Source organism: Serinus canaria, chromosome Z (genome assembly GCF_022539315.1).
Source record: "Serinus canaria isolate serCan28SL12 chromosome Z, serCan2020, whole genome shotgun sequence".
In the NCBI taxonomy this organism is placed as follows: domain Eukaryota; kingdom Metazoa; phylum Chordata; class Aves; order Passeriformes; family Fringillidae; genus Serinus; species Serinus canaria.
This window is the reverse complement of record NC_066343.1, coordinates 44,695,827-44,919,439: the sequence shown is the minus strand read 5'-3', so window position 1 is coordinate 44,919,439 and position 223,613 is coordinate 44,695,827. Positions and strand designations below refer to the sequence as shown.

At 38.1% G+C, this 223,613-nt stretch overlaps 1 protein-coding gene across 9 annotated transcripts; it reads right to left on the bottom strand.

The window, feature by feature from the left end:
• Positions 1 to 31,818: 31,818 nt before the first annotated feature.
• On the bottom strand, positions 31,819 to 202,880 carry NFIB (nuclear factor I B). Of its 9 annotated transcripts, none has more exons than XM_009093959.4 (12): positions 202,526 to 202,873; positions 195,946 to 196,477; positions 104,423 to 104,476; positions 93,232 to 93,300; positions 91,005 to 91,125; positions 88,905 to 89,023; positions 74,943 to 75,074; positions 72,367 to 72,551; positions 61,724 to 61,889; positions 58,091 to 58,173; positions 49,145 to 49,233; positions 31,819 to 38,406 (listed from the first exon to the last, which is right to left on the bottom strand). In XM_009093959.4, the coding sequence occupies exons 1-12, from the start codon at positions 202,553 to 202,555 to the stop codon at positions 38,277 to 38,279; spliced, it is 1,710 nt and encodes a 569-aa protein (XP_009092207.1). In that variant the 5' UTR covers positions 202,556 to 202,873; the 3' UTR covers positions 31,819 to 38,276. The 9 variants fall into 9 exon arrangements, with proteins under 9 accessions (XP_009092207.1, XP_009092208.1, XP_018773911.1 ...); XM_009093960.4 differs by having other exon boundaries at positions 61,751 to 61,889; XM_018918366.3 differs by lacking the exon at positions 202,526 to 202,873 and adding an exon at positions 196,798 to 196,943.
• Between the last annotated feature and the right edge of the window lie 20,733 nt (positions 202,881 to 223,613).

Below are 223,613 nucleotides of genomic sequence, written 5' to 3'. Positions count from 1 at the left end.
TCATCAGAAAATCTGACTCAAAGCTCCAAAACTAAGAAATTTCCACATCACCTTACTACAATATTCTGTGAGAAAGATGCATACATTATATTCCTCCAAGAGACCCTGAAAGAGTGGGTCAACTTACATATGCTTCATTACACCTGGAAACTTCTATGCTTGACTAATCCTGAGCTTTTATAGAAAATGTGTATCTTTAAAAAGAAGTAGATGGCTGAAACACCATCAGTTATCTTTTAATTCTGTTCATGTAGAGTGTGTTACCCTCCCAAGCACATAAATTTTCCATTTCACATAAACTCTAAGATTAAATCTTTGATGTAATTTTTAGGATGATTCTGAGCACAGAAAGGACATCTCGGAGCAAGTCCAGAGAAATACTGTCAAATTTATTGGAAAGATAGACCACCTCTGAGGAGGTGAGGAAAGGCTGGGGGAACTGGGGTTTTTCACTCTGGAAAAGAGAAAATTCCAGGCCAGCTTAATTGCAGCCTTCCAGAACCTGAAGGAAATCTTCAAGAGAGATGGAGAGAGACTACTTACGTGAGCATGTAGTGACAGGACAAGGGGGAGTGACTCCAAGCTGAAAGAGAGTAGGTTTAGACTAAATGCTAGAAAAAAAATTCTTTACTGTGAGGGTGGTGAAGAACAAGATGCCCAGACAAATGGTGGGCACCCGACCCCTGGGAGTGTTCAAAACAGTTCAAGACAGGTTGGATGGGGCTCAGCAACCTGTTCTACTGAAAGGTGTCCCTGCACGTCGCCCCAGGTTTGGAACTAGTTACTCTTTAAAGTCCCTTCCAACACAAACCATTCTATGATTCTATGATTGGCAAAGCTAAAATACCATGTAAAAACTGTATTAAAATTTATATGAGTCATCTCTGATGCATCCTCTAGTTCTCTAGTGTAACCACTGCACATTTACTTTAGATCTAACTAGAGGGTTTTAAGAAAAGATAGCTATGATTATCCACACATCAAGGGCTGTGCCCTGTTCTAGGCCCCTCACTACAAGACATTGAGGATTGTGTCCAGAGAAGGCCAGCAAAGTTGATTAAAGGTCTGGAGCTCCATGAGAGGCAGCTGAGGGACCTGGGGTTGTTTAGCCTGGAGATAAAGAGGGTCGGGGGGACCTAATCTCTCTCTAAAACTTGGGGTTGTGGCAAGGTGGGGATCAGTCTCTTCTTGCAAGTAACAAGAGGCAGAATGAGACTGAATGACCTCAAGTTGCCCCAGGAAAAGTTTAGATGAGATATTAGGAAACATTTATTCACAGAACCCAGACAGGCATTGAAAAGGGCAATCCAGGAAAGTGATTGTTTCATTCTCCCTGGAGGTACTTAAAATAGAGGTAGAAGTGGCACTAGTGGTGGACTTGCCATTTTCAGGTTTATGGATGGACTTGCTGGTCTCACAAGTCTTTCCCAACCTAAGTGGTTCTATGAACAATGACTGGATTATGTGGACCTTTGTACTCACTCTAGCAGTTTTAGCAGTCAACACAACTGTAGCACTGTAACAAAAGATTTTATGCTGCCTTGAACTTTTGAGAAAACAGGTCCTACTTGCCTCCCTCAAGCATCATCATAGGAATACAGGTGAACAATTCACAGAAGTCACATTTAAAGAAAATTTTCACTGAGTTTTTAGAGCCCTACCAGCTACTACACTGCCAGTCTTTTTTAATTAATGAGAATACTGCTTGCTTTTCTACCTGTGAGTTCACATGAAGATGGTCTTTCATTTCAATCCCACTTGCTCAATAAATTGAAAAGTTTTGAATTACTGTCCATGTGTCCATAGTATAGGTCTTCAAACTACAGGTTTTTCCTCAATGCCCTGGAAAATCATGTTTTAGCATATAATTCCAAGCAATACCATAAATGCCAGTCAAAAATTCTGGGAAGCAGGCCTACACCTTCTGCAAATACTTAGCAACATTATGTCTTTGTTTTATTTCTTGTGTGAATAATGGTCTTACCTTTAAATGCTCTGGCTTTTGTCACTCTAGGCTTCAGTCGCTCCTCTTGTCACTATAATTTTGTCAGAGAATTATCCAGGCAGTGCAGAATGGGCAGGAATACTCGGCACAGCAGTGTAATCTTTCACATTATCCTAATACTGTCTGGCTTGGCTGTATTAAAGTACATAGCTCTAAGACAGGCAGCAGTGGAAATGTAATTTGCAAAGACTTATTGGAAGGCAGAGAGCCCCTAACGAGATGAGTAATTTAGAAGTCATGATACCAATCCTATTTCTCCCAGCAGACTCTTTGGCAGCTTACTGGTTTCTCTCTTTCTCTGCGCCCCACACCCTCTACTTGTCTGCGTTCAAAGGGTTAACAGCAAGCCAGGCTGAAGCGGCATGTATTACCATGTCTTCTGCATGACTGATACTGCAATCGATCTGCAGCGGTTCATTTTCTCTCTGGAATCTCTGCCTACTGAGAACAAATACAAACACATGTGGAACCAATAGGAAGCAGACCAAGGGGTTTAAGAGTGTGTACCAACCTATGTCAGAAAGTTCTCACTTAACAGATGGGGCAATTAATAAAACAGTCAAGTGGTATGACTGCGTCAAGGTGCCTTTAAGTGCTAACAATCCTCTTTTGTCTTACTACTGTAGTGTGCAGATGGATTTCAACTGAGAATAAGCAGTGCATTGTGCCCATGTTTGCCATCGTACAGTGTCACAGTATTTATAGGGTGCCAGGTGTCCAATGCCTATTATTTAAAGTATAAATAGGAAACTGGTTCCCTCCCTTCTAATTCCCCCCTGCTCTAAGTATTTCAAGTGATGAAGTGATCTCTAATCAGGGTAGAATTAAACTTTACAAGTAAATCAGCCTTTTTATCAATTTATAAAGGACGGATTTGCCAGAAAGTAAAGCTAACATAATGTCGCCTCAGTTAACGTGTATTTTTACTGATCCAACACAAGAAAATGCTTTATAGGGTAGTCCAAATCCCACAGTATGCCTCATGACATCATATGTTGATTCTCAGAAGAAGACAATAATTTTTCCGTCTATGAATGAGTATGAATTTCAAAATTTTCTATTTCCTATTTATGACTTTCAGGGATTTTTTACCAAGATTATGAATCTTTGTGTCCCCATAAATACAGCTGTACTCCTCTGCACCTATGTCTTATGTTCATTCTCCTTTTCTTCTCTTCCTTTTCCCTTCTTCTTTCCCATTATCTGGTTTTTTTTTCTCAAAATTGCATATCATAACTGGCACAGAACTTCTCTCATCCTTGGAGATAACTGTTTTCAGTTAACCACAAATAATTTTAGTGTCCTTTGAGATAAAAATGCTGTAAAAATACTTTTAGGCTCAAAATTAAGTATAATAAATGTTGGTCTGTATTTTGTGTACACCATCAAAAATTCCTTCTCAGTCCAGGACAGAAATAGAGCAGTGAAGGTGAGATTGTTTCCTCAGGATCACTGACTTAAGCCTTGGAATCATCATATGCTGCCCAGCTGCCAGCTATTGTGCTAGCAATGCACTAGAGGAGAGCATTTAGTGAAACACTTGATGCACAGGCAGCCTGATATATTTTGAATTTTACTTTCTCCTTTTCTTAAATGGCTAAATGGAGGACTGAAGTCTAGCAAAAAGACATCATCGCAAGATATAGGAGTGTTTGAGTTCTACTGTTGTAAGAAATAAGTATTTGATTCCATTCCCTTCACAATACTGCTTTGTCATAACATACTGAGTAACTAATAATTTGCTTATCCAGTGAGATGAGTATTATTGCTTTTATTATGGTTATTGCAATAATGCTTTTTACCTCAATTATGCATCAAAATAAAAATGGAAGACTGATTTAAACCTCAGAGCAGACAAGAAAGACTATCTCTCTATCAGCATCAGGAATATTCTGTTTATGGTAAAAAGGGAGGGAAAAATATATTTGTTTTGATCTTTTTTTCTCCTTTATTTTGCACTTTAAAGGCATTGCCTCAAACTATTTTTCACTCTGGTGAGTAAGGTTTACAGGATCAAGTCCTGGCTATTATAAATGTAATGAGCTTGTCAATTCACCAAAAATTGATGGAGTCACCCCCACCCATTTGTGAAATCATTAAATTAGATGCCACTCACAGAGAAATCTCTTACTATGACTGATGATGTCTACATGCAATTTCCCCAATTATATTTGTTCCAATTTAAAATAGAATTTGCTGCTGGCTTTTCTTTCACTATTCTGTGTTTGCTCAGCTTATACACCAGGTAACCGGTTCACCATAAGGAGAATATTTTTACTCAAGACAAGACTTTTAGTTAAGCCTGGAGAGCATTGTAGGAAGCATGTGTTGGTTGAACATTAAACAAAATTGCTGTAAAATCAAAGACCAAGTCTTTATGACAAGCTAATTGCAAACATTCATAAGATTTGAAGAAAAAAGAACCTTCAGCCAGTCCTAACCAAAATGAGTCCTATGGCTCCACAAGTGCAAGTTAGTACTTTAGTCAGTAAGCTTTACAGGCATCTCCCAAGCTATTGTAAATTGCCTGTGTGGGCTGAGAGAGTAGCAAGTTGTCCCATCTGCCCACACCTTCACATTGGGTTGCAGAGCATGTAGACAAATAGAGGTAGATTTACTGCCATGTCTACAACATGACATCCTTGATCAAACATCCACTAGCCACTCCTTTACACTATAAAGGAGTGACAATGATAGGGGAAGGAAGAACATGTTAAATTTCCATAATATAAATTACACCATCCTTTCCTCTAGTGGAATCTTTATTGTCTTTTTTGTGACTAAGTTCTGGTACTAAAGAAGCTTTGGTTAAAGCTGGTTAGTTTCTTTATTTTATGCTGTGCATGTATTGTTTATAGATTAAGACACATTTGGAGGAGAAATAGCCTCCTGGAGTTAGACCAAATTCTCCTTATCTCCTCCAACACACCTTGGACACCTAGTGCATCTACCTATAATTAAGGAAATAAATGTCTCTACAGTGATCCATGTACATGTACTTGCCTCATCTGCACAGGAAAGAAAGGAGCTCTAGACACAGCATGTCAGACAATTCTTTTTCACGTTTTACAGTGTGGTGGGAATATACTAATGTCCAGTGGGGTGATGTGTTCCACTGATTTCTGTAAAGTGGTAACTGTTGTCTCACCACAGCATTATCTGCTCCACATTTCAACTTACCTTGTCATTTTTGCAGCATAATAGCCCTTGTATGGCTGGCAGATTCTGAGTAGGTGGAAAGCATATGACTCCAGAGAAGCACCCAATTTTGTTATGGTTTAACCAAGCCAGCAAATAAGCACTACACAGCTGCTTATTCAGGCCTGCATGCGCAGTGGGACAGGGAAGAGAACTGAAATAGTAAAACAAAAAAAAAAATCATGAGTTGAGATAAAAGCAGATTAATAGGCACAGCAGAAGCCATCCCCAGGGAATCAGGGTTCCATCACATGTAACAGTGGGAAGAAAAGTCCTACAACTCCAAATGTCCCACTTCTACCTTCTCCCTCCAGCTCAAGGTGGTGACCATGAGGCTCTGTGGTAGGTTACATCCCTCTGGTCAGTTGGGGTCAGCTGTCCTGGCTTGCTGCACCCCAGTGCACTCAGTGGAGGGGCAGTGCAAGGAGCAGAAATGGTCTTGATGATGCATCAGTGCTGCTTAGCAGTAACAAGGACATCCACCCTTATCAACCCTGATTTCTGTCAGAAATCCAAAACACAGCCACACCCCAGCTACTACAGAGAAAGTTTACTCTCTTGGCTAAGACCAGTACAAATATTCACCAGCAGAATTTTTGCTTTTCATTGGGTCTAGCACTGTAAGGCAACACAAATGTCCTTGTTTATGACCAATGAACAGAAACTCAGCTTTCTCATTGTTATTCAAACTTGCTGCCAAAATTCATTAGGCTCCTTGCTTGAACCACCACTGATATTAAGCAATTGCTGCTGCAAATGTGCCAGATGGTATCACACACCAACTCAAAGCTGACATCTTTTAGTTCAAAGCCTTTCACAATAGTAAAAAATCTTTCACAGTTGAACAAATTTCAAATAATTTGCAACACCTTTTTTTTTTAAGAACCAACTTCAATTTACTTTGGTGGTTTCAGAAGATGCTCTTGGGTCTCAGTGCCAAGATGGATATGCCTACTGGAAGGAATAGGAAAAAAAAAAACAAATTCCACTTCCCAGTTATGACTGTCCTTCAAATACCACCTGATTCAACAATCCCCTCCTGACAGGCCTTAACTACTTTTGTGCTATGTGAATGGCTAAACTAGTTGTCTCACTGTCTGTATAGATGTATAAAACTCACAAATAGTTCCAGAATATTTTTCAGAAGAGAAGCATCAGAGAAAGCCAGAAGGCTTAAGATTAAAAGACTGCAGTCTAATGAAGAGCGCTTTCTCACTTTCCATCATTGTAGGAGCTTCCAGGTTGCAGCACAGCTCTAAGAGTTTTGGAGAGTGACTGAGCAGGAGATGCTGCCCAGGCAGCTGGGAAACATGCTTGCTCAGCACATACACTGCAGCTTTGGCCAGCTGGACTTGCACACAATGCCCCGCAGAGATTAAAGCTAACCTTCTGCACAATGCCAGAGTGGCAATAGTACAACAAAAAACCTGGTCTGCTTTACAGTTTGAGCTGTGATAGACCCAAAAAGTAGAAGGACATCTGCTCTGGACACTGATCATGAAGACAGACCAAGTTAACGTAGCAACTACTATGCCAATACAGCATACTAGAAATGAACCCCAGTGGGGTGAACACATACAGATGGGTGGTTTCAGCTCCATGCATTCTACAGTGTGGCTGAAGCACAGAGTATGAAAAAATAAGTGTGTATAAAATGCCAGTTATATTAAACCTCAGTTATATGTTGAGAAATCACACCCTCTACCATTCCTCCCCCCACTTACCCTTGCAACTCATTAATCTAACAGCAAATATTTTAATAAAAGGCCCCTTTGGGTTTGTATCATGCCATTGTTTTGGGAAAACAAGTTTACAGTTTTTGTAATGTCCATCTTCCCCTTCCCCAAACACTCTGTTTCCTGCCAATCATACAGGAACACAGAGTGCCAGGCACATTGACAGGATGTTTGTTTGCTGCTGACGTTAGCTGAGTTGCAAGTCTCAGCACTTATACTGAAAATTTAGGCACAAGAAAATGTCTCAAACAATTATTTTAGCAGTAATAGAGTTGTTTGTACTCTAAATGAGCAATAGATTGCTCCCAAGTGAGGGAAACTCGCTGGTGAACCCATAATCCTCAACAGTTTCCATATTCTAATAGTTCTGCAAAACAGACACCAGATGACATAAAGTTTTAAACTTTTAAACACAACTAGACCTTTTAGGTATTGTCAGTAAAGTAACAAATAATACCCGAATTCCTCAGACTGAGAGATCTAAAGACTAATTCTTTATTTTTTTTCCTCCAAATTAGTTTTAAATAGTTGCTAATTAGCATTCCATAGGCAGGCTTTTACTCCGATTATAAACATAATTCTTTCAGGACATCAAATGTTGCTGTAACAGTGTGAGAAATGGTGGAAAGACAATCAAAAGACATTTCTAGGTATCATGCTAGCTCATTATGTATTTTCTATGTCCTGCTCCATTCTCTACTGCAACCCTGCTTGTGGATCTTCCAGATAAAGCAAACTGGGTCATGTTTACATCACTGTGACAGAAGAGGCTGGGTCACTTTACACAAAACAGTGGAAATTTTGCCTGTTTGGACAAAAGAAAACAAAGACTCCAAGATAAATATGATCCCTACAACTCATTAAACAGTAGTAAGTGTAGTATTATTACACTGTATTTACTAAAAAGCCACGCAGCAATTCTGATTAATTCAGAACACAAATGTTCACATTTGTCACGGGTTAGAGGATTATTCTATTCATAGTCTTCTGTCCCTCTCTGCCAAACCATTCTTAAGAGTTGGTAAGGTTTTGTTTATTTTTTCTCTCAATATTGTATGCCTTCATACATATCTCAAGTGTAGTGAGTGTGCTCAGACTCAGAGTCCTATTTTTTCCTCAAAAAGGCAATATGTGACTACAACTAAGTTAACATTTTTAAAAGGACTTTAAAAAGCTGCAGGTTTCTAAAGACATATTTCAGAATATACCAAGATTAAATTCAAAGTAAGAATGTGACGCACATTCATGTTGGTGAAATGAATGCAGTGAAATCAGCGCACAACTCTGAATGATGGTGTGTCTATTCCCAAACTAAAAAATGCTCACCTTCTAAGCATATACATAGTTCTTAGGCTTCTAGCTTCCACCTTTTCTTAAAGCAATCAGCTGCATTACCCCACAACATCTTTCAGTGCCTGGGCTTGTGGGTAACAAAATAAAAGTAACACTAGAGAAGCCCTCAGAGTGGGGCTTCCCTGAGTTGTTGATTTGCAGATATCCAGAAGGGGCCAATAACTGAGCCTGAAGTCATCTATTAATAATATACTGACCCGGGAACAGAAAGGGTAGTCAGTCTCAATAGACAGTGTTGATTGGGTTTTTTCTGCTATGGACTTTTTGTCAAGTTGCCTTTGCAGAGCTTTAATTCTAACTGAGCAAGAATAATATTCTACATAAAAAGAAACATACTTGTGTCACAGCCCATTTATCCTACCTCTTCAGCAGTCTCTCCTCTGTCTTAACGGTCTGAGAGTTATGCATGCTGGTTATCTACTGGCTGCCCTTTTTGCACGTCCAATTCAAAAGCCTGATCTTTCATCCTGATAGCCTCAATGGACTGAGGCCAAAGTGACCTCTCAAGTCCACATGATTTGCAGCATCTCCAAAGAATTGCAAATCACATGTGTGAAAATCATCTAAGTCTTCAATGAATCTTATAGAAATTAGGTCTTGTGTTTAGTGACTTTACAAGCACTCAGAACAGGAAAAGTAAGTTTCTTTTGCTGCCAGCAGTTTCTTGTGTCAGAGGGTATATTTGATTTCCTGTCTGTATCTGGGCTGAGTGGGGGATAGATGTCATTACACATGCCATGATCCTATGTTTACAGTTGCCAGGACTGGTGCGTGGTAAAAGCTCTACTATCCCTAGCTCTACTGGGCCCATATCCTTTGGCAAAAATCCAGACTGAATAGTGCCATCCTGGTTCTCGTTCTTCCCTTAAAGAGAGCATTGGAACAATATCATAGTAGATCTGGGAAGCACTCCTGAGACTAGATATGACCTTTTTCATAACTATTCTTTGTAGACTCATAGAAAAAATATTTGTTTCCTTCTGCATTTTGGCTCAGATTCAAAGGTTTTTTTCAGGTACTGAGCTGCAAGGTTTTGTAAATGGGGGATACATGTTTTCATAATATGCACTTACTGCATCTTCTAAGTAGGCAGAGGGTTTCAGTCTATCATACATACAAAATGCTGAAGAGTGCATTTTCTGTGCAGCTGTGAAAAGCTTTGCTTGAGATCAGAGCATGCTCTAGGCTGACCATTTCATTTCCCTGTGGAAAACCAGCCTTCCATATCAGCTGTTCTTCCACAGCAAAAACAGAGATAACAAAAGCAGAGAGAGAACATGCAAAGATAATATAATGATATGAAGAAACAAATCCAGCCCCCCTTGAAGCAACAAGAGTTTGTTTTGGGTTTGGGGGGTTTTTTTCCACATTGTACTTCAACATTTTGGTACTGTGGTGAATGAATATCTAGCTAAAACAGACACATCAGCTAGATTAAACAGGCAGCATTTTCTTTTTTTTTTCTTCTTCTTTCCCATGGCTGGAAGTATCTGTGAATACAGTAAAAAGAGTTTGAGGAATTTTCTTGTTCAGGACTAAAGAGGTCGCTGACAATATTGTTCTACCCAGGAATTTTAAAGTGGGAGCCCCAAAAACAGCGTGGAAGAGGTACTTCTTTACAGCTTCAGAGACAAATTATTTTCAGAACAAAATGCACCAGAAAGCATAGCACAGTTTTTAGTTACAGTTGAAAGAAAAGTGCAACCAAAGTTTTAATGTTATGACTGAAATCTCATTTAAAAAAATATGGTCACACAGATATTGAAGATATTTTAATTTTAGAAACTAAACTGTAGCAATTCTTTTTTACAGACCCTGCAAACAACAAAATAATAATGGGCTTGTTACAATAGGAAGCAGACTTCACAAAAAAAATGGAAAGGAAAAAAAAGGAAAAACTAATGAAACCAGGGGTTAAGTGAATTTAGTTTTGTTCCTTACATAAGTTTCGGTGTTGTAAAATATAGCACATTTAGTGCTTTCACTCAGAAAGCCAAACAGAAACTTGTCATCATGGTTTGGAGAGCACAAGGGCTCTCCTTTCTCATGTTTCAACTAAACAGTCTCCACTTGGGCTGAGGAACATATCATATATCATAAATCACTCTCTGATAGATATTTGGCAGCTAGTCAGAGCCCCAGGCTATGCAACATACAGTATGGAACATTTTTAAGGTGGAATCCAGATTTTAACTTAAAAACCTAATAACATCTCAAAATGTTTTACTACTTTCTGGTACAAAAAAAAAAAAAAGAATAAGAGGATACCTAAGAAAGCAGAATTCTCCATATGGGGTTAGGTTCTGAATAATGCATGCACATATATGTACATACATACCGACATACATAGGTACATATGTACAAAGAGTCATGGAATTGTAAACCTGAAGGGTTTGTTCAGATGAATAAAAATGGAAAAAAAAAATTAAGGAGCATAATTACAGCTAACCCTTGCAGCTATGAAATAGCAAAGTACTGGAATCTATTTTTCATCGGTTTTCATCTTAACTATTTCATTGCCTTGGAATGCAAGAAGTTTTTAAGATACTCAAGCATGCAGTCCAGATTTTGGTCATTTTGATAAGAAGATTTCATGCAAAGGTTTTTATCTTCTTATTTATGAAATGCCATGTGTGCAAAAGGTGGAGAGAGTGCTGATGACAAAAATGGTGTCGAGTACATAACTGATGGTAATTAAGTCCTTCATCAAAGTGCATCACTGATCAGTTCAGGAAGGCATGCTTTATCATAATTTCGGGGCTGTGGCAGCTTCTAGGAGGAACTGTTTCCCTGGGTTTGTGCATTGTGTCGCGGGACACTTATGGGTTAACTTTATGTTTTTGGAACGTGTCATGGTGTTCTCAATGTACTCAGTACTTAGACTGAGCAGTTCTTAGAAGGGTGAAATGGAAACAGGAGAAATTGCAGAGCATGTGGTATGGGGGGTTGGACTGGAAGAAACAGAGACACATGAGGAAAAAAAAAAGCTGCTGCAAAAAGTCCAGAGCAAGTTAAATTAAAATTAAGTATTTACTGATTTTTTTGAAGAACAAAGTATTAAGTTCCAAAATGTTTTATAATTTAAGCTCTTATCTTATTAACATGCAGGACAGCAAAAATATTGCACTTAAAAATAATTTTGTTTACACTTGATTATGTCACTTTTGTTAAATTTATGCAATGTTTTTCAATGTTTTATTTTATATAAAATGGGAATACGAAAAATTGCAACTCTGTTGCTGCTTTGCATGTGACTGTGACAGATTCTTAGACAGATTCTGTACTGAAAACCCACAGCATTTATGCTTGAATTCAACCACTACTTGGATCTGACTTACATCAAGGAAAAGGAATCTGGGGCCATACAATCATAAAGCACTGAAATATGGCTACTTTGTGTATTAATTTTGCTCTCTAAAGTTTTCTAAAGCTAGGCATATAAAATACAAAATGTAATCAGCAATAAATGTTGCACATTCCCAAAATGGTCAGTACAAGGAAGTGGAACACAGATGACCATCCTTGTTATTTATGTGTTTGATAGTTTCATTCTTCATCTGATTATCTAGCTGATGCAGTGCATTCGTGAAAATACACTTTTCTGCTCTATAAAAAGACAGTTCTCTGAGTAGGTATCAGGCTATTTAGGACATCAAGAAATGAGAAGTATTTATAAATTTCTGTCCTTGCTGCTCCTTCAATTCACAGCATAAATGATTAACATCCTGTTTATATATATATGCATATGCCTACTCAGACATCCTACAATAACATGTTACAAAGGTCATATAGTGTTTTCTATTCTAGCCCTATTTTCCTGTAGCTCTGAATTTCAATTTATCACTTTTCAGTCTTGAAAAAGACTGCAGAACTTTGCATTCTTGGTTTATACCTGGAGGAGACTATTTATTTATTACTTTGCAGGTCAAGCAGGTCATGCTTAGCTCCTGCAGATCTCAGGATTTCCTACCCAGGATTTCTTGTTGTATAAATACATATGTCCATAAACTATGCTGTACTCTCTGAGAACTTTGATAAGGGTAAAAAAAAGATACAGTCCACAGACGTGTCTATGCTTTACAACCAAGTTTCCAAAATTCCTTTTAAGAGTTTGTGAATATATATTTTTTAATAAAATAGTAATTCAACATTAATTATTAATTAAACCATAGCTGCAATGAAATTAAAAAACTATAATCCAATAGACAGAGGTATTGCATGCAGTATTAAATCCTGATAGTCTGGCCCAAATCAACATGAAAATAAACATAATTAATCCTGTAGTTTACAAAAAAATTTGAATATGTAACGAAAAGCTCTACTAACTTTTCAACAAGTAAGGAGATAAAGTTCTTCTAAATGCTTCATCTATGTGTTGTTTTCACAGAATCATAGAATTGTTAAAGCTGCAAAATACCCCTAATAACGTAATTGATTCCAACTCTTAACTGAGCACTGCCATATTCAGAGCTAACCCATGTCCCAAAGTGCCACACCTACATTTTTTTTTTATTGCTTCCAGGACAAGTGATTCGGTCACTTCCCTGGCAGCCTGTTCCAGTGTCTCAACACACTTTCAATAAAGACACTAATCTAGAATTTGCTATTGTCAGAACTTAATTTTGTATTTTAGATCTATTTTGGCTATATTAAGTGTTTACAGGAAGAATAAAAGAATTACCATGGAAAAACCTTGCCACTTCCACATTGAGGCAGCTCTAACTAGGTACTTTAAAGATCACACTTTGATCTTTGTTCTTTTCATTTTTGTCTTAGATCTCAGGAGACTTCTTACACCTGAGGATATTTTATGTTAATATTTGAATCTTCAAAAGACTTTTTTAAGTCTGCCTATAAAGCTGAAGTTATCTGTCTGCTGCCAATGAAAATCAGAACCTGGATAACTAATCTATAAGGTATCTTTGAAAGTGTTAGGCCTGTTCTACTGAATAAATTAACTTGTAATTAAACTTTTAGTTTCAGCCTTCATCTTCAGACTGAAACAGAGAAAAGCAAAAACTTCTCTTCCTAAGTTATTTTTGAACAGCATCCACTCATGCCAGCCTTTTAGGGCTGTTCATATTCATAAGGAAATAAAGTTTAGCAGACCTGTTACAATGAATTCTAGAATTTGATTCACACATCATTTTAATTCCTCTCCACTTCATTTCTATCCAATGACTGTTTAGAAAGAACTGGAAATATATCAGCAGGGGAGAAGGGAAATGGATGCTCATTATTAGAGTCAATCAGTGTTAGTCTTCTTTGCCTTTGGAATAAAAGCCTTGAAGACTAAAGAAAACTTGATATTTGGGGAGTGGGAAAACATTATTTAGCATCAACTATAAAATAGACTTAATAAAATATAAAAGCAAAAAAACTGTCATGCTAATAAAGTTTCAAAGCTGTTATGTTCAATAGTTTAGTCATCATTTTTATTAAACAAAACCAGAAAAAGCACTTTCACCAGGAAAGTGAAATAAGGGGTTCCAGACACTTCTAAGGTTATGGACAGAACAAAATTTTGATTTTGTGTCTAGCAGCACAACTAAAAAAGGGCATCTTGGAGGAACCAACCAAGAAAACTGGCTTGTTTATTTTCTCTTTTTGATGTTCACAAATTGGCCATGGATGTGTCCAAATCCCAAAGTGTTTAAATAAGTTGTCAGCTGCGGGAGTAAAGTTTTACTGTTTCCTGAATAATCTTTACACTTCTTCACAGAATGGATCCAAGCCAGCTACCTTCCAAGTTATGAGAACACTTCCCGTAAACTGCTACTTCCATGTGAAGAAAAACAACAGCAGAATCCTTTTTACTCACAGGACAGATAAGAACATGAGACAAAAAAGAGGAAAAGAGGGAGTAGCCTCTCCAATGAGCTAAAACTTGTCTCAGTAAAGGTGCAGAAGAGAGTAGAGAAGAACATGTGGAAGGTAGCCCGGCTGCTCATGGTGCTTCAGGTATATGCAAGCATTTCTGCTAAGGTGACATATGAAGGGGACATATGAAGCTATAGTATGCAGTGCTCCAGGGAATGGCAATGAATTTTGCACAGGGTAAGGAGAACCTGAGTGCTCCTAGGAAGCCCTCTCTAGATTTTCTGCAACATTACTCACAGCAGCTGAATATGGCATTTTATATTCACCTGAAAGGCAGCTTTGCAAACTGTCTGACTTTGCACAGCATTTTGTTTAATTACAGCTGTAGAGTGGTCTTTTCTGATAGAAGAAAACCAAAAACACATCCCCCCTTCAAAAAAAAAAAAAAAAAACAAAAACCCACCCCGCAAAAAGAGCAAAAACCAAAACAAAACAACAAAATTCCTTTCCTTGAAATTAGTTTAATTATCTAATGTTTAAAGAGCACTAAAAATTTTTTTTTGACCTTTTAGCCCCACACCGATTGAGTAAAATAGTTTTCCCTACTTGTGTTATTTAACCTGATGTCTTAGAAAAATGAACTCCCACCATTACTTACCATACAAAATCTACAGTGTTTTATTCACTGAAAAGGAAGAAGCATCTTGGCTGGATTCCTTAGGGAAAGATAGCCTGTCATATTTGAAAAGACTTATTTGTGAAAATGCACTCAGGAGGATTTTTTTTGCACAGCCCTCCTTGTTTCTGCTTTGAGCACCATTATCAGAAACCAAGTTTCAGGATTCATTTGAAATCATAATCATGAGAAGTGAAGAAGGACATTTCTCTGCAGTCATTGGCCCTACACTTAGTTATTCAAAATTTCCTTGTAATTATGATTGCCTATTTTAAAGTCACGCATCTGGTTCTGCCTCTCCCTCCATTTGTTTCCCTGCTCCCAAGATAATTACATTTTGACAAAAATTTATTGAGACATCTGTTTTTTGCTTCAGATCTCCAGGTCATTCTGCAGCCATAACAGCAGTGCAGCACAGCTTAGCCATTTTCACCAAGGAGGGGGCTGCAGAAACTAAACTGATGGCCAGACTGGGGAGAAACCTCAGTATAAACTTGCCTGGTTTAAGGTGGAAAGAAAGAGAATACTTGTGTCTGGAAGGGGAGAAAAAGAGGAGCATCTATCTGATAATACTATCCTTCAACCACTTGTAGTTCACATCTCATAAAGTTAACTTGTGCAAAATCAGCAATGCCAGCAAGCAATCACTCTGTCAGGAAAATGCTGAATTAGTGCAGCCAGACGCAGAGACGACTGGCAAAAAGTAAAAGGAAATTTTAATAACACAGTAGACAGAATCTCAACGAGAACATTTTGTGAAAAAGAAGGCACGAATAAAACAATTCATTGAAAGGAGGGGGCCATGTATTTAAATACATGTGTTTAAAACCACTGCCTTTCTGGCTGGCCCTGTGGCCAGGATCAGGATCTGTGACTCTGTAGTCCAGATGACATTTCAGAATACAATCCAATCTTGGTTACCTCAGAATTTAACACAGAATTTAGCACAAGGAAAATGGTATGATTTAAAGACTGCATGATCAGATGATATTGAGGAGAAGCAGAAGCTGGAATGCTTTATATTTGCTACCACCACAACTTAGTCCTAAAATAAACTGCCAATCTCTTTTAGTGGTGGTAATGCTTCCTAATTTTCTCCATTCACTTTTAGGATATGTTGCAAACATTGTGTGCATGATCAGCTGTATTTCCCATTTCATGAACTACCAAGAAAAATCCAAAATTCAGTGAATGTTGACATTAGCCAGAATTTATGTTCAGGGTTGGGAGAACTTGGAGTTCTCTTAATAAAGTTTTTTATTAAGACCCTAAAGGGCATTTTACTAAACCTCTCCCAAATCCCAAACAAACCACAGTTTATCATTATTAAGCCTCATCTTAGCTAAGTCCTACATAGTGAAAAATTTCCTGTTGCACCATAGGATTCCTCTCACAAACCCCAAAATAGCCTTTCTAAAGTTAACAGAAAAAGTTACTTTTCCAGTTTTTCTTTCTTTAACCAGCAAATTTTCCATTTGGTAATGTTACATCAGTGATCTTTTGCCTTATTGCATTTTGTAAGCCCCGTGATGTTTTTCCTGTAGAAACAAAAGTTTATCTTTCAGCCATATCAAATTACCATCTTCTTTTGAAGAAGTGCCATTCCCTTCATACTTCTGGGCAAAGCATGTAACTTATGCTTTAGCCATCCCCTTATTGCAGTGGAAGAAAGGCATAGTGATTATGGGCGAGAGAAGGAGTTACTTTATGAACTATTTTCATGTGAAATGAAATTAGTTAATTTCTCAGTCTCATCTGAAGAGAAAGATGTATCACAAAGAAACAGAGGATTCTCATTGCCTGTAAACTCCATGGACCAAAAAAAAAAAACAAAAAAAAAAAGAAAGAGTAAGAAATATTCAGTTTTGCTTGAGTTTTTTATAATGTGACAGCACTTTCTTGGGTTAGGCCATTAGGTTTAGAAGGAAATAACTTACAAATGGCACTATGCAATTGCAATTGTAAAGTTTAACTGGCTTTTACAGAGGAATTTTCCCTTGCACCTCAAACTGGACATTTTTGCTTGCTAGAAAGCTTTCGGCATTTCAAGTTATTTCAACGTGCTTAGTAATCTTGGTAAGAAGCCTCATTTTTTTTCTTAGTTTCCTTTTTGTCATCTCTGTTTTAATGTGCTCTTTGTTGCATCTTAGCAAAGTCAGCCTGACTTTGGGAAGTAGTGCCTGACTTTGGAGAATGGAGGAGAGAAGTACTTATTATCTTAATTCCCGCCTCTATCTCTGGGGAGATAAATGTTTCCTCACCCCTCCGTGATCCTGGGGCGGAAGCTGAATGCAGGGTGCTTAAACTGGTGAGCACTAGGCCCATTGCCAAATATTCTTCCACTTGTTCACTTAAACATTTCCCTTGAGAAAATGCCCTTTTTTGATATATGAGGTGTAAATTCAACCTCCATCTTCACTCAGTTTCTGCCATTTATTGAGCTTACATTGCCATCTGTGCCAAGCCACATCAGTTGGACTAGTGATGAGTCTGTCAATTTATGGGTTACCCCAAGAGGCCCTGCAAACTTATCTCAAGTGTAGAACTCATTTCACTATCAGATGAGATCATTCAGATGAGAGAGGCAGAGAAACTGCTTTCCTTTTGGCAGCATGAGGAAAGTACATCATTGAGAGAAGCTTATAGAAGCCTACTTAAAAACAAAAAAGACCTTTCATTGCGTGTTCTGTAGACACTAACATGATGACCCAAGCTATTTCTACTTAAAACCAAACTGAATATGCAGGAAATAAAGCAAGTAAATAAACAAACAAAATGCACAAAGCAAAACAAACCATTCCTTGATTTTATGCGCTGATAGAAGAAATTGCAGTTTGTTTAGCTTCATGAAATCTCTGACAATGGGCATGGACAAAAAGGATTAAATGTATATAGGACAAAGAAAGACCCAAACCCTTGCATATTTGAAAAAGCCAGATGTTTTGCTTGGCTGCTCAGATTTGATAAATTAATTACAATAGTAATGACCACTGTATAACAACAATTTAATTTCACTGACTCATTCACATTTTTTCCCATGCCATTGTTCAGAAAGGCACAATATTTGCATTTTATGAAAACATAAATGTTTCTGTAACTTTGTTCTAATTTCTTGGCTGCTTTGTGTTCCTGTGTTTTGATGCATCTGTTTATGTCACATTTGCTATGGTAAGTTTTGTCTGACACAGAAAGCATTTTGAATCCTGAATCATCAATACACAAATATGAACTGTGATTGAACAAGAGCCATTGAAACTCAAGTTTTAATAAATAAAACTGCAAGTCCTCCTTGAGTGTTCAAAATTGTTCTGTTTTCACAAGTAACTGTTTTAGAAGTCATCAGGACTCCTCAGGAATATATGCAGTAAAAGAATACAGAAAATCATAATTGTTGTTATCATACAGGTTGTATTTACACAATTCATTGTATCATTTTGCTCAATTGGCTTTTTGGAAATATGTTAATCCTGTCAGTTCGCTAATGGTGTTCCTACTCTGAGACAAACAATACTGTTACTCTTACTGTACCTCTCTCTGATACTGGGTTTCTTTACTGTGCTCCCACTCTGAATCTGAATTGACTTCTGCTCTAAAAAAAGAGTTCTCAAAGTATTGTATTTGAACCTGTGTGTCACTGAATTGTAACACAAGATAGTGCAATCCGAAAAGGCCCAGAAAGAATAAAAATATTTCAGTTGTTTTAATACGCAATCTTGAGACTATCTCAGTAATTGTGTGGACAGCCATTAGGCAGAATATACTAAATCCCACACAAGAGACACTTTTTTACTTTCTTGATTGGAAGAACCAGTTTTCTATTTTTCAAAAAAAATTGCATCAAAAAAAAATTCTGTTTTTTATTGTTGTTGTCTTCAATCATGCAATATCACAAGACCTGAGTGTCTTGTGACATGAGAATTACCACAGTGAGCTGGCACATGTGGGAGTGCTATAAGTGGAAAGCTCTGAGTGATCTGCCACCTGATTTTGAGTCTCAAATCATGAAATTCCTGCCAGTACTCCAGGTGATGTCAAACATTTGGGCATACCAAAAAAATGACTGAGAAAACACAAGCTGTGTTTGATGCAAAACTTTTCCACTGGCTTTGCCTTCACCAGAAACTCCTGTTACAGGGCTGCAGCCCACTTCTGTGTATTTCCCTTCACTCCAAAATTATTGTGTGGGACAGGAAAAACACCCAGCTTCTGCTATCATCCTGTTCTAGTACAGTATTGTTAGTCTTGAGTTTGTTCTGTATATCTCCATCTCTTTGCAATGATGTACAAACCTGCTCTAATGGCTTGAAAGGATTAAAATAATTTTTAAAAAATCATTAATCTTAGCTAGTGTCTGCACAGCTACCATCAAACAAAGGGTCACAGTATTTCTTCTTCATCCCTGGGAAGAAGATGAAACTACATACACACACTGTGATGTGACTACATACACACACTGGGAGGAGTGTGTGTATGTAGTCACAGCCTCTGGCAAATTAGATCAGCTCTTAGCTCACTCCACACAGAGAAATGTAGTTGCTCATATTCTCTGTAATGTTAAAACATGTGCAGCCACTAGAATTTGTGGTGTTGGACAGAGCTTAAAAGAGGAAGAATTTTCAAATTATTCCTTTATCCCCAGAAATAAAAAGAACTGTCTTTTTTCTGATGACCAGAATAAGTGAGGCAACTGATCAGTTAAACTGGTGCATAGGTTTTACCTACCAGTGCAGAGTCTTCATTTCCTTGTCATTAATCAGTCACAAGACTTGCTGGTCCCTCTTCCCTCAAAGTAGTTTGCACAGCAACAGTAATGTCTGTCTCCACTCTTCCACTTCAATAAATGATTGGGACATTTTCTCTTCCTACTCCTGAGCTAGAGCTTTTTCAAAGAAAACTGTCATGCATCTTGTTTTGGAAGCTAAAAAGAAAGGAGTTATTTCAATGTGCTTAGATAAGCAAACCCACAGCCACAGGCTGGCTCTCTGCCCTCTGCTTCACCTCCCAAAATTTATTCCCCTTCCAAGTACAGCCATTGAGAAGTTCATCGCTCCCTCCATAACTTCATTCAAAGAATCATTTCTCATCAAATTCAAAATTACCACTAGGAGAGATTTTACATCAGTGGTTCCACAAAATAATATCAGCTATGGCTACAAAAACTTTTCTGTTTCCTTGCAGCACAAAGTACAGTTATCTAACCTCTAATCCTGAGGATAGATCAGACAAAGTACAATGACAAGCGTACTGAGTGTAGGTGTCAAGATGTCAGTGTGAATTTGCCTCTGTGCAAGAATTTAGTGTGCACTGTGCTAGACACAGGTGGCTCCAACAGACCCACCACAGGACACAACTGAACCCATCACAGCCAAGCTGTGATACCATGTGGAAAATATATTTAAGACTGAAAAAAACAAAACTGCACAGAATGGAGGGAAGAGTCTGAGGAATGAACCTGTGAACACCAAGGTCAGAAAAGGAGATGGAGGAAGAGATGGAGCAGACCACACTGGAGCACTTAATTTCCCTTAACACATGGGAGGAGTACACCAGAACAGTTATCCACACTACTGGCCATGGAGAATCCTATGCTGGAGCAAGTTCTTATTTCCTGAAGGCCTGCTTGTATGAGTTACCTCACTTTTGAGCCAGGGAAGAATGTGAGGAGGAAGAAGCAGCAGAGAGGAGCTACTACAGACAGACTGCAACCCCCTATTCCCTATCCTCCTGTGTTTTCTGGGGAAGCGGTAAGGAAGAGGATTTGGAATGAAAGACTGTTGTTCCTTGGAAAAAGGGGAAGGTGGAGGGAAAGAGATTTTAGTTTTTGTCTTTGTTTCTCACCAATCTATTTTTAAATAGCTATAAATCAAATTAATTTTCCATATGCCAAGTATGTTTTGCTTGTGAGGACAATTTTTAAATGACATACCTGTTTTTATCTCAATCCAACAGTTTTTTCATCCTATTTTCTCTCCTCAATCCGTTTGAGAATGAGGAGTGAGAAAGCAGATGGGCAGGGGTCTTGCAGCCAGAAAAGGTCAGCCCACAACAGACACAAAAGGAGAAATTCTGATTTCAAAAATATTGAATCTCCAGCATACACATACAAATAGTTTATCTGCACAGTGTTCACCCAAAGTTTGAATAGCCTGATTAGGAAAGAAAAGAAAAAAGTAAAAACATTTAAAAAGTAAACCCAGGCAGAACTCAGGAAATATTTTGAAAGATTACTGAAAAAAATTAAAATGTAAATAGCAAACCAAAGTTTAAAATAAAAACTGATGGAGTCTCTCAAACAGAAATAAAACTTTTAAAAACCGAACTTGGATAATGTCCAGAGTTTATTTTGAAAGTAAAAGGTACAGTTCAATAGTCATTTGGTTTCACACCTTAGAATTTCTTATTTGTACAAAGAATGAACTGGTCAAGAAAGAAAACCTCCAAATAACTCCTGCTTCTACCACTTCTACAACGATCATCTTAACCTATTCCTTTGTACTTTCTTATTAAGGAGTAAGTCACTCCTCGGCAATGATACTGAAAGATAAGAGAAGGAATTAAGGCATTACATGTTCATGAACAGACATCTGCAAAAGGTGGTAACTAAGACAGTATGGCACAGTATGGCACCAGTCTGGTTTGAAGTCCAATCGTGACAGTTTAGTTTTATCTAGATATTCTTATTTTGATATAAATGTAATTTTTGTATTGGGTGGAAAAACAGCTTAAGAAAAGATGCAAAAGAAAGTATTTTATTTGAACCTGAGAGCTGAAGACCCTACCATCTTTTTTGGTTGCTTTCTAGTAACATTAATCTTAAAAAAAACCAAAATCCACACGTGTTTTTAATTTTAATTGCCCTGCTTCTGCCAAAAGGCCTTTTCCTCTATAAGGCATACCACTGTATGTCATATATATTTGATAAAGAAACCACTCTAAATTTGAAGCACTCTAAATTTCCCACAATCCTTTTTTCTCAATTCAATATATAAAATATTTCTTCCTCCAAGATGATCTGTTCTTGCCATGGCTTTGAGCTATTGCAGGACAACCATACTTTCACTATGGTAAGACCAACACTCTCATCCAGCTGGGACATTGCTATGGCTTTCACATGTAAAAGCCACAGCAATGCCCCAGCTGGATGGAAGTGTTGATGTGCTGGAAGATAGGAAGGCTCTGAAGAGGGATCAGAACCATCCGGTTTGATGGGCCAAGGCCAGTGTCATGAGCTTCAACAAGACCAAGTGGAAGGTCTTGTCCTTGAATCACAACAACACTAGCTGGGGGAAGAGCAGCTGGAAAGCTTCTTAATGGAGAAGGACCTGGGGGTGCTGGTTAACAGAGGTTGAGCATGGTCTAGCATGTGCCCAGGAGGCCAGGAAGGACAATGGCATCCTGGCTAGTGTCAGCAAGAGTGTAGCCAGCAGGACCAGGGAGGGGATCATTCCCCTGTCCTTGGGACTGGTGAGCCTACACCTCCAATCCTGTGCTCAGTTTTGGGGCCCTAATGGCATGAAGGGCATTGAGGTACAAGAGTGAGTCAATGAGAAGGGAAATGAAGCTGGTGAAGAGTCTGGAGCACAAGGTTCATTAGGAGTGGCCAAGGTTGTTTAGTCTGGAGAAAAGTAGGCTCAGGGGAGACCTTACTGTGTTCTAGAACTACCTGAAAGGAAGTTGTAGTAAGGTGGCAGTCAGTCTCTTTTTCCAGGCATCTAGTGATACAGCAAGGGAAAATGGCCTCAAGTTGCACCAGGGGCGATTCAGGTTAAATATTAGGGAAAATTCTTTGTTAAAGGAGTGGTTAAGCATTGGAACAGGCTGCCCAAGGAAGCAGCAGAGTCACCATTCCTAGAAATGTTCATAAAACAAGTAGACTTGGCACTTTTTGATAAAGTTTAGTGGGCATGGCACTATCCAACTGAAGGTTGGACTTGCTGATTTTGGAGATCTTTTCTAACTTTAATGGTTTTTGTGGTTCTATGAGTAACTTGTCTGGATTTTTTCAGTTCAAATTACTTTTTATGATATGGATATTTTTTAAACCACCCATACGAACTTTAACATTTTTTCAGTCTTTTGGAACTTCTATAGTGCTTAATATTTTTTTGAGTTAACATATTGCTTAGAATCATGAGATAGTTTGGGTTAGAGGGAACCCTAAATATCATCTACTCTCAATTCCACATTTATATACTTGCAGGTACAAATTGCCTTTGACTCTCTTCAAGGACCCCACTGTGGCTCTGTGCTTTGCAGATACTGCTCTTCATCCTTGGCAAAGAACTGAGAAGCATGTCAACATCCTGATGACATACAGGGACTATTTTCTGCTTCTTTGCAAGTAGGACCACCTTTAAGGGACCACCTCTCTGGAATCAGTCTCTCCAACATCATTATGGAATTTTCATCATCTCCATTTGGTAACGCCCTGTTTTGCTGCAAAGGTTTCTTTGTTCCTAATGTATTTGTCTCCTCTTTATTCTGAGCCCATTACTTTTTAAGCATCTTTTTTCCCCCTCTATCATTTTTTGTCATGCTACCCCTCTCCTTTTTCTATATCTTTTTAGCAGACAGCTTCTCTTTTTCCCTTCCTTTCTTGTTTTTGTTTTTTGGGATGGTTTTCCCTTTTGGTTTCTTTTGGTATTGTTGCTGTTCTAGCTGTTGGCTTTTGGGGTTTTCTGAAACACAGCATTCGGATTCATCAGAGAAGATGTCATATTAATTTCTTTCCACTTGAGAGGACTGAAATCCTAAATTATTCACAAAAGTGTTCAAGTCAGAAAAAAAAGTCTTGCAAGGTGATTGTGAAAGTAGTTATTAGATCACCATCACCATTAAATTTCCTACTTCTTTTGTGTTGGATTAGGTAATTGCTGTCTCAGAGAAAAAGGCATATCGAGTCAGCATACACCTAATCAGAAGACAAATATCTTCTAAGTGTTTAAGGCAACAAAACAAATAGTAAATGAGGAGAACAGAAGTTGCAGCTCATGCTACGCATGTTAACAGCAATAAATGAGGTTGGCTCTGAGCAAAGTATTGGCAAAATATATGATTTTAAAAAAATTGCAGCCTGTGCAGCATAAAAATTCCGTCACAACAAATGACATAGATACCACGCAGACTGAAAAAATGGCAATAACTTCTTCAATAGTGTCTAAAAGCACCTCTTAATTATTTTTAGGCAATGCTTGGTTTTTCTATCCCAGCCTTTTGACCTAGATACTAAATCCCATCTAGCAGGTGGGCTCCTCATTTTCAGGTTTTGTCAGCAAAGCAAAGGAAAAATATCAGGCAAGACCAACATGTGGTGTTCAACATTTCCAGTGGCCTGTTGTGGAGGTAATGTATTGTTTCTATTGAATCACGCATCTCCGCCATGAACCTCCAGGTACAGAGCCCATATATGCAGTTTTGTAGTTTTCAGGATAATTTTTTATCTTTCTCCTAAGTATCAGTCAGTTAAGGTTGTCTTGGCTGAAGAAAGTTTTCACTTTTCCAAATTCCTCTTCAGAGAGGAAGTCTCAGCACTAAAATACAATCTAGCACTGCATTTTTAGCAATGCAAAGGCACTGGCTTTGAGCAGCAGTCATTAATATTTCCTTTTTTCCTATAACTGCTAAGGTGATGACATCACTGGAAATCATATCCCTCTATTTATTTCATTAGCAGGCGACACCTTCTGCTTAATCAAAGAGCAGTTGTGGAAATTAGATGATTTTACATATTTCAGTAACAAAAAAAACAGAGTAGTACTAGAAGCCAAGGCAAACAGGTGAATGTTTTCATTCTTTGCAAGGTTTCTGACTTGCAAGAAAACTACTTTGACTGCAGAGGAAGTGATTTTGATTCCTTCACTCAAGCTAGAAAACTTCAGCTTGAAGAATTTGAGGTCTGTTACAACTCTTAGTAGAGCCGAGTGACTACCACATAGAAAGCGCTGATCATCACTCAAACTTGGTGAAAACAAGTTGTGTTAAAAGTCTGCAAAATCTGGTTCTTCCAAAAATTTGAATTGAAATTGTAATAATTGTTTCTTACTTATATTAATGGGAACATGTAGAACCCTCAGCGAAATCTAGGGACATAAGTTCCTATAAGCCAAGTATGTGCTGCTATTCTATTTGATCATAGAGAACCAAAGATACAGGAAGGCTAAAGCCTGACTATTCCAGCTTTCAGCCTCCATGGGCTTTCATTTTGAAAATGGTTATTGGAAATCATCATTCATTAGACTGTGCTTCTGCTAATACTCACGACTAAGCCTTTGATGACACACATACATATTTTATCAGCAAACCAACTGGAAAGTTCAATCTGTAGCTCTCAAAACAGAACCTTGAAATAATACTGGCTTCAAGAGCTACTTTATCTTATGAAACAATATTAAAAATTGTTGAGTCTTAGTGAACTCTATAGTCTTCAGCATCTGCTCTGTTCTTTTAATGGTTAATGATAATGATTGTGATTTGACCCATGCCTCTCAGGAAGTACATGCTTTTTTTTTTTTTTTTTTTTTTTTTTAGGCAGATTGTTAATTCAGTCCAAGTATCTTTACCCTGTTTAGGTGTCATCAATGTGCCTGGATAGTGGTGCACAAGACCAAGAGCAGAGCATATAACTCGATGTCATTAGACCAGGATGGATAGAGGCATTAGAAAGTATAAGCTCCTTCTTATAGACTACTTTTAATATTTCTGCTTTTAGTCTCCTATAGATTCTGTGGTACAGCACCTGGGACCTACCAGAATGCAAGTACAGAGCACAGTTTGGTCCTAGGGCAGGCTCCTGACCCCAGTTCACACCTCCCTGCTTTCTCAGCCTGGGGACTTGACTGAAGCACAGAGCCCCTGAGGTATTGCCTGTCCCAGAGAACAGGGAGTGAAGACATCCTTGAAGCTGCTTCTAGGTGCCATTAATTTGAAACATTCTCTTTCGATACCAATGTTTCCTTCATTTTTATAGATTGTCCCCAATCCACACTTTTACTTTTAACTGCTAGAAAACATCATTTAAAATCATAATTTTGCCTTATACTATAATCAAGCTTCAGGAATTTTCCCTTTTCTGGATACTTCTGGACAGGACCTTCCCACCCATTTCTCCCCTCATGCCTACCAAAGCCCTTCAGAAAGGCTTTGTCTACCAGCATAACTCAACCATCTTTGTTAAGTCTTTCTTGCTTTCACCACAACTCTTGATCAAATAGATCAAAGGGATATTTTTTTTCCTTACAATACTACAGTCTCTTGGCTGTCTCTATAGAATAAAATAATATATGACAAAATAATCCAGCCCCAGCAACAGAACATATGGCCACCACAGACTCTCAGTTTTGTTCATTTATTTTAATAGTCACCATTGACAATTGGATTTAAGTGCAGCCAAGACAGAATATACCTTTATCTGAAGATTAAATTCTGAGATGACTGAGCCCAGCAGGTCCTACCTATTCTTGAGACATGAGGTCAGCCAACCTTAAGCCAAGATGGAGATGGTCTTCTGATATAGTGGTGCTGTGGCATTGCTACTCCTTGCAGAATTGCTGCCACTGGAGGTGAAGAAGAGGGTAGGATATCTCTCATCTCTGCAGGTCCTCTTGGTGTTCACTTATCCCTCTGCTGCTCCCTGGGATGAAAAGGGATCCTGCTTGAGCTCAGGCTCAGCCATTGTTTGCCACCTCCCTTCTCTGGGCAGTGATCCAATTCCACCACCTTTTGTCCTCAGGAGAGATGAAGAGGACACACAGCATGAGGGAACCTCTGATTGATATCAGGCTGAGATAGTGGGGAATGGGAAGTAAGGAGCCTTAACAATTGAAGAATTAGGGTGAAGGCAAAAAGAAGACCTCACTGAGGAATTAGGATAGATAATTAGGATAAAGGGAAGGGGGTTCACTGAGCATACTGTAGAAGAACCTTGTGAGCCCATGGAAAGACAAGGATAGGACTGGCAGCAGGAGTTGTTTATGAAGGCAGCTGTTAGTCTGGACATGTCAGCTGCCCATCTCTTCAGGCCCTAGAACACTGGAAATAGAGAGTTTTAATGTTTCACAGTGAGATGCTCTGCCGAGCCAAATTTCATCATTGAGCACAGAAAAAGACTCTTCCTTTTCTAGTTTTACCCTTATATCATCCTCCTGGGGCGCTCTGAATAGTTATCAAAGTTCAAAGTGAATTAACTTGTAAATATATAAGATAGCAGAGGTTTCTGTTTCTCAAGTTGTTCTTTGCCTGAAACATCACAAGTCTGAACAGAAGGGTTATAAATCAAAAAACTGCTGTGAAGGGGTCTTGCATATATCCTTAAAAACATAATGATGTGACGGAAAACTAGCTACTAGAGGATCATCATTGTATCACTCAATTTATCTTCCCTTTTCCACTCTATGTAAGTGTTCCAAAGATCCTCAAGACTTCTTAGGACCAAAGATTGAAAGCCACTATTCTAAAGGATCACACCGTTCACAGCAAACACTGCTGGAGCTTCCTATTGATATGCCAGTCCAGGCTTGCCAGGACGCCATAGCCATTGCTGCTGTCTCCTCCTGAGCAGAGAGACCCTGGCACCTGTAAAGGCACAGTCATCCCAGTGTGATGCTAGCTTAGCATGCCCAGAAGGCACTAAGAAGCTTAGCAGGTGAACATCTGATTGGAGCAATTTTTTTTTTCATGATCTGCTTACCTTACTTTCACATCCTCCAAAGTGTCTCAACTCATATTAATATTTCCAGCTTGTGCAAGCTCTGAGTCTTGGAGGCATCCTGTTATATTTAGTTAATTTTCTTAGCACTGAGTGGATTTTATTAGTACTGTGGTGTATGTCCTCCTCTCCTGTTTAGAGTAAAAACAAACTAACATACATTAGATATTTTAGGTATCAGATACAAGTGAATTCCTATATTACATTCCTTCAAAAGGAGAGATTGAAGGTGGAAGGAGATCAAACCACCTAAACAGAAGAAAAAAAAGGCAACCCAAAGGAAAAACACTAAATTATCCCCAAGGAAAAACAACCTTATCTTTGTAGTCTTGTCTCCATGAAAGAGAAAATACACAGATTCTAATGATTATCACAAATCAGTGTTTTCTGGTCTGTGAAACAAATTCAACATAAGTAACTGTGACATTTTTCCAGGGTCCTTCAGCAGAAAACTGCACTGAAGGAAATATTTCAATCTCAAACAATTTGAGAGAGAGGTGTTTTACAACCAGAAAATGCCTGAGAAGTGTTTAAGCACTAAAGTCCCCACCCACCCTTGGGTGACCTCATTGCATTATGTGGCTTTTCAGTGCTCTAACTGAGGCTTCCATTTGTTTCTTGGAACATCAGCAACTATCTGATCAGAGAGTTTTTGAAAATTGAAAAGACAGCTATTTACAGTTGATATGGTTCCAGCTTCAGGGTTCTGCAGAGCTTGATTTCTCAGTTATGTAGAGATACATCTCTTACCCCTGCCCCAGTCCTCCGTGTATCAGACTTTCTTAGGCCCACAGCAATGAATGCTGGTTTTGGCAGCTGAGTGCATCTAAATATAGCCAATGGAGACAATTATATTAGCAGTGAGCATCATCTTAGCTGCAGAAACTATTATTTTCTGCTTTGAACATCTGCTTTCACCCTAAGGCGCCTACATCAAGAGAAAAAAGGTATCGATATTAAGGCCTGAGAAAAAAAAAATACATGTTCACCTGAATTAAGATGCCTTGGCAGCAATATAGTGTTTTTAAAATAAGAATTGTTAGAAATCAGTTGAGGGATCTCTCTTGGCTCCCAGTGGCATCAGTCAGATTTTCCAGAGGAGTGGTCCCTCCTGCTCCTCAATCTCTCTTTTTTTATAGCAGCAGGTTCTGTTTAGATACCACTTTAAGAGAATGTTGATATGAAAGGCTGGGGGTGTCCTTATAATTCCCATATGTTGTTCTTTCCTTCAGTTTCATATTTTTCAATATCCTGTAACTTTGCTCATTCCACTCTTTGGAGAACATACTGATATGGCAGAGCAAGAAAAGTGGACCAGGCAACAACATAATGGTGAATGCCATAAAAGGTAAATTGAGTTCAAGACACACTTGAATGCTTGCCCAGCTCTTTAGAGCTCTCAACAGCTCAGTCCATCAAAATTTCTGGGTAATGACCTTGTAATAATGGCTGCTCTCGTATCAAGGACATTTAATAAAATATTAATGAACACTAAAGATGTATTTGAGAGGCAGAGGTAGGATACCTCTTCAAATGCAGATCTTGGTTAGGTCTTGCTTATGTCTCTCAGAGTCTGATAATGCCAACAGCTTGCTTAGTTTGGATCCTGTTCTTAAATCTTAGCTGACATAGTTCTACCACGTCTTGGGGTGACTTACATAACCTATCTGTGAAACAATCCTGTGAAACAATCCTGTAGTTACCTTACCAGGAAGATTTTAGACTGCAGCTCTCTTGAGTGGAGATGTGACAAAGCGCATGAGAATCACCTGGATAGCAGCAATGTTCTTCCCTCCAGCAAATTCCAGACAAAATTTGGTTCAGTTCTGAGCATTCAATAGCCTCCTTGTGTTCATAGACACTCCTGGATGTGACTCAGAAACTGGCAGTTAAACACTCCCAAGGGTGACCTAGCACTCCGGACACAGACCGAAAGAAACAGAATGTCAGGGGAACATCCCCAAAGAAATGGGGCTGAGGCTCACAAGCAAGATTCTAAGACAATGTTTGCTTTAACCATTACCCAAGAAATCAGAAGCTGATTGACCAACAGTTTTACTGTGCAAATTTAGTTCTGTGCAACCAGCACAGAAATTAAGATAAGACTCAAAAAGAAACCCAGATATAGCGAAGATTTCAGAACTTCATGTAATGACTTCAGCAGCAAAAATCTTTGTGGTTGCTCTGCACACTTCTACTTTGTTGCTTGTGCATATGTTTGGATCTGGTGTCAAGATTTATGTTATTTTTCAATTATAATTTTTATGCTCATGGGAAAATACACAGAAATAACACTGGACTTGTTAAAAAAAACAATTATTTGTCCATTTCTTCTCAAAAATCTTGTAAATGGGAAAGCAGAAAGGCCTGAACTAGGTGTTCCTCTTTTTGTATCACCTCAAAGTTGCAAGTCATGCTCTTTGCATCCTCTCCTTCCTTCTATTTTCATATTGGTGGTATAGGATACCTTGAGCATAGGTACTGTATAGGCATAGGATATCTTGATAGGTATTTTATACCTTGAGCATGGCATTGCAGCTCTGGCTGTGCACTGGCAGTCTCAGGCAGCTGCCATTCTTTTTCCAGCTGTTTGCATCAGCGTCACCATAGAGCTGGCATGAGCAAGACTGGGGGATCAAAGTCATGGAGGAGTGCTACAGCCTTCATCAGGAGCATGCTTTGCAGTCAGCTGAAGAGTGGCTGGAGAAGTAGGGCAGGTTTTTATCAGAAAGGGGAGGCAGGGCTGAACTTAATTGTCTCTGGATTATTCAGGAATGATTTCTGATTTGGAGCTTTAAACATGAAACCTGAGGGCCTTAATAGAGTCTTCAAATCACGGCCAAATTGCACCACTCTATGAAACCCCAACTGGAAAAATAATTTGAATTTCCTAAATTTTCGTGTCTGACAATTCGTTTTGGAAAGTCACACACACAGAAAAGGACCTCTCACAGGAAAAATTAGTGCATTTAATAAACAAATGGTCATTGTGTTAACAAACCAGTAGGGAAAAATTTAAAAAAAAATAAAATTTCACACTACTGGTTGCAGCTATCTAAAGCTTATGCTCTAGAAACTGAAGAATACTTTTATCTAAGTACATGGAAAGTGATTTCACTTCACTGTGGGACAAAATTTTATTATTTATATATAATCCAGTTTAAATGTTTACTCTATCATCCCACCAGTGTTTTGACCATATTCATGTTACTTGCTAACTGTTGATACTGGTTATGGAATCCTAGTGATTTGAGAAAAAAACTTTCTATTTCCCAGAACATGAACTGAATGAAACATTCCATATGTACATCTGAATCACACTTACAAAAAATGATTCTTTTGTAGAGTTGAAAGATCTTGACACAACATAAAGATTTCTGGTTTCAGGAAAAATTTTGGGAAGATTGGATCTTAATTTTTTTATTCAACAAAAATGTAATCATGAAGATGTTTAGAAAATCAAAGATTGACTGTCTGTCACAAATCAATAATATTAAAACAAAACAGAGGTCTCCTAACCTTCTGCTATCATGCCCAATCTTACATCACAGGAGATGCAGCTCAGATTGATGCCTTTTTCTGGTCCCTGAAATCATGAGCTAGATACAATTAGGTGACAAAAAATGCAGTTACCTTTTATGAAGGGTCCCCTCAGGTGAACAACATGCTGAAGTACACGCCGAAAATATCCCAAAGATGCACATGTGACACAGAGCAAATACAGTTTTATAAGTTTAGAAAATTAGCATACTTGACAAGAAACATGGGTGTTGAGGTAATTCCCCCTTTTGGTTTAGCCTCTTCAGAAGCCTCCCTTCCTTGCCAGGTGTTTATGGGACAGTGTCCTTACATTGGTTCTCAGAAGAAGGAAGATAGGATAGGGGCCTATCTTGTTTCTGTCAAACAGGATAGGAAAATACTAGCACAAATCTATATAGTTATACAATAATAAGGGACTGAACTACAAATATTTGTGAAGAATATATAAAAGAAAAAATCAGTATGGCATCAAGATCACCTATATAATTACAAAGGTTGGTTGAATATAATGAAAGCTAAATGTAAAATTTAAATTGAGCTGATTACCTGATTGCATCTCCTTTTGGATTGCCTGATTGCATCTCCTTTTGCTCTTGTTTCCCTCCCTTTTCAGTGTAAGTAAGTTAAGCCCATATTTGTGTGCAAACAAATATGTTAAATCTAAACTAGGTATTCACAGAACTCCTTAAATTTTGCTGTGCTCTCAGGCTGCAAGGTTTAAGGTTTGTTTCTAAGATATTACCAATTATGACTTTCAGAGACAGAAAAGAAAACGTAAGGCCAGGTCTGTAGCATAGCTCATTTTTATTGTTTAAACAGTTTTTGCATAGGAAATATATCCGCTTCCAGTAATTGACTGCAGTATGAGCAGCTGCTAGCAGTATAGGCTGGATATAACAGTAACAATCACATTAAGTCAAGCTTGATTTACACCAGTTTAAAACTTGTGGCAGTTGAGTTCATTTGTAACCTAAAAAAAAAAAAAAAGTACCAGAAAGAACACTTTATCCTCCAACCAGGCACAATAAAAACCTTTGTTAACACTCAGGCTAAAATCAGGTCTGATGCCAGAGGGCTCCAATTCCAAAATTAAGTAGCTGTACTGTAATGCATCCTACTAGTGAAGGTTCATTACACAAAGACTTTTCACGCACCTTCTTTTTAATTAAACTGTAACCTTCAGGATTTATGGCCTACAGTATGGGAAAAAATGCCAAAAGTTTTAAAATGGATCAACCCTGGTATGTAGCTAGCAAGCAATAACTGACTACTTGTCACCTACAGTTGTACTAAATGTATCTAAAGAAACACACAGCCCTACAAAAGTTTTCTCAGAGAAATATCATTGAGATGGGGTGCCTCTTCCCAGATTACTAAAAGTTCTATATGATATAAGCACAAATTAACAGCTTGATGAAGACATAATCTAATGCAGCTCTTGAGAAGCCTATGCCTGGGATTGAGGAACCCCTCACATTCTACAATGTTGTAGAGATTATTTTTGAAGAAAATGTCATCTGAAACATATTTACAACTGAACTCAACAGAGACTGTGAAATTGAACAGGCACTGCTCATTTGTTTGAGTTTTTGGTAAACATTTTGCTGGTTTTTGTTTCTTTCTCATTTTGCATCAACTTCTATCAGTCCATGCAACTTCAATGCCCTCAATGAAAAATGCATAATAAGCCATACTTCTTAAAAAACCTCCTTCTGCATATAGAGATACATTTGCCACATCAGTCCCTGTAGCACAGTTTTCAAAATCATTCTGTCAAAAATACAGTAATACAAAGACTGGCTTTAGTGTCACTAGCTCACACTGCTCTCCATTTATTTAGGCCACCTTTTGTTTTACTGCTACGGTATCATGCAATGAAAGTATCAAAGGCTTATTCTATTCATGATGCTAGTGGCACTGAAGCCCTTTTCACAAATTCAACATACATCTGAACTGCAACACACAGATATTTCTAAAGAGTACTAACTAGTGAACCCTTTTATCATAAAAAAAAAAAAACCAAACAACTACTTACAACCATTGAAGAAAAAATTGCAACAAAAAAAAATGTAAAAATTGACCGTCTCCAACTTGTCCCCTTTACTATTGACAACGTGACCAACAGAGCTGTGGCATGGAAACAGTACAAAGAGTTGTCATGGCAATAAGTTTGGCTGATGCAAAGGTCATTGTGCAGGGTTAAAGGGCAAAATCAGTGGTCCATGTTATCCTCCAACTGCAGTGCTCCACCACACCCACACAATTTTGAGGAATTAATAAAACTGGGGAACTAGCAGAAAGTGCAAATAGGAAGGAGGCGGTTTTTGGCTCCTTCAGCATGGAGAAGAACATTCAGGTTTGAGCCTTTCCTGTTTAACTTTATTAGCTGGCATGGGATTTTACTCTTTTTTTTTTTCCCTAAAGTTTTCTATAGAAACCCAATAAAAAAATCCAGGAGCATACAGCTGGTTAATGTTAACAAAAGACCTTGATAGGATCATGTAAACCATAAAGGATGTCATGCTTGGGGCCTTACTGCCAGCAACATTAGAGAGTTTTTTCATTAAAAGTGAAAACTGTACACTGAATATGGGATAACTTTCTGCAACCTTCATAATCTCACACAGTATATATAATTTAGGTTTAGGTACAGAACACACTCCGGTGTCACAGATGTCTTTGTGCAATCTCTTTCATTAAGTCCTTATGAAGCTACAAGTTGCAAATCCAAAATTCTGCTCCCTGAGGACACAGCTGTGTGAGACTTAAGTACTGTTTTAGCTCTCTGCCTATCCTGAATAGCTCTGTGAACCTAATCTTAAATACCATCATGTAACAATCACAAAAACTTTTGCTAAAGGCCATATATACTAATAAAAAAGACAGTGGTGCTTCCAACATTTTGAAATGCTCTGAAAACCAACTTTTCCAATACTAAATACAACAAAATAACCTTCATAAAATATAATTTTCTCCATTTACATTTTTAAAGGATTAGTAACCTATGCTTTTCAAGCACAGGAATATGCGAAACAACTCCTAACATGGACAGATTTTTTTTTTTTAATACATAAATTAAGAAACTGGAGAGTTTTAACCCAAGTCCAGTTTCTAAACAAAGAATATTCTTGTTTAAAAATGGAAATGCATTTCCATTATAATTGTTAAAAAGTTAGCTTTACAAACAAGGGTATTTTAATTAAAAAAAAATTCTTAACAAAACTATACAGTGTACAAATTACTGTCTACAAGGTAGGCGGTTTATTCAGAAGATCATCCTTTCTTCTTGCTACTTGCAGCTTCACAAACTCATTCACATGTTTTCAATGGAGCTGCCCACCTGAACATCACCCCACAACTATATTGCTATAATTAATATTTTTGCCATGTCTTTATGTACAGTCTCCTTCACTGCCTTTTTTTTTCCTTAGTCAAGCCTCAAGCGTTCATGTCACTCCAGGGGAAACACACTTCAGTGGCACAGCCATGAGGCCAGGGCTGCAAAGCAACTTAATAAAGGCAGAACAGTGCACATAGAACGGGGTGGCTCAATTTAGTCAGAATACACTTCCTGGTGAAGGAGGAGGCCAGAGACTGGATTTGAGTTCTCAATCTTATCATAATCTTTTGACTGCTGAGCTTAAAAAAAAAACCAACCAAGAAAGCCAAACTAAAACCAAGCATTCAGTAAATGAAAAGTTCATTAACTTCCAAGCAGGCTTTTCTATTAGAGAGGCAGGTGACAAAAACCCACAGCTGCTGAATAACCCAGTTTAAAGAAGGAGTTTACATCTCTAGAAAATTGCATCTTTAAGCTCAGATTTTTTCATACAGGAGGCCAGATTTTAAAAAAAAATAAAGCTCTGTTAAGGGCATTTTTTTCCTACAAAAGGCAATTATCATTCTGTATATTTCATGCTGAAGCCTGAACTTGTTCCAGTTTTGTCCCAATGTGGTATTGAAAGCTTCCATGGAACACCTTATTAATGGAACTAATCAAGGATATGCCCTCAGCACAGCTCTGCTCCCAAACTGCTCTGGAGCATGACACGTGTAAAGGACAACACCTACTTTGTTTTATGGGGCCAGGGCCTGAGGCACACTGTGTTTGGGTCTAGCAGACTTTGCTGTGTGCTTAGCAAATAAATTGACTTACTGAAGGGTTCTGAAAGAGAGCCAAAGAACCCCACATTTCTTTTTGTGTCTGTGTCTTATCTGTTTCTTTTTCTTTTTTTTTTTTTTTTTTCCAGTTTAGCTAAATCTGAAAGGTTTATTTTCCTACATTTCCCATCTCTGTAGCCATTCAAGCTCTGCCTACACACTGTCTCCTCCTGGAGACATGTGGCACCACTACTGCTCTCAACCACAGCTGGAGCCAGAAGGGACTGACGGTGGTACACCCTGACCAGGGCTCATTGGGGTGGCTGCTGCTGGAGCTGCACCTCTGGGACTGCTCCAGGGTAGGAAAACCTCCAAAATGCAGAGACAGCTGCAAAGGGATGGATTTCCCCATCCACATGACTATAAGCTCCTCTGCTTTCACCCTAGTAGAAGACTGTACTTTAGAGAAAACTTCACCCTGTGTTGAGCCATACATTGCTGAGTGTAAGAGATCACCAGCAACAGGCCCATTACTGGTCTGCAAAATGGGATTTTACTGGAAACACACTTTTATTTCCACCGTGGTCCAATTCCTTGCATAAAGAAACTCCTTGTCCACTACACCCCAGAGGTCTCCATCAGATCTCTATGAGAAGAGTGCAAACTTCTGACACAGCCCAGCCAGGCTGACAATTGTAATTCAAATGCTGAATTAAGAAACTTGGCGGGGCAAGAGGGGAGTGGAATATTGAAAAATTATGTACAGGAAAAATGTCAAGCAGAATAGGAGGGGCAAATTTTCTAGCAGCTCCAGAGTCCACTGGAGTCAGTGGAATTATGCCAGCAAAGATTTTGGCCCTGTACTTGCATTTCCTAGACAAAGTAAATGTCTTAGTCATTCTGAGCTAAAAACATTTTCTAACATGATCACTTCAGGATGCATTATCTTTGCCAGAATGGAAAAGGCTTCATCTCACTGTGGGTCTTGACCTCTTTCTCTGTCTGTCTGTCTTTCTCATGAAAAAAACCGTGAAGTAAAACAATTTCCTCAAGTCAAGTCTGCCTCCAACAGAATTCATTATCTATTTTTTAAATCCAGAAATGATTTCAGCTTGCACCCCAGGTGGGAAGTTAAAAAGAGGGAACCTATTTGAAAGTTTGTCACAGTAGGCAGAACAGTTGCTTTACAGCCCTTGCCTGGCTAAGGGTGCACTGCTTCACAGCTACACTGTAAAGTGTTAAAAATCCTCCCCCCCACCCCAGAATATATATATATGTATGTATAAAAAAAAATCCCCTGTCCACCTCTCAGTACAGAAAAGGACCTCATCACACTGCAAAAATAGCAGTACCCACTTTGGTCAATTAAAACAAACAAAAAAAGCATACATTATTTTTTTTTTTAAATCTGTGTACTTACCTATAATAACCAATACAGCTAAAAGCACTACCTACATAGGCAAAACTTGGTATTGCATAATTCGTATAAATTTGTATCCCCTCCCCCCAATATTAATTGGAAGATGAAAAACATGAAAGGTTAATAGAAAAAACACCAAAATACTGAAAATATTGCTGGTCGATTACAATTCTTAAGCGGCAACTATACACAGCCATGATATGCTCTATAAATGTGAGATAAAGGTATAACTGTCTAAAAAATCCATGATGTCACACATTTTTCGCATCTGGAGTACAAAATATTTTGTCATAAAAATGGTAAAGATTTAAAATTATAATAAATGCAGCAAAACAAGTGTAGTGATGTCAATTTTTGTAGTTTTTTTTTCTTTTTTACTTTTTTTCCATTTTTTAGATTTCAAGGCAAGGCACGTAATGTGGACATTATATCTTCGTGCAAATTAGGATTACTGGAAAGAGTATTTTAAATTTTTAAAGAGACATAGAGGCAAAATGTCTGCCCATGCACGTTATATTTCTGTCAATATGTGAAAATTGTTGAACAAGGCTAACTTCTGAAAGCACCATGCAAGTTTACAGCACCCTGTAATTAGACTTACATTAAGAGTGCATTATTTAAATACAACATATCCCCATCCTGGTATTACCAGTTTGTAAACGGTAAGCTTTGCCCTTGTGACATGGATTTGCCTATGTCTTTGTCTCTATGATGTAGATTTTACAGAAACATGTAAACCCTATGGGTTCTTGATGCAACAAGTAACTTTAAATAAATAAATCCTACCCCTCTGTGGAGGCAGCAGCTAAACCAACATAAGTGCTGTGTTTCCACTGATTTCTTATTCTCAAGGATGTGATTTGTCTTTACCTAATGCCTTTTAATGCCCTCAAAAACTGAGGGGAAAAATAAGTTTGTTCAGAGTAATTTTTTATTTTTATTTTTAATCCCCTCAATTTAGAGTCCAAGGGCTGAAGGACTTATAGTGATGACCTCTTAGATATGCTTTTTAAATTGCACTTGCCTCTGTAAGTGTTTCTTTACTGGGGAAAACGTCACTCTTTTCCTTTTCTTTTTTTACTGTTGCATGAGAAGATAACACTTTTACCTGCATAGAGGCATTTCTTCCATAGAGCCTGTGTGTCCATACTGATTGAAAATTTCAAACTGCATAACACACTAGAAAAAGGCTGAATTAAGGGCCAAAGTTTAATAAATCCATACTGATAACTAAAGGCTACAGAGCTTATTTTAAAAACATTTAGAAATCAGACTGTTGAGAAAATGGTTGGCTCACAGCCCTTGTCCTCCTGCAGCTCAGCCGTCGCTGCCTAGCCTTTGTTTTGTGAGATAACCAGGAATAGTGATCTCATGCGTAAACAACAAGAATACTAAACCAACAGAACTAGCTTATCATGCAAATATTAAGGCATCTAGAAAGTCAGTTAAAATATATTGTCAGAGACAGAACATCTATTTCCCAGCGGACTTCATATAACAAAGGCTACTTAGGAGGAGCTGCATTCTACTCATCAGTGAAATATCATCGACCCTTTGTATATCATTTCAGTTTCAACCATAAGAGAATTAGTGATTGTAAGAGCTGCAATTGCTGGTCTATTTTTGTTCTTCTTTCTTCACGTTCTTTTCTCATACTGTCTTCTTTTCTTTTTCTTTGTTTTTTTTTTTTTTCTTTTTTTTAATTTTGCTTTAATTTTTTTCCCTCAGTTGCTTGTTTCTGCTTGAAGGAAAGGCTCTCCAATTATGTTCAAACCATAATTTGGGACATTTGTCGGCAGGATCGGTGTCCTATTTGATACTTGGAAAGGAACCAAGCTAGCCCAGGTACCAGGACTGTTGAAAAGGGGAAAGAGACAAGGAGGAAAAGAGAGAGAAAAAAAAAACATATATTAAACATGTATACAATGACTTTGAATCAAGGTCCAGCTAATATTCATTAATAATAGCACTACTTAAGATAGAGCTGGAAAGAAAATTTGTGAATGTAACTTGAGATTATACTTCCCAGTTTTCTTTGTGAAAATATGAGTTGTTTGAAAGAAAAATAATTCTGTTGAACCTGGTAGCAAGTTGTATGACTCCAGAGTTACCCTAAGTGGTCTATATGTTTATGAAAAGCCCCAAAAATGTCAAATGCAAATATATAGAGTGGACACAACTAAGCCATACAAATGACATTATATAGTGTAATGGATATCATTTAAGAGCTAGTGAAATATACCACAGGTACAGTGTTCTTTTTTCAAGAATACAGGATAAAGATTCAGGGGTTCAGCATCCTCTGAGATTTCCTCCACTCTTACAACAGCAGTCTATCTTGTCACCATCCCAAGATGGGCCTCTGAGATCTAAGTATGCCCATAAGAACAGAGGATTTTTATGTTCAAACAACCTGCTTTTTAAAAAATTTTTCCCTAAGGATATCAGTCTCAGAAACACCAGTTAACACAGGATCCAATCATCTAAACACTTCCAGCCGAGGGTAGCCGTGAGTCGAGGGTAACAACAAGTACCATATTTTTTTCAACAAACCTCTGAGAAAGAAAATATTTTCAAGGACAATTCAATGACTAAGAACTTAAGTCATCATTTTAAAAGATTTAAAAGAACTCTGTCACTAAGGAGCTAAAGTCCCAATGGCATTCACAGGTTCACCAGGCACCAGTCAGTAGTACTTGCAAGACGAATTCTCAAGGATGGGTCTCATCTGCTGTGCTCAGTACCCAGCAGCCGCAGTGGCCCTTTCCTTCGATGTGGTCCTGGCAGCCCAGGAGTCCAAACCAAATATCCTAAGCTATACGACTCTATGACTTCTGAGAAAGTTTTGTCACATTTACTCAGAAGAAAAACAGCATCATCAAGTCAGCATCACTGCCAAAGACCTAATACCAGCACTGGACATACAGCATGCAAACACATCCTCTGCGTTTCATTTCATTGATCTTTTCCAGTGTTTATCATAAATATGAGTGCTTACTTGGAATTATATTCTGGGATTAGGCTAACAAGCTTCCTGATAACACATCTGAAGCCCTTCAACATGTGTACTGTGGAGGCAAAAAGTTTTCTTCCCCCTATATCTTTTGGCCCATTTCTTCACAGTTCTCTCCCTGGACAAGCAGATGTGCTTTTGTGGCATCAGGTATAAAGAGGAAAATTGACCATTTTTATCTATTTCAAATGTTAATGACATAATTACTCTTCATTTGTGAGCCTTTTGTGATCATTTCAGTTGCTGAAAAATGGTCAACTTCTTTTGTGAATTCCATGGGACACATTTCTCAGGTCTTTCGCATTAAAATAATACAAACAGCTTCTGTAATTTACTTCTGTTTGAAAATACTTACCTCTCTAAACTTGCTAATTTACTTTTTAAATTCCTAGCAATTAATTTCAGGTGCTATGTTTTACACACACAAAAAAAGTGGAAATAGTTCCTGACCTGCTTGTCAAAATAACGGCCATATTCCCAAAGAAGAAGGACTGATCTTATTTCATGAAGAAAATACAATAAATATTAATATCTTAATGTCTGTTTTCAATGTCTGAAATACAAATACATTTCAATAAGGCTGTTGTGTTTTTTTCTTCAATTTGCTATATTGTTGCAGAATGCCTAAAAATCTGCAGTCTTAACCTTTTCAGAAATTTTTTTTTAAAAATTGCTGTTTTCAAAAATTTAAGATCAGCTAATATGTTTAACTTTTTGGTGTTGTTTTAATTCTATTGCCTATTAAGAAAAAAAATCTGCTATTAGAAGAAAATAAAAACCCTCTTGAAATTTGAAAATCACAGTTAGGCCACAAATCTTGAAGCACTCACAAAAACTTAAACCTTGTTATGCATGAAAGATTTTTCCAAGATGATATAATGAAAAGAATATGTTCCAAAAAGAAAAAAAATTCAATACCAGAATTTCATTTAAGTGGCTAAATTGTTTCAACTTATTCCTCATCTTCCTTCACAATTTGTTTAAAAATGCATATTTTTGTTCCTTCCTCTTTGGATTTCAGTGATGTTAAGAAGTAAATTCTGAAATAATGGACACAAAGCAAATTGCTTAAAAAAAAATAAAGACCCAAGCAGATATCTTTGCTTGGGACCTGTCTGAATATATGTTTTACAATGCACAGTTCTTTGCTGTCCTGTTACACAGGATTTACAGTGTTTAGTGACTTCAAAAAAATAGAGCACTAACTCAAAGAATATAAATTTTGTTTGAGATCAGCACTCTATGTAAAAAATTTCTGTGGCAAAGGCTAAGCACACAGGCTCCAGGTTATCTTTCTGAAGATTTATAGTGCTTTTCAGTGATTGGGTAAGTACAGTTTTGACTTTTTGCTTTGTTTTAAAGTTGCCAGCCTTCTAGTGACTACACTGGGTGAAGGAAACAAGTCAGTGCTGACTAAAAGCAACTACTATTTGCAGCAACTACTATTTGCAGCAAAATTTTTATCTGATACTTCAAATACCAGACAGAGATTTTGATTTTTATGGAAACTGCTCAATAAAAATAAGTTGTAGCAAGTTCCTTAAATGACCATTGTTGCCATATGACCTAAAAGTTTAATATGGGTGTTTATTTAAACCTTTCAAGCCTCCCACCTTGTATTATGACCATGACAAAAATGCAGACTGTAAGAAATTTGTCAGTAATACTTATGAATCCTGAGGGAGTAACACATCGCCCATGTTAACACTGTGTATATCCCGCAGGAGTTTCAAAGCCCCTTGTCTCAAAGCTCATACCAAGGCTTCTGCCAGAGATGCTGTGCAGGCAGCAGAGAACTTGGGGGGCCAAGACAGCCACACACTGTCTGCCTGCAGGGCTGGAACAGCCACCCCTTCTCCACCTCTGGAGGTGGCTGAAGTCTTGGTCTAAACACACACACTGGGCAGAGTCTGTCTGCTCTGGCGCCTGGGAAGAACATCCCATTCCCTCTGTTTGCTGGCATTTCCTAAGCCATTATTTTCGAGGTTTGATGAGTTCTGTTTTAGCTTAGAAAATAACATTATCATACTGCAGGTTGTTGTAACTCTATCTTGGGCCACCCCAGTCCAGGTACCACCATCAGGGGCTTACTGCAGACAAAGGAAGAAAACTGAATGAAAGCTATTGAGGAAAACAGCCCTAGTCACAACACAGAGCTCCAAGAACATCTATGACACAACTGTGAATAACACAATACAGACTCTGCTAAGCTACATGCATGTAGCTGTCTATCCAATATTCCCATGACCTCCCGTTAAATTTAGGGAAAATTTTGTTGGACTTTCAGCTATCCTATGAGCCATGCTCTGCTTTGTAGCTGCCCAGCACTTCCCCCAGTATAAAGCTAAGTGAGGCCATGTGCCCAGAAGAGCAAGGTTCCTCCTGTTAGCCTTCTCCAGCCTACTCAGAAAGGACACTCTGAGTATTGCAGAGCTTAGCTTCTGCCATGGAAACCATCCTCCGGCGGGTTTTTTTTTTTTTCAGAAAATCCTAGCAGGATGTTCCTATCAGCCTAGATGCTTCTGGCTGCAAAGCAAATTCTGCCTGGGTGCCCACGTGAGCAGGAAATGGGGGAACACCTTTCCCTTCACCATGCTACCCAGCAATTGGTGTGCGTCCCAGTTAAAATTCAGCACTTGGTTTCACAAAACCAGAGGCAACACTCTGTCCACTAAGTGGCTCAGCCAGGGAAGCCAAAATTCTTTCCATTGCCCAGAACAGAGACAAGGTGGTCGTCCTAGCAGAAGTTAACAGGATGCCCACATGACTTCTCCTTCAGATAAGAAATCTTTTTATTTTATAAGTGGAATAAAGCAGGGCTACCCCACACTCCAGCTTACTACTCCTGAGGAAATCTGTTATCCATTTACTGACAGAAGTTATAATATAAATGCCTTTCCACTGAAACATGAAGTGAGACCTAAAAAGCTGCTCAAGGCTAAGCTTTGAAGAAAATTAAGTGAGAAGCACCCTGAGAGTCTGTTGTGAGATTGGGATTCATCTTTGTTGCAGTACTACCTTCCTGAAGCATCACACTCTTAAGAGATTTCACTACTGCTAGCAATTTTCTCATCACCATAGATAGACTACCAAATACCTGATAGTCAACAGTTCCCTCTCTATCTACAGGCTGTATGATGTATTTATCTTTTCAAATGCAAGAAAACAGCAAAGGAAAATTCTGCAAGCATCCTAAAGGGTTAACATTCTCCATTACACTTTCCATTACAGTTTCCAGATGTTAATTCAATCAAGATTTCTGCCATGATTTCCTCTTAAAGATAATAATTGCTGTTTCAAGAACCTCTGATTAAAATGTTACTGGAATGGACCACAAGTAGTGCTTATATTATATGTATATACAGTCCACTTTGGAGGTTATAATAACAGAAAGAGCATAATAATGTTAAACAATTAACTAAATGCAATAAAAAATAAATCTAATCTGACCCGAATAAATGTGGAGGTCTTCCATATTCTTATTTTCCACCAGTTACTACCTTCTCTACAGTTTCAGAAGCCTGTAAGAGTATTTTACCATTCAGAAAGTACATCTAAGGCAGTATTTTCTTCTTGCAGCTTTCCTAACATGTACATGAACTCACTAGCTTATATAAGGTAGAGGAGAGCCTGCAAAGTCAGTCTTTGGACAAAAAACATAGAAATACCTTTCAATCAATGTTGTGTGAAGTGACAGTAGTAAACCACCAAGCAAGGAACTTCTATTCTCTAGAGTGCTTGCCCACACAAATACAGGGAGTTTAATCATTTAAAATTACTTGTAACATAAGAACTTCGGAAATGCAATTTTGCTACCCTCAGCGTCCTGGCTAAATTTCCATTCTGCATTTCTGCCAAAAGAATAACCACCCTTCCAACATCCACTTAATGGACTACTTCTGTTACCATTCTGAACTGGCATCCATAGGTAGACAGCTGCCAAATTTCACCTCCACGCTGAGTGCTTGTTTCAAGAGGTGTATGAAGTGTTTCTCAGGTTAGTTTTGGATGTCTTTTGCAGTTTAGCAGGCACATGTCACCCATCTAGCAGACAGAGGAGTTAAAGACCTACTGATTTATGCCACGGGAGGGAAAAGGAAAATCTCATATAAGAATACTGTTTATTATATTCCCTGCAGACTTCTTTTTTGTGGCAGTGAAACACAAAAAGGTACACAAAGATCAGGAAGAGGCCACAGAACCCACTACTAACAAAAAATAGCCACAACAGAGGGAGTGCCCAGAGAAATCGTGGATGTCCATGATGTGCTTTCGACTGTTCATGTACAAGAATTTGGCTCAGAAACAGGGCTAACAGAAGATTTCCAACATGCATGTGCACAGAGGAGTCTCTGACTAAGTCAAGCCAAACCGTGGAGAACTTGGGCTTGGTTACCAGAGTCCACTGGGGTGCCCATGAAAAACTAACTCTCAACTTCATACACCTGCACTACCTTATTCTTTTCCCAAATATTACTATTTTCACTTCAAACCATTAGAATTTTTACCTTAGCACTTTAAAAAATATAACTATAAATTTATTAAATTAGCATTACTAAATAGTAATGCAGACAATCCTAACTGTTCCAAACAAACAAACAAAATAAACCCCATACAAATCAGTTCTACTTATTCAAAAGAAACAATAGGAAGTATGATAAGGAAGTAGAAAATTAGAGTATCCAAGGGTTAAAGATACAGTTTACACTTGGGAATTCTCTATAATATGCTCCTCCTTCCCTAGCAGCTGCCAAAAATCATCTGACAGGAAACATAAGATTAAGTTTGTCCCACCTAAGTGAACAAAGAGATCTCAGAACAGGCAACCAGTTCACTGCAGAGCAAAAACTTTTCTAATTCTGCTGGAATCTGCAGTGCTGGTCAGAAATTATTATTGAAGTTGTTTTCTTTATTTTAACATCCTGCTTCTAGATCAACTCATTCACTTTGGTCACACTGCAGTTCTTGTTGCTTCTCCCATAAAGTTTAACTTAAAGCTCCAAACATAATCATGTGGAAAATGGACATTATTGATTCCTATGGTCCATTGTTCCCCCATTCTAAGTCCCTGAAGTTCAAGTTCAATCTGGAATTACATCATGTCTGGTTTCTCCTGGTTACCAGACGGCTTGAGACGTGACCACGGCTACAGAAAAAACAAACAGCCTTCTTCACGCTTCGGCTCCCCTATCGATTCAAACATAAACTTTTTTTCTTTCTCTCAAGTATGCTTCAAGTATGGAGCATGGTTAATTTAGAGATTAAGTTCCAAATTAGATTATCTAATGGCATCTTAATGGATTGCTGACCCATTTCCTGTGGGATGGCAGAATGTAAGTCTGGCTTAAATACAACTAATTTCTTAGGAAGTGTTCTTAGGAAGTGTTTCTTAGGAAGCTATTTGCCTTGATGGGAAGGAAACAATGTTTTGCACATCATTCCGCATTACAGAGTTGTGCAAAACTATTAGAACTAGTAATTTAAATTGGTAAAGATAAGAAAACATTTGATTTTCTCTCTGTGAATATTTTTGCACTCAGAAAACTTCAGCCTTTTTGTTCTTAAATTGTAATGAAATGGTACTTTTATTCCAAACCATTGCTGGGGAGAGGAATGAGGGAGGGACACAGGTCACAGTGTATGAACTACTGCTCTAACAGGTGTCTGTGTTTGCCAAAATGTGCTTCCACAGACACACTGCTGGCTGTGTAATTTTAGCTCTATGTTTTCTCAATACCAAACATGTACAAGATATTGTGCTGCAAAAGCAAAATGCACCCATTCTCAATTCCCCTCTGATTTCTCTCTTTGATAAATCAGATTATCCCATTTGATTGCCTTATCAGCACTGTTGGCATAAACACACAGTGGTGCGGGGAGGGTGGGGAGTGGGAGGGGGAGGAATGATGCTTGGAATGCTGAATACCCCACAGCACAGCTGAGAGAGAAATTCAGCACTCTGAGAACAGTGCTCCCCTCAGCATCCCCAGGAATGAGCCAGCTGTTGTACTACGCTGATGTTCAAGATAACAGAAGGAAAGCATGAAATTCTGGCCTAGTCCATTTGCCCAGGTAGGGCAAAGGTAACGTTCAACAGTTAGTGAAGAATGATTGTTAAAAGAATTAATATAAATAAAAATACGTTTGTCGATAGCTGAATTGAAGCATACACTTTGGCAATGAGAAGTTGCTAACAGTCTGTGGAAGACTTGCAAATACTCCACATGCTCTAGGAGAGACCTGTCATGCCAGCTTTTATGAGTATTTATATTGGAAATACCATCAATGGTGTGATGAGTGCCTTAGATTTAGGATCAAACTTGTGCTATCAGCCTCACACACACACCCCCCCACTTTTTGTCACTCTCACTTGTTTCTTAAGTGTACTTTTTGCATATACTCTTGCCCTCACGTAGTGACTGAGACTGTATTTTTCTAAATGAGCCTTACAGATTTTCACAGCTTTCCCTCGCCTTCTGTCTCTAGGAAAACAGAACTGCCATTATAAAAAAAAAAAAATATTTGGGGTTTTTAATGGTTTTGAGTATCTTCTTCACATGTACAACAAAAATTTTACCTTAATGATCATGAAAGTACTGGATAGCCTATTTCTATTGATGTGCTTAAATCATGTTCAAAGTTCAGCAGACACAAAAGATACATTTATAAATAAATATAAAATTAAAACAGAATATGTACCCTAAATGTTCTAAGTAAGCAATGAAAAATTCAAACCAATCCAAACAAAATCTGTACATGATTTGGGATGAAGAGCAAAGTAAAAATTAACACTTCTCAATACTTCACCAAATAACTGGGATAGGTTTTTTTTTCCATTTTATTTTGGATTTTTTAGGATGCTCACTGAATGTTTTATATAAGTATTTCCTTTAAAGATACTAGAATGTTTAAATCAATTATGCAGAGTATTAATCTATTTTTTGTTATCACTTTTCACTGCAAGTCTTCTGGATTTGTAGAGAATGGTGTATCAGTGATCTAAGTTTTTGTGGCTTGTTAGTCCTTTTTTGTTTAGTATTATTCATATTCTCTTCTTTTCTGCGAAGTTCAGTCTTTGCATACAGAACACTACTGTCTTATACCTGAATTTTTAAATGCCAAGAGATACATCATTTTCTAAGGAAATAAAACAAAACAAAACCATTTTGAAATCTGTGCATTGCAACTACCATGAGGGGACAGGCAACTATAAATAAGACAAAGGCACACAGAAATAACAGAAAGTTTTTGTCATTCACTTTCTCAAAACTTCCAAGGTGTGGTTCACCAACAATGCTTGATGACAAAGCTTTCAACCTGACCCTATCTGCTACCTGGTATCTGTAGAGACAGAGCAGCTAACACTGAGGGACTGCCAACTTCTTCACCTGCCTGAGGTCAATAACCCTTCTGAAAAATCAGTATACTTAACCACAAAAGCCTGATGTAAAAGGTGAGATTGAGTACAATCAAACTGAGCTCTGCAAATGTAAAGAAATCACATAATCAAGAATTTATCAAACTATTTGGAGTGGCAACAACTTATTTGGATTGGAATATATTTCTTTGCCCACATGTGGCAATTATTTTGCAATATATTCTTGTTTCCTAACATTAGTTTTAGTGTTAGAAAGGCTCACTGCTCCTTAGCCCGTGCGGGTATAATTTTTCTTCTGACGTCCTCATTTCTGTGGGATTTGTAGAATGTCATATTTAAAAACACCCCAACTAGAAGCCATCTGCTTAGGCAGAACGGTTTGTTTCCTTGTCCTTCTAGGCTGCGCCTAATCCAAGAGCAAGTGGCACAGCCTAGGCCTCTAGCAAAATGCCCATGGCAGATTTTGTGCCCAAGCTCTTCTGGCAGTGTTTGTGCTTGTTGGTAGGGCCACAGTGGCAGGCAGCGTTCTGGGAGCGATCTGCAAAGCAGCGTGGTCCATAACAGCAAATGGATCATGGAGCAGGCTTTCATTCACCACCAAAGTTTTCTTGATCCTCACATAGAAACGTTTTACCCCACTTTTCCTTTCGTTTCACAATATATGCCCAGGGTGTTGTATGATGGTACTGAAAAATAGAATTCACCAAACACTATAACTGAGCTCCTATCAGTATAACTGGCAATGCTTTAAGGGGGGATCGAGAGGAATCTGATTGAAACTGTGTGAGGATGCTCCTAGATAGGTTGCTGTGATGTAATTTTCTAATGTCTGTCAATGTCCTGAAAAAGGCCACTTTGTAGTGGGAGAATAAATCACCCCCTCTGTGCTGTAAAAGCTCAGTTTGGATTCACTCCTGGCAGTACATTGAAAATTCTGGCAATTACTGCGTGATGGGGATTTGTAATGTGAATCACAGCCCTTGAGGAGACGAGGTAAATCCATTAGCTAATTTTCCATTGTACTCTCTAATATATAAGGAAAGAAATGACAAGGTCTTATTTTACCACCACAATTCTTCCAGACTTAAAACATTGTTTCATATAAATTGAAAAAAAAAAAAAAAACAAACCCAGAAGAAATTAAACTTAAGATCTGTAAACAGCACCAATTTTCAAATTCAGTAATTTCCCTTCCAACTTGATACTCAAAAGTTCCAAAACTTCTAGCAATCCATAGTACCATCAGCACAATGCATAAAAAAGCTTTTTGTATATAGCACATATAAATTACACTCACACACATACTTACACTAACTGTTCAGAAGTACATATATTTTCATGTACACATAAATTTCTAAAAAATATTTTAAATTATTTCATGAGTGAGTGGCTAATACTTTCTCTGATAGACTCCCAGCCTACAAGATTTACATGGACAACCCTCATTAAGTGTTGAGTGCTGCAGATAATCCTGTACATGAAAAAGATAAAAACTTTATGTTGATTAGTTTATATACCTATTAAGATAAACATACACCATCTGCTGTTATCATAATCCACTATATAGAAGAGATGTAAATTCTAATAAATTAATAATATATCAAAGGTTAATGGAGTTTATTGCTTGGTTTACTTGGTGGGGTGACCACAGGGTGGGCTCATAGAAAAAGAAACTCTTTTTTTATAAATAATTCCTAACTTTTCTGTTATCTAGTTGAAAAATAAGATAGTTTATATCTTACCTTCAGGTGTATATTAGTGACCTAAAACTACAACAGCCAATTGGTCAGAAATGACCCTATGAATAATATAGTTATTCTTTACCCAAAACCAACCACCACCTCAGCCATCTATTATTATACTCATCTATACCTCTAAAAACACAGTTTTCTTTCTGTCAACCAATCAGGTCCCAAAAATATGAGAGCAAATGACATTTTTAAAGCCTGAGATCAGTGTTTCCTTCAACTCTCAAACCCTTTGCATAGGACAGTGTGCTGTTATTTCAGGTGTTACATTAAGGGATCATCTAAAGTCAGCTTACATGAAAGATAACCTGGATGCGTTTAGGAGAAATGTTACACACATATTTTGATCACAATGCTGTCACATATACCTCTGGAGGCCCACTATAACAGATATTGTCGCTCTATGAAACTTTTTTAGAGGCAGTGTAGGGGTGGAAATAATTAAAATGTTACCTTTGCCAAGTAATTCCCAATGTATCCTCACTGGCACTGGGGTATAAATGCCTGCCGTTTTGATTCATGGTCCAGTCACAAATTCTCAGCTGTCAATTGAAACCTAGCAGTCAGATATGGATCGAGCACACTACAGTTTTTAGTACTTAAATGAATACATGCAAACTAGTACTGTACATGGCAAAAGTCTTACTTTCCCAATAAGTAACTTTAAAAACAAAACAAAGAAAAATAACTTATTTTGAGAAATAAATGCCTATAGACTTGTTTAACATAATGCCACTTTAATATGATCTTCTATTAATAAAGCATAAAAGAGTAACTAGTGTGTAGCACATAACAATTAGCTATTATCACATAACAATTAGCTATTATTAGATTACAAACTGAGCTGGAATAAAAGGAAATGTTAATAATCAATAGTGCGATACTTTAAGAAAGGAAATAATTATACTGTCTTTTTAAGCAGTGCTCTATATAATGTGTATTTAGTAAGGTAAAATATAATCAATATCTTCTAGCATGCTTTTTGGTAAATATAGAAGACATGCAATTTATAGAAAACTTGCCAAAATTGAACAAATTGTATGTTGTTATCTAGCTATTTAAGAAGAGTAAAGATATTTTGTAACTGAAGGTTATTAATCTAGTGTTACTGAAAGTGGTATTACTTAGCAAGAGGTGATAAAATAATCTAATCTTGTTCAGACTCGGAAAAGTAGAATTTAAAATACTTTACTGCATTTTAATATAATGACAAATGTACTGAATATTAGCTGAAAAAAACTCTTCCCAGATCCTCAAATCATCAGTTCTGCCTTCGCAGATTGTCCAAGCAACCCTCAGCAGCTCTGTTTATTTAACAGCTGCCCAATAGTGTTAGCAGATTTATTGAAAATATATGCTGCATATTTTTAAGCTTAAGAAAGTGAGCTTATCTGGTTTCTGAAGAAAATTTATGTTTTATCCTCTGTATAGTCATGTCTATATAAATTGCTGTACTATTATATATGATTAGACACTCTGAAGATAATGTTGCTGAGTTTAATTGCATTCAATGCATTTTAGCTTTCTCTATCCATGTTCACATTCTTGAGATAGCACAGGCTACAGCAAACAAACTACAATAAACTGTTTTCACAGGAGCACAATTTATTGCAGTCTTTTCCTGAAAAATACAAATGCTGAGGACAAGACAATATTGCAAACCTGACCCTGTCTGGCTGTTAGACTAATAAGCTTCCTGCTGTTAAGGTCTGAGAAATGGAAATGTTAGTCTTTGATGTTTTCATAGGGATTGTTTCTTGTTTGTTATCTAAAGAACTCCAAGGGACCTTCTAAAGGCCATTAAAAGCATGACTAAACCACATGAAATTAACCAGAAAAGGAAACATGCGGTTAAAAAGTTTGCTAGAGGTAACTGTGAATAATACATTAAACATGTTTGAAGAAATGGGTAAGCAAACGTTTGATTTAGCCACTATACAAAACAGGATCCTGAGCTTGATTTTAATAATGAAAACATAATAAAATATGTCAGCCCAGTTATTCAATGTACTGTAGACATTTTCTGCCGTTATCCTTAAGGAATTACACTATAAATGCATATTTTAAATCTTCTTAACTTAGCTATAAAAACTCACTTGCAGCTGAAACAAAAGACTGAAAGGTTAAACCCCTCCACCCATCCCCCTCTTTTACTTCTTTACAAAATCTAAAAATCATGAATAAACAACCTTTGGCTGATTAGAACCATTAAAAATACACTAAAATCACAAACTTAGAATTAACAAATTATTATATTCACTTAGCTCTAACTCAAAAATCTGGCAAGAACTAAGCTTGTTATATAGAATCTAATTGCATTTGCCATTTGAGGAAAAGAGTAAGAGACTGATGTATTGCATTTTAGTAAATTAGCTTCTGCACTATATCGCTATATTCTTCCCACAGTCTGTGTGAAAACCTTCCACACATACAGTTTACGTGTTACATTGATTATTAAGAAAGCACCACGAAGTTTTTGAATCATATTTCATAAATGTTAGTAATGGCATGCTGCTTATGATATGCAGTCACATGTACTTCAATTCACATTATAATCTTCACCATACAGCCAAGCGCCATGAAGATTATAATGCAAAATGTGCATTTTATACCTAATCTGTAGGCACATACATGCACATTTATCTGAAGGTTCATGCTCCATGAGACTTAGTACTGTATTCACTGCACCAACTCGCCATGCTCGCAGCACTGACAACACCATGGAGAGGTGCAGGTTTGCATGACAGCCGGCTCTGTGACAAGCCCAGGGCTGTATTAGTTGTACTGAAATACACCTTCCCAATGTAAAAAACTGCTGCTTCACATTCCTCAGCAGGCTCACATAGCTGCCCCATTGTCTTTAAAAATTACCCTGCCTGGAATTTTAATTTTTTTTAAATCTCCCTCATATAAAACTCCCTCTCCCAACTCACTCCTATTGAAAGATCTCAGCATGTCTAAGATTTAGAAATATCATTTCCAAAGTCTGCATCTGCATCTTTGCATGTGCTGAGAGGCTTCTGGGTAAAAATACTGTAGAATTTAATAGGACTCTGTAAGTCTGGGCTCCTTTTGATGGCAGAAGTCTGTTCACAGCAGCAGTGGGAGGCTGCCCGGGGAGGATGTCCACATACCCCAGAAGGGAAGGCTTAGGTGCATAGACCTGACATGAATGCCAAGCTTTGGAAGGACATAAGGCACTTCACTACAGTATTTCAAGTGCTATATGTCATCTGGAGTAATACTGAAAGCTTACTGTCTAGTTATTCTCCTCAGAGTAACATAGGTACCTCTAAAATCATGCCACAGTGTTAGTTGGAGAGGAGAAGGCACAGTTATTCTTACCCTCTACAAGCCATCCTAAAAGTGTTTCTCTGCAGGATATGTATGAAGAGGAGAGGCAGTAAACTACTTGAGAAAACTTACATTCCTCAGCAGAGAGACAAAAGAAATGGTTCACAGGACATATCTAATAACTGCTGAAAACACTACTAATTTTCTCAAATGTATGATATAAATGAAAAATAAATGGCCTGACTTGGCATATAACATGGTGAAAAGTCTTCCCTAGAAGATTGTTGAACAGACTTGACCTTCAGTTCACAATTCTGTGGATTTTTAGTGAAACAAGCCACAGAAACCTCACTGCCATAACATCTTCTATCCTCAAAACATTACCAACGATTTTCTTATTTATCTCTCATTTAAGCACATGAGAAAGAGGATGAGTCTTTATTATGAAGAGGAAAAGGATGCCCAGCCTTGCAGGAGATGAGGAATTCTCACAGGTTGCCCAGGCATTTTCTTAGTCCTGGATCCTAGGCTCTGCCCTTACGCCTGTGATCCATCCCCACTGCTGCACTCATGAAGCAGCAGAGGCACAAAGCCCACAGCATGCATTTCTCCTGGGAGGCAGTGCAACTCCCTCATTCACCTGAGACATTTTACAGGAAGGGAAGACAAGCTTGGAAGTGGACACAGGCCTGGAGACAAGCAAAGAATGAGACCGAGTGGTTCTGTTCTGTAAAATGCCAGAAAATTGATTTTGTTTTGCACTTTGCAGAGCTGTGAGACATACTGATGTGAAGTTCTACCCAAGTGCTAGATTTTACTATAGCTGTCTTCACAGTTTAAACAGCACCTTGCAAGCACAACCATCCTGCAGTGTTTTAAGTATGCAAATCACACATACATTAAAAACCCACAGCCCAACAGCTCAATCTTTAATCATAGTATGAATGATTTGTAGTTTAGTATTTAAGCAGATTTTGTAGTCTTGTATCTAAAGAGTGGCTAAGACTAACATTCATTTCAAGTTTCTGTGACAGTTAGCGAAAGAAGAATTGTATTTTGGAAAATGTAATAGGAGACTGCTATAGCGTCTGTTAGATGAGAAAAGCCCATAAAACTTAACATTTACATATTGTCATTGTTCTGACTGAAACTTCCTTTAAATGTGTTTCCTCTCCAGCAAGCTTATGTGAAAGGTGACCTCTTAGCCATTGACATACCTCCCTGGCAATCATGTGACCCAGTTTTACGTCAAACTGTCAATTATGATAAGGGACACAATAAGAACAGGCTAAGTGTTGATAACCTGTTTCCTGACTTTACTGACAAGTTCTCTTTAGGAGTCCGCCTGTGTTCTTCTTTCAGCCTGCTGCTGAATGCAAAAGTAACATCCACTAAAAACATTTCGTAAACAAATGCTCTGCATTCAGTGGGCATTTGAGTTCATGATTTCCAGGATTAACAGTATGAAGAGAACTACATTTCGAACTGTGCAGCTCAGTAACTACAGGATGCATCTGGTTAGAAGAATTTCTACGGAAGAAACAGGGAAGGCATTTGTAGGAAATGAAAAGCTATCTACAGTTTTCTGATCATTTTGGAGACCTTATTACTATGTATATTGAAAAGGTCTCATTCATAATGGTAAAATCTGTGTGAAAATCATGAATGCAACATCCCATCATACCCCAAAAGTGCAAGCTTTAGTGAAAACCATGACACTGAGTTTATCAGTGCAAAAATTGGAGGAGTTCATTAACTCCTCAGCAATTGGGCCAGCATTAGTTAGCACAGTGAAAGTTTTAGAGATTATTGTTAACAACCTTAATAGCTATTCCATTTATTTATGTTTTCTAATTAAAAATAGAAGTATCCAGACAAGGGCAGAGGTACACTAAAATTAAATGTTTAAGAACAAAAACATTGCAGTTATTTCATTAATTCCAACAGAAACCTTTTTTTTTATTATTATATCATTCATCTGCACTTGCAATAAATACAAGTGTCCATCACCCATCCATCCATCTATCCATCCATCCATCCATCCATCCATCCATCCATCCATCCATCCATCCATCCATCCATCCACTCACCTTTTTAAACTATTTACACAGGCAAAGTATATGACTAGTATTTCTGGCAACTTTCTAGCATTATTGCCAGTAAAAACATAACCTGACTCTTAAGTGTTTGTCATTTCAATACCACAATAAATTCGTGAAGCTGGAGAACCGTGACAAAAGGAGGCTAAAGAAATGTCATCACATAACTGTGAGGATCCTGGTCATTAAAACTTTGTTACTGAGCTAAGGATCTGGCCATTAAAAATACTTAGCCAAAGGAATGCAGGCACAACTAGAATCTGGCAAGAATTGTGACCACTTATAGAAGGTAGAATTCGACTGACTTTCCTCAGTTTGTTGGTTTGTGGTTTTTTTCCTCTAGTCTAGGCTTAGAAATCACAAATCTTTAATAAATGCAAATTAATAGAGGGGAGGAGGATGAAGGTGCACCCATATAATTGCAAAGATTGTCCAACCTGTCTTTTATTTAATTTAGCTAGGATGTTTCTCAGCAAGAACAGTGAGCAGTAGATTTGGCTTCAGAAAATACTTCCACCAATGAAGTGGTGAAGCAACAACAGAAGCAACAATGAAGCAACAATAAAATTAAGAAAAATTCTATCATTCAGGTACTAGGTCTTATCATGTCCCTTTCCCTCTCCCATGGTGTTCTTCCTGCAGTTACATCATCAACATTTAACAATTCTAGAAGCTGATGCTGAATCAAAAAAAGAAAAAACAAGTGGTCATTAATATTTTCTAATAGACAGAGAAGGTCTGATAAAATTTTTTTTTACAATAAAATGCCAAGATATATATGATTCTCCAAATGCCACTGAAGCAAGATGTTATTTTCTGTAACTATGTCATAGCAGAGAAATAGCTGGCATTTCAAGGCAAGGAATGGGGACATCCACCAGCTAGTGTATCAGAAAGTGGACTGCATAGTTTAAATTCCCCATTAGAATCTAGTCTTTCTAACTATCAATGTTACAGGTTAAGTAATGCATATAACACCACAATTTCACAGTATCCCACTCAGTAAAAGCTAACAAATTCTCTCACTGGCCATATTATGAAGTGTCTTTCAAAGTTTTTTTCAGTGCTTCCCATCTAAATTTGAGTATTTTGGGTATTCTGTGCTGTACATTGTTTACTGGAATTCTAGGAAGCTATCAGTTTGTCAGGACTCTGTGCGAGTGTGTGTTGCAAAACACATGTGTAACTTTTTAAATTTATTATGGTTACTGTAACTTAAATGGGCTACATAATGGCTCTTTTTAACAGCAACAAAAACTACTCATGGGTACTTGCTAATATTTTTCATAACCAGAGAGAATAAATCTTCATAAAGACTCCTCCAATGAAGTAAAAAAGGTACTGGTGACAATATTTATTGTTGAGGGGTCACTGTGCATTACAGGGGAGAATGTTTAAAAGATCTCTCTGGAACTAAAACCAATGGCTTTCTAATTGAAAATTTCTCTCCACTAATACAAAATGATTAATTGCCTTATTTCACGTACCCCTTGGTTTTTCTTTTCATTCATCATGATTTGCTTAAAAGCAAATGCATTTAAAATCTGCCACAAGAAGAGTGGTCTATTTTATATTGCTGTAAAGTAATGAAAGGACATAGTAAATCAATCCCATTTCTGCCTTACAAGAGGATAACCTTTGCTCTGTTGAAGTTGTTTAGACAATCTCAATGCTCTGCCTTACTTTCTGGGTTATATGTGTGTGTGTGTGCGTGTGTGTGTGTTTATAGTCTGTCATCTCTGTATGTATGTCACCTTTAGAACTGAGTGAAGGCAACTAATTCATTAGAAACATACCTATACATATTTATATGTCCATATTGATCTATCTGAAAAACTTCAAGTAGCCTGTTATTTCGGATATTTTCAGCTGTGCATACTACTCCTTAATTTTCTAAGTATCTGTAGGCATTCATACACACAAACACACTCAGGCAATTGCATATGTTAGAAGAGAATAGTGAGTTAAGAGCCAAAACAATAAACACTGATATTTTTAAATATCATGGCTCATTGGTCACCAATTGATGCTCTTGGATTAATATAATGAGACAATGAAGCAATACACTTTAGAAAGGCGAACGTTGGTTTAACATTTTTAGCATTAAATAATTTTTCTTCTTCTGAAGTGTACGTGAGATTTAGCTTAGTTTCCCCTTCCCTTCAAGCCATTTGGCCATGTTTTACCATGAAAGGGAGTGTCAGACACAACACATGTCAATACCAAAGACCTTTGAGATCCCTCTCACTTTGATGTTCCAAGGACACTGCTGAAATTTTGGAATCTATTTTGATCTACACAAAGACAAGAATAAATAAAGATGAAAAACATCAGCAATATATATGTCAAGTTCAGCCGGGAGAAAATTAAATATGCTTCTACTACTTTCTGGCATGTGACGATAAATTTAGCAGTCTTTCAATGAGCTTGGAAGGTGGAGTAGGCCTAAACAGGAGCAGTCTGCAGAAAATAATGTGTCCAAAAATACAAAGGGGAAAAAACATATTGTGCATCCCTAAATTAACAGGATGTCAGAGACATTTCAAAGAACACTATACAAAACTTCACAAGAACTCCACAAATTACATTTGCTGTGCATAAAAAGAGAGGTGTTTTGTGTGCTTTAGAAAACAATAATCATATGTTGTGTATCTTGAAAAAAGAAACATTTCATAGTAATGACAACATATTTCATAATAAAAAATCTTTGAGAGGTTAAAAAATTCCAACAAAACAATATGCCAGAAAAGTTATTGAGAAATTAATGGCTGGAAAAGCCACTAATAGTCATTACATATTTTCATAATAAAAGTGTACAGATGTTTAAATTTAAGTCTTACTAGTTAAAAAAAAATAGTTGGCACCACATCAGCTATTTTGAATAAATTATCGTCTTTATGATTATCTCTGAACTCCGCATGTGGTGACCTTTAAAATGGGCATACTGCCTCCTTGCCCTGTGAGTGGGTATGGATAAGGAGTTTCAGCTGAAGCATGGGTCAGCTATATCTCAACAATGTAGAACAGGTAGGTTTTACTGAAAAATGAAACAGAAATGCGTATAAGCTGCTGACAGGAGCACAAGTCTGAAGAAAAAACACATTACAACAAATACCAAGGCCTATTTAACACTCTCTTCCTTATTGTCACATTCAGCTTTTCTCCTTGTAACATTTTACATGCTGTGAACTTCAAAGTCCTATACTGTTAAGATCTAAGAGGAAAACAAACACACATCATAAAGTACATTAAAATTCTAAAGGGTCTGAATTTATTTTTGAAATGTACCATTTCTTTATGTGCATGGCCTTGCTACTGACTGCAGCTAATTTATTTGTATGTCGTCATTAATCTCAGCTCTATATTTTCACAGTTTGGGTAAACACTTCATTTGCATTAAATTTACGGCATTAATGAGATGTGAAATTTAAAATGCTACTTGAAATATAAATTATGTAAGAAACTAGAATAAAAATGTGTTTTTGTCACATTTGAAATCAGCAGACCAATTTAAACCTATTACACTAGAAATGATGATGTGCTGCCTTGACAATTTGGTTTTACAAATGATCTAAAAGTAAAATGAAGAAATGTGTTAAACATTGGAGGAAAAGGAAGTAAAACTTGAAAATAATAAACTGTATTTTTTCATTTGAAAGTTTTGCTGATATTTATAAACTGATTTTGAAATTAGAATTTGTTTCTTAAAATCTTCATTCTACGTCCTAAAATCCTATTCAAGATTAAAGTATGAACTCTAAAAAATAAAATATTGAAAGAAACACATAAGGAATTCCTCAAGATGGGACCGATCTAAGAAAGAAAGAATAGGCTAAACTGATATTTCTGAAAGCATTCAGTCTGTTTTGAATAAACATCATCTTCATGTGACAAATCCTGAAAACCTCAAGATTTCAGTCTAATCCAAGATAGCAGTGGCAGCATGTAGGAAGGTAATACCACAAAATCTTCTCTACATCATTACACCTATGTGAAACTTGCCCACCTGTTGCTGGTGTAGGAAGGATGGGTCTCTTGGGCTTAGTCCCACATATCGATTGGCTTGGGATGTGCCTGAGGCTGTGTAGGCTGATTAAGGAAGAACAAAACATATTGATAAAAATACCAACCTATCATATCTATTACCTTGTGAAGGTACAGTACAAATATGAGAGATCTGAGAGTTATGATTTTGCAATATATAGGAAGTGTCTTTAGCATTTCTTTAGGAGAAAGCAAAAGAAATATTGGACCAAATTTGGAAAGGCACGTGTAAATTCCTATAAACTTCAATGGAAGCTGCATGTGTAAATCATAACGATGTCTCTTGACAATAGTAATTCCTTTGATTATTTTTTAAATTATTTCATAATTTATTTATTTGAACTAATCACACTTGTAATTTCCATTATACCAATATAAAGCAGCTGTGAAATCACTGAAATTACAATGCTGAGAGAAAATATTTATGATCACATTATTTTTATTTCTGTAAAGGCCCTGTTTTTACCAAGAAAGTACCAAACAACTGTAAAAGAAGAATATAAATTAGAATAAAAAGTTTGGTTTCCTTATGTGGCATGAAATGAATCTTTGCAGTAATGGGATATAATCTGATTAATATTTTCCTAAGAAAGGAGCTAATTCTTACTGTGCAATAAAACAGAAAATATTCAACTCCACCATACATTAGAAAACAATATTTTCTGCAGGGAGAGACTAAAATAATTCTCTCTCTACCTGCTCCAGAAGATTGAACAAATCCATTTCTCAGGAGAAAGAGAATGACAAGTGATGCCAGGATTAGCTGCAGAGAATGGACCCTTCACCCATAGGACAAATGCCTCTCTGGTCTCTCCTACTAGTTCCTAAAAGTTCTCATGTGGCACTTATCAAATTAGTTAGGAGGTCTTACTCAGCTTTCCAGTGTGGAGATGTCCACACTGCAATCTGTAGCATCACAGCCTGGAAACTTGCTGGAAAACTAACAAAGACTTAGTAGCAAAACTAGTAAAACTGGACAGACACACACAGGCATGCCAGTGAGAAGCTAGATGAGTGTACTTACTAAACTGGCCTGCTAATATTAAGTTCACATGGAAAAAAACCCAAGAAAATGCATTCATTAAAAAAAAAAATAAAATTCTATGTACAATAAATAGGCTTTACTGAAAAACTATAATAAGAATTAACCGATCATTAGAAGGAAATTATGATGGAGACCAAAGGGTTCCACAAATATTAGTAAAGCCTGATGTTCTTCCTAATTAACAAAAATTCTGCTATAGCACTTCAGAATGAAAAGGAGTGCTAATCATTTGTCAATTTATTTTTATCACACTGAATATTAATGATCTTTTTTTGTCCAAGTTATATAAATGTATAACTATATTTATTTTGGACCAAGCAATCAGTCAGTTACTGCAAATAAAAGTAAAACTATGCTATAGAATATGTTAAGTGTTGATTTTCCCATTAACTTAACATCAATAACCTGTGTGGTGGACCTATTATGACTTATAATACAGTTCGACTGATAATACAGTTTATATGTGTTCATACATAAATTATATATCAAAGGAACATGATCCCTCATTTTATTGCTATTTTGTTCATCAACAAGCTATATTTCTGCATTATTTTTATGCTCTTACAGTTACCAACCCAGAGTCAAAAGCCTGTATCAAGGAGATAGACTACTGCAGTTTTCCAAAAATCATAATGCACCTGAGCAGATGAGGAGTATGCCTATCTTGTAGGCAGCACGGCCACATTGAAATCAAATTTGCACATAGGGATTTTTCCTATTGTTATATATGTGCTGTAGTGCCAAGAATTTACTTAGAAACTAATATGGAAGCATGGAGGAAGCCTTATTTTAGGTATCTAAGCCAAGGAGCTCTAAAGGTTCAGCAGGAATCAGCTACTCAGGCTCCTATGACTTGCACAAGAAACAGGGTGATGATTTAATTGGAAAATTTGATCCAAATATTTCCCTTGGTAGCAGGAAAATGTGCAGATTAGGTATGCTTTCCTATAATGATGATTAAGGTACTACAACCAGAAAACATCCCAAAACAGTTCTGGCATTTACTATGGTTTTTTTGCCATTTTTATCAGAAACCCTGACCTCACCTAAGAGAGATTTGTAGGCCAAGCACAATCATGTCAAAGTAGAATGAAACCACAAACACTTGGAACTGTACAAGAACTTAGTTTTCTCAATTTTCTGTTCTGGTGCAAATGTTTAGAGTGACAGCTTCTACTTTGCTGCTAAAACTAACTTTTCTTGGAAGGTCCAAATACTGTAACTCAAATCTACAGATAGACTCTTAATAAAACTATCATACTTAAGACCTCTTAGCAAACTAATATACTGAAAGGGCAAATAAAATGCTTCCACATATATATATATCACTATAAATGGTTTTTTTTAATACCTGAGCAGTAGTTTCTCTAAAAGTTACTACCACCCTTTTATAAAAAATGCTTAAAACATTTTTAAAATGTTACTTTTAAAAAGTAGTTACTACTACCCTTTTATAAAAAATGCTTTAAAAGTTTTCTTCTTTACATCTTATGCCTTTGAGTCTCATCTCTTCCTCAGATTCTAATGATAAGTTTTAAAGGAGCAGACCACCTGAAAGGATACTGCTTATAGTCTCCACTAATGGCAGACCAATAGTTAGGGAGTGTATTTGAATTTCAAATATTAAATAGGTCTAGAACAAGTAATTTCATTGTTACAAATCCTAAAGAGACTAATATTTTTAAAGACTGTTAAGATTTTTTTTCAAGAATCTGGAAGTGTCTCCTAAAAATCTTCACCATTCCTGAATGCTGGTAACACTGGCCATCTCAAATCCAAATAAAAGTTCAAGGACAACAGAAATTCAGAATGAAGTTAAAAAGCAACATTCTGCACCACTTATCATGAATACTCTGAAGAGAAGAAATTAGTCTAGATATTTACCCTTATTTCTAGAACTGCAATTCCATTGAAGATAATAGGACAAATAAGATGATCCTCTATGTAGTAAAGGGATTAAAACATTTTAGTTAGAGTTTGTTACTTTCTATTTTAAAAACAACAAGCACAAACAGTGGATCTACCATCCCTTGTATATATGACAAGGAAGGAAAATTTTCTTTTGCCACAATAGTTGTTTTTGCTAAAAATGACACAACCTATATTAACATGCAATTATCATAGCTCAGATTCAGTATGTGTTGTAATAAGGTTTGATTTCTGTAGGAAAGTTCATTGAGGAGCAAATTATCCAGTCCCTGTTTGGAATTCCAGCTGCGGGTCATTGTAAAACCTTGCTGTCTGGGTGTGCTTCTCAATGTCTTAACAATGTCCACCTCAGATGAAAAAACACATTTTCTTTTCCTTGAATAGTGGTCAAATATGCAGGCTTTTCCCTTTCATTTTGTTTGCCATGTCACAAACTTTGGTTCATGTAACATGACCCATCAGTTGAAATTTTGGGAGGAAAAGCTTTGCAGTTTGCTCTCCATGTAAAATGATGAGCACCCACTTGGTCAAATAGTAGGAAAAGGCGCCTTTTTCTGGCCTCAATTTGGAATCATATCAAATCTTTGATGGACATTTTTTGTTTCCTAAAGAAATACTTACTGGTTGCTGTAGGTGAAGATGCCTCACCTTCAGTGGATGTAGTGATGGGTTTAGTATCTGTCATGGTCAGGGTCACAGGTCGCACCGCACTGTGATGGGGAGAGGGTGCCAAAACTGGAGTAAAATGGCCAGGCACTTTCCCTACTACTTGACCACTGCTGTTAGGCTACAAAACAAAACCAAAAGAATGCCTTGTGAAACATACACATTGTGTTTAAGGAACCTGCCTATCTTAGGGTTTTCCAGAATTGCCCATCATCATAGCACCTGTGTTTTGGAATGCGCTGCTCTAAATAGGCTATGTATTTCCACTTGATATTTTCACCGGACAGGTCCCTTTTCAGGGGAAAAAGGACCATGTACTACTACTACAATAGTAGTACATGCTTAGGTAGCAGTACTTTTTGGTAAGCATTCTTCCTACCTGTGTGCACATGTATCAGATTGTTTCAAAATATTTTTGCTGCTCATGCAGTGTCTTTGAACCAAAATCCCATGACAGCAGGAGTAAACTGACAGAGCACAGGCCCTAATGTATGAAGTATTAAGAGCAAACAACTGATGTAAAACCTCTGTTTTCACATGCTGTACCACTTTGGCTTGGAGGATAACCAAGACTTGACCACAGCTGTCCACAGAGGTTACTCACACTGGAAGGCTAACTGATGATTCACAATTTGGGAATAGGGTAGAGGGTTTGGATACGATGCACTATAATGTACACATTATAACATCTGGCAAAAAGCCACCTACTAAAAACACAGAAGTGTTTAATAATGGGAACTTTCCAAGTCAAGAGCATAATAAGTAATAACACTTCTTTCATAGATACAAGAGGCTGTCTGAATGTGACCTGATGCCAGGTACAGGTCACCACGGTAATATGGTACTTTCTACATGTAGGCACACCTGAATGTGGCAATGTTGACTGGTAAATATATGTTTATCCAGTGTTTAAACGTATCCTAGGCATTCTGCATGAATGCAAATACTCCAAGGGTAAATAACTTGCAATAAACACACATTGTAAATATTTTTTTACAACAGCAGCTGATAACTTCTGTCTTAAAATGATTGTGTGCCCTATGAGTCACAAGTATTTTAAAAGAGTCATACAAACATGAAATATTTGGAATCTTTTAATCAGAAGCATCTTGTCAAATTATGATTACCTAAAGACATGGACTGATAAAGGACACAATTCAACTGATTCAAGGAAAGGTTAAAGGAGGTAAACATGACTATGGTAATGAAATAATAACTGGACTGACACAATTACCACAAGTATGTGAGAAGTATTAACACACCGAAGAGGAAGGAATTATTGGGAAAATACAGGAAATACATACTTGGGGTAATGGAATGAAATTGAGAAGGAGGAAATTTAAAATTAATACCACAAAAAACTTCCTGGCAGTACGATTCACTAAACTTTGCAAATGCACCCAAGGGAGAGTCTTGTTTAGGACATCTAAAACTAAATTAGCAGAAAGCACTAGAAAATGCAAGTGCAAACGATAACAAATATTGTATCCATAGGAACACAGATCAGTTAGCTGACTATCCCCCTTCTCAAAAAACACAAGCCAATATGAAAAATTACAGTAAAAAACCACACTAATTATGAGTGGCAAAGTACCCCTCCTAATGAGAAGTCACTCTCTAGACACAACTCTCATCAGGAATATGTGCTCACTAAATTGGGCTGGATTTTCACTATGTTTTTAGGGAGTCTGCTGCAGAGGCAGACTGCAGGCTCTTCTCCTGTCCTGGCAGCACAGCTGTCCACACAGCCTGCTGGAGGGAATACCATCTCTCATTGCATCTGGTAGCTTCCAAGTGGAGTTGCTGACCTGCAACCACAAGGCTACCATAGAAGCCTTAGCTTTTGGGGTGGGCTAACATCACAAAAGTAGCTGAGAATCTCTTACCAAAATGATCAACTTTTATTAAAACTAAGAAAGAATATTCTGTGAAGTGTATGGATTTAAACAGACAGTATAATCAGCTTACAAAAGCAGCTGTCTCCAAAGACAGACAAGAATAAATTAGAATAAATTAAAATAAATTAGAAGATCATGGAAGACCATGATGATTTACAGAAATGTATCACCCTATACTACACTGTAGTGATCCCAGCCAGGGACCCAGTGGCTCACATGGACCCCAGCTTTGCCCTTATCCATATGGCCCAAATGACCAAACCCACTCCTTGTTCAGACAAATATTAAGAAAAAGATTATACTTATACCCCATTTTCTTCTAAACCAAATTCTTTCCTGTGTGATACATAATGGCAGTGCAGTACCTCACCCCACTCCATCCAAACAGAGGGTGAAATCCCATGCTTGTAGGCAGCCACAGAGGATTTACCAGTGATTTCAGTAGATGCAGTTTGTGATTCCCCACATCAAGTGCCTCAATTTCTTTCTTTTTTTTAATTCCCCGAATTTCCTCCTAAGAGGAAGTTCTATATCTGTCTCACATGTAAAAGTGAGTGAAGATGCAATACAAAGACACTGAGGTCTTCTATTCATAGAAAAGCAACCTCTGAGGTAAAAAACAATGAAAACTTGGTGCTTTATTAAGTTTAATTCTTATAGTCCCAAGACTTCACAATCTGCATATTAGATTTCAAATGCAATTGCAATCCAGTTGTAGGTAAGCACATACCTGGTGTGAAGTTTACAAATACAATTCTTCTCCAACAGTCGAGCTGTCTTTGAGATGTATACCAAGGTCCTCCTTTTGACAAAGGTTTTCATAGGAAATGTTACACTTGAAATTTGCTTTAAACTTCAGTGTTTTTCAAAAGTATGCTACTTTTTTCAAAAGTATGCTACTTTTGAAAACAGTTTATGAACGGTACTCTCATACTCTTACAAATACCATTCAAACCATATCTTTCATAAAAAGCCTTCAAAAAACATCCATTTATGTTTTCTTGCATGCAGTGAACAGGAGTGGAGCAATTTACCAAACTAATATTTAAGTTACCATAACTAGTTTGCAGCTTAAGATTGTAAAAGTACTCCTAAAAAACAGATAATGTAATTGTCTCAGAGTTATTGCTTAGACTTGTCTTCAGATTCATGCAGATAGTGCTGCATCAGTTTATACTCAATTCACACTTCCATGGTTATCTTTGGAAACACAAAATTAAAAGCTTTTGAAATAAAAGTCTGCATTATGGATGGTGCAACTGATAGCAGTACAAGTTCATGAACATCAGCTCTATCAAGTGTCTCAAGTCCACTGACCTGCTTTAAGTTTTCAGTCCAAAAAGGGAAACCCTTTTGTCAGAAACAGCCTCTTCATAATCTTGTTGAAAACTGACAGCTAGAAAGAACTTCTGTGACCTATTCTCCGTCTGTCCTTTACAGTTATATCAAACAATATTTTACCATGGAAACTGCATATCTATTTGGACACTATCCACTTGAATTAAAAGTGCAAATACTTACAGTATTTCATTTAACACAAATTAATTTTTTCCTTAAACAAAACATGTTACAAGTTCAATATTTTAGTTTCAGTTTTCCTGAAGAGATTCTTACAGACAAATGTATTGTAGGTGAAGAATCAGCTGTTACCATCAAATAGGGCATCAATATGTCTATGTGATGGATTCACAGAGGCCATGCCTGAGGCATAAACCTCAAGCAAATTCCATAGAGGCACCTGTGCTAGATAAACAAGCTGTGCATTGGAAAATTTGTGAGGAAAGAAGTAAATATAATGAAGGTCTGGGAAATTTAGCTCTTATTTATGCAGGCATACATTTTTCTACTGTTGTATTGAATGCTAATTTGATTTTCAGATCCATTGCAATTTTGATCTTTTTTAATTCCACCATCTTGGTTTGCCACAGTTTAATCCATTTATGTGCCCAAAGCCAAAGGCAAGTTGTATTTGCTGTCACAGCTGTAACATAACTCAGAATGACAGGCTGTTGTTATCTGATGGTATGCACTGTGCACATTTTTTTTTAATTCTCAGATCTGAAGTCTGAACAAAAACCTGTGACCAGTATGCATACAGACTTTCTTAAAGTCAGGATTCACTGTATCTCTTTTCCCTGATGAGATTTTTGAACATATTTATAATCAGTATTTAATCAAACTCCTGACTTTTGTTCACATACATGCCCAAATATCAGCATATTTAACCTTAGTTACTCAGTTACAATTCAGGACAGTGTTTTGTCATATAGTCTACTACTTTCAGTGTTACAAAAAATATTTCTGATGCTATAATGAAATAGAAAACTACTAACATCTACAGATGAGCTAACCAAACACAACAGAAATTTGAAACATCTATTAAAAAATTCACATGAACTATTTATTGCTCAAATTATCAAATATATTTGTTGCTCACATATGGACTTTAAAAAAAAAATTGTAATTATACTTCTCAATTATAAATAAAATAAATCCAGTTTTCCTTGAAATCTTAAGTACAAATCACCTTCCAACAAATTAACAAAGGCCAGAAATTATATTAATCTGTGCATTTCCTAGGCATAGCTCCATATGATACTCTGCTAGGTGTTTCAGAAAGAAGTTTCAAAGCTTAAAAAAACATTATATTAGTCCATCTAACGACTACACTTGGAGAATAATATATTTGCTTCTCAAAACACAGGTTTTTAATAGAAATTCTGTGTTTCACAGTGTTATCATATTACAGCTAGGTGATAAACCACTGAATGCAGTTTAGTCTAACTGGATACCATGCATTTGGAAATACCATTTCACCCATTTTCTCTCAAGAATTCCAGTTGTTCGTAAAGGCAAAGTTCCAATATTATGGTGAAAAATATTACTGTAAAACCCCATGGCAGGGTAGTTTTGAGAAAGCTGATTGAATTAATTTTGTTGACAAAGGTATAGGAGATACAGTTTTGGATATTTTGGTCTTTTGCTCCCATACCAAATATCTTACATTACAAGTTGTTTACTCTGAACATGGAGATCATAGCTGATAAGTTCTGGTTTTGAGCCCAGGTCATTGTGCTGTATAGTGCACATCGAGAGTGATGAATATTTTAGAAAATTTACAACTGAAAGAAAACAGAAATATCTTCCATTTTTCTAATTTCCCTCTCTCCTTTTTTGTCTAGGGCACCCTAGAGGTCTACCACCTCTAAAAATCGAATGGCCATGTTACTCTCCCATCAGACATAGTTGAATGGTATAGCAGTCAGTTTCCAAAATGTGTGAAACACACATCCTTAATTTATCACCCACCTGACTAATAGTGATGCTTTTGAGACTCTGCTAAACATCAGGAAATGGCATTACTAGAGCACCACCAGTATGACTGTAGAAAATACCGTAGGGCAGTTTGAACCTGGTGGGTTCCATAAAGCATTTGCTTCTCACAAATCAAGGCTGAACACATTTTCTTTCTGCTATTGAACACTAAGGTAGCAATAGAGACACACTTTGTCTTAGTGCCCATTACTACTTTTCAGAGGAATGAATCTCCCCAGCTTCCCTATTAAGAATCTGAGTAACTCATTGTGACAGCACATCTTACACAGACTTCTGAAATACCACACCAAAGCTTTATGTGGTAAGACATGCAGCTACCTGCATGAAAAATTAGCTTTAGAGAAATACACGCTGCTGCCAGTTCTTGGCTGACAACATCCCTTCTGTGCTTTCTATAAGAAATCGAGGTGCCAACTTTGATCTAGAAAGGCCCAAGTCACATTCACTTGATGAACTGATGTATGAATTTTCATCTTGATGTTGAATCTGAGAGCAACTGCAGAGTTTCAGCCATCCATGTTCAGATATGGATCTCATAACACAGTCTAGAGTCCTATATCCTGAATCACAATTTTACCTGTGATAAACTTTACCTGGATAAGTTTGTGTGACAGAAGCATGGGAAAGGAATTCTCTTTGTAGATAAATGTTCAAAAGATATCTTTATATTACATTGTATTTCAGGCACTCTGGAGACTTATACTCATGGATTATATACAAAATAATCATTTACATTTGCAAGTAAATTTTAAAACAGCTTGTCAGTAGATAGTGTTAAGCTAGGACTCAATCTTTGCCTTCCAATCACAATTAAAGACTGCACTTTGCCTTACTTATTCATCAATAATTTCTTAAAAATTACAAGGAAAGACTGGCTCAAGAAGCTGAAAAATATTAAACATCGACAAATAAAAAAGGTCCTAGTTATACCAAAGAAACTACATGCAGACAATTTTGTATGTTTTGGCTTATTCTGCTAGTACTCTCCCAAGAATCAGCAGGAAACACCTTGACCAGTCTGAAGAGAGCCTCACAAGATCCCCTCATCAACACCAAATGGCTGTAATTATTGTATAGAAGAATGTAAGACAAAGCATCTGCCTGGAATCCCTGAAGAAAATTCCTTTCATCCAACAAAAGGTTCAATATCCCAATCAATTATAGGAGGAAAATAAGTGGCCTCATCAGCTTCCAGAAATCACTATTCTCAAGCACTTCAGATATTTCTGTCTTCAGACAAAGATAAAACCAATGAAAAGATAAAGCTGCAAACTAGCCCACTCTGCAATAAAGTATGTTTTACCAGACACAGGAATGTTAGGCAAATACGCAGTCATATATACTGGAAATATGCAGCAGTTCACTCAGCCTGTAGTCCATAACACACGGAAGCCATTTCTCGTAAGAAGAAAACAGTCCAATACTTAACTCCCATCAAGTTCTGCTAGTTTTACCATATCATGAAAACTGCATATTTCATCATAAATATCACAACATTTGAGCTAAGGTTACAGAAAAATTGTGCCCTTCATAATAACATACTCAAAAAGCTTGGAAGATTGTTTGCTTCTGTTTGTTTGGTTCAGTCAGAAAAAAAAGAGAATTCTTACTGATACCAGGATGTTCATCAGCAGGATTCACCTCAACTGTTTACTGCATTTTCTTCATCACACTTGTCAATCCTCTTTCTGTGAATCACCACACCTTCATCAGGAACTTATTCCCTTTAACTCAACTGTGCATAATGTTTGGAGGTTTTGGTTTTGATTTCAGCCACACAAGTGATGTTGTGCTTGACTATTTGTTCAGGCTCATTGGAAATCTTATTTTGATACTTTATATGATTCATACACTCCTGAGTAATAATGAATTTCATGTGTGTGCAGATTTGTGCATGTGTGTGTCACTGTACTTGTGTACACAGACACAGAGGAGGTAATATTTTCTAAGATTAAAAGATTCACCCATCTGGAATCATTCAAAAAGGAAATACATGCTGGAAATTTGTGGTAGCTTTGAAAACCTCAACACACTCTTCGTGGATAAACACCGTAGGAGGATTAGACACATATCCACCCACTAGTCTTTGATGAAACTTGCATTGAATAATCAGTATCAGTCAGGGACACCTGTACCCCATCATAATACAGATCCGTCCTCACACATACAATTTCAACCAGTAACATGAGTGTCTCTCTAAGATAAGCACTGAAATAAATATACTAAAAAGGGCTTAGCAGAAATTCTCAATCAGTGAAAAGTACAACCGTTCTCAGAACCCTGGGAACTTACCAGACTACTAGCTTGAGACAAGTCCAGTTCTATATCTAACAAGATCTATTTCTGTTCAGTACATTTGTTTGTTTATTCTCCATATTGAGCAGGGGATGAAAAGCAGATATTCATGAAACCAGCAGCAACAGCTCCCTTTTGTTTAGGATCATCCATTGTTGAACCATTTTTCACTGCAGCCAAAGGGCCTGTTTGAACTTCCTGACTGTTCATCACACATAATTTGGACTATTTAACATTATGTCAAGAAAATTGCTCAGTGCTTCCCATAATGGGAACCTATGAGATCTCTATATCCTTGAACTAATTTTACTTAAAGTATTCCATTGAATAGCATGACTGTCTCCCTATAATCAGTGCAGCATAATGTAATTAATCTCAAAATTGCTGTGGGGAGTACAAGGCATCTCAGTTGCTTGTCGTAACAATCTAAATTAGCGTATTACTGAAAGATGTTCAGGAGGAACAGTTCATTTTAGGTAAATGCTGTCAGGGTATCCATCCTTACTATTTCTACAGCTAAATTAAAACTATCATCATAGTTCTCCTTTTGAAATCCAAATGAGTATGTTTTGAGGCGGGAAAGTATAATTAACTTGATGTGGTATACCTACAGATGCATTTTTGAATTTTATAATAATTAAATTTGTTTGAATAAAAATTCATGTTTTATTTGGAAAAGAAAAACTGGTTTGGCTCAAAGCATCCTATTGTATCAGAACAATTCCCTTTTGTCACTGAAACTTCACAGTCAGTTGCTTCTTCTTTTCCTAAGCAAAAAATTAATCCTGCTGTTTTACTTTTTATACAGCCGAACTTTAACTATTTTATTTAGCAATATTTTGACTGAGCATGCAACTGCTCCAACTTACAGCAAATCTAAGAGATGAACTTCAAAAAATTGAATTTTTAAAATATTCCACTAAAAATCACTAAAAATAGTGATTAATGATAATTAATTATGGTGAATATATGATGCAGAGGCCTGAAATTGCATATTTTGTGTCATTTACCCTATCTCCTCTTGACAGGAACTAAACCAAATCTCAAATGAAATGAAAAAATTACCTTAATAAAGGGGTTATGAAAAGTGATGAAAGTAGTAAACTTGGGCAAGTTAAATCTGTTATTCCCCATAGAATATACAAAAATATGAAGTCTTCTCAGTTTGCTACTACTCTGTAAAAAAGCAGCAGACTAAAATTTAATCTTCTAAGGTCAAAAGATTATTTTTTTAAAGCAGAGATAAGGGAAAAAGGGTTGGGCAAAAAGTTGAAAGCATAACTCCTGCTCAATGAATATACTCTACAATGTTAAAATCATAAGACAGCACATTTTTCAACTGAAAGAGTCAGATACTTCATGTAGATGTAGTTTTTTCAGTAATGATCTGAAGTAGGACATGGAACAATCCAGAGAGATTATCACCTAATCTGCTCTTTTAACATATATAAGAAATCAAAATGTAAGTAAAACAAGCACTGAATAATTAAAGAAATGCATAACAGTAAGGGCCTGATTTAATTTGCATAATTTTTCCCTTAATAGTGCCTAATTAAGACATCAGTTTTTAAAAAAAAATCCAACAGAACTCTGAGATTTTCCGCACTGAATTAAAGCTAAGGACTTTTAATGGGTGTCTTAATTAGACTTTGTTATTCATGGAAATTTTACACAAATTAAAATCAGGTCCTGCTTGCAACATTCCCAGCTGAGTCTCAGAAAAAATGCTATACAGGATTGAAAGAATTTTAATCCATGTGCAGATAGCAATTTGTATTCTGAAGTCAACGTACTCCACGTTCAGTTTTTTGTTTAAATTGCAGTAATACTGTAATAAGCAAAACCCACATAGTCAGGATTTCTTTCTTCAAAGTAAATTTTGATTTTATAGGCCCACCCTTTTTTCCCTTTTTTTTCTTCTTTGGTTAATTAAATATATAGGAAGTCATGCAGCTGGACCAGGAAATTAGCCCATGGGGACAGTAGCCACCATGAACTTCTGCACAGTCCAAAGGGTACATATCTGTTATTCAACTGAGAAAGTTTGACTCAAGCTCAAGTTCCAGTGCTGCTGTAACCAAAATGAATACTGCAGGGCCTATCATTGTTGGTGAAAAAAACCATCGTAAGCCCAAAACAAAATACTGTCTTAGTCACATCTGCATCCCCGCTTAGGTTCCTCCCAAAGGAACCTAACTCTTAGGAGAAGGAAAACCTGTCTCTTCAGTTTACATACCCAAGGCTCTTCCAAATAACATGCTAAAGCACAAGCAAAAGGGCCCCACAAGAGCCTTTCAGGAAAGGCATCAAAAATACAGCAGTCTGAGCAGCAAAGATTACATTACACTGACAATGGACATACTCCAGGTATTGACAGACCAAGTCTCAACTAGAGTTTATCCTGCAGAGCAAATCACAGGGTAACGCTGCGTGCTGATGCTATCATGGAAAGCAGTTTTGCACACAGACCTTCACAAATTACTTCACTAACGAAAAACAATAATAAACAATAACAATAATTTCCAATATCAGACACAACTTTGAACCCGTGCAGTTGCCAGGAATGCATCTGCTACACCATGTTCTCCACAAAAGGAAGAAAAAATATTTTGTATGTCTGTGTTTTTGCTCACTGTGCAAAGAAATACCAGTGTCTATGGAACAGGGCAAGTACTAACTTGCAAGAGTTTACTTTCATTGCCAGGCTATAAACATACCCGTATGTCCATGCGCGTAATTGGACATGTGTATGTATCAGCACATTCCTTACAGTGGGAGCTTTGCCTCTGGTGGCCCAGCCTACAGGAGAGGTGCAGGACCAGGACCTGCCCTGTTGTTGCTGCCAGGGCTTTCAGTAGAGTATTTTTCTTACACTTGACAGAGGAAAAGCAAGTAAATATGATTAACCTGCACCCTTTATTCAGTGATGAAGAGGATAAGATGTATCACTTATAGAGCAGCTCCAGATTTCTCTAACACCAGAACTGGCAAGGCACCCGTCTAGGTGCCTTAGAAGACACACATTCCTCACAGGACTTGTTTTGGAGGATTCACATAATTTTACAGTACCTGGCTGGTCTGCGGGCTGGACGGGTCGTAAGAAGGTACATAGTTCTTCAGAGTATCCTGAGGATTCAGGTGGGGGGGATATCTGATCGTTGGATGAGAGAAGTAGCTAGATGGGGCAGGAGGGAGAATAGCTTGTGCTGGAAATGGCAATGGTGAAGGTGGAGGTGGAGTTCTAGTTGAGATGACTGGAGAAGATAAAATAAAATTAAAATTACTTCGCATATTGTTTCTTCTGAAATTCTTCACCTCTGTGTTACAGCAAATAAAAAAAAAAGTCAGTTATAAATCAGTGCTTAATGGCATTTTTACAGAAAAACTTAGAGGTACTGCCCTCACATTACCCCAGGAAATGTAAAGTTCAACTGTTTCAAATTCAAAGGTAGTGCATCTTGGTTTGGTGTTGTGGGTTATGCCATCATAGTTTTTTCTTTTTTTTTTTTTTAACAGGAGTCATTCTCCAGCATAAAAGATATTCCAATTACATAATTTTTCCATCTGGAGCCCAAAAAAATCAAATTAAACACGAACTAAACCCCCCACTTTTATTTACAGCACTCCAACACTGAGGAAAATCACCAAGCCCCAAGAAACGAGGATTCCTCACTGCATTGCAATCAATCTGTCTCATTTGGGGACAGGGCAATATCTACTCATTAATATTGCCACAAATATTTGCTGACCTTTATGAAAATGTTAATGAACATTCAACTTCAGTCCCTGAGAAACCAATCCGCCCAGTAAAATTATCTTTGACTAATAAAAAATCATCTACCCTACCCATTTTTATTCTTTTATTTCCAGTCCCTACAAACACACAATTTTCTACCTAAAGACTGTGTGCAGAGTTTAAACTAACAATGTTTTCACAGTGCAAGGAAGGCACAGCTTGTCCCTCTGGGGCCCAGTTGTCAGTCTGGAAGTGCAGAGCTTTCTTCTATCACACTGCCCAGGAGCACACTTTCCACCCTTACTACACACCTAGAGAGCACACACTTTGTGTAGTAAAACAAGAGGTGCTTAGTTCAATGGAAATGGAGAAGAGACAGGAAGTTTCCATTTTCATTAGTGAAAAAATACAAAATTTGGTCTGTAAAGCGAGGTAATTTATACACTGTTCAGTGGTGCTCTACTGTATCAGCACAAGCACATCATCACTGCTCTTCTGAACACATGGGTGGTTCACATCTCTGGGTTTCTTCAGCTTAATTTTCAAAGGACTTCCTATGTGTTTGGGCATTGCTCATTGGTATAATACAACAGGCTACAAGGATTTAAATTATTTACTTGCTGGGGTTTTCCAGCAAGTAAATAATTCACCCACAAGAAAGGTTATGATTGTCACTCAAGTATGTATTTTATAAAGCTGTACACTAAATTAAATATAAAGATATACTCATAAGTGGTTTTGGGTTTTGGTTTTTTTAGTGGGTTGGGGTTTTTTGGGTTTTTTGGTTTTGGTTTGCTTTTTTTTTTTAACAGGTTCATTTTACTGACAGCCCCACCAAGTTCACTTCAAACAAAATAATAATTACTGCTCTGGCATGTCAGAGTCATACAAAACAAACATGAATGAAGAGAAATCTGTCCCTCCATTTCACCCATTCCTCTATACACTTGAGTATCTGCTGGTAGTGGAAACCTCAGAGTGACCAGAATGAGTCCAGGAGCATCTTGTAATAAAAAACGAGGGGATGCTAAGGGAAAAATAGTCCTTATATGTGAGTTTAAAGGGAGCCATTTGAAATCATGGAGGAAAAGAAAACAGATATTTCTCAAAGCAAAACTGCATGTGAAGAAAAGAACCAAAGTTTTCAAATCTGTTTTGCTCTAGTCACTCAGCTCTGCTCAAGAAATTAAGACTTTTATATGTAGTTTATGTCAAGGAGACATGATGAGATGGTAAAGGGACACTTCTGGGGACTGTGTTTTCATCTGAAAACCAGGGTCAGCCCCACCTATAAAATTAAACAGGCCATGAGGCTGGAATTATCCTGTCATTACTGATAAACCCTCAAGACAACATGCATTCTGTCACATTTCACATATCTAATCCTTACTTCAAGAGAATTTTCACTATGGATTTACTAATGATTTCAGAAAACAGGTGTTGGAAAATAGTTTTTAGACTCAGCATTCAAAAGAAGCACTGGTACTTATTTCATTGTGTCACATAGTGAACATGGTTGTGACTTCTCTTGTGTATTAAATCCTGCCTATTCTGGTATTTAAATACAATATAGTCATAGCAACAATAATAAAAAAGGGATTTAGGTGAGGGGATGAAATATAGAGAGGATTTTTCCTCTGTCAGTTTCTTTATGCATTGTACAGTTGATTTTATTCACTGGTTAATCCTAAACCCTTTTTAGTGACTTCCAGCAATCAGATTACCTGAACAGCTAAATGAACACTCTTTGCAAAGATATTCCAAACTTTTCCATTTATATTTTCACCAGTATTATAAATTGGATTAAGTCTCTAAGAAAGTCTATAAAAATGCATCACAATCTGATTATAGGAAAGGAGAACAGAGCAAATGAACAGGGAGGTTTTATTTCCTCCTCCATAACCCTCACCACTGTGTGCAACTCCTGGGATTCCTGGGTGGTGATGCTGGGGAAAAGTGCTCAGTCTTGATGAAGAATCCTGGGGAGAAGTAGGACTAAACAAGGGCTTTTCAGGTTTCTTCATTGTAGGAGAAGACATATCTACAATAAAAAAAAATGTAACAGTAACATTAGCATAGAAGCCTGCCTCAGGACACATCATTTTATAGACTGAAAATATTTCTTTCTGTTGCTCTTGCACAAATATCATATGATGATGCAAATCCCTTATGGTGAATAAACTAATTTTAAATTACTTCTTTCAAATTTGAGAATTAAAAATAATGTCCTAACAGGTCCTTGTCCTGCAAAACAGAAACTACATTTCTTTCATACCAGGCAAGTCAAACTGTGAAAAAATTCATGTCTTTAGAACTTCCCTAGACACCCTTCAGCTCCCCAGAACATACCGAAATCATCTGTTCCTTCAACAGCCACTTAATTTTTATTGCATTTCTTAATGCAACACCTACACTCAGGTGTGTAGGGTAATTGCCATACACATGCCAGTTTATGGTATTTATTATTTTATTACTTCAAAACTTATCCCTTACTCTTCCCCAAACCATAGTGAAACAATACAACCTCCCTAAGAACAAGGGATACTTTAACTATTCTCATATTTTCCATGTCTCAAGAATGGTCTTGTCGCTTGTTCCTTTGAGTTTACCTATCAATAAAAACATTTCTTTAGAGCTCACTATGAGAAGATAACAGACTGGTAGGGACAAATGCATGATTTCTACCAAGCTTACTGAAGCTCTCCAGAGCAAAAATACTGGATTTTTTCTGAAAGTTTACATTAATTGATCAATATTTGTTGGACTTTGCTCCAAATTATTTCAAATATAATTACAATATTTTTTTAGAACAGACATCAATCTGTAATTGTAATTGGTTCCATTTCAAATCAATGGACTAACTCATGTTCAAAGCAGAGGTAATTTCTTAAGCACTTTACTGGACAGGGGCCACATTGCAGCTGACTTTCTTACATGGACCACATTATAAAATTATTTTTGACCCTTTTAATACTGGCACACTCTATTCTGCTAAGACAGGCATGCAAAATGTAAATGTCTTACTGAGACAAATTGGAACAATCTTTTCGGAACCGAAACTTAACCGAACATGAAACTGAGAGTTACTTCTTTACCCATCCTGCCCCATCCTGCTGTCAAGCCCTACACAGGCACTGGCACTAGACACAGAGCAGACTCTGCCCATGACCCTCCACCTTCCCCTGTAATTCCCACCCTCCACTTTGATCCTGACTACTAAGTCTGATGAGTGCCCGAATACCCTGAAAAGTTGATATCTTCAACAATGCCGCAGAAAAATGATTTATTTGTTTTAAAGTTTCAGGAAGGGATTCCAATCCTTATTACTTTGAGAATGAAAATAAAACAGACTTTTGGAAAATAATCTGAAATACAGATGAAAAGAGAAAGATGTCAAAAGCACTCAAACAAAGTCATTTTAAGGTCAAAACTAATCAGACACAGTGTCCTATCCTGCTGAGAAATGTTCTTCAAATGTGAAATTCTCGGTGCCGCTCCAAATCACTATTGTTTGTATTCTCATATTACTTTGGAGATACAGCACACAGGCACCCAAACAGGTAGCACGTTATATATTCTAAAGCATCACATCAAAGTGAAAAAGGGCTTATGCAAATAAAAATAGTTAGAACATCTCATCTTCCAACAAGGTGAATCTGCCTATGTAGGAAGGCAGAAGAACTGCTGTGAAACATAACATATGTAGCCTGTTCATCAGCAGCTTGCACAAATGGTGCTCCAGATGTATAGCTGCTCAAGACAGCCCAAGGCAACAATTTTGATCAATTCTAATGTGATAAAATGCTTCAGGGAAAGTGCAGAAACATGTTTACATCAGCCTTTAATTAAACTGTTGTTCACTTCCAAAGAACCTTAGGAAACACTAATGAGACATGAGTTTTGGCAATTTCCTCATCAAAGCAAAGACCCTCTTCCTCAGTTTAAAGCAGCTTGCCATCCAGACAGTTCCTGGATGAGTGTTATCTTGGCACAGCCTTTGGCAAGCCACCTGTAAGGAGAACTCAGCTGGAACCAAACAGTGACCCAGGGCAAGTTTAAACATCCACCTGCCTATTTCTGGACACCTGATCTGCTTTCTTGACACCACCACAGCATAGCAGCTTCTCTTTCTTGCTTATGAGAGATGCTTATGGGAAGAGCTAGAAGATTCTATAAACAAATAATAAATATCTTTCAATCTTTTAATTTTAGAAATCTTCCTATTAATATATTTTCTACTGCTTGGTTTCACAAGCCTTTCTTTACAAGGTACACTCTTGCAAACCACAACCTGTAAAGATTTATTTACAACTCAGTAGTGTAGCATCACCTCCAGAGAAAGTAAGATAAACCCATATTCAGCTTGCAGTATTTATCACCATCATGAAGGACAAGAAACTATGGAGTCCATAGCACCACTGTCAAGCTATAAGAGACATCCTTCCATGCTACAGTTTCAAATTAACTGCTCTTTCCCAGAAGCAGTACTTGGAATGATTTCTGGGGCAGGATACACTACATACATCACAGCCAGCTTGGCCTCAGTCTTCACCTCATCTGATAGGTACTCTTGCGTGAGGCACATGAAAACTTCAGCAAAATTTTGAATTCACTTTGGATGCCAGTATAATGACAAGAAATCTCACCACGCTCAGGAGAATTTGTTTTTCTTTACCCCCCCATGTGAAGAAGGAGCAGAGCCGCTTTGTACATGCAAAGCCAGCATCACCAATTTTCTGATAGCTCAATATGATTTCCTTTAGCATTGTAAGCGCTATGTATTTCTCAACTGTGCATTTTAATAAGGCACCTAACATTGAATACTGACAGCTGAGTGACTTTAAACCACAACCATCTCTCCCTTATTGAAAAAAGGCTTTGTTATATCTGCCCTAAAGACTTGTCACTGGGGCTGGATGAAAACTAAGAAGCATGAAAATCAAAACATTTTAATTCATTTCTCTTCTCCACAAAAGGAAGAAAAGGAGTGGGGACACATATTTATATGGATATGTGAATAAATACTAAAGAAAGAGAGGTGTGCCTGAACAGTTGGGTGTCTGAGATACTTGATGTTTGTAACAGAGAAAGACTGGCTTAGAGTTCCTGTTCTATATCAGACAGAAACCAGTCTCTGCAACTAGCACTTTTACAAAGCTGTGCCCTAATCCTTGACTTGTTGGTGTCTCATTCCACTTCACTGTAAGTGTTATCTTGGACCAGAAATAAGGCCTCCTAAACATTTATTTACTTCCATGAAAAATTCTGGTAATTGAGGCTCTCCAGAATGAAAAATCAACAAAATAAAATAGAGCAAACAAATCATGGTCAATTCCGTGCTATGGATTTCTCAAACATGTTTTAACAATTTTCAAGGTGAGGCCTTTGTACTCACTTTTGTGAGAAACAAGAGGGTCGTGCAGCTGCAGGGATACTGCTTAGCAGCTGAGAGTGTTATGAACTTTAACACCAGAGTCAAGGTTTGGAAAGAGCCGTTCACTTCACGTTTAAAAGACTGATCTGTTTTACCTCACATTTTAAAACTGATCTCAGTTTTACTTTTACTTCTGCATCAAGTGTGGAAAACCATTTTACATATGAAAATTTTATACTAGATTAGAATATTTCAGTGTATGAAGACTTGATAACCTCCCATTTTCAAATCAGCCTACTTAGCGCCAATGTTATTTTCACAGGCACACCTCTGACATTACACAATCCAGTCTACCAGACTGTGACACCTGTTTTCCCATCAGGAACCATGCCCAAGGCTAATCAATCGCTCTGTTGTGCTATTATGTCATTTCACAACAGATAAACCATTTCAACGTATCATCTTTTGAGATTTGTATTGAAAAACCTAAGAGAAACTAGACTAGAATTTCTACCAATGTCATTTTCAGTATTGTAAGCTGTCAAGAAAAACACTAAAACAATACTGTAATTCAGAAAAGCTGCAGCAAAATGAGTAAATTAATTGCAAGAGTAACTGGATTATTTCTTTTTTCATTAGTCACATAATAAATCACACTGTTTTATTTTGGTTTGTTCTGTAAGTATTAATATACATAAGAGAAGAAAGTGATACATGAACTTCCAGACAACTGAAACACAAAAGTCAGAACCCTTTAGATGGAGCAGACATGTCATTCTTCTCATCCTTAACCACCTGAACTTGCAGGATACTGCACTCCATTGCCAACAGTAACATTCTGTGGGCTGTGTTTACCTACAAGATTTTCTGTACCTCAGCAGAAAGGGGTTTGGACAAGAGACAGAATGGTTTTACCTACCTGCCCTTACACCTCCCAGCCTAATGGGGGAGGAGGAATATAGGGAGGCAGGGTGGAAAACCCAGACAAGTCCCTATATGAAATGAATGTAGGACACTCTTTGCTGGTGTCTGTGACTGTATAAAGTTGGACAACTGAAATTTTCCATTGCATTACTGACTCTCCTACCTTTATGGACAGAAAGAAAAACTCAGTACAGTTCATGTTAAAATTACATGCACTAGCTTTCACAAAATATAATCTCGTGCATGGACATTTAAACTAAAGTAATTGGGAAACCTGTACACACCTGTCCCACAATTAATTTTTCTTTTTTTTCAATTTCAACAGGAAGCTATTTATAAAATGGGGGATGATCAAAACTATGACGGTCAGATCAAACCATTAATATTGAATATGTGGACACCAAAACTTTCTCCATCCCAAAATAATTTCAAAAACTGTCCAGCTATAGGACAGGGCAGACAGACCTAATCCCATAACCGTTGTTTGACAATATCACATTACATGTAGGTAATTAACTGCCATAATGAAGAGATGTATGTCTATGCAAATTTACAGCTATTCCCACCAAGATTAGGCTGAAATTATGGCACACTGTCCTGTAAAGGCTGTGGACAGCAATTCCTCATTCTCATCTTTTAAACACACCTCACCACTTCTCACCAGGAAGTAACAGTAAAACAGCCAAGAGGGGTTTATAACCAGCATGACTGTGTGACTATAGCTGCACTGTTTCCTGTGAGGAGTAAACATACCTTTTTTCCCCTGCATTGATCTTCTAGATAAAGCTGACCAGTCTTCCTCACCTTTCCTCACCCTCATCTCATACCAGAAACACTGTCCTGCTGTTAGACCCCCAAGCTGCAGGTGTCACCATGGAGATCATTGGGATCTGGGATGCTGCTGTTGGAAGGAGGTGGGTATATGTCCACCCCCTTCACAGTGACCCACAGGGACCAGCTGTACCTCTGCAGCCTCTCCTGTCTCATGTCTTCCTACAACTGCAGACTCAGTTCATCCAACCACTTCTGTATCAACACAGCCCGTCAGATGTGGTATGGGAAGTACTTGGGACTAACACAGAGCTCAGCTTGGAGCCCCCTATTAAACATGGAGTAGGCATTTCAAGTAATGAGGCTGACTTTGGAAATGGAGAAAAAAGGCATCAGACCAAAAATACTGTGTTGCTAGAACAAATATATACACCATCACTAAAATAACCACTGCCATAAAAAAAACGTTAAGAAGCTCCAGTTTATTTCAGGTACTTGAGTCCTTTTTTGTTTATCTTTATATTTCAGAAACAGAGTGGGCCATTTCATCTTCTATGAATCACTGTTAAGAGGTGTGGTTCATGTACACAGCTATGATAGAAGAGCATTGTGGAAGGATGAGAAAAATGATCCTAAAAAACCAAAAAAGTTGTAAAGACTTTGGAGTACATTTTAGTCATTTATTAAGTTATCCTGCAGAAAGTCATCTAGACTTCAAGGAAAAATGTACAGCTGCAACATTTCATTAAGACTAAGACTCCAAGGACCTTGGCCAGAAAATAAAATCAATACTGTAATCATAACTGCCAAAAGTCATAAAAGTATTTCCAGTTTCTAATGTAATAAGATTAAACGGCTATTTGAGATAAAATAATGTGAAGGAACTTGTTGATTTAGAAGCACTCAGATTATGAAATCTTTTTATTACTATTACAGTCTCTAATGGAACCAGTTAAGAATATTTTAAGAGGTGTGCCACATTAATTGTTGATCCATCTGGGGAATGGTTTTGAAAATCATTAAGTCAAACTGAAATATACAACTTTGAACAAATTTGATACAGATTTTTTTGAAAGTAGTAAAAAAGTACCTTTTAAAATCTATGTATCTACATATCTACATACATATGTATACATATCTATGTATAAACTCAGAAACACAGAATCTATGAATGAAGAGAGGTGTCCAAAAAATGACAATACCTCTTCTTTCCATAAATTAAGTTATTCTGCACCACATATGTTAAATTATTCAGACTTGCACATACCCTACAAGTTCTAAAAAGAAGTGATCCATTTCAAAATACTAAATCTCTTATTCAGCAAAATTGGAATAAGAAAAGTACACATAAAAGCTCGTGGGACAAATCTTGCATTAAGACATTCATTTTATCCCTCATTTCAATCAAAGGATATCTACCATCCAGATGATAGGATGTTGACATGATACAAAATTCATCACAGGATAATGGCCATGAAAACAAGAAAAATTTCCTTTTTGCACCAACATCTTTCATTGATCAATATGGAGACCTTGAGTGTACTCACCTCACTAATCACATATAGAAAACATTAAATAATAGGTCTTTCCACAATATATTTGTCAAAACAAAAGACAAAGAATCTGTAATGAGATTTTTTACAGTGACTTTATTGAGCAAATAACAGTCATTTCCAGGAATGCAAAAAAACCAACAAAAAAAAACCAAAACCAAGCCTCTTCTGTGTGATTCCTAGTGCATCTCCAACTGCATTTGTCTTTCTCTTTATATTTCTAAACATTCTTCATTCAGTTGGAAACCGAAGTGTTCATGGGCTGAAGGAAAAGTGAAGTCCCTGCTCTGCCCAAAAGAAAAACTTCCTCATCCTCTATTCCAAATACTTGAAGATACTTATGAACAAGTTGTAAATTTGTCTAAATCTATTTTAAATACAGAAAAACAGATATAATCATTGTTGCTTTGTTTTTCGAAGACAGCATAAACTTATCACTCTCAAAAATGCAGGATGTCAATTTTCTTGATGTACAAGCAACTTACTCATTCTAAGGTAACATTTTGCCATCCTGCTCATGGTATATTCTTCTTTCTCTGTAATTTCCTTAAGTAAGCATTTTGGAGATCCTTCACCTATTTTTCTATACTTAGTGCCTTTCAAGCTTTAAGTGTTTTTCATCTTTATGAAAATAATGTTTGACTTATTACAGGTACCAGCAGCTTTTCTTGCAAAATTGCCACTATAGAAAACAAAAGTAAACCAATTCCCTATTGATCTTAGATTTGTTTAAAGTATTCCAACATTTGACATTATTTTTAAGAAGCAGACAAAGTTCATGCCCTGAACTCTGCCAACATATTTTTTCTGCAATGAGGAAGAACAAGGAGAACTCAAATGGGGCCTTCAGGAAACTCTTCCTCATTAAGGCTATTGTTTGTTACCATGATGCCATTTTCAGAGCACAGCAGCCAACAGGCTCACAGAAGCCATGGCTTCTGGCTAACTTCTCAAAGTGTATTTACTCTGGAAATATGCTTTGAGAAGCTAGTCTTGGTGAAACCTTTCTCTCGTTTTACAAATGTGAAGTTATGAAAATTTATCAAGTGTTAGTATTAGACTACAATGTTGAAAATCCTATCATACTAATCAAAACCACATTGTTTATCTGTATTATACAGAGATACAGAGATATGAAATGCATGTGTGTGTGTGTGTATACATTGTTTAACAAGTATTTTGAAATAATAAAAGATACAAAGGTAAGCAACAAGCTACTAATAAGACACAAATTATGTTCAAATATACTTTGACATGGAAGGATTTAGAGAATTCAGACTAAGTCAAAAACACAGAATGGCATTTAACAGATATTCATCAAGGTAAACCTTTGCAAGCTGAAAAGATGGAGAGAGTGTTTCTAAAGTATTAACTCTCAGAAGGAGCACCAGGAGCTGGAAAAAATCCTTTACCCTGTCCAACAGAGGATACCAAAAAGCCAAGGTGCTCTGTAACTGTTCTCAACTCCTGGACTACATTAACTACTTCCTCTTTCAGTTCCCTTACTTCAGAAATGAGAACATCCATCCTTGACAGTTGATGAGAAGAAGACCCAAGAAAGAAACAGTGATCAGGAAGGACCCCAATGGGGAAGGAGTTTCCAGTGGATGGGGAGAAAGAAAGAGGGGACAAGTGTCCAGAAGAGGAGTATCCAACAAAGGGTGTCGGGACCTGAGAAGTGGAGGGTCCAACAGATGCTGGCCAAGCAACAGGTGAAGGCGGTCCAGCTGTTTCAGTTTTAATGGAATGATGGTATCTTGGCTCTTGACTGTTGGTAGAGGTGGGTGAGGTGTAAGGGAATGAACATGATGAAGAAACTGTAAAATTAAAATTCAGTTCATTGTATATTGATATTCACTTTTTCCAGACACCTGACTACTACGGAAATCCACATGAATCTCTCCACTTTTGTCATGAACAGTGTGCATTGATGACAACTGTTATGTTGATTTCCAATGTACACAGTAAAACAGATCTCAAGGACAAATACAGAAATTGTCTGCAATTATGTTAATGAACTTTCTTAAGCCAGCTTTCAGAAAGGAGGCCATAGATGTGCGCACTGTCCTTCTCCTTTCTGATATTTCTGTTTCCTTACAAGTTAAGAAAAAAAGCATCTGATTTACTTGCCAGTTAGTAAATCAAGATGTTCACCAACAGTTATTAGCCTATTAAATCCTAAAGATTCCTTAGCCACTGCACTAGTCACTAGAGACATTTTAAATTTTTAGTAACTTCCTCTTCCAAATTATGAGGGGAATTTTTTTTTACTGCATAAAATTTCTAAATTTCTCAAACACTCATCAATTTTACTCAGGCAGAAACTTACATCTATCTCACGAAATCTTACTCGTGCAGGAACTTAAAATTTTGTTTAATATGGAAACTTAGTGGAGAATTAAGTAACAGCAATCTGGAGAAAGGAAGACTGGGAGACATCTTCAGCAGATTAATTATTAGACAAAGAGGTATTTCTAATTGATGGAGATTTAAGACATGATCCACACATTATTGAAGCTATTCTGGCTTCAGCTATCCAGTTGGAAGAAACAAGCCACAAGAGAGAAAAAATAACTTGTATAATTTCTGACAGAAGACACAACAATTGAAATCCCAATTGTCATATTAGGGCTTAACTCCTAAGTGATGCACCATTCTCAGAGATGACTTCTCCCTTTCTTGGACCGTAGGATTTTTAGAGGACAGTTAGTTACTTGAAAGGCTAATGGCAAAAGTCTTGGGAGAAAATCTCTACAGTTATAAAACTGCCTCTTTGCGCTACCAGAAAACCTCAAATCTGTTTCAAAAAATTGCACAAATAGAAGCATATTTTTAGCATTTCAACATAGCAAAAAATAATGGCAAAAACTACATAATCTTCCCACATTGACTGGTTGTCTCCAAAATTAAAAACACTGTCATTCCACAGTATTTTTTTAAATCTGTTTTTGAAACAGTTACACATACTCTTGTGGTTACAAATATTTTTAAAATAGTCACAAACTTTTTTGCAAGCCAGTGAAGCAAATCTCCAGAACAGTATCATGGCTTCATAATATTTTATTTTCTTCTAAAAGGATCAATAATCAAACTTCAATAAATAAAAAATTTAAAACTTATTTTTCATGTTAATTTTGATTAATTAGAGGGGGCTAATATTTTTGCATCAGATTGGTAACGTAACTCAGTGGATTTGTTTCTTACCAAATGTATGCCATCTATATAGTTACTATTTTTAGGGTGAGCTTGCATATTTCTGCCCAGAGTTACAACTTCAAAGAGACAGCTCCCCCAAAACAGACTATAAAGCACAACATCTGGAAATCTTATCAAAACATTTTTGGAAGTACTATGACAGGAAGACAGTTAACAGCAAAAGGAGAGTCTGGAGTTTTACAACTGAAAGCACAGTCTGGTATGAGCAATATTTTTCTGTAACTAGGCTAGATTTCTTTTTCTTAGTTTCACAAATGCTACATCCTTATTTCTAGTACTACATGAGGTTCAGGGACATGAATGCAAGTACTCCTGCATTCATGTCCCTGAACCTCATGATGCATGCTTGCACAGAGAAGTTACAAAGCCTATCATGAATACAACAAAATCACTCCTCTCCTAAAGTCTCCTTATGTACTAAACTATTATATATTTTTTCCAAAGCAATGGAAGGTTGATCTAACCTGTTTCACCCTACCGCAAACTTTTCTTCTGTCCTATTTTTAATTTCAGTATATTTCTGTGTTGCCCATTATTTTCTGTCTCATTCTCTCTATCAAAACTTTTAGAATGCCCCTCAGACACCTAGGAAAATTCTAAATATTTAATTCAAATGTGTTTCAGATGTAACTGTTTTATTGCAACTATCCAGTTCCAAACTACCACACTCATGACATTTTTGTTACTTCAGAAATAGTTAAATAAAGATATGAAAAGCCTTCATGTCAAAAGAGTCTTTCAAAACTATGTAATTTCAGTTTCTATGAAAATACTTTACATTTAGCTATGGTGATGAAGAAACTAAATCTATTTCATTTCAGAAGTTAAAAACCTCTCTCTTTCAAGTCCAACACCGAGACAATGAAACTGAAATGAACAATGGTATATTTTAGTATCAACACTATTCCTGATGCCGTCTCTCTTAGAAAAGTTAAAATTGCATTAGAGTGGTAGAGAAGCTGTTTACCCATAAACATGATATCCAGAGACATATTTATTTGTGCATACTGTGCAATAATTTTGCATTTTTGGTGCTGATGACCTGTGGATACTGCCTGAAGAAGCAGTGTCTGATGTGGCTACGTGATCATACCTTCTTGACATTGGATAAATGCAAATGTGATCCCAAAAGTCTTATTTCTTTTTCATTTATCCCTAACCTCATAAAACACACAGATTTACATAAATAAAAGGGAAGTAACACAAGTGAGATCTGGTGGCATAGACACCACCTCCAAAATTTACTTATATTATCTTTGTGTTTGCGGGCATATGGAAGCAGAAAATAGATTTTCAAAAATATGATATCATGACAAAACATCTGTGGCTGAAAGGAGCTTTTACACACATACATATAAGTAATTGAATCATCATAAAATATCCAGAGCTGGAAAGTACCAACAAGGGATCACCACAGCCCAACTCCTGGCTCGGCACAAGGCAGCCCCAAGAACCATTTGTGTGTGAGCACAGTCCAAATGCTTCTTGAACTCTGTCAGCTTGAGCTGTGTCCACTTCCCTGAGGAGCCTGTTCCAGCCACTCTATGTATGAAGAACTTTTTTCTATTTAACCTAAATCTGCCACTCCTTTGGGTTGTACCACTGGTCACCAGAGAGATGAAATCAGTGCCACACAGATGGTATCAAGCATCTAACAAACTAGCAGCAGGACAAATATGCCAGGAGCTGCCCCACACCCCTACCCACTGAGCCCAGGCACCAAGGGAAGGCATTGCAGTTACTACTTATGGTGTTTCTGCAGCAGCACCATAATCTCAGAAAGTGATCAGAGTGATCAAACATAACTTTTTAGAGGCAAAATGTTTCTATTTCCTCCAGTAGATTGGTTTTTGCACTGGACAGTGCTGTACCTGTGCCTCTGAAGGAATGGAAGAACATCTTAAGGATGGAAAAATGAAAGTCCCTAATAGTGACTTAAAGGCAACCTCTTTGACAGAAATCTGGTAAAATTTCACTAAGCACATTAGTGCTGGAGGACAGGACATTCAGGGAGCGATGTAAATTCAAGGAAGCAAAAGTAAAACACACTGATTTAAGTCTACCTTCTTTATTCTTTCTTCCTCATGTTGGAGTTCCCTGTTTTATGGAACATATTAAAAGCTATTTCACTCCAGAAGTCTAGCTACCTAATGACACAGAAATTAAGTAAAGGTTCATTGTAAATATACTCAAGCAATTTAAATCATTATATTGTTCACTACTGATAACTGTAATGTGAAGTTCAAACAAACATTAAACAAATCCAGTGTTCATGGAAAAGAATTCTATGCAAGCAGAATGATTCAAAACCAAAAATGCAGTTGAGATACTTGAGAACTACAGAGATCACCTGAGAAAGGCTCTGCCAGCAGGACTTGCACTCAGGAGTCTATTTGGCAGAGCACTTCCCAGAAGCCCCTACAGCTCATGCAGCAGCACAAAACTACTTCATTTCACAAATGGGGATACATGTCCTCACTACAACTATAAAAAAAATAATTTATCTATAAAGCAAAAAATTTATTTATATGATCCAGTCTTTCATGAAGAATTGGAATAAAGTTTCATGGCAAAACAGGTAGCATCCACAGAGAAAAATATTTTCATAAGGAGGAAGATTCTGGATGGCAGATCTATTTATACTGTTCTCAAGTTAGGTTATTCAAAACCACAGGCAAGCCTCTTTTTAAAAAATACAAAAGTGAATGCTTCAAACAGTTAAAAAAAAGTATCAGAGGCTCCCTAAAAAAATTAAGCACAAAAGAAATTATTAAGAAAAAAACTAGTTAACCCTGAGTAAGAAAAACAGCCTAATGGTAAGAAAACAGATGAGAAGGTAGGCAAAAGCAGATTAAAAGGAGACTCACTATAATGGAAATGTGAAAGTTTGGGAACGAAAAGAAATACCAGTCAGATGTTTCCTTGCACATGGAGATGAAAGAGGAAACTTAGCAGGGGGAAAAAAAGAGAGTTGTCATTTTTTTACTTGGTTTTCTTGTTGGTTTGTTTGTTTGTTTGGGTTTTTTTTGTTTTTAAGCTTTAAAACAATATAAAAATGAGGTAAGACCAAAGGGTCACTCAGTTGCTGAAGAACTGAGAGGAATGATCAGCAGTGGATGTGAAAACTGAGGACAAATATTGAACGATTCACAAAGGAAGGAACTGCATGTCTTTTTCTCTATTTCTCTTTTACACACTATGCTTTATTGTCACAGTCTCTCTAGACAACTGCAGTACCTCAGCCACAGGATCCATTAACCAACACTGTTCAAATATATGAGTTTAAACACATTCTCACATAATAAAGGGGAGGGAAAAGATTGCACTGGCACCCAGGTTTATAAAGCATCAAGATAACGTGAGAGAGAGTTATGACAATTGATTTCACTCTTTTGACAGCCACAACTTCTCCATCTCAGCATGTTTGTTGCTTTGGATAACCCCGAACATGCCACCACTTACCAACCCCCTCAGATAGAGTTCCAGAGAGCTACATGTGGGTCTTCAGAAAGAGTCTCTTGGATATATTCTGAGTCACATGGAAGAGACTAAATGTCCTCGCCATGGTAATACAGAAATGGTGTTATGTTTTAGAAATCATACTAAGCAGATGTTTTGATTTCTGAAAGCACTGGACTCCAAATTCTACTGGGATGATCACAGCATAGACCATATCAAGTACCTCATTTTTCACATATCTTTTCAAACAATAATGCTGTCACCAGATAGAATACTACTACCACTACTACTACTACTACTACTACTACTACTACTACTACTACTACTATTATTATTATTATTGTTATTATTTAGTATAAATAATAACAATGATGTTTATGGTGGTTGTTTATACAATATCCTGTTGGTTTTAAATACATTTACAAAACCAGCAAATACATACACCACACAGAAAAAAAGATTTTTCTAAAAAGCCACCATTTTATTGCAGCAATGAAACGGCAGTGATTTATTGCAGCAATGAAATGGCTATATTTGAGCATAATTCAAGGTAAAATAATTCCATGCTACTCACCTTGATCTCTTTCATGCCATGTCCTACTTCCTGCAGCTGGTGAATTCGGAGAAGGATAGAAGTCTCCTGTGGGGCTTGGCTCCATATTTTCATCTATGGAGATAGTTTTGGGTCTTTTGCTGTTGAAGAATTGTGAGAATTGTCAGTGAATATAATATTCATCTAGTGGTAGCATATAAACTGTTAGGATCTCTACAAACATTTTAAAAGAGAGTAATTCAGACTACCAAAGCCAAAAAACCCCCCAAAAAACCTGGACATTACAACCTACATCAACTTTCTCAGGCATGGTTAATAATATGTGATGCAGGTATGTGTTATTCACATGACTAAATATTTCAAAGATGGCATGAATGGGTAATATAAGAGTCCACAGCATTTCATGGAACAACATGTTCCTGTAATAATAATAATAAACGAGTTCCTGTAGCCTACCAAAGAAAGACTGTGTCATGAAGGTACTAAACTCTATGCAAGAACCCTGAAGTGAAGCAAGTCACTGGAAAGGGTTACCAATAAGGCCAAGGTAGAACAGGAACTTTTGTGAATGCGTTAATAAGGAAAAAATATACTTTACTGTATTTCATCAAGTCAAACTCCCAAGCTTTTCAAAGAGGGCTAGTCCGAAACAAACACTTTCCATTTTTGACTAGTTTCATTAAAAACAACAAAAGGCCCATATTTCAAGTCACCATATAAAATGAGGCAGAACTTCAATACAATGGAGGAAAAGTGAAGTTTCTTCATAGCAATATATACTAATATATACTATACTATACTATTGGCTATTATACTGACTGCCAAAGAAAACAAGAAAAAAGTTTTAATGGTGTGGTACTAATATTTATTACTATTATTATTATTATTATTATTATTAATAATAATAATAATAATAATAATAATAATAATAATAATAATAATAATAATAATAATAATAATAATAAATACTGCTACTACTGCTACTACTGCTGCTATTGCTAATATTGCTGCTACTACTGTAGCTGCTATTGCTCCACTGTGATAATTAATCCATCAATTTAAAAAATGTATTTGGTATACTGCCAAGCTGAAAATATGATGGAATGAAATACAGGAACATGAGCAAAATAACTCAGGAGAATCAAGGGCTGGTGGAAGAATACCTCAGCCCCCTGACAGTCCTATTGAATCCTGTCCCACTGCGCAGGCACTTCCTGACTGACTGGGGTGCAGAAATGTGGGACAATGACAGCTCCTATAGTGCTTGTGATTTCATGATATAGCAGACAGTTTCAGAAAACCAAGGGGCCCTAGGGGTCTGACAGACAGTACACGACCTGAGAGTCAGGAGGAGGGCACAGCAGGGCACAGCCCTACATTCCTGGGCCCACCAGCTGCTCCCAACGGGGAAATAAGACTTTTTCTCTGAGATAGGAGAAGGGAGCATGTTGAACAAGGAGGGAGTCAGTCCCTCAGGCTAAATCGCCTGTAGCAGGCAAAGGGAGATGTGAGAAAAAATAACTTGTAACTGTCTCACATACTCCTCCTCCTTTCTCTCAACTCTGTTGGGAATTGCAGCCTGAAAAAGCAAGGCATGAAACACAGTTGCATGAGGTGGGCTGTTACGGATGAAAACACCTTGTCTTTATATACCTGTCCTAACCCCTTTTCTAGAGGAAACAGTATCTGCCCAAATATATCTTGCAAGACGGAGGTCCAAGAGGGAGCCCTGAATGACAGCCCTTCTGCCCACAACACTGAGCCCTGCCAGCATGCTCCCAAGTGCTAGACCTTCCTGCAGCTCAGCAACACTTATGGGATGTGTAGCTGTCCTCCTGGCAAGATGTTTTAGCGGGCACTTCAAACCCTGAACAAAGGGTTTGAAGTGCCCGCTAAAACCACCTTCAATATCATGCAAGATGACAGGCAACTATGACAACATTTCAAATAACGAAATTTATGATTTACAAGTCTGTACAGAGATTATGGCAACATGCACAAGTAGCTAGCCCCACAAAATCAGAGGAAATTAACGAAGGAGTTGATGTAGACAGGATTTGTGAATTGTTTGTCCTACACTATTAAACATGGTTCACATTAGCATTTGTTTCAAGTTTTTACCTGCTTGGTGGTGAGGACAAGGACCTCTGTAGATTTACACCCGAATTCATATCATGGTAATATGGCTGGCTCGGAAGCTCTCCAATTGGGAAGTTCACTCCACTTCCTTGGGTTATGGGTGCTGAAAAACACATCATCATAAGAAGTCAGATATAATCTTCTACCTTCTTAGCTATCTTTCCTTTTTAACACTTGGAAAATATCAGGATGTTACTACAAGTCCCTAATTTTCTGCCTGTTGTGGAAACCAAGTACAGACAAGTTGCATCAATGATTATGTATCTAAAAAGTGAATTGTCTTCTGTAGTACTTACTTAGCAGTTATGCAAATAGAATTAATTTATTTTATAAGAGATAACATGGAATCACCAATATGGAAAAGATAATAAAAACCTCAAGCAGTATAATTAATGAGGCCAGGTTTATGAGGACAGCTAGTATTGTTTATTAAAGAACTGAAAAAATGGAAATAAGAAACTCAGATACACACTAATTCCTTTTCCTTAATGTTAATTCTGCTGTATTAAAAATAGCCTGCTGTCTTGACAGCCTGGTTTTCTTCCTTCTTTTTCTTTCTTCCAGTGACACAGGCTCTGCTTTGCATATGTGTACCTACATGCAAATACACCCAGTCAGTGTTACCTTCACCTCCTTAAAGGGTCTGTGTACCATACAGAATCTGGTAACTCAAGAATAAATTATGTATTACATTTTGTGGTGTATTTACCTTTGTTCATTGTCTGTGCATTGTGCATTTTAACTACCTTTGGCACTTAAAAGAATAATTGCACGTTGTGTAATGTATTTGAAGGTTTGTATTTTTCCTGACAGTTTAAGTACAACTCTGTTGCGGCTTGAGGTTAAACAAATGCATGGAAAGAAATCCCACAGAAACCACCTCCTTTAATGCTTATTATTAGAAGTATATCACATATAACAGCTCCATAATGCACAGTTTCATAGCATAATTGCAATATTGTTTCTTTTTTAACCTGAATGGCCTTATACTTTAAAATGTACTAAACCACTTGACAACAAAAAGAAAGCTATAATTCACACATCCTCAGCCTTCTAAAACAGCAAAACCATATCTTCAGCAGACACAAAAAAGGATATGTCTTAGCACTGCAGGATTGCAATGCTCACTATTTTGCTGCAGGATTTAACAAAATTTTAGTTGTTAAAATATTCATTTCTGACCACAGAAAATAAAAAAACAGTGTATCTGAAGCCTCAGAAAGTTAATTAAATTCCTCAAGCACCCTGACCCTGCATGAGTTAAGACCTGTGCAAAACATGGACAGACATTTTAGAAATTTTGGAAGCCTCTTTGGCTTTGTCCTCACCTCACCAGAAAAGTGATTTTTCTAGAGCATTCAGTTTTTACAATGTTGTATCATCACTGTGGACACTTCTAACTACAATTTTCAACTATTCTTCTTTACTTCCTAAAAAAGTCTTGAGAGCAATACTTAGTATTGATAGTAAAGGGAGAAAATAAAGGGTCAGGAAGCAATGCAAAATGAAAATGTTGACCTCTAACAGTTATAATAGTGTTTTATGCTACACTATTATAACTGTTAGATGTCAACAAAAGAGATCTTCTATTCTTTTTGGTTTTTTATTCTGCAGTCAAAGCTTCACCTGTACTTTTATATTTAATATTTATGAAGATTTTTACATTTTCATGTGTGTAATATCTCTGATGGCAAAGCAAGAAAATGTAATTAGAAATTCAGTTCCAGCCAATTCTAAGACTAAAAGAAATACCATTTCATACATTGTTGATCATCCTTTATATCCATACTGTGATTTTTTTAAGAGCTCAAAATTAAAAATAAAATTTAAAAAATAAACTAAAAAAATAATCAGATCTTTTAGCAATACCCAAGGATATGTAGGGCACCCTTAAAAAATTGTTAAGTCTAACAATAGAAGGTTTTGCAACATATGGTAATTTTACTGAAACATCAGACCACTAGGTGTGCAGAGGGAGATATAACAAATTGATTCCATCTTTAAATATCAAAGAGATAGAAGACCTATTTGTTTTATTACAAACATGTGCAAAATGGACTGTTATCCTGTGGTAAAATATATCAAAATTGTGCAGGGTTATAGGCATTTCCTATGCATCTTATGTCTTGCAGAGAAAAAAGTTCAAGGAAGAAACCTTCACTTGATTATAGCAGGCTTTGGACACAATTAAACACAAATGTTTACTTACTTCTTGACACCCTCACAAGTTCTGAAACATTGAATACTCCGGATTTCACAAAACTGTCCTCAAGGTACACTGAAAAAGACCACAGAACCATAGTCAGTATAATCAGAAGAATAATAAATAACTATAGATAGATTTATACACCAGCTAACAATGGCATTAACAGAGTCCCAGAACAGTAATACACAGATCAAAGTGCACCCAAAGCTGATCACAGGATCTAATGTGAGCTGAAACTGAGGCAAAGGTGCTTTTAAAAAAGTCTTAAGGATAGGTGACAGAGCAAATTTTAAAAAGACTGTGAAAACTAACAAGCAATATACTTAGTCCCTAGCCCTCCATCAAAAAAAGTGCCTGAAAACTAGTTTCTTTTACTAATATCTGGAAATTTAAGTCAGTATTGAACGACAACCAGTAACTATCAGCTGGAAAAGCAATTTCCCACAGAGCAGTCCTGTCCTTGCATATGTTTCTGCTAAAGAGGTTTTTACTTTCACTTTCCTGATTGTGACTTTGCAGTACAGCCTGCCTTACCAAATCATTATCTCTGAGGCAGATGAGGGGTTTGCTATTATTTCCAGGAAAAACAGGAACTGAACAAAGCAGCTGAGCTATTCAGTGGGGTGTGTTTTATACATGTGCTGAATTGTATATCTAGAAACCTAGGTTTAAGAAAACACTTATTAATGTTTTGGCCTGTATTCACTTATTCTAAGACAAATGTATTTGATATACTTTCTCTGCTGTGAAATTCAGGCATAAATTGAAGTATTGCTGTGAAACAGCAGCTGATAAGACTTATCTCAGCAGTGTAACTAGTAACCTTATGCAAAGAGGGCTAAGAAACCCATGTTTCTGTGGAAGCCTCACATCAGTAATCACTGCAAAAGCTGTGTTAGTGAATTTGAGATTACATTGCATCATGACCTTTTATAGGTAATAATAACAAGTATTTGCAAACAAAACTATTTAGATCTATACTTGGTGCACATTTCTGCTTCAACAGTGTTACTTTTTAATTTCTTTTCATGTGAGACAGTGCACTAGGACTTTCTTACTGTGGCTATTCTAGTCTCTTTTTGGAATAAACACAGTTTTTTTCTTTTGGAAATCATCTGTCAATTTTCTCTTCTCAATGTTTGAAGGAGTAAAAGTATTCTAGATATCTTAACTAACAAAACAAATGAACAAAAAGTACTGGAATATTTACTGACTTAGAAAACAGTGGTTTGATACTATTCTCTTTGGATTTTTTTTTGTAAACTGTTGCTTTTAATCTTCAAGTGATTTAGCAAAAACATGACCACTATAATCAGTAAAGTAACTGTAAAAGCAGTACACTTTACCTGAGAGGTCTGCCCTAGGTATATCTGGAGAAACCTCTACTCACTTTCCGGGGTCAAAAAGAGGGAAGAGGCAAAAATTGTGGTTTTCCCTGCTAAATAGTCTCACAGAGCTGTCTCATCCAGTGCCCCGGTGTTATTTACTAGTGCAAGTATAAACTAGTGCACCAGAGAGCATTAGCTGAAAGCATAGGAACCCATCTGACCAAGCACATTTCCCAACATCTCTGTTACGCTGTCAGACCTACAGGAGAGTGTCAGTCTTTTCCTGCTGAGATCCATCCCATGACCAATCACCACGGGTGCACAGAGCACTGTGAGCCTGGGGGATCATCCTGAACAGTGTTCTGCCAATGCAGTCATCTTCTCATCTCCCAGTCAATGTCACTTCATACACTATTCCTGCATGACTTTTTTCCCTCTAGTAGCGCTTCAGGTCTCCCTCCCTTTTTAATTCACTTCCTTTCCTATTTCTCTGTCTCTTATTTTAAACAGATTTTCTCAATATCCATTACTTTTTCCTCTCTTACCATCCTTCACCTGGATATTGCCAGCCCGTCTGCAATGTCTAAGAAATGAAAGATTTCCCCTTAATTTTATGCACTCTCTTGCACTATTTTTCCATGGTTTTTTGTGGATTAAAACATGACATTGCTTCTGAAATATTTACTTCTTTATTTGCAGAACTTGGTATACCCATATAACAAAAAAAACTAAAAGAGTAAATTTTTACTTTTCCTTTCCTCCTCAGTTATTGTTTTTTAATCTGAGGTCAGGCAAGCTGGATGAATGCTAGTAATTCCTCAAGCAGTGGCAATCTCTCTGCTTATTTCCTCCAGCAGGAACAATCTAAAGTACTACATGGAAGGGAGATTTCCAAAGAGAAAATGGTTTCTTGATTTTAGTTGGCTCATAAGTAAAGTGTGGCATAAAGCCAGGGTACAACCATGCAGCCAGCTCTGAAGCTGGTAATGAGACATGACTGAACTTCTCTGCTGTTTATCCAAGCACAACTACTTTGAAGCACAACCTCTCTCATTCAAGCCAGACTAACTTGAGAGGAGCTCTAGCCAAGTGTAAATTAATCAAGCCATCATTATAGTAAGAACAAGACCCAAGGTTCATATTAAAAGGAGAAAAAGCCTATGTTTGATGTTATGTGTAAGAAGACAGATGTGTACATGCGTTCATGCACACACACCCAGACATATATGTTTAATCTTCAGTCTACTCTCACAGATTCTTAGTTTTTCTCACTGGCAATAATGAGAATAGATACATAATATAAAGAGCAATACAGTGTTTCTCTCCTTGTGATAATGAAATGGGAGCAGGAAAAGTATTTTGTCATCAAGTGGCACGACCATCTCTCATCCCCTCACAAAGGATGTATTGTTGACTGATGGGAGGGACAAGTCTTTCACCCAGGTTCCATCCTGCCTTGGAGTGGCCAAAAATAATGACACTCACAGATATATGCAAATGCTTTGGTTGGCATAAGGAAAGAAAGGGAAACTGAAGCTATTTTCAATCTCAATCAACATGAAAAACCACTTGAAATTTTTCTCTATATATTGTGACAAATTATCAAAGAATCAATGCAAAAATAAACAATCAGTGTCATAGCACTGAGCAACTTCATCCTGAGCTTCATGTTTCAACAGGGAAGCTGGACTCCAGTGCTGACTCTGGGTGCATGTTAATGTCCAATACTAGTGAACTTCAAGAGCTTCCCCTAGTTTTGAAGATAACCTGTGGCGGGTGTGTTACACAACTGTTATCTGGCTCCCAGCTGTACAAGAGGAAAATATTCTGTGCCAATAAATTGCTGTAATTTGTTGTGGAAACATACATTCTATGTAAGGCAGAGGTTAAAGAGCAAAACTGTATGTGGAAGGTAAGCAGTATAGGACATTTCTGTTTATATTGTGAGACACTGCCTTTTACCTAATGAAGCTGATCACACCACTGAGTAAGAGTTAACATTTATATATATTCACATTATTACACTTCATGCAAGACAAAAAAATGTCATTTACATTAATATACTTCATACAGTATAGGCCTTACTGTGTTTTTTATTGCCCCTTCCTAATGCCCTGTTTACATTAATATGTTAATGAGCCCTAAATTAGCACTCTTGGTGTATGCTTCTGATCTATTCAGTACAGACATTAATGCACTTGATATGTCTATTGTATTCCTCACAGACAACTTACTGTATCTTTTGATGGTCAGTGTAACACTTTGCTGTCTTTATCCTTCAAACCTAACAAAAGCATTGAGTATTTTTTTTTAATAAAACTCATCCTGCCTGAAAGATGGCACTCTAAAATGCATATTACTAATTGTCATTATTCTTAAAAATCTGATTTCTACAAAAGGAGAACGTATGACAAAACTGCCGTAGTGAGATCTTGTAACTTCCAAAACACATACATAAGCGTGGATTTTTTTACATTTTCTGCTAGTTTTTGTACACGGAGACTACAAAATCTTTCTCTCTTTATCTTTTTTAAAGAAAACTCACCCATGAAAAATACACTTTCCATACAATTCCACAATGGCCAGGCCAGTGGCATCAAGAATGAAAGAACAGGTTAAGCCAAGCAGCAGTTCTGATCAAGCTCCCATATGTATATGGGAGGTTCCTCCTCAGGAAAGGGAGAAACCTTCAGCAGTGCCTCCAATGCTGTAGAAGCTACTGCCCTAGTCCTTGCACCTCTCCCACTCTGCTTCTGCACTTTGCTTTGTACTGTGCCTTGAAAAGGTGAGCTACACATGCAACTTTTAACTGTTCTAACCATACAAAAAGTTAAAGGGGGAAGGGGAAATAAAGGGGAAATAAAGGGGAAATAAAGTAGTTACAACTGACTGAAAAAAATTCAATTTGCTGAAACAATTACTCTAACAAGCTTGTTCTCACATTACTTTAAAGCTTACTCGCAACGTTTAGCTTTGAAAATTTTTAACTGATCTTTTTACGTCTCCTGATTTAATTGTGCTTTTATGAATAGAATGCCTGTTTATGTTCTGCTGCATATTGGCTACCACCTAACCATAAAACTGTTTCCTGGTACAATTACAAATACAGTTTTCTCATTGATACTGCCTTGGTTTTGAGGAACTTATAAAAGAAGGGTGAGGACCCAACCAGTACTGGAAACAATTTGTATTAATATACTTTTATTTCCATTTCTTTAAAAAGAGGAATTATAGAATAGCAAATGGACTTACTAGCAGTAAGAAAAATACATACACCATCAGGAGCTACCGTGAGAAGAAAGGCTGAAAACTCTGGTTTATAGCAGACAGCTGTACATAAACTTTAAGTTATGCAGGGTAATGCTGCTAGCTACAGCCTTGTACAGATACTATTTACAGTAAGAATTGGTAGTGAAAAATTAGTCTCACGTTGTTCATAAGTCAACATACAGTCAGCAGACACACAGTTTCTTTTCCTGTTACTGCATGCATTTTGAAACCAGTATCTGAAAAATAGTACCAGAAACAGGCGCTTCTAAAACAGAATATCTTAAAGACTGAAATGGGTGGATAATATATACCAAGTAGTGACAAAGATTTCAGTGATGATATCATTGAAACAGTTGAACTAAGTTCTGCCTAGAGAATGAGGCTATTTTTGTTTGTTATCAGACAACATTCTGTAGTCATGTAGCATACCCACAGCTTGGTTTGGACATCTTTTCCCTGAAAGTTGCAATAACGTGGCTGGGACAGGATACAAACTTGCAAAAAGCCAATGTGTCATTTTCAGAAACAAATGAGATATTTGACATCCTCAAAATTATAGCCAGAATAATAGTAATCTGTGTCACATTAATTTGAAGAAGTAAAAACCAGGTTTAATGGATTCTGAAATCCATGGCTAGAATTCAAGAAGTGAGTTGCCCTGAAACCTAGCAAGAAACAGAATGATCAGTAACACATATGCATATTGCTTTCTGTTCCAGAGGGTCTCAGTATATACTAAAACTAAAGCCAAGATTTAAGAAAAAGTTGGAGGAACTGCTTTCTAACAGCTACAGGACTAGTCGGTACCAAAAGGGAATTTTCTGATGCCAAAGCAGGTTTCTGGAATTATAATTGATAACATAAGAGTGTTTAGTAAATTCTTTCTCCGTGCATGCTTTGAAGTAAAACCATCCCATCCACCATTTAATACAAGTGCATCTGAATCAGCAGGGGAACTGATCACAGCCTCCTTTATTTGGACAGCAGTTTCATAAAGGACAGTCAATGCAAACAAGAATGTAAAAGTAATCCTAAACCAGCAGACAGTAGTAATTACCCACACCAAATTTCAAACCATTCTTAAAGGCCAAAAACTATTTTGGAAAGTAAGGCTGTACAACCTCTGCAGGTCTATGAGTGCCAAGACAGTACAGCTGGGCACTGACCCCAGAAAGCCCCACCCAACCCCTCCAGCTCATTCCTGGGAAACTGATAAAAAAAGTATCATCTCTCAACCTCTGACATTACTAGTTCATCGAGCATTTGGGAAAGGGAGAACTTCACAGAAAATCAAGATCTGACCAAACCCAATATTGTTTTATTTGAAGATCACTATCTGAGATGGCACAGCTACAAGCACATGAGAAACCACAAGCATTTCAGGATGTCTACTTCCATGCTGAAATAGAGGTGAATATTTGTTTGTTTAAATACAGTTCTGTTGGAATTGCCTATATTGCAACTATGACATCATCGCTTCCACAAGCAAAGCTGATTACAATGATGACGCCAGGGAATATCTTTTCTATTCCAATTAAATTGAGCTAATTCTCCACCCACAAGAGGGTAGCTTGCAATAGAATAAAATAATTAAAGTATCTGTGGTCTGAGACATTCAAAACTCAAAGACATTTGCTTATTGCACATTTCCAAAATGGTGCAAAGGTAAAGACTACATTGCTCCTCAGAGATTATTTCTGAAACTATACATTCTAAAACTTAAAACTGAAATACTTCTATCCAAAACAAAAGTATATAGGCAAATTTCTTACACACTTCTAAGGGCTTGATCCAAAAAAAATGTTCACCCAATGGCTGTTAGGCCATATGAAAGTGCAAGGAAAGCCTTGGTGCTCTACAGCTTCAAGAGATGTTTGTAAATTGAGAGGTGGGTGAGGCTCATTGCAAGCTTTTTGGCAACACCTTCTTTAATTAAAAACAAAATAAAACAAAACAAAACAAACTGCAGAGCTGGTGATTTCACTCAGGTCTTCTTTGGAAGTGGTTCCTAAAATAAAGTTCCTGGGAAAATAGAAGAGGAAAAACAATTCCAGGACAGGGAGGCTGGGGCTTCAACTACCTATGCCTCACTCAGATTAAGGATTTCATCTCTAGATAAAGTCTCTGAAATCATATCCTGGGTTATTGGGAAGGGAAGAAGGAAACCAATGGGGAGTAACGAAAGGCAAAGAGGCAGAGACAGTTTGTCCATCTTTTAATCTAGAAGAGTTATCCCATATAAATAATTTAATATTTATTAGCACAGAAGTTCAGACCTGAGTTCTCTGCATCTTAAATGATCTTACAGTCATAAAAATCTATATGAAAATATTTTGAAACCAGCTGAAATGGAATAAATTCTATCAAGAAAAAAGTCCAAACAAATAAAAAACCTATAAAAAACCATAGCTCTAGTAACCTCTGAACCCATCTGCTTGGATAAAAGGAAAAATCTGAGCACACTCATCTTCCCTGACCAAAAAGTTTCATACCTGTCTGTGTCAGGATAGCCAGGTTTCCTTTGTACTTTCTGAAAAGCTATTTTTTGTACTCCCCATTGCTCGTCAAAAATGGCTCCGAAATCTAGAAGGCATCCATTAAAAACTGATTTAAAATTAGCTTCACAGCTAATTGAGTCTCCTCACTGTCCTATCCAGACAGTATTTAACTCCATCAATATTGCTACTTCAGTATTACTCTTATTTTGGTTGTTTAAAAAGGCTGTCTTCAAAGATTTGAGCAACACAGCAACAACTGGACACAGTTGTGTTAATGCTGATGTATAAATCAAATCTGCCAAGCAGCAACCTCAAATCAGTGGCAAATAGCTAGAAGTCTTATTACTATCAAGTCATAGTGGCCAGCAGGCAGAAAGGGAAATAATAATAAAGCAAATAAAAATCCAGAAAATCCTCACCTTGAAGAACTGCTTAATAAGGACTGTATCTTTGAAGACCATATTGTTGTGGTTGGGGTCAATATAATTAGCTTAATTATAGTTCTAGGTATTTTTCTCTTTTTACTCACCCTCATAATTTTCTTATGCTTAACAGATTAATTGACTGAAAGACAACATCTTCTGTCTTCAGTACATATCCTGCCACACCACTGCACATATTCCCAGATACACTTGTGAGGACTTATTTTTTCAGATTTTCCTAAACTGTATGAAAGACCTACGGAACTTTCAGGGAGCAAATAATAGTGCAGTGTTAGACTGAAACTGCACATTAGGTTACCTTTAACAGATTGCTTCAGCTGTAGGTCAGAACATTCTGAGCACAAAGAAGCAAGACAGGCCTAAAGTACTTTGGTTACATTTGGGCTTCGGTGGCTTGCTGGTGGTTGTTTTTTGTGGGCAAAAATACAGGTATTTTCAAACTTCTAATCAGGTGTGCCTCTGTCTTTTCAGACACCCTCACTGGGAACTTTGTCATGTGCATTCTCTCTTTTAAATAATGTAAACTTTTAATTGTTAGGACTGTGCTAGCACAACACAAACTTTTAGATACCAGGAACTTGAAGACTGATGCAGACAACAGTTGTGTTCAGATTTTTCTCCTCTCTCAGTTCAATTCTGCTCCCCTATCTGTCTGGAACTTATTTAACAGTACCTGCAGAGAAGGAAAATTTACAACCCAGCTCTCCGAAAATACACTAAATACATATCTTTATAAAATATGCTAAATATTTTATAATATTAGTATCCTATTATATATTCAATATGCTTTAGAAAATATGCTAAATTCACATCTTTTTAAAAATATGCTAATATAAATATATATCCTAAAATGTATTTTATTTTAAAAATAATTCAAAGTTATTGAAAAATAAGACTTGGAGGAGGATACCCCTGGATGTAGGTACAAAGCTATATCACCACAAGCTCTATCACAGGTCTTATCACCGCATTGGGCTATCAAAATATTCAATGTATTTTTAGGAACATATTGTAAAGAATTCCAACAAATGCTCTTAATGTTCTTTTGTTTGGCAAGTGACACTGCCTTGTCTCCAACTTGTTGTTAGGACAGCAAATTACCAGACACCCTAAAAAATGCAACAGTTTCGCCAAACCTAGGAAAAAACCACTCTTAACACCAGCAGCTTTGCCAATTACCACTTAGTTTCCAGCAACCTCTTCTCTGGCAGTATCTTTGTGAAAGTGGTGGCATCCAAAAGCTAACAGCACACATCCCTTGCCAGCATCCTGGCTCCTTGACATACAGGCACCAGAACAAAACATGACAGAAGAACAAACCTCCTGACACTACCAATCCACATACTCCTGGCCTGGGATAGAGAACAAACCTCAGAGTGGATATCCCCCAGGGTTCTGACAGTAGTGACTGTCTGGCTCTAATAATAAGAATTGTGTGAAGCTTAGTAAGAAAGAATAGGACAGCAGTGCTTTTCCCGGAGAAGCTGAATGGCATGCAATTCCTTCTCAGTCTCCTGAACAGCCCCACAAGTCCTGCATTCTGCTATCCCACACACCACAGCACTTTTACCGTGCCAGTTTAACTCCAAAGCAGTATAACACAGGGAAGCTGAACACAACTAAGAGCTCATCCTCCAACAGATGACATTCAATTATCCTTCTGTCTCTCCTTAAATGAAGGGTTTCAAGGGAACCAAGGCACAGCTTCTATTTTCTGTCTCCACTTGGCAGCAGACAAAGGGATAATACTGGCTGCAGTGACTCCAAATCATGAGAAAGTGTTATGCTCATATTTTAAGCAGAAAGTTTCATGATGTTTCAGATTTACCTGCTTTCTACATCCCTCCACCTTCTGAGACAGTGGAGTTTGTCGAACATTACAAATTGACCCACAAGTCTGCCCACAAGAAAGCCTTTGCAGCTTGTCTGCTGCCTCCCTAAGGCTCTGTAACTGGCAACAGGATTACTCCTTGCTGGAGATAAGGCTGAGGGCTGGAGAGACTGGACTCACTACAGGGCGTGATCCTCACTAGTAAAATACATACTGCTACCTTCCTACTCCAAACGCTAAATGGCACTTCAAAAACAGAATTTTAAAACATGTTGAAGGAGAGTTAACTCTGCCTTCAGCTTCCCAAACCCAGAAGCTACAAAGAAATCCTTCCAAATTACAAGGGGTAAGGTAACGTGCTAGGCTCTTCTTGCACTTATAGGGATGTTCTAAAAGCAAATAGGTAAATGGTCTAAGTTTCAAAACCAGTAATTATCCACAGAGAATAAACTTGCTCCTTTGGGTTTTTAAACCACTATTTCACATAATGTAAGCATGTATTTAATAGAAAAATAAAATTTCACTCTCAAAATCCCACACAGTTTGGAAAGAAACAGCATCAAAGTCTGCAATTGAAACTGATAACAAGCCTGCATGATCCCTTCAAGAAAAGAAAAATCACTTGCATTAGAGCTTAGAACGATGTTATTTGACTTGCTCTGCCCTCTTACTTCTAAAATACATCTGCTGTCTTCGAGTATACATATGTGGGGTTTATATTACAGGAATATGACTTTTTGTATAACAATCTTTGATGGTTCTCCCACTTTTGGATATTCACACGCAATACACATGACATATTTCACAAATAGAGAATTCTTTGATGATATGCATGCTACAAAACAGTATGACCACAAAGCAGACTGTTTATCCTAATGTTGTAACAGATCCAGAAAATATCCATGCATATGTTAACAGGCCAGCAACACAAAATTACGTCCTGGTCAGAATATGGTTCATTTCTGATTTAGAAGTTCAAACTGAGTTAGTTGCAGCTTGTTTCAGACACACACATCTTCTGAGAGCTAAAATGAGAAGATACAATGTGATGGTGGTGGGTAGAGTCACTCCTTGGTCATTAAGAAGTGATAGTGTGTCTGTCACAATTGCTTGTCTTAGTCTGATAAAATTCATAATAAGGCAAAGGTTTACAAGATTTACTAGCATAGCCCAATTGATTAGAAGGATAGCCTCATGAAAATTCAAGGAACCTTTTGTCTAAACAGATTGGAATGGCAAAGCTTGGGTTTGATTTTCTCTTGTGTTTTTATTTTAAAAGAATCCTTGAAAGGACCATTTACACTAACACGTCTCTCATAGGAATATCAAATGTCACTAGCCATGATGCATTAACATGTTCAAAGACTGCTCTGAGCTGATGCCAAAAAATCATTTTAAATTAACACATTTTTATTTTATAAAGCACATATGAAAAGTAAAAAAGCTGGTAGCGCAGTCACAGAGTTTAAACATAGGTCAATCTTCTTTTGCCTGAGATGAAAGAAAACTGGTAGCATTGGAAGACTTTTATAAAAATAAAGTTTTTGGGATCTTGTTTCTTTAGTCCCACTTCCTTGCCCATCCCCACTTAGAAAATACTAAAAACCATGAGTTGAAAGAAAAACTCCTTAGATAAAATTAATGTTGATGAAACAGCAATTAAGGCACTGCCAGTTTAGAGTAACTAAAGTGTAACAATCTATCCTGATTATACTTACCAGTGCAAGATAGGTTGCCGACCAACTAAACTCTCTTTAGCTATTATCAGTAGTATCATTGTTCTCAAACAATGTTAGATGCACATGCTCTGGAACTTATATTTACCTGGTGGATTCTTGGCAGGATCATTGTGGCTTGGACTTCCTGGTTGTCCAGAATCTATAAAGAAATGAAAGAAATATTTTGATAATTTGTTTTGCAAGTATCTCACAATCTTTCAGTACCCTCTCTATTAACTATTAAACTAATGCTTTACTTTATTCTTTAAAGGCCATTTCCCTGACATTCTATGTGATGCATTATTGAACAAACACTCTACCTGTAACCTATTTTATGCAGAGGTAGAAACATTGTGAAAGATGCAATGATCCTAGTAACAGGAACACGCAGATCACTGAATAAGGACAAGAGAGTCATTCAGTTAAATACTAAAGTTGTAAACACATTTACAAGGGTACCTTTTCATTCCCTTTCCCGCCATCCCCCAAATATAATATTGCATAATGAGCAAAGCAGAGTTAACTTCTTCTCAGGCAATGACCAGAAAGACACACTGGGTCAGGCAAGTAGTGATGCTTGCAGTGATGAGGCCTTTTGCTTTAGCTTTTCCTTGAAGCACAAAGGCTTACATTGCTTCCACAGACTCATGACTGCAATGAGGATATGACAGCCCGTTTAAATACAATATGGTCTTTGTGTTCCTAGCCTGTGCGAACTGCTGTTGTGAAATTAAGATTATGTAACATAAAAACTAACAAAACTCAAATCCTGTAGCTTTTAAACTGTGTGTTTTTGCACTTACATGCATCTACATGCACCATATTGAATCAAGAGGAGAACATAATTTCATGTTAATAGACTAAAAAATAAATTATATCCTTATTCATATAAACAATGTCTTTTAAAAACATCTATTTTTCACTGTATTCCTACATCAATAATACATCAAAACCCTGCTCCACTGCCAGAAATTAACAAAGATATAAAAAACAAAATGTGCAGTGAGAAAGAAAATAAATTAGGCGCCATCATTTTTCTACATACAGGCTGGTTTTGGAGCTGTTTTACAGTCTGAATAAAAAAAAATACAAATTTTCTTAAAGGTAGTGGTGCTATTAATAGCATAAGGCCACCAAAAGATTGCACCATAGAAGCTGCTACCACCAAATGAGCTCCAGATGGATGTAGAGTTGTTGAATGCATTGCTGCTTACAGTGCCCAAATTAAAGAATAAACAATATAGAAAAGAAGAAAAGTTTATGTCAACAAGTATTTTTCCTTCAACTACCATTACTTCTTCTTATAGCTGATGTAGTCCTCATCTTGGAATGAGAGATTCCCTCTACCTGCTACCAGAAGTTCATTGAATTCTGTTGCTACCCGTTATGCTCTTCATAAACATGGTGTGACTCCCATGTGTCTCAAGCACTTTAAGTTAACACAAGCTTGATTCTACAGAAGATTTTAACTGAGATGGAAATCCTCTTCACAGCTCAGGTTCTACTAAGTTGATCTGAATGGCAGTCATCCCAAAAAATATATCTGGGTAGCTACCTGGGTACTGGAATTCTGAGGCACATGTGAAATTCAGCTCCAATGGTGTTAAAAAAACCAACTAACTTTTCCAAAAGTGAAATAAATCACTCTTGTGCACAATAAAATGCACACTGAATAGGGAATTTCATTTATCTTCTTCAGCCTTGGGCAGGAAACATGAAGGGCAGGACTATGAGCTGGATTCTGCCCTTGCCATGGTTTGGCACCTGGGCACTCTTAGGTGTCCCATTGTGCAGCACAGTATGCAGCCATTCAGTATGTCTGGTTCTTTACATGATGTGATACTTCCCTTAAAATAATTATATCAAGTTAATTTGAAAACTTAATCAGCTACAAGAAATGCTAAGAGTCTAATGTTTCTCCACATATGGACCAATTTGTGGAGAATCATCCCTTTTCCTGTGTGAATTAGATGTTCTTCTAATAGGCATTCTTTGAGTCTGCAAACCATACATACCACTATTTAAATTCAAATTATAAGAGAGGATTAATTTTACACAGCAATGGTCTGAGTGTAAAACTCCTGCAGATATGTAGCTTAAGAACTGTCATTTTGGTAGTAGATAAGTCCAGTAAAGCTTGAACAACATAACTTCAGGATCACAGAGATTTTAAACTGAATTAATGAGATCAACCAGAAAATAACTTTTGAAGTTTTCTCCTGTTAAAATTCACTTAAAAAAAGAACAAAGTGAAGATCTTGCACAGCAATTTGCCTTTATTTCTAGTTTCTGGATTCAGGATTTAAAGATTAATGGCAGTTTGAACAATCATTATTATAGTAAGAAATTTAGCAAAGAATTTTCTAATTATAGGGATAAGTAGTTGGCTATTTATTATAATTTTCCAATCAGACTTAGCTTTGGGTTTTTTTAACTACTCAGTAATCATGCCTTTTACGCAGTGATTCTCAATCTGTGTTTTTTGAGATCGCAATGAAATTTTGAGAAAGCAAAGGATTACTAAATAAGAATAGGAGAAGAAACTTATCTAAGCCTTCACTAAATGCAGTTGAAAAATCAAAGACTTTTATTCTGTATAAGAGCATCCATGGAACTCTGCACTTAAAACACAGAGAAGCATCTGATCCTCAAGATGAAAGACACAGACTTGAGATGGCCTGTGATGATCCAATTCTCTCACCAATGTCAGTAATTACAAAGCACTCTACTGTTTTGATTGGATGCAAATAGCTTTGCAAAGTACAAAAGAATCATGGTCATTGTAGGATTAAATTATATTACTATAACTTCATATAAACAGAACACTGAATGAACCAATACATTGGAGCAATGCTCTTCTAAAAGAGGGAGTAAGAGGCATTTTTGGGAAGCCACAGAAGCTACAGAAGTAAAAGACTTGTAAAGACACTTGAAATCTTTCTTTGTCCTCATCTGTACAAGACCACTAATTAACAACATGAGCCCTTTCTTCCAGGAAGGGGAGATGGAGAAAGACATAAAACAAATTCATTGTTTGTCTAGCTGGATTTGCATTCAATTGTCAGAGCAAATAACTCTTACACATTAAAAAACTAAAAAATAATTTTTAAAAAATACCCAACAACCAAAAGCAAAAGAAATCAAGCTACCAAAAGAAAACCCAAACAACTGCATAAGCTAGGAGCTGGATGAAAAGATAGACAACAAGAAGCAAATCAAATCCCATAATGTTTACAAAATGAAACTGAAATTTTCATAATTTTCATTTAGGTGGTTCCCAACTGTAAGTTCCTTTAGTTTTGTTGTTGTTGTGGTGGTGGTTGATAGGGAGCAAAAAGTCTACACATACCATTTACCTAAAATGGCTTTCATGTACATCTCACAGCTACAGTAGCACATCTTCTACTCTGCTCTTCTTGGTGCTGACTGATAAAACTTATTTTGATAAGTTATTGCCCCATGGATGAACAATTTATATGAAACAGGTTCAAGCCAGACTTTACTTTTAACAGGTCATGTAACCCTGATGAACTTTATGTATAAAATCATGATTTAGCATGGCTATCTCCAAGACATTCAAACTCTATATAAAATTACTCTTGCTTCTAGGAGGCTGTATGAAAGGATGAGACAAGAAGCTAACATATAATACTTAATTTTTTTCCCTGTGTTTTCATTTCCAGGGGTTGATCACAATGAGCACCTGGGAGCAGGTAACTACCAGTGCAGCCAGAGTTAAGACTGACTGCTGAGGCCTGCTTCAAGTGAGAAAATAAGCTTCCATTTTCCCCATGGTACACTAGGAAAAGTCTTGGCTTCATAAGACAGAGGAAAATTTTAAAAAGCTGTGTCCATAAAGTATCCATATAGCAAAGGATGAGATGCTCTCTCCCTTTAAACCACGTTGTCTTTGACAAGCAGGAAGGACATCCATGCCAGCAAATCCAAGCCAGTCACATTGTTCTCACCAGCTTCCTGAAGGATTTTTAGTACTGCTCACATCAGTAAACTAACCTTTCACTTTTCAGCTGATATGATACTGTCTTTAAAAAGCAAGCTGCTATACCTTCCTTATGCCCATTCTGTGCAAGAAATTTTGGTTTTAAGGGTCTTTGTTAGAGCATAATATCATTGAAAACAAATAGCAGCAGAATCTGTTAAGAACTAAAAATATTTTCTAAAGCCATGTCTTGAGGAAATAAGTAGATTGTCCACAGGCATCACACTAATGAAATTAACTTTACCAGTGGTTTCAGTGAACACATTTCTATTTGCCACAGGCTATGAGGACTGCCTTTAATCAGCCTCAGCTGATCTCGGCTGATAGACACTAATTTAATCATTCACCACCAGGTAAATACATCCTTGCTCTTTGACAGTCTCTGATTTTGATGTGAGATGTGGCCATCATCAAACCATGTATGACATTGTTCAAACTTTCACGTTCATATACAGCACTTGACAGCTGACAGTGTCACTATCATGAACAAGAATCACAACTACCTTCCAGGCTGTCAGGATTACTCTGCCGTCTGACATCACTTGATGCAAAATGGTTGTACCCCTTGAAAATAGCAAGATCACAGGTTAAAATATTGTGGTAGAGACCTTGGAATGTCTTCCATCTCAGCCCCTGTCTAATCAGGTCTTGATCTCGCAAAGACTCTCAAAACACCCTTAGCAAAGAAAAGTAAGACATCTTCCTCTTCTCCAAAGCAAATAACATGAGCAGCAAAAATCCATAAAACAGATAAATAATTTCATCCCTGTGCTTTAAATCATTACCTTATTATTAGTCTAATTTTACTACATAACTACCTTTTACTGCCTACACTATTTTACCTTGACAAAGCAACTGATTGGTTTGACAAACTTCCCAAACAATTGTAACCATTTCATTTTGAAAAGCAGCGTCTTGTGTAGTCCTTCTCTACCTGACAATAGAGACCATCTGTACCACTTCAATAGCATTACTCACACCAACTCTTGTGATAGGACAGCTAAAAGTGGTTTAATGCCCTATCCACTGAAAAGTGGATAGTATCCACTGAAAGGCTGCTATAAACATAGAAATGCTAGTGTCATCCTTGTTTTCTTAAGTGTGTTAACTTGAGGGGGGATTTGTTTTCCACATCTTCATAAATTATTGCACTTAATTCAAATATTTCTCCAGAAAATTTTGGGTCTTTGAGGTCTTAGAATAAAATGTTCACCACCATCAATTTGTTTGGTAGAACACAAGTCCTCTATGGAGCTCTGAGGGAACTGTCATTGTTCAGCCTGGAGAAAACGAGGCTGAATATTATTGCCCTCTACAGGAGGTTGGCAGGAGGTTGTCACCAGGTGGGGTCAGTCTCTTCCTTCTCCCATGGACCCAGTGATAAAACGAGTAATCAGCCTCAAGTTGCACCAAGGGATGTTTAGTTTGACACTAGGAAAAGAATCTGCACCAAAAGGTGGCCAGTCATTGGAATCAGCCACCGAGGGAAGTCAGAAAGTCACCTTCCATGGAGGAATTTCACAGATCTATAGATGTGACAGAGTAGGAGCATAGTTTAATAGTGGACTTGGCAATATTAGGTTTACAGTTGGACTTCAAGATTTTAAAGGTTGTTTTCAACCTAAAGGATTCCATGCTTACATGTCCCTGAAGAGATATGGTATGCAGCACAGCTCACAGAAGGAGGAAGTGGCACCTTAAAAAACAAGTAGGGCTTCACTATGAGAAAGGCGTGTTTGCCCTTGCATCTTTCCCAACAGTATGTACTTGTTAGCAATATGTGTTCATGACACCCAGACTGGAAGCATCACAACACTGAATCAGTGACTTCTTTAAAAAACTTTTTTCTGCTACCTTTATTCTGGAAGAACTTTGTGTTTACAAGACACTTCTGCTATTGCACTGAGTAGCTACACAAAGAGCTAGTACTATATATTTTTATTGTGCTTCGTATTCATACAACTGGTGGTAGATGAGCAGCATAGAGAGGAGGAGGAGGCATGGCTGGGACCTTGCAGGAGGAGGAGGAGGCATGGCTGGGACCTTGCACCTGAAGGCTGGATGTGGTGATCTTTTGCAGCCAGGCATCATCAGTGCCCACGTGTCGCACCAGGAGCTGTGAGAGTGAGACTGTGGTTCTTTATGTCAAAAGAGTGCTGCTGTCTAACCTCCACCTACCCAACAAAGGCAGCAAAGAACAGAGCTGACTGCTTGCCCCAGAAAGCTAAGCTGCCTCTTGGTGTTGGTACCTAGGCTTTAGCCCAAGCAGGCAAGTCACTTCACAAATCCTTCAGCGCTCAGGCCATGGAGGCACTTCTGCTGGGAGCTGGTCAGGATAGCCAGCAGGAGCTGGGCTCAGTTTCCAATTCAGTTTGAAATTATTTGCTTTGGACTGGGGACACAGCAAGAGCTATTAAGCCATCAGCTGACCCATTTCACCACGTGCCCCCGTGTCCTCCCACCCCGGAGATGCTCACCTGTGGCTGGGTGAAACGCCATGCCTCTGCCACTGGAGGAGCATCCCCACGCCTGGGCTTGTCAGGGCAATGCCAGTGCCACGTGGGCTGGCAGTGAGATGGTGCGTGATGCACTGGGGCATCAGAGCCCAACGGGTCATGGCAGGCTCTCTGCTTCACCTCCTCTTTTATCAGCAGATCTGCCTCTGCCAAGTCACCCAACTGGCCATTGTCAAGACAGTTAACTTTCCTTCAGAGTATTTTAATTAGGTAAATAAAAAATGGTAATTAAATCAACATTACGTAATGTGTTTCTGATTTGTAATCTCATTTAAATTAATTAACTGACTCAATCCTTGTTTAGTTTTTAAACTGCCCTAGTTAAGAAGCGGAGCTCTGGGACTAAATTCAGATTTAATATAGTTGAAAGAAATTCAAGGACCTAGAAGCACTTAGAAGAACCAAAATAGCAATACACATAGTATGATTTTCAGCTTTATATCCCATGCATAGATTTATCTTTTTAATTTAAATTCCTTTATTTGTTTATGTAACATAAATCACAATACTTATTTATTCAAAATGTTTTTTATACAATTTATAAAGACCATATGTTGCTGGTATTGAAAACTGAACAAATTTCCCCAGCTGTGTTGTAAGTTGTGCATGGAATACACACATATGTATGGACACACACAGACACACACACATATTTTTAAGTTAAGAAAAGGGTTACATTTTTTCATGGCCTGAAACAAATATTTCCCATACCTCATAATATTAGTTGAGCTCTTTCTTGACATGTACATTTAGAAGAGATTTACATAGGTATCAAGCCATATGTGGATGAATGTGAAAGAATGACATTTCTTTCCAAAAGTTGTTGGATTCAGTAGGAAAAGATGAGATATGAATGCTTAATATTCTCCATCTGGAGGATATTGTGGATACTACTCTAGTCAGAAATATTCAGAAGTCAGCTTTGGAAACCAAGACCTTTTCGTTAAGGTATATCTCATAAGGGCTTTTTTTACTCAGTCTTCAGAAAATCAAAAGTGAAATGTAGAACACAGTGGAAGATTTATTGTGATGTTTAGAAAATGAAGAAATTATATGATAGACTATATTAATTGTCTAAAAGCAAATAATAGGAATTTCCTTGCATATACCTTCAGCTAAATAATGAACTATCCTCTTTATTTTGTTCTGTAAGCCAGAGTTGACCCTGATGTATATGCAATGTAAATTGCTGAGATCTTTACAGAATCACGGAATCAATTGGGCTGGAATAGACCTCTGGGATTATTAGTCCAACCTATGATTGAATTCCACCTTGTTAGTTAGAGACAGCACATGCCAGACATGGCAGTAAGAGACATCCAGTCTTTTCTTAAACACGCCCAGGGATGGCGACTCCACCATCTCCCTGGGCAGCCCATTGCAGTTTCTAGACACCCCTTCTGTGAAGAAATTCTTCCTGACATCCAACCTGAACCTGCTGCATGGATTCTGGTTTCAGGAAAGCTAATGTAGATTCTACCACTGAGTCCCATGCAATCAGAATTTCATTTTCTGTTGAACTGTAGAGCAGTAAAGCAAAAAGAGTTCAAGGAGATAAAATTCACATTTCCACAACATTCTTAGGCTAGGGATAAGGATGACAGGAGTAAGAAAAATCAGTTTTGTTAACATGAATCTCAGACAAAGGTTGTTAAAATCAATGAAAAGTTGCTCCATCAAGTTTGGATGGGGCATTTTATGGAAAATTACAGTTTAAAAGAAAAAAAAAACCCATAGTTCAGCAAACACTGTAGGACAGATCTGCATTTTTTTTCTTCCAAGTGCATTGCACTCTCCACTAAATCATACAGTAATAAAAGACAGATTCCTCAGCAGTTCAGACATTTACAATTGTATGCTACTTAACTTACTTCTAAGAGACATAGGGCATAGGGAACGCCATAGTTCTGTGGATCCTCAAGTAACACATTTTTTTATCAGAGATCTTTGTGAAAAAAATAGTCTCAAATAGAAGTCTATACACATGTTCTTTATAAAGTGGGTTTAATTTCATCTGCTGTAATCTAAAAGTTCATAGACAAAATAAGCACCACTGCACCTAACCATATTCACACACACACACACACACATACACACTCACAATCAAAACAAACTAACCATTACAAAAGAAAGATTAAATCTATTAATGGGCACTAAGTAGGTAATATACAAGAACAGGCTGAGAAAAATCACCCCAGCTCTTTGTGCCAGTGGTTCAAAGCTTGATTTTAATTTCATGGGTGCTCACAGGCACCATGTTTACACACAAGTTCGTAACAAATGATGAGAAAGACTTAAGCAATAGTGATAAAAAAATTATGACCAACGAATTAGTTTTCTATCTACCATGACCTTTTACAGTAGAACTAGCTAATCAAATGATATTCCCAGCAGAATTTAAAGTGTAAAACTAACTAAAGCATACAAATGTATGAACAACTCAGTTTTGAGTTTGTGCAGCGATGTTCTGCAAATAAATGCAAGGAATTATTTTTAAAGCACATAATTTACAAACAAAAAAAGTTACCTTGGTTTAAACCATGTAAAGCATGACTTTCAAGTTTAAAACAAAGCAATTTTAAAGAACATTTTTCCCGCAGGTTCCTCATCTCCCTACTAGCAACAGTACTGCGGTTGCGGTCATATTGGTCAAAAGTTATTAAAAAACTATTAGAAGTATGTAAAAAGTATTAATGTATTAAATATTTGATCATATTCACTTGTGCCTGGCCAACATAATTCAGTAGTTTTGTGGCTAATATCACATGCAGCATCTGTTTGAAATTCTATAGTTTTCACTGGATATTGCACATCACTTATTTTAAGTTCCCTAATTTCTAATTTCCCTAACTTTCTAATCATCTGTGTAGGTAAAGTTCCCTGACAGGTACCTGATAGGTACAATACTAGCTGCAGTTTTGCAAGATATTAAAATATGCTTGACCATTCAATATATAGCAGAGAGTGCTTTTGCTCTTTCAATTTTGTTTTATTTACAAAAGTTGGCACATGTTCTTGCAGTACCTAAGGGTATTATATACTTGAAAAAAAGGATACTACTTTTTATCTAAAAAAACCCAGATGGCTCAAATTCCAAGGCTTTCATTTTTATTGCTTACTAGTTGTTGGGGGCTTTTTGCACGAGTAAAAATTGAGTGCTAATTAAAGGGGGGTCAGAGGGGAGAATGAGGGAGAACAAAAACCCTGACTCAAAATTCTTGCTGCACCTGGTAATTTGCCAGTGCCTTGAATACTATTTAACCATCCACTGTTTCTAAGGCTTATTTTCTTACCATTACTCTATCACAGCAGGACCTTGAGAAAGTTATCAAGACTGGTTTGGTCTGCAGCTATAAAAAAAAAAAGTCTTTGGAGTTAAAATCCTTGTACATGTTTACTGAAAATATATCAGAAACTCAAGTTTCAGTCTGTGTATAAAGCAAAAGAAGTTGTACCACCCAACAGCTCCAAGACATGAAGGCAGAATGGGTAATCTTAGATATTCAACGTCTTCCATAACTGCAGATTTAAATTCTTATGAAAGGCCCTCTAATATTAAAAAAACCCACCCTTTCTGCTAGCTAAATATATAAAATAAAATTCAATCCAAACAGAACTTTCCATTTTAATAACCCTTTATATTCATGTATCTGTGCGTGCGTGCGTGCGTGCGTGTGTATGTGTGTGTGTGTGTGTGCATGTGCAGAAATTATAAATTCATATAGATTCCAGCCTATCTTACTTATAGCCAATGTTTTGGGCTTTGAGAAGGGGGAAGTCTAACGGGTTAAATATGTTGACTCTCTTGTGCACTACTGAAAGAACAGAAATAAATGTGAACAACAGCACTTTCACAACAGCCTTCCTCTCAGAAATATTCGAGATTTTTCAAAAAACTTTAGAGAAAAAAATAGCAACTTTGTACTTTCAGTGCCCTTCTTCTGTGAACAATACTAATCATTTTCCCTACTGTGCACTCACATAGCAGGTTCAAGATTCAGTTTGATACCCTATGTGTATTCAAGGCCCTTGGCAGCTCTGTTTTCCTAAACAAATGGGTTAAAAACACGTGACCAGAAGGAGTTAGATGAAACACAATGCAATACTGCACAATAGTTCAGTTGTATGCACTGAAATTATGGCAGACCTGTTTATGACTGATTTCAAGCATGTGACAATACTCTAATGGAAACCTGCAAACTCATTTTGCTTCACCTTCCTCCCTTCTGCCTGTCTCTCCCTGCTCCACAAAAATACACAACACACTTTGTGTGATTCTGAAATGAGAACATTATTACAGCTCCCTTTTCAGTCCAGCCTTCTTTTGGTGTGGTTGTTGCCAACCCTCTAGAGCAGAGTAAAGTCAATCTGTCTGTGCTGCTTGAGCAACTTAAAGTGAATTCAGAAAAGTGCACAGTGCCAAGTCTAAACTTCATTCACAGCTGCCTAATTTTGAGCAGTTCAGGTTTCCATGTGGTTGCTAGAATTTGTATTGATATGCAGATGAGACCAATTGGCTAGTCTGATATTAAATTTTACACTTATGAACAGCTGTATTAAGCAAATCTCCAAAGCCCCAAAATGCTTTTATCCTTTCAAGTAGTTTTCCAGGAGGCGTTGCACCTCTGAATAATGATATCCCTTTAATGCCAACTTAAAAGTGAAGCATGAACAACAATGGAGCCTTTTCAGGACAGAAGTATGATATCAGTAATGGCAATAGCATGAGAAATTCAATTCTCACGTGAAATTCACCTTGGCCTAGGGCTGTGTTTCTCCACCCAGTGGGTGTGACTGACAGGCAGGCATTGAAGAGGGCCCACTAGTAAGTCACACATCACACTTGTAAAAACAAACCAAGAAAAACAGAACAAACCAAAAGGGAAAAATAAAAAAAGGGCACTGATCCCAGGACACAGCGCAGTTAAGTCTGCTGGACAGAATTCCTCCCAGATTGCTTCCCCCCTGCCTCAACTCCACCAAAGTGTGAAGCTGCCCCATAGCAATAAACACTTCTCAAATTATCCTCTTCTGTTCAATGGCCCACATTCATTTCCACACGTGGAAGGACAGCTATGGTGTGTGACCTGCCTGCAGTAGAGAAAACCAACATCAGGATTGGTAACAGAAGCCCTCCACCAGCAGCAAAGCAATCTCCAGAAACTAAGCACAAACCAGCAAATTGTTTGGCCAATTTTTCTAAACTGATTCTGGCATTACTCTTCCTACATACACAATCACTAAAATTAAAGCTGTGTAACAACATTAAAGCACTTTGTCTGCTCTAAGTCTAGAGCCCTGTGTCACCCCAGGAAACACTAGGAATATTGTACGGACCCTTTCTTCTATTTTAATCAAATGAACAATGAAATCACTTCCATACGCATAGCTAATGATAACAACATGATGTAAGTGTTCAGAAGATGGAAACAGTACATGAAGACAGATAGCCATGACAATAAGAATAAAACTAAAGTTTTATACCAAGTTTAGTCTAGAGGTTACCACAGTTCGTTAGACAGTATGTGACTGTATATGGGAGACAGCCCAGAAAACATCACTAGGAATACTGTTAAGCCTGCAAACTTACAGTGTTTTTCATATACCACTTGGCTCAGCCACAGCAAGTGCAGGTATCTTTGCACAGTTCTCACCTACAAACCACAGCCTAACAGTATGTTCATGTAGAGTACAGGCAATCACATGAGGATCTCTCTGCAAAGGCATATGTCAACACCAAAAGGATATCTGCCTTCCCAAATGTATTAGCATAAGTCTATTTTAATAAGCAGCAGATGGAAAAAAATGTAATCAGTGTGTTGCAGCCTTACAAAAAAAATAATACTAGACTAAACACACATAAAAACATTCACACGTCAAAAAATGACAGTTATTAAGTTTTACGGCATGAAAAAAGAAGTGCACTGATTTTAGGGCAGAACACGGTAAATTCTCTGGGGTGCATCTTTTCACGAGATTAGTAGGGAAGAGTGACAAACCACTGACATATTTTTGCACATGTGCAGCTGTCCACAACCAATATTTGACCCTAGAAAGGGCACAGTTACCCCATTAAAGACTTTGGCAGCTCCATTTACCCACGATCTAGGTCTATCATTAACTTTAGGCATACTGTATTGTTAAAGATTTACTGTATTTTTAAATTGTTAAAGATTTATTCTAAGATAAGTTGCAACTACCTGTATTCTTTTCCCTATCTCCTCTTTGCATTGTCTCTCTACCTTCCTTGTGGCACTGCCATATGCCTTGGGATATTCTTCAACCCTGAAATTTTTGCAGCGCTCAGGAAAATATTTTTAGTTAAACAATGTAAAACCTCTAAGAGTTGTACCGGTTTCTCACTTATCTGAGTAAAAGGGAATCCAATGCTGCTTATTATGAAATTATTATGAAATTATTATTAACATGCCTATTGCAGAAGGCATCCTTGTGTTTTACTGTATTTTGCTTCTCACCATTACTTAAGAGAAACACCTTCTCTCTAAGGGTGTGTAGGGTAGGGGAGACGCTGAGAGGATGATGAGTAAAGTTTCCTTTGAAGACTGACTGAAATAGTAAGCTGTGCTTTGCAGCCTGGGCTTTGATGAATCATCTGAACAGAAGGCTTAGCCTACAAGTATGGAACTCATGGTCAACAGTCATTCTGCATTTAAGGCTACTATGATCAGTCTTAGTGATTAAGTTAAAACTTGGAGGTTAAAATAATTGACAAATATCATTATCATGATAAGAAACATTACAGGAATAGAAGTGGTAGATGTGTTTTTCTGCTTCTATCTCACAAGGTGAGGAGAGGCTGAACGACAACCAGGAAAATTAATTTTATTCTAGAGAAAATATATAAAACCATACAGTTCAGGAGTTTTCAGATTTATGTTGATTAAGTTTCTTTATATTAGAATTATTGTTTATTATTTCTTTACTATTAGAATTTTCCAATTATAAATACTATGGAAAGCCAAATTTTCTTAGTAGTTACAACAGGGTCACAGATATTAATGCAGATGGGGATCCAATTGCTGAGATTTGTAGTACTAAATTCCAAAGGAACTTGACTCCTAAATATAGTAAAACAGCAAGAGTAATTAAAATGAAGTTGGATGAGGAAGGGAAGAGACATAAATTCGCAAAACCAAAAGGTTATTATATATCTTAAGCACTTGGAATTCCATAAGAGGAATTTTAAGAAAGCTTCAGTGTTCCCTGCAACTATGAGCACTTTTTAGAACTATTATCTATACACTTTTCTGCAAAAAACTTCTCTGTATGTTTGTCTCAGCTGTGTGGTGTGTACTTTCCATTTAGCCAAATACAGAAGAATAGAAGGGAAATACAAATGTTGGCATAGGTGATTTCAAGCCTTAGTTGTTTGACCTTTTTGTATAAGCTCTTGGCATCTGCGTCTTGGCAGGCAGAATGCAGGCCAAGCCAGAACAAAGAGGAAGACAGGAAGCAGAAAGCTGGCCATGTCTCCTTGGCAGTCAGCATTGCAACAGGTTGAAAAACCACGTTGTTGCCAAACCAGAAACAGTGGGGGAAGCCCAGATAGTTGGCAAGTCACATACGGCTGTATTGTACATCCTAAACACTAAATGCTTGATAAACTGAAGTGCTATACCAGAGCCTAATCTACTTAAACTCTCTTCTCCTCTGCAGGGGGAATATTTCATTTGCCCTTGTTTATGTGTTTTCTAAGGAACTGACACAGCTTCGTTGCTATCAACTATGGGCTGGCAGGCTGAAATCTTGCTGACACTGTATGAGTGCTTTCAGCATCTTTCTAAAGAATCCACTAAGACACTGCTAGAGCATGGAATTCCCTCCACACACATCCCTGTTTTGCCCCCAACCCCCGCTCCTGAGGATCCAAGCTTTAAAGCACTCACAGGATGCATTGGCAGCAGATTGCTAGTTGTGGCAAACTGCATTTACCACTTTGAAAATTGTTTTTTAATTCTTGCCATATCATCTGAACAGTATTATTTCACGACCAGCATTTGCCCTAACATTATGCAAACATTCAGCTTCAAACCTAGGATGAGAAAATAGCTTTGGTTTTGCGCACTCCCAAATACCTGAACAAAGGGAGGTTGTTTTGGACTTTTCTGTGGGTACAGTTCCCACCCTCGGCAGACAATTGGGTAGGTCACTTCCAGCCCTGTGCTCTGCAGATTGCTGCAGGCTGTTGCAATGCTGGGGCAGTGCAGCAGTGGTGCTCATTGCCTCAAAGGAAGAGGCAGGAGCGTTGCCAACATGTGCAGAGGGAGGAATACTATACATGTTTCCTCCATGGGTTAGTCAAGGTTTCTTTGACTCACAGTGGACCACAAATTTCAAAGGGGATATGGCAGAGTGTGGCACACGTTGCTCAGCTCCCCAGGAAGGTCTGGCTCCCTGCTAGACATGGAGATTGTCTTCCACATAGGGCACCCTCAGCTGCTGTAGAGGGACTCTGCTCTCCCAGACTGGTACAAAATCACCTCTTGCCAACCCCAGCTGTTTAGGAGGCTTATTCATAGAGAAAAAATACAAGGGCTATTTTGTCCCCAAATATCACCCATAGTTTGATAAATCCTTGGAAAAGGAGGCAACAGGGGGATTGCATTTTATACAGATATTTATTTACTAATAATCCATTAAAGTACTGGTGTCAAAGATAAACAACCTCTTTGTAGGTCTGGAATGCATTTCTCACTGCCTTTCAGATCTTTCATTCCTGTGGCCAGGCTTTTACTATCTTGATAACGTGTTATTTTAACACCAATGAATTACAAAGCATAATTTTTTTAAATGTTGATTCTGCCTTTGGGCCATGACCAGCATTCTCACAGACTCCCACGGCCAAATTAAGGAGAAAATAAAGATCCCACTCATCACAGTCCTTTGCCACCAAATAGAATTTTTATTGTTAACAGAAAGGCCAAAATCTATTAAAAAGTTTCATACCACTCCCAAAAACACTCTGTTCTGTACTGTAATTATACTCTAATCACAGCAACAATGCTGAAGAACTGTGTTCCTAATAAAGGAGAGAGCACTTGAGGAAAACAGATAATTCTAATTTATCAGCAAAATTGATTGATTGATTGATTGATTGATTGATTGATTGATTGATTGGTTGATAGAAAGTAAGACAACTATAAATTTTAAGCAATGATTACTTCCTACAATGGGAGCGTAAGAAAATGTCTTGTGATCATGCAGGGCAAGAAGTCATTCTGAATTCCTGCAGTAGTCAATTGTATGGGATCCCATAAATAAACTATATTCCCTTCCTCACAGCTAATCTTTATAGCTCAGCAGGTTGCAGAGATAGAATTAACCTTACAGCTAGGTGCTAGCTTATGTCCTTAGCATCTGCTTTTGCTGACCTTCCTCAATCAGTTTTTAATATATCTATGCTTTAGTACTTAGTAACTTAATCACATTTATATGATGTCTACTAAAAACAAGTAAATTCACTTTTTAAAAAAATGCATTTAAGAGTAATTCACTTCAATGAAATTTGGGAAAAGGCAAATCAATTGGAAGAAGTTCTTGTTTTTGATTGCCTTTCACTCATATTAAGAACCTAAATTTCTGGAATCCATTAAAAAATTATGCAATTAATTTCACTGACCTGTTTTTGAGTCATATCACCCTCATTTAAAAACTTCCTGGTAAACTATGCCTTCAGTCTTTTCACTTTTGTATCTACTTGCATGTCTTCCCTCATTTGAAGTTTGAAGCAAAAATAGTTCAATAAGTTTCTGCAGGTCAGCTGTAAAGGCACTTTGCTGTCCTTAACCAGTCATCCCACTGCCTCACACCACCACATCCTGGCCCCACACGCAGGGAAACCAAAGCTGAATGCTCTGTGGGGCAGAGACCAACATCCAGACTGCTGTGGGACTATCAAAAGCATTCATTCTGCTGCTGCTGCAGCATAATTATCAGCAATAAGTGGCTTGGCCTGGAAATACAAATGTCAAAATTAAAGTAGACAAGACACTTCTTTTGGCTGCCCATCCAATTTTCATAACTAAAGTCCCAACTTTAGTTATACTTTCAAAAAAAAAAAAAAAAAACAACCAACCAACCAAAAAATCGGTCCTGCTCCTCAGTTTGTCCGAACTGAAGTGATCCTTTAAATCCTGAGGTCTGGCACCCCTAGAGAACATGCTAATCTGATTCTGTGACTGTGCTTACTCTGGGTTGCCTAGCTCCTAAACACAGAGCCCTCCAGGCCAGGGACAGCCCCTCTGACAGTCTGATCCCCCTCAGAACTGGGGAGGGACTGTGAGGAAGGACTCCACCTTTTGGCCTTCCAAAGTCACAATTTTCATTCCCACAAAGTGCAAAAGTTATTAGAGAGAGTTGCTTTAATTTATTTAATAGCCAGTGAAAAGATTTTTTTCTAATATGCCTTTTTATATTATAAAACATTAACCAATTTCACAGAGCAAATTAACTCATGCCATTATAAAATACTGCAACCTCCAGCATTCTGGAGTTTTCAGGAAAGGCTCTTTGGCTGCTTTTGCCATCTAAGGCTGAATAATGCTTGTGATTGGAAATTATTTTTCTTTTACTCTATGAGAACAATTACTGCAGCTATCACACAATTATTGCAATTATAGTTGTAAAGACTGCTGTTCAGAGCTATTCTCTGTAGCACCATTTTGCAATACCAGGAACATTTGTCTTTTCTAATGATCACCACCAGCACAAATGTCCTTTTGTAGCTCTTTAAGTGATTTCATTTCTTTCTATTAATATCCTGTTACTTGCTTTGGGAAAAACAAAGGAGACAGGCCCCAATTAATATATACTTTTAATGCAAAGGCTTTTAGTGAAGCCAGAGCTAAGGCATTTTAAAACAGGAATTGACACTTCCCTTTACAACAGCCTAACATTTTCAATGTGCCTTGCTAAATGGATAGAAAGCCCCCAAAATACTTCAAATCTGTGTTTCATAAACTGTACTCTAAGAGAAGCAGCAATAAAGTTTATTGCAGACCTAAAGTATCTGCATAAACCCGGTTAATTGAAAAGTGGGTGGAGAGGGCTGCCAAATTAAATGTTTACATTAGCACAGCTGTATTGTAAAAACATTCTGCCCCCTGTGCTTTGTAATTATAAGATATTTCTGGACTGTGTATCTCTGCAAAGTTTATCTCTACTGCCAAGAGTGTTTTGGCACAGAGTGTCTGCAATTTTTGGCAGCCAGAGCGCTCTCAGCACAGGCAGTATCTAAAATGGCTGCCAAGCAGTTATCCCGAAATGTCGTCGATCTGGTGTCGTCCTGCATGAAGGGCAAAAGTCAAGACTGGTTCTAAAACCATCAGATTGTTCTAAGTGAGGCAGGGAGCTGGTTTTCCAGACAAGAGCGGGAGCTGGCACGGCAGGTCAGTCCCACCAGGCTCGCCAGTACATCGTGCGCAGCAGTGAGCTAAAAGACATGCTGACTGCTCCACACATTCCATCACTGGGGAAAAAGGGGGGAGGAGGGGTTTCCTGAAGGGAAGCTTACTTTATTGTTTTAAATTATGCACAAATCGTCATATGCTTCCCCTGTGCCAGGAGCACACACGTTGGGACATTGCAGAGCACAGCTACTCTGTGCTCAGGCACAAGGCACCAGCAAAGCCCCAGACGCTTTATACTTCCTTCACACTGATGGCATTTGCCAGCTTCTAAAGACAATCCCTGTCTTTTCCAAGCTACCAGCGAAACGTAAAAAACCCTTCCAAACATCTCAAGCCTTTGATGTGACTGTCTCTATTTTATTTGAGGCGGACTTCATCAAGATACCACGGGCAGAATTAGAAAACCTTAACTATTCTGTCCCAGGCCTGTATAATAGACAGAAGAGTGTTCTTTCATTGTGTCCAGTGTCAAGACAAATGTAGATTGAGAGATTCCTTAGGCCTTGTACTCTGCTCTAAGCATAACTGTGCACAACCAAAGCCAAAGCATTTCACTGCTTTCCTATCTCTTTCTGGGCAGTTTCACAAGATTCTGGTTGTTTGGATAATGACAGCTGACACTTGAATGTATCATGATGTTTTCACTGAATTCTCTTTAAAAGATAAAACTCTACAAGCATTTTAGCATCACTTGGAATTAAAAAATAAAATAGGAGGTGTCCACATGAGAAAAGTATATTCCATTAGTAGAAGAATTGCAACCCTACAGACTCTAAGTAAATACCAAGCTTGTCTTGGGGGTGCTGCCCCTATCTTTTTAGTCCTAAGCCTCCCTATCAACTATCATTATATAATAACATCTGAACAGGAGCTTTTTGTGAAAATGCTAGTCAACAGATACATGAAATGTTTATTGCCCATGGCCACATTGCATCAGAAGACTTCAGATCAACCCAAATCAACTATTCATATAACTATATTTAATTTCTAATCCTTTCTACTCTATTGAGAAATTTTTGTACCACTAAAGAGAGAGGACATTCGCTTTGATAGTTTTGTCCTCTCAATATGCTTCTGAATTAATTGACTTTCACCTTTGTTTAATTAGTAATCAGGGTCGAAGTCACACAGCTGTGTAATACTGATGTCCTTGTAAGGTTCCAGTGAGCTGGGGTTAAGGTTCCAAAGAGCATCTCTTCCATTAATATTTAATAAGTGTATCTCTAAACTGCTCTCTACCAAAAAAGAAAAAAAAGGAAAAAAAAAAAAAACCAACAACCCCAAACTAGCAAGATACTATGTTTACAAGTCTCTCATGCAAAGGGACATTTCCAAAAAAATCATGCCACCTTCCATCTTATCTGCTGCTTACAGCCTCTACAGATGAAGCTTCATTCTGTAAATATCATGCCACTCTTCTTCCTTTCAAAAACATATCAAAGACATATATGTATTTAAAAAATAAATATCTACCTGTTCCCCATTTCTCATCTTCACTGAGCTAACATTGCACTTTTAGTCAAAACCCTGAAAAAACAAGACCTTTTTTCCTTTATGGATGCACTGAGTTCTTTGCTTACTGAGAATCCCAAAACTTTCCCTGGACTGAAAGAAATATTGAAAGTGCTCAAGAATACAATTCTGTTCATGTATGAGAGACAAACCCAGATACAGCTTTTTCCAGCTTAAATTCCAGGCTCTTACTTTATCTGACCATCCTGATACCAGGCAAGTGACTTGGGATAAAGATGACTCTATACTTGCAAATAACTCAGCACCTTCTTGCTCTAAGCAGTAAGAAAACAACATTGCATCCCCAGTCTCTGGGTTCTGCCTGCTACTGGAAAACTGGTTTACTAAATCCAAAGTGAACAAATTTTACCTATTCCGGCTTTAAAATGACTGTGAAATTCCATTTACACTATTAAAAAATATTCCATTATACACATGTTATGCTTTTAATGCTGTAGGAAACATCCTTAGTAGCATGTATCTTAGTAGTATCTTTTAGTATCTTAGCAGTTCTGCTTGTGTATTTAAAAAGGCTCAACCAATTGGGTCACATTTTCACTGGTATATGGCTTGCTGAATTATTCAAAGGAAAGAAGGATGAAGATGTATTTTATTATTTACACTTACTCCTATGTGATCTTTCTTTTGTTGAAAATTTTCAAGACAGGAAAACTCAGAGTATTTCCCCTTTCAGGAGCCCTACTAAAGATGTTTCAGTTTTACATAAGTGCCATGGATAATACCTCTACTTTCCTTGCATTCCTTAGCTAATGGCTACAATTTATGTCTAAATCTCATAAAATCCTCCTGGAAGAGAACACTGAATTGTGTACTTCACTCCAAAACATGAAGGGGCAAAAGTTATCTCAATATAATTCTGATTTTTGCATTAACTTATTATTTGTTTATTCTACACATCCAGAGGTTCCTAATCTATCTTGCCTGCAGTATACAAAGCCATATGCAAAAAGAAAGTTGCATAGATAGATCCTTGAATGTCAAGGTGTAACAATCAGTGTTGGCAATATGTTTTATTTTTTGCTCTCTGAGCCATATGCATTTTAGTTTTTGTAGTACTTTATTAAAAGTTCTTCATCAAGTAAACCTAATGTCTTAAATATGCAGGCTGTGCTGATACTCATGCAGCACCTGTGCACATATGTATGTGCAAAATTAAGCCAAAAATCTTTATTTTGTGAACAGAATCTTTATTAGCATAAGACTGCCTCCCTTTGATTCAGAAAATATATTCCAAAACCAAACCTCCAGCCAGAGATGATTGCAGCATCTCCTGCAGCATCTCCTTGAAAGCACTGTAGAGTAATTACATAATCTCACAGCCAACTTCAGTTGTCTTGTCAGGCCTGTCCACAACAGAGAGTTACTGTTTTAGAGGTCAAAGGGAGGAGGAATTCTGGGATTCTGAAGCACTATTCCTACAAAATACTGTGTGCATCACCCACAAACCTAAAATTATCACTGCAGCACTCTTCAGTAAGGGTCCACAGCATATAGTTTTTCTATCTCCACATATTTGTCACAGAAAAATAGTGTAAACATCTTGTGACAAAAGTCACAAGATCATTCTATTTTGATACCAAGGACAGTCCTTCATGAGTCTCCTTATACATGCAAACCATCGTCATCTTCTTTGCTTAAACTACTGCTTTCTAAGGGACCAAGCTTTGAAATTTTCAAATCCAAATGAGAGGCCTGACAGCAGAATAGAAACTTTTATGAGAACTCAACAGTTGTCAACATGTGCTAATATAACTAACTATTTAAACAGACTGAGGCATTTTTATTTAAAGTTTCTGCTTTGCTACTAAGTCCTCATTCCATCCCCTACTAAATTTCAGTTCCACATTTCTTTCTCTATTTCCTATTGTTATCTTCATTAAATCTATGATGATTTTTTTTCTCTGATGGTATTCGTAGGTTTTAGAAAATAGCATCCAGGGACTGGAAATGGGGATACTTTTTAGTGAATAAGGGCTCTAAGTTACCACCTTTATTTTTTAATGATGGAAGGAAAAGTAATGAATCAGCCTTGTTTTAAAAAAGGGTTCACATATCTTAATTCAATGAACCATCTCTGTCCTTGTTCCCAGGCATTAGAATCTGTTGAGAGCATTACCTAGTCTTACCTCTGTCACTGTTTGAGTGAACTCTAAATTTTTAAGATATGTCAGAGTAACCATCGCCTGTTGAGAAGTGATTGCAGAATTACACTTAAATAACATCAGACAACCAGCTTACTAGTGACTGACTTCTGGCATTAATTTTGAAGCTGCTTACATTAGGTTAGCTCTTGATATAGTGTGCACAGATTGACCATGTCTCCACAGCCATGTAGCCTTCACTGCCTTTTACAGTAAAGTCCAGCCAGAAGCTTTCAATACTTCTTTTTCTGCATGAGAAAGGGGTACTCTCTGGGCAAAAGGTGGTGCTAGCATGGAAAGGAGCATTCACAACACAAATTTAATATTTTTGCGGGGCAAAGTTCTGCATTATGAGAAGAAATATGCAAACCTGTCATTAGCAAACATTAGGAATATCATTGTCAAAGACTTAACATTTAATAGAAGGCAATTGCTTGAAAACCTGGTTTTAATTGTGCATACATATTTTTATTCATTAAAATGAGCAACCAATAAAATCCCACACTATGGTGTCCCAGCCTCATAACACATTAATAAAGTTTCTTAAAGGTTTTGGCAGGGGGCCAGCACAGTCCATTAACTCCTTGCAAGTTGTAAAAAGAAGTAAAGTCATTTTGGGCTGCCTTGTGGTTATGAATGAAACAGCAGGCAGTCTGTATGGAAACGTCACTTTGGATATGGCATTGGTAATGGATGCTTTGCTGTTCAATCAAAGCAGCATGGGGATAAGCTAATGCACTGAATCACAGTCTAAATCCTGAAGAACTGCAAAACTAATTTAGGTAAAAGTGGAAGGAAAATACTGAAAGGTTCCAAGTAATGAAGCTCTCTGTGTTTTACTAGTAGGCTATCACATGGTAACAGGGTAAACTTGCCCACTGTGAAACAAAAATTATACTATAACTTATTAGACAATTAATTTTCAATTATTCTAATGATTCTGTGAGGCTGCTTGGTAAGATACATCACATTTTGGGCATTACTTTTAGCAAATAGCATAATCAAATGAACTACCATTTTGCCTTATCTTACCCTTTTCTCTCTGAACGTACAAAACATTTTAATTTCCTTGTTTTCTTCTTTTACACAAAGGAGCATAAATAACTTAAGCAATTGGTAACTAAGTGGCTGTCTTTAGCTCTGTCAAACAATTTGAATTAAAGTGCTATACTTTCCCCTTAAGCTTTATGCTACCATCTGTTCTCCCTTTTCATAACATTACAAGCATTCGGTTTTGGAGAAGGGATTTAGTGTTTTGCATCCTTTTCAGAGCAAAAGGCAAATTTGAATGGTGCTGAATATTTTGAGAGCCAACAAGATTTTCCAAGCAAGGGAATGAGTAAACTGTATGATTAGAGCATTTTCCTTAAGGTGTGGCCAGTCTTTCCTCTTGCCTTATCATAAAACATCAACATGTACTTTTTGATTAAAAACATATTCTGAAAAACAGCATATTGAAGAGGTTTTTGTAAGGAACAGTAAACGGAAAACAACTTGTGGAACAAAAGACTGTGCACTCCTTAGCAAAACAATAAAATGCCTCAGACTGTTCACTGATACTGTAATAATAGTTTTAGGTATTTTGATGATTATTTCAAATTAAAAAGGTTACATGAAATTTCCAGTGTGCAAACCTCCCTGAAGGATTTGGGAGGGACAACCAACTAATGAGTTGGAATGATGTATTAATCCTTTACCTCTGACAGCCCAGTGCAAATGTGGCTTAAATCACAAAAACAGAAGTTGTTTGTCTAGCACCTAGTGGGACTTTGCCACACTACAAAACCACAAAATATGTGAAAATTAGCAGTATCTTCACAGGACGCCAAGTAGTGAAATTGATGGGTTCTTGAGGCTAAGGGGGAAACCCAACAGACCTCACTACAAAAGCTTACAAGAGCTTACAAAATAACTTTGACACAAGTATGTCAAATTCTCTTTGATTTAGCTGCCACTGGGCACCAAACATTTCATCCAAAAGCAGCAATGACATATACATGCATCAAAGACAGCTTCTATTTCAATATGTAAGATAATTTTCAAAAGCTCATTTGGTCACCTGGAAATACACCTAATCCGTTTTAACCGTATGAAATATATTCACACCCTTTGCATTCAAAGTACATCCAGCAACCTGGTTATCTAAAGATTTTCCACTGCCTGGGGATGGAAAATAAGAGAAGACACAGTCATGTTAAAATGGCTCATAAAGTCTGTGGCTCCAAAAATTTTTAGAACTTAATATTTGTTCATGTACTTTGTGAAGTGATTGGCATCTCTCAGTAACTCCAGGTTAAACCAGGAATAGTTCTACAGACATCCTTTGAATTAAATGTAAGGTTTGGTTCACAAATTGCATTTCACACACAACCGATTGTCAGCCATCTCTGAGATATGCTTTTTAAGCCACACACAACTCACAGATGCCACAGTTTATTAACCTAACTAATTAATCTGTATTGTTGACTACACATCTAACTTTTGAGTAGTTATATTGGAGCCCTCCCAGTGGAATAATTTAAGCAGAAAGAAAGATATTCTACCTGAGCCTTCCAAAAAATGAACTTGCATACAGAAAACAGTCTGCAAATTGAAATAGCATATCTGTCAACCTTGCCACTGGAAAAAATGTACCATATATCAGAGAAATTGAATCAGAATTTAGGCTGGGTATGATACATGTATCTAGATTGAAGAGCTTATATTGTTTGGACTCTTAGGAAAAACCAGTCAAATTGCTTTATTTTTTTCCTACCAGCATCTACCTTGAGGGGGAGCAGAAGATTGTCTGTGAAAGGTGTTTTTGAATATTTCCCCCCGTGAGCTTCTGGAAAATTTTATGTGATACCACAGGACATGTTCATTGTCCCAAAAAATACCATATTCCATTATAATACCCAGTCTCAGAATGTGCAGGCCTAGAAAGCTGTAAGAAGAATAGAGATCTCAAAAAAATAATTACCCTGGGTATTTTTTCATACTCTAAATAAACAATTTGTTTTCCGAAATGGAGCACAGAGTTTGTCCATCCTGACTAGTCTCTCCTCTGCAATGATATAAAGGACACATATGAATGGTCATGTCTCCCAACATGACATAGTTCCAAGTGACCATTGCTCTAAAGATGTAGATCAGTCTGGCTGAGCTTCTTGCTATTTGATTTTTTTATTTGCCAGTATTTCTTTTTAGTGTTAATCAAAAAAGAGTGAAGGTGCTTGATCTGTGCTGAAAATAAGGAGGAGATCTTTCTCTTTTTTTTTTTTTAATTTATTTTACATGGGTTTTTTTAATTGTTACTATATATTTAGTGATTGCAGTCAGAAGTCTGGAATGCTGGAATAGTTGCAAAAGCAAATTATTATCTTAACACGGACAACAACAACCAGTCTATGAAAAATAGTAGCAGGAAAAAATCCTGTACTAAATAGTACAGACTTGTTTCCCTAACAAAGGAAAAATGCATATTTTGTTTCTATAATGCCGTTTGTGTTATAGAAAGATGATGTCAGCTCTTGTTATACCTGTCTCAGATGAGCTCCATGGAAAGAAATTCTCAAATTCTCAGACTTGACAACAATTCTCACTAGTTAAATAGAGTGTCTTTTACAGATGAAACTTCTTCAGGTGCATCCTAGGCACAAGCAACAGTAATTAAAGCTTTGCTAAAATTCAATCTTCTTAGTCTCTTCCAGTTTTGTTAGCCATTCCTGGCATGTACATGGTAACACTGCATGCCCAAAACATATCTGATGTCAGTCAGGAGGGTAACCAGAGTCTTCAATGCTGGCTGACAGCCTCATATACCTTTTACCAACAATGGAAGAGGGTTTCCAGAAGAATAGCTTATCTAAGGATGCTCTCTAAAATCACAAGATAGAGCAATGTGCAGAGCAGCTACATTAGACTGTTGGACTACAGCTCATCAAAGAAGCAAAATGTGGCAGGGCCATACTTTTCCTAGACTACCAGCCCTTCAAACACAACTTTGCACCATCTCAGGTAAAAACCACAATACACTGAAATATGTACGTGAACACCTGTGAAAACCAATCTTTCTCTGACCAGCTGAATTACTCAAACTTTTCTCTGACTCTCCTATTTTTTTATGCCTCTTATCAGCTCCAGTTGGTGGTGAAGGAAAAAGAGGGCAGAAACTGGTGGAAGCTATTTTCCTGCCATACCTCTCTCATCTTGGATCTACTTAGTGTTCTCTTTCTTGTTTCTGGGAGAAGAGAACTTAAAAAATGTAGATGACATTTTGCTGATTAGCACAGGAAGAATATGCAATGAGACCCATCCACTCTAGTGGTCAGACCAGAAAGCTGGAGTCTCCACAAGGGGAAAAAATGTCATGAGACTGAGGTTCCCAATGAAGAAACATAGGTTAAGCAAGACTGGGAAGGCATAGCAGGGATACAGAGTAGACAGCACACGCTACAGAAGAGAACCTGCTCCCTCCATCTATTCAGTGATAGAATTATCCTAACACCTACTTATGGTTCAACAAGAAATGCAGAATCTTAGCATCCTTCCCTTAAACATGGATGAGTGCATCTTCTGGAGATGTGGGCAAATGTTCGCTGCAAAACAAAAACAAGGGCATTTATGCAGTGTCACAGATAGGTCCATTCTTTTCCAAAGAGAAATGCAATTTCTCTTTGCTGAGTAAGCTGTGCTTTTGGCTTGAGAGCTCTAAACATGCATATTGATAGGGGATTCATTTCTCTGCAGACACCACTTTAGCTGGAGTGGCATCATCTTGTTAATTAAATGGAAAACATACTACATAATGCTAATCCCTCAACACTATACACTTAACTGTCTTTGCGTAACTTATACCCAGATATTACAGCACTCCATTGACTTTTCCATTTCACCACACTTCAGGAATGTCTAATGAGTCACAGTTTGTCTAGATGCCTCTGAGAGTCACGATCTTCCCCACAGCAACTCATTGTATCCAGGTGTAAAACAAAATAATAAATAAACTCACTCACTTTTCTACAGTATGGTGGCACAGTAGGGCAAGAGATGGAAACTTTAACAGATGATTTCAAACTCTTTTGAGAGATCTGTATAATTACATCTTTTCCTCCCTTTTTTTAGCAGATCAGTAGAATTATATCTTTTTACTACACATGGCTGAACTCAATCTTCTTTAAGTGTGCATTTGTTAGACATGAATACATAATAAAATAAAAAAATTAAAAGAGAGAGATCTAAGTCCTCAAAGTGACAAAATATTAGCATGAACTGTGTACATGCTACATTTAGTGTTTTTACCACAGTAATCTTTTTTAAAATAATAGTATATATGACTGTTCAAGGGATCACTCAGGGGAACTGGCTGTATGTTATTTACAGATCCATGAGTGATATTTATAATCATTATCAAACATTTCTGCCCAGAATGCTAACCTATAATTTATTTTTTTCAGCATGAACTGAAAAAAAATTACGCATAAAGATAAGGATATTCCCAATAAAACTATAGGTAATTTTTATTAAGAATAAAATGAATTTGAGAATTCAGTTTGTGGTATTCACGGTATCAGCTGGTGTCTTCCTATCTAAAGATGGAGTTGATGTCTATGTCAAAACATTTATGCCTCATGGAAAAAATTAGGCATATTACAATAAAATTAACTTTCCTTTACAGTTTCTCTGCCATTGTCTTCTTTCTTCCACGTACAAAAGATTTTCTCTTTCATAAAAGTCTTCTTCATCCCATATCTCCCTCGCCTCATATTTTTCCTGTATTTTCTAAATTGCCACATGTCGTTCCTTTCAGAATCCAGCATTTCTGATTAGGGTGCTCACCCTAACTAAAAGCGGTTTGAATGCTGGTTGTTTGCAAGACTTCTCCCTTCTAGTGAAAAAAAAAGTACAGGGGGAAAAAAACTTCAAGTTATATCACACAACAGTACAGCTATCTAGAATTCAACTTGTACACAACATAGAAAAGAAATGCATGTGAAAAGATATCAAAAAAAGTATTTTTAAAAGAAAAACAAACTTAATAAATTCCTTCATGCAGTCTTCCACCAGGGAACCCTGCAGAATGCACTGCAGATACAATTGCCTTCCCCACTAGGTCACACCTCCCAATCTTAACTCATGATCATATTTCAGAGAGTGATCAGCACTATGTAATTGTGATGATAATTTGTAATTTTCCCATTGCAAAATTATGAAATATTAGACCTAGGTAGAAAACTTCCTTTTTCTCAAAGACATCTTTAGTCGTAAAACATAAGTGCTGATGGCCTTCCAATTTTGTTTTTTTTAGTATTTCTGTCACAGCTGCCAAAGCTGTAGTGTTTGCAGGCATTATTTCTAGTAGAGTTTGAGGTCATTTAGCAGTCATTGGAAAATTATCCAGTCTGCCTCCTTGGCCCTCAAAGCTGCCATAAGAAAAGATGCAAAAACATACTGCTCTTAGATTGGTCTAGACAACTTTACACATACCAGCTGGCAGCGTCTTGTCATTATTCATAAATATGGTGTAAGAAATAACTGCTTCCCAGATTTTGATGAATCCCAAATATAAGTGCCCACATTTAGCAGGCAAGTTGATGCTGGCTTGTATAACAGTTGGGGATTTAAACCTCCTGGAAAATCGGTGAGCCTCTTAACTGGAGACCAAGCAATTTGACTATGTGATTTCTGTGCAAGTTGTAGGCTAATTGGGCCTGAGGTAACCTATTACACTGAAATGATATTTGCACTTGCTACTGGTTACAGTAATTAAGCTCAAAGAGCCTGGAGAAACATCATTAGTGCAATGTAGTTGGTTTTATTTGATATTTCTCTCTGTAAAGTACTTTGTAACTCTAGGATATAAACCACACGCACCTAAAAGAGCCAACTTCATGCACACTCTTATTCACTAAGAATTCTAGTAGAATTAGCAAGTCACACTACTTGGAAGAGTAAAATTAGGGAACTTCAGAGAATATTCCTACTCTACAACTGCAAAAGGACCCTGCAATGGCAAGTGTATTTAACATATGAAATGAATTTTAGTTTAGGAACATTTCCCCTCCTATTGTTTTCTCTCAATAGGAAAGGGAAAGCTCCAAAAGTAATTTTGAATTCTACTTATTTTGGTTAACAAAATTATTTTTCTTCTTTTCCCCTCAAGCACATCCCTGTGTTGGAAAGCATTCCGTCTAAATGTTTCAAAGAGGCAAAAAAGTGCCTGTGGTTTGGCTCCCACTGTAGTTTCTCATGGATGGCTTCTGGAAGACCTAATTTATTTAGAAACTTTCATCATTACTATAATTAATATTATACAATTTCAGGTTTACTAGATTCTTTTTTTTTTTGCTGTAGTTAAATCCTATTTGATACTATGTGGAAAATAAAATCTTGTTTAATAGATTTTTCAGCTGGTTTCGGGGGAGGCAGGAGAGGAATTTGGCATGGCTAACTTTCAGTATGCTACTTCAACAAGAGGCTCTTATTTGTCCTCTAATTTTGATTTTGAAATGTAGAGGTTTTATATGCAACAAGGTATCTCTGATGCTAAAAGCTTTTGAAAAATTACCTGAAAATTGTTTGGCTTTTTCTTCCATTGTAAGTCATGTAAGAAAATCCTGCAAAGCACCAGTGCAGCATTGGGTCATCATACTAAGGAAACCTATTTCTTGAATTTTCAGGTGTATTTAGCCTACCCATCTTCTCGTACAAGAGCAGGGCTCTGAAAAGCATTCCCTCCTGACCTGGCTGCATTGCCATAGCTTTACTTTTGAAATCAATAGTCAATTTTGAAAATCTCACCTGAACATATTTCTGTTGTATTCATCATTCTCTTTTCCTGGTGACACTACCATGCCAGGACACCAAGAAACTTAAATGACTTTCCTTCACTTTGCATACACTAAACACAAATTTTGAGTGAAATCCAAAGGCAAGATAAAATACTTCGGGAGATTCATCTTGTGTGGTGATCCCATAAGCAGAATATGGATGTTACACACTTTATGATATGTGATGGTGCACTACTTTTGAACACAGTTCAGTCCTCATATCTTAGTGTCTCGGATCTGCAGCCTTTTCCTTCCTCTATCCCTTTTGTGCCTTCTTCTCTCTTGTCCCTTTCAAAAGTGGAAATTCATCAATGGGTATAGCAGCCCACTACATGCTGGTACCAAACACAGGTGCCACTGACCCAGCAGTAAACCCTCTACAGGAAAATTCCATTTAAAATGTTTACATGATGTGGAGGATGTCTTAGCTGTATTTTCATTTTGAATTAAATTCCCACTGGAACATGGAACACTGCATTTTTTAAGGCTTTCCTCTGGAAAGCTTTGACAACAAGGGAAAACATCTAGTTTCCTAGTTCTTCATCTTTTGGCTTGATGGAATTGGATTGGAAGAGAATATGGTTTTACATAGGAGGGAATAACCTAGAAGGCACTCCAAGTCTCAGCATGGCACAAAATAATGTCATGCTTGCCAACAACCATTCTCAGTGCCAATATCAGCCTCCATGCTCTAGTTACAGTTCAGGACAAAACTTCTTCGAGAAAACGTGGTCTGACCAGGGGCTTTTCCTTGTCCAGAACAAATACGTTTTCCTGGCTGAGGCTGTAAATAGGTGGCATGCAGCCCCCTGTAATACACCCTCTGTATGGAGCAGCTCTCCTCTCTCCATAAGACAAGCATCAAAATCTGGTCAACCGTTGTGATTTAAAAAAATACTGTCTTTGAGTGCAGTGTATAAGAAAGATCAACCCCATCTGCAAAACACTCTGTGTTCATGAGGCTGTTGGCAACAGATATGTTATCACAAACAATTTTGATTGTATGTGAAAGAAAAGCCCTGAGTGAAAATTATTTTTTCTTTATCTATTGTGCAATGAAGAGATTAACTCCCTTAACAGTAGGTTCTCTTTTTGAAGGTGTACGTCCTACTTTCATTGTCTTATTTTTTTTTTGCTAATGAGAGGTTTATAGTTGGTTTTAACTTAAGAGTGATTGCTGGTGGTGAAATGCAGTAATTACGTGATGTATGACAAGAGACAAAGCTGCATACTAGGGAACTTGCATAAAATGCAAACTTAATCTTCCTTATATGAAAAGGAATACTTTACAAGCTGGCAGATCTTCAGCTTTGAGTAATGAGACCCTTTTCTTTTTCTGCACAGAAAAAACATGGGTTAACAAAAGCAGGAACTAAAATATCTCTTTTTTCTTCTCTCTCTTGCTCACAAATTACAGTATTACAGGATTTCTGGAATTTGAAATGCCATGATTTGAGAAGTTATGGGAAGCAAAAGAAGTGTCCTCTGATAGTAAAAAACCATTCAAATTTGAAAAGGAGTTCATAATCAGTTCATACTGAAGGCCTTTGAGTTCATCGTATCCATCATACTAATTTAATTTAGAAGCAAAACAGAAATCTTAGGTAAAAAGGCCAAAAGGCATTATGGGCATAAAAGTTAAACTAACATTTCATTCTGTTTAAAGGGAAAAAAAAGAAAAAAGGAGGAGGAAGAGAGAAAAGGAGAAGCAGCAAGTAGTGGGCAAGTCAATAGTGTTTGTACAGTTTCTGCATGACTGCATTTTCTCATGCAAGAGGTACTTCTGAACTACAATGGGACTGTGGTAAACCATCTGTTTAGAGATTAAGGATCCATCAACAGTGAATGTTCAGTTCAACATAAACTGGTAATTTGTTTAACTCTGCATTTGCCATTGTCCCCCAGAACTACTCAACAAATATTACCTCTTTAATTATGCGGACAAAGAGAAAATGTGTTTTGTACATGATCATGCAATAATAGTGAGTAAGCCATAAATTTTATTGAAAATTTAAATCTATATGAAAATTCAGGTCCAGTAAATAGACTGCAGCTGTGGAATGCAAAGGCCAGTGGGCGATTGTCAACAGAGATTTGAAGCATTCAAATAGTAAAAGTACCAGGCATATCATGAAATAAGAGTGTAAACAAGTTGGGAGTCTAAAAATTGAGAAAAAATTGAATTTTTACTATAAATTTTATGAAAATCTTCATTTTCATGAGATATTTAGCCCTGTTTATGTTTTCCCAAAGGAGTTACATAACATCCCCTTTGCCAAACTATACTAGGTTTGTGGAAGTAGGTGTGTTTGAGATGCATATTTCCGTGAGACATCTGATGAGAAAGGGTTAGGTATGGAAGGCGTTGGTCTCATATACTGATTAGTATCACAGTCCCAAGGACTAGAATGTCTCATCATAGACTAGACTAAAATCCCTACATCAATAATAAGCAGCACATTTTGGCCTAAATGGTTAAAAGGCAGTCTAAAAAAAAAAAAGGTAAATAGTACAGATTTTACTGTTTAGGTCTCACTAAAATGCATCTTGTCTTTCTGCTTTGAGCTTTCTCAGCTTGCCCCTTTCCACTTATACTGTACCTATGAGCAGCAGGAGCAGCTCTGAAGGTAGGAGCACACCAGGGTTACAAAGTTTCCCACAGCCAGGTGAAAGCTCCTATTCAGCTAGCTGAACTGCTTGCTCACTAAAGAAAAAGTATGCAAACTCCTGCTAAAAGGCAAAAGAAAACCACTAATTGCTGAGCCGAGAAAGCATCTTCCCCTATGGGCAGGTTATTCTCTAGCTGTCACTTAATGTGCTCCTTGCACATTCCTCCAGCTGCTATCAAACGTGGAGTGCTGCACCGAGAGCTAAGTACATGGACCTGGACCACTGAATTCTGTCTGATATGGTAACATTCCTGTGGTCATAGCACAGCTCTTTTGTATCATGCACTTCCACACAGAATTTGTGACCTCTCTTCAAGGGGTCCTCTTAGAACAAGCCACTCCTGCCTGCCTGGGGCAATAAAGCAGGTGCTCAGTTTCTATAAGCTCTGAGAACACACCTCAGGACGCCTTGTAGAGGGAATGCCTTCCTGAGCTGGCTCATGATCTGTCAGCAGTCTGCCTCCTTCCCCAAATGAGGCAAAGAAAAGGGGAGTTTGTCAAAACAACTAAAGAATGCAGCATCCTGTACCCTGAAAATTGGTTTATCTGTTTCAGGTATACTGTATGCTTGCTTATTAGTTGACTCCCACTGACTGATATGTTCAGATGGGGAAAGTATTTATCATCTTATCAGAATTTCAAGAGAAGAATAAAAACCCCAATCATTTTGTTTTATGAAAATATTCTTCTTTTAGAAATAAAAGTTCTAAAGATGTATGTCAGCACTGCTCCTCTGTAGGAGTAGATATACCAAAAACCAGACCATAAACAAGGAGTTAGTAAGCTGAGGCCCAAAACCTCCTGCTCAAAAGTGACTATAATAAAATCTGAGGAATAGAGCTGACAGTATCTCTGTCTCATAAATTCACTAGGCCTGTCACAAGACGGATGACTAGCCATGATTACCAAATGCACCAGTGTTTTTGTTTTCTTCTTAACCTCACTGAATGATGCTGACACTGAGCAGAGTGTTTATCTATCAAGACAGGTTAGTCACAAGTTCCTAGAACTACTACCTCTTCCTTGTTCTCACTACTTGCTACACCCTCTCCTGGCATCAAGCCCTGAAATAGTCCATAAAACTCCTTAGGGCAGATATTATGTCTGTGTTGGTTTTGCACAGTGCCCAGTATGATTAAATTTTGATCCCAACCATCATTTCTAGCAATTTTTCAAATACAGAGGAAGTAAGGCGGCTAAGGAGGAGCTTTGAGCACTGTTTTAATCAAGTATCATGATTTTGTTCACATTTTTCTTGGCCCCTTTTTTACTTCATGTAATAGAAAACTGTGAGTCAAAGTATGAATTAAAATATTTTTAAATCCTTCTTAAATATTCATGAGGAATTACAGGTGAACTTTCTTCATGCCCTTATGCCCTCATGGACATTTTCTATCCATAACAGCTTCTTCTTCAGCAGAGGTGCAAATATCACATTCCTAATTTTTCCACTAATGTAAGTGTTCCTTAATGCGGGAAAAACAAAAAAACAACAAAAAAGTCCTAAACTTTTCTAATAACTTAAATTGTTTTACAAGCAATAAAAGATCCTTGACCATGTGACAAAGCTTAGTGCTTTCCAGACAACAGTACTACATTTACCGTATTTTCTAAATTATTCAAGCAATATGAACAATATTCAGCAAGTTTTGTTATTATTCAATCTCAGTCCCCCAGAATCCACTTTCTGAGGAATGTATCAGCTAGACGAAGGAAGAGAGGACCTAAGCTTGGCTTGGGCAAGCATTTCTGCTGCCCTTTGTGATTAACAGTGAACTGCCTGACTCCCAGGCATCCCAGGGATAATTACTCAACTTTAAAGCCAGAGTGTCCCAGTCACAGAGCACTGTAAGAAATTCATATCCCTTGCTGGTTTTATTTCAGGTTGAATGGCTGCAGACTAACACAACAGTTGCACCTCACAGTAAAGGATGCACTCCCAACGGCAACAGAAACATTGTTTTAGCATTCAAGTTCATAAACACCACCAAAAAAAAAAATTCAGAACAACGGAAATACCAACAGAACTAGTAATTGAAGCTGCACTTCAAAAGAAAATCCACAGATGAAGTATGGGAATTATGTAATGCAACATCAGAGAGTTGTAGGTTGTCACCTTGCATGGAAAGTCATAAGATTTAAGCATGAACTCTTAAATGTATCACGGATTGGATGGGGTTCAAAAACCAGATCTACAGAGAATAAGTAGGTGGTTTGCTGTTGGAAAGAGGCAGTTGTTTGACTTGCTGCCAAGGACAACCATGGAGGGCACAATGCCATTGCAGGACTGCATCGCAAGAACAGAGGACCTTCAAAGTATAGGTCCCCATTGAATTTTAAACACATTGGGATCAACTCCTGAAAGTCTCTTCCTCTGGATGAGATCTAAAATGTTTCAGTATGTTCTTGAGGAGTTAGGTTTGTTAAACTTCGTATCATGGTCTTCTTCCATGCATTTTGCATAGTTCTTTATTTTTCCCCTAATGTGTGTAACACAGCATGAGGTATTGAAAATGGTCATCTCCCATTCTCCAGCTCAGTGACAGACAAAACTGATGGCTAAAAGCTACTTTTGACTCATTTGTGAACTATCTGCTGACATTATCACAAATTTTGCGACAGACCAAATGTGTTGTGAATCAATTGAATTTGGCTGGTGGGAATAGATGGACAGCTGTATGGTACAGCTTCTTTTGTGCCACCCACAGAAGACTGTTTAATCCAACATTCTCTGGTCATACAAGCAAAAAACATTACCTAAGGAGTCAAAGGTATACTAAGTTACTTTGTCAATGACACTAAATTGGACAAACTGTTGACTCCCTTGAGGGTAGAAGAGTCCTGCGGAGAGACATTAGCAAATTAGAGGGCTGTTCAATCACCAACTCTATGAAGCTTAAAGAAGATAAGTGCTGCACCTGGGCTGGAGCAACTACGGTTGTGTATATAGACTTGAGAAAGAGAGGCTGGAAAGCAGTACTGTGGGAAGGGCCCCGGGGGTAGTGACTGAGAGCAGCTGAACGTGACCCAGCTGCGCCCAGGCACAATGGCATCCTGGCCTGTGTCAGCAACAGTGTGGCCAGCAGGGCCAGGGCAGGGATTGCCCCTCTGTCCTTGGCGCTGGTGAGGACACACCTTGAGTGCTGCGTCCAGTGCTGTGGGCCTCAGTTTAGAAAGGCTGTTGAGATGTTGGAGAGGGCAACAGTGGTGGAGAAGGGTCTGGAGCACAAGTGGTATGAGGAGCACACTTCTTGATGGAGCTGGGTATTTTAGCCTGGAGAGGAAGAGGCTCAGGGGTGACCTTATCACTCTCTATGACTGCCTGAAAGGAGGCTGTAGCCACGTAGGGGTCAATCTCTTCTTGCAGGCAACCAGCACTAGGACAAGAGGACAGAGTCTAAAGCTGTACCAGGGGAGGTTTAGGCTGGACATTAGAAAATAAATCTTCACATAAAGAGTGACTGGACGTTGGAACGGGCTTTCCAGGGAGATGGTGGAGTCACTGTTGCCTACAGTGTTTAAGAAAAGATTGGATGTGGCACTTAGTGCCATTGCTTAGCTGAGGCAGTGGTGTTCAGTCAGAGGTTGGATTCAATGATCTCAAAGGTCTTTCCCAACATAATTGATTCTTATATTCTGTGATTCTATCCTGGTCAGTGAAGCTGAACATGAGTCAGCAGTGCCCAGGCAGCCAGGAGGGCCAGTCCTGTCCTGGGGGCATCAGGCACAGCATCACAGACAGGTAAGGGAGGGGATTGTCCTGCTCTGCCCTGAGCTGGGACAGCCTCACCTCGAGGGCTGGGGCAGTTTTGGGTGCCATGATATGAGAAATTAAACTATCAGAGAGCATTCAAAGAATGGCCACAAAGATAGTGAAGGGTCTGGAGGGGAAGTCACATGAGGTCACTAGGTTTTTCAGCCTGGAGAACGGGAAACTGAGGGGCCACCTCATTGCAGTAGATAGCTTCCTTCTGCAGAGAAGAGGGACAGGCACTGAGCTCTTTTCTCTTGTGAATGGTGACAGGACTGAAGGAAAAAGCATGAAACCATGTGAAGAGAGGTTTAGACTGGATATTAGAAAAAACATCTCATGTGAAGAGTGATTGGGCCCTGGAAAAGGCTCCCCAGGGAAGTGGTCACAGCCTGAGAGTTCAAGAAGTGTTTGGACAGCACTCTCAGGCACATGGTGTGACTCTGGGGTGATCCTGTGTACAGACAGAACTCAAAGATTGCTGTGGGTCCCTGCCAAGTCAGGATATTCCATGATGATTCTCTGGTACTGATTTTGCAATGTTTCTGCCGTTGCCTTTGTGATCTGTGACAGAAGTCCTTTTAAAATTCACTTTGAAGGACATGTTTAATGACTGAGATAGTAGTCAGAATTGATCATTTGCTCTCTGAAAGACACTTACTTTCCTCATTAACATTAAACCACAAGAAACACAAAATACACAAGCCCAGAGGGATTACAGAGAGAGAATGATATAAAACAATCAATGCTCATCTCTGTAAATTACAGGACATTTTTCTTGAGAACTTAATTCATGTTATGTTATCATTTTTCTTGTGCTGGAGAGCCCATATAACGCACATTTCTCTGTTCCTACTAAAACTCACAAAAATTTTTGGACTCTGTGTAGTGAATGAGGACGTATTTTCATACACTGTCATTGTTTTACTACTTCCCATGTTTATTTGGACAGATTCATAGCACTGGGTAGAAAATGTATTGGTTGGCAACTTCAGTTTTGGAAGAGAAAGTAAACACATGGTGATTAGCAAACACTGAACTCTTCTGTGTTTAATTTTGGCTTAACAAAAACTAGAAACACATACAGACAAATGCATGAACCAGGGACCCTTTCTGTTTTGTTCCAAGCAGGAGCATTTGTCTGTACGCTGCTTCCTAACCCTTCTTTGGATAATTTCCAAGATTATACTTTTTTGCCTTTTCTTTAAATATATTTACTAACACCGACTTCACATGCCAATAAGGCACTTAATTAACAAAAGAAATTTGCCTCTGAAATGTAATTGAAATCACTAAACTAACAAATTAAACACAGTTTAAAAACAAAACAAAAAAAATAATTGAAAAATTATGCCTACTGTTGTTAAACGAAAGGTCACAAGAGTCATTTATAAAAGACCCCAGAAAAAATATTGGAAAGATTCTCAATGAATTTCATGGCTAAAGATAAATACACAACAACCACCTAACCTTTCGGTTGTCATTGTTCTTTTTAGTCCTTGAGTTGCCTACCCTGAAAGTTGGGGGGGTTTTAAGGCATTTACTACCTGCAAATGTGCTGTCTTTTCAGAGATTATGACAGACCCCTTCAAGTGCAGTTAAGTGCTCAGAGCAGAAAAATAAGAGCATGAAGTCATACAGCCTATTTTCAGGGCAACCACTGATTCCCTAGCATCACTTCAGCCAAGAAAATATTTCTTTCCTGTGCTTAGTTTCATCTTATTGTTGCCATGTTTCTTAGATTCAAAGAAGAGTTGGTTGTTTTACTCACAACTGTAAAACAGAAAGAGTGCAAGTTGACAGTGCTCTTAGAATTGGTTATCTCATCTCCCTTGCCACACTTTTCTAACTATTTGGCAAATATTTTTCCTGAAGACAGAATAACCTCTGAGCCACAGGTGGCTAAGAGGTATATAGCAACACACAGCAAAGCCTTTTACATGCTTGCCACATGTGATGCACAAAGTAATCACGGAGCAACTTTCCATACTCCATAAAGATGAAAAGCATTTCCTTCCACCAAGCCCTGCAGCAGAGGGCTGCATCCGCCAGAGCCATTCGGTTGATTTCAAACAAAGGTAGGAAGTGGCTGTATCCTAATGCTTCATTGTGGGCCCATGAGTCAGTGCTTTGGAACTCAGTACCTATTCTTCACTCTTTTACCAGAAGAAGGAAAAAAAAAAAAAAAAAGCCCACCCAGAAAATAAGCAGATAAACAGAAACAGCAAGGGTGTTCAGATAAATGCTTTGCTCAGGAGAGAGCTCCTGGTCCTTAACCTTTTTTTCAATTCCTAATCTCCAGCTCTGCAATAACATTTACTCACCAGCAGGAAATCACTTGTGGTGAACAGTTTTTCTACTGCTATGATGGCCCAGCACTGAACTGACCTCTCAAAGCCATGTTGCTGGGGAGAAAGACAGAAGTTCTACAGGCTGAGAAGGTGACTCAGTAACCCTTCTGAGTTGAAAACCACTCTTGCAAACACAAACATAGGAAGGTTATTCACAATAGTAACTAAGGTAGCCAAGCCACAAGGAGTAAATTTTCACTTACTGGTTAGCATATCTTTTTCGGGGTTAAGAGATACCTTTTACTGAAAGCATAAGCATGAAGGAACAACGGACGTGTTGCCAAAACCACATCACAGAGCGTTGACCATGCTATTCTTCCTAGAAGACAAAACTGCTTATGATGTGGAGGACCAGATTAACATTACAAGAGCTGTGGTACTGCATGCTGATATGGTATGCTACTGGGCAAACACCACAGCATTTTAAAAATTCCTACCAAAAAAGGTATTGAAAACTTTCCTATTGTTTCACACCACTAGAAGTCACGTTATCCACCACAGATCTGCAGCTGCCTCTAAGGTGAATGGTGACAAATACTTAACAGTGAAATTAAAAATACTCAGTATTTCTGAAGCTCAGTATCTCAGAAATACCTCAAGCTGAGTATAACAAACCTCTGCAGTTGCAAACATTCACAATTAATATAATCTTATCTTCTCAAAGTTACCTATGGTGACAGCAAGTTCCTGCACAATCATTACTACCACATAATGATTACATGGATAGGATATGGGACAGCGAACAGTAATTCTCAAAAACTCATTCAGGTAAGGGGAAATTTACTGTTCAAATGGAGACGCCAGTTACATGATCTGTTAGAGAACAGCATTAAAAAGCAAAAAAAAGGAAAAGACTAAATGATGGAAATTACAGTTCAGATAAAATGCATTATACCCTTTTTAACATCACTGAAAGACATTACTGTATATTTTATAACTTAAGAAGTTATTACATAGACTCAATGGTGTTTATATGACCATTTCCAAATGTAAAAATAATGTAATTGTTCTTCTGTTGAAGAGATAAAATTTCAACATGTAAACATATCGGTAGTTTGTAGATTGAAATACTATACTTTTTGAGATTTCCATAATATTCACTGAATTTTAGGAAAAAAGTACTCCAGTTCTCCCTATACAAAGCAGATGACTATACTCCTGTTTTTCTTAGAAATTCTTGGTCTAACTGTTTTTAGGGTACATCATTACAGATCCTCTGACTGTCATCCTGATAATTGTCTTTTTGCACATTTTAAAGATATAAGTAATGCCCCTTTGTTTTGTTTTGTTGGTGGTTTTTTTTGGTTTTTTTTTTTTTTGCTAACATTTAACAATAAAATTCAGTTCATGTCTTTAGCATATTTTAGGGACTCAGGTTGACCATATTAACAAAACTGTATGGAGTGCATAACGTCATATAACAATGGATAATCTGCATGAAATTCCCTTGTACTTTGCCAACATGTCAGATAGTCAGAACTGTTTACAGAGGTACCAAAACCATGGAGAGCACAGTTTATAAAACAAAAAAGGAAATGTACTCTATGCAACAGGAAAATTAAAACACAGTAACAGCACTATCTTGTTAGAAACACTTGGCAGCATGTCTAAAGCATAATGGTCAAAGGCATGATGCAGTATGTGCTGTGTTCCAGTCAGAAGCATTCCCAAACTCCAAACTTCTCTAGCCATCATCACCACCTCATTTGGCAGTGGCTCCAAAAACTCAGTTCATCTAGTCTAAATTTACTCCACATGAAATAGACACAAACTTACTAGATCTGTGTTATGTTCGTGAAAAAAAAAAAAAAAAAAGAACATTGGCAAACAGAGCAGCACAGCACAAAGCTGGGCAGCTACAAAGACAGTTGTACTGTATCATGAAAGCCCTCTTCTACATCATGTCCACATCCTGTTTTTATTTTAAATTTTCAGTGACACTTCTCTTTATTTGTCTTCCTTTCCGAGTTCTTCCAGTTTCTCAGCTCCACGCTTTTTTTCCATGTTGCTGCTGCACTGGACACAGAACCAGTGTGTTCAGAATAGATAACAAGCAGTGTTTTGAGTGGATAAAAAGGCAAAAGGACAGCAAAAAAAGAACTGACATCCCTTTGATTAGAAGCTGAGCTACAAAAACTCTGAAGACTGTATTCTGCTTTTCTAAAAGATATTAACCAAAGTTATTTTCTCAGATTCTCTAAAAAGGCCCATCAAAGGAAATGAATGCATTCAGCCACACTGAATTCACATTACTGTGAATTCTGTATTTCTGCTGGGTTTCTTAAAACAAACATGCATAAACTGAAAGGGGTTTTTTAAAGCAGCTTTGAGGATTGAGAGATTTGCTTTTCAGCACACTTTGTCATTAGCGTGTCACTACTCAGGAGAGTGAGGACAAGAAACAATCTCAAAGACAGACTGGTGCATACCAGAGACTGAGTAGGAGACACAAGCTAATCTATCTGAAAGCAGAGGTGTTACAGTAAACAAAAATATTTCTTTTTATGTTTCTATTTTTCAAACTTTCTTGAAGACAACAAACGGGCAAATTTTTCTATTATCTGTTAAAAACCTTTGAGTATACAGAGTAGATGGCTCCTTTTCTGTTCTTTCCTATTGGTTTTCAGACAGAAAAAAACAAGACTGGAGGGCTGTATTCCCAAAACCTGTTACCGAAAGGCTCCAATCGTGAAATTGCAATACAAATTCCCAGCCACAATCCAGGATAAAACATGATATAGCTGTATAAAAAGGAGGAAACTGGAAGAAGCATCATTTTGTCTTCTAATTTTAGAAGGATTGAGACATAAACCTTACTTGGAATTTACAGATGAAATCCTAGACTTCTCCAAAATGAAGGAAAAAAGTGTTTTAATTGGCATGTGTAAGTACCTTCATAGGGAGAAAATAACAGATCATAAAGAGGTCATCCTTTTATGTGAATGGCACAGTAAGAACTTCACAGTAAAGCTAAACAACCTCAATTTAGCACTAGTATGAATGATAAAGCATTGGAACAAACTAGCAAACTTCCAAATTTTAAGACATATTTTTTGTCTCAGAGGAGTCATTTATTTCATGTTTCTAAACTTTGAAAATAAAATTTGTGTGTATAAGTATCTATTCTTTATTAAAGTAATTAGAGATATTATTTGAGCCAAGGACTGGAGCACTCCTGTAGCCGATATTCTTCCTCTTTCAGGAGACATGACCCTGACTAACTGACTTTGCACTTCTACCTTAATTTCTTCATCTGTAAAATGGAGATAACACTACTTATTTACATATCTCAATGCATAATGTGAATTAACTAATGTTTTAAACTGAAAAAAAGATGAAAGCCAACTTCAAGCATAGAACCACTCATACCATCTGCAAATTAATAAAAAAATTCCTTTACAGATTTCTTGCAAAGATCAATAATAATTATACCAACCATGGAGTCCAGATATTAATCACTTAAATGTTGTTCCATCATATTGATGAATTTCACAGAAATATCAGTGTAGCTTCTAAAAAGTGACTGAGAGCGGCCCCTCTGAAAACAAAGTGTTCAGGAGTTCAGGACTGAAGCCCTCCCACCTTCACATAAATTCTGTTTCTGTCATGAGCCCCTCTCCTGTTCTATATATCAGCTATGTCTGCTTGTAGAAAAAAAAAAAAAAAAAAAAAAAACAAAAAAAGACTATGAAGAAAGCCAAGTTTTAATTTAGAATTTAATAAAAATTGATTAAGCATCACAGAGCACAAACAAAGCTGCTCCATAAATCTCTCAGCTCTTTTTATGCAGGAATGAAAGAAAACACTGTCTGCTGAAGCAGATGACAGATGCTGGCTTAAAGATAAGTATTATTTATACTTCTGTACCAGATTTCTTCTTATGCATATCTTATCATGCATGGATATACAATCAACAAAGCAATTATTCTGTATCAGTCAAAGACCTTACAACATAATTTTTCTCCATGGGAATTTATTTTATACAATTCATGTTCAATAAAAAATGGAGAAAAAAAGAAATTTAAGCATTTCAAGAAAATGTTTAAATTATATCTGAACTACTCTTTCCTGCTGAAGTGCTTAAAGAGGCAATTGCAAAGTCTATTAACTATCATGTTCAGAAATGTACTGAGGCTTTGCAAATCACTGAGGAATACCTCTAATATCTGAAAATATCTGAAATCAGGGAACTTTTAATAAAATTAGCTCATGCAGGTAACTTCTCCTTAGACTAGACCAACAGACTCTTCCCTCACTGCAAAATGTAGAGTGCACAGCTACAAGCCATGGTAGCAAGTTTTAGCATTCTCATGGTTATGAACATATATTTTTGATTAATAAGTAAAATTAAATATAATTTCCAGACTATATTTTATTCCTTTTCTTATACCTTTCCTCTCCCCTTCCTCCATGAACACTCATTTAGTAGTAGTTCACTGAAACACTGTATTTTTCTGGTTTAATAATCTCAAAGAAAAGAGAGAAAAGGATACAATAATCTAAATGGGTGAAGAAACCTTCCTGCAATAATCTACTCTAATTTGTCTAAGACCAGATTTGGAGTAATGGAGGCATAAACAGCATGTTTCTGCCATGATATACAGGCACCTCCATCATAATCACAACAAAAATTGTTCTGAGAGAATTCAAGTGATAATTCCTCAGAATTACACTGGCAAAGAAATTAACTTCTAGGCACTTTCTTTAATTGAATACAATTGTGTCTTGAGACTCAGAAATTTATAACTGAAATACATTACATAAATCAGCACTTATGCTACAATACAGAATTAATTTTTCTTTTTAAATTACACAGATATACACTATAGGAGGATATAGAGGATGATAATCAATTAGAGGATAATAAGTCTTCGTGAGTTTCTAGGATACTATTGTTCCCCATAAAGATACACACAGGGGAAAGTTTTTCTGAGTAAGTAAGAAGTCCTCTTTTCAAATCTGGCTCTTAATATCCATCAAAAGTATCTTGAAAACCTGTGATATGACTGAGTTTGAAGTAAATTAAGAGCTTTAGTGCACATGTATATCTTACCTCTGTATGAACAGTGTGCTTTTTCATTCACAGTGAATGACACTAAAAAGACTAGCTACTGTATTTATGGAATTTAGGCAGTTTTGCATTCTTCCTTTTAATTAAAAATGCTACAATTTTTTGCCATGCCTGAAACCCTTTAAAGTGATTATGTGTTTGTGCTAGAAGTTATTTACAATGACTGGCCAGTCCACTGATCAGCCATTGTCTGTCAGGCAGACATTTGAACTAATTACGACCTAAACCAAAGAGGCTTAAGAATAAGGTTACTTAAAGTTTTAGAAAATAAGAGGAGAAAGGCTTCTGAAAGAAGCACTAAAATACACTAATTTTAAGTGGTCTAAAGTAGTTCCCAAATTGCCACTCACTGACTGGAGTGTTGAGGGCAATGTCTTATAAATCAGTGGAGTTCAAGTATTATTTTCACAGCAGAGGATAGGAAAGTGAAACATAAATGGAGTTTTCCAAAATATTTAAATGGAAACCTTCCAAAGGTATCCTCAGAATGTAATTTATTTTTAATTTCTCTGCCTGCCATTTTCTTAAGACGTAGGAAAATAATTTTCAAATACAGCCAATCTGAAGAACCAGCTGACTTGTATTGTAAGAAATGCAAAAGTATGCCAGTGTATGCGACATATACAGATTTGACACTGTGTCTACTCATGTAACAGATGAAATACAAAGATACAAAATAATAAGCTTTTATGTTTCTCATAATTGTCAGAGATGGAAATTTCATAAAAATTTCCACCCACTTCAGAAGAATTTGAATTAGCTCCTCTGAATCATAATAGTAACATAGGAAACACCTTTTTTGAAAATTTAGAAATTTACCTAAAAATGTCAGCGACTTGTTTCATATTATTATTGACTTTAAGACAAATTTGTCTTGGAAAAGATATCACTATCAAGCAAAATACTACACAAAATGGCCACTGAAAAAACTAACTATTCTACAGACCTAATTTTAACACTTCTTTCTCTTTTGTGGGACAGTACTCTAACTCTCCCTCTGTGCTGAATATCCCACTTTTTTCTTTTTTTTTTTTCCCCATGGAGAACACATCAAAATTTTTTATTGAAAGTAATACATCTGAGTTTGTCTGCCACACTAAATACTAAATGTTCTGGGCCTTTCAAAGGGTTGGCTTTTCTTTTGTCTGTCTGTCCTCCAGGAATTTCTGCAGTGTAGGAACTTAGCAATGCTGAGTAACTAGTAGAATGTAACATTTCACTAAAAATGAAAAAAATCTTAGAAACTTCAAAGAGCAAATCTGCTGGCATGTCTCTGAAAGCTGGCAAGAAAGGCATAAGGGAAGCAAAAGAACCAAACAAGAAAAGGAAACTCCCACTCCTTAAGACTGAAATATATAACAAGTGAGAAAAAGTGGCATCCCTAGTCAACAAAGTCCTCTCTGGCACCCATTCTTCAAAGGGAAGCACTGTCAGGGCTGAGCTGCTAAACAGTTAATCTTCAGTAACTCCACTAAAGAGCACCAGTGGCAGGCTGCCTGTCATTCTCTTAGACAGAGCTTGTCAGAGAAAGTAGGGCAGCTTGTCCAGCCCAGCAGTCAACTGATTACTAGCGAGCTCAATGGGGCTGCCGGCCAACTCCTGAGACTGCTGCCAGCCCCTTGGGTATTCAAAGGCCAGGATCCAGTGTGGCTCACTTTGCCAGAATCACATGATGTCAGTGCTGTTTTCTCCAGACCAGAATAACCAGTCATTCAGGTTGCTGCAAATGGTATGCAAACAAATGCCATAAGCTCAGCAAAGCTTGCACCTGCATTAACTTCCAGGGGTTACAGGCACAGGTTGGATCCTCACCTCTGCAGAGTGCTGCTGGTATCCAGATGGGCACAGAATGGTCTCCGTTCAGGCCTCCTGCAGTAGCTATAGTTTAAAAACTGCTGCAGTAGTTTCACTGACCAAATCCCACTCTGGAAACTACAGTTTTAATATTTTTTTAGAAAGAGATGACACCAGGAAGTTGGGTCTGGTAGAGCTGAACAGAAACCAGCTAGGTATTTACAGTTAGATGTATGGAATGGAAATGAAACATCTAAAATGTCTAAGAAGAAAATGTGTATTCATTGAATATCTAAGGAAATTCAAAATAAAAAAAAATTAAACTGATTTCTAAGCAGTATATTTTTCTTAAAGATTTCTCTCCCTGTAAATTTCACCCAAATCAAATACATAGACTTGTTGACTTCTCACCTGGTATACTCAATAGCATATATAATACTGCAAATGTGCAAATTAATTTGTGAAATGCAGTGAAATGCAAAAGTGAAATGCAGTGATGGTAGGAAAAACAATAACATTTCTTTTCTACTTCAAAAGTCTGCAGGTTTGTCAAGCTCACAAGCTGCATGGGTGCAGTTAGGGTTCTGAACTCTTAAGTCTGACTAAGTGAAGAAAAAACAGGCAGCCCTTTCCCTGCAGGGTTTTTTGGGCTTGGGGGTTTCTTTTGCAGGTTCTGTTGCCTGAATCCGTGAATGAAGCCCAGATAAATATCCCAAAGGTATTAAGTGGTGCTGCACCTGGGTCAACACTGACTGGGGGACAAACAGATTGAGAGCAGCCCTGGGGAAAAAGACTTTAGGGTGCTGGTGGAGGAGAGGCTGGACATGACCCAGCCATGGGCACTCCCAGCCCAGAAAGCCAAAGGTGTCCTGGGCTGCATCCAGAGCAGTGTGGGCAGCAGGGCCAGGGAGGGGATTCTGCCCCTCTGCTCTGCTCTGCTGAGACCCCACCTGCAGGGCTGCATCAGCTCTGGGGTCACAGCACAGGAAGGACATGAAACTGATGGAGAGAGTCCGCAGAAGGCCACCAAGTTGATCAGAGGGAGGGAGCATACCTCTTATTTGCAGAAAGGCTGTGGGAATTTTAATTTTTCAGTCTGGAGAAGAGAAAGCTTTAGGGTGACCTAATGGTGGCCTCCTAATACCTGTGGCGAACTTACAGGAAAGACAGGGAAGGCCTGTTACAAGAGAATGTAGTGACAGGACAAGGGGTAATGGGTTCAAAGTTATTTTATGTTTAATTTAGGTATTAGAAACAAATTCTTTGCTGTGAGAATGGTGAGACATTGACTGCCAGAGGAGGCTATGGATGCCCCATCCCTGGCAGTGTTCAAGGCCATGTTGGAAAGGGCTCAAAAGAACCTGGTCTAATTGAAGGTAGCCCTGGTCATGGCAGGGGATTTGGAACAAAATGATCTTCAAGATCCCCTTCCAAACCAAACCGTTCTATGATTCTATTTTTAGGAAAGTCCTCTGGACTTCATGGACAATAACCACTAAGAGGTATGGAAACCATGAGGAAAGGAGGAGACGCTGAAGAGTATCTCTGGCATCCTTACAACATAAAAAAAATAAAATGATGGAGTTAACAGTAATTTTCACAAAGCCAAATTCTACTGGTTTTGACCACTTTTAGGTAGTATCTTTGAGTCTAAACCAAAAGAAGCAGTGATGCAAGATACAAACCAACGGGAGTGTTGTAGAAAAATTGGCTTTAAACACTGAGCTAGAGCCTCAGGCCCAACACAGCTGCCTGGAGTACTTGAGGAAGCCAGGAATTCTCACAACACAGACAGACTTGGGAACAAGAAAATCTCTAGCTGACAAAGTAAGCATGTCAGGATGGCCTGGTGACAAAAGCAGATGGGGTTGAAATGCAGTCCCAAACCCCTTTGGCTCAAATGTCTGTCTCTGGAAATGTGTGCCAGTATCTGCCTGCAAAAATGCAGGGACTCCTTTTAATATGGAGGATCACTGCCAATTTCCAAAGTCAATCCAACAGAAAGTAACATCTTGGCTTTTGACTTGTCCTTGTTCACTCTAGTGTCTATCTGTTGCAGAATTATGAATTAGAGTCAAATCACACATAATTTTAACCTCAGCCAATTATCAGTAGAAGCATGGCACTCTGAAACAACAACAGGTGTATGTTTCTCAGATTTCCTTGGCATTAGCAACGTCCCCTCCCCTCCAGCATCTAAGACTTTTGACAAGTGGCCCTTCTGTCTCTTCCCTAGTTGAACCAGAAGGATATAAAGTTGCACCTAGGACAGCCCTTTCTATCAAGCAGCTATGATAGAAATGGTCATAGCTGCTTTTGAAGAAGCAGCTATGACCATTAAATGAAAAAATAATGTCAAATTACAGAAGTTAGAAACACAGTGATCAAATAAGAACCAAGAAAGGTTAAAACTGCCACTCATTTAATTTTCAAGACAGAATAACAAAAGTAATGCATGGTTTGTTCAGTTTGGAGGAGAGACATATATTTTGTCATTCAGACTTGGTACCCTTCCACCTGGTGGCGATTAGACTTGTAGTGCACAATGTTCTAAATTCTTGAATTAAGATACACCTACCACACAGTATCAGAGATCAAATTACAGTGCATGTTTTTCAGAGTGATGTCTCTTATTCTTGGGAAAAGCACAGTACAATTGCTACACTATGTACAAACAAAGCAAAAACATGACTCATGACTCACAAATTAAATCCAAGCACTTCATGTAAATCTTTTGGAAATGTGAATATCCAGAATGCAAAGAAAGAAGGTGGCGTTAGTATTACAGCATTCTCTCAAAATCCATTTAAACTAAGTGTTGTGCCATATGAGCCTCACCTCCTATGACCCTAGTAAATATATAAGGCAAATTCATCTTGGAAAAATGTGTATTTTTAATGAACTGTGATCTTCACTGCCACTAACAACTAGTTCTATGACTTCATTTGGTCTCCTTTGCTATGAAATATCTCAATATATTATACAATCTGTCATTTTGACATCTCCCTCTTACTACTTATATCCACTGTTATCAATCCCAAAGATAAAATTTATTTAATTAGAGGTATAATACTAGGAGTCAGTTTCAGATTTCAAGGTCACTCTAGTTTTGGTTTCTCTAGTTACTCATTTCTAAGAGAATTGTACTCAAGAATTGCATTTCATAGAAAAGACTGCATACCATTACTAAATACTCTGTTATTCTCAGCTTTTCAGTGTTAGAGGCATGGCTCATGATGAGCCCTTTGAGTTTTTTTTTTCTTTATCAGCTGGTAGGGATTTTCCCCCCCATATTCCAACCTTAACTTCATTAAATTGAACTTAAGATTAAGGAAATGGTGAGGGAAACGTGATTTCATATTTTGCTTAAAACACAGAGCTACAAAATGGTCTTACACTTAAAATTTGCTGTAATGTATTTTGCTGTCACTGTGGCAGTCCATATCACAAGTATTAAGCTGTAGTGAAGTATCAGTCAAATATCCCATTCATATAAGCAGGCCAAAAAGCAGTTAATTATCATTATCACCATGATAATAGCTGTTTGCTCACACTCCAAAAATCTGAAAATAAGGATGGAAAAGCTGTCTGAAAACTCTGCTCAATGGTCACAAATCACAGGAATGGAGTTAGCAGCAAGTTTTTGGGCTTTTACAGAGCAGGTCATTTCTTCAACTGGTCTGTCTCTAAGGTACAGTGAAACCGAAAGTTTAAAAATAAGGGAAAGAACTCATCTTATCATAAAATGGAGAGACAGCCAGACTGGACTGAAATAATCCTGTCTGGTGAACACCCTGGCCTTTGCTGTCTCAGTAAGTCAGGCAGCATGCTGGGTCCATGTTCTCACACCCTCACCAGGCCGACACAAGCCCAGTCATCACCTTGTCCTGTAGTGTAGGAACACTGAATAAAGCCTGGGCAACTTGGGCACAGTCCGTAAGCCACTGCAGTCAGGGGAGGTGGGAGACCCAGCAGTTCTCAGCAAGTTCTCAGCAGCCACCGAGGAGCACAGCACATTGTAGAAACAAAGCATTTTTTTCTGCCCATGCCTTAAAGAAATTCCCCAAATTTTTTCTAAAGTTTTCCACGGCAGACTTTTACACGATTGCACGAACAACACACCCAGAGGTGGCAGGCAGCTGAACTGCCTTAGAGCTCTGCATTTTTTTTAAACCCATTTTTCTTTTTAAGTCTACTCTGTGTTTTTTGGAAAGCTGATGGAGAGCAGAACTTTCGGGCTCTCTCACTCTCACTTTGGAGAGGGGCATAATTTGATGCTGCAAACCTCATCTTACTGAATGGGAAAAAAAAAAACCTGAAGAGCAGCCTGATCTCTTGAAATTCTTCTTTGAAAGTAAATGGATTCCAAGCATATTAAATTACAGTCTTTAATGAGACAATTTAGTCAGAGCTTCTCAAGTTCATAATTTTTCATTTGTCTATACACTTTGCTGAGATGAGGCACCTGCCTCTACAGGAGTTATGCTTCCTTCCCTTCCTTCCCCCCCTTACACATACCACTGCAAATCTGAAGGGATATTTCAATCACCACTTTGATAAAGAAGATCATTTTGGCATATAGGTGATCTCCTAACAGATTAAGGATATTTACTTTCTTCCTGATGGATCATTCCCAGAGATATCAGCACAACACAACCTACGCAATTAGTTTTCACAGGTGGCTGTTTTGCCTCCAGTAAAACTGCTTTCTTTCTCCTCCTGCAAGTCATAGCAGAGCAAATGTATATAAAAACATTTCAGATATGAAATAAACACTTTCATAAAAGCAGCTGTGATGCAATGCATCATTTCTGTCTGACCTGAGCTATGGAATGAACTTTTGTTGCCAGAATCAAAGATGGTAAGGAGAGAGTGGAGCACAGAGGCCAGGACAGGGCTGGGGGAAGATCAGGGCTCAGAATAGCACAGTGTAAAATGACCTCAAACCCTCAAAGGGTAAATGCCAGTTTGGTGCAAGCACACGCTCTCTATGTACTCTGCTGCACAGTCTCTGCAAACAGGCTCATGCTGCCATGCAAGAAAAACCAAGACAGTTATCCACAACTGAGAGTTAGGAAAGGCAAACCCCTCACATATTATGTGCCACAGGGAGCAGTGGATTTCCTCCAGCACAGTAAAAAGCACACCTGAAGCTGTAATTTCACCTTCATATCCTTTAACTGGTCACTGTCTAGGAAAGTTTAAAAGAAAAACTTCCTAAAACTGCTGACGTTTTCAAGATACTACAATGTCAATGTGGAAATCTCAGAGAAAATATCTATTAAAGATGTCTCTATGAAAAGAATCTTAAACTGTTACACAGCAGGGATTCAAGTGAAGTTTTTTTGACAAGTTCCTTTAGGACTACTTTACATAGGAATCTGGCTTTACTATTTAAACATCTGTAAAGCTTATTTGGATTTTTTTTTTTTCAGTGCTCAAAGAAGAAACATAGGAGAAAAATCTTATTCATTTTTGTGAAAACATAGGAGAAAAATCTTATTCATTTTTGTTAAGTGTTTTCTTATATGGGCATTGCAGGGAACCTACAAAGATATTAGAACATTCAGGCCCCACAACTGATATGGGTTTTTTACAACACTTCCTAAGCATAGGGTGCAAATCTAAGCATGGTGTATCAGGTCTCACTGACACCACCAACTTATTCATATTGGAGTCTGACACAAAGCGCCGGCTGAGAAAGAAAGTTGTTCTTAAATTATTTTTTCTGGAATTTTGGTTTTCTCTCAAAGATGCACCGCATACAGTAACCTTTTAATGCTGGGGGAAAAGACAGAAAGACAGACAGGAAGAGGAAGGTTTTTGATAACTCCTTCAGCTTATTGATTTTGGTGAGGAATTACAGGGTTTTTTCCAGGTAATTTTATGCACCATAACACAGCAAGTGGGAAGTCTCACCAGAGGCTTCAATCTTTTTTAGAGCAGAAGATTTTAGCATTTTCAGAAACACACACAAAAAAAAAAAAAAAAAAAAAAAAAAAAAAAAAAAAAAAAAAAAAAAAAAAGGAGAAAACAAAAGACAAAGACTAACTGTGATTATAGTTGTGATGATCTCTCATATAAAAGTTTCAGTTGGTATTGGTTACTAGGTAGGAATGTACCCCACAGCAGTTTCATCCTCAAATTCAGTGCTCAAAATATATGTAGCAAGAATCTAGATCTCCCCCAAGAAAACCTGTTACTGATTCACAAGACTTGGGATTGCAGTTCAACCAATAATTAAAGTTATTTTATGTAGCTCACTGAGATCTTATGAGGACATTCTGTATCTGTGGGGATAATTGCATAGTATACATAAATCTACAACAGTTTAACTGCAAAAAGGCCCAAATCTTCGTGCAGAGTGTTAATAAAAGCACTTTCTTCTATAGATACAAGAATTGGCCAGAAGAGTTTTCCTGTGTAATCCAAATATAAAATTTGGAGTGATGATCTGAAGAAATAGGAATAACTGCAAAAATGTGGTCAAATTTTAAAAATACATATACTTAGTTATAAGAACACATTTTTTCTTAGTCTGTAAAAAAATGTTTCTCTAGATTAATTGGAGAGCGATGGACACTGGAGTGGAGATTCACCTTCAAAAGGGCAGAAAGAATAAGTAATATTTTTAAAAGTCTGAAAAGACTAATAAGAAAATCTGTAAAAACAAGTGGGAAGTTCATAATTAAAACACCAGCAACATGTTTATCCAGGGCCAACCTACTCATTTTGGAATCTAGGGAAGACTTTTTCGAAGAGCTATATAGTTAAGATAGCATGAGAAATAAATTCTAGCCTTCTAGTAGAGCTACATTAGTTTATTCAAGTTGCACACCTGTACAGATTGACTCAAGGCAAAAGTGCAATTGAGATATAATTTGGCATTGGTAGAATGTTTTTTACATGAGAAGGAGCAAGCCCCATACAGCTATAACACACTCTGGGTAAGCTTGTAAGTTGATAGGGTGGAAAAGAAAATAATTTAAGCTGTGTTGCTCAGAAACAGAGAACTCCCCTTTCTCAGGCTAAGGTTTAGAGTTCCTGCACACTGTCATACCAGCCTCTTTACATAAATTAATACTGCCATTCACAGCAAGCCTCTAAGGAAACCTAAACTACCTCAAGTTCCATGATATGTTCAAAACACTTAGAAGAAATTAGGGTCTGAGTTTGTGCTACTAGGTAGCTCATTTTTCTTCGTATCTTTGCCATTGAAAGTCCCTTGCCACAGAAAAGAACCAGCAATTTCTGACTGTCTAATGACTAATAGCTGCTGACCACACCAGTATCAGATCTGAAATATGCTTCATAGCTCTGTGGCTTCATGGTTTCACAAGCATTTGTATTTCCAAGAAGAGATAAATAATGCCAAAGAGGCAAGGAGAAATAGCTGAGGTTTGTTCATTCCCTCCATTCACTACTGCCATTTCAGCAAGCCAAAAGTTAACTCTTGTTCCTTACTTGAAATGATCCTAAAACGACGTATTTTCTAAAGCTGTGTCATTTTCCATTAATAAATCAAATATCATTAAATTATATTTTTAACAGTATAATGTGTACCAGAATTGTGTTCTTCTTCATCCTAGGTTTTTACCATTCCTCTGCTTCTCAGAAGAAACTCCTTGTTCCCACTACATTAAAAAACCCCAGCTTTCTCCCTCACTTGCCTATTTGATGAAGAAATGAAACAAGAGGGAACATATTCTACTACTTAAATACAAAGAGGACCTCAAGAGCTGGTAGCAAAAGCTACAGAGCTGTTCCTGAGCTGGAAATACTCAAAGCACTCAGCACCCTCAAATGTATTTTTCTGCCAAAACCTGATGTGACTGTAAGCTAATATGCAAACTGAATCTTTGCAAGGGCTTACAACTTGGCCACATCCAGGTCTTTTTTTCAGAAGAACAGCAACAGGAATACCCTGACACCACAATGACCTCTATGCCAAATTTCAAGACTTTGCTCAACAGCAGGGAGAAGGCAAAGCTTGTCAACAAAACAGCTGTAAGATACATGTATTACAATAAAACATATTTTTTGTTAATGTAATTTTTAGGAATGTCTAGCCCGGTTTTGCTGAAACTTTATTATAAAGTTCAGCCCCAGGTACCTTCTGCATGGCAAAGTCAAAGAAGTGAAGCTTAACTGATTTATAAACAAAGGGAAGCACCCTGGCCACCTCAACTCTCAATAGTGTTACCAAGCCCATTTAGAATAAATAGAAATAATGAACATTTAAGAAAAAAATTAAAAGTAACCAATTGCACATCTAATGCAGACATTTTAGAATTGTAATAAAATGAATATAGGAAAAGTCTATATTTAGGACCTGAAAATATCTTCCCAGATTGCTGCCAAACAGACAATGAATACTAGCCAAGCTGGACATGGAATTTGGATCTTCATGGGATATAGTGATAGCATTTAGTCTCATCTGGGATTTGTCTTTGAAAATATTCTGGATTAAAAAATTCTGTGCCCAAAAGATGTTGACCAGTCTCCTATTCTATCCAGCAGCTTTAAGCAGAAGTCTAAGTCACCCTTCTTAGCCCGTGAGACACTGCATATTCACTGTTTTTAAGGAACTTTTGGAGTTCAGAACAGTGCCAAGCTGAAAAATGGCTGCATCTGTCTCTCTGTCTGCTTTTTCATAGCAATATGGAAAGGACAAGGTCAGATTTTTAAGATTTCCATGATGAATGGAGGCTTTGCTTCCTGTCTTAGATACACTGTAAAAAGCCCTTCATTAGAGAATACATAATGTATTCTGCCCCTTTAGGAGGCAGGCTCCTCTGTGACTCCTTCTACTGCTGTGATTAGGAAATCACCTTTCTCCAGTAAAATCTACCCAGTGTCATGCCAAGTAAGAAGACCACACAGAAATCTTGTTTTCATAAGCCCACCAAGTCTTCAGAAACAGGGAGCAGACTTGACTCTTCTTTTGGTGATTTACCTCATAAATGTGTTTTTGAAAACTCTGGTAAAGAGGCAACTCCGTGGTATTACCATGATATAAAATAGGTGTAAAGTGAACAATGTTCAGTAAAAACTTGCTAAATCACAGAAGCCAATAATACAAATATACACACAAGAGCAGATTTCTCTTTAGCAAATATAAAATAAAGAATTCATGCACTGCAGTCCTAGATCACAAATAAATAGATTCAAATTAAACTGTCAAAGTACTGCCTCTGTCAGGGGATTTTTCTAACTTCAAGGGAATTGTAGCCTCTTTTGGGAGATTCTGCTTCTTGGAAAAACTGAAGATCTCACACATTCTAGCTCCACTAAGTACTTTGTATACTGGGATTCAGGATAAATTTGTGTCTCTGGATTCTTGTACTTCATGAAGCAGTTCATCTTGGCATGGGATAGCATGGAGTTTTAGCTCCTCTTCCAGCTTTATATATGGTAAAACAGAGGATTCAGCCTCACCTTTATTTATGTTAGTTAGGATAGAATGGCTGCTGGAATAGCATTTTGGGAAAGGACTGAGGCTAAGCACTTTGAAATGCTTAGATATTAGCTATTTGCCAACTCAAAAATTTTAAGAAGTTAATAAAGTTAAAATATCAATATCCATGCATTATTATAAAGAGAAATAAACTAATTTAAAGCTTTTATAGTGAATGTATAGGTCATGACCCCAAAGCTTTCCCCATAGATGGTAATGACACTGATAAAAGTTAACTGCTCACTCCTTTGAAATAAAACTGATACATGATACTTATGGAAGTACAACAATATTTTGTGGCTATCAAAAACTGAAAGTGTTTCTGTTATTATATTCTGTGTTCTTTTGCAGAAACTAATTCAGTTGATTGCATATCAACTTTTCTTCTCTAAAAAAAAAAAGTCATGGAAAAAGTACTCACTTTTCTGAACTTACTGACTTACTAACCTAGGGAAATGCCACAGAACAGATGACTACAACACAAACATTTCTGCAGCTGAATTGACCACAGACTACAGTTTTACTGAAAAATCTCACAGCGTCTAGCCAGCATTATTCAACTGGTAGAAGCTTTTGGTTTATATCTGGCCCTTGCCTAATAAGAAGATATTTCACAAAATGTTGGACTAAAAATCTCACAAGATGAAGCCAATACTTTCTTTCTCCAGCTGAAGCATAAATAGTGTAAAAATTGACTGACTTGCTGTATTTCAGCATTTCTGATCCCAGATGGAACCAGGAACTAGAAAATAATTCCAGAGAAAAAGTAAGTGAGAATCTTATTTACTCTTTATGTTCTTGAAAATACATCTGATTCAAGGTTGGCTTTAACTAGCTGTTAGACAGTAGCTCAAGCAGCTCAAACATTCATAAAAATTTTTCTTCTTGAAGCTCATATGTCAGAGCAGCACCTAGTACAAGTAACTGTTTCTGCCCAAATTATACCAGTCATTTGCCTCAGACTTTCTTGTCTACATATAAGTGATTCACACTTGTTGCCACATTCATCTTATTGTCTATTATATATAATCTGTTACTCTCCAAAGTCACTGTTACTCACATTTGTGTGATTATTATTCTTTGCTCTATAGAGTTTTATTTTTTGACAGTCCTGATCTAAAGAGTACTGACTCCAATGTCAGTGATTTTTTGCTATGGCATTTCATTGTTCCTTTTGTATCTGCAGTTTTTGTCACTGAAGAAACTTAAGGCCTTGTGTGAAAGAAATACCATAGGAAAAAGATATTAACATCAAAGAAGAGTCTCCATTGATTACCAGCTCCATATGCTATTATTTTCATTGTGAACATCTATTACTGGGATGATTACAGCCATCTTGTATAAACAGAATAACATTTAATGAAACAAAGTTGGACTTTTACACGTGAAGAGACTATTCATTTCACATTGACTTTAATCTCTCTTGTGTTTTTTTCCCTTACAAGAGTGCTGAGAGATTAGATTGGTGCCCTAGGGACTGTTAAACTTATTTTAATGTATCTTAAACATCTTTTAAATTTTTTTCTTTTCAATGAATCTGACATATGGTACATCTGGGAAATTGAAAGACCATCAGGAAAACAAGAAACCATTCTGCAAATACACAGTTAAACGTTCAGTGTTTTTGAAAGAGTAAACCAAAGTAAGCAAATAATGTCGTCTTCTTCTTTTTTAATGTTCATTTGGTTCCTTTTCAGAAAAAATTATCAACAACTTCAATAGAGGCAATATGACTAAAGGGTCAGAAGGAAATTGTATGAGGCCCTTAGCAGCAAAGTTTTTAGTATATATCCTTTGCAGGCTGGTGTTCTTTCTGTCCTAGCAGATCTGCAAACATTTTGTTTTTCCTATTGCTAGATATATGATTCTGAGGGTGGTTTGTGTTTTCTGCTTTTTTTTTAAGACAAACCTTTATCCTATCTATGCAGCTGAATGAGACAGTAAAATAGTGCCATTTTGGAGAAGGGTTAAGGACCAACATCTTAATGTTTACTGGTCAATCAAGGGAGAAAAACTAGGAATGAAATAGAACTAATGCCTGAAGGTAAGGAATAATATATTGAGATTCCTACAACATCAGCTTCCTGGTACTACATGAAAAGGTAGAAAATCCAAGATTTCCAGGTCATTCTGGCCACCACACAAAGATGTATAGAGGCTGTGCTTTGCTGTTCTTCCCTAAGGCAGTTTAATTTCTTGTGTTTTGAAATGTCGCTGCATTATGTTCTTTTCTTTTTAAACTGTATTATACCAGACCCCAGCTATAGAAATCCTAAAAGGATAAGATCAGCAGGTCAGCAAGAGTCCATGGACTTGCTGAAGGACCACCACGAAAAATAACACTGTTAAAATAAAGGAAAAATATTCTTAGACTAATGCATCAAGGAGTTTCTTCCATTCATGAGAGAAAAAATGAATCTTAGATTTTTGGCTACCATTTTGCTGTCTTGTGAAGCAAGTAAACTTACTGTGTTCAGACTGGAAAATAAAATCTGAGCTAGTAAAAGGGACATTGTGGTAAAAGAAATCTTAGTTTGAGCTTTTATGACTCTTACAGTACTTACAGAAGAAGACTAACAAAGTTTACAAGTCAAACATAACAAATACTTCTATTTGTGCATATTTCTATAGAATATACAGCTGTGCTTTAAGCTCTCTGTCCTTTTAAAATCAATATTAACTACATTTTAAATGGCAATGGCAGATCAAATATCTTGTACATCTTGTCATGTACCAGTAAATTTCTATGGTCAAAGAGACTGTAGGAACAACTTCCCTATAAGTACCATATCAGTCTGCAAAAGACTCAGCAAACTATCAATGCAGATAACAAATAAAACATAAAGGCATATTACTCAGAACACCTTCTTTTACCAAGTGCAGTAACCTGGATCTTATGATATTTTTATGTTGTATTTAGTATGACTTATTTCTTTTAAGTCATTTATACTACACAAACATACAATCTATTGATTTCTGCCAACAAAGGGATTTTCTTTCTCCACAGAACTACAATCTATGCACATACAGATTTGAAAGATAAGATGGAAGCTCCAAATGTTTTAATAGCCCATTATCAAAAATTATCCCTTGGCAATAAAAGTCCAGACCATTGGCTTGAGATCAAGTCAATGAAAAATGGGATTATACAATTTTATCGAGAGAGGGAGAGGGACAGAGAAATGTGTTTAAAAAAGCCTAGGATCACAGAGGGGGAAAAAAATCCAGAGACGGTAAGAGAGAGATCAGCTCCATTTTCAACCCAATCTACTCGTCTCTCACATACAAATCCTCCAGATTTTGTAAGTGGTTTTGGTTTTGTTTTTTTTTTTTTTTCATTTAAAAGAATAAAAATGGACTAATTTTTTTTTTTTAATAAAGAAAAAAAAAATCTCACTAGGAAAAAAAAACAAAACAAGAGGTGACAGGAAACAACACAGCATTTTGTCTTAAATTTGCACAACCTAATTTATAGTAATAAAGCAGAACCTAAGAGTTCTGGTAAATGTCAGTGCAGTCATGTTCATTACATATGTTGATAGGTATGAAGCAAAGTCTCTGTAGGCCCTTCAAAAATTGCACACAGCCGATTTAATGCAAACCAGAAGTCACTGACGGCTGGATGAACATTCAGTTTCATTCCCACATGGATATTAAGACAAAGCAGAGGGAGGGGGCTTCCTCCACATTTATTTACAGTTAAAGGGTGGGTCTTGAGGAATGAGCATGAGGCCAGTGAAGAATGGCTTTGGTTTATGGGAAGACACCTCCCAGCCTCCCATTCTGCAGCCACCGCAGCGAAAGCGCCTGGGTTGTGTGTAACCTCCTCCCTCCCCCATCTCGCATCTGCCTTGCCCAATCTCGTCTGGGCCCGCTCCAATAACAACATCTGCTTGGCAGCTTTTCAAACCCATGGATAGTTATCTAACTGAGGCTTTTGTGCTGCACTGTTTATTCTATGTGAAGAAATGCCTCCTTAGTTGAAAGAGTACTTTAGAAAAGCTGTGCAGCTATTAGCAAGTGAAGCACAAGGCTAATAACCCCCACCTGCTCATCAAATTAATTATGACATCTGAGTCATTATAACTCAGAAAGAACACATGACTGCAGACTTGTCACACGTAGAAATAAAAACACTCTGCATTAGAGGAGGAAAATATATGGGGTGGGGGTGGGGGCGTGGGGGAAGATAGTCCAGGAAGAAAAAAAAGCTAACCTTCCCCAATTTAGTTATTAAAAATGTGCCTTACTTACTGCCCAAAGGCAAAAACTAAAGGAGAGAGGATAGGAGTGGCTAGAACTTTCCTGCAGAACACATTTCTATCCCTCTGTGTGGGCTTTATCAAAAAAAGAAGAAAAACATTAACAGATTGATCTTCACAGAATGATTGTAAATCTGCATGTTTTGTGAGAAATCTTGTTTCCATAAGATTTCATAGTAACCTGGTAATTCTTATCACTTCTCTCCCTCCCCAGTTCAGTTACTCTAAATGTAACACACATATCTTAAGATACGTTCAGACTTAATGAGGACTAGAGTAAGGAAAATTCTGGGGGGGGAAAGAAAACCTCTAATATATCAGCAAAACTTTAACCAACTATTTATAAAATAGCAAAAGAAAAAAAAAATACTCAATAGATAAAATATCTGCAAGGCAGATTTCTCTTAGTTCAGACTGCAGAGGATAAAACATTGCCACACTTTGTATGCACATGTTGCCTACTAATTTGATTACTGAAGCTACTTTGCCACAATTCATGCAGATAATAAGTTCCTTTCCTTCAAACATAGGCATGAACTCAAATAAAATGTTTAAATACATTTGTTGCTACACTTCTAAATGTCTCCAGAATTCAGAGAAAATATGTGTGTTTCCTGCACTTTGCAACACTTTTCTGGAAATCATAACAATTTTTCACTGTGAAAGAGAGCCCTGCACTTTACCCTGTACTTCAGTCTCAAAAGTGGTTCTTAAATGCAAACTATAACTGATGGCTAGTTAATTTTAAATAATTCTCAGACTCTTATCAAAATCAGAGCTAGGTAAAACAAACCATTAATACGTTCATATACAATGAATGTGCTTTAGTTCAGTGAACAAAAATAAATTGAGAAGTAAATACATTATTGTTGGAAAAGTGTTTTGTCTTTCGTTAGTCCCAACTGATTCACTGTCAATATTGCTTCCTCCAAAACAGAACCCAGAGTTACTGAGTAAAGTCTCTGTTACAAAGAGCATACCTCCAAGAAATGTTTCTATCACAGGCAAGGCTTTTTAATCAGTTACAGAAATAAAAAACATTTTCTAAGTCAGTCACAAAGCACAACCTGAAAAGTAAATAGGGAAATTACTTGTTTCAGATCATCTGCATCTACACCATTGCTCCCATTAGTGCACATTTTTCACTGTGTTAGTAGCAAATACCACTCGTTGCAAGTAAGGACCTCCAGCGCTATTTCTGGTGAAAAAATGTTGTAGAATTAGCTTTCAGACAAGATGATACTGGTTGTCTGGCTTCTTCATATTTTTCAAGTAATATGTATGCAAATTACTGGGGAAACCATGTCAAAACCTCATTTTAACAATTCAATTTTATTTGGTTGTACTTCAATTATTTTTGCTACTTGAAGGAATATTTTGGTTGATTTGTACAACTTTTTTATTTAGCCCAAAGTTAAGAGGCATAAAAAGAAAGTAAATACTAAAGAGGAAGTCCCAGCTTAGCTTTTGCCAAATAAGACTACTACGTATCCGTAGAAAATAAATTACTATCACTTGACTGTGTCAGAGCCGTAGAACCAGAATAAAGAAGAAAAAGGAAATATATTAATCACATAGACAGGACATTCTGCACAGATTTTTATGCCTGCTAGGATGAGCCTCACATTCTGTCTTCTCAAAAGCTGCACTTTTGGAGAAATTCTCTTTAAAGGGAACTTGATGTGTTGGTATTGAAACCTATGGCTTCCTCCACAGTGTGATTAGGTCTTTAGGCAGAAAAATTACCCTGCTTCTCCCTGCTGCATTCATACTCCCTGCCACAGAGCTGTTTGCAGTGCCCTTCCCACAATCTGTTCCTGCCTGCCTGATCCATAGGTACATATTGCCCCTCCACATCACAGAAAGCACCAGGAAAACACTGAAGAAATAAAGCAAGGAAGAACATGGTGCATTCAGGATTCCTACTGACTTTAGTTAAATGGATTTTTTGATAAAAAGGATATACAGTTTTTATTCACTGATAAAAGCATGGGTAACTCAATTTGCAGGAATGTACTGCTTCTGTTCTTACTGTAAGAACACACAAATTATATATTGCTCTAGGACATGTTGCCCTGCAGAAGCACTTAAGCATAACGATAAACCACACTGAATCTGGCCTTGAGCTAATATGTTTAGGGAGTTCGAACAGGAAAGAAAAATTTTTTTTTTTTCTCAGCTGTTAACTAAATCTACAAGAACACACACAATCAAAGTTTGAGTGGTACCATCAATTTACAAAATACCTAGTAAATCTAAATTTCGTCTGAAGGCTCTATGCATTTTTCCCGAAATATTATCTCAGAATCAGAAATTAAAGTAAGTAGAGACATAGAATTCATGAGTCTAAATTTAAATCCAAACTACTGTTTGCAAATGCAATATCCAAGTGGAAAGAGTTTATGCTAAACTGGTCTAAATATTTTAAAGTTATTTTTTCATAACTAGTTCCCACAGTTAAGGAATTCCTTTACCATGATGAATGATAAATATGTATTCCAGAAAAATGCAGCTAGAGCATGAAAGATTGTGCACCCACACACAGACACATGCACTGCATACACATTATGTATGCTAAAGTGCATGAAGGGAACATTATGGAAAAAGTGTGATCTGTGATAACCACATATGAAAAACAATTCTACACAGAATTTTCTGACAGGTTGCTAGATTTAACAGCATTGTCATTGAACTCTTAAAAATACCAAAGGACACGGCAGTTAAGGGTGCATATTTCTCCAAATTCTGCAGTAACTAAATCTTTACAAAGCATATTGCTTCTCATATCCACATAATCTCTGCACACATCTCCACCCCTGCTTCCTTCCCAATGGTACGTGGTCTTGAAAATACAAATGTTCAAGTTTCCTGGAGCTGAGTGAAAGAGGAAAAGTCACACTCCCCAGGGGCAAAACTAAAGGTTCTCAGTGCCCCTGAAGTTGTTAACTACAATACAGCATATCGTGTCACTTCACCATAATTAGTAAGAGGGAAACAGCCTTTTTTTCACCTCCAATGGCATTAACGAGATAAGACAAGGAATTCCAGATCATATCTGAAGGCACAAAAGTGTCTGATCAAGAAAGTGCTTATATGGACAAGGAGTGACATTTTGTGCAACAAGCAGGAAACAAAAACAAAACACCAAAAAAAAAAAAAAAATACAGCAGCACAAATCTGCTCAAAACTAAGAAAAGGCTCCTCAGATTACTTCTTCATCTTTTTTTTTCACATCTTCATATTTTTCTTGATAAGGGTGTTCTGCATTATTTCTCTTAATTTTATAAATGCTCTCCTCCTCCTTCATGTGAATATGTCTTTTCTGAGCATGCCACTTTGGATATGCAAAATAGTTTACTCTGGAAGGCTTAATTCTCCAACCTTTTGTAACTAACACAAATTACTTTATTTTGTTTGTCCATCCGTCTTTCACTCCTGCACTGTAAGTAACTTTCAAAGTGAAGAACCAGAGATGGTACTGCAAACTTTTACTTTTCTGCAGCTACTCATCCTGGAACTTGTATAAGCATATTCCAATATTTTAAGGCTTCTACAACAGTGCTGATCCTCCAAGAAAGGGCAGGACGTACTATGTGCTTTACTTGTTCAGGTTTAGAAACAGAGGAGGGGTGTAAAACACAAGTAAAAGTAGCACATAAAACTGGCCTGCTAAGGGCTCAAATCCCCCAACTACAGAGCTAATCACATATAAACAGGGACAGTGGTTTCCTCTCATGGATCTATCAATGTGCCTTAATGATTTTCTAGAGTAACCACATCAAAGACAGCAACAATTGCTCAGTAAACCATGCCTATTAATTCTCGGGTTTCTCTGCTGAGATCACCAACCATTTCAATGATACTTTTCTATAAAACAGTCACCAGTTCACTAGAAACAAGACTAAATCCTCAGTCTTTTATCTGAGTAAGACCACATTCTTCAGCAGGCACTACTGACAACACTTTTATTCCTGACTTTTACTGGTTAATCCGAGTAGCAGCTCTAAATCTCTTGAAAGCAGTTTTACCATCTTCAGACTGAGATTTGTCCATGTTCAATAATAATCAATTAGTTCAATCAATAATCACAGCAGTGCTAGAAAGAACACTGCAGCAGACAGCCCTACCACAGACCTCCTCTGAATGGCAGGACAGCAGACAAGAGGACATACAGCACCTTGACAGACTAAAAAGGGAAAAAAATTAAGTTTGGGGGGCTTTTGAAATTTGTGTTTGTTGGGGGGCAGGGGAGGTGTTCATATTTTCATATATTTTTCCTTTGATGCAGCATCCTTCACTACTAAAGACAAGGAGTCACTGTAAACCCATTCCACCACTGCTAGATAAATAGTGGCCAAATGTGTTGTCCTGCCTTCCACAACACTTTCTGTTTCTGTTCTAAATCATGCTCAATTACAGATTATACCAACAGAGTGTACGATTCTGGTGCTAGCTGCCAAAATTATTTTAAAAAGCAGTGTAGCTCACTGTGATTAAGCCAAACCAAAACTCTCATCAGTGCCAGATGTGGCACTACTGCCAACTGTTAGACTATACCACCCATTGTGGGATCATTCTTCCTCTCTATCCGTGCAATAAAGTGGCTGGACTTTGCTCTCTCCAAGTGGCACATCAGTGCTTTATTCAGAAATGCAAATTCATTTTTGGACAAAACAGAAGCTTTTTCCCCCCTCTCAGATGACAATGTACTTATGAGATTTTAGACATAATTGAGGACACAAAACTAAAGTTACAAAACTGGACTTATATTTTGACAGTGAAGCACTCAAAATTGAAGATTTTATTATTTTGTATAAGAACATAAGTTAATCTCTTTTGTGGATCTACTAGAGTGCCCAATTTTTCATTTTAGTTTTATAGACTTCCGGGAAAAGGTTTGGGTTACTTTTTTTCTTTTCCTATCAGCATAAAATTAATATTGTAATGATAAAATTTGAAAAACATGCCCCCAGTCATCAAGCCAAAACAGAACACTGAATACTCAAAAATCTGGTGGAGATTTTGGATTCTTATATACACTCCTTATCAGGACTTATCGACAATTCCAAACGCACAACCTGTGAAATGCCACAGTCATTTCCTATTTTAGATACAAGGTAATACAGCAGTCTCCAAGACAGCACAATGCAATAACCACGGAGCATTGCTGATTTTATACTGATAACAATTGCACTGATTTTTATCCAACTGCTTCAAAGTGTCATACAAATATGATTTTGCCTTACCATGACTGGGAGATAAGCAAATGTGTTGAGAGTTTCAGTCTAAGAGCAGAGAAGCTGAAGCAATGTCCAAATGAGCTTTGTCTTTTAACTCCATTCAGGTAGGAATCAAGGAGAAGCTCACTAATGAAACTGAAGAACCTGATCTAAATTCCCACAGAATTCAAGTTCCTGGCCATTGGCTGACAAGGTGTAAGACGGTTTACGATCTGAATGGGTGCATACAAAATGAAAATGGAGATTTGAAATTTTTGACAAAACTATATGCAGGTCCAAAAACATGTGCTGGAAAACTTTAGTTAAGCCAAGATCTAATCTTCTATATCATTTTAATAGAAACATTACAGGAAATTAATTTCCTGGTTTACTGTTAGGGATACATAGGGATATATAAAAATAGTATTCATTACACTGGATGCATTTTTCCACTCCTACAACTGCAGAATAACATTCATTGTAATGTTCATTTTAATGTTATTTTTCATATACTTTTTCCCACAAACTTTTAATCCCAATTCGGCAGATGATGAATTGTTAGTCTAACAAAAGTAACTACAGTAACTTTTTTTTTCTATTAAAAGTTACAAGAAGAAAAGAATTGCTAGATATGAACTGTATATGATGAATTTTCTCTTCAGCAGCCCATCCACACCAGTTGCACAGGAAAATATGGTAGCTTCCAAGATGTATTTCATTTAACAGTCTGTCTACACTGGGCAATCATTGCAGCATTGTCCAGAGTTAGCAATGCCATCATATTTCTAAACTCTGCCAATGCAATAAATTTTTCTGCACAAAGGCACTCAGCACAAGCTAAGAATGTTCACACCAAGAGCTGGTACAAAGCTTTCACTGGAGTGCAGAAGAGAGTAGCTGAGTTTACAGCTGTGCTTATTTAGCTTACTTTTAAAAGGCTTTCCATACAGAGAGAAAACTCTAAACCCATTTGAAGAATATTTAATGTACCACACTACTGTCCTAAAATTCCTCTATTGTTTGGAGGAGGCAAAAGGGTGGAAGAGAAGAACGAAGAATAGTGGCACTTAGGTTGGAGTCTCCAAACACAAAAAGAAAGTCCACAAATGTATAGGGTTTTTTTGTCAAAAGGTTTGATATTAACAAATCTGTCCTGAACTACTAAACCACAGTTTCTCTCATAGAAGCCAAAAAACTGTTTACCTACACTAACTCAAATTTTCCTCACACCTCCTGATTTAAGTTCACTCCAGACCTCAGCTGAAACAACTGCTAACAGGTCTCATCCTTCTTACAAGTAGAGATGTGTTTAAAAACTGCCTTCAAAATAGTAAGTACAATTGTTAGTGAATCTTTTTGTTCTGTACCAATTCTTTAAAAACTGTAATGCAGACTACATCTGTGATGCTTTGCATATCTGATGCCTGCTTAGCTTAATGCAGTAAGTTTGAAGTAAGTTATGAAGAAGTCTCACTTCCTTCTTTTTCCCCTGTTAAGAAGAGGCTTAATGCCCCGTGGCATATGCAATGAAGGGAGCCTTCTTCCAAGAGGAAACACCTTTTAATGCCGAGTGAACTGGGTGTAGGTAGCCAGGGGCTGGCACTGGGAGGATGCAGGGCTGGTCTCTGTGGAACAGACAGCGTCTGCCCTGGCCCCAGCAGACTCCAACAGAGCCACCACAGGGCGAAGCCGAGACCCTCGGACAAGAAGGAGGTGCCCTAGGAAAATGTATGCAACAAAGGGCAAAACAAGGAGTACTGAGGGAAAAGTGTGATAAGCAACCCAAAAAATACTGAACTCACCAGAGAAGGATATGGAGGAGGAACAAGTATTTCCCTGCAGCCTGTGGAAAGGACCATGCCAGAATTGCAGAATGAGTAAGTTTGGAAGGGAGCACTGGAGGCAACATGGTCCACCCTCCTTGCTCAAGCAGAGTCCCCTAAAGTACGTAAGTTAGGCCTCTGTCCAGTCAGCTTTTGAGTATCTCTGCATGAGGGAGACTCCACAACCTTTTTGGGAAACAGGTTTACCCACAAAGTAAAGTTTCTCCTCATGTTCAGAGATCCACACTGCAGCTGGTGGAGGTCTCTCATTGGAGCAAGTTAATATCTCCTAAAGGATTATATTCCATGGAGAAGATGCATGCTGGAACACAGGAAAAGGGGGAAGGAGATGCAGAGAGCAGCTGTTCTGAACTGACCAAAACCCTAATTCCCCATCTTCTTGCACCACTAGGGCCCAGGACAGAGGGTGGTAGAAGAGTCAGGAATGAAGGTGTAAAGTTGATCCTGTAAAAAGGCAAGAGTTGGGAGGAAGGTGGCTACATTTTCCCTGTGTTTCTCACAATCTAACTCTATTTTAGTTGACAATAAATTGGATCAACTTTCCCCAAATTGAGTGTGTTTACCAATGAGGGTAAACTGTAAGTGACCTCGCTGTCTTTATCTCAACCCACCAGCTTTCTGTCCTCATTTTCTCCCCTGTTCTGCTGAGCAGGCAGAGTGAGACAGCAGCTGGGTGGGCATGTGGCAGCCAGCCAAGGTCAACCTACCACAGTAAAAAAAGACAAAACAGGCTCTGTCTTTTTCTTGTTGCAACAGAATAGGCGGTGCTTGCCTGTCTCTCCTAGTAGTGTCCAGACTAAAAGCCAGAATCTCTATTCTTGACATAAGTTGTCTTTCACCACTCTCTATTCATCAAGAAAAAAAAAAATACAATGGTATTTTTACATTTACACCTGTGAGGTGACAATATTTCCTAAGAAAATTCATATTTTTCTCAGTTTTTATACAGTGTTGGTCATTGTTCTGATGGAAGATGGACATAAGTATGGACCAGAGTACAGATGCACCTACCTCAATTTTGGCACATACAGTGTGCAATCAAAAAAAACTTGTTCACAAAGGATTCATCCAAAACAGCAGATTTACCAGGACAGCTATTCTGCTATAATACAATACCGCTTTGGAAAACTTGCCTTGGAACTAAATTATCTTTTCCTCTTCTAAAGCATCTTTTTTCACTTCTAAACATTTGCAGCTAAAACAGTAATTTACAGTGAAATAGCTCTGACAGAATACACTATTTAAAATTTTGTATTTTTACATCTAGAGTGACAAAGAAGCGTAAGAGAAATGAGATTACTATTTTAAAGCTAACGAAAAAAGTCACACCCCTTCAAAAAATGAAATGGCTGCTTACTTCTGTGCTGTATTTCATTGCATTATATTTCAAAGCACCAAATCATTACATCTGCTTTTTTTTTAATATAGTATTTTAAAACAACGAGTTTCCAGACTAAATTCATCCTCTGATTACCTAAACACTTCCCACCAGCATGAAATAGAAATCAGCAAAGAGATGAGACAAACAACCAGCAGTTTCAGGGCAAGAGAAGGCTTCTGTGGGAAGCCTTAGACAGAGGGGAATATGGATGAGTTCTTTAAAAAAGATGCTAAAGTCATCTCAGCTGTTTCATGGAGTTGTACCCTTAAATTTATCTGAACATTTGAAACACTTCACTGTGAAATAAAAGATGCATCTAAGACCCTAATGAGTCCAACATGTGGACAAATGGTTACTAAAGAAAGAAAAAGACTGATTTCCTGATTAGATATTTTATTTTATGAAAAAGGTTTCTATTCTAGTTTTGAAGTCTCTAAGCAGTGGTCATAACCTATTTTTAAAAATTCGACAGAAAGAGAGGGAAGAAATAACCGAAAACAAAGGAAGGGGGGCGGGGGGGAAGCAATTCTGACTAAGAAATATTCTTCAATATCTGTCCATTTTATGTACACTGCCTCTGTGAATTTTCTCTTAGTGAAAACAACACCATTCCTCATACACACAGAGACAGACAATAGCAACAACCATCACAAAAAAACACCCATCTAGGACTCCTGGTAAATTAGTAGGGATACATAATCATCATATCCCAAATTCAAACATAACACTTTGCTTTCTGGCGGAGCTCATGCTTAACTCTTCCAGACACTCAGCACGTGCACACAGGCAAACATTATAGAATTTTTGAATCAGTAAGTCATTTGGAAGAATCTCCAGAAGTGTGCCGAGGCATGCTTCTGGTGCTGTGCCAAATTATGTGCTTCTGTTTGTGGCTTTCATATATAGATTAGACAGATGCACAAGCATGTACTATTTGGCAAGTAGTGACAATAGCCTATTCTGAATTTAGCAATTCAAACTTTACTGAAGTCTTACTAGGTGAAAGAAAAAAAATAATGACATAATGTTTGGGCTCTGCCTTTATATCCTTTTGGCATCTTCCTGCTCGCTTGCAAAAGACAAGAAGCCCCTGTAATTCCAGAATGTCCTCTTTAGATCATTCTAGTGCAGGAACTTCAAGTAAAAGATTGAAATGTCAAGTGCAATTAAAATGGAGCTCACATTAATTTGCTCTTATTCTAAAACCTCTCAAAATTTCCTGAGATTTCACTGTGTAAGTACCTAATACTTCAGTTTCTGGACACAGATCCACCTGGAAATTAGCTAAAGGTCCAGTTATCCAGTCTTGTGACCTGACCGTGCCATAGGTAAATACAGACTTTCTTACAATACATACCATGGGTTCACAGGCTTAATAACCACAGAGCTCTTCCTTCCTCCTTCCTCCAGAGCACTTACCACAATGAGGTTGAATGGCATACCTGGGGCAATGCTTCTTGATTCTCTACACTTCAGAGCTTGAAACACCGGAATTTCAAACAAAGCTTTCTTCTAGATCCTGCAATCATTACAATGTTCTGCAAATAACAGACTTTAATCTTCACTTTAATCTGAGTTTACCAGGAATATAAACACAAGTGCCATTGTCTTCTACAAATCACATATAAAATGTCGTGCAAGGTCAGTCCATTCACAGTCTGCCACTTGCCTCAGTTTATAGGTAAGAGTTAGACATGGAAAAATGTACAGAAACCAGGAAACTCTTTTTTAAATGATAGAAAGGCTTAGATACTGAAAGTGGCTCATTGTTAATTGAGTCCCATGTGTGAAAGCTACAGGAAGATTAGTTTATACAGCTGCTGCTCTTTGTCAAAACATTGCTAACAAGGTACACATGTTAAATCTGTGCATCTCCTTTCAGTCCCTAAAAAAGAATGACCACATTAAATCCCATGACAAATGTTAATTTAGAAAAAAATCACTGTTATTTCCTGGGGAATTCAACTATTTCAGACTGTTCTTATTTTATTATGATAATAAGCATTTTTTAGGCAATCGTCCATCAAATGAAAACTAAGTGGAGAGCCGAGAGGTAGAAACAGAAGGAAACTGAAGGTTAAATCCTAGTAATTTCTCCTCAGGGTCTTCAAATCTAAGTCTTCAAGGACTGTTTTGAAACAAAACAAAAAAGTAATGTAGCAGTCATTGCCAGCAGAAACAAGGATCTTTTAAATCCAAAGCATTCATAACTCATTAAAAATAGTGTTCTGAAACTAATGCGAACTTAAAATTTACTCTGCCTTTTTACAGTCTCCAAAAAAAATCAGGGAGTCTAGAAATTTATACAAATGAGGAAGCTCTTTGACAAGGAATCAGAGAGAACAAAGCCTGCAGCAAGCCTATCTCTCCATCCCTCCATGCAAACTGTAAATAGGCAACCAGGCCTTCCTAAGAGGGAAGAGAGCTAGCCAGAGCCACTCCTGCTGCTGCTGCTGTGCTAGGTCATGTTACAAGGGTGAGCTACATTGCTAAGTGGCAGCTGGGCACTTCAAAGGGAACTTCTAGAAGACAGTAGCTGCATCTGAAAAGCAACTGGCCTCACCATCCCCCTCGCAGACACATGGCCTCCCTCATCCCTGTCACTTGAGCTAGAAGGGAGCTGTTTGTGAGGTCAGGGTGACCACTCCCCTGTTCGCATTGCTATTACAAGTATGGGAGTATATTTGCTGGCAATGGAATGCAAGCCTTGACTGTGCCATGAGCCAGCTGGCCAGAGCTGAGTGCCATGTAGTTGCTGCAATGTGCCTGGCGGGATCAACACTGTAGGGAAAGTTTGTTAGGTCTGCTCACAAAATGCCGAATAAGTATGTCCCAATCTTGCTTCAGTTTTCTTAACTACTGGCTGAACCACTTTAGCTGAAAGCACTTTTCTAGAAGGTGAGCTCAGACTTTTCTGTGTAAAAATTAGGTAGTGACAACAATGTCCTGCTATCCCGTGCTTCGCAGCAGTCCCCAGAGATATCCTTAAAAATATAACTGTGCTCTCCCTTCTAAATCTGAATGCCAATATGATGGTACCACACAAGACTAGCGCAAGAGGAAATGTATTGGACTCTGGAAACCAAGAGGAAACATACTGATAAATGTGGGTTGGAAACAAGCCCTGATTTTCAGCACCTGAGAACCAGGTAATGTGGGCCATTTGAATGGGCACAGGGACTGTACCCTGGAGATGAGAATTTCCTTTTTAATTTAGCATATTTGCTTTGTTTGGCCTAAGCGAAGTTGCTTAACACACTAAATGAAGGAAGTTCATACTAACTTCAGTCCTCTTGCTACTTGTCATATTCAATTAGACCCTTCAGTATCTTCAGGTCATTTAGCTCTAACTTTTGTGTTCCATATTTGCTAAACATTTTTCATCATATAGATTATTAAAGATTTGCATCTTTTTACACTGTGATACTGATAATGTACAGGAAATTAAATATTTCTTGTGTTGAATTCAAGTTTGCCTCAGTAAGAAAATAATATTTAAATATTATATGCATGATTATGGCTGGAAGAAAAAATAAAAACATGAACCACAACAAATAAGCTATGTTCTACATACAGAGTATTCAAATTTATCTGCCAAAATATAAAAAATAATTATACATGTAAAATAAATATACATGTAAACTTCTGTGCAAATGAGTTGTATCCTTAGATGCTAAGACTTCCATTATTACAGAATACCTGTTGCATATTAGTCTTAATTATACTCATTTCAATCTTAGAGGCAGCTGCCTCATTTGAATATGTTTAACAAATGTGAGCAAGCAGCACAGAGTTGTGGCTGTGACACTTCACTGTTGAACTCTGATGTATGTGTTCTAACCTTGCTTATGTAATTCCACCACTAAGGGTAAAAACTACACAAGTTCCACACAGCACAAAGCCACGTTACTGCAGAAAGTCATTATCTTGAATTTATGATTTTGCTGAGCCAAACAGAAGAAGCAGACAAAAAGTACAACAAGAAGATATTCACAAAACACGTAACCTGAATTCTCTTTGAGTGTTCACATAAACGTAACAGACAGTGGTAAACCCCCTAAAACCAAATTTAAGTAACAGCCATCATTAAACCAAATAAAGGTATAGCAATGATTTCACCCTGCAATTCTTTCTTGATGTACTGCATCAATGGCATACCTTAACTTCACTTTCCTAGTTTACTGCTAAGCTATGAACATGGGAGTAATTACAGTTGCTGGCTTCTAACTCTCTCTGTAAACTATGGAGAGATAAACTTCTATTATTGCACATACTCACTACAAATAATCATGTTTTGACAATATAGGTAAAGGATTAAAAAAAAATCTGAAGAACACCAAAAGGAAAGCTAATGACAGCAATCACAAAGATCGTGGCAGAAAGCACGTCGAGGTCAATAATGGTGCATACTAACTTGCTGCAGGCCAAACGTTCATTCCACTCACATGAACAAATGCATACATATTTTAAATCAGAGGCCTCTCAAAAATCTGGAGTTGTTTAGATGCCTCAGATTTCTCACTTTTCAACAAATGTGTAAGAATGCTACCTGCCACTTTCAAGTATTTACTTTGTATAGGAAATAAATTTCTGCAACTCATAAAGTCTACAGGACACATATTATTTTGATATTGTTATGAGTGCTATGCCAGAGTCACAATTTTGTGGTTTCTAAGATGAACCTCTCAAGTGTTCTGACAGAAATATGCTATTGTATTGTGTAATTTCTTTTCACTCCTTCTACAGAGAGTCTTCAAAAGAATTGCCCATGCTATCCAAACACTTTTTATCAATGAAAACTGTACTAATGATCTTCACCATTTCTTATGAACTACCGTGAACTTTTGACATTAAACATTTAATTTGAAAGTGTATTTAACACACTTCAGTATAATTCTGTGGACATGGAGCAGATTACTTAAATGGGTAATATGTACACTACAGAGAAACACACTCCTTCTGAACCTTATGCATTTATACATGCCAACAGTCAAAACCAAACAATTCAGCTGTGTCTGAGGAGTTTTGAAACTCAAAAATGGAGAAAGAGATATGGTCATTTTAAAAACACTATGAATTAATTAATTAAATTTAAATGAATTCTTGATCCAAAGGAAATCATAGCAACATATGGCATGGTCCTACACTTTTAAAGGGTTAGAAACTCTTATATATAACCTTATTTGTATCAATAGCAATGCAGCAACAGCATCACAAAAAGCATCAGCTACTGATCTCTCAGAAAGTACCAGGCAATTCCAAAACAATCCAGTAGATCAACTCATGCTTTATATTTTTGTGTATGTTTTAGTTTGTTTATTTTCTTCTGAACTAGTAAAATTTCATCAAAAGCTATTTCATTTCCTTCTTAGCAATGCTTAAAGCCAAGATAATTGTGTTTATTCACAATGTGTCCTATTTGGTTTGGTGTATTGAGATTTTGTAACAGCTATAAAGATTAGGAAATATGTTTTCAATATAATTAACTGAAATCTGTTTTTCTATGACAAAATTTTAGCTGCCTTCCAGAGTTTCCTCTACTGACAAGCTTCTTAACAACTGTTATAGGAAAAATAAGTTAAAAATCTAAGCATTTATAAGCTTCAGAGCACTATTTCTCCATTGACTTTAGATTTTATTGTCAGAGATAAGATATGCAAACACAATAGTTGTTGTAAAGAACATGATGTAGAACATACTTATTGATTTATGCTTGTGAAAAAATATTTTCTTATTCAGAGAATTTAATTTCAGAATACAGAACCACACTGAGTATCAGAAATTAACAAACTCAATCAGTTTAATGATTTGTTTTATCAGGCAATAAGAAAGTGCTAAGAATCCCAGCCTGCAGTTGGAATGCAGCTATACCATGCTGAGTACTGCTTTAGCACAGAATTCCATACTAAGCATTTCAAATACCAGTGTGCACCACAACCTCAACAGAGCTGAAAATCCTGCTGTGCTTGGTGCTGAGCTGAGGCACAGAAGGATGTGCATCTCAAATACCTGCATTCCTTCTCCACTCAGACACTCATTTGCAAGTCTGTGTAAAGCATCTCTAGAAGCAGCAACAAAAAGGTAGTGTGTTTATATGAACAGTTGTCATTTCTTAGATAGGAGACAGCATTTCAAAAGGAAAATACTGCAAAACTCTTTTTGCCTTCCAAAGGTGTTCACCTTCAGCAAGAGCCCCATAACATAGCACAATGACAGGAGATTCCATTATCTTAATGACGTGACAAGGTGCATCCATCAGTTCTGATGAAGAAGAATGTTATTTCTTCTGAGATACGAGAGAGAAATATAGAAAACTATGGAGAATGAGACAAGGAACGACTCGTTACAAGTAGTCTTCTGAAAATAAACAATGAGCTATTCAAAACTAACTGATTGGTTTCCTTCTTGTTCAGAGTCAGTTCTAATTTCTTCCCATGTAGTCACAATCTTCTGTAATGTATTTCCAAATTCTGGCAAGGATTGATTTAAAATATCAGAAAAAATCTCCAACCAGAACAAAGTCCTATTTAAAATTTAAAAGAGCCACAAATGTTTGTTACATTATTTAGATTTAACCTTACACAAACAGAAGACAAATTCAGATCCTAAAGAACTTACATTTCTTGGGAATTGAGACAGGGGAGGTAAATGAAATAGTGTGCAGAATTGTATTTCAGCAAGCTTGATCTTATACACTTACTATTTTGAAAGTACTAATTCTGCATATTTCCAAAAAAGAAGAAAAAATTTCTGCCAATTGAACTAATTACCACTAGCAAATGCAGATGACAATATCTCAATATAGAAAATAATTTAGGTGCTTGCTTGATATTTTCATAATATTAACAAACTTTCTAGTGAATTTGCATGCTTTTTTTTCCCCAAATCTTTCCTATTAATATATATGAAAACAAATGTATCAATTGTTTTTCTCTCAGTATCAAGACCTGCTCCCTGGAAGTTAACATTTTGTAATTTCAGTTGATGTCCATCTCCGTTCTGCTTTTTTAAGCACAGTATAATAGATTTATGTTGTATGTTTAGCATAGAACTGATCTTCCACAGAGCTCAATATAAAATCTAGAAAATACTACCTAAAACATATTGTTTGCTTCTTGAAAGCAATTACTTCTAAGTAAACTAGTACATTTAAACTCACGTTAAAAATAATTAAGAGTATAACTCCTAATCATTCCCTAAAAACATGAGGAAAAATACAGGTCTGTGACAGGGAAGGAGGAACTGTGATAACCACAGGGCAGATATGCAGGTGACATAGTAGAAAAACCTATAGTAAACATTTTTCCCCTAATGAAAAGTGTGCTTAATTATGAATCTTGCACACTGAAGGAAACTTGACTCATAATAATCAGAAAAGATAGGAAGACAAAAACATGCTGTAAATTTACAGCTTATGAATAAAAGCACCACCTTTGAACATGTTACTTTCTCAAGTAACTGCACAGAAACTTTATTTATATTCTAACTTTTGCGCATCTGTTAATACAGGTCCCTCAAGCCTTGCCATTAGACTTTGAACACTGTTTTATTCATTTTACAGAGGCAAAAGTATAATCATTAGATTGTACTTTAGCAGGAAATTTTGCAAGAATTTGCAACCATGTTGAAGAATAACATGCCTCTGGTCCACCAACCCTGCAGTTGCTGACAGCAGCCTATCACTGTAGGCATATTTGAAATCTTACTCCTTTTTTCCCACTGAACCCATGAAATAAGAAACAGTAGCTTATTGTCCATCACATGGCTCATGGAAATCCCAGGCCATTGTCCTTGTCATGTGCAGACTGACTGTAAATTTTAAGTGCAGGGAATCCAAGGCATGGATAAAGTGCTAGGGCTATTGTGCACGCACTTCATTGTTGAAAGAGACTCCCTTTGCTTTTGGACTTCAGAGAGCTCTTTAACCCTTACGCACTACAGCCCAGCTGACCTCCCCAGATCTTTTGCTATTCTTTTCTACTGCTATTTTATTAGAACTTCTGTGCTACAGGGGACAGTGAATGACACTTTGTCGCTATCTTCAGCTGCACAGGCCAAGGAATGTTCTGAAAGGAAAGCAAAGGAGCTGGAGTTTGCTCTTCCCAACATAACCACCATCCCCTTTTGCTGTTCTTTTTCAGTTGCTTGCCGTATTACCTACTGACCATCCATGCTTCCACAGCCAATGCCTAGTGGACTCTTCGACTGTAAAGCTTCAGTTGATTCAGCCAAAGCAGCATAGACTTGAACTGCAAGACCCAAAATACCTTCAATTTTTACTGAAAACATTTCTTTCTCTGTTTCCAAAATTCCAAAAGACAATGATATTCTTTAACCTATGTGCCAAAAGCCCCTTTCAGTATCTAAGCATATCTGAACATCTGCAGTCTGGTTCACAAACTTCATACAACATGGGTGTGGGACAGTAGCAACCATGCATAACTAGATATAGCATTTTCCCTAGAGTAAATAAAAATACGTAAGAAGGGGAGAGAGACACAGCATATAATGAGCGTTGCTTTTGGTAATAATCCACATTATAGCAACAGGTAACGGTGTTACTATTTTGCTGTTTTCTTTTACTCAGATAAAATGTTTCCTCAGAGTTTTCTTTAACAGTCATGAGATTATCACAGTTGGTGCAACAGATGTTGGTCCCTAGGAAGAATGGCCTGATCCTGTAAAACCTGCTTTCTCATGTGCAGGCCCTTTGAAATCAGTGGGATTTATGTAAATAGGGATTTGCAGGATTAGGTTTACAGTCTAGGGAGTCTGCAGTACTTCAGTCATACGTGTTCTAGTTTTGTTGCCTGGGAACTCAATGCACCAGAATAGCTTCTGAATAGGCCATTAAAGAACGTCCTTTACCAAAGAAGTATGAATCTGAACACAGTCCTTGCAACATGAATTCAGCATTAGGATTTTAAATTACTGTAAAACAACCAAATAAGATTCAAAGAGATCAGATGAGATCCATATTAACCTACAAAACACAAGAAGAATGTCCCTCAAATTTACAACTGTGAGGAAGGGGAGGAAGATAAATCACAGATTCTTTATTCCTTTCTTTGTTTTTCTCATTGTTCCTAAATAGAACACAACATTCCATGTGTATATTTTCTTCTTCCAGCATCAAAACCCAGAGCTACAAACATTCTGTATACAGTAACTTTGGGTTACTAAGGAGACAGAAGAAGAGAGATTACTATTCAGAAATCAACAGACCTATCTAGTGCAGGGGTTGCAAAATTGGTGCTGTTGGCAATAGAGATGGCATCTTCCACCACCCCCTACTCACGCACACTCTGGGGTTGTCCTCATGCAGCCCCTGCCCGCTCCTCCCTAGCCCCACACCCTCTCTCTTCCCTCACCTCACCCATTCCCCACATCCACACAAGTTGTGGCAGGAGTTGGGTTACTGCTGCAATTTTCTTTGGCAAGGAGGCACAAGCAGCTCAGAGCCACCTAGCACTCAAAGAGTGACAGGATCCAAAAGAGCTGATGAGTGTGAACTGTCTGTGAAAACACTCTGTGAAGATAGGAAATGCTGCCATATTTATTCATCACTGATGATGTCCAGAGAAGCAGTTACTCTGCCACTCAGCTGTCTGCCCCTCAGGCAATGAGAAATATGCCAGCAGGGCACTGGTGGGGCCTCACCTTGAGTCCTGTGTTCAGTTTTGGGCTACTATGGCAAGTATCTTGAGAATGAAGCAAATACAGGAAAAGGGCAAAAGAGGTTGCAAAAGGTCTAGAGAAAAACTTCCATGAGGAGCAGTTGAGAGAGATAGCATTCTTTAGCCTGGAAGTAAAAAGGAGAGTCTCCTCCTGAGAGGAGACATCGGCACTCTCTCTGTAACTATTGATTGACTGAAAGGAGATTGCAGCCAGTGGTTGTCAGCCTCTTCTCCCAAATAACAGGACACAGGGCAAGAGGAAATGGCCTCAGGTACCACCAGGGGGGGTTAAAATTGATTATTAGGATATAAATTGATTACCAAAAGAGGTATCAAGCATTGGAACAGGCTGCCTAGTGAAGCAGTTGACTTGCTGTCCCTGGAGGCAATGAAAAGAGGAGTAGATGTGGCACTCAGGAATTAGTGGTGAACTTGGCATTGCTAGTTTCCTAGTTGGATTTGATGATTTTAGAAGTCACATGTCACAAGTAACAGAGAAATCAGCAACAAAAACCAAAGGCACTTTTTTCAATAAGATGCATAATAACGAGGATGTGTACCCAACAGAATGCACTCAGACTGGAAACTACATATCAAACACCTCATGACAGACACGGTCATATGCATATATTATTATTGGAAAATAAAACACACATAGAGCAGAGACAAGTTCAAATTAATCTGTTATAGTTACTCCAATGGGCAAATTTTTCCAGAGTAGATTGACGTCATCCGGTAGAGAACCCAAAGGAGCAGTTTACATGAAAGCACACGAAGATACCATATGAATGCAATTTTGCTGCTTTCAGGACCCACATGAGCTTCCTCAGACCTCACCATGATATTCCTGTTATCACTATGTTGTTATAACGCATAGGCAAACTTCGGCAGAATCAAATTTAAAAACTGTAGAGTCTTTTTGCAACTTTTGTACCACGTGTACATTAATCACTAAATTCTGTTCCATTCATTTTGACACCTTTTCCAGGGCATTATCGATATGACCTAATACTGCCACTTCATAGTGTCTCAACTGCCCTTTTTGGTCGCTGACAAGGGTGCTTATCAATGGCAAGAGAAGTGTCATGAGCACACAGAAGACAGAATGTCATTATACTGTAACATGGAATTTAAGAAAAAAATCTATGTATAGCACTCTCTGTAGGTTTCTCACCAGATGGGAGCTCTGTGTTAATGCTCATCCTACTGTAAAACACGTCAGCAAACCAAAGTTACCAATAATATGACTTGAATTCTGACAAGGTCAAACTGGCTGGACTATATTTAAAACACTTATATCTTACTGGAATAGGATATTGTGTTCTAAGACTGTATACCAGAGGAACATAAGACTCTTCTGCTGATTTAACCTGGTCTCAGAAGCTTATTCTCTATACCGTGCTTCAGGTCAGTTACAGCAGAACAATGCAGAAGAACAGCACGGGATTCTAAACAGCACAAAGTGAATTAGTGTGGCCTTCTGATCAGAGACTAAGCAGACTTTGTCCAGAAAATCAATTTAAACACTACAAAAATCTGAGAGAAATTTTGTGTAATTTTAGTTGCTCATTGTTTGTGAAGTCAAAGCTCAGAAAAGGAAGAAATTTGACACTGTATTAGCACCACTGAACCCTGAAATTAGAAAGAATATCAAGAGATCACCAGAACCACTTCTCTGCTAGATCAGGTTTAGGCATGCCATCTTAGTAGATGCTCCCTAAACCTGTCCCTGATTAAAAAAACCGCTGTCCTCATCATTAGAAAGATCCTGAATTTTTTTCTTGAGCATATTCATAACTGATGAAATGTTGTGTCTTTACATCTTGAGCTACCTATAAGAAAGGCTAATCAGAAAATTAGAAAGTTTCTGGCTACCTCCAAATAATTCAGACTTTTTTCCTCATGTACATAGAACAAGCAAAACTAGACAGCACTGAAAACCATCACTAGTTCTTTCAGTTGGCTGCAATTAGTAGTGTGTGAGTCCTTCCAACAATTATTGCAACTTCATTCTAGGACTTGGTTCACACTACTGAATGACCAATATAAGTATTTGACTTCATGATGATCCTCATCCTGAACCCAAATTACATCTTTGAATGCAAATTCTTTATGTCACACAAATATTGAAGGACAAACAACAGATTAATTGCTGGCCCTAATGCTGTGTTTGTGAGTGCTAAGAAGCCATTCCAAATGTTCCAAAAAGGATTAATGCAGTATAACAAGTCTATTTAATTACTGAAAGACCAGTGATCCTCACTTTACTATAAGCAGCTTTTCCTTTATTTGGAGGTTGTAAATAGAACAGAAAACACTACAGGACAACTAGAATTCTTGTCCCAGAATATTCAAGTTATATCCACAATATAATGAAAAAAATGTATGAACGGCCAGGAAGGACTATATACACATACTGCATTTGTGTATGATAAAGCAAGATCACAATATGTTTTAAAATACACCAGAACTCCTCAATATAAAGTGCAAAAAACAATTTTAGCTCTAAGTAACAATTTGATATGTTTTCGTTACTAAAAAAAATTAAAAAAAGGCAGCAATCAAGCCAGTTAAAGTAATTATACATAGATTTTAAACAAATTCCCTTAGGTTTAATAAAACCAACTAAGGCTGTGGCTCCTACAACATGAGCCTCTACAAGTCACTGAACTGCAGGCCATAAACTCACCCATGAATGCATATATGGCAAAATCACAACCTGATATCCTTTAAATTCTATGTCTGAATCCAAAAGGCCAATCAATTTTTCAATTCTCTTTTCTGCACAGCTGGTTATTCTTTAACTGGAAGTTAAACAATAGAATAAGTTTTGATGTTAACCCTTGTTTTGCTGTAAACTGCACTGCTTCAGTATCAGCTGGAAAAATGCATGGACACACTTCACTTTTGAAAATTATTGCCACTTCCCACTCTGAGAAGCAGACGCAGGAATTCTGTAGGTGTTGGTATGGTTAGCTTGTTACCAAACCTAAAATACCATCATAAAGGCAGGCATGAGGAAAGCAGTGACCAAAGCAGTAAAAGTAGATGACATACTGGGTCCAAAAAGCACAGGTTACTAATTACTTAGGAGATTTCACTACAATCACTTGGAACTTCAGGCAAAGCCAGGCCCTCTAAGATTCAATCCTGGACTAAGCCAGGATTCAATCCTGGACTAAGCCTGGATGGCCAGCATATTCCAGATATAGGTACTCCGCTACATTAGCTTGGGTTTCACTTCACACCACGCCAAATTCCTGACCATCCATCCTGAGCATGGGACCACAGGGCAGGAACTTTAGTGTTCAAGTGGCCCAGCTGACTGAAAACCTTCGATGGGAGCAGAGAGAAGGACGGGAAAGCAGACTGAGCTCATGGGCTACCCCTACAGGCACTGCAGATGCCTCCTTTGTGGTTGAATGTTGATGAATATCCATACAATTGTCCCATAATAAGTGTTTTTTATCTTTCTGTCTGGAGTGCGTTTTTGCTTTACTGCCACGGGGCGGGGAAACTCAGAGAGCTGTCTGTGCCACGTCCCACTGCCAAGGGCCAGTCCTGCCCGGAGCTCCTGCTGAGCTGAGCGAAGCAGGGGTGACGGAGGAGTGCTGCTCCCACAGCCTGGTGCTCTGTGACGGGCAGCCCTGCCGCCTGGTTTCGCTCCGACACCCTCTCCCAAGGAGCAGTACCACCGCAGGGCTTACAGGCAAGGAATGCTTTGTGCCGGCCCTCCCTGCTTGGGCAAGTTCCTTCTGTCTGGGCTTGAGAAAACTGGGTACAACCTTTCTTTATGATACAGAGCCCTCCTGGGGGCTGGGCACCAGCACGTGGGTTTTGCTTGCAGTGGAATACAGGAACTTTTTAGCCAGTACTTATCTCAGTATTTATCACAATCCTCGCTGGGCCAACACTGAAGCAAGAGGTGTTCTCTCTCCCAGGGTCCAGAGACAATGAGATATTAATTAACTTGCCTGCAGTCACCCAGTGAGACAACAGCGGGGCTGGGGACCAGGGACAAGGATTTTTAAGTCCTTGCAACTAAACATTGAGTCATACTTTGCATTGTCATCCCAGCCATAGCATTCAAGTTCCTCTTACACCAGCGTTCCCACCCTCTTCCTTCAGAGGAACTATGTAACTGCAATTAGAAATCACACCTAGCTTGCAGAGTTTCACACAGAAAGAAAATGTTTCATCATATAAAAGTGCACAGGAATGCTGTATGTAAACATACCATCTGATTTCTTTTTCAAGAGGCAGAAAAGAATAAGTTTACCAAGAAATCAGGTGTACTGCAGAAATACAAACCTGATCATGTGCTGCGAAAGAATATGGGGTTTAAACTATGTCAACTCGATTGAATAAATCCACTCATGTGAGCAAAATCTAAGGCTAAGGACTTTAAAAAAGAGCATACCAACTATCTGATGATGACAGGAATACAAATTTACTTGCTTTATAATGGTATCAGTACCAGCCTATAAGCTTTCTTAACCTAGCCACAGTTTTTTGACAGATCCAGCCACTGATTTTGAAAGGCTTTACTTCCTAAAACAGCGTCACAATGCAGCACATGATTAGATGTAACACCCATTTCTACAAAATAAACTGTAATTTACAGTAAGCAAAATAAACTGGTAATTACAAGAAGCACAAAGTCTACATCAAGAAGCTGACATTAGCATCTGAGATAGTGACAGTAGGCAGCCTGTCAGGGTAAGTGGCCAATGACTGCCCCCCACCAAGAATAATTCTTAAGGATAAGTAACTTCCACTAGAAATAATGTATTCCAAACAATGTATTCCACTTTGGTTTTTTACAGAAGTCATAAAAAGATTGCTCATTCTCCCTTTTACTGAGATTAGATACTGCACCAAGCATAGTGTTTAAAGTCCTTTGCTTTAGAAATCATGACTGCTCTTAAATACAAGTTAGGTCTTTAGAAGTCGATGTTTTGGTATTGAAGAAATCAATAGCCACTTATGACATTGACAGGAAACACTCTTCCATTTCATGCCAAAAAACTATTTTGATCACTCTTGTGTCCTAAAAATTGAAATAGTGTGCATACTCATTAGATTTTCATCACAAAATATTTTCAAAGCAGAACATTCTTCCCAGCACATCCCACTCAAAAACGCTCACAGGGAAATGGGATTGACTGAGACAGATGGTGTTTCCCCTTGAAAAAAGTAGTGACCCCATGCACCCCAGCATAACAGAAATGCACAGCAGCCTGAGAGGGGATGGAGTTTTCCTCCAGCTCACAGAAATTCCCTCACTATCTCTTCTGCTATGAAGGTCTGTCAATTTTTCCCCCTCTCTGTCAGCAGACAAAAAGTGGTGACATCAAAAAAGGACTTCCAAAGAAGGATACAGATGCTCTAGAGGGACACTGAAAACCCACTGGCATGTAAATTTGGGGCTGAGGTCTTCTTGTCAGCAACCACCACAAAGAAGTGGAGGAAGTGGCATGGCCACTGAACAATGGAGAGGTCAAGCAGTTCACAGACATTTCATGACCCAGACAAACCAAGGTCAAGAGATTCAGGTAGCAACTTGGTGTGGCATGAGTTACCGCACAAATGAATTTTTTTAACAAATCAGCTTTGGTCAATTAAACCTAACAAGATGTGTTGCATCACATAGCTGGGTTCTTGACACTGAGGCCAGGAGCTGGGGCCAGCCTCGTAAAACACATCTTTTAACACGGCATAACAAATTTAAGGTAATCCATCTAGAAACTGCAGATGTCAGAGTAAGTCTGTCTTGATCAGGAGAAATTTTTAAATCAGGGACACTGGAGTGGAGTTATCCCCCCAAAAGGTCTGTCATCATTTTCTATGGCATTACTCAGGCAATGGAAAGCTGATGCTGCAGTAAGCATATTTGCTATCTCTCAGACACAATGCACATCCATAATAATCTTCTAAACATTTTCCTATTAGCTACTTCATAAAAAAGATTGAAAATGGTTTGGCATTTTAGCCCAATGCAGTTCACAAGCAAAAATATATGCTATTTTAATTTCATTCAATTTCTAAAGGCATAGAGTTTGTAATTACTGAATTCTAAAGCATGCACATTATTTTGTTTCTATTTTAAAGAAAAACATGCAAATCTTATGACACCTCAGAAGGCAGTTTATGAAGGATATGACAAGGAAATTGACTGGAAATTAAAATACAATGCTAGATTTAGGATAAATAGATAACCATCTTTTATTTGTTTAAATTGATCCTTTGTGAAATGATGTGTAGTAACTCAGGTTAATATTGCTTGGAGATCAGGAAGTCAAATATGTAAACAATATGTTCAAAACATAGATACTTAAAATTATCAATTGTTAAATAATTCCAGACAATATAGAATATACTTACCTGTGCACACCATTTGCCTCCAACAAACAATCACAGAATTTTTTCCCTAATTTCTCAATAACCACACCAAGTTTCTCAGAGTTCACTACCTGTTCATTTTTGCATTTGGTTTTCCTGTTTCTTCTAAGGAAGAAAATGGGAACTGTTTTGATCAATTTCTTATGTATTTTATTCAGAGGGGAAATAATAGAAGGCCCACTTTAAGCCATTGAGATGTCTTTAGTGAAGGTACCTTTATGGAAGGACACTGGAAAACTTGACATGTCCCTTCTACTCTGGAGATGAACAGTTACTTAAGCAAAAAAGTGCAAGGTTTCACTGAGAGGAAAGAACACAATGATTGAAGGGGATTCAGCTAAGCTCTCACCCCATTCCACATCACAGTAACTTCTCCTTATTTCACTATTTCTTGGAGTAAAAACAAACAAATACACATGTTGTTTAAAAATTCCAAGCACCACAGGCAGTCAGGAGCAAATTAAGGTTAAAATTACTTCAAGGTCCCCATAACTTTAAGTCACCTTTCTGACTTGAAGAGGGGTCTCGTATGAAGTGTAACATAACACACAAGAGTCATAGGGCATGGAGGCAAAAGCTCTGGTCCTCAGGCAATCTAAAAGCATTCGAAACACTGTCGTTGATGAACAAATTTTAGACTATCAGCCCTTTCTGAAAATGCCCCCCAGCTCCAAGTCTGAAGTGCCCATCTCCCACCACTCTTTTTGGGGGCAGGGATGGGATGGGATGGGATGGGATGGGATGGGATGGGATGGGATGGGATGGGATGGGATGGGATGGGATGGGATGGGATGGGATGGGATGGGATGGGATGGGATGGGATGGGATGGGATGGGATGGGATGGGATGGGATGGGATGGGATGCAGGGTGGGGGCAGGCGGACTAGAATAAAAGTCACATTCCGATGTTGATGTCCCCAAGAAACAGCTAAGGAAATATATTTATTTAAAATTTAAAAAGCACAATATACTAAAGAAAAGGAAGGGATCTCCCTCAGAGAAGAACTGGTGGGGAGAGCACAAGTAATCTTTTTTGTCAATAAAAACATGGTGGAGGGGAAATATAAACAACTGTGCTAGAAGAATGGTTCCAGGTTCACACACAGCTCACCGCTACAAGAGAGTACAATAGACACACCAAAATGAACTCTGCTTTCTCTAACACAAAGCTAATAATCTGAGATTTACTTCCCTTTTACTAGCTTCTGAGACTTTCAAACCTCTTCTAATCCAGGTTTCAATGCCCTTTGCCAGTTTTAGCAAAAACTTCTAAAAATTCCACCAGTGTTTAAAATTACAAAACATAAAAAGAGATACAGAATAAAATCATGAAACCTTCCTTCAGTGAATGACATCTTGTTTGACATCTGCCAAACAAACTGAATAGTATCAGAGACTTTCTTCCCTTTTCACATTCACTTAGTATCTGTAAAGCAGCTCCTCATAAGGAGCCTTCTTCTTCACCCCACAATGGAAGGAGCTACCCTATTCAGTTAAGATAGCCATTTATCTTGATCTTAAGACTATCCCAGCAACTACATCAAAGAAACATTTCACCTTGCTGCTGAGACTGGAAAGCAACACTTCAGGAAACCTCTTGAGTTACAGTGTTTGGCATTGTGAACCACCATTTCAGAGGGACACCTGTCCTTGACAGGACTATGCTACTACACTAGCAGCAGGAAAGAGAAGAATGAGGAAACACAGAGGAAAAAAAGAAAGCTAGATAAAGAAGTGGACTTGACAGCAACCTCATGCAATTAACTTTAAAATCCAACCTGTAGTGGCATTTAGCATTTAATTACTTTAATGATTTTTTTCACACTTACAGTGAATTCAAATATGCATGAAAATGTAAGAAATTTAAAACATAAAATCCTTCTTTAAATTGAGGTATTTCCCTTATTAATGAGTGGTCTTGTATATAGTTTAGAACAATCCTTTTTGTTAACAGTATTCTGTCTGAAATGACCACAATTGCAAGAATTTTCTGATTCATTTTCCATTCTTTACATTGCTATTTCTTGTTTTGAACTAAATGTCATTCATAAATTAACACTGACTTCTACGTTTTCAAGAATGGAATTAATTTAAACATAAGTTTCTTTTATCTTAAATACAATTGATGTTACTAACCCTGTGAAACTTACTCCTCTTAGTGTATAAGGTAAGAAAAATCAGAATGAGATAAGAGTTCTTTCCTGAAATGCACATAAATTTAATTTCTGTTAACAGTAATACTAAATAGTGCTGAATAGTGGAAAATTCCCTTGTCTTTTTTATGAACCTGTTATATGACCCGCATTCCTTCTTTAAAGAAAGCTTTTTTAAATTAAAAGGAAAAAATGAAACATTTTTAATTCTGCAGACCTACTATCTAGATGCTAGTTCACACATCAATGTTTTGAAAAAATGAAAATTGCTAAGTGGTCTTTCAAAATGTTTCAGTATCCTACATGTCCATAAACAAAGTAACTATAATAATCAATTGAAAAATATTATTACATCCATATATAGACTGAATTAACCTCCATTTCCTAATGGCAAATGTCTTTCTTGCCTATAATTTTCAGCACAGTAGAGACAATCAACAACAAAATAGTTATCCAAAATTTACTTTAGAAAACTAGAAAATAATACAGTGTCTTTTTCAGTTGACACAAAAAAGTTTTTTTAAAATTGTGTTCTCTTCACGCCTCAACAGACTGGAATTGTCCAGAGCAATTCAGTTTTAAAAAGGTTGATTATTCCCTATGAGATTTTTTAACTACTAAAAGCTCTTCTAGTACCAGAGCAGACAAAATATAAATTCATATTTCGGGTTCTGTACTGGCTTTCTGATTCAAAACTAAGATTCAGAGCAAGGGATGGCATGCCATTTCACTGTGCAAGAAACAAGGTCCTGGAGCGTATAGAAGCCTGCAGGTACAGCCAGTAATAAGCTCTATTTCCTGCTGTTCCTGATGGAACTCATCATTTGCTGTGTAAACTCCCAGCAAATCACCTTGCACTTTGATATATCCTTCTACAAAACAGGTAAAATGTTCTACTGTGCGTTCCCAGGTAAAGTATTCAGAAGGAGGCAAATCACTAAGGTTAAACAAAGCAGAAACAATCAGCAGATGTTTGATTCATCTAAGCCCATTGCTTTTTTATTAATTCTATGAGGGAATATCAGTGCACACAAAAAATGCGAACCCTCATCCAAAATCTGTCTGGGTGGCGTGGTATTTCGGCATATGACCATAATATGACTTAACCAATAACTGCTAAACATTATTTTGAAGGTGATTTTAGGTGGAAAATTCATGTAGTCACAGCAAACTAACCAAAACAATTTTATTATTATTTAAAAATATTAACAGAATGACTACACAATAAATTTTCTCTACCTACAGAATGAAAACTCAAATGTAACATGAAACTACTACGCAAACCTCTTTCAAAATTTGAGCTCCCTATAGACATAAATTCACAAAATTCAAAAAGCTTTAAAAAAGATTAAGCCATCGATAAACCCACCCACTCCTGAAATTCAGACATATCTCGTTAAAAAAAGAATTACAATTCCTTCTGGAAGAGAGCAGGTTTTCCAAGTAAGACAAGACACACATGCTGCCAGGACTGTCTGAACTGGGAAAGCGATATCCCCACTTGGCTGGGGACTGCCAGTTTGCTGGCATTAAGCTAAGGGCAGAAGTGTTTCGGCTCGATGCAGCAGCAGCACCCTGCACCCAGCTGAGGTTAACTTCAGGAGAGTGGGCGCCACTCTGGGGTGTGCCCGTGCCCCCTCCCACGTCCCCCCAGCGGGGCATGGCACCTGCAGCACAGCAGGGCACTGCCAACCTCCCCAGCACTGGGCCAGCTCAGCATGAGAGCTCTGCACACAAAATTCTCCCCTTGGCTGGCCACTGCCCTTGCACTTCTCTCATCTTTCTCTTGCTTTTTTCCTTTTTTCCCCTGGCCCAGTACCCCCCTCCAGTCCTCAAGAGACAGGACACAGTCTAGCCACTCAGGGACTCACACAGGCCAGGCTTCCTTCTGCGCAGCCCTTTGGGTAGAGCTGCTAATCCTTCTTATTAATTAACGAGATAATAGCAGTTAACCGGAAAGCAATATTAATGTTAACTATCTAGGAAACTTCCAACAGAAATGATTTATTCTTTTTGCCAATTTCCTGCTAACAAAGTTGCACAGCTGGAGCTGTGGTAGCGTCTTGACGGTGTAAGAAGTTAAAAAGCTAAGAGTGCCTTAACACTACTAAGGACTAAGGACATCTGTATCTATTTTCTTCCCCTCTCCCTAGATAGTTTAAAAGAGCCTCTCCTCCTTTGACTCCAGAGTTTATTAACAGCTGGTAATGTGGGCTCCCCCAATTATATCACCGTTACATAAGGACAAAGGAGAGTGTAAACAGTAACATGACTGATCAGAGAAATGTACTCTGAGAGACAAAATCTTCACATTTACATGTAGCACTGCTTCAGTTCTTTAAACTCTCAAACTCCTAAGGTGTAGTATGCTTCATTCAGTATATGCTGAATTACCTAACATCAAGTTTGCATTTTATTCATGCTGCAAAAAAAAAAAAAAAGTAGTGGAGATGATGAGGGAATTCAGAATTCTGCAGACAAGGCACATTGCTATAGATATTTTATGCTTTACAAAAAAAAAATAAGGGAATTTCTAGCTTTTTTTTTTTAATTAGTCACTGTAAGAGTAAGTAAAACATCCATCTGAAGGAGAGATTTATATTATCTTGGTTCTGTTGCAGCAAACAAGTACTGCAGCTTTCATTCACTGATTGTCAAAAACTTTCCAATGTGCCCACTGCAATGCGGATGCCAACCAACGAATCAAAGGCATTCAGCAACTAGACAAAGAGGGTCTGATGCCAACCTCGGTGCCACTGGCAACCATTATTGGCATCAAGCACATTGTCTGCCTTTTTTTCCCCTCTCCTGGCACTCGACAAACAAAATGGCGGTTCTTGTAGCAACGGGAACACAGCATAAGCGCTGCGCTGAATTAAATACCATCAAATGATTTTATGGACCGAAATGCGTTTCATACTAAGTGATAGACACTCTCTGATGCTGACAGGAAAAAAAAAAAAAAAAGGACAATATTGTCAATAAAAACAGTGTTCACACCATTTTCAAGTTGGGGTTTATAAACGATCTGCGTGGGACACACGCGTGCCCCTGATACACACAACAAGCAGAGCCCCATAGAAGCACGTTGTGATTAAAAATTATTTTAATGTTAAACATTGATCACAGTCTATACTTCCCATTTTCTTCCTCCTTTTCAGTCAAAGGAGCAGCATTGCAACCTACGTCAATCCTCTTTTTTTCTTTTTTTTCTTTTATTTAAGAGGATGGCAGAAAGTGAATAGAGGGGGGAAAAGATGCTGAATTCTGAGATGAGCAAAAAGTAGCATCTGATGAAGTTCATCAATGACAGAACTTCACAGATCAGTCCTTATTTCTTCTTTCAAGGCAGACATGGAAGTAGGAGCTCTTTTTGTTAAGAACTGAAAACATTATTGACACTTCTAGATCTGGAAATTGTCAATATATTGTAACATTACTCTGCACTGCAATGCGGATGCCAACCAACAAATCACAGACATCCTAGGCTAAACAAAGAAGGTCTGATGCCAATCCTGGTGCCACTGGCAACCATCACTGGCACTCAAACTATCCTTCCTCCTCTTTTTTCCCCTAATCTTCTATTTTAAAGCAACAAAAAAAGCAACCTACTTGGCCCCTTTTTTCATTTTGTGTGCTAATTCCTTCTTCATATTTTGTTCAGCGATTAAATTTTTTTTATGTTTCCACTTAGTTTTTACATGGTGCTATTAGGCGTTTATATGTTCTGAAAGATAAATAAAAAGCAAAACGCCATATGTATAATGCAACATTTTTGGTTGACTTCATGCATATCTTTCACAGACTGGCACTCTTAATCAAGTACACTAAAAAGTGCCACAATTAACCTGCTTTCGACGAATATAGAGAATCAAAGTTTGATAAAATGGAAAAAAAAATTACATAGACAACTTAATTTGACTTCTTCAAGAAGAGAGCCAACAGATGTTAATAGAAGACTTACAGTAAAGCAGCAAAATACAAAAGACATGCAGTTAGCAATAAACAAAAGGGTCTTCTAAGAGTGACTTTGAAATAGAAATTAGCCAGCTTCATTTTCAGTATATTCTCAAAGTAGCATTGTGTAACTTTGAAAGTTATACTATTACAGCATACTCAACTTCCTCATTTCCAATTAGACAACAGTGTTTTAAATAAACTTAAATTCTCAATACATTTAAATCAACAAAATCAGCTATGCCCTGCAATTCCTTCTCCCACTTCGAGTTACTCTCTTTCAGCAACTTATAAGTCAACAGTGTGTTAAGAGTACTCTGACCCCAGTTTCTTTGGCTCAAGAGGTACTTAAACTGTTTTGCCTCCCTTTGTAGTTTTGACTTTTAGAGACAGGTAAATCCATAGAATTAATCAGTAAATTATGACTTACGCTATATGCATTCATAATATAATTTGATTTTTTTTCTACAAAAGGAGTTTAAAGGCAAAAATTACTTGTAATTAAGCTATTTTGTTTAATGTTGTCAAAGAAATCCTTCTTCCTATATTATATGGGATCAAATTTACCAGACTCCGCAGCTACTTAAAGTCACTGTAAAATACCTAAATGTGTCTGCTGCTGTAGAGAGAAAAAAACCCAAAAAAAATACTATGGGGGGTGCAGGGGTAAGGGGGTGCGGGGCGGGGGGGGGAATCCAATATTTTTTTCATAACAAATAATATATGCATTCAAATAAACAGTTCTTCACTTGCGTGAGTAAATGCTAAAAAGAGAATTAATTAAAACAAAAATGTAGTTCTCCTCTTAAAAAATGAGTACACGCCAAATGAAGCCATGCAATTTTACTTTTTCGTTACTAACAAAATCAATTCAATTTGTTTTCCAGTTAAATCCCATAGTTATTTACCAAGCATCAGATAACAGCCTGCCATCTGCCCTTCTGCAGGCCATTTCTACCTACTACCAGGCCAAGTTGTGAAATGGCCCACCATCTGCAGATGGTTGAACTTTCCCTACTTGAGATCTGTGGCTAAAAAAGAAATGCATTATTACTGCTGATCTGCTGGCAGCCAGCATTACAAAGACACTTGGAGACAGTATCATTATCAGAAAGAACCAAAATGACCCGAACAGAGAAAAAGTATTTCAGAAGACTTATTATCAGAGGAAAAAAAAAAGAAAGAAAGAAAGAAAAAAACAAACTGACACCTTTATCTACTTACAGACATTTACAATTTTAGGGAACCTGCCAATGGGTATTGCTATTGAATATCCAATATATGAAATATGGCTAGTAGGTTTTTCGCCTGACACATGATTATCAGAAGCCCTGTTTTTATTTTCATTCTGTAATACTAAGTTTAAGAAGATTTTCCGTAGAGATCCTGCAATTTTCCACATTTCAATTACCTGCGAAATGAGAGTATAGGAGTGTGATTATGAAAATATACTCTTCATAAAAATTTCTCAAAATATTACAACCTGGATCTTTGTTTTAAAGCTCAAATAGATAAGATGAGCTACTGATGTAAAATATGAATAAAATGTTACATATTGTATGCTGCAATTCTGATTCTATTTGGCATTTACATGAAATACAGCCATGATAAAATATTTTCAAGCTTTGTTTTTTTTGGTATGAAAAACTCTACAATTGCTCTTCAACATGATCAGTTTAAGGATTACTTCTTGATTAATTATAACAACAAAAACATATTAAATATATTTAATATTTTTTTACTACAAATATTTAATATTTAACATATTAAATATTTGTAGTATTTATTGTGACTGTGCAATTGCATATGCCTGCATCTGTTCTTAATAGTACTGGGGTGGGGGTTTCTGTTTTTCTTTAAAAATTCAACTTGAAAACAAGAATGTTTTCTGAAGTCACAACTATGTATTGCCACTTTTTCACAAAAAATAAAAGGCAACTTCAGTGGAATGCAAGTACTGCCTTGGTATGTGTCTCTCTCACTCTTGAAAGAGGCACGCATGTCAAATATGAATGTCACACAGGTCTGCAGGAAAATGTGTGTGTTTAAGAATGTATGTATATGTGCTGATTTACAAATGGATATGTAGCCACACTACACCTATGGACCACAGAACAATGTTTCACTGGAAGCCAGCCCACAGGGGAAACAGGGCTACTTGGAGTCAGAGTGTGACATACTAACATAGAAACATGACAGTCTGCTTCCTACCTTGCTCCTGCACGTAGTATGCCAAAAACAAATCAAGCTCCTTGACTGATACTGTTATGTGATGTGGCTGGACGCAAAGTGCTGGATTTGTGCAATGTGGGGATTTCATGAGACGCTCTCCATCCGTACTTTCCAAGGGGATGCCTTTGAACAGGATCACCATGACTAGATCCAGACGCCAGACTTTGTCAGCCTGTCGCAGGCAATCGATTCTCCTAATCTTGCCCTTCTGGTCAGGATTGGACAATACACAGCATGGATGCTTCTTCCCAGTAACTGTGAGCACAAAATCCTCCCGGAACTCTTGGCGAATATCTTTGCGCAGCTTGGCCAGGAGCCTGGATGCCCACTTCTGTTTAATTTCAGGCTTTTCACTAAGTAGCTCATCCTTGACTGCTCTTTCCTCATCCTTTGACATTCGTTTCTCATGTTTTTTAAAGTACTTGCGTTTTCGAGCCTGAAGATTGAACCAAGTATAGGCAATTGCACGGACATGTGGAAGAAGTGCCTCAATGAACGGGTGAAATTCATCCTGTGGAAAGAAGTGAAGGAAAAGAAAGAAGAAGAGAACAAGAAAACTCAAAGTCAGCAAGTTCTCATACCAAAGCAGCATCAAGAAACGTTTCTGAAAATCTTTACGTGAAATACTAGATGAAGAGAATAAACACTTAAAATTTACACAAATTTCATATTTCATTCTTTGAAAGAAGCATGTGAACATTTTATTTTGTACTCCTCCCCTCACTTCAACCCACAACGTTGCAGAGACAACACAATTTAAGAGATGCTACCAAGATGTTTTGTTCCTAACATTTAAATATTTGAGTGAACACCTAACATCAAGAAAAGTACCATTGCACAAAGAGGACACTGCACGGTTTTAAAAAATCTGAGCAGAATTGTTCAGAAGGCTGAGGCAAATGCCACAGTTCATTTCTCTTCTCTGTGGCACCGAAACACAAAGCATATACATGCTCAGTGTAATGCCACACAGTTCCCGCTTTTGGAGCATGCTCCCAGCAAGAGACTGCTGGTGGCACAAAGAGCATGCGCCATTAAACTTGATCCATTTTCTTATCAAACGTCCAACATTCCAGCACTGAAACAGCACCATTCCAGTGGTGGTAACTAGAGAAACCAGTATACAGTAAGGAAAAGCAGGCAAAAGACACATGTCATATACAAATCCTGAACAGAAGCGTCTGTACTTTCAGCTCTTCTCTCTTCCCTCCCACCACCCCCAAGCTCTGTAAAGTTAAGACTTTATGAAGGTGAGAACAAAAATTACATTTATGTCCTTCCAGCAGTTCCACTGTGAATTTTGAAGCCCCACAGAGTCAGTTAATTTGCTAACTGATCACATGAGTGTGGCAATTATTCTAAACCCCTTAAAAATCAATCTGAGGTGTACAATGAAAAATGGCAACTTGGCACAAACTTTGCATTCTTTGTGTTTCTACATGCTGTGGCAAAGAGACATTATGAGTCCACCGCTGGTCCAATGCTGCTTTTGTGAAATCCATGCCATTTATTTAGAGTTTCAAAATATCCCTTTCTGTTGTCTGGCTTCACCTGCAAGTTCTTATCTTCTGCCTAGCAGCAATATGGATTGCATTAAGGAGGTAATGCTTAGTTGTTGTCTACAGGCACATCCTATAGCAATTAAATTAATTTCATTTGTCTGCTTAAAGTACCATCCTACACATCCATGTTAATATCTAAATAGACCTTCCCCAAAAACTTATTTTCCATTAAGAAGTCTGCTGTTTAAAACACTGCAATCTGCTTATCAAACGTTACTATATTTTGGGTTGAAAGGTAGACCTAAGGGGAGGTATCTTTCTTCCTGTGTGTAGGGATATTTAGTTTTAAATACCACGCAGATTGCTCTTCATACTTAGTGGCACAGTGCAATCAAACTAAAACTGAACCTTTTTTATGCAATTATATTCAAGAATACAATTAACAAACTACTATTTTAGTTATGCTGCTAGACAAGGAATGAATTATGTTTAATCAATAGGCTGATTAACTCCATTAGGTAAAAATGATGAAAGTATAACTAATGGTCTCAATTATAGAGTGCAGACTGCCATTGCAGAAGCTTCAGGCAAAGAATTCCATATTTAAATCTTTGAATTTCAAACAAACTTCAAAATTTCCTGAATGTTGCAAAACCCACTAGATCTAGTTACCTCTCTTCTCTAACCAACCTCAACTCAAACAGAAAACATCAGAAAAGTTACAAGCAGTTTACCTATAATCATGTTGTCTTCATAGGAAAAAAAAAATTAAGCAAAGGTGGGGGGGGGGAAAGGAAAAAAAGAACAGAGAGGTAATATAGGAAGATACTTCAGGACATAAACAATTTCATTACAGTATGATGCTTGACAAAGACCTACAAAGGCAACAATTAAACTGATTAGTAGTTTCCAGCAGAGATTTGAACAATTCTGTTACTATACTGGCACATAAAACTAGGCCGTGGAAAGAGTTAAACCACAATCTGTTCTTTGTGTGGGAAGGCAGTTCTGCTCTGAGCAACCACAGCCCATGATAAGACTTCCCTATCTTCATATGCTTTCTGATGCCATGCTTTTTTCCCTTTCAATTATAACTACTAAAGAAAGTTTATTTTTTCTCCTACAGAAGTCATCTTAATTGAAGTATTGATTTTTATTTTTTTTTTAATTAGTGGAAGCATAACAACTTAAAGTCACACTGTGTTAAGTCCTCACAATTCATTTTAGGCTGAATAAAACAGATTTACTACAGATTTTGAAAATTCTAACAGCTGGGGCTAAAGGTGGGGTGAAGGCAGGTGGCTGAAGAGCTTTGGGAGAAATTAATTTTTGCCTCAATACAATGATTTCTCCTACATCTAAACAGACTTTGGCATTTATAACTTAAAATGGCAATAAAATAAAAATGGACATATTCTACACTAGTAGAATATTGCACATCTAGTTTTAATTTTGAAGAAGAGCATCATAAATTATTAAATTATTTCAGATTGACTATGCCTTGAGGTTATGCATATAGTATTAACGATAATAACCTATAGCACTTTATACCTATGAAAATTTTATAGAGAATTTCACTGATTAAATTCCACTCTGTAGCAGTTCAATGTTTCCTTTTCAAAAATAGGGAGAAAAAAAAACACAAAAACATACACATCAGAAACTCCAACCTTTTAAAAACTGTATTTGGGTTTTTCTTTCACAGTATTGTTAAGTCCTAAAGATATACATACAGGTGAAAAGTGTCGAGAAGAAACACAGCAAAGAACATCCTGTTTGAAAGAAATTTTAACAGATTTTTTGAGCTATTCATTGTGCATCTGGAGTATTTACAAATGAAAATACTACTTGACATGGGGAAGTGCCTATAAAAATTATCCTACATGGACATTTGCAATTAATCACACACATTCTCCACCAAATCTCCTAAAAAGATACCAACAGGATTTTATTTTTCCTCCTTAATATTCATATAGACAATAGTGAATTATATTTTGGTTTTATGTGGCACTTGCTCATGTGCCACAGCTGCTCTTGCGATGAAGTGATTTATAAAGGTAAGATTTTCAAAAGTCATATCAAATAGCTAAGGTAAACCATAGTGCACTGGCAATTTAAATTTAAATGGAAGGTACTATACAACATCTATGCTGCTTGTAAAGAAAGGAAAAATAGCAGTCATCTAATGACAAAAGGTAGGCCAAGTTTACTTTATTGAAAAGATAAAGAGGATATGCAGTGCTCCTCTCCTATCTTTCACTTTTAAATTTTGTATCAGCCCATGAAAGCTCAAACTGAGGACTCTACAATAAATACACCAGGCAAAAGTATGGTAATTTTATCAGAAAACTTCACCGACTCAACTTCCCTGTATGGATTTTCTCATGCCCGGTGAAATAACATACAGGTAAAACAGAAAATACTACATATTCTGAGATTTTGGATGACTGTAACAGAATAAACCATGGCAAAAAATATCACAAGAGAGCAAGCACTAAAAGGCATGCAGTAACTGCATCCTATTCATGTCTCAGCAAGACAGACAAATGCAGTTTCCAGTCATTCCAAAACATAGAGAAAGAGGAATATGGGAAAGAGAGGAAGTGAGCCTGTAAAATTAAATTGCATTTGGTGCGTTTTCTTCCACCTTTGAGTTATTCTCACCCACCAAACTTTTATTGTAAGTGTGATGGGTAACACTCAAATCGACAAGGTTTGCCTTAAAGCTGTACTTTGGATTTTAGACTTGTTATTAAAACATGCTTCAGCACTGTCTCGGCACAAACTGAACTACCCCTTTCATAAGTAGTTCCATCCAAACAGGTGTTCTGTGTTTACTTTTACCAAAATATTTTCTTCTGAACTATACTACCACAGTCGATGCGCATTGCAAGAGTGCTAGAGACAGAGAATACAATAGAGAAAACAATTGTGCCAGAAATGCTTTAATGCAGTTGCTACTCAAAGTGAGATTAATCAATCTTTTGCCTTAAACAAATAAGGAATACAAGGTTTAAGTTCTCATTACCGGTGTAATTTAAATTTTTAATTTTTATAGAGAAAAAAATCATTTATAAACTTCTCTTTTCATTCCAACCAGGTAGAAAAAGATTCCAAACTAAAATCAGTTTGCTGCAACTGTGTTCCATGTATGTATCACCAAATGGGAACTGTCTCTCCATGGCACATAGTAGAGCATGACTGTAAAATATTATGGAGAAAGTATCAATGCACAAAAGCCAGGAACTGCTTTCTCGAGTTAATGGCAGTAGAAGTACAATGTAGCATTTTTTATACACCTGAATGCAGTATTTTAACACAAATTTGTAAAGAATGAGGAAATCTATTACATCAAAGAGTCCAAAAAGAAAATATAATTTAAAAAAATGTCATTAGAGAAGAAAACAAAATCATGAATTACCACTGCAAAAGAGGTGGTTGTGAAAACCTGTACCTCAAATGCAAAAACTGCTTTCTTAAGTTGTACTGTAAGGTTTATATTCTGATGCAGAGGTCTTATGGCCAATCAATAATTTCATACGGTGGACAGCCTACACAGAATTAATTTTGCTAACCACAGATTGTACGCTAAGTAGTTATTTCTATGTGTGTACCTGCAAGCATGCGCGTCTCTGCTACACAAAAATATCTCAGTAACACTTTTTTCCAGCTTTCCTCTACTGCAGCTCACATTCACTTACTGAAAATATCCATATCTAAGTCAATCACACTTAGATGCCAAACAAAATATAAACAATAAAAAATGTGTCAGCCAAAAAACTGCAGGACTGTGTCCAATCACTGAATAAGCCTTATCATTGTTTCCATCTTCAATCACAATTTATGAATACTTTAGACCTTTCGAATTACAATGGTTTGTAACTGCGGAATAACTTAAATCATACTTATTTATTCACGGTGCAACTGTAAGTGCATCGTTGGCCTCTCTGCAGCAGCCTTGCAGCAGACATTACTTTCGCACATTTTCTGCTTCTTTAGCTATTTGTTGCACCAATGTAGAAGCAAGCAGTTATCGCTTAATCAGTTTACATCACATCCTCCTAAGACAGACTTTCACGAAAGCTGAAAACTATCCCCGAGCTTTGCAGACAGGGTTTACCGTCCGAAAAAGGCTCCGGTGCCCCGGCGCTCGCTCGCCGATACCGTACGCCGGCAGAGGAAGCTCCAGGGGCACCCGGGGAACTTCCCAAACATGCTTCCGAAACCCCTCAGGTTTCAAAATCTGCGCTTTGCCGCTACGCGGACCCCCGCTCGGACTGCCCCCCGCCCTCCGCGTCCCGCACCGCCGCCCCGCTCCGCTCCGCGCCGACTGCCGCTCCCCTCCCGCCGTCCCGGTGACGGTCGTCGCTCGGGATCGAAAAGCGGCCGCAAGCGCGACTGTAAAAAAAGGGTCGGTCTTTCCCCGTACTGGGGAGAGGGCACGCTCCTCCGCCAGCACTACACTTTAGCGGGGAGGGGGGAAAAGACGTCCCCTTGTATAACCGAACGAGAAAACACTGCACAGCTTGGTCATCCCCTCTCACATCTCCCTCATTGTTGGCAGCCTGCATATTATTAATTAAGCATAAGACAGGATTACTTCGAACCGGCCAGTGGTTGTGTTTTGTCAAAAAAAGCACTTTTCCTTTCAAACCCTTTCATTAGGCTGTGTGTAAACAGGCGAGCTGAAAAGAGTGCAAATCGTTTGATTCCAATCAAATCAATACTTCTCAAACACGGTTTTTTAGCATAATTATGCTCATTTCCAGTTTGTTAACCTTTGACTTCTTATGCACCAACAATTAACAGTATTTGTCTACGGGTGACACTTTGAATGGATCTCCCCAAAACAATGGCGTGGTACAGTTTATTCTTTAATATTCCCTCCTGAGAGAGGAGTTTGGATCTGACAAGCAGTTACGACTGTGCTTTAACCCGTTACAACTACTAGCAGTGACTCATTAACAACCCACATACATATATATATATTTTTTAAATCCCAACAAACACGTGAAAATAAATAAATTAACAAATAAATTAAATAAAAGCGTCTATACCTGAGTGAGACAGATTGGAGAATACATCATGACTTCGCTTTGAGAACACGCTGCCCGGAGAGCCCCTAAGAAAAGCCTCAAAAAGGAATAATTTCATCTATTCATTTTACAGTCATCTGAGACTCAAGGAAGATGAAATCAATCAGGACGGGGCTCTGCTCTGGATCACTACAACTTCACAACAAACCCCAGTCCTCCTTAAATAGCCAAAGATTCAAGTTCACTCCGTGTGCTAGATTTCCCGGGGTGAAATCCAATCTACACTTTTAACCCTCTTGTAGTCGGCGGCGCAGGAGTCTTGCTTTTGCTGCTGCTGCTGCTGCTGCTGCTGGTTGTTTTGCAGATGAGGGGGGGAAGGACTCGGAGGGGGGGTGGGGGGTGGGCGGGAGGATTTTTTTTTTTTTGCTTTTTTTTTAATCCTTTTTTTTCTTTCCTATTTTTTTTTTTTTTTTTTGGGGGGGAGGGGGGGGTGCGGTGTTTTTTCTTTCTTCAGAAGTTGGTGGTGCTGCCGTAATAACACGACACTGTCACCACGCTTTCGAAAGTTCAAGGTTACAGCCCGGAGCGGAGCAAGAGGCTCGCGAATAGCAATGGCAAGCGAAACTTCTCCGGGCGGTCGGGACCGTGCCGCGGGGGCGCGCCGAGGCGGGGGCGCGCTCGGGCGGGCAGAGCGGGCTGCGCGGCCTGCGGGCTCCTCCGGCAGCTCGCCCGCCCGTCCTCTCTCTGCGGGCAATGGTGAGAGACTGCCTTCCAAACGGCCACCGTAATAAAAATGATCTCCTGAAAATTCAAACGATAAATCTCTCCCCGGCGCTCCCACACGATTTGCTCTCAACGTGTCCGTGAGTGTCCCCGTTCCCCCCTCCCACTCCGCCCCTGACTCTGCAAAACTTGGAAGCTGAAAAATTCACCAGTTACACCCTGTGGACCCTATTCCAGCTCTCTCCCCAAATGAGACTTAAGTATTTTTGTTTAATTATTTAATTACACAATCACCGTTTACACTCCTCCTCCTGCAAACACATTCCTTCTCCACCAGATCCCCTTCCTCTGCCCTCCCTCTGCATTCATTACCACCGAACGCTGCAGAAGGAACGAGCACGTTTCGCAAACATTCCTCCCTCATTTTCCCGCTCTTCTGGTGGGAGAAAGTTGAGGGGGCGAAGGGGAGGGGGGTGGGGGGGGCTGCCATCTGCGAGAGGCTTCTTTTTCTTCTTTCGGGGTACGACTTTGCCAGCTGCGGCAGGGCTAAGGGGCCCCTTGTTTCCCCCCCACCCTCGGCGGGGGACACGGGGGGGGGGCAGCCCCCTTCGCCGCCCCCCTCCCGCACGGGGCGAGCCTGTCCCGCACCGCCGGAGACTGATGTCCCCGCCCCCGCAGGCTGCGGTCGGGGGCTGAGAAGGGGACCCGGCTCCCGGGCGGCAACAGGGTGCCAGGGTCTGGTTTCATTCTCCGGGGCAGCTTTAACCAGGGGAGCCGGGAAAGGGGGGAAAACAGTGAGCGAAAATTATTTCTGCTCTTGTGAGGCGGACTGCGGTGCTGTGCCCAGCTCAAGGGGCGCCCGGTGTGTGCGGCCCCCAGCCCCAGCACCGCCGCTGCGGGCAGGGGCGGCCGAGCGCCACCGGCGCTCCCTCCCGCTGCCCTTGCGCAGCCCCCGGCGGCGTGCCGGAGGGACCGCTGACTTCCTCTTTGCCCAAAGTGAGAGTTTATTCACGTCAGGCATTTCACAACGACACATCAAGGAAAGTAAGCAGGTTCAAGTCAACCATGAAATGGTCACTTTTTAACCCCGTCCTGTCCTCATTAAGGAAATGCTCAGACACAGCCCATTTTCAAAGAGGGCTCTTAATGAGGGGAGCTTGCCAAAGCTACCAGCTGCAATTCCCATAAATTTACAAACCAAAAGAAGCAGAAGGAATGAGTCGGGGAAGGAGAGTACCCGTACAAGACAGGTAATGTCAAAGGAAACAGAGCCCAACGCAGTAACCTTTGCAGAATCCGTGCCTCATCCCCACTGCTCAGTTCTGGCTGGCTACTTTTGCCCAGTACCCTCAGATTTGCAGGGTTCAAACAACCGTCTTGCATCTTCTCTTCTATAGACTATACTGATAAGAGACAAGTTAAGGACATACATTTAGACAAAGACAAATGACACAAACTTGGGGTTAACCATAATTAGCAAAACTTATTTTTACATCTGGTGTAAAATACCCCCGAAATCCTATTGTTTTTCCCTCTACCCAGACACAAAAAGCTGATAATGCCAGCTTTAAATTATGGAGTTTCCCTTTGAATAAGTATTCTATTTAACTGGAGTTAATTTACCATAAAAGACATTCCTCTTGGCACAAATGCACTGGTGTCCTTGAACACACCTCTTTGAGTGCTTGAACTCTTACACAACAAGCCATTATTGCAGACCTGATTTAAAACGACAATAACTCTCCTCTGTCCCCTTTATCACTCTCATCCCTCCATAAGGATCAGAGCAACCTAACCAAATCCCTAACACCACATCAGCAAGGCTGCCCCTGTGAGCTGCATAGATGTGAGAAGTCTCCCCTTTCCCAGGCAGGGCTTGCAGAAGGCCCCACTCCATCCCACGGTATGGCCAAGGGATTACAGTTGCACTAGAGACCTGTGCACACTAAAACCAAGAACTGCCTGGCAGTCTGGTAAGCAGGAGAAAAAAAATGTAGTGAGGTAAGGGCAGAGAGAAAACAGTCTCTTTCTACAGCCTTTACTACTGCAAGGATAGGGAGTCAGTGTGAGATTGTGTTCACATCGCCAGGAGGGCTGGCTGAGGATGGGTTTGCATCTCTACCCAGAGGGCACAAGGTGGGAGATGAGCACAGACAGCCCTGCAGCATGTGCCCGTATCCCCCACAAGGGCAATGCTGCACAGCAGGCAAAGCCAGGTACCCCCACCTATAGAGCCAGTCTGCTAGCCTCTCATTGACATTGAACAGAGATTGAACAGGCCTTCTTATATGGCATCTTAGAGGAAATGGAACTGCCCAGCCAGCATGGCTCAAGCAGCATTTTGTCTTCTGTATGATCTCTAGGGCATGTCAGGTGTGGTACACGTTGCCATTGGTTTGCTCATGGGGTTGACCCAAAAGCTCCCAGTATATCACAGAAAGCAGGCTGCACTGGGTACCCAAACGTGTTTTGGCTCAGTTGCTCCTGGTTAATCCCAGTGGGAACCCATAAAGGATGAAGGCTTTGTCCTGGGAGAACCCTGCTTAGAAACACATGCGTGCACATGCCTATGCCCACCCATGCTCCTCCATCCCACCCCAACCCCTCAGCTCCTTTCCCAGAAAAGCAAGATAAAGATTAGAAAATCATAACAAAGTGTAAGTACCTATCACTTTGCTGCAGAGGCGTGCTAAAAAGGGTATGTGGTAACTGGGTTAGCCTGGAGAAATATAGCATTAATGCAGCAAGGACACTAGGCACAGTGGCTGGCCCTTGGCATGCAGGGAGACCTTGTGAGGAAGTGGTTTGATTGCTTTCAAATTCTGGCTTGCGTTATTTCCTCAACCACCCCAAGACCCTTCTCTCCATCCCCAGATACTAATGCTGCAAGTTCTGTATCCTTGAAGCTCCAGGCTGGAGGACAATTGCTTTTTGTCTTCACTGCCAGAGCTTTGCCAACCTCATGCTGTATCTGGTAGTTCAATGAGCATTTCAATGTGGGCAATTAAGAAAATAAAAGTCACTATCTGACCTTCCGGGTGAGAGACGCTGAGAGTGGTTCGCTGACACTAATCCTAGCCCATCAACTTCACAGGGCCAGGCTGGCCTAAGGGATCCTGCTCTCAGGTGGGATGCAACATGAGAACTCGTTACACTGCTTGCACACACACACACAGCTGGGCACCTGCACATGCCTGCTAGAAACCTTCATGTGACAAAGATGGACATTCAGGAGGAAAAGTCAGCTTTCACATTAGTAAGCGGCAGATACTAAAGCTGCGAGCAAGTCACCCTCACTGTGAGCCTGCAGTCTCCAGACTGGGGAGCTGCTCCCATGCTCCCTCTGCCTCCCATTCAAGTCTGGCAGGGCGGGTAGGATGGGAGGACATCCACTGCCCACACTGCATGCTCTGAGATGCTCATTTCCCACAAAATAACCACAAAGGTTTTTTTGACAGAATGGGCAGATGGGCTCACTCTCCTCCACCCATCCTTGTTTGCCAGGGCAGTTTTATGCCAGCAGTGAAGACCCTGGTATGCCAAACTTGCACTAAAAGTGGAAAGGCCATTTAGACCACTTATATCCCACCTAGACCAGAATTTCAGCTGTTGTTCTTTGGCTCAACAACTGCTTTAGGTTTTCAAGTTTTGGAGCAGAAGACTATTATTAATGGAACAAAAATAAGGGAATCACTAATGCTGAAGTGTGAAGCCCAAGATAATCTCAGAATAAATGTGGGCAGTTTGGCCAAATATCTAAACATACACATACTGAGCTTCTAAGAAATCAAGTTTTCATGAAAATTTCAGTTGTCTCTTTATAGCGATCAGAAAGAACTGATTCTGGCATGTGCCTTTTCATCTAAAGTATGGAATATTTCATAGCTATCACCAAAACTCTTCTGTAAGAGGTATTTGTGGTCCAAAACACAAGTTTTTTATCTAGTTTAATACCATTAACTCCTTTTTCCCCTTTTGTTAGAAAATGTCATTCATACACATCCCTTTGATAAAAAATTACATGAGTACATGCACAAATACTGAGTAGCACAAATAGAGTACAATTTATGTCCTTTATGCGTAACAAGTAATTTACATCATGTCATATCATAGCATATCAATCATATCATATCATATCATATCATATCATATCATATCATATCATATCATATCATCTCCTGATGGTGATTCTATCTGTATGATTCTATTATGGTGTCTTCCAAGTGTCCTTGTACAAGCATAATAACCTACAAAGTAAACCTTTGCATCTTTGGCATAACCAGAGCCTTCAACAGGTTTTTTATGTGCAGGAATATTGTCTGTGCAGGGTGACATATATGTATATATAAACATAATTATTTTCTCTGAAATTCAGAGAAAAAAACCCACATAAACAGTTAAAGAAGAAAATCGATAATATATTGGCTTATGGGGCCTTGATATGCTTCATGTGACACTGAATTTTAAGTTATTTTTGACTCAATGTAAACAACAGTCAGTAGGACTTCTAACCCACTACAGTATCATACAATACTTTGTGTATCTTAATAATTACTGGCATTTGTTACATGGTTTTGGGTGGCAGGAAGAAACCTATACTGTACATTAACTGCGTATATGTATGATCAAACAGAAAGTGTACATATGTACAATCAAAGGAAAGAAATGCACTACTTACTCTAAACAGAGACACACATACATATGACGGGTGTGTGCGCTTGACCACTGTCCACATATGGTTTGATGGGTTCTACAATACTTGAGTTTCCCACAGCTCCCAGACCAGCAAATAAAAACATCAAGCCTCAAGTGTAAAGCTGTAAACCACAGCATTTTGGGTTACACAACTGTGCAGTTTTTGTCCTCACTGCAAGTCACATCCTCGGCCTTACAAAGGCATGAAACCCTCTTTTTCCAATACAGCAAATTCTTTAAAAATTCACATGTGCTGATTTCAAATGCCCTGGACATAGACAGCAATGACAACACCACAAATAAAATTCCAACACATTTCTTTTTTGGCAGTTTATATCACTTGCCAGATTTTGTCCGTATTGGGATACAGAGGGGCTGGGGGCAGCATCTAGAAGCTGGATTTAAGTGTCTGCCTAAATTAGACTTATACTAGTGCTTGATCTTTTTCTTGTGATTCAACGTTAAAATTGCAAGCGTTGCAGCTCAAAACCACTTCAGAGAATGTTACGAGTTAATCCTGTGTGTTTTGGCGCCTTTTCCCTGCCAGCTACTGTACTTAAGAGAAAAAAAGGAAAAAAAAAAAAAAGCTGGAAATCTTGTCTGTCCCGTCACAAGTTGAATGGCAGCACTTTCCAGCAGCGGGAGGAGAAGATGGCTATGTTCACAGAACTAATAATAATTCAGATCACGCCACATCGGCATCTTGTGTCAGAGTCGAAACTGGCTTCCCCGCCCCCTTCAACCTGAGAGCTGCCAAGTCCTCACACACTCCGCATTCAACCACAACTTAATGGATGGGATATTGTGCATTAAAATGTGGCCCAGACACACAGGGGAAGAGAGGACAAGAGGGAAAGCAGACACACGCACACACACATACAAACAGACACGCAAGAGAAAGGAATGAATTAAAATACACACACAGGTCCTAGAACAAAACAGCAGAGAAAGGGGGAGGGGGGGAGGGCGAAGGAACAAAAAGAAACCCTCCAGAGTAACTTTAAAAAACAAGTCAGAAATGCCACCCTAACACTGTATCCTGCTATATTGCATGAAAGAGACCAGCACAAGCCCCCAGACAATTTATGGAGCAGACGATACCAATGCCATTTCCTCCACATGATACATTCAAATTGCAGTCCATTAACTGCACAAACCGCTAAAACAGCCAGAGAGAAAATATTATATTCAAATGTGAGTAAGGAAGCAATTTCTACGGCAACAAGAAAGAGAGGGAAAGATCTGTCTGTTAGGTACAAATAAAGTAGCATTTGCATTAATCCTTTCCAGCATTTAACTCATAGTTGTCTGCCAGGGAATGGGGGGAGGGGGGGAAAACTTGAAGCAGGAAACATGCCAAGTTCAGCACTTTTGGATGCAAACTCCCATCAACTGATTTCTGGCATAAAAGTGTGACCCACATGGAAAAGCTGCCAAAAAAAAAAAAAAAAAGCCAAATACAAACAATCCACCACTTATATCTTATCCTGTAAAGCAGAAGTGGTATCAGCATTTAAGAACAGGGTATAACATCCACTTTGAAACCACAGAGACACAATCTCTGCCTGGAGGAATTACAAAAGAAGAGTCAATTGAACTAAAAATAATATATATATATGTAAAAATACAAATCGCTTAGGCACCATGCACCATTGTGGTGTATTGTATGAAATAAATGAGATCTTAAAATCTGCAACATACCACTCAGCCTTTGGCTTCATGTTTTCCTGGATGGATCTCAATTTTTTTAAAGGACCCAGTGTTTTTTTTTTTTTTTTTTTTTTTATTATTATTATTTTGGGTTTTTGATTGTTTGGGGTGGGTTTTTTTGTTTCTTTTTGTTGTTGTTGTTGGTGGTGGTGGTGGTAGTTTTGCCGTTGTGCTTTTTGTTGTTGTTCTTGGTATTAAGTTGGTTTTTGGTTTTTATTTTTTTTATTTCCAGAAATGACCTTTTACCTTTTGGGTAAAACCCCTTTGGGATGGGGTGTATGGGTTTTTTTTGTTTTGTTTTGTTTTGTTTGCTGTTCCTGGTTTGGGATGTTTTACGGGATTTCTTAGGGGGAAAGGTGGGGATTATTACTAGCATTACTATTACTATTGTTATTACTATTACTATCTTTATTATTATTTGCTCAGGTGGGCTATTGGCTTTGTTTTGGATTTATTTTATTGCCAGCCTTTTGCCTGACACAGAACGGAATGAAAATTCTTGGAGTGAGCGACGGAAAAGGCGTTAAAGTCACAGCCTGTGGGCAGAGAGCTCCTCCTCCTCCTCTCCTCCTTTTCCCAGTCTCCTTTCCTCCCTTGAGCTGCCAGGCTGGAGAGCACGTTTCAGTGGAGTCTGACTTGAACCCGGCCCAAGAATTTTAAACTCTTATATATCCACACACATATAGATGTGTATTTTTACGGCAGGAACGCCTCTGCACGTCCATGCCGGTGTTCCTTCTCCGCCCCGCCCGCGAGAGCGGAGCGGAGCGGAGCGGCCGGGCCGCCCCAGTCTCCCTCCAGCTCCGGCCGCGGGCTGCCCGGCCGCGGGCTGCCCGGCCGCGGGCTGCCCGGCCGCGGGCTGCCCGGCCGCGGGCTGCCCGGCCGCGGGCTGCCCGGCCGCGGGCTGCCCGGCCGCGGGCTGCCCGTCCGCGGGCTGCCCGGCCGCGGGCTGCCCGGCCGCGGGCTGCCCGGCCGCGGGCTGCCCGGCCGCGGGCTGCCCGGCCGCGGGCTGCCCCTCCTCCTCCTCCGCCGCCTCCTCCGTCCCTGCCTGAGCTCCGCCGCCGGCCCGCGGGAAGCGCGGCTCTCCGCTTCCGCCTGGCGGCTGCGGCACGCAGCGGGGCCGCCGAGAGATTTCGCAGATTAGGGACGAATGATGTTTTAGTTTAGCCCTCTCAGGCCACGCTTGGCGGGAACGGCTCTTCGCACTTTTCTTTTTCTTTTTTTCCCCCCCCCAGAAAGGTTTTTGCGCGCAGGTTGTGTAATTTCGTGGTTTCAGATGACACTTTTATAAGCTATCACATCACACTGCTCGCTCCCTGTAGGATTAACTCCACTCCAGAGGAATTGTTCTCCAGTCCAAGCCCGACGGCAGTAAGGCAAACTCACAGAGGAAGGATTTCACATCTAAAACTTCCTACACAATTAAAGCACTTACAATGAAATAAATAAAAGTGCATCAGGTAAAAGTGTGTGAAGAGTTTTAATCAATCAGATAACAAATACATTCCTTCCTGTAAGAAATTGGCAAATACAAACTGTAAAGAATCTTCATAATTACTTGGAGGCCATTGCTGGGAGTATGGGGCCTCTCAGGAAGTTAGTTTTCTTTTGTTTGATTCGAGAAAAAGTTTAAGCATCTAAAAATGCAATCTACTCTTAACGTTAAGCAGAAATTGCCATGAAATATAAGCTGTCAGACTTAAGACCAATCATTGTAGAGTTTTGCTCTGTTTTTCAGAGTTTGTCTTTACTTTTCAGATCCTTTTGCAAAGAAGTCAAACCTAGAAAAAATGAATTATGAATTTGTCTGTTCAGTGAGCAGGGGAAGTGACTGTTCGTGCTATGTGTGGAAGATTTTGAAAACTTTATACCAGCCAGTCAGTTGAGCGGAGAGCAGGCCTTTCCAAATGACAAAATAAAATCTGCAGGTGTTGATTTTTACATTGAAATGTTTTCCCTTCTTTTACAGAATGAAAGTTTTAGCGTTGAAAGTTGCACACAATTAAAAATTTGTGCCAGTCATCAATGCTTAACAGAGTTTTTGCAAGAACTTTAGCAATATTTTGTTTAGGTTTTGAGGCTTCCCCCCCCCCTTATGTTTGATTTTGGTGTTGCTGTTGTGATTGCTAACAAAGATTCAGTTTCTGCTAGACAATCCCATTACTCTCTGCAGCTTTCTCTGTTTTGTTGATTGGTTGATTGATTTTGTTGAGTCCATATGTTTGCTAAGTCTAACTTTGCATGTGATTTAGCAAACAATTGCTAAATTGATTTTTATTATATCAATTGATAGAAATAATGACATCAAGAAAGAAATAAGTATTTCAGTCCTTTAGAAAGAAAGATTGCATTGCACGAAGTTTTCATGCTCTATCAGTTTAGTTTAAACCTAGATGGTCATAAGCAACTTCTGTGAATGTATTTTTAAGTTCAAAACTTGTGTTATGTATAATTTCCATTGCTTTTGATTTCTGAGTTCCATAGTCCTAACATCTGCTGATTATGGCTTTCTTCTCCATAAATGTAACCAAGGGCTTATATATTTTGTAGCATGCTGACCTTAAGTTCTGTTGATTCTGGATTTTTCGTCTTCTGAGGTTTTAATATCTATATACTTAGTACTTTTTAGCATTCAGAATGCATAAAATAGGAAAAGACTGTAAGTAGTTTTCTTCCATGGATAATTGTTATCAAGTCATTTCGTTACCCATCTGTGTATGAACACTTGCAGAATTTTCACTAAAACAAATAACAAATAATTATTTGACATCTTTACAACAGAATTTGTGAGAAACACAAAATGTGTCAAGATATGTTATTTCTAAAGATACTGATGTAAATTTTCTTTATTCAAATCTCTGAGTTTTTAAGGTTTGCTTATTACCTGACAGGACAAGAAATTTTAATGAGTGAAAGGGAACCTGGTGAATCAATGGTTCAACAGTCTAGTCTGTGAAGAAGTTCAGTCATGGGGTAGATCAAGCAAACAAGGATCACACTAGGCAACAATGCAGTAGGCAGGATCTCAGTACTGTGTGCAATGGCATAAGTCATTCTTATTCATAACAGGACAGCTGAGAAAGCCACAAAGCTTTGGATGAATACATTTTCATGCGTACATCTTGCACACATGAAAAAAGCTCTTGCCCCACCAGCTTTCAAGTAGGAGCTTCCTACTTTTCGCAGAAAGGCCATTGTAGTAAAAGTCGCTGCTTCCTATTCTTGAAACAACCCTTTCAGGTTTGTCTGAGCAGGGTACCAGGAAAACTCCATGATTTCCACATGTGCACAACACTTGCTCATTACTTCTGGAAGTTCATACTTTTGCCTTGCTGCTCTTTACAGAACCCCAGCCCTGCCGAGCCTCCTGCACAGTCTCCTAGCAACTAGGAGAATTATAACTCTCATTTTGGCACTGGCGAAATGATTCCTTCTGCTGCTTCCCCCAGGAAAGCACTCTGCAGTCCAGAGCACTCTTTGCCCAGTGAAATGCACTGGGCAAAGAGATGGAGAGTACTGGTCAGAAGGCTTGCAGAGGCCGATGTCTGTAATTCCCCGTGTTGCCAAGCAAAGCCTGGAGTTCCCACCCGCTGGGGCAGGGTCAAGTGCCAGTTGTTTCCTGCCCTGCTCTGGCATATTAGGTAGGGGAGAATTCAAGCAGATTCCATAAAGTTTTTTCTAAAATTTTGTGACTTCTGTAAGAAGTAGCAAAGTTATTACAGTAGATCAGAGTTTTCATTTTGAATAACTTCATTTTGGAAAGGAAATATGGCATATAGAGTTTTAATCAGAAGCAAGTCTCCCTTTATTTGTCCAGGAAAGCAACTGCAGAATCCTGATGCACAGCATTTCTTCCTGCATAATTAAGTCTCATACTATGTACTTTTACTTGTTTAGACCTCAACTTCTACTAAAATATAGCAGAAACAATATCACAATATCATGACTCAACCGTATCATCACATCATCACCAAAACAAATTAAAAGATTAGGAGATAAGTGAAACACTGAAAGGTAGAAAATCTGTGCTGTTGTTCCAGAATACAGAGCACTGCAGGCTCGTACACACTCTCGCGTATAACTAGAGCGGAAAAGAGGTAATTCATCCTGCCGACATTTCGCATGCCCTTTGACGGAAGAAGAGCAAGGAGGGCAGGAAGCGAAGGAAGGAGAGGAAGGAAGGAAGCGAAGGCAGGCCGGACGGCAGGACAGGAAGCAGCGAAGGAGGGGAACGGGAAGGCATAGGACGGCGGGACGCCGAAGGGAAGGAAGGAAGGACGGAAGGAGGCGGAAGGACGGAAGGAAGGAAGGAAGGAAGGAAGGAAGAAGGAAGGAAGGAAGGAAGGAAGGAATGAAAGGAAGGAAGGCAGGTCACATAAGCAATTACCTTACGGACGTTGCATGAAGGGAATGAAGGGAAAGGGAAGACGGCAGGTCAGGCCGGACGGATACAAAAAGAAGAAGGAAGTAGGAAGGAATCCTGAAGGAATGCAGGAAAGGAAGGCAAGAAGGACATAAGGAGTAAGTAATGGACGTACTTCATTAATGAATTGTGAATTCATTACTTTAATCCTTTCCGTTCATTACTTAACGTCATTCAGTTCATTCCGGCATTAAGGAATGAATGAATTACGTCATGTAAGAAATTCATGCCTGAATTCCTTCTTCAGCAACTTGCCTTACTTCATTCCTTCCTTCCCTTCCGCCACGTCCTTTACGCAACTCATGAAGACACCAACATTAATTACGAAAATTAAATTCAGGGACACGGCACTAAGCAAGGACGTAGGAAAAGGATTCCTGAAGGCAAGGAAGGAAGCGAAGGAAGGAAGGAAGGAAGAAGAAGGAATGGAAGGAAGGGAGGACGGAAGGAAGGCAGGAAGGCGGAATGAAGGCAGGAAGGAAGGAGGAAGGAAGGCAAGCATTACTTCCTTCTTCATTAATTCCTTCCTTACTTAATTCCTAATGCAGCCACTTCCTTCAGAAATCTCCTTTCATTCCGCCAGTCCTTGCCTTCCTTACAGCAACTTTCATTCCTTTCCGCGCACAAAAATTCTTCCTTCCGCCACTTCATTCTTCCGCCACTTCCGTTCATTGCCTGTCCGCCAATTCAGGACTTCTTCCGACAATGAATGCCTTAATTCATGCTTAATGGTCTCTCCAATCCACGAATTAAGGAACTGTAACATCATTGTTTTTAATAGGGGGGGAAAGGAAAAGCTGAGGCTTAATGGTAACATTTAAATGGCATACAGAGCCCTTTGAGTTCACACCTCATTAAGGTGAACAGGAAGAGAAGGGGTGCACATCTTTGTTGTTACTTTTGCCTTGCAGCATTTTCAGCCAAGCTATGTGAACAGACCAGCAGCATATTAACTAACTTTGTAGCAGCTATATTTTTATAGCAAGTTTGTTTTGTTTGGGTTCTTTGGGGTTTTTTTAAGTCTGAAAATGGCAAAACATTGTGAAATGGAGCCAGGGCAGGCCCTTAAAGGACAATTATTTTGGCTTCCTATTTTTTGCAAGCCAATCTGCCAGATCCAAATCTCCTCCCTTATCCAGTTTGGGGGGGGGGTTTGACTAAACTTCACATGCCCTGCTATTTCTGGTATGTGCTCCCTAGCACCAGAAGTGACTTGGCACAATATTTCTTGCCATGGGCACAAGTATGCTTATCTGAGATGACCAAATACAGGTACACTTGGAAGTTGTCTGTAACATACTCCTGTAGCAAACTTTATGTTGCCGTTGAATAGGTGATCAGATTTGGCCCTAAAATAGGTTTGGCGCTGGGATCCCTCAGCAAGTTTGCTGACAACAGCAAGCTGTGTGGTAAGGTCAACAAGCTGGAGGGCAGGGATACCAGGGGGGACCTTGACAAGCTTGAGAGGCCGGTATGTGTACATATGAAGAAGCAAGGCCAAGTACAAGGTCCTGCATCTGGAGCTGGAGCAATCCCAAGTACAAGTACAGGCTGGGCGGAGAATGGATTGAGACCAGCCCTGGGGAGAAAGATTTGGGAGTGTTCATGAGCAAGAAGGTCAACATGACCCAACTCCAGCGAGCCAACCGCATCCTCAGCTGCATTCAAAGCAGTATAGCCAGTAGGTCTAGGGAGGTGATTCTGCCTCTCTACTGTTCATGTCAGACCCCACCCAGAGTGCTGCATTCAACTCTGGGGTTCAACATAACAAGGACATGGACCTGTTGGAATGAGTATAGACTAGAGTCACTAAGCTGATCCCTGGACTGGAGCGTGAAGACAAGGCTGAGAGTTGGAGCTGTTCAGCCTGGTGAAGACAAGGCTTCAGGGAGATCTAACAGTACCTTCCAGTACCTAAACAAGTCCACAAGTCCAAGAAAGCTTGAGAGGGACTTTTCACAAGGACAGGTGGTGATAAGACAGGGGTGAATGGCCTTAAGCTGAAGGAGAATAGGTTTAGGTTAGATATTAGAAAGAAATTCTCTACTATAAAGGTGATGAGGCACTGGCATATGTTGCTAAGAGAGGTTGTGGACTCTCCATCCCCGGAGTAAGCTGGATGGGGCTCTGAGCAGTGTGGTCAAGTGGAAAGCTCCCTGCCCATGGCAGGGGGATTGGAAAGAGATGATATTAAACAATAACAACTATTATATAATTCTGTGATTTCTGAACATATCTTCCAAGGCTTTAGCACATATCAGCTTGAGAGCATGATTCAAAAGTCAGAATCTGTGCAAATGTTCTTCTAGCCTGCTAATCCATCTTCTTACTTTCATATCTGTTCTTTTCTGTTACATCAACTGAACATGCATCAACCACTCCCAAGTATTGCTTTACTGTTATCATAGCAGGATAGATTAGGGAAGGCAGTAAAGGTTATTTTCATGCAACTTTACACTGGGATGTCCAGGATAATCGAAGGAGAGCTTTTTTTTGCTGGTGGATCCTCATCTGACTGTCTGGCAGACGCTGACAGCGCATGCCACAGTCATTGTGGGTTGTCCTGTAGGCACACCATCATGACAACTTGTGCAAAAGAAATCTATTCTCTCAGCACGTGGTCTTGGGATATTTAACACTTCTGCATGAAAAAGAAATATGCATGAGGATTGACTGTAAACTTTTCCCACCCCCATCTCCAGGACCAGCCAGCAGGGCAGATGTTTTTGTCCAAGCGGAATGGTTTTGACACTCTGTGGCCTTTTCATCCCGACTTCCACAGGTCTGTGTCATTTTAGTGTCATCAAGGCAGCTGAAGATCCTGGTAGAGAACATTTTTATATGATTAATGATTTTATTTCTGTAGCTGGTGTGGTTAGCTAAGAGAATAGCTAAGGTTTAGAAGAATGGACTTCACCAACCACTCTGCAGACTGTGTTAGTACTGTGGATATATGGCACTTTACCAATCCCATAGAACAGCTAACCATCTCAGCTTGAAAGACGCTAGAGGTTTGTGTCACCCACAGAATAAATGATGACCAGAATGCTGCTTTACCAGAGATGATGTTCACCAGCTTGAATAGCAGGGATGTTGCTCCCTTATGAGAGTATGAATATTGATAAGATGTGTATGCCATTTTAAGAAACACCTCTTCATGTACCCAGCAGAAGATTCTCAGATGGTGGAGAGTGGTAAAGTGTGAACTCAGCAGGCTAAAGAAAAGGCAGTCCTTCTTACTGAGTAATTTTTGAATAAAAGTATGGCCAGTGCCATTTCTACTCCTGCCTTCTACAGTCCTGGAAAATGTCTCTAAGGAAGAAGACCTCCAAGGGTCTCCAATAGTTTTCAAAGCACGAAAGACCTGAGGTGGCTAGCTAGTGTGCTTGTCATCAGTGGGGCACAGTAGGCAGCAAAAGAACTAAGTAAAAGCACTTTCTTCGGTGTTTTGTAATATGCAAGAGAAAAATTCTTACTATGGAAACAAAATGGAAAAAGACACTCTTCTCCAACACCCATGGATAGGTTTTCCATGGATTTTTTGACTATCAGGAAACGGAATATGTTAGAGTCTTCCTAATTTCTTCTTCCCTCCTGCACATTCACAAGTCTGGGGATACCTGTGAAGATATCTCACTCTTGAAGATATCTAACATGTCTAACTGATCTATTAAATAATTTTAAAATATTAGAAGAAAAACTATTAAATTATTTTATAATAATAATATTTCTTCTAATATTAAAAATATTATAAGAAAATGTTACAGATAATCTGTTATATAAGAACTTTTAGAATCATCAGAAGCATTCCAGCTGCTTCTAACAATGATTTTTACGGATGCAAATTTGCAGTGCCAGTAAGGTCTGGCAGTAATCACACTGGTGGTTGTGAGTGATTTCTGAAGGATACTGTTTCCCTTTGACCACACCCCAGTGCTCTCTGTGGGAACAGAGCCAACGGCGAGCAGTACCTACTTCCAGACCCAGACAAACTGAAAATCTTGTACTCTCTGGTGACTGCTCTAGCTGTGTGAGAAGTTGGTGTGCAGGAGAGGGCACCAGTGAAATATCTGGGCTGATTATGTTCCAGGAGTGGGAACTCTTGCCTTGGAAACCATGGAACAAGTCGCCATCCCTTTTTTGTCTTCTGCCTGGCTGTGGGCTCTTTGAGTCCTCATCAGAGGACTTTACCCTCTTCCTTTCCCTTAGATTATTTCTTTTTTTTTTTTTTAATTTTTTTGGGGGGGGGATTTGTTGGTCTTATTGGTTGGTTGGTCGGTTGTTGTTTTTTAGGGGTTTTTTCGTTGTTTTGTTCTGTTTTTTTTTTTGTTAGGCATTGCTCCCTCACTTCACTGGCTTAAATGTTCATCCAACTGATGTCCAGAGTTGCTGAGTAATTCATGCCCAAATGAGCTTTTTCATTACACCCTATTGATTCTGCTTTGCTTATTGACTCACACTAAGTGAAGGAAGGTTTCTTCAGGAAAAATGATGAGCATATCTCTTATCCTCAATTCAAAGAAAAGAAAACTATGTCTGTTGTATTCTGTGACCTGGTAAGACCACAGAGCTCCTACTTTATCCCTGCATTTTGGCCCGTTCGTCATCTGCTAGCAACTAGGTTCCTAGTTCATGTGTGCATTACAGGGGTGATTTCAGGTTAATTTCATAAATCACTGGAAAGAGAAGTCAGGGAAAATGGACTAGGTGGTCATTCCAGAATGTTTGTAAGAAGAGATTACTGGTCAGAAGACAAGTAAGTTTCTCGCATGTAAAAATCTACACCTGACACCACATGAGTCACTTAGTGAAGAGCACACCAAGATAGAGACAGGGTTGGTGAGCTACAGGAAGTTTGTTCTGGCCAAGAAGCCTACTAAAAGTTGATATATTAATCTTCAGATGCTAAAGGAAAGTATTGGCATCCTGGATAGGAGAGGGGGACTGTTTAAGAAAGCATTGTCACATGACTAAGGTGAAGATTTGCCCAGACTGTCAAATTTATTTTCTCCTTCTCTCCTAGGATGTGAGGAATGGGCAACCTCAAGGAAGGCAAATTCCACAGTCTTGGGTGGAGATTTTTACAACATGCAATCACTGATGATCTATAATCTGGACTTGGAGACAATGTCTTAGGAGTAGAACTCTGTACTATTGTGGTGTGAATGACAGAGAGTGCTGTCTAGAGAAACAAGAAGACAGAGCAGCTAAATGAAAACTCATAGTTTTCTTAAAAAAATTATATTTTTCATTCAAAAGCAGATATTTTTGGCAGTCATGGGCTATTCAAGTTCACCGTAGTCACAGCTGTGCAGGTGCACAACGAAGTGTGTTAGTGCTGTATTTTGCTGCACTGGATTTATAATGTCACACCCTGAAATCACACAAAGCTTTCTTTTCTTCCTGAACATGCCCCACTAACAGTGTTAATTTTCCATGTAGCTACCAAAATGAAGCTGTAAACCATGAGAGTAACCAAACCCCTTGATGAGCTGGGTGTTATGACCTGGTTAACCTCAGCAGCATGTCCAAGGTAAAAGAAGCATATAGAAATGGAATGGGCTACATGACAGGAGACTACATATGCATAAGCCACGGTTGACCACAGGTAATTTGTGTTGCATAGAGGTAAGCCACAATAAGGAGGAGGAGTGGAACAATACAGGCCCAGGGAACATCACTGTAGCCCTGAAGAGCTACCGAAGTGGGGCATAACAGTTTTGAACTTTGCCAGGAGCCACTCACTGTCAGAGCCAGTTTTAGAATGAAACCCATATCCTGCCTGTAACCAGCTCCTGTACAAGCAATCCTGTCTCTCAAGTGCAAATAAGTTCAGAGCAAAAAAAATTACTTGGAAGTATATAAGCTAAAATATCAATCCTGCTTCATACTTTAAACATATAGTGATTTTCTGAAAGACTCGGTTTTGTGTTCAGAGGAAGACTTTCTGGCACGTTAATATTTTTTACTAGACACAGGAAATTTGAGTTCCAAATGTGACATTTTAAGAACATTTTGAACATATGGAAAACAGGCTATAATGGAGCTTCTCTGTAGCTTAATCATACCCAGTAGTTCTGTGAATACTCCAAATACAGAGATGCATGCACTCAAGTTAATAAGGTAAGACTCTTAATCTTTTTGTTAATTGGCTTAACTGATTAATGAAGTAATGTATTTTGCAGCACAATATGTACTACTGCAAGCAAGTGGCAAAGCAGGTCACCACAGTGCTCTTGGGTAAAGGAAGTAGAGAAGGTCAAAAGAAGATGTGATTGCCAGCAGCAGGAGGTCAGACTAGGCCAAGAGCAGCTCAATTTGAGTAGGATGAGGAAAAGCAAGACTTGTCACAAGAATGGTACTGATTGATAAGGCAAAGCCAAACCAAAGCAAGTTTTCCCTCTTTCATTATCCTCCTAGCCCTCAACATTACCATTTTTATCATAACTCCTCCCTGTCTTCCTTCTGCTTCTTGCTGAGCCAAAGAACAGAAAATATGTTTGGAAGTAGGAGGAGCTTAAGCAGCAAAAAGATGTGTAAAGGGCATGAAGATTAGTCTATTAGACTTCACAGTATGTGAAGGAAAGTAATACATGAGCTTCTCCAAAGAGGCAAAATTAACTTACAGCCTGTAAGTAGAAATTTTTCAGTATATAATGTATTTTGCATATCTGCATCATAGTCTCTTATAGAGATATATTAGAGGGAAAAAAGTAAGCAGTGCTTTTTCATTGGAATGTTATTTGGTGTTTTCTTCTGCACCAATGCGAGGAGTTTTTCCTTTACAGTTTTACTTTCCCTCACTGAACCACATCCTCTCTTGTTTTCTGTGGAATTTTGACAGATGAAGTTCTCTGAGAAAAGATGAGTTTCTTTATTTCTGGGATGCATTGTGCCTATAATTCTCATGGTCTCAGTTCAGAGAGAGAACAGATTTTGTTTAAATGTCTTTTTTTCATTGCTACTCTCTTTTTAAGACTGAACTGTGATAGTAGAATGGAAAATATTAGAAATAGGGCTTTTCCAGCACCAACAAAGCTGCAGCTAGTCCCAACACCACTCCTTGAAGGCAGGATAAAGATTAAACACAAATCACACCAGAAGGACCCAACATCATCCTTAATGCAGCAGTGCCCACACAGAGAGGTCTGTCCTACCTAAATTGCATTTCAGACCAGGGTGATCCCAACCCCATCCTTGGCAGCCACCCCATGGCCTAGGGCAGGCTACTGCGCCCATGGCAAGGACCACAGTGGTGCTTCCCACTCTCTTTTAGCCCAGGGGAGCCAAGGCAACTGCAGTGGGAAAGGCCCCATGGCAGACAGTGTGGGGCTACACTGCTATGCTGCCTCCTCTCACTCCACACCTACCACCCCACACCAGGCAGACAGAGGTGCCACAGCTGGAGGGGAGGTGGCTACAGAACAGCAAGACAGGGAAGACATGGCACTCTTGGGCTACTTCCCTTCCCCTGCCAGGAGCACTTGCTCAGCTTCTTTCTCTCTCTTTCCTTCCTTCTTTCCTTCTTTCCTTCTTTTTCCTTTCTTCCTTCGTTCTTTCTCTTTCTTTCTTTCTTCTTTTCTTGTCGTTATTTCTTTCTTTCTTCTTCTTTCTTTCTTTCTTTCTTCTTTCTTTCTTTTCTTCTTCTTTCTTTCTTTCTGTCTTTCGTGGTCTTTCTTTGGGTTTCTTTCTTCGTTGATTTTCCTTATGTTCTTTCTTCTGTCTTTCTTTCTTTCTTTCTTCTGTTCTTTCTTTCTTCTTCTTTCTTTCTTTCTTTCTTTTTCTTCCTTTTTAATGCTTGTTTTAATTTTATTGTATTTTCTACTATGTGGGAGGGAGCTGCAGCCAAAAATAATGTTGCCAAGCCAAAGGGATTGGCACACAGTGTTTGGAGTCTGCAGCAAGAGCAGAGGCTTTAAATAGACTGAGTTCTGGCTACACGCTGCTCCTGGAGGGCTGGCAGTCTAACCCCAGTGAGCAGAGACACCAACTGAGGGTGCAGAATAAGCTGCACCTCTCTGTCTCTGTGCCTGTGGGGTGTTTTACTCCCATCTCTATTCAGCCTCCTCACCACTCCTGCTCACCCCAGGGCAGACTGCAGGGCTGCAAAGGCTGGCAGTGCAATCCATCCCCTGGAAATAACTCTACAGTTACTAGAAATCTGTCATCAGTAAAGCTGTGGTGGTCTGGTGGCAGCACATGTGCTTGGTGGGGAAGACTCAGCTCCAAGTGTTGCACGTGTGAAATGCCAAATGTGGTGAGAGCTAGCCCAGTGAGGAGGTATTGGGATGGCTTCACAGCCCTGCTGCCACAAAAGCTGTGCAGTATTGCTGTTTCATAACACATTGACCACTGGTGAATTTTTTGAGATAAAGCAGATACACGATTTCTATTTCATTATCCTTTTTTCTGAATCAAAAGTAATGCTTGTGAACATCCCTCACCACTGGTAATTAAACAAAAACCTCAAAGTCTGGCAAGCCCTGTCAACTCTCCCCCTTGGATGGCAGTGCCATGGGGGCAGGGTGACGAGCTCCGTTTTGTAGCAGTGCATTATAAAGTTGCCTCCTGCCCCTGTCGGAGACGTAGGAGGGCCTGGAAAAAAGCTTCTCTGAAGTCTACAGAGTTCTTTCGGTGTTCGGAGTATCTCTCTTTGCTTAGCGCTTGACGTGCAAAGAAAGCACGAAATCCTGCAAAGGTGCAGCGCTGAAGGCTGAAGCGTCTGTTTGCTCCTTTGAATTTTCTCCTGTCTCTCAGCCCTTATTTCTTCAGCACCCCGTATTTCTGTCTCACAGCAGCTGCCGATGGCTTTGTTCTTCCGGGGGGAGAGGCCCCCTGCGCCCTCCCCTCGCTCCCTCCCCTCGCCCCCCTCCTCCGGGGGGCGCTGGGGCTGGGGCCGCCCGTCCTGGGGAGCTTTAGGGGGAGGCGGGCGGCCGCTGCGGGCAGCATCTTTCCGCACTATTTTGCGGCCTCTCGCTGCTTCCGCTTCACTCTCTCGCTGCAGGGCAGCTTGGCATGTCCTTCCCTGCGCTTTCAAAGGCTGCCTGCGCAACTGAAGTCACTTTCTCAGCTTGCTAGTTTCATTCCCTAACTTCAGACTTGCTTCCTCCTCACAACCGCAATCTCCCAAAGAGACGAACTCCAAAACTGAGTCGGTTTCTCCCTGTTTCACCCGGTATATGCACATTTCCTTGACTCTTTCTGTCGTTATTATTCTGAAGTGGTATCACTCCCTCCTGAGAAAGAGCGATATTTTCAGTCCAATACCAATTTCTTGCGTAGGATAAAGAGGACAGCAGTTAACGTGAGTAAATACTTAGGATACAGCGGACATATGTTGGTCATTTCCTCTCTGGCATCCCAGTGTTACTTTTACGGCGACGGCAGCACCACTTAGGCGTATTCCAAAGGCAGGATACCCTTTCTACTCTTTCTAAGAGAGTATCGTCTAAGACGACACAGAGTAAGTAGGGGTGCAGCTACCCCTCCTTTAAATACACGACTGTTTATTTTTTGTCTCTCTCTCCAATGGATACACAAAACACGGAGGGGAAAAGG

Excerpts from the sequence above, each read along its gene's own strand:
- NFIB (XM_009093959.4), bottom strand. The coding sequence starts at position 202,555 with ATGATGTATTCTCCAATCTGTCTCACTCAG. Across the intron at positions 104,477-195,945 it reads ATACTACGTGCAGGAGCAAG|ATTCTGGACAACCAGGAAGT; the intron begins GTAGGAAGCAGA and ends ATTTCTTTATAG. Across the intron at positions 93,301-104,422 it reads TCCTGCCAAGAATCCACCAG|TGTACCTTGAGGACAGTTTT; the intron begins GTAAATATAAGT and ends GGTCTTTTTCAG.